This window comes from Engystomops pustulosus, chromosome 1 (assembly GCF_040894005.1).
Source record: "Engystomops pustulosus chromosome 1, aEngPut4.maternal, whole genome shotgun sequence".
NCBI classification, from domain to species: domain Eukaryota; kingdom Metazoa; phylum Chordata; class Amphibia; order Anura; family Leptodactylidae; genus Engystomops; species Engystomops pustulosus.
This window is the reverse complement of record NC_092411.1, coordinates 239,372,166-239,628,623: the sequence shown is the minus strand read 5'-3', so window position 1 is coordinate 239,628,623 and position 256,458 is coordinate 239,372,166. Positions and strand designations below refer to the sequence as shown.

At 40.6% G+C, this 256,458-nt stretch overlaps 1 protein-coding gene and 1 long non-coding RNA gene across 3 annotated transcripts; both read right to left on the bottom strand.

Moving 5' to 3' along the window:
* Positions 1-56,250: 56,250 nt before the first annotated feature.
* LOC140075804 (uncharacterized) lies at positions 56,251-57,354 on the bottom strand. Its single transcript, XR_011849466.1, has 2 exons — positions 57,282-57,354; positions 56,251-57,247 (listed from the first exon to the last, which is right to left on the bottom strand). It is a non-coding gene; the product is annotated as an uncharacterized lncRNA (long non-coding RNA).
* Positions 57,354-228,991, bottom strand: TUSC3 (tumor suppressor candidate 3). Of its 2 annotated transcripts, XM_072122124.1 has the most exons (10): positions 228,860-228,991; positions 158,923-159,092; positions 131,259-131,376; positions 111,687-111,827; positions 104,678-104,818; positions 95,219-95,308; positions 87,074-87,137; positions 75,269-75,343; positions 61,372-61,462; positions 57,354-57,783 (listed from the first exon to the last, which is right to left on the bottom strand). In XM_072122124.1, the coding sequence occupies exons 1-10, from the start codon at positions 228,989-228,991 to the stop codon at positions 57,768-57,770; spliced, it is 1,038 nt and encodes a 345-aa protein (XP_071978225.1). In that variant the 3' UTR covers positions 57,354-57,767. The 2 variants fall into 2 exon arrangements, with proteins under 2 accessions (XP_071978225.1, XP_071978233.1); XM_072122132.1 differs by lacking the exons at positions 158,923-159,092; positions 228,860-228,991 and adding an exon at positions 151,325-151,403.
* Between the last annotated feature and the right edge of the window lie 27,467 nt (positions 228,992-256,458).

Genomic DNA, 256,458 nt, shown 5'->3' with positions numbered 1-256,458 from the left:
TGATGTACTTTAATAACGCTTGAATTATTTGCTAGTTAAAAGCAACAATTACTTTTTGTGCAGAACAGAAAAATCTTTTAAGAGGAAACTACATATTCTGTGCTGTAGGTCACTACTTTTTGTCAGGATTCGAGATTAGAGAGTAGCCCGCGGTGGCAGCCAAGGTTAAGGTACCTTACTTAGCAGGAGGCAATTTCATGGTCAGGTTCAGGCACAGGGTCAGGGTAGGCGGCAGAGATGCAATGTCAAGTCCCATCTGGGGTAAGCAACAGGAGGTCCAGGCAGATGGACACAGGAACACAGCAACACGGGAACATGAACACAGGAAAACACAGGAGCACGGGAGCAGGAACACAGGAATGCTCAGGAATATCTCAGGGGAGCTTTCTCTAAGGCGTAGGCACAAAGATCCGGCAGGGTGTGATGGAATAGGGAGGTTTAAATAGCGCTCTCGGAAAATGGCCAGCCCCGATTAATGATGCGCTGGCCCTTTAATTTTCATGAAGCCGGCACTTACATCATGTTCTCCAACAATGAGATTTCTTGGGGTAAAGCACATTCACAATTCCCCTATTTAGTCTTCTTTTATGGTAGTAGTTATATAGTTATGGTAGACAATTTTCAGCTTGTTTTTGATGGTCTGAGTCTATAATTGACCTTTGAGCTCAATTTGTGACCATGTATTAAAGGGATTTTTTGAATCAGCATTTGCACAAGCTATTGTAAGAGTAATATTCCTCATTAATTTAAAATATATCACATTTTCACATACTTTCAATGTGTATGCACAACTAAGAAAATGTATTTCAAGATAGCAGACAAACATTTTGAAAATAAAAAGTCATACGCATCTCATCGATCTTTCAAATATATTTTTCCAAATGGCCGTGGGACCAGAGTGCTTCAATGATGATGTCCCACCTTGTGACCGCTGCAGAAAATCACTTGCCACAACAGTGACTCATTGTAATCAATGATTGGCTGCAACAGTCACATGTTCCTGTGTCAGGACATCCTTTATGCAGTAATGAATAGATACAGGCAGGGAACTGCAAGGTATTTTTTTGCTTCTTCTGGATCAACACTGTATAATGTGGGATTAATAGGTGGGACATGATGGACTGATGTCTTTTTCTAACCGTATTTACTATGATACTATGATTTGGTAGATTCTGGAAGTAAAAGGGGAAATAAGAATGCTTTCTTTTTTTTACATCCTTTTTAGCTTTTTAAAAAACATGTTTTCTTCCATGGCAAAATCCTTTAAAGCAAAGAAACAAATCAACCAAGCTACCTACCTATATTTTCACTGAAATGTATACCCACTATAAAATCATGGTTGGTTTATGGTAATAATCTGCCTGCAATATGGATGGCATACAAGACATCGGGGCAGATGTATTATTGTGTCTGCACCATAAAAGTGTCGGGAACTCTCTTTTTTTTTAAGCGCATACTGTGTGCGGATCATTTATAATGAGTTGGCACCAGAAAGAATAGTTGTTTCCGACTATCTCGACTTGTCCATCTTTTATAGGCGCAAGTAGGAGTGGCCTGTATTTTCCACATCATCCACCACATTTAAGTGGAGTTTGTCATCATTTTTATGCACAAATTTTGGCGCACAACAGACCAGAAAAAAATGGTCGGAGATCAAAATTTTAAAAAAGGCGCAGTCCATGTAAGATTTTGGTGCATATCTCATTTGTGTCTACATTTTTATGCCGCCCCATTGATTGGTTTTGTCTGCGCATTAATTACTTACAGCCATGTGCTTCTTTAATACATTGGTCTATGCTTTCCGTAGTCTGATATCAGATGCCGACTGTCGAAGTTGCGACAGAATTACCGTATATACTCGTGTATAAGCCGAGTTTTTCAGCACAAAAAATGTGCTGAAAAACGTCCCCTCGGCTTATACACGAGTCAAAAAATAATTAAAAATGGACTAAAAAAAAAAAACTTATTTACTCACCCTCTGGTGGTCCCGATACGCAGCGCTGCTTCCCCGATGTCATCGCGGCTCCTCTTCTGGCTTCCCGGCTTCCGCGCCGTCTTCTGTCTTCTTTAACATCGCGTTGGGCGCCGCCATTGTTCTTCCCCCGTGCGGCGCCTAGTATGACGTCAGCAGCAGCGTGTCATACTAGGCGCCGCACGGGAGAGAACAGTTGCGGCGCCCAACGCGATGTTAAAGAGGACAGAAGACGCCGCAGAAGCAAGAAGAGGAGCCGGGAAGCCAGAAGAGGAGCCGCGATGACATCGGGGGAGCAGCGCTGCGCATCGGGGCCACCGGAGGGTGAGTAAATACTTTTTTTTTTTTTATTCTGGGCTGACTATATACTACTGGGGGGACACTGTATAGTACTGGGGGCATGCTGTATACTACTGGGGGCATGCTGTATACTACTGGGGGGCAGGCTGTATACTCCTGGGGGGCAGGCTGGGGTGGCTGTATACTGCTGGGGGCAGGCTGGGGTGGCTGTATACTACTGGGGGCAGGCTGGAGTGGCTGTATACTACTGGGGGATGCCTGGGGTGGCTGTATACTACTGGGGGATGCCTGGGTGGCTGTATACTACTGGGGGCTGCCTGGGGTGGCTGTATACTACTGGGGGCAGGCTGGGGTGGCTGTATACTACTGGGGGCAGGCTGGGGTGGCTGTATACTACTGGGGGCAGGCTGTATACTACTGGGGGAAGGCTGTATACTACTGGGGGAAGGCTGGGGCAGGCTTTATACTACTGGGGGCAGGCTGTATACTACTGGGGGCAAGCTGTATATTATAGGGGGCTGGCTGGCTATATACTTGGCTGGGTCTGTGATCAATGCATTCCCCACCCTCGGCTTATACTCGAGTCAATAGGTTTTCCCATTTTTTTGGTGGTAAAATTAGGGGGGTCGGCTTATACTCGAGTATATACGGTAGTAAATCCCCCATTATGAATTGTGTTTTTTTTAGTACATTTCAATGTGATTTTTGAGAATATTTATTTTGTTATTTATTAACCAACATCCGCATATATAACATTGTACATTATATTTAACTAGTCTATTATGTATTTAAACATTTTCCATTGTTTATTATTTCTTGAAATCTTAATCAAAATGTATTTGATTAAAGTATTTCAATGCCAGGTGTTTCTATAAATGGTAAACCATATCCTATTTCCATCTTTATCCCATCCTTTTTCTACTATTTCTACTGTATTTTATTAAACTCTTGGAAAATGTCTACAACGATGTGGAAACTGAAATAGAAATATATACTACGAGATAAGAAATGATGGTATATCCCACCCATTTAATGGCTAAAATTGGTGAAAAAAAGTACATTCTCCAGCAATTCAAAATGCTGAGTATAGGTATAATGTGTGATGCTGTGTATATTAAGACATAGATATCATGACATCACAGAATTAGAGAGTGAAGGAGGTTGTAATGGACCAATTATTATTAAAGAACTTTTCTCTTGAGGATAATTACCAGATGAAGGTCAAAGCAAAATGTATGTTCAGATGTAAAATGAGTTGCATATAACTCTGATGGTCTATCGATGTGCGAGTCTAATCTGATGTCTCAGATTCCACATTTTCTGAGAATTAGCTTTAATTCTTGACTATGCTCTATAAACTCATTAGCTGATGTGTTTTGTGCTAACAAACTGCTCATAATAAATCATTTGATATCGTAATTCTTCTGAGAGCACAGCTTGCTGGAAACATATGTTGGTCACTGTAGCCTTACATAACACAAAATATGCTGGAAGAAGAAAACATTATTCACTGCAATTCAACAAAGATTTTTATGACTGGCTGCTATGGGTACAGGGGGTGATTTGGTTGCATAAAAGCCATAAATAGAAAACACTTAAAGTCTCATTTCTCTAAAGTAACCTGATTAAAAAGCCTTTGCTCCATGAACATTTTACCATTTTTATTATTTACCTTCTAGTTTGGCCATGAAGTTTTTATTTGTGTCCATGACAGTTAAAGGTATTTTCTGTGATAATTGTGGGCTCACCGGTGCCCCCTGGCGCTGCACCTGCACTGCTCACCTGTAAAATGCAGCATTCTCCAAGTAAAGTGAAGAGAATAATGCCACAATTCTTTTACTTTACTCTAATGTAAACACTGTAGAAAAGAATTGGCCCTAAAAGAACTAAAATTGTTGTCCTTTCCTAAATCCTGCAATATTCTTATGTTATAGACCTCTTTAAGGGAACTGTCATGAGACTTATGTTAAGAACGTTACTAGGAACATCATCAAATCCAAACATGAAATATCATGGGGGAATTTATCCAACCTTCTACACCCCTGCGGTTTTTACATCATCTCACCACCCTCACATCACATTTTTGAAACATAGGTGTGAAGGGGTGGGGCAGAGGAGGTTCTTCTTTGGACAAGGATTATATCCTTTGCCAGGACAGTGGAGCAGCTTACAACTGAAATCCACGTCAGGACCTTGCATAGATCAGGTGCACCTCTTATTAATACTGGCATTTTCTGCACTGGTCCTGGGAATATTATGAGTGGCACATGATGCACCAATCGTAACACATACTCCCCTCTGTTTTAATATAAAACAACATGGCTTCTCACCAATCTGCTTGTATTAATTAATATCAAGCAGAGAGAGACTTGAATCATTGAAGTTGTGTAGCCAGTTGTAACATGGTCTCCAGACCACCTTACTAGCGAGCAATAAAGGTCCTAGTGCTGACTTTGTATTGTGAAAATACCCCTTTACAATCCTCTTAAGCAAGTAACATAAGTATAGGTCAGTCCTGCTGCAGAGCGCCCACAGTAGACCCGGCTGTGGCAAATACCAGCTTAACTCTTTAACACCAAGGCCTTTTTTGTTTTTGCATTTCCATTTTTTACCCCCCAACTTCAAAAATCCATAACTTTTTTATTTTTCCATGTAAAGGGTATGGAGGCTTCTTTTCTGCGTAACACATTGCACTTCATAGTGATGGTATTTAATATTCCATTCCATATACTGGGAAACAAGAAAAAAAATTCGAAATGCAGTAAAAAAAATGCATTTGAGTCATTTTCATGTGGCCTGGATTTTACTGCTTTCACTGTGCCACCCAAATTACATGTCTACTTCATTCTTTGGCTCGGTTCAGTTAGGGGGATACCAAATTTGTATAGGTTTTATAATATTTTCATACATTAACAAAAATTTATGTTTTTTACTGTTTATTTTAATTTATATGACTTCTAGGGAGAGGGGGGTGATTTGAATTTTTAGTTTTTTAAAAAATAATTTAAAAAAATGTTATTACCATTTTTCAGACCCCCTAGGGTACTACCCTAGGTTGCCTGATTGATCCTACCATATACTGCCATACTACAGTAAGTAGGGATTTTCGCACATTGTAATGAATAGGTTAACCCTAGACAACCTCGTGTCTTCACAATGACGTGCATCTTGATTTCTGGTGTCTTGTTTTCAGCTTGTTATTCCTGAACTCTCTCCAGTCTAGTGTCTCTGCACTGTACTGCCCTATCTTTTGTGCCCCGGCTCTGTCGACTCCTCTTATTTGTTTGTGTTGTTCCATCTTTGGGGCTTATTTCCTAAAGGTCACGGATCGCACTTTCGTCGGACCATTCACCGTTTTTGGGATTTGCGCAGCTTTGACAGGTATTTAACAGGGGTCCGAGCTGGGATTGTGTCGCACGCAATTGGATTTTGGCGCAGCTGCGCTGGCTTGCATGCGACAGAAATCAGGGGGCTTGCCGTCGGAGATCTGACTAATTCGGAGTAAGCGCATGATTTAAGATTCAAATTGTGTTGCAAGACAATGCACTTACAAGCACCAAGAAGAAGAAGGTGAACTCCGGGGGACCTGAGCGGGGTAGCAACACATGCAGGATATCAGGGGCACAATCTTAGGGAATCACGGCATTATCATTGGACAACGCACTTTCGTTGAACTCCGTGAACCCAGGTAAGTAATTGTGCCCCTTTGTGTCTGTATTTTGCACTTTAACGTAGGGAGGGACAGACTTCTAGTTGTTCTGTATACCTAGGGTACTTGAGATAAGCAGGTAGAGTCTTTGGTGGGTTCAGTGTCAGGGCTCACTGTCGTCTGTGTTCCTGCCTCTACCCCCTGCATTACAATTCCTCTGCAGATATCCAGGTTTCAATCTTTGGAAACAACTTTCTTTTAACAAATGACAATACAAAGTAAGACAATTATACATATTATAAAATTCCTTATTTATGTAACACACCATAAATCTATCAAAACTATGTTTACCACATACTATTTTACATATTATAATGGCTACACTTATACCATATAAGCACATTTCGATTCAGATGGGTTTTTAAAAATTCATCAGTATTTACATAAATAATTGTTTACAGAGTGGTCCATATGTCTCACTAATGATGTTTAACTTACCAAACATGAGAGACATCTCTAACGAGACAGGTGTCTCCCCATGAGTCAGCCTAGTATTTTTCACCATCTGTGCAAATGGAATCTAACCATTATAAATATGTCTTCCCACAATAGAAGTTATCTGCCCAAGTCGTTAATACTACGGAAAAAGTTGTATTTCTACTAATGTTTTTCAGTTTTTACTAATCCTTTAAATATGACAAGAAATACAACATTTTTCCTTTACATTGCATCTTCTAATAAAACAAAATAACTCATGTATTATGGTCCTTGATGTTGTGCTTACCTATAGTTATATACTGTAGATAACTTCAAACTGCAGAAGGTTAGTGCTAGGGTCAAAATGCTGTTATAAGGTCAAAGATATGGCACCTAAGAGACGTCAGACTGTGTCTTATATAGCAACATGCATTTCAAAGACCGAAACTAAAGCCCATGGCAGGAAAGGACAGAAGTGATTAGTTAGTTAAAGTCTTTCATCATCTTCAGGGTAGAGGAATCAGCCTGGTGGAGATTACAGTACACTGCAGTAGATGTAGTCCTTACATTGAAGAATTCAGTTTTTCTAATTACCTACAGAAGGCCTGCTGAAAGATCACATTGAATCACATTAAATAATCTTACATGTCACAAGCAGAACTATTGTACAGTTATGATTTCAGTTAAATTGACCATAGAAATATATAAAACACATACAAATGTGTAGCATCAGGCAGCTCATATATTTTGTCAATGTTTGATTTGACATCTTATTGCATTTTGAGTTGATAATTGTATAGTTGTTGACTTCTTATTAGGCACATTTAACCCCTTAACTGCCAGACCCTTATTCTTTTTTGCATTTTTCACTCTCCACCTTCATTCCATGTACTGGGAAGCTGGAAAAAAATTCCAAATACAGTGAAATTGTTGAAAAAATGCAATTGCTTATGGGCTAGGATTTTACAGTTTTTACTGTGTGCCCCAACTGACATATCTATTTTATTCTCCCCAATGCACAGTCTGAAGATAATAAACTGATCAGGCCCAGTATACACAAAAGTAAATGATGATCTCACTCCAAGGATATAAACCAACAAAACTAAATTGAGTGCAAACAACAGTTTACAATGCAATGAGTGGAATTCATGAAGCTACTTTGGCTAGACTTTTCTCTAAAAAATGTCTTTCAACACATTTGTGAAGGCTTTAAGAGCATTTTTTTCGCTTTTTTCAACTCATACTACAAAGGGCGCTTGACCTCGAGACATGAGGTGTGCTCTTGGGGGTGTGGTCTGACAGGAAATAGTCTGTTCTCCAGAAAATTAGGAGGGTGCACCACAATGTGGCCCACAGTTTAGACAAGCTAAAAACAGGTCTAAAAGTAGAACCCAGCAGTCTTACACTGCGACAGATTCATCATCACAAAGATGAATCTGTTGCAGCAAAAGACTAGTCTTGTCTCTGTATAGGTGACACATTAATGAATTCCAACCAATGTGCAAAATAGAATTACCATATATACTTGAGTATAAGCTGACCCGAGTATAAGCTGAGACCCCTCATTTTACCACCAAAAACTGGGAAAACCTATTGACTCGAGTATAAGCCGAGGGTGTAGTATACAGCTAGCCACCCCCCATGTAGTATACAGCCAGCCCCCATGTAGTATACAGCCAGCCCCCATGTTCTATACAGCCAGTCCCCATGTTCTATACAGCCAGCCCCCATGAGGTATACAACCAGCCCCCATGAGGTATACAGCCAGCCCCCATGAGGTATACAGCCAGTCCCCATGAGGTATACAGCCAGTCCCCATGAGGTATACAGCCTGCCCCCATGAGGTATACAGCCTGCCCCCATGAGGTATACAGCCTGCTCCCATGAGGTATGCAGCCTGCCCCCATAAAGTATGCAGCCTGCCCCCATAAAGTATGCAGCCTGCCCCCATAAAGTATGCAGCCTGCCCCCTGCCAAGCGTATAAAAAAATAAAAAACTTAGTACTCATCCTCCGGTGTCCGGATTGTTGGCGCGGGTCCCGATCTTCAGCGTGCGGGTCCCGATCTTCAGCGCGTGGTACCAGGTGGCGGCGGCTCCTCTTCTCTCTTCTGTAGCCAGCAGATCGCGTCCATGCGATCTGCTGGCGGGCGCGCACTATGATACCGCGGTGTCGCAGCTGATGACGTCATTAGCCGCGACACCGCTGCATCTTATTGTGCGCCCGCCAGCAGATCGCATGGACGCGATCTGCCAGCCACAGAAGAAGGAAGAGGAGCCGCCGCCTCCTGGTACCGCGCGCTGAAGATTGGGACCCGCGCCAACGATCCGGACACCAGAGGGTGAGTATTAAGTTTTTTATTTTTTACTTGACTTGTGTATAAGCCGAGGTGAGGTTTTTAGCTTATACACGAGTATATACGGTATATAAAAAATATACAATGCAGTGAAATAAAAAATCTAGATCAGTGCTTCCAATTCATCAAGAATTAATAAAACTCATGCATGGCAGGGATATTAAATATTCAATATTCAAAACTAAATATTCAATACATAATGTGCTTGTTCCTACAATGGAGAGAACCGTCAAAAGGGCAATAAATACATTCAAAGCTGACCCTTACTAATGCACTATTTTGCCACCCCAACACACATTTCAAAATATCAGGTCTTCCTCCATGGGGTTTTGTATAGATTTTTTCAATTTTTTTTTAAATTTTAAATAATCATATTTAAATAGATAAAAAAAAATTGTACCAACAATTGACCTTAGAAGAAAATGTTGCATGGGACTGGCATTGAAGTAAATTTACAGCACAGTTTCATTACAATGTCAGAGGATGTAACCCAATAAGAAAATGTAACCTATGATACTAAATGATAAAATGAAATAAGATAAGAAACTTTTAAGTCCCCCTAGTGGGTGATGAAGAATTTCCCTGCTGCTGATACATTGATTCCAGTCGCTTAATTGAACTCATGGTTCTAATATCAAATATTACATTTGGGAAATTACTTGCTCTAGAAATGTCTTTGATATAACCAATATTAAATAAACTATTGTATACATAAATAAGGAGACCTTTTCATAACAGGAGATACAAGCTTCAGGAATCGTAAAACCACTTTGCAATCAGAATGTGATGTTCAGTAGGTTTGGACCTTGAAAATAAAATGATGTTCACTTACAAGGAAAACTGAAATCCCATCTTCTCTGGAATGAAGGTAAAATGTGACAGATTGTATTAGAAAGAAATACAGTTTAGAATATTGCAAGCACTTGATTGGCATTTAGTCATTAAATGTAAATGATTTACCATGATTTTAATGTTAGCAGAACGTTTGATGCTCTTACAGAAGATTATTTCATATAACTACAGATCTAAAATATTCACATTGTATTCTGTACATAAAATTGAAAAGTACAATTTTTAAGGTTAAATATTTCTCATAGATGTGGACCCTGTTTCACATTTGCAGATGAAAAAAGCCACTAAACTAGCAAGTAGGAGAAATGTTTGATACAGGTGCACAATAGCTGTCATGAAGTCTATTGTCCTAAAGATCAAGTGGGTCAATGGCACGGATCACTACTTCAGACCCATTTAATGCTTTCCACTGTGTAGCTATATGCAGCAGGTAGAGACCATTGATGTGAGACCATTGGCGCCACTTTCAGGGGACAGTAGCATTGCCTTTTAGTTTCTAAAGGCAAGAGGCATGTAAAGAAAACAGAGAAAGGTCAGTTAAATTGGCCAAATTGGACAAACAACAGGTTTATGAGTAACAGCTAATAATAATATAAGTAGCAGTTAAAGGGGTTGTCTACTTCAAGCAAAAATTATACAATTTCCCAATATACTTTCTGTATCGATTCCTCGCGGTTTTCTAGATCTCTGCGTGTTGTCCTGCTATAGAAAGCTTCTACCAGTATCTTTGCTTCCTGTGGACAGAGATCTGTCCATGGTCATGTGATGTCACACAGGTGCACAAGCCGTTATATCACAGAGAGTAATCAGAGCCGTGTGATAATAACGAGCCGTGCACCTGCATGTCCATCACATGACCATGGGAAGGTTTCTATCCACTGCAAGTAAACAAGATTTTTTTATAGCAGGACAGCAAGCAGAGATCTAGATAACTGTGAGGAATTGATACAGAAGGATATTGGAAAATTGTATAACTTTTCCTCGCACAAACAATATCATTTATTTGCTGAAAGTGAACAACCCTTTTAATAATACATGATACAGCAAAATTGAATTGAATTGCTATGTACTGAAGAACAACATGAATTTCAATGTTAGACCCAATATACATAACCATTTCTACAAAGATTTGAAGCCAACTACCTGGGATTTCTAATAAGTACATCAGCCTAATTTATTCAGCCAGGCATATGGTTCAACAAGCCCTGAAATATGTCACAGTGCATGAAAAAAGGGCAATGAACTCTAGATACCTAGTTTCACAACAGTGGCCATTGAAGACTTATCATTTTAGGCTTAGGAAGCCCCAAACCCCAGAATTTCCCACCCTTGCAGTGTTAGTCTGCTGTGTTACTGTGTATAGTAATGAATGAAAAGTGAAGTGGGGCAGTAACTCATTACAGTGGAAAACTCTGTAGCTGTAATATTTGCACACAGATGCCTCTCTCTAATAATATAAGGGTGATTGTGGCCCAACCAGCAGGAATCTCACTCTGGCCAGTGGGGTCAATAAGGCAATGACTGAGGGACTGAGAGTTTACCTTCAGTCATTATATAAGTAAGACTAAAATGGCAGCCAGCTATTTAACCCTTTAAGCATATAGCATGTTCCGGACATTTTTTTCCTTCCTGGCCACCCAGAATACATAACTTTTAAAAATATTCTTGTTTTTTGTCTTGTTTTTAGGAGAATGTTTTGACACCATTTTTAGGATAAACCTAGAAACAACATCTATTAACAGTTTGTTAGGCATAGAATTAAATAAAAAGGAGGTCTGCTATATAATTGATAACAAAACATTTGGGCACTTTTACTAAGGGTCCGCAGGCCGCATTTTCATTTTCGTTTTGCTCCACATTTAACAGGAGTTTTTGGCGCACGCAATCAGATTTTGGGCAAACGTGCCGACTTTCATGCAACACAAATTGGGGCGTGGCTGTCGTACAACCCGACTGATTCGGACTAAGCGCAGGATTTAACATTCAAAATTGTGTCGCAATTCATGCACTTTCATGCAACGAGAAGAAGATGGTGAACTCCGTCGGGGAAGTGACACATGCAGGAAATTGGACGCCCGATTTTAGTGAGTTGCGACAGTTCCCAATCCTCGTCGGACAACGCATCCCGGGGATCGCGTCGGGACAGGTAAGTAATTGTGCCCCATTGTGTCATTCACGGTTCAATATGATTAACATGATAACAATTTTAATGGGCCAATATGATTACAGAGATACCAAATATATTTAGTTTCCATGTTTCACTATCTTTGCACAAAAACAGCTTCTTTATATCTAATAAATCTAAAATCTAATATTGTTTTTGTGTTGCAATATTTGGACAGCTATAAGATTTTTATTTTTTCCTCAAAAGGGTGATATTATGGCTTTTACTTTGTGAGTCGAGATTTAGTTTTGTTACCATTTGGTATAATTTTTTTTTACACCAGACCTTTTCATCACTTGTTTATATTAATAATAATAATCTTTATTTACATATCTCCATCAAGTTAGCGCTGTACAAATCATAGGGGATATTTACAGTACAAACAGTCATATGGAGCAATAGGAGTGAGGGCCCTGCTTGCAAAAGCTTACAGTCTATGAGGATGAGAAGGTGACACAAGAGGTATAAGAGCTTGTATAATGGTCCAGCTATTATTTATAAGAGAATGAAATAAAATATTTTAATAAATAAAAATTAATTTGCTTGAACCAGTCATCAGCTGCAATCTAATACACAAAGTTGATTGCAAAAAGACTACAGAAAAGCCTGGAGTTTGGTATCTACCTGGTGTTTGCCAGGGAGGAGGAAACAGGATGGATTAGTAAAGAGAGAGTTGACATTTTATGCAGTTAATAAGTGTGATAGGCTGCCGAAAGAGATGGGTTTTAGTAGAACGTTTACATTTTACTTTTTGGGGGTGATACATGGCAAACAAGTGTCTCTTTTGGCCTCATTCGCTATACTGACAAAATAATAAAATATTATTTTAGCTTAAATGTGGTGTTCAAGATTTTGTTGGGCTTTTTTCGTTTTAGTTGTGGAATGCATAAACTAATAAGGGGAAAAATTCAGTTAAATTGGTTTAAAATAACTTAATATTAATATTTTGTTTAACTTTTTTTTATTTGGGGACTGTCACAAGTGATACTTCTGTGTTGCAGTATATTATCTGTCAGTATTACACTCATAGATGGGAATTATCAAACGCTGGTGCCAGGTGTATCAGGAGGCTCCAGCAAGGCTGCACAGTTGGAGAAGTCTATGCCAGGTCCTACGTCCGTTATAAGAATTGTGCATCAGGGGCGCTGGCCTACTCCGTGGACCACATTCCTGGCTGATTTTTTATCATTTTTTTCCATTACAGTTCCACATAAATAGTGGAATTTTATGAACCTTTACCAAAATATGTTAATAAAAGGTACAGCAGCAATTCATCTCATCACCCTTCCGCAGGTTCATCAACAGATGCAGATTGTACATGTACTTCTGGAAACTGTTCTGGAAATATTCTGCCTCCCTGCAGTTCTTTCTCCATTCCACCTTCAGATGACAGGCTGGAGGGGGGCACAATTCAAAGGTCTCTATCTTCTCAACCATGGCACCTAAAACACAGTTCTGGTTACATAATATAATATCACAGTATGTTTCTAAATGTAACAGAATTAGAGATATTTATGGTTTAATTTACAGCTGGGAGTGGAGAGGTGTATATACAGCAAATTTAACAGGTGCCACCATTCAGGAGATCCAGCAGTGGACCACTGTCATGAAGTCTATGGACATGCTATCTGCACGGGGTATGTGCAAATACGATGTTTAAAGCTGCACGGCGGTCATAAGGGTGTTTGAGAGACAAATATTAGATGGATAAAGTAACTTTTAGACAGAAACATTGATAGAAAGTGAAAAAGAGATGAGACTGACAGATAATTAGACGGATGTGCACATTTGTGTTCAAGAAAATATTATCCTGAATCTTCTCTGCTCAACAAGACTCAGACTTTCTTATCTGAGGTTTTAGAGAGGCAGAGTATTTTTCTGATGCATCATATTTCATCATTTGATGACTAGTGAGTGAGAACTCAATCACAGATAATTCATATTAATTATCTGTCATCCCTGTGAAGTATTTATGGTTTTGTTCTTTTCTTTGCACTTTAATTCAAAGTTTTACTGAGTTTTATTTGTCATATCACAGGGAGCAGTACTCCAGTTGTGACAGAATTAGATTTCATGTCTGAAATTATGCAGCCCCTGATTTAAGATGAGATCAAACCTCTCCAGCTCAATGTATTCTTGTGTACAATGTGGTAAATTTTGACCTTGTCAGACAGAAGCAGCTGAATAATGATTCATGCCATGTGAAAAAGCGCAGGGCTGTGATAGAAAATTAATTTTTGTCCTAAGCCAAACATTTTCTAATATTAAGCCTTGTGAATATCATACTTATCCATGATTTGTAAAGCGCTGCAGAATTTGATGGCGCTCTATATAAATAAAGATTATTATTTATTATTATCCCGAATGGTTTTATTTTATTTTTCATGTTTCTTTAATCTCCTACACCTAGGCTGTCAGTAGCACTACACATGAATTTATACATGCAATATTTAACATCACAAGTTTTTCTCAGTACATCAAGTACCCCTTCACTGCAGTGTTAGCACTACTTCACTATACTGGTGTAAACATAGAACTGCTGCTAGCATAATGGCGTGCAAAGCCGGATTCATGACTTGTGCCTTTTTCAAAAATTAGTATAAAATGTCACATAGTCACTCCCGTCCCCTGCTGGTGTTTGTGCTGGGACTATTTATGAATTTCGTTACTGTTTTGCAACTTTTTGAAAAAAAAAAAACCCTAGACAGCAATAATAATAATAATAATAATAATAATAATAATAATTATTTTAATAATTCTTTATTTATATAGAGCCTACAGATTCCGCAGCGCTGCACAGAGCATGGCAAATTGGCCCCTGTCCACAATGGGGCTCTAAACAATCTAAACAACCTAACAGTGGGGCTTATTTACTAAGGGTCCATGGACCGAACAAACGCTGCATATCCCGACGATTACCGTTTTGCGCCGCAGTTAAAAGCAGATTGTGGCGCACGCAATGTTTTTTTGCGCAAACTTTCGCCGGCTTTCATGAAACACAAATGGAGGGGCGGCCATCAGACGATCCAACGGATTCGAACTGAGTGCGGGATTTACCATTTGAATTTGTGTCGCAAGCCCATGCACTTACAGACACGGAGAAGAAGAAGGTGAACTCCGTCAGACCTGAGCGGGGAGCTACACATGCAGCATATCGGGTGCACAATCTTAGTGAATCGCGCTGGAGTCCATGATCGCCGGACAACCCACAGCGGGGTTCGCGCAAGGGACGGCTAAGTAAATGTGCCCCAGTATGTTTTTGAATGGGGGAGGAAACCGGAGGATTGGGAGGAAACCCACACAAACATGTGGAAAACATACAAACTTTTTGCATATGTTGAACTGGATGGGATTAGAACCCAGGACTCCAGTGCTGCAAGGCAGAAGTGCTACCCACTCAATTAGATCATAAGGACATTTATTAAATCAAAGCCACTTTAAAGAATCTAGTGAGCAGCAAAGCTTCAAAGACTAATTATTCCTCTGGCAACCTAAGCGAGCAGTTTAGTTCCAAGTGTCTTATTCTCATATGCACAAACATGGGGTGGATTGAAAGGACCTGTACACATAAGAGACCCAACCCTTGCCCTAGTGTATCCACAGTTTCCAAATAAATCCACAAACATAACTTCTCCATGACTGCTCTACACATATGGACTTGAATTCTCCTAGAATTATTGTTTTTAATACAAAATATCTCTGCACACAAGGTGCTCAGTGGAGTTGTTAGTGAAGTACATGTGGCAGGCCACAAATACTTCATAGACTGATGCATATATTTGGGAATAGTAGATAGACCTTTGAGCTGGAGCAATTATCTCTTAGAGTATAAGTACTGTAGGTTGGTGGAGGGAATATTTACTGTTTCCCTCCACTGAACACAAAGGAAATATCACATGCAGGGTACAATCTTCTGGCAACCACCAAACCTGAAACAACTTAATGTGGTAAAATGTGGTAAAAACAGCAAAATGATATTACTGGAAAATGCATCTCATTCTGCAAAAAAAGATGCTGTCACATGGCCCCCACTAATAGAAAAATATTTTATAGCCTACAAAAGGGCGGCAATGAGGAAACTAAAATCCACTACATTCTATAGGACAAACCTGGCTCTTATCTTCTGCGCCTCGCTGTGCGCCCATACAACAAGTAACGTCCATATGTGGGGGGTTTCCTTGTTTGGGAGACATTGCATATAAAATTTTGAAAACATAAGTGTAACCTTTTTAGCATTTGGCAAATTTGGAAAAATTTTAGGGCTAAATTAATTTAGAACATTTAAAATTTCACCTTCCCTGTGTTTTAATTAATATACAGGCGGTCCCCTACTTAAGGACACCCGACTTACAGACAATAGTTACAGACCATAGTTACAGACAGACCCCTCTGACCTCTGGTGAAGCTCTCTGAATGCTTTACAATAGTCCCAGACTGCAATAATCATCTGTAAGGTGTCTGTAATGAAGCTTTATTGAAAATCCTTGGTCCCATTACAGCAAAAAATGTTTAAACTTCAATTGTCACTGGGGCCAAATTTTTTTTTTTTTGTCTGGATATACAATTATAAAATATACAGTTTCGACTTACATACAAATTCAACTTAAGAACAAACCTCCGGACCCTATTTTGTACGTAACCCGGGGACTGCCTGTATGATCTTCCTAAAAACAATTTTTAATAGTTTGAAGTATGTACTAAATGGGCGAGGGGATTCATAGAGGGATTCTAATAATGTATTTTTTTTAAAAAAATCATGGAGTACAATGTGTTATGAAAAATCAATCTTAAAATCATTTTGGTAAGTTAAAGTATTCAAAAGTTATAACCATATAAAGCAACAGATGCCAGATTACAAAAAAAAGAGGCTGAGCCCAAAAATAATTTTGTAATGAATTATCAAAACAATGCCCTAATTGGTGTGGCTGAGCACATCACAACTGCATAATGGCCGCATCATTGCCGCAGTGTCTATTTGCACCCTGAAGCATCAGAAATCTCTCTCTGCTTTTACAGTGTAAAGTCCCATTATTTAATGTAGCTTAATTCTAGTCAAATTATATGGGTTTTCATACAGCTAAATAAATCCCTGTGTGACGCCTACAGGTATATTCACACGTAAAAGCTGGAATGAGACTTCATAAAAGTTATGATCATCATTTAAATCCTGCTAAAGATACAAGTCTTATTTAGGCACATGAAATTATGCTCAGTATGAAAATATACAAACAGCCTTATACATCCCCCATCATTATCACACGCCTCCTGATGAAATGCACAAGGTGAGGGGAGACATCACGCTTAGTAAGTACACCGCCTGTATGGTTTGTTTCTTGTGAGGGGTTTCCCTGTCCTTGATTGCCTGTTGTACGATGTATAAGGCTGGTTGTACATTTTCATACTGAGCTTAATTTTATGTGCCTAAATAAAACACGAAACATATGTAATCAACCCTACTTTACAGGCTTAGAGTCTTATGCTTGTCTCCCCATGTGGTTACCTTACCCAACAATATTTTCATATTAAATGTTCAATCTATGATTTTAAAAGACTTATTTACTGTATAATATATATTTTTTCATGAAAAGATTGTCTGGAAGCCCAAAGGCTTGTTTTAAATCTCTTTATTTCAGCACTAATATACTAGTAGAGCTGGAACGGGTGCAGAGGAGAGCAACCAGGATTATTAGGGGAATGGGGGGACTAGAATACAATGACAGATTACAAAATTTGGGATTATTCAGTTTAGAAAAAAGACGACTGAGGGGAGACCTCATTACAATGTACAAATACCTGAACGGACAGTACAAGGATCTCTCCAAAGATCTTTTTATACCTAGGCCTGTGACCAGGACAAGGGGGCATCCTCTGCGCCTAGAGGAGAAGCGATTCTACCATCACCATAGACAGGGGACATCCTCTACGCCTAGAGGAGAGGCGATTCTACTATCACCATAGACAAAGGTTCTTTACTGTAAGAGCAGTGAGACTGTGGAACTCTCTGCCGCAGGAGGTTGTTATGGCCGACTCTATGTACATGTTCAAGAGAGGCCTGGATGACTTTCTGGAGAGAAAAAATATCACGGGTTATGGGGATAAAACATTTATTTAATTCTTAAAGGTTGGACTTGATGCACTTGTGTCTTTTTCCAGCCTTATATACTATGATACTATGATACTAAAGCAGACAAGAAACCTAAATTTCCCCATACTTCCCACTCCCGACATAGTGGATCCAAGAAAACAGTAATGTATGACATTGCACAAGCCCGTAATAAGACCCAGTCAAAAAGTCACTTTTTACCTTAAGTACAAGGAGGGTATAATTCAGAGCTAATGAAACAAACGTAGTAAAGAACAGTGAAAATATAGACCACAGCAAGGGAGACAGGTACGCGAAACCTCGACAATCACCCCCAGAGGAAGCATAGCAAAACAAAAGTCTGGGTTTGGCATATCTCCCTCGACTGCCATGGTCTGTATTTACACTATTCTTTGCTGCCTGTGTGCATAACATATTCTGCACTTTATAGCGACAATACCAGGCTATGAGCAAGTTAGTGAGAGGAGGAGAGATCAGGCTCAACATGAACACAGACATATTTTTGACTGTCTGCTTGCTGCTGTACAAACGGTTACCACATGGCTCTGTGTATGTCAATTAGCTCACAAACATAGCCTGTGTGTGAGATGACTTTTCCTTTTTAAGCAGATCCTACTCCTGCCCATGTTTGCAACTTTCTTTCCTTTCCTACTGTCATCGGTGATCGGAGCATAATTGGACCTCAAATGTGAATGACACATGGGCTGCATGGTGCAGTGTGCAGACATTTGTGTGCAGGTAGCCTAAAACCCCTTACGTACTAGTGAGTAGTGTAATGCGTCCAGCGCGCTTCACACTTGCAGTGTGTGTTCGAATGCTGATATTTAGAACAGAAGTTACATGCCAAGCACAGTCCCGGTTGCCCAGCGTTTGAGCCAGAGATACCAGTCAGCACATTCTGAGTGTGATGCAAGCTGGATGTATCCACTTGCTAGTGTGTAAGGGCCTAGAGGTCTAAAATGCATATAATAATCCAGTGTGTCTTTCTTCATTGCCAGATGGAAGATACCTTATTTTGGCACTGTGTTGGTAATCTTTTGGTGTATCTAACAGGAATTTAAGCGAGGCACTGTATTTGTGCTAATTTACATGTAGTTTATCCACAAGTTACCCGGGCACAAGCTGGTTTAAAATAAGCCCTTGGTGGCTCTCCATCGATACACTATATAGAAGCAATTACAAAAATGAGGTATTTTCCAGCTACTTAGCTACTAGACTTATGACCAGTATTCTCAGTTCTACATTATCATTCCATTTTTACAGAGATTATATGTAATTCAATTAAGCAAATGTTCTTTAATGCAGAAAACTGCAATGTAACAATTTTTCCAATCACATCACAAAAGTTTTAGTAACAGCCTGTAGAAATAAGGGAAGTAGACTTTATTGAGCAAGTTATGTTATCAGCCTTCAACATGGATTTTATTGTGTTTCTAAGAGATAACGTTACATTTTCACCTCATCCTGGCAAAAACACTTAGTGAACTTATCTGTTTCTCTAGCGGGCCTTCATGCCACAGGCTATTCCATCGTTCTCATCTCAGGTCTGGATTATGATATTTTCTTGCAAGATAAATGATATTACTGCTCACCAGGCTTACCCTCTAGTCACCCACCATAAATTGTTTAGTGATGGTCTGCACTGAGTCATATGAACCGTATGCAGTACAATGACAGTCTTTCAAACTAGACAGAAACATAAAAGACAGTTCATATAAGTTAATACCCTATAATATCTGCATTACCTTGGTAACTAATCTGCATCTCATTGTTGTAAAGGGAGATGAGCGTTGCAGTCTATATCAGTGTAGATTTTCTACCACCACACACGTATCATGTCTGACCTCGCAGAATCTAAGCTGACAAGATACATGAGACTAGCCCCAAATGGACAAACATTTTCTAGAATATGATAATCTTAAAGGTTATTAGTTCCCTGCATTTAGACATCATGCAACAAACATTTCTATAGATAAAATAGAACACTAATTTCAATGGTATGTGACATATTGAAGGGACCCTCTCATCTAGAAAATGAACTCATAAGTGAGATGTAAACTGGTTGTTTACAGAGGCTGAGAGAACAGCACTGAAGTCCAGCTCTCTCTGTCTATTATCCCGTCACACACCAGACTTCAGGAGAGCCGGTTAGTGATTGTAGACATAAGGGCATCAAATATAGCAAAGGGGTTTTCTTAGGTGAGAAAGATTGTCCTTTTATTTTTTACTGGGGGGGGGGGTCTTTAAAAATAAAAAAGAACTTATACTCACCTCTCTTCCCACTCCCATTCTCCCTCAGTGCTCCAATAAATGCTGGCTTCTTTTTGTATACTGCTGCATGCTTACTAGTGCACTGAAACTCATGGTATAGCAGGCACACAGCTGTAGACATGCTTCACCTTTGGCCTTTGTATGCAAACATAAGACCCCTCCCCCAAAAAAATTCTGTATTCCGTGTAGTCAAATCACAGAGTGGACTCCACAAGGGGGCATTTACTCATTTGATGCAATAACTTGAAGATACTCCTGTCCAAATTATGAATCCACAGCCGCACTGTGGATTTATAATAATAATAATCTTTCAGGGGCGTAACTAAAGGGGTAGCAGCCATAGCAGCTGCTATGGGGCCCACAGTGTCAGGGGGCCCCGACATCTGGGGTATTTGGTGTGAATATGCTATACGTGTGTTTTTGTGATGTGTATATGCTGTATGTCTATGTATATGATGCATGGGTATATATGTAGTGTATATTTTTTAAGGGGTGAGTGGGGCCCCATTCAGAAATCCGCTATGGGGCCCTGCCTTTCCTAGTTACGCCACTGTAATCTTTATTTATATAGTACCATCAAATTACATTGCTCTTTACAAATCATAGGGGACAAGCGAACCTGGAATGTAATTTTTACCTGGTGACAGGTTCCAATAGCCTGCAGTTTGCTGATTTTTAAAAATGCCTCTGTCAGCATTCTGAATCATTTCAGTACTTTATAAAACTTTAGTTCACATTACATGGTTCCCTTCCAGCAACATGTAGTAAGTCCAAGAAGAGGGGGGGGGGCATGGGCAACTGTAGCAGCTTGTGTCTTAGTCTCCTCAGGAATCTTTCTCTACTCTACATACTCCCCCTACCTCCCCTTCCTGTTTAGTACACATGACAGGGTGAGGGGAGGGGCTGGATGAGTATGGAGGACAGGAGACTGAGACACAAACACACAGGCTGCTGCAGCTGCAAAGTTAATGCTTATAGAATTTGATTAGGGACAGTTGTATCTTTAACCCACAGTGTGGGTTATGTTAAATTCTGTCTATGGAAAGTATCTGTCCACAGTTTTCATTTTAAGGAATATGTATTCCCAAGGGGTCCACTGTGATCCATTTAACCACTCTGATTTTTGCATCTGTGTTTATGTTTATAGTCTTATATTTAGCAATGTTATGTTTTAGATATGTTGGTTCTAACTAGCTATGGTTTTACTATCCAAATTTCTATTGAATCACACTACTGCTATACAGAGATATCTAAGTATAAACTTTCCAAAAAATGAAGTATATGCATGCATGCTTTTTACAGGGACATGCGAGCTTGTGCACCCCCAATGCCTTATTAGGGTTTTTTGGCACTGTTCTGCTGTGGACTTTTGTTTGCTATTTTATTAATAAAATCTAAAATATTGATGCCTATACTCAGAGCTGTGTGAGATAAATGTAATAATTTACCATAAAAAATATTATACTAAATGTTGCTTTAATTTCCATATAGTCACCTATAGTAACGGCAGATACAATAGAGAGAATTTTATGATTCATATGGGTATACTCATTTTATCCACAAGGTATGCCTAAAAAATGTGCGATAGATTTAGGTCCCATCTCTGGGACCATTACCTGTGGCTATGGCTTTATCAGAAAGAAATTTAATTATTCTGAACTAGTGCCTAAGCCCCTCCCTTAATTTTCTTTATTTTTGAGCGTGATGCAATGTTTTTTTGAGCTTATGATAAAAAAAAAAACACTGGCTGTAGCGTAAGAAGATTTTATTTATTCAAGCTTCAGTAATTTATTGCAATTTGCAATTATTTCGTGAATGGACTGGACTAATAGTTTAATAGCGATTTGAAATCATTAGTAAAAGCAAATGCTTTGTAATGTTACCTAGGATTATAAAACGCAGCGGTTAGATTGGAGAGAAATAATTTGAAAGCAGTGATTTGGCAAAACTTGTTACTTCAGATGTGCAATCAAACACAGCGGGCGGCAGGCGATGCAATGAGTCCTTGAAACAACTGTGCTCAAGAATTTAACCACTTTACATATGTGAAAGACAGTGGGATGCTTTCAAGATAGGTTTTATATGGATTTTCTTTTCATGCTAGAAGAAAGCAAAGCAATAGATAAAGTATGTACAATAATGCAATGTTTGAAGCACTGTATGTGATGTTTGATGGACAATTAGTTCTTGACATTACTGTTGTTGGGTCATAAACACCTGGTGCCACATGGTGACTGATGATGTACGTAGATGTGTCTGGCGCAGGTTTCTCAATTTAGAGAAGTCGTTCTTTCATCCTGCAGAGCTCTTTGTGATGTCCTACTTGTAGGGATTGTATTAGAAATCTAACTCTAGTTCTAGTTTTTATATCATATTTAAAATTTTATTCAATTTTGTAGCAGTTTACATTGAGGAAGTCGCCATAAGAAGCAAACTTATTTCTTTTATTGTTTGTCTGGGCAATGCATCAAGGTAAAGGTGCCTTCCAGCAACTGCAATAGTTTAATGCAGTAGTCATAATAAATGAATTTGTACAGTCCCCTCTTCCAGACACTGGCTAGTAGCCATAGAGATGCATGGGCAGCAATTGTGACTATTTTCTTCCTTACACCATCTACACTTCAAGTGAGTGCAGGGGTGCGTTGAGTGGGAGATGCTGGATTGTGGAGTGGGCCTGCACAAGTGCACTATCAATAGCCCATTCCGGGTACAGGTTATAGCAAAATTTGTTTGGCCGCCTAATGTATCAAGAGGCCGGAGCCTTTTGCAGGGGCATAACTACAGGGGTAGAAGCCATAGCGACTACTATGGGGCTCACTTTGTCAGGGGGCCCCATCATCTAGGGTATCGGATGTGAATATACTGTATATCTGTATATAGTATTGTATTTATCTGTGTATTTTCTGTATGTGTGTGTATATGTGATGTATATGCATATGTGATGTGTATATGCTCTATATGTGTGTGCATATGTGATAAGTATATTCTGTATATCTGTGTTCATTATGCATGGGCATATATGGTACTGCATGTATGTTTGCATATGATATATGTATATACAGTGTGTGTATATACAGTGTGTGATTGTAACTGAAATGTGTGAGTATACAAATATGTATATTTTTTTAACAGAGAAAGTCTGCTATGGGGCTCTGTATCTCCCAGTTATGTCCCTGGCCTTTTCATATATCCGGCATGGAAGGAGGGGGAGGGATAGCATCAAGCTCTGGAGCAGGATGCATCAGCATATGATACATCCCCCAGTTAATTTATCTTGTTATCCTGAAAAGATTGTCACTAGGTGTCTTGCAAATGAGACAACCTCCCGGTGCACCGGAATGTAGTCATAGGGGATAATTTACTAAAGATCGCGAATCACACTTTCGTCGAACTATTCGCCTTTTTACAGGATTTGCTGATTCGGACTGAGCGCGGGATTTAAGATTCAAATTGTGTCGCAAGACAATGCACTTAGATACACCACGAAGAAGAAGTAAATGTGCCCCATAGTGTATAATGCACTGAAGAGAGGAGCAAGAATCCTTCTAGCACACATGAAAGGGGTATAAAATAAGCAGCAACATGTTTTAGACAGTGAGCCTGGCCTTAAACATTGGACATACTGAAGCTGAAAACGAAACCACAATGAACATGTCAAATGTGTTAACTCCAGTTAGTAATTTTTAAACTGGTTCTTACAAAATAATCCCTTTATATGTGAATTGCACAGCAAAAATGGGTAGTGTTTATACAGTGGCATGTTATAGAGATCATTTTTCATCATTTTCCATGATTTAAAATTGAAATCAGAACTAGAGTGTAGTTTTACCCCATAGGCGCCTGTGAATGACATATTGCTGATCAATCCAACCATTCTAGGCCCATATACATGAGCTCTAAACATCACCATAAACCAACATCCTATAGTTTCTAGATTCCCCTTCAATACCTACAGAATATGGGCAAACCGAGGTAACCTCATTGAACATATTGTGAGAAAAATTGCAAATGACTCAAGATGCATCTGTATGTCAATGCAAGAGGCTGTTAGAAAATAGAGAGGGTATATTGAAAAATATGAGTTTCTGTCAGAAAGGTAACTTTATATTTCATCTTAGAAAATGCCAGATATTTCATCCTGACAACAATGCAGTGATCCAGAAATAAAATCAGATGGAACAACAGCATTAAATCGGAATTTTTGAATACATGGAATACATAAGGCAGCACCTGAGGCCTCTCCCGTCTCACACGTTGTGTTGTGTGGAAATCGGCCAGAAAGAAAACACATTTTTACTCAGTTCTATTCAGTCGATTTTCAAGCACAAACTTTTCTAGGCAGCATTAATATCATTCCTTATGGCAGAAGCTTAATCCCCTTATGAATGTCCATGATAACAATTGCCTGACCTTCAAATTATTTCGCTTTTCACTCTCAACAACTAGTAAACATGGAGAGACAGCGAGCGATGGAGAAGGATCCATTGCTGAAGTTTTCTGTAACTTATCAGGAACACAAATCTAAACATGCTGGCAGATTTATTATAAAGCTCAATACTGGGTAAAATGTGCTTTGGGTTTTTATAAGAGGCACAATAGAAATAAATAGAGGAATATATGCAATTCAGGTAAATTTTGTAATACAATATGGGAAATAAGGGATAGAACGTTACATTGTTACATGTGACATTAATATTTTAAGTGATTGGTATAAGAATTGCAGCTTCATCTTGGAATATATTGTATTCTCAAATTCAATAAATATTTCAGAAACTAATACACCTACGTAAAGCCAAGCAAAAACATTTGCAGCAGTGGGTGAATGCCATACAGTTTACACATTACAGCTGCTACATGTGTCTCCATTATCTATAGTATTGAAGTAGCTGTAGGCTTCACGAAGATTTCAAAGACATTGATGAGGTTAAGGGTCAGGCTCTTTTTGGGACATATCACTACTTCTGATCACAAGACAATGAGATCTCTCTCAAGAAACATTGGTCTTTTTTGTTCAAGGTCACTTATATGACAAAGATCCTTCCATAAAGACCACAGGTACGGTAACCTACAGACGGGCATCCATTCTAAAAACAAAACGAAACTACAAAACAATTCAAGAGTACAGGGGGTCCGATAAGTCATGGATCACATTTTTTCTGACTGTGAAGGGAGCCTTTCGCTGCAATAGTAGCAAATGTTTGACCTGCAGGATATTGGAGAACTGTGCGTTTACTTTAGTATTTACTGACGGGTCTTTGATGATCAAGTCTTTTATTAATTTTGCTTCCGGTTTTGTCGTCCATTTACTTAAATGTTCCTGCTCCCTCCAATATGTGGGTTGCACCTTGGCAATCATTGAGAGAACGTATAAACAGCCGTTAATAAGATCAAAACTTGTTTTCTCTTACACAGTTTGAGGATTTAGCAAAGCCTCCATTGAGCAGATCAATAACAACCTCCAGACAGATTGACACGGAGGGAGAGTTTTCGGATATAACACCATGAGCCAGATTTACTATTAGTGAGGAAAACTGCAATAGTTGCACAGAGAGCAAAAGATTCACGAAGGCCGGATTCTGGTCTTCATGAATGTGGCACACACTGCATGTGCCCAAAGTGCATTTACTGCTTGCACCAGATTTTTTTTCTGGATTTTGGATTTGACTTTCTTTCATTATTTGTCTTTCTCTCTTTTTGTCTTTCTATCAACTCCTTTAATTTCAGACATTTGATCCTTTTTATAACATCATTCGTGGGACCCATTATAAATACTACACATACTATACACATCAGAACTTGCTGTGTGCCCCTCTGCCTCACTCACCTCCCTGGGTTTCCCATGGCTCGCCGTGCACATTCCCTCCTCCTAGGGAATGCACACACTGGATCCGTAAAATTTAAGGGCCAGTGCGCTGTAAATTGGCTGCTGTATCCCCTGCTGGATCTTCGTGGCTCATATACTGCAAAATAAAGGGGTACAATGAGAAGTACTATGGCCATGAGGCCAGAGTACAAGTTCCAGCTCATATACTCAGCATATGAGCTGGTACTTGTAGTACTCCAGCCTCATGACTATAGTATTTCTCATTTTACATTTCTCATTGTTATATGCAGTATACTGCTGGAGTACTAAAAGTACCGGCTCATATGCTGAGCATTCTGCCAACAGTTCATATACTCAGGCAAAAGCTCATATAGTCAGCATTATTGGTGGGCAAATGCGAGAGTCTCTCCGCTCTCAGGATAATGCGTCGGCCTCGGTGATGTCATTTTGTCGCGCAAGGTTCAAAGCTTACGCATGTGTTATTGTACACGTCTCCTACATTGTAAGAGGCCGTGACTGCGCATCGCTGCGCATTGCCGGGAAACAAAACTCAGGGGCCACCATAGTTTGGGGAACTTTCCCCGCGGCACACCCGACCAGGTGTCGCGGCACACCCGACCAGGTGTCGCGGCACACCCGACCAGGTGTCGCGGCACACTAGTGTGCCACGGCACGCTGGTTGAAAATCACTGGTCCAGTGGGTCCACTACCCCTGGTGCCTGACAAGGTCCCCTTTATTCTAGTTATCAAGCAGGTCAATTACCATAGCTATATAAATCTCCACAGTGCCGTGATTCTAAGTTACCTCCATTTTATATTTATTTATTTATTCATTCATCCAATGATCCACACAATCTATTCCCTTTATCCCACTGATTTTAAGAATAGAACTATTAGTAATACTAACTATGCAGATTACCATATACAGATTTTTAGGTATTTGTATACTTTTATCTAAGAATTAATTTAATTCTTAGATTCATAATTTATTGAATTTACTTTATTTACATATGACTGACCTATCATTTTTTGATTATGAAGTGATCTTTTACATTAGTTATATGCAATACTAATGTACATTTTTATAATATTTCCTGATTATCATAGTTCATTTTATAACATATCCTAATTCATTAATGTTCATCATATTGTACTATAGCATATATTTAATAATTCATATAAAAATTAATAGATATATGCATTTTTATTCTTTCATTGTAACTTTTTTTATTTTTATAATTATTTGCTGCTATTTTACATATTATGTGTATATTTCCAATGTTATATTCTCTTAACATGCCCCTTACAGTGTATCTCAAACCATTAGGACCTGATGAAAGGAACAGTCGCTGATATTGGCCTGCTGTCCATTGTCCTGCTGCATAGTAAATTTCTATTTTTGAAATTATTCCTACTTAAGAACACTCGACTTACATACGACCCATAGTTACAAACGGACCTCTGGATATTGGTAATTTATTGTACTTTAGTCCTAGGCTACAATGATCAGCTATAACAGTTATCACAGGTGTCTGTAATGAAGCTTTAGTGGTAATCAGGATTCTTATGACAAGCCAATATTTTTAAAATCCAATTGTCACAGAGACCAAAAAAGTTCTGTCTGGGATTACAATGATAAAATATACAGTTCCGACTTACATACAAATTCTAAGTTAAGAACAAACCTACAGACCCTATCTTGTATGTAACCCGGGGACTCCCTGTACTTCGTTGCAATTTTCCGGACATGTGTTATAATAATATACACAGACATGAAGCCCATTTACAAAAGCATTTTTGGGATCCATATCATATGGGTTTTAAATAAAGTCTCCCCCTCTTTAATAATACATTTATACCACCATATTTTCATACCTTAATGTTAATGTGAGAAGAGGTAGAAGAAGAAGTAGCAACATTTTATATAGTAAATTGCTATGTAGCTCCCAGTCTGTGACACTGTAAAAAAGAATGATACAATTCACTGTCTCGTTGTCTGCCATAAAGTATGATACAATAATCCAGTATAAAAGCTTGGAGGGTTATACCGATTTACAGATATATTCTTTCATACCTCTATGACTGAAACCTACAAATACTGTACAACATAGAGGTAAAGAGAATATTTTCCCCATAGCCAATGTTTAGGACAGTTTTGTCTAAACCCTGAACAGAATAAATAGGAAATGTATATCTGTATGTAGTTAAAGTTTACTTGTTCTTTAAGTTAGTTTTTTTAAAATAAGTTATCATTTGAGGACATCACCAATCCTCTCCTCTGCGGAATCTCTAAGCTCTTTCTGAGCTAATTGGTGTAAACTACCTCATGATAAGGTCTCCCTTAATCTGCATTCACTCAACCATTTTGGTGACGTATATCTAGCGGTATGTTGCCCCACATGTATGCACTGTACAGTACCGTACACGACCATGCAGCTCTGTTTCCTATGGAGAATGGAGGGGTTAGCAGCGATCAGTTGCTGTTTGCTTAGCCGGGTGAGCATACGTGTGTCTGAATGTAGCCTTATACAGCACATAAGGAAAACAGAAGATTCTGCTCTGTTACAATCAGAAGCAGCATGGAGAACATTATATAACATTATTGTACACTATTGACATTACATCCTCTGCTCATATTATATGGCTGAGGATGTGATGAATTATCAGTTTTTTATGCTGTTCTTTTTTGTGTGAACTTTGGTTTATTCCTTCCCCTGGCAGCCTTTATTGAATTGTACCACACCCGTGGCTCCTGCAGCGCTGCTTTGGTTCATCAATAGTTACTAACAGAATTTCCCTCCACTCTTGTGAATTTAGATCAAGACAATGGGGCACATTTACTAAGGGTCCGCAGCCGCGAATCCGTCGGGTTTTTCCCGAATATTTCCTCTTTGCGCTGTAGTTCACGGAATTGTGGCGCACGCAATCAATTTTTGGCGCAATCGCTTTCGCGCGACAGAAATCGGGGGGCCTGGCCACCGGACAACCTGAAGGATTCGAAAAAACCGCTGAATTTAAAAAGCCATTTGTGTCGCAAGATCAAGCACTCACATACACCAGAAAAAAGCAGGTGAACTCCAGCGGACCTCGGCGCAGCAGCGACACCTGGTGAATATCGGCGCACGGACCTTAGTGAATCCCAGCAGAACCAGAACACATTTACCCCATTCAGAAGTAAATGTGCCCCAATATATACTGTATGTTTATGAGTTTAGATTGAGCAACCAATCAGAGGAACTAAACATTAGATTCTTGGAAAAATAAAATCTGTTTAGACTGACATTTTGATTTGCCTCGAGCAGAAGTAAAGTCCTACACTAAACTAAGTATAGTTGTTTTTTCATTTTTATATCTTGAATTCCTTGACACTCATATTTCAGGACACTTTTTCTATTATGTCAAATATTATTCACTTATATTCCCAAAATCTAAAGATTTTTTCTGGCATACAGCTCAACCAGTGGCAGCGCTGATTCATACCATACTTATTGATTATCATATACAAAGTCAATACAATCCCAGTAACAGTTAAAAGAAGGGAAACACGGGAAAAATAAAATATTGGGGCACATTTACTTACCCGGTTCAGTCGCGTTCCTGCGGCGCGTTGTCCGACGCTGATTTGGGTCTGCCGGGATTCACTAAGGTCCGTGCACCTGATATCCAGCAGGTGTCGCTGCTGTGCCGAGGTGCGCCGAAGTTCACCTTCTTCGTCCCGGTGCATGTAAGTGCTGATCTTGTGACACAAATTCTTTTTTGAATTCCGCATTTTTTCCGAATCCGTCAGGTTTTCCGACGGCCCGGCCCCCAGATTTCTGTTGCGTCAATCCGATCGCGTGCGCCAAAATCTCAAGGCAATTCGGCCCAAATTCGGGAACCCCGACGAAAGTGCGGCGTTCGGACACTTAGTAAATGAGCCCTATTGTTTCTAAAAAGACAGAAAGAAACATAAAAGTTAAAAACTACATTTTATAAAAATAAAAAACAAATATATCCCAAAAATGTATTCCCCATTTGGACACTATCTTCAAAGCAGAGAATCCTTTAATGCTCATAGTGCACAGACTATAAACTTCATGTAACTTTTTCACTGCTGGTTTCTACTACTTATTCCATACTCCTTGTCTTCCATGTATTGAAAGCTGCAAGGCTAGTCACTATGTAGATACTGTATGTACAGACTATGCAAAGCTTAGCGGACTTGATGAAATTTCATTGGATTTGCTGCTGAGTTCCTTTATGAGAGAACATATCGCCTCATAGGAAGTGTGGGCATGACGCAATATACTAAATTTCAAGGGCAAAGGCAAAGACAGGAAGAGATTAGACTCCCCCCCCCATCACCACTTCTCACCTGATGAGGAAGATATCTGACACATAGCTTCAGAACAGAGAAAAGGGGCAAGTGATATCGGTGTTGATGTACTGCGACTGTGTGGAACAGAAGGAGTGGACATTGTGCGCATGCACATACCTGTCTGTGTTGGGGCCTGTTGCCCAGAGATATCTGTATGAGATATGGGATTTGAGATATAAATGAGAGTGGGTTGTATAAGTGATGCAATAAGTTTGAATGTGCATATATGTGTTGTATAAAGGGCATAAATATGTACATGATGTATATGTATGTTATGTATGAAAAAATTACAATACAGTCACGTTCGAATGCAGGCTGTATGTAATAGGCGATCATGAGTTTTTCTGTTTTGCATGGGGGAATCACATACGACAATTTGGTAAAATCACTATGAATCACTTCTGGAATACTTTGGATTACAGTGCAAGGTGGATTAAAACTCTTATCATTTACACAACCGGGATCATTTAGCAGATTCACTTGTCACCTGTCAGCAATGTTGTGTGGACACCATAAACCTTACCATCCTACTTTTGATAAAAAGCCATTTGCTCGGCACTTTCTAATCTACATATAGTACTTGCTAGTGAATGTGCTGACTACAAGAGACTATCGGTTACCTGGTGACCACCAGTGCAGGTTTACAGTGCAGTATGTTGGAATAAAGTTTAATATTTGGGGATATTGGAATAAAACGGTCACATTACATGTGTAATAGCTGGTGGGAAGGTATACAGTAAAGTTACACAGGAAACTTAAATGGAAACAACAGAATAGAACTCATTTATATTTTTCTCATTTCTTTGTGTAGTAAGAACAAACATTTTTCAGTGATTCTTCTATCTTTTGAACTTAAAGCTAAGGCAAATATTCCAAACTTGAGACAAATATTCCAAGCGGCTTTTAACGCTATAATATCACCCTGCATTGTCATCTGTAAGCGTCTGAAGTTTTTAAGCTTAGTTCAAAGAACAAACATTGTTTGTTGAGTCTATAATTCTTAGTAGACTCCACTTCAGCTCAAAGGAACCGTAGTGTGTTTTGCCATCAATCAAATCATTATCTAAGATGGTCTAAGTATCTCTACTTCACATGTTTGTTTATAATTTCTCGGAGGAAAAATGTGTCCTCTTGTGTTATCCATCACATTCTCTGTAATGGAACTGGTTTTATCAGATTGTTCTGTATAAAGATCAGCATTAGTCATTTTCCTGTCTCATGTGCATCATATCTATCACAACTGATCAAGCTTTCAGAACTCTACCGTCCCTCAAATATCCATGTTTCAGTGGAAGTTATCTTGGCTCTCGTGTAACGTATTGGTTGTGATTTAGCTGCATATGTTTCACTTATTTTATGTGACAGTTATGTTATGGGATGTACATGCTTTCCAAGACAAGCATCCCTTTTCAGATAATAGGATTCAGGTAAAGGATCTGTCATGGAAAGAGTTTGGAACAACGAGGTAAATACAAAGGCAGGACCATATTTAAAACTGTGTAAATCAGTAATATATTATAACCAGGATGTAACTAGCAGGGTAGCAGACACTGGGGCTTATGTACGAAGGGTTCGCGGACCGAACTTTGTCGGAATATTCGTGATTTTGGGTTTTGCGCGGCTGGGACAGGTATTTAGAAGGGGATTGTGTTGCACACGATCGGATTTTGGTGCAATCAATGGCTTTCATGCGACAGAAATCGGGGAAGGGCCGTCTGACGACGATCTGACTGATTCGGACTGATTGCGGGATTTAACTTTAAAATTGTGTCACAAGACATGCAGTTACATGCACCGGGAGGAAAAAGGTGAATTCCGGCAGACCAGGTCGGGGAAACGACACATGCAGGAAATCATGCGATCTAAGTGAATTGTGGCAGAGTTCTTTATCATCGGACATTCCGGATCGGGTAACGCGCCAGGGCCGGGTAAGTAAATGTGCCCCTCTATGTAGAGGGGCCATATCAGCGCAGAGAGAGTCATGCTAAATTTTGTTTAGTTTAATTTTTTTTTACAGAAATCATTATATCAATCCAACATTCACTGATGCGTTAATCATTTACATGACTCCTAAACTTGGAAATCATGCTGTACATTATTTTTGTCACAATACTGAGCATTTTATCATTTTACTGTGGATAATATCTTTCTACTGTGACATGGCTGTGTGTATTATATCTGTATTGTGACATCACTGTGTGTATTATCCGTGTACTCTTACATTTCTGTGTGTATTATACCTATACTGTGACATTACTGTGTATTCACCCTATACTGTGACATCACTGTGTATTCACCCTATACTGTGACATTGCTGTATTTTATCCCTATACAGGGACATCACTGTGTGTATTATTTCTGTACTGCAATATAAAAATGTGTATTATCTCTACAATGTGACATCACTGTGAGTGCTATCTTTGTACTGTGTATTATTCCTGTATTCTGTACTGTGACATCACTTTGCGCATTAACCGTGTACTGGGACATCGCTGTCTACAGTGACATTACTGTCTGTATTATCTCTGTTCTGTGACATTGCAGTATTTATGATCTCTGTACTGTGTCTTCGCACCTGAGTGAAGTTAGCCCCCCCACCTTGCTCAAATCAAACAAAATTGCTGTCAAATGTTTGTGCTACGTTGTGCTCAAATTTTTGTTTGTGCTGGTTTGGTTTTGAATAAATGAACAAAAAATTAAAGGTCAAAAATTCAACCAGACCCCCACATTAACCAAATCAAACAAAAGTAGTGTCAAATGTTTTTGCTACGTTTGTGCTGGTTTGTGCAGCAAAAATTTTAGTTTGTGCCGCTATAATTTTTAAAATATTCATACTTTTTTCCAGAGGTCATCAGAGTTCATTTCTTCCAAAGTACAATGTGTTTGCTAGCTCCTGCTGATGATCAAACCAGGGAGGTGTCACTAGTTTTACTAGGTTTGTTTTTTACCAGTTCATCCTAAACACCTTTAACCTATGTAAACACCTGAACATACATTAAAAATGATAGCGGCACAAATGAAAATTTTTGCTGCACAAACCAGCACAAACGTAGCACTAACATTTGACACCAGTTTTGTTTGCTTTGGTTAATGTGGGGGCTGGTTGAACTTTTGACCTTTAATTTTTTGTTCATTTATTCAAAACCAAACCAGCACAAACAAAAATTTGAGCAGCACAAACGTAGCACAAACGCAGCACAAACCAGTTTGGTTTAGGCAATGGGGGGGGGGCTGACTGACCTCTGATGACCTCTGGAAACTTTCATTAATATCTTAAAAACGATAGAGGCACAAACGAATATTTCTGCTGCACAAACCAGTACAAATGTAGCACAAATGTTTGACACCAATTTTGCTTAATTTGAGCAAGGTGGGGGGGGGCAACTTCACTCAGGTTGTCTTCGCTGTATTATCCCTGTACTATGACATCATTTTGTGTATTATCTCTGAACTGTGACATCACTGTGTATATTATCCCATGTACTGTGACATCAATGTGAGTATTATCACTGCCTGCATTGTTTCTGTTCTGTTATAACCCTTTGTGTATTATCTCTGTGCTGTGACATCTTTGTGTGTATTATCTCTGTGCTAGGACATCACTGGGCGTGTTATGCCTGTACAGTGACATCACAGTTTGTATTATCTCTGTACTGTAACATCATAATGTGTATAATTTCTGCATTGTGACATCACTGTGTTTATTGTTTCTGTTTTGTTATATAATTATGTGTATTAACCCCGTGCTGTGACATCAGTCTTTCTTACCTCTGCATTGTGATATCACTATGTTTATTATCACTGTACTAGGGTTTTAGGATGCATCGATACTTACGAAATACTTTCAAAGTCAGAACGGTTCAATACCAGCTTTCTGTTACTTGCAGTACTGAGTGACCTCCACAGGCTCCTTGTATCTGCAGAGATGTGTGGGGTTAGGGGAATGGACTATGTCATCAGGGTAATATAACCATCTGTCCATATATGGATTGGGCTTTCCCTGACACAAGGCTCTAAATTATGCAATTTAGACATTTTTGCTCAGCCCGGGATTTGAACCCCCCAACACTTCACCTGCCATCGAGATACAGGACAGAGCCTCTATCCACTGGACTATGGGCTTAGTGGCTGTCTGAAAGCTTTGAGTGTTTCCATGGCCTGCACAAACATCCATGGCCCGCACATTATTATGAAAAAGTCATGAAACTTTTTAAAGGGAGTCTACAAGCATGAACATGCACATGTTGCAGTGTTAGGGCTCATTTAGATGACCGTCTGTGGGGATGTATATGCAACTGCAGATTTGCGGCCTCATATACATTCCCATAGACGGCAATGGTGGCACGGCGGTGGTACGGTGCCACACATGTGTGGCACCTATCCGCGACGTACATGGGGGAAAAGATAGAGCATGCTCTATCTTTCCTTGTGTGTGCGGCCATGCACCGCTATTTTCTATGGAGGGGTCTCCTCCTCCTTCTCTCCAGCACTCAGCGGTATGCCCGCCTGGTGGGCATACCGCCATGTCAATGTGCCCTTAGGTAGCAGCCCTGTAAATCTGTGTAATAATACCTGTGTATGTTGTGAGTAGTAGTTGTGAGTATGTTGTTAGTTAGTAACTTGTTACAGGAATGGGGAGAAGTTTCTTATAAAGTTATACATTATCCTGTGAGTCCAGGACCGTATATACTGCCCTAGAGAATCACCGTGCTTACACTGTCTATTGGTGCTGTCCAGCTAACAAATCTACCCATAACCCCCAGTTTCAGGCTGCGTTTAAATGACGCATTTTCATTGTGTTTTGACACATATTGGGTAATAGGCATCATCACATGTAAATGTGTTTTCTAAGTAGTAACATGTGTGTGGCGTGTGTGACATTGTAAGTCATTGCTATTAAAACACATGTTCCTACTTACGACACACATATGTACGTCTGGTGATGTATTTTTGTGATCGGGAACAAGCATGTTGTTTACATGAAAAACACATCGTCCTTGTCCCAGTCCAATTTCAGGAAAAATGTATATGCAATCGGGAGAAACTCCTCCCCACTGTTCTTGAATTGTGTTTCTAAAAGCCACTCAAGGTATCTGAACATAACTAACGGGAACCTAAATGTGCCCACTAACAATAACCCAACTAAACCTAGTCCCACTAATCCTAAGCTACTGATCAACTAACATATATTGTACCCTCCATAATAAAAAGGGTTGTCCAGGCTTTTTAGTTGAGTTAATTAAGATCATTACCAGATGCCAAATTTGCTAAGCCCAGACTTCATGGCTAAATTATACATTATGCAAGTCCCCAGCCAACAGATTGTATGCTTCATTTCATGGGTGAAGGTCCTTTTCAGTATAACATTTAGTTGGAGGTTTGAAAGGCCTAGAAGGCTTAGTCCCCAGGCTCAGGCCCCTCCATTCCCCGAGACTCACTGCACGCTGCTGGCAGGGAGCCAGGTAATGAAAAATAAAGGATTATAAACTACTGAAATGATTCTGAATGCTGACAATGGCATTTTTACAATCAGCATAGCAAAGGCTGATGGAACTACTGGAACTTCAGCTAAAAATTACATACCTGGTTCCTTTTAAGTAATTTTTCATCCCTCTATACAGGTTGACATTTATCTGTTTTTGTTTGAGAAAAGGATTTCCTCATATGTGTTGTTTACAGATTTTTTAAAATAAATATACCCTGATATGAGTTGTTTCCCTCTTCCTTTTCTATTATTGGCATTTGTGGTGAAATGAATGCTGAGAAACTGAGGGATGTTTCTGCTTTGGATTATATCTTCTCATTTGCTAAACAGATCTATAACGGTGAAACCAACAAATCCTCAGGTAAGCATTACTCTTTCAGGGGTCGGGTTATCCTGTTCCCCCTATTTGGTTTTTTGCATGAGATGTCTTCCATTTACTCCGTTTTTCTTTTTATTTGTGTAGTCAAGATCCACATTACGAGAAAAAAAATGATTTTGACTAAAAGAGTAATAGATGGATAGAAGGTGATATTTATATAATCCAGTATTATTAGACATCCTGGAGCTCCTTGGCGTCAGATGTTGGGTATCTGCTATGTTTCTTTTACCTTCTGAACTGTTTCCATAGGTATTAATACCCTCATACGTTGTATCGGGAAATAGGCTTCATAATAAAGTTGCATTTCATCTTTGAAGCAATATGAAGATACATTAAAAAGGTCAGGGCAGGCTAGAGGGGACACTTCAGAGATTTAATATTTCAAAAATAAGCTATGCCAGCAAGAGATATCGCAGATTTAATGTATTTGATAAATCACTGTCAGTGTGACAATAAGAATGGCATAGCAGGTGCTGTAATAGAGCCCCCAAAGGAAAAAGGAAAAAAGTTGAAGATGAATTGTATCAAACAACACTTTTAATGGAAAACAACTTAGATAAAATATATCCTGAGCACTACTTGTTACTGTCCAAACTGCGCAATATCCTAAAACAACATGGATTTGCTTACGCTGCTATTTTACACCGAGGTAAAACACAGATTTCTCCTGACACCTTTCAGCTCTTGGAGCAGAAAATAAAATGTAAGTATTCATATAAATATCTCCACTTCTGTAGTTACGCCTGAGTAGACGCATCTTTCTGTAGTTATATCAGGGGTGGAAATACCATCTCCAACCTGTGTACTTGTATAAACACATTAGATATTCGCTTGAAGGAACCGAGCTAACGAATTGTACACATATAATTAGAGTTTGATTAATGAATATCAACAAAAAAGTGCTAGCAATTACAGTGTGTTACAAATGTTTTTTTACCCCTTAAATATTTCCTCAGTTGCAACTTTAGTGTATTTTAATAATATTTTAAGTGATGTGAGCAACACAACGTATCAAGTATTTCTGAAGTGTAAAGGAAAAGATGTGTGCTTTTCCAATTCATTACAAACCAAACAAATAAACTAAAAAGTGTGGCGTGAATATGTATTCAATCCCCTTACTTGTAGGACCAACTTAGAGGGGTATTGTCACAGAGACAAAATTCTTAAATATACTGATATACACATATACACAAAAACACTTCTCTAATTCAATATTTTTTAACAAAAATACAGCATTTCAAGGATCTATTTCTAATATTTGTAATCTATCAGCACTGCTGTTGTGTGTTTTGGTTGGCATTGGATATAGCTATAAACTCAGGTCAGGCAGATATTCCTGTCTGCTCAGATACCTCTTAGGGTGTATCCACACGCGGTATGCTTGCCGTGTGCTGGAGAGGCGGAGGAGGTGACCACTCCACAAGAAAAAGCAGCAGTAAATATAGAGCCATTGCCATTTATGGGGGCGTACATGCGCCGCCAAATGTACGTCCCCCCAGACGGCCAACTGCATGAACCCTTACATGAAGGCAGATCTCCTGTACTGCAGGAGCAAGAGGGAGGAGACACTTCCTGCCCTGCAGCTTAGAGGAGGCAATCTCTACAGACAAGATAAGCTTTCGATCTGAGCGAGGAAGGTCATAGCAGTACTAAGTACTTGTTTGGTTAGGTGAGATAGCAGAGCTGATAGTGTCATTGGGGGATATTTATCAGGACCTCTGCACACTGCCAGTGGCGCAGAGGCCCTGAAATAATCGCAAATGCTAGCTTATTGCTAGCTTTTGCGATTATTCTCCCCAATCCGCCACCTTCACCCCAGTGGGGCGTGAAGGGGGGGGGGGCTGGCCGAGCGGAGGGCGCGGCTGGCCGGGAGTTGGCCGACGCGGGGCGTTACTGTCTGGCGCGGGGCGCTGCTGCCGGCGACTTTTCATACGTGAAAAGTCGCCGGCTGCGTCTTTTTCTACACCAGGCCCTGCGTGGCGTAGGATAAACGCTGTGCTGCTGGCAGCCAGATACATCAAGAGGCGGAAGCGGCAGCATATGATAAATATCCCCCATTGTGTCTTTTATTCATCTCATGACTATTATCTGTCTCATCTCTCTTTTTTATATGTCACATGTTAATAGAATCTTCAGAAGCTAAATGAAAGTGTTAAACTGTACACTGCACCCTGATAATCTTGGAACATTTTCGCATTTTGTGCAGAAGCATAGCATAAAGGAATCCGTAAGTGCTATAAACAGTAGTGGCTGCTCAGCTAGTACTGACCCACAGAGCTGAATCTTACACTGAGCAGCTAATGCAATGATAGGTGCAATAGAAGCAATAAAATGTAATAAAATTGGAAGGGGTTAAAACTCGTCTTTTTCATGTTAGCATTACTAGGGGATAATGATTTGAGAACTTTCTTTCATGGACAAACCCCTTTGCAATGACCGCAGTAAGTCATTTTAAGTTTGTTTTGTACATCTGCGGTTTGAGGGCAAGAGAGATGATGCCCAATGGGACTTTGGTTGTATATTTAAGGATCGTTGTACTACTGGAAAGTTAACATATGCCCCATTCTGAAGTCTTTTAATTCTGCCCAGCTTCTTAGTCCCTTTGTCCCCCATTTTGTTTCACAGTGAGGATTGTGTGGCCAGGATGATGGACCACCGTGGTGTTTGGCATGTAGGCCCATCTACATCTACATCTGACCAGAACACCCTCTTCCATATACTTGCTCACATACATAACGTTTTGCAAATGGGACTTCTTTTGGCTTGCTTTAAAAAAAAATGTCTTTCTTCTCGTCACACTTCCATAAAGGCCACATCTGTTAAGTACATAACAAATAGTTATCCTGTAGACAATTTTACCACCCAAGCTCTGTATCTCCTCCGGAGTGCACTCGAGGCTGCTTCTATAATGATTCTTCTCCCTATCTAAGCTGTGGGTTCAGTGCCATGCCTTGTTAGGTTTGCAGCAGTGTTGTATGCCTTCCATTTACAGATGATGAACTGAACAGGGATCAATGATATGTTCAAGGACTGGGCCTTTTTTCTTAAAGTAAACCTGTAATATACTTTTCCGTAACTTAATCCCTAAGCTGTCTGCTGTGTTCCTTTACACTTCATATATACTCGATTCTTTGCGTGCCGTTATCCCATAAAATATAATTACAGCAGTGGTGTTCTCCAAGTGTTGCATATGAAAGGAATCATAAGAGCAAGTTTTATTTCCCCAGTGTATGTACAACTATCGATAGGAATTCTGTAAAGAAAAAAATGCATAAGTATACCATGGCCACAAACAGTGTTATCTCTCATGTACACAAAAGCTTAGGTATGTATGATGTGTGCCATAATTCTGGCATACAAAAATTACAAGATATGGATTGAGCTTATTAGTGGATTCATTTTGAGGCTCAATTAATTTTTACACAGTTCATTCTACTTTAACTGCTTAAAGGATATCTACCACGAGGGTCAAGAATTGTAAACCAAGCCTCCTGACATACTGGTGTGCCCCTTCTAGCAACATCTGTTCTTCTTTTACCTTCTTATGCCTTTGTTTTTAGGAAAAAAGGCTTTAAAAATGATGCAAATGAGCCTGAGTGGTTCTAGGCTCCATTAACACATATAGGGGGTCATTTACTAAGGTCCCGATTCGCGTTTTCCCGACGTGTTACCCGAATATTTCCAATTTTGCGCCGATTGTACCTGAATTGCCCCGGGATTTTGGCGCACGCGATCGGATTGTGGCGCTTCAGCGCTGGCATGCACGCGACGGAAATCGGGGGGCATGGCCGAACGAAAACCTGACATATTCGGAAAAAACACCGCATTTAAAAACCGAAAATGTGTCGTTTGCCTTCACCTGGTCCAGCTCGGTGTATTCCGGCGCGTTCAGATGATTTTCAGCGCAGCAGCGCCATCTGGTGGACGGCGGAGAACCTACCTTCATAAATCCCGTCCGGACCCGAATCCTGTTCAGAGAACGCGCCGCGCGAATGGGCCGGGTAAGTAAATCTGCCCAATAGAGTCTGGAGCCCCTAAGGCTTCTTTGAATACTTTTAAGAGCCTTTAAAATACTGACAGATACAATACATTGCGTACAGAAGTATTGTATGAGAAATCACGGTGTCCCCATTGTAAGGCCCCCAGTGGGACCGTTAAAAAAGTTTAAAAAGTGAAGTAAAAAAAGTTAAGTAACGTTGTAAATAAATAAATAAAATTGAAACCCCCCACAAAATCACCCATTTCTCTCTATATATAATTATACTTTGCTAAAAAAAAATACCATAACCCACTTCACACAAATATATATATATAATATTGTGGTTTTTAAAGCGACTTTGGCCAAGCAGATATTACATTATTAAACCTGTTTTATAAAGGGTACAAAAATATTAAATTTTAAAAAACTAATTAAAAATTGTAATTTTAGTGCTTCCTACCTCCCATAATATGTAAAAAAAAAAAGCGCAATAAACAGGCCGTAATAATCCTCTTTTGATTGAGGAAAGAAAATGTTATAGCTCTCAGAATATGGCTACATATAGTCAGATGTGGTTTCCAAGCCCTCATATTGGGGCACATTGACTAAGAAAGTCAGAAACTGCACTAAAAGTTTATAAAGCTGGGTGCTACAGATTCATTAAGAACGTGCTCCAGAAATCTTGAATCTGGCATTTCCCTGCACTGACTCGACAGCGTCTGTTAGACTTTGCAAGTTAAATCGGGTGCACAGTCCGACTAAGCATTGGAACGCCCCCTTATTTGTGCCACATGGAGGCCAGTGCAGCTGCTCCACAAAAGAGTCACGTGCGACACAATAGTGGTGCGGACCCATTTTAAATACCTGTGCAAGCTGTTTCCATTTAATGAATGTGATTTTAAAAAAAAATTGCATCTGTCACAGCATCGAAAGTCTCCTACAAATAACTTGAACCCGCTGCTGGATTGCTGTAAGGTTTGCCACAGCCGTTGGCCTACTTCATGATGAGGTGCACACTCTAACAGGGAAATGGGGTATCAAGAATGGTGTGAAAATTGCTCCATCGATATGGTAAATGTGGTGCAATTCAGGGAAATATGTTTTATTTCAAGTTTTATTCCTCCTTGTAATAAAATATGATCATAGTACTTTTTATTGTGTATAGAGTTCTAAAACAATTAAAAAGTAGGCAATTTATTCAAAGTTCTGTAAAAGAAGTAATGTCCTAGTCTTCACAGCTATTCATGTATCATCATTTATGTTTTTTTTGCTGTCTTTTAACTTTGCATCCAGTAACCCATTTAGATAAAGATTTATGCTTATTATAGTTGCTACAGTTTAAACCCAAAGTTTATTTGTGATGCATATGCTGGCATCCCATTCCCTCCCAGCTGTTACCTCTAGAATGTGCATAATACACCTGCTTGATATCACATTAACCATAGTGATTAGAGTCCATTGCATACGCTCACTTTGATACCTAGCTATAACATTTACAGCCTATACTGTGGTTATATATACAGTAGTGACATCCAGGATTCTCAAAGCTAAAAACGATCCGGGCAAAATATGTGGCAAACTGTATCCGAATCACAAAGGTCTGATGAAAAGTAATGTTTTAATTTGCTATAAGCTCATTATAACAATCCCACTGTGATACCTGCAGAACAGAATATTTTCTTAATGCATAACTCCAAAATTAGCTGACCAAAAATTGTTTTAACGCAGCTAGAGAGAGACTTTGACAACAATTCCACCAATACCTATGATATATCAGGCTGGATCTCAAGCTAGGAAAAAGCCTGAGATCCAGCCTGATATATCTATCAGCTCTACTTATAAAATTGTCTTCAGCTTCTGCTAAAGTGGGCGGACACTTCCTCGGTGTTACATCAGCTAAACGTACTGAGGCCATAGTGGCTGAACCATCTCAGCGTTACTACTGTACAACATATATGTGACTCTAACCTGACAGATACATTCAATGTCAGTTTTACACCCTCACATCTATACTAACATTCATTACAGTTACATTGACCTATACACATTGATTATTACACACACTTACAAGAGAATGTTATTTTCCTGTGATAAATCTCCAGAAAGGCTTCCTAGCCTGAGATACAGCCTGATAGATCTATAAGCTCTACTTATAAATTATATTCAGCTTCTGCTGAAGTGGGTGTGCACTCCCTGGGTGTTATACTTCACATAATGCTGAGCTTTTTTCTAATGCGTTATTCTTGGCAGCCCAACCCAGAACCTCAGGCTGAACCATCTCCTTAGTGTTACTGCTGTACAACACAGATGTGACCCTAATCTGACAGATAAATTCAATGTCAGTTTACATCCTCACACCCATACTTACTGTTACACACATATAACCTTAATCTATTTCAGCCTTATGGCTACCATACACACTACTTTCTATAATAGATGTGTCAGCCAGACTGTTCAGCTCCCACCCCCCACCGAACCCTCCCTTCACCTAAGACAGTGGGGGAAGGACAGAGAACAGAGGAGACATAGCACATGGATCATCCTGTATATGAAACTGCTGTGCTGGTCCTACCTCCTTCTGTTCACTGATCAAACTATAGCATTGTAGAGAGATGAAGTTGGTTTGCAGAACAGGTTTATGGATGATATTCTGTGCACACAAGATTATTTTTTTAAACTGAGAAGCTCCTAGGGGTAGGTGCACTGTTTGTGGGAACATAAGAGCAATGTGGAGACAGTAGACATGAAGGAGCAGAGCACTGAGAAGAAACAGTGGAGCACTGCATAGCCTCTCCCTCACCCTAACCCTCAGGCCCATAGGGTTTCACTTTACAGACTGCTCTTAGCGACCACAATGCTTGGCAGAGGGCAAAGAGGCTGAGGCACACAGAAAACAGACTATTAGAAGAAAAACAGCTGCAATATGGTAATGAATACTGGGAAAATGTTAGTTTTCAGCTATTGCAGCTATGGGAAAAACCTTATAAACTTTACATTTACACTTTATGAACAATTTATCCTTGTTTTATTGTTTATAACAGTATTTGTTCGAATCGAGTTTTCATTGGTACAGTTTTCAAGGATGTGTGTTATACAAGTATGTGCTTATACAATACATTGTCATGACTCACATCAGTACTAGCCAAGGACAGCGCTGCTGGGTAACAATGCTAATCTGAGCAGTCAAGTCTTGTAAGAGGATGTCATTGTCCTCTGATAAATCTCTTGAAAGGCTTGAAGTTGTCAAGTTGAGTTGCATAGTTGAGATTTTCACATTGCTGCTGTCCTATGCAGTCACGAGCTAACAGTTGTCTGCAATATTACTTGTCATTTCACATTTTACAAAATATTTTTAAATTGTGTCTCGGATTCTTTGGAAAACTCTTTGCTCTCCTGTTAGATGAGCAGTTTACATTATGCTAAGTGTGTGAACAATAGTTTGCAAAGTACAGCAGCTTCTGACATTCAAAGTAATATTATGAAAACAATTCTAAAATTCTAGTAGTTTTTACTGGCAAAAACAAAAAAACTGTGGGTGGGGGAAGTATTCAGACCCCTTTATATTTTTAACTCTTTGTTTCATTGCAGCCAATTGGTAAGGTCAAAAAAACTTATTTTTTGTTCATTAAGGTACACTCCATCTTGACAGAAAAAACAGAAATGTAGATATTTTTGCTAATTTATTAAACTAGAAAAACTGAAATATCAAATGTCATAAGTATTCAGGCCCTTGCTCAGTACTGAATAGAAACACCTTGCAAGTGAAACATACAATCCTAGTGTCAAGCTGCTGAACAAGAGTGGCTGGAGGAGGCTGGAGGTGGCTGGAGGAGTGGCTGGAGTATGCAGGCTTTAATATATCTTGCAATGAGTAGAGCAGGGGTCCCCAAACTTTTTACATAGAGGGCCGTTCACGGTCCCTCTCAGACCGTTGAAGGGCCGGACTAAAGTTAAAAAATTAAAAAAATTAAGAAATTCCTCTGTACACTGCACATATCCTATACTGCTCCTTCATCATTAATTATTTCCTATGCTTCCCCCCACCACTTATTATTTCCTATACTGCCCATCTATCATTAATTATTTTCTGTACTGCACCGCCATCATTATTCCCTATACTGCTCCTCCATCATTATTCCCTATACTGCTCCTCCATCATTAATTATTCCCTATACTGCCCCTCCATCATTAATTATTTCCCATACTGCCCCTCCATCAGTAATTATTGTCCATACTGCACCTCCATCAATTATTTCTCATACTGCCCCTCCATCATTAATTATTCCCTATACTGCCCCCTCCATCATTAATTATTTCCCATACTGCCCCTCCATCATTATTTCCCATACTGCCCATCCACCATTAATTATTCCCTATACTGCTCCTCCATCATTATTTATTTCTCACACTGCCCCTCCATCATTAATTATTCCCCATACTGCCCCTCCATCATTAATTATTCCCCATACTGCCCCTCCATCATTAATTATTCCCTATACTGCCCCTCCATCATTAATTGTTCCCTATACTGCCCCTCCACCATTAATTATTTCCTATACTGCCCCTCCATCATTAATTATTCCCCATACTGCCCCTCCATCATTAATTATTCCCCATACTGCCCCTCCATCATTAATTATTCCCCATACTGCCCCTCCATCATTAATTATTCCCTATACTGCCCCTCCATCATTAATTATTCCCTATACTGCCCCTCTATCATTAATTATTCCCTATACTGCCCCTCCATCATTAATTGTTCCCTATACTGCCCCTCCATCATTAATTATTCCCCATACTGCCCCTCCATCATTAATTATTCCCCATACTGCCCCTCCATCATTAATTGTTCCCTATACTGCCCCTCCATCATTAATTATTCCCTATACTGCCCCTCCATCATTAATTGTTCCCTATACTGCCCCTCCATCATTAATTATTCCCTATACTGCCCCTCCACCATTAATTATTCCCTATACTGCCCCTCTATCATTAATTATTCCCTATACTGCCCCTCCATCATTAATTGTTCCCTATACTGCCCCTCCATCATTAATTGTTCCCTATACTGCCCCTCCATCATTAATTGTTCCCTATACTGCCCCTCCATCATGAATTATTCCCTATACTGCCCCTCCATCATTAATTATTCCCTATACTGCCCCTCCATTATTAATTGTTCCCTATACTGCCCTATACTATATTTAAGGCCCCCATAATTAATTATTTTTTTTATATCTGGGCCCCCCGGCAGCCAAAATATATTTGCTGCTGGTTAAAAAAAAAATCCTATACTCACCTCTGGCAGCGGCTCCCGAGTCTTCTATCTTCGGGCTGCTGTCGGCCGGGAAGAAGTGCGCGGCCGCGTGATGACGTCATCACGCGGCCGCACACTCAGGTTCACGGAGCGATGTGCGCCGGGGTCGTCTTCCGGCCACATCGCTCCACCTGTAATAATAGTGCTCGAGCGGCTGTATCGGCCGCGTCGAGCACTATTCAGTGGCGGGCAGGAGCTTCCTGTCCGGACGGACGGAGGCTCCTGCCTGACTGCCGCGACTTGCCGGGGGCCTCAGCAGGAGCCGCTGGCGCCCCAAGGGGCCGGATAAAAACGGTCCGCGGGCCGCATGTGGCCCGCGGGCCGTAGTTTGGGGACCACTGGAGTAGAGGCTTCTGTCGGCAGACTCCGCCATAAAGCCACTACTGTGGAGGGCTGCAGCAATAGTTGACTTTGTGGAACTTTCTCGCATCTCCATACTGCATCTCTAGAGCTCAGCCACAATGATCTTGGGGTTCTTCTTTACCTCTCTCACTAAGGCTCTTCCCATGATTGCTCATGTTTTGCTGGATGGCCAGGTCAAGAAAGAGTTGTAGTTTTCCCCACAGGTACCTTGAGTGCTGCAGAAATTCTTATGTAATCTTGGCCAGATCCAAGCCTTGCCACAGTTCTGTCTCTGACCTCCTTGGGCAGTTCCTTAGACCTCACGATTCTCATGTGCTCTGACATGCACTGTACGCTGTGAGGTCTTATATAGACACAGCCTGACTCCACTGAAGGAGTATTACCATCTAAAGGAGGCTCATAAGGAAATGCACAGAATGTGAGTTAAATATAAGTGTCACAGCAAAGGGTCTGTGATATATCAGTTTTTCTTGTTTAATAAAATATCAAAAATATTTACATTTCTGTTTTTTTCCTTTCACAATTGAGTAAGCATTTATGAGCAAAAAAATTTTTGATCTTACCAATTAAAATGAAACAAAGAAAAATTTAAAGGTGTCTGAATACTTTCTGTACCCATTGTATTCTGAAACAATTCCTTCACAATTGTGACTTTGTAACCCGTTAAAAACAGATAACTGCTGGCACTGATCAGTAAAACTGTTAAGTGCTGCAGTGGGCGCCGCCAACTTTAAATGGCAAAACCTGACATTGTATGTGGGCGCCAATTGGTTGCCATAGCAGCCTGAGTCTTATAAATTAGGCCTAATCTGTAATGGTCTGTCTGAGGCACATTATCACAGATCAATACAATAATATTATAGCATATTGTGGGAGGGATCAGAACCCCCCGCATTACAGTATCCTTGGGGGCCTTTAATAATAGTAATAAAAAACAGAATTACAGAACTGTAAAAAGTTTAAAGTTTAAATGACCCCCTAGTTAGGTATTCCCCCGTCCCAAAATTGCCAGTCAAGTATAGAAACAATAATCCTATCCCATGAATGCCGTAATGGAAAATAGAAACCAAATGTACGAATTGCAGCTTTTTTTTCCCCATTTTTCCATCCATTGATATTTAAAGTGAGCAAAATCTTAAATAGGTCCAAAACTGATAGCAATAAAATGCCAGAACATCCCACTAAAATGTATCCCTCACTTGGAAAAGTTTCACCTCACTTGAAATCTTTCCAGCTTCCCAGTTCATGGTATGGAATATTAAAAAGTACAATTTGTCCTGTAAATAACAAGCCTTTATAAATCTCTGTAAATGCTAATATAATACAAAGTTTTTGGAAGGAAGAGAGTAAAAAACAGAAATGTAGTGATGAGCAGACCCAAACCACAATGTTTGGGTTTCTACTGAAGACTGCAGGTTTGGGTTTGCAGAACACAGTCAGAAGTCTGGGTTTGGGGGACCAACGATAACACACACATTGGAGCAGATTTACTTACCCGGTCCTGTAGCGATCCAGCGGCGCGTTGCCCGTCAATGATTCAGATCTTCTGGCGATTCACTAAGCTAGTACGCCCGATGTGCACCAGGTTTCGCTGCTGCACTGAATTCCGCCGGAGTTCACTATCCTATTCATGGTGCAGGTAAGCGCGTGTCAAGCGACACAATTTAAAAAAAAAAAATCTGCGGTTTTGCCGAATCCGTTGGGTTTTCCGACGGCCACAAACCGGTTTTCCGACGCCGATGCGCCACAATCCGATCGCGTGCGGCAAAATCCCGGGGCAATTCAGGGAAAAACGTTGCAAATTGTAAAGATACGGGAAACCCGACGAAAATGCGCGAATCAGACCCTTAGTAAATGACCCCCATTGGGTGCATTTATTTCACAGGAGTGACAAGTTTATTACCAAATGCATCATGTAAAGATACCACCTGCCAGCACCTATTGATGTTACTAGTGGTGAGCAGACCCATTTAAAAGATTAACACCATGGGGGTGTTTGGACTCAGGTCTGGGTTTGGCCAAGATTGCGGATCCTGTAAGGAAAAAACACATTATGCATTAATACATGAATTCCCTGATTAGTTATGTTCAGTTATTCTTCATAGATTTCAGGGAATTGTTCATTATTTAAGTAATGCATATCAGTTGTTAAATTAAATGCAGATTTGGTTGCTTTCCTTGGAGGAATGTTTCACCAACAGATGGCCGAGTATTGTTTTTCAATTGTTGCCTCTAGACCTCTAAACTTTTATTGGTGTATAGAACAAACATTTTCTAATTTTCATAATAATCATATGCCTTACACTTGGTAGCTGATGTGCAAGAACTTTATCTGCGAGCTCTGAAGTCAAAACTGCAAGCAGCATGACAGTTCCCTCTAGACAAGTTTGGTTCTGGTCGGAAAGCTCCAGATGGAAAAGGAAGCTTTCAAGGTAAACTCGTGAAATTACAAGTTCTTTAGAATAACAATTTTAGTTTAACTCTAATATTTGTTGGCTGCATACCCATAAGAAGTAGAAAGAAGCCTACAGTAATGAAAGCACTTGATTAATTACAAAGGACAAAGTGAAAATTTAAACCTTTGATTTAATGGGGCAGATTTACTTACCCCGGTCCAGGGCAATTACGGAAAAATTTGGGTAACCCGCCTGAAAAACGCCATTACACACTGTATGAAATTTACTCTAAATAAATATCCAGTTATATAACATTTTGTGGTTACAGGGTTATAGTGTAACTTAACCTTTTTAGCCTTTTACCCATACATGAATAGAGCAGGTGACAACAGTACACATTGTAACATATTTCATTAAGTGGAGCAGCTTCTCTGAGCATTTTTTTTCTGCTCTTTCTCCTGCAGTCACAACACAAATGAGTTGCGTGCAACACTTATTAAATTTATGTGCAAGCAGTTTGCACATAAAAGAACAACCAACATATGACCCAAAGTCTGGGCTATTTTGTACATTTCTGCATCACAAGTAACATGGACATTTAGAATTTCTATACAGTAAGTACACATATAGTGCCTGTAAATTATCCCATACTGGTAATGTAGAAGGTAAGGAGAGCCTTTTACTAAACCATAATGACTTACCTAAAAGGACATACCTAAAGAAAACATATCTAATTTAAGCCTGAAAGGGGTTGTCCGGGCTATATATCCAGCCTGGTGGAGGGGGGATGTAAAAACAATAAGAAAAAATGATCCTTACCTGTACCTTTTTGTTTACAGAGGAAGGCATGTCCATCTGTCCACTGCCGCAAGCCTGAAACAGCATCACATTCAATGTTTATCGGAGTGGCAGTAGTCACACAGAAGCGCCTGCCTCTGTAAACAAACAGGGGCACGGCACTGACAGGCGAGGGAGGTGGTCAGGTTAGGTTTCTTTTATTGTTTTCATAGACCCGTCACCATATATATATATATTTTTTTAACTTGGCCAACCCCTTTTAGAACAAATATATATGTAGTGTCTTATTTTGTTATTCCTTACTATCTAAAAATACAAAGACTTCTAATCAACATTTATCAGAGTGTAAACTCCTTAGCACTATATGACGTTAAGGATGTATGAAGAGGGCTCAAGAGCTGAGCCCTCTTCATACAGACCTGATGTTTACTGCATATTGCAGCAAACACCCACCGGTAACACCCATGGTGCTAGCAGTTAAAACCCAGCGGCAGCAGTCAGAAAGGTTGCTCCCCTTGACAGTAAGGAGTAGCAATCAGTTGCCATGACAGCCTTGAGTCTTTATAAGACTCCAGGCCCTGTCATTGCTAAATATAAGTAATAGTGTGTCAATGGCATACTTTTACATCTGGAGTGGGAATGGAAAGTATTTAAACCCTTTAAAATTTTTTCACGCTTTGTTTTATTGCAACAAATAGGCAAGATCATCTGCATGCCATCATGACAGAAAAAAAAAACATGTGGTGGCAGCTGTGAAAAGTGAGACTGTATCGGAGTGCAGAGTGGCTTTGTGCAGTAGCTTTCCACAGGCACGTAAGTTGAAGGGTGTTACATAGTGTGGTTGTGCACCCCCTGGGCTTTGCATGGGTTGTTTGTAGCGTTTGGGATTCGGATGCATTTGGTTTCCCTGTCACGAGAATTGGGTTGAATGGGTGTTCTCTGTGCTAGGGGAGTAGCATAAAAACGCCATTTTGCGTAAATGGCCAGAGCTCAAGGGCCAATTTGCGTGGTTCCCAGGCGTAAGTGCACCCCGTGCTTGGACTCCAGTTTTGCAGCAGAGCTTGAGACTTTTGTTCTACTTTTGTGCGACCATTACATGCCCGTTTCTATTTGCTCTAAGCAGAACTGTTTTCAGTGCATAAAGAAAGGACACATTTGCAGATAAAATAACCTTTAAATAATATGTCAGTGAGCCATAGGCGCTTAGGTAGTGGTGTAACTTAAAGCTGCTGGGCCCCAATGCAAAGTCTGTGCCAGGCCCCTGACTATAATGTATGGTTTATAGTACTGTTCTTCTCATATGGGAAAGTGACCCCTTATGGGCCCCTTAGCCTCGGTACCATGCTCAGTACCCTGAGCACGGTAACGACCGCACCCTCTGCACCCTCTCGAGTTACGCCCCCCGCACTAAGGCTTACACCATCTGAGCGCCAATCGGCATCGCCTGGTTTTAATGTATTCCGCCTTCCTGCTGTGACTGTAACTCCTGCTTCCAGCTGGGAACAGGAGGTACGATTACACTGGGGTTGGAATAAATTAAAAACGCAGCAATGCTGAGAGGCACTCGGGCTTACTTCACCTGAGACTAAAAGTCAATTTCTCTGCAAACGTACCCTTTCCTTATGCACTGCAAACAGTTAGAAACGGGCATGTAATGCTGGACATCTACCGTCTGTCAAACTGAGGGTAGATGTACTTTAAAAATCGCAAAAACTCCACCGACTCAGCTACCTTATATATCAACTTCTGAGAAAACTCAAACAATTCCAAAATCTAGAAAAAACAAGAAAAGACCCACACAGATGTCCTGACTAATGATAAATGAGCCCTAAAGAGCCTTGATGACTTGCATTAAAAAGGGTTATGAGATTTTTATGTATCTTTCTGGAAATGGATTGTCTTTCTTTGTTCTCTCAATGTCATAATCTCAGGCACAAAATGAAAATGCATGAATATAGGCTCTCCAGATTGTGGATACATCCATATTACAGCAACTTCAGATGATTTCAGATAGGTAATAGTACAACCTTCCTATTTACTTGTAGTCTCTTCACTTAAATGGGTTGTCTGGGCTTTGCAAAAAAAATAAATCAGGGCTGGGGGGGCTGTATAAACAAAAAACAAGTAATGCTTACCCCCTTCCTGTAGTCCCGCCCCGTCCCTGTTTGTTTACAGAGGCAGACCCATCGGTCGAGTGCCGCATGCCTGGTACAACATTAAATCTAATGTTGTATTAGGTAAGCAGAAGTAGTTTGACTGTGACTTCCCAGCACCACCCTACACACTGGAGAAAACTGGCCCATGGCCTAGTGTTTCAGGTCCACCAAGCCCAGTAGACACCATCTGGCCATGTTTACCTTGTACTGTTGCTGGCGCCATCAGCCCGGTCCACACAAGAATGGTAAGTAAATATCTTATTTTTTCTGTTCTTTGCTGGAATTGGCTTCTGTGTTGTTGACAAGTTTATTGATGCATCCAAAAACATTGAACTTTTTCTAAGCAAAAACTGCAGAATGTTTCATATTGTACTTCTTTACATCCCAACATAAAACACATGGGTCTCATCTGCAATGCTGAAGTTTCTTACTCACCTTTCGTGTCAATCATATATTTTGCAAAGATTTTTATTTTCCAGGCAATTTTATCAACTGTCAAGTTCAGCCATTTAACTATCGATTGAGCAAAAGATGTATTAAAAAATGAGGAGAAAATGGTGTCAGCTTTTCTGATAGCATCTGAATGAAATAACACATTGTTATGAAGTCTGAAATGAAATGCAGAGGATTCTAAATCTGACATGGAATAAGGAGACATTTGTAAGCGGAGGCATAAAATTGCTGCTCTGTCATCATTGTGAATAATATTTAGCTTTATACAGCTATCACATTTATAATCTTTTATATGTGCTGCAAAGACATTGAAGAGAAAGGTGATTGTTCCATATTTATGACGTCATTTTCATGCAGAATCCAGCAGCACTTGGACTTAGGAAAAGAACCTACTGCAATGTTTTTTTTCATATTTGACCTACAGTACTGCTAGGGAAAACTTAAAGGACATCTACCACCAGATTTACAGGAGGTAGATTGCTCGCAGTGTCATGCTTGTTACCTGGTCCTGGCACTTGTTTTCATTTTCTTTACAAGATCCGTGATCCTGAGAAAATAAGTTTCTAAAAGTATGTAAATCAGTGATGTAGGTCATAAACTATATCTAAACTATTATCTATACTCATCCCTAGTGCCACCCGCAAGAGCTGCAGACTGCAGGTGACGTCACCCAGCTGTCTGCAAGTCTTGCGCATGCGCCGTAACACTTCATTATGCTGCTGGCTGGAGACCAGTGCAGCAGCACAAGGAAACCTGGCTAGTCACCAGAATGCTGTGGCTTTTGCGGGTGGCACTTGGGATAAATATTGATAACGGGGGCATGCATAATTTATGAATGGCCCGAAGCACATGACGCTCTGGTGACGTAGGGTGGAGCACCTCTGGCTGATTTACCTATTTTTATAAACTTATTTTTTAAGATCACAGAGCTTCTAAATAATATGAAAACAAGTGCCAGGACCTCCCTAAGGTAACAAGTACGACAGTCTACAACCAGTAAAACTGGTGGTAGATGTCATTTAAACGGGATTGTCTCAGTATGTGTAGCTCTGTATGCCCTTAAGATAACTGTGCAGAGGGTGATGCCAGTAGGATACAAATAAGAAATTATTGGCACACTCTTGTAATTTGCCATCCCTGTTTCTGTCAAAAATGCCTCTCTTAAAAAGGAGTAGACATGGTCTTCTAGATCAGTCCTGGGCATTGCACGGCTCACAAGCCATATTCGGCCCTGTAACTATCTCTGACTGGCCCATGTGAGTTTGTTGAAAAATGTTGGCTGCCCTCCCCATCATTAAATAATGATGCAATAAGGTGCTCCATATTTTTATTGAATCATTGTTATATTTTATATAGTTTTTTTTTATGTAAGGATAGGTTATATACTGAGTACCATAGGTATTGGGTAGAACTGAGCTAGGTTTATTAGTCTGGCCATCTAAAAACATTTTGATTTAATTAATGGGAACATTATCCACGACGGTTATCGGTGTACGTTTACTCGACTTATGCTTGCCATATAGGGGTTTATAAGTTTTTATATTGCAATGGGATGCCTAGTTGGGTTTAATAACATCTAGGGTAGTTGGATACACCAAATCAGTTTTTAGACACTTTAGCAAATAGTATGAGAAAAGAGGCGTGACCTTTAAAAAGGGGGAGTGTCTTTGTGGGGAAAAGTCTATGCACAGATTTGTGGTGTAAGGAATAAGGAATTGAATACACAAAGGGTATATGTTGAACTATGTATATATTGCTTGAATTATGATCTTTTGTGATGTTTATTAGTCCTTTATGCCATTTCATTTGTATAAAATAAAGAATAAAACTAACCTAAACAGGCATACTTCTGCTTGTACTAGCAGAGGTGGCTTTTTAAAAAGGACTAGGAAAATGATTGACCTGTTATAAATGTAAGGAATACAATGAGAGATTACGAAAATGATACCCTAAACACACTTATAGCGTAACCAGCAGTTGAGATCAGTGTTAATATTGCGTGTGGAGGGATGTGGTGAAATATACTTCATTAACAAATTCTGCTTAGTTGGTAACAAAAAATCAAGTTACTCTCTCCCATAGAGATGTGAATTCTAGCCTGTACAGTGGGGCACATTTACTTACCCGGTCGAGTTTCGATCCCGTGGTGCGTTGTCCGACAAGGATTCGGGTCCGGCACGATCCACTAACATCGTGCGTCCGAGTTCCTGCATGTGTCGCTGCTGCGCCGAAGTCCGTCTGGAGATCACCTTCTTCTTCCTGGTGCATGTGAGTGCTTGATCTTGCGACACAAATCCTTTTTTAAATTCCGCGGTTAGTCCGAATCCGTTGGGTTGCCTGACGGCGCGCCGCCCGATTTCGGTCGCATGCAAGCCAGCGGCGTTCAGTAAGAAAGTGCGGACCCTTAGTAAATGAGCCCCAAAGTGTGTCTATGTAGACTGCATGAGCTTATATCTAATCTCCATGTGTGTGTGTTTAAACAGCTCTGGCAATGACGATTAACCCCTCACTTTCAGCTTGATGCTTGAATATAGTGTTCAAAGCATACTGCAGCCACAGAGGGAGCAGGAAGGGTTAACGCTCACAGCTGTGTAAGCAACATGAGAAGAGAGTAGAGAAAGTCGCGTCTTCATTCCTGTAGATTTTTCATAGAAACATAGAAGTAAGTGAGGGGCACATTGCAGTCTGTTTTTTTACAAGCTAAGGAGAATTTCTTAATGAAATTTTAGAAGAATGTTCACAACTCCCCCCCCCGCCCCACGATATCAAAATCATGTGAAATGACGGTTACGCTTTAAGTGTTCCCATATACGCTAGTGGCTATAGATGAAGTTCCCTTGAGACTGTAGCAATCTAATTCAAATGTCAACATGTGACCCTGTGGTTCGTGACCCCTCTCCGTGGTTGAGGCTGCCAGGTCACTTACCTCGGTCCGCTGTCCACTCTTTTAGAGATCTGTCGTGTTGTATCCGTGAGATTTAAGGAGCCAGTGTCGCCGGCCAATTCCAGCAGAAGCCTAGCGATAAAATACGTCTTCTTCCATGGAATGAAGTCTTAGAGTCCTGCGTGGGAGCCCTGATTCATTGTTGTGTTTTGTTCCTGCCTTCTATTACTTTTAGTTTTCTGCTGTGTTTCCATGACGACTCCTTCTAGTACTTGACCCCAAATGTTAATGGTGAAAACTGACTGGTAAGACAATATCCTTGCACTTTTAACCCTTTAAAGTGTAACTTTTTATTTTATACGTAAAGAGCTCTGTGACAGCTTGTTTTCTGCATAACAAATTGCACAAAATGCACTTCATAGTGATGGTATTGAATATTCCATTCAATGTACTGGAAAGCGGGAAAAAAATTCCAAATGCATCGAAACTGGTGAATAAACGAATCTGCACAGATTTCTTGAGGGCTTGGATTTTACGGTTTTCACTGTGCGCCCCAAATGACATGTCTACTTTATTCTTTGGGTTTGTGCGATCCGGGGGATACCAAATGTATATAGGTTTTATAATGTTTTCATAAATTAGCAAAAATTAAAACCTCCTGTAGAAAATTTTGTTTTTAGATTTTGTCATTTCTGGCGCTAATAACCTTTTTATACTTTGGTGTACAGAGCTGTGGGCGAGGTAATTTTTTGCGACTTTCGATGAAGTTTTCAATGCTACCATTTTTAGGACTGTGCAACCCTCTCACTTTTTATTGAATTTTTTTTATGGCAAAAAAGTGCCATTTTCAAATTTGGTCGCTATTTTCAGTTTCGGGGTTAAACGCAGTGAAAAACCATTTTTATATTTTGATAGATCGGACTTTTTGGGACGTGGCAATACCTAATGTGTTTATGATTTTTATTTTACTGTTTATTTATATCAGTTTTAAGGAAAGGGGGTGATTTGAATTTTTTGTTTTTCAGACCCCCTATGTTACTTTCACCCTAGATTGTCTGATCCTACCACATACTGCCATACCACTGTATGGCAGTATATGGGGATTTTCCTCCTCATTCATTACAATGTGGGAATCACACATTGTAATCAATGAATTTAAACGAGACAGCCTCGAGTCTTCGGAAAGCTGTCATGGCAACTGATCGCCGATACCCGATGATGTCACGGGGAGCGACGATCTCCAACAAGATGGTGTAGCCCATGCGCCGCCATCTTATTGAAGTCTCCGGCAGATTTGCCGGCTGCGATGTGCGGTTTCACAACCGTGATCGATGCTAGAACCGATCGCGGGTGTTGCCGGTAAGCCTTTGCTGCGGTATGCACAAAGACTTTCTGGCTATGGAAAGGGCTCAGCCCTTGAGTCCTCTGCATGCACCCGCAGGCGAACCTATTACGTCTGCTATTATGTCACAGGTCGTTTAAGGATTAAGATGATATGCAGGTCCTTGCTGTTGAAATATCCTGCAATTGGCTTTCATCAATGTGCCAGGCAAGTCACACAAGCGCATAAATGCATCCTGATTCCATCATCTGACTGGAGTGGAAAGTACCAATAACAGCTGGCAGATAATATGGTCAGCAGTTATAAACCTTCAATTATAGATTCTAAGTTTCCTAAACATTTGTAGAAAAACATAATAAAATTCCAAACACAAATGCACTTAGTATTTTAATAAAGAAACATAATGTGACATAACAAAACAATTACAAGCGTAATAAATAATGTTATACAATGAAACCATTCATAAACCTGCATTCATAAACATGAGACCTTTCATCCTGATAACTTATACAATACATTGTCATTCCTAATGTAACAGATGCCCAACACAGAGAAATAACTTCCTACTAATATTTTGGAAATGCAGGTCACATATTAATGAAAAAAACTTTCACTGACTTGTGATATACAATGTGTATGGAAATGCTCAGACGTTGCTGTAAACCATTAACATAAAAGCAATTCTAGCCAATAGATAATAGTTCCAGTTAAATTACTGTTTAATGGAAAAGTACATTTATTGTCATATTTATCTAGCATGCACATTTAATGGACTATGAATCTTGTATTACTAATTGTGTCCAAGACCTGCATTATAGCTCCTATAGTGGGTTTTAGAGAAAAAGAGGACAAATGTAATCACTTTTTGAGAAGTAGTTAAAAGATTTATACAGGGGCAGTTGAAATGAGAATTGCTTGTAGCAGTGAGCTGATGTAAGCGGGGGAGGGAGCAGGGGAGAGGCTGAGGGAGGAGGAAGGGAAATGAGGGGAGGAGAAATTAAGCAGAAGACGACTTCTGGACATGTTGCAGCTGTATTTTCAAAATTTTGGGTTGAGTTGGGACAAGGATTCATTGCAGGCATCTCTGATAACTCCACAGTTTATCATAGCAGCCAGGGGCTAAAGTACAGTAAATTACCTTCTGTAACTAGGAGTCATCTACCTGTCAGTCGGGGACTGCCTGTACTTCATACATTATGATGGTTCTCCTTAACCATCTTTAGGGGGACTGTCCAGCAAAATTAGTTTTAAGAAATTGGCTGAAAAATTAAACTAAGCTTCACTTATGTCACCAATTCTCATTCTGCAGAATGGAGAGCTTGACTTTAGTACTAAATTCTCTAACTGTAACTTTACACATCCAAATTACATCTCACTTCAAAGTTGATTTTCTGGTTGATGCCACCGTGCTGAGCCATGAAAGAAACATCATGTGGAAGGTATTTAGCTCTTGCTAAATTTTGGGTACATGCCTCTTTATATCAGTGGTCTCAAGACTATAGGTGATGTTCTTTATTAAGCTAGCATCGTAGAGTGAATATCACAAGGATAGAAATCCAGGCAGGGAAGCATTGACAGCCATTTATATGTTTGGTGATAGTTCACACTGACTAGATGATTGCATTATATAGGCCGTCTAGAGGAGAAAACAGAAGTAAACTTACTACATTTAATGTGGAGATTTTAGCTCTGGAAATGCAGATTTAAAAGTAAAAGTCTAATTACATTTTCATTAATAAAAATTCACTCAGAAATGAATACACCACGACACTAAAACATAAAATAAACAAATGGCAAGCCAAGGGAAATAATGGATCGAGACGCCATGTGCTCCAGCAGGAATACTTTGTCTTCAGCATTAACAGTGACATCTTGGGAATACCCGTATATTTCACTTAATTAAAAAACTGAAAAGAAAAACAGAGTATATAATGCGTGAATGCACTGGTATTATTGTTATTAATTATATCATACTAATTACACTACTATATAATAAGACTTTGAGCTATTCATTAATCTGTACATATATACAATACAATCATTTACAAATGAGCATTTAGGAAATTTCAGAGGGGTCTTGGCAGGTATGATGATTAAAATGAGCAGTTTGGGTGTCCCCCTGGCAAATCATAGCCTTAGCTAGTTGCTAGGAGAACCAATTTGCCAGACTGGCTATTCGGCCGCCAATATATTGGGTTGCGTGGCTGAACCAGAAACCCAAACACAAACGTGGGGGTCCGTTCATCTCTAATGATGCTATTTTGCCTTGGCAGGGAGGGGGGATGGGTGGAGGTGAAACTTTGTATTTCCTCATAATAATTTCCTTTAATTGCTGTGGATCATAAATCTGCTGTGTGTATCTGATTGTTATCAACCCCATACACTATTACTGTATAATAATGCAAATTTACCAAATTGAATTCTCACATAGCAAATCCACCTTGTGTGAAGATGGCCTTTACAATGTAAAATCCAGCACCCGATGACATAAAGTGAATGGAGAGCTCAGCAACTCTCTTTATCAGATGCTGGACTGCTCATCCCTTACAACCGCTGTGTATAGTACTACAAATTATTCGGGGCTTTTCCAGGTAACTTAGGGTTATTTTATGTGCTGGTCCTGATGATATACAGAGAAAATCTGGATAGTTTTCAGCCTAAAGCATACTTTCATGACCTCTTTTATTTCAAACAGACCGTATGCCCTCTTATAGCATCACACACAAACTTTGCCTTCAAGCAAATCTTCCTGGCTAATACAGCATTACAAAATATGAATGATATTCTAAATATCAGCTTGGAATAAAGTACAATTAATCAGACAAATAAACATTTAAGTAAATCAGTGTTAAAAGGGTTGTGTCATTAAAAATATGTATCCCCTCATTCCACAGGAGATCCATCCTATGCTCCATTGACTTCTATGGACTTGCGGATCTCCATTAAGCACAGTAGAATCCTGGATTATTATTAAAAGACTTCTAAAACATCAGACCCTATACCCTGACAGAATCCTCTGTGTAGTCCCAGGGGTTAGGGTTTGGTTTGGATGCGTTTCAAAAACAACATGTGACTTATCTGTGCTGCTCAATCCTCATCTCCCGGCCCCCACCTTTCTGCTCCTGTACAGCTCCTCCTAATGACCGTGCATCAGGAATTGTGACTTTTTTATGATAAATTCCCACAGTAGACTGCAGGAAAAGGGACATGTATTTAAATATGTTCTATTTGTTTAATTCCAAAAAGTGACATGATGCTGCACTCAACCATTGCTATTAGACCAATTCGTTGCTCTTATGGTTTAAATAAATTGGCCACAAACAAAGGATATCAATAAGATTCTGAGTCGCAAAGTAAAAAAAGGAGGGTGCTCCAGACATACAAAGCCATATCTTAGGTTTCTACATGATCTGTGAGCTGAAACAATTCCTTGAAGCGTAACTGTAAAGTTACTGACAAAAAATAGTGTTATCATAGCTGTAGAGAGCCCACGATACCTGTATCATACTGCTGGCTTCTTCCTACCCTGAGATATATCTGGTATATATAATATTAGATTCGGATTCAGCTTATTCTGATGTGGGTTGGCACTTCCTGGTTGTGACATCAGTTCACCCCACTGAAGCCAGAACAGGACAGCATGTTTGTTATTGGCCTATCTGTAGCATGTGATGAGTCACATGCTTATGACATCACTACAGGTCCTTTGCATCAACCTAACTATTTTCAAATGATTTAGGACGACTTGTTTGTAATTGGCCGGCCTTAAGCATGTGATGGGTCACATGTTTGTGACATCGCTAGAGGCCCTACAGACCATCTTAACAAGCCTCCTGTGGTCTCTAGCTGTACTATATGGTTTCCCATGGCAACTGGAAAGCGTGGCAAATGGAGAATAGCCTGAGGGGCAAGTAAAACCTCTGCAAATAAAACCTGCAGATAGCCAATTATAGTAAATTGGAGAAATGCTTATTTTTGCTAAGAGTTAGGTAAGAGTTTTTATACTTTACATTTGTACTTTAAAATGACTAATCCCGGATGTTTGGAAGTCTGGGGATAAATAACACCAACGTATAAGAACTCTTTCCTTTGTTACTGTATGTGTGTGTATATTTTGCAGAACAAACCTGGAGCAGATTTATTTCCCTGAGATCGGTATGACATTGCTGCCTTTGTGAATAAGCCTCAGAGGCGTCAGGAATATTCAAAGTAATTGAAGATAACATAACATCAAAGAACCAATTTCCACATCTCTAAATTACATGTAAAACCATCAGAATAATTATCCATAGGCTTTTTAAACCTGAATATGAAGTGTAATTATGCATGGCACTTGTGTACACGTGTAAAGGTAAATTACAAGCTCTAGTCTTCTAGTCGCTCCTGCACTTACATTTTTCACAGTTTTAGAAATTCTCTGTTTCATGCTTTGCAACTGGATGCACACAGTTCATCTAAGAAGAAGAACATGTGTTCCTGCTCATGTGATGGCGGTGGTGTGCGCACCATATTACAGGTGACGTGTGTATTGGCTAGCCCCCGTTAGTAATTGGAATATTAATATAATATAATATTAGATGAGAGTACAGGCAGGTCCCCGGGTTACGTACAAGATAGGGTCCGGAGGTTTGTTCTTAAGTTGAATTTGTATGTAAGTCAAAACTGTATATTTTATAATTGTAGATTCAGACAAAAAAATGTTTGGCCCCAGTGAAAATTGGAGTTTAAACATTTTTTGCTGTAATGGGACCAAGGATTATCAATAAAGCTTCATTACAGACTCCTTACAGCTGATTATTGCAATCTGGGACTATAGTAAAGCATTCAGAGAGCTTCACCAGAGGTCAGAGGGGTCTGTCTGTAATTATGGGTTGTCTGTAAGTTGGGTGTCCTTAAGTAGGGGAACGCCTGTATATCAGCAAATGGACAATGAATCAAATGTGCAAAAAAGTAAAAAGTTATTTATTTTTCACAAATTTTTCTTCTAATTTAATCTTCTATCTGTATATAATAATCAACTGATCTGCCAGGTTGTGTTTGTGGGACCCCTTTCATCTATTACAGGTCATTTTCAACCAGCAGATGTACTACAATTGGTCCAATCATGGCATGTACATAAATACCATTATTACTACCAGTACAAGGTCCATTTACTTAAAGGGAATCCATCACAATAATTTACCTACCTAGGCGCACTCATGTCACCGACACCTTTGCCGTTCCTTCCACTGAAAAACTTAAACTTTACAAATATGCATATTGGGCCGAAGTGCTTTGGCAGAGTATCTGAGAAAAAGTACCTAAAAAGTGGTGATGGATTCCCTTTAAAATAAATGTATCACCTATTTTATTGGGCAGGTCTCATAGACAATAGATGAAAATTTGCTGATTTGACAAATATTTATCTGTGTGATATGATATGTATGTAGCCTATTAGCTGCTCGCTAGTCTGTGCATGCTATAGTATAAGAAATATAGTGGATACCAGAACATACCTGTACGGATAGCCATGGTACTTGGAGCGGAAAATAGACAGGAGGAAACTGAAGAAGAAGACCACAAGACCTAGGCCCACTAGACATATAACTAAAGAGGGAAAAAAGAGTAAACCACTATAATTTTCATAATGTTACATTAATACACACAGATATATACAGATGTTTCCATCCTTACATAACTCAAATACAGGCGGTCCCCTACTTAAGGACACCCGACTTACAGACAACCCATAGTTACAGACAGACCCCTGTGACCTCTGGTGAAGCTTTCGGAATGCTTTACTATAGTCCCAGGCTGCAATAATCAGCTGTGCAGTGTCTGTAATGAAGCTTTATTGATAATCCTTGGTCCCATTACAGCAAAAAATGTTTAAACTGCAATTGTCACTGGGGCCAAATTTTTTTTTGTCTGGATCTACAATGATAAAATATACAGTTTCGACTTGCATACAAATTCAACTTAAGAACAAACCTCCGGACCCTATCTTGTACGTAACCCGGGGACTGCCTGTATCATTATAAACCTTAATTTTTCACAACTATATCATCACATTGAGCTGTATTTCTTGGGGGGTTGCACCGCGCTCCTTGTGTAAGAGGTTATAGTAAGGGAAAAAATGAGATGAAACAAAGTCTAGACAGTGTAAGGACATGTATGTCTAGCAAACATGCTGCTGCGTCCTCTGGTTGACGGGCAATAAAGCCAGTTATATATGGAAAGAGTCTTTTTAGGGATTAACCAGTGAATCGGTCGCGCTGCTTGTGGTAAGTATCTTAATAACAAACTTGCTATTGTAGGAAATTGGCAATTATACTGTATACAGATGAAGATTCTCAGTTAAACAACATTTATTACATCATGGTTTTTGGTATCAGTAAAAGAATATATATATATGGTACAACGGACAACGCGTTTCGGGGCAGAATTAGCCCCTTCTTCAGGTCCAGAAGATTCTGTAATATGTAGAAATGATGAGTAGTACCTGGAGCCGCAGCTACAAGTCATTATAAAGAGTAGATTCTCACAGTAATAAGAAATATACGTAATGTACATGTCATGAATAAAAGTAATCATCATGCTTATATAAAACCATTTTTTAGAAACAACAATGGATAAGAATAGATAAAAGTACATTTGTGTTTTAAAACATATAAATTCATAAAAATATATAAATATATAAATTCATAAATGGTGTAGAGATATATAAATATATAAATAAATACACAACTATTAAACATATATGACATATATTCATAATTGTGATAACATATATTAGAAATTGTGATGACAATATTGGGAATTGTGGTGACATATATTAAAAATTCATTTAATAGTATCTTAAATTGATGTATAGTAGAACTAAGTGTAGGCAAATAAATAAATAAATAAAATGATGTTTAAAAATTACTAACCTCTCTTACTTGAAAGTCTGCGCTAGGACTGTAAGCTAATTGCTAATGGGAGAGGGGAAAGAAACGTGTCATGAAAGACACTTGATGATAGGGGAAAAAAACTTTGAGTAATGTGTATTGACTGACCTCTGCACTGGAGACTGGGGAAGGAATGCTGGGTGAGAAATTACCGGTGGTATGAGGTATCTGATGAGCGGAAAGACATAGTAAATTATACTGAGGGAAACGCTGTCTTGATGGGGAGCGTAAGGAAAGGGAGAGAGAGAGACTTACTTGGTATTCCGTCCGATCCGGCTGGCAGCAGCTGACAGATTGATGCTTGCCGGTGGCCGGACGGAGGTTTAAATAGTATTGGGGGAAGGCGCGCATGCGTAGTGCATGGGAGATTTTGTAGTCTGGTGTGCTTGCGGGGATGAACGGGACTCCGGTGCGGATAGCAGATTGTTGTATCGGAGGGGGCTGGTAAGGGGATGGGAGAGGGTAAATTATGAATCTTTGCTTTATAAAAGAAAAATAGAGGAAAAAAAGGGCTTAAGTGTGTAGGATTAGACTTAAATGGGACAGAACCAGTATGGAGTGACATCGAATAAGGTGCCGGTTGTACTGAGAAGGCTCACATTTAGGAAAGGTCTGTAGGTTATGTTTTAAGTATGTATAATCTTTATAAGTATCTTTATAGATGTAGTCAGATTTCTTCTAAATGCAGTCAGATTTTTTCTAACAGTTCATTTAAACCAAATGGACTCATGGTATTCAATTTGAATATCCAAAAGTTTTCTCTTATGGTAAGCTGATTCAATCTGTTTGGGTGGTGTTTCGGGATTTGCTCTATGATGCTGACCTTAGCTTGAGAGAGGTCTCTATTATGGTGGAATTTGAAGTGCCTGGAGACGCTATGTAGTAGATAGCCCGCTTTTGTCTTGCTGCGATGGGTATTCATTCTCTCTCTGAAGGGTTGGATTGTGCGTCCAACATACTGGAGAGAGCAGGGGCATTCTAATAGATAGACAACAAAGTCTGAGGCGCAATTAACAAAGGACTGTATCGGAAATGATTCAGATGTAGTGTTTGATGTAAAAGTCTGTGTCTTATGTTGCATATTTGCGCAAGTCAGACATCTGGGGCCGTTACATCTGAAATTACCCTTTAGTGATGGAAATAGGGTGTCCTGTTGGGAGTTATAAGTTGCGTTTTTGGTGGTAGAACGCATCTTGGTTGGTGCCAAGAGTGTTTTTAAAGTTGGGGCTCGTTTGAATGTAAGCATAGGGTTCTCGGAGAGGGTCTTAGCCAGATAGGGGTCTTGTAGGAGTATAGGCCAGTGTTTTTTCAGAACTGATCTGATAGTTTTGTGGTCAGACGAATAAGTGGTGATAAAGTTGAGGTTCCGGTTTGTCTCTGGATTGGATTGTTTAATGGAAGGAAGTAGGCAATCTTCCTGGGTGAGCTGGTTGGACCTCTGATAGGCGTCCTTAATGATTTGGGAGGGGTAGCCTTTTTGTATAAACCGTTGTCTGAGGATTCCTGACTGTTCTTTGTAGGTCGGTTTGTAAGTGCAATTTTTTCGTAGACGTTTGAACTGGCTGTATGGGATGTTGTTAAGCCATTTCTTGTGGTGGGAGCTGGAGTATTCTAAAAAACTATTGACGTCGACGGATTTAAAGTATGTTTCTGTTATGAGTGATGATTCAGTGGGATCCAATGTAATTAGTAGGTCCAAATATTCGATGCGGGCAGGAGAAATATTTAGGGTGAGAGTAATGCCCCAAGTATTGGTGTTGATAATTCGCAGAAAGTCACGGGCTTCCTGTTCCGTTCCGTCCCAAATTAGGAAGAGATCGTCGATGTATCTTTTAAACATCTTGATCTTTTTATTAAATTCTGAATTGCCCATGATGAAGTGTTTCTCAAATTCCCCCATAAAGAGGTTTGCGTAACTGGGGGCGAACTTCGTCCCCATAGCTGTACCTCTTTTTTGGGAGTAGATGGAAGTCTGGAACACAAAGGTATTATGGTTTAATATGAAGTGGATACTCTGTAGTAGAAAATCAATCTGTTGGGTTGGCATTTTCTGGTCACTCTGTAGGACCTGTAGGATTGCTTGTAACCCTAGGGAATGGGAGATATTGGTGTATAAGGAGGTCACGTCCATTGTTACCAGATAGTACGATGGTTCCCATTTGAAACCTTTCAGTTGTAGGATGAGATCAGTTGAATCTCTGAGATAAGTTGGTAGAAGTTTGACATAATCCTGAAGTAGAATATCAACATATTCAGAGAGATTTGAGGTTAGGGAGTCCACACCTGAGATAATTGGACGTCCCGGCGGATGGGTAGGGTTTTTGTGAATCTTTGGCAGATAATAGAAAACTGCTGTCCTCGGGTTTTTGGGAAGTAAATAATGATGTTCCTTTTTGTTTAGGATGCCCGACTGAAGGGCTCCATTGAGTAGATCGGTGAGTCTTGCCAGATGGTCCTGTTTTGGGTCTTCGCTTAGGAGAGTGTAATATTCAGTGTCAGATAAGATTTTTAGGGACTCTTGGATATAGTCGTCCCTTTTGAGTAGAACTGTGCCTCCACCCTTGTCGGCGGGTTTTATGATGATTTCCAGATTATTCATGAGATTCTTGAGGGCTTCTCTTTCTTTTCTGTTCAAATTAGATATTTGTTTGTGTGGTCTTTTTATGGTTCTTAGGTCAGAGGAGACTAATGCATAGAAGGTGTCAATGAAGGGGCCTCGGCTTTGGGTTGGGTTAAAGTTGGATTTCGGCTTGAGTTGGGTGTGGATAAAGCCCATAGTTTGTTCAGCATCTTGGGTGGGTTCGGTAGAGAGGACTGTATCAAATTGGCTTTTGATTTCTTTCATGGTGAAGTGTCTTTTGAGAGTGACCTTCCTTATGAAGTTATTCAGATCAACAAAGAGATCTAACTCTTTGGATCTATTTGTGGGGCAAAAGGATAGGCCTTTGCTCAATACGCTTTGTTCATCGGTCGTCAGTTGGTGGTCTGATAGGTTAAAGATTTTTACTGGCTTATTGGTATCACTGATTGAGTGGTTTTCTTTTTTGTTAATGATGTTTCTTCTTCCTCCTCTTTTTCCCCTGGTCTTTCTTTTCTTTTTAGAGCAGTGAGTGGTTGACTGAATATTGAATAAGTGGCTTTGGGGCTCTCTAGTCGGGGGACGAGGGAGTCCGATGTTGGGGCCGGAGGTGGTTCCTTTGGAGCAGGGGGAAGGTCTAAAAAAGAGGGGAGTAGACTACTGGAAAGGTCTTGGTTGAGATTAAGGTTGAGATTGAAAAATTCTAAGCTTTGCTGTTGGAAATTTTGAGTGGTGTCTTGGAGGGTTTCCATGTCAGGAGGAGTTTCTGGGTGGACCGTTAGGTTGGTTAGTGGAAAGGGAGGACTAGTGGGAGTATTTAGGGGAGGAGTATCCTGGCTTCGTGTGGGGTGAGAGGTGATCCTGAGGCCATTTGTATCTGGGGGTTTTGAGGAAATGGTTGTTTCTATAGTTTTGGTTTTGTTGTACGCGGGTGGAGGGTGGGTTGGGGGTGGGTCAGGTCTAGATTTTCTAAGGTTTTGGTTATGAAAAGTTTTACCTCTGTTGTGTGAAGGGTTCCGGCTACTCTTTGGTGGTGGGACTTGTACATCCAGAAGGGCTGGTATGGATGGATCTTTCGATTTTACTGTCTGGGGTTTAGTTACATTCTTTGTTTGGGGGACAGGTTTAGCTTTGGAGGGGAGTATTTCTAATTCGTCAGTATCGGGGTGCCAGGCTCTATGTGTTTTATTCTTATATTCCGCTCTGTCCCTTTGAAGCTTGTGTGCTTTCTTTGAGATGAGGTCAGTTTCGATGTTCCTCAGTCTTTGTGAAATGGAATGGTTCAATCTCTGGTAGTCAGGATGGGTTGAACATGTCTCGAGTTCAAGACGTGTGTTGTCTATGGAAACAGTGGTGGATTCTATTACCCTAGACCTTTTTTCAATGAGTCTGAGTAGCATGCCTCTGGAACAGTCGTCCATAAAGGATTCCCATTCTTTGGTAAAGGCCAAGTCATCAGGAAAGGAGGACTGGAAAGGCATTCGTAGGCCCCTTGGGGCTATGTTTTCTGACAAATATATATTAAGGAATGCTATATCTACTGTGTGTCGTATTTCGATTTTTAGGAGGTTTTCTAGGGAAAGGAATTGGCGTGTCATTGCCTGGGTTTGGGTTTCACTGAAGGTTGGATTATTTGTACAGTGGTCTTTGGAGATGATTTCTGTTTGGGAGAGTTTCTGTATGAGAGACTCCCTGTGTAACCATCTTTCGTTATAATATTCCATGGTGCCGCAGGTGTCGTTTTTAGGAAGGTGGCCAAATTACTTGGTCACTATCCCAAAGATCTGGTAAAATGAATTAAACCAGTATTGAAATGTATTTCTTGGGGGGTTGCACCGCGCTCCTTGTGTAAGAGGTTATAGTAAGGGAAAAAATGAGATGAAACAAAGTCTAGACAGTGTAAGGACATGTATGTCTAGCAAACATGCTGCTGCGTCCTCTGGTTGACGGGCAATAAAGCCAGTTATATATGGAAAGAGTCTTTTTAGGGATTAACCAGTGAATCGGTCGCGCTGCTTGTGGTAAGTATCTTAATAACAAACTTGCTATTGTAGGAAATTGGCAATTATACTGTATACAGATGAAGATTCTCAGTTAAACAACATTTATTACATCATGGTTTTTGGTATCAGTAAAAGAATATATATATATGGTACAACGGACAACGCGTTTCGGGGCAGAATTAGCCCCTTCTTCAGGTCCAGAAGATTCTGTAATATGTAGAAATGATGAGTAGTACCTGGAGCCGCAGCTACAAGTCATTATAAAGAGTAGATTCTCACAGTAATAAGAAATATACGTAATGTACATGTCATGAATAAAAGTAATCATCATGCTTATATAAAACCATTTTTTAGAAACAACAATGGATAAGAATAGATAAAAGTACATTTGTGTTTTAAAACATATAAATTCATAAAAATATATAAATATATAAATTCATAAATGGTGTAGAGATATATAAATATATAAATAAATACACAACTATTAAACATATATGACATATATTCATAATTGTGATAACATATATTAGAAATTGTGATGACAATATTGGGAATTGTGGTGACATATATTAAAAATTCATTTAATAGTATCTTAAATTGATGTATAGTAGAACTAAGTGTAGGCAAATAAATAAATAAATAAAATGATGTTTAAAAATTACTAACCTCTCTTACTTGAAAGTCTGCGCTAGGACTGTAAGCTAATTGCTAATGGGAGAGGGGAAAGAAACGTGTCATGAAAGACACTTGATGATAGGGGAAAAAAACTTTGAGTAATGTGTATTGACTGACCTCTGCACTGGAGACTGGGGAAGGAATGCTGGGTGAGAAATTACCGGTGGTATGAGGTATCTGATGAGCGGAAAGACATAGTAAATTATACTGAGGGAAACGCTGTCTTGATGGGGAGCGTAAGGAAAGGGAGAGAGAGAGACTTACTTGGTATTCCGTCCGATCCGGCTGGCAGCAGCTGACAAATTGATGCTTGCCGGTGGCCGGACGGAGGTTTAAATAGTATTGGGGGAAGGCGCGCATGCGTAGTGCATGGGAGATTTTGTAGTCTGGTGTGCTTGCGGGGATGAACGGGACTCCGGTGCGGATAGCAGATTGTTGTATCGGAGGGGGCTGGTAAGGGGATGGGAGAGGGTAAATTATGAATCTTTGCTTTATAAAAGAAAAATAGAGGAAAAAAAGGGCTTAAGTGTGTAGGATTAGACTTAAATGGGACAGAACCAGTATGGAGTGACATCGAATAAGGTGCCGGTTGTACTGAGAAGGCTCACATTTAGGAAAGGTCTGTAGGTTATGTTTTAAGTATGTATAATCTTTATAAGTATCTTTATAGATGTAGTCAGATTTCTTCTAAATGCAGTCAGATTTTTTCTAACAGTTCATTTAAACCAAATGGACTCATGGTATTCAATTTGAATATCCAAAAGTTTTCTCTTATGGTAAGCTGATTCAATCTGTTTGGGTGGTGTTTCGGGATTTGCTCTATGATGCTGACCTTAGCTTGAGAGAGGTCTCTATTATGGTGGAATTTGAAGTGCCTGGAGACGCTACTTTTATCTATTCTTATCCATTGTTGTTTCTAAAAAATGGTTTTATATAAGCATGATGATTACTTTTATTCATGACATGTACATTACGTATATTTCTTATTACTGTGAGAATCTACTCTTTATAATGACTTGTAGCTGCGGCTCCAGGTACTACTCATCATTTCTACATATTACAGAATCTTCTGGACCTGAAGAAGGGGCTAATTCTGCCCCGAAACGCGTTGTCCGTTGTACCATATATATATATTCTTTTACTGATACCAAAAACCATGATGTAATAAATGTTGTTTAACTGAGAATCTTCATCTGTATACAGTATAATTGCCAATTTCCTACAATAGCAAGTTTGTTATTAAGATACTTACCACAAGCAGCGCGACCGATTCACTGGTTAATCCCTAAAAAGACTCTTTCCATCACATTGAGCTATCAGATAGGATTCAACCCACATCAGGGCCAACCTCACATCGATCAGATGGAACAGGGAGCAGATGGCCGTGTGTACTGTACAGGAGCCCGGCAGTGTGTACTGTACAGGAGCCCGGCAGTGTGTACTGTACAGGAGCCCGGCAGTGTGTACTGTACAGGAGCCCGGCAGTGTGTACTGTACAGGAGCCCGGCAGTGTGTACTGTACAGGCGCCCGGCTGTGTGTACTGTACAGGCGCCCGGCTGTGTGTACTGTACAGGCGCCCGGCTGTGTGTACTGTACAGGCGCCCGGCTGTGTGTACTGTACAGGCGCCCGGCTGTGTGTACTGTACAGGAGCCCGGCTGTGTGTACTGTACAGGAGCCCGGCTGTGTGTACTCTACGTGTACTGTACAGGCACCCGGCAGTGTATCCTGTACAGGAGCCCAGCAGTGTGTACTGTACAGGAGCCCGGCTGTGTGTACTGTACAGGCGCCCGGCTGTGTGTACTGTACAGGCGCCCGGCTGTGTGTACTGTACAGGCGCCCGGCTGTGTGTACTGTACAGGCGCCCGGCTGTGTGTACTGTACAGGCGCCCGGCTGTGTGTACTGTACAGGCGCCCGGCTGTGTGTACTGTACGTGTACTGTACAGGCACCCGGCAGTGTATCCTGTACAGGAGCCCGGCAGTGTATCCTGTACAGCAGCACGGCTGTGTGTACTGTACAGGAGCCCGGCTGTGTGTACTGTACAGGTGCCCGGCTGTGTGTACTGTACAGGAGCCCGGCTGTGTGTACTGTACAGGTGCCCGGCTGTGTGTACTGTACAGGTGCCCGGCTGTGTGTACTGTACGGGCGCCCAGCAGTGTGTACTGTACAGGAGCCCGGCTGTGTGTACTGTACAGGAGCCCGGCTGTGTGTACTGTACAGGCGCCCGGCAGTGTGTACTGTACAGGAGCCCGGCTGTGTGTACTGTACAGGCGCCCGGCTCTGTGTACTGTACAGGTGCCCGGCTGTGTGTACTGTACAGGAGCCCGGCTGTGTGTACTGTACAGGTGCCCGGCTGTGTGTACTGTACAGGAGCCCAGCTGCGTATACTGTACAGGCGCCTGGCTGTGTGTACTGTACGTGTACTGTACAGGCGCCCGGCAGTGTATCCTGTACAGGAGCCCGGCTGTGTGTACTGTATAGGAGCCCGGCTGTGTGTACTGTACAGGTGTCCGGCTGTGTGTACTGTACAGGCGCCCGGCTGTGTGTACTCTACGTGTACTGTACAGGCACCCGGCAGTGTATCCTGTACAGGAGCCCAGCAGTGTGTACTGTACAGGAGCCCGGCTGTGTGTACTGTACAGGCGCCCGGCTGTGTGTACTGTACAGGCGCCCGGCTGTGTGTACTGTACAGGCGCCCGGCTGTGTGTACTGTACAGGCGCCCGGCTGTGTGTACTGTACAGGCGCCCGGCTGTGTGTACTGTACAGGCGCCCGGCTGTGTGTACTGTACGTGTACTGTACAGGTGCCCGGCTGTGTGTACTGTACAGGAGCCCGGCAGTGTATCCTGTACAGCAGCACGGCTGTGTGTACTGTACAGGAGCCCGGCTGTGTGTACTGTACAGGTGCCCGGCTGTGTGTACTGTACAGGAGCCCGGCTGTGTGTACTGTACAGGTGCCCGGCTGTGTGTACTGTACAGGTGCCCGGCTGTGTGTACTGTACGGGCGCACAGCAGTGTGTACTGTACAGGAGCCCGGCTGTGTGTACTGTACAGGAGCCCGGCTGTGTGTACTGTACAGGCGCCCGGCAGTGTGTACTGTACAGGAGCCCGGCTGTGTGTACTGTACAGGCGCCCGGCTCTGTGTACTGTACAGGTGCCCGGCTGTGTGTACTGTACAGGAGCCCGGCTGTGTGTACTGTACAGGTGCCCGGCTGTGTGTACTGTACAGGAGCCCAGCTGCGTATACTGTACAGGCGCCTGGCTGTGTGTACTGTACGTGTACTGTACAGGCGCCCGGCAGTGTATCCTGTACAGGAGCCCGGCTGTGTGTACTGTATAGGAGCCCGGCTGTGTGTACTGTACAGGTGTCCGGCTGTGTGTACTGTACAGGCGCCCGGCTGTGTGTACTATACGTGTACTGTACAGGCGCCCGGCAGTGTATCCTGTACAGCAGCACGGCTGTGTGTACTGTACAGGCGCCCAGCTGTGTGTACTGTACAGGTGCCCGGCAGTGTATCCTGTACAGGCGCCCGGCTGTGTGTACTGTACAGGCGCCTGGCAGTGTAGACTGTACAGGCGCCTGGCAGTGTATCCTGTACAGGCGCCCGGCAGTGTAGACTGTACAGGCGCCTGGCAGTGTATCCTGTACAGCCGCCCGGCAGTGTATCCTGTACAGGCGCCCGGCTGTGTGTACTGTACAGGCGCCCGCCTGTGTGTACTGTACAGGCGCCGGCTGTGTGTACTGTACAGGCGCCCAGCTGTGTGTACTGTACAGGCGCCCAGCTGTGTGTACTGTACAGGCGCCCGGCTGTGTGTACTGTACAGGCGCCCGGCTGTGTGTACTGTACAGGCGCCCGGCTGTGTGTACTGTACAGGCGCCCGGCTGTGTGTACTGTACAGGCGCCCGGCTGTGTGTACTGTACAGGCTCCCGTCTGTACAGGCGGATGTGCATGCACTGTGCCAAGAGCTCTGGGCTGAGCTAAGTATATCAGTTTGTTCTTTTCTTTGTGGGTATGGAGGGAAAAACTACAGGGCTATTTGGGTATCTAAACCACTGGTCAACAAGAACCTGTGGGTGGTTTAGTGCAAGCAATTCACCCTGATAGGTTCATTGTAAGATTTGCTGCACAGTACCATGAAATATCTGGCTATAAAATGACTCCATGTCACCTGATGGGCAGGGGTAATATTTTCTATGCCCTTCTCACAATTTTAATCATAAATGATGACACTCACCAATGTGAGGATTGTTAAAATATAGGTTTATGTGTCAAGCTTAACTTGTTACAAAGGCATTTTGCAAATAAATGGTTGTTTTTACTGAAATGTGAAAAATATAAATAAATAAAATTGAGGTTTTTTCAAGTGGATTCTTTCATTTGCAGATTTTCAGGCTTGCTGATTGCTTCCCTGCTGTTAATGGGTGCAGATTGTTGACATGATGAAGTACACTGCCAGCTATAGTCAGTTGTATGAGCTATAGCTGAACACTACTGCTATTTATAGAGCAGCACAATAAGCATAAGTAATTTAGCATCAAATGAAACATACATCAAACCAGATTTCATATTTTCACATGGGATAAATGCTGGGAGCTGCAAACACAACTCTATATGACAGCATGTGACACAGTGTAAAATGGGATTACTTTCTTAATTCAAGTCACTGTATATGCAGGATTTATTATGCTTCACAAAATTATGTTTGACTGAAAGGCTTAGCTAAAAGTAAGTGCTTCCATCTCCATAATAATGAGGTTAGCGCAGAAGATATTGAAAATGCCATTTCACATTGACGTCCAGAGCCAAACGGTTACGTGGCCTTTAGAACTTAGGTTATTCCTAATCCACATTTGCAGACACGAAGACATTAAATGATAGAAATATGATATAGGTCGAGGTCCTAGGTTCTACTATTATCCTTACTTAAAGTACATTAGATAAATTCTCCAAGTCCTGGTAAACAGATTTACTGATAGGAACTATACATTATACTGAGCCTTTTCCTTTCTAAGATTGTTTTGCTCAGCTATTTCATACTTATTCTTAATACTTTTTCCTTTCGTCTCTGCAACACAAGAACTGCGTTAAACTCAAAAAATTATAAAGTATAGATGAGTCTCTCGGCCCTAAGTCATATAGGAGGCAAGGATAATCTTCCCTTATGAGGGTCAGAGTGTAGTCTTCGGTATGTACTGACACGCCACGGTACAATGGTACAAGTCATGGTCCTTCCTGTGCACCTTTAGGTTGCAGAGGATGTAATTTATTAGCCTTTCAGAGGACAACCAAAATGCTCTGAGCTTTTAATATGTAATATGTATGTAGAGTGGCATAACTTGAAGCTGATGGGCCCTAGTGCCCCTGACTATAGTTTATATTACTATTCTTCTCATATGGGAAAGTGACACCTTATGGGCCCCCTACACCTCTCGGGCCCGGTTGCAACTGCACCCTGTGCACCTCCTCATCTTACTCCTCTGTGTGTGTATGAATATAGCTTTTAGGTAATTTATTTGCTTTCTTTTTGCATTATTGACATGATTGAAACTATGATTTCTTGGAATACATGATTCCTGTGGTTTAGCTGTTAATACTTTATTGTTACAGAGTAGTTTGTCAATGTACTGTGACTGAAAGTGTCACTGCATGTATTATCCCTATGCTGTGACATCATTGCATCTATAATCTCTGTACGGTGACATCGCCATGTGTATTATCTCTGTGCTGTGACAACATTGCATGTATAATCTCTGTACGGTGAAATTGCCATATGTATTATCTCTGTGCTGTGACAACATTGCATGTATAATCTCTGGACTGTGAAATTGCCATATGTATTATCTCTGTGCTGTGACATCACTGCATGTATAATCTCTGTGCTGTGACATCACTGCATGTATAATCTCTGTACTGTGACATTGGCATGTGTATTATCTCTGTGCTGTGACATCGCCATGTGTATTATCTCTGTGCTGTGACATCGCCATGTGTATTATCTCTCTGCTGTGACATCGCCATATGTATTATCTCTGTGCGGTGACATCACTGCATGTATAATCTCTGTACGGTGACATCACCATATGTATTATCTCTGTGCTGTGACATTACTGCATGTATAATCTCTGTGCTGTGACATCACTGCATGTATAATCTCTGTACGGTGACATCGCCATATGTACTATCCCTGTACTGTGACATCATTGTGTGTATACTTGCCAGAGAAAGTTCTGAAGTCACATAGGAGTCTCATTGAAGCCTTCCACAGTCTTCTCTATGCTACTGAAATGTGCAGTTGGTAAGTGGAGTCTTCACCATCTTACCACGCATGCACAGAGAGTAAGTGAAGCAGAAATGAAGACACCACTGCTCACTGAGCATGTACATAGCTAAGAAGGATGACTACGTGTCAAGAAGGGAGGGCCCAAGTAGGAGTTTTCAGGAGGAAACCTGCGTGAGACACCCATATGACTCTTCCTCTGGTGATATTCAAGGGAGATTGTGAAACTTTATTTTTATATAATTACGTTATGGACATTTTCTTATTAAACAGCTTGGGGTTCAGTTATTAAGAAGCTAAAATGGCCTGTCATTAGGTTTTATTGTAAAAACTGCAAAACTAGGGACTCACACACTCATCATGGAATAATGACTATAATATATGTAATTGTATGATACCTGTAAAACAGGTTGGCCAATTACATTTACCAGAGTAAGTATAAGACCCTTACAGTATTTACCCCAATAAGCATTGTGTAAAGCTGCATGACCCCCCAACAGCAGGATTTTCTGCGACATCCTTTGACCTGCTGTCTTCTGTCTGGATGGAGGGGAGCTGGCAGTCAATACTGTATGCATCCCACCTCATACACACTCCCATAGTAGTGGTCAGAGGGGCATGCTGATGTCCATGGAATACCCCTCCAGCCACTGTGGTTATGATGGTGGGGATATCCAGACAGTAATAACTTCCCCTCCATTTGTCGTCAAGTTTACCAGAGTAAGTACTATAGGTGAAGCTATTAGGGTCTTACCATAGTAAAGTGTAGTGATAGTGGCCAAACCCTTTAAATGTTTTTTTTCGATTAATGTAGGTAGTGTACAATTAGAAGTAGTCTAGTTATTAAGTTGTTTTAGGTATATTAGGCAGCATATAACACACAGAAAAACATAGTATTTCATGACATGATGTAATAAAATTACTCACTTCTTCTCTTTCCAACATCTCCTTTTGAGGTTGCAGCTTCATTGAGAAGGACCATTCCCATGGTGATTGCCGCATCTATAACTGTTGTTAAGGAGTTCCTAAAATGTCAAATTGGGCGCAACAAAAAAACCACAGCTATTGCAAGAAACACTCATTCCCATGGGATATGATATCACAAATTCTGAAAGGTGGTCCCTATAATAAAGATGACGTTAGCAAAGGTGCCAGACTGATTACAGAAACATCAGAGCTGTGCCTTGTAATGTAACCTGCGCGTCCAGGACAGGCTGAAATACGCTGAATGATAACAATGTTAGTTCCTATTACAGTACAAAAAAAGGAGCTTTAAAAGTGATAGGAATTTATACAGAAAAAAACATTAGAAAAACGTTTATTGTTTGCGTAAATCAGTGGTCCCCAAACTACTGTGGCCGTAGTGGACCGTTTTAATCCAGCTCTCGGAGCGCCCTCGGCGGGTCGCGGCAGTCGGGCAGGAGCCTCCGTCCGTTCGGACAGAAAGCTCCTGCCGTCACTGAATAGCGCTCGATGCGGTCGATGTGGCCGCTCGAGCACTATTATTGCAGGTGGAGCGATGTGCCCGGAAGACAACCCCGGCGCACATCGCTCCTTGAACCTGGATGCGCGGCCGCGTGATGATGTAATGATGCACCCCTTCCTGTCCGGCAGCAGCCAGAAGAATAAAGACACGGGAGCAGCTGCCAGAGGTGAGTATAGTTTTTTTTTTTTTTTACCAGCAGCAAATACATTGTAGCGCCCAGGAGGCATCAGAAAATAATTAATGATGGAGGGGGCATCAGAAAATAATTAATGATGGAGGGGCAGCGTATGAAATATTTATGAGGGGCAGTCTAGTAATTAATGGGGGGGGAGGCAGCATTATTAAATAATTAATGGAGAGGAGTCCCCGTATATTTCAAAATTAATTGACCCAATTAATTAATTGGGCCAATATATAAAATAGGTCACGAGGGGGTGCAGTATATTAAACAATTAATTGAGGGGGGCCCAGTGTATTACGGATGCCGTCACATGTACCGCTATTTATTTTTAAACTTTAGTCCGGCCCTCCGACGGTCCCCTATGTAAAAAGTTTCGGGACCCCTGGCGTAAATGGAACATCCCCTATAAGTACAGGTGGTCCCCTACTTAAAGAGGACCTGTCACCTAAAATTTCGGCAGTAGGAGCTGCTTACTGCAGTGTTAGAAGGATAGCGATACCGGAAACCTCCGGTAACGCTATCTAACACTGTGGCAGAGTACAATGTAATTATCGGACCGCTGTGGTCCAATGATTACTGTGGGCCGCAGTGTTAGATAGTGTTACTGGAGATTTCCGGTAACGCTATCCTTCTAACACTGCGGCGTTTGTACTAGAGCTGCTTACTTTACTTTACTTTACTAAGCAGCTCCTAGTGCCGAAATTTTAGGTGACAGGTCCTCTTTAAGGACACCCGACTTACAGACGACCCCTAGTTACAGACAGACCCTTCTGCCCCCTGTGACCTCTGGTGAAGCCCTCTGGACGGTTGACTTTAGTCCCAGACTGCAATGATCAGCTGTAAGGTGTCTGTAATGAAGCTTTATTGATAATCCTTGGTCCCATTACAGCAAAAAAAATTTGAAAATCCAATTGTCACTGGGACAACATTTTTTTTTTGTCTGGAGCTACAATTATAAAATATACAGTTTCGACTTACAAACAAATTCAAACAAACAAATTCAAACCCAAGGAACCCATCTTGAATGTAACCCAGGGACTGCCTGTAGTTCATTTTCTTTGGGGATAGCACAAGACATGTGACTACCATATTGACATTCAATTCTGTAATCAATGTAACAAAGGTACAGTAAAACTCCTATCGCTAGATTAATGTGCAAAGTTTGTGGCAAGCGTTTTCAAAAATTTATATTAATAGTTATTTTTATAAATTAAAGGGGTTGGCTACTTATACAAAAATGTAAGGAGGTAAATATTAGACTCTAATAGGGTCACTCATATAATACTTAACCTGATAAAGTTTTGTGTTTGTCACCAAGAACCTCGGGTCACCTGACACCTGGGCAGCAGGATTCGGACTTCCTGTGACATCTCATGTAATGTTGCCTTCCAGCAGATGGAGGGGCTATGCAGACTGTAATGAAAATAAGCCCCATCTGCATAACTACTTCCATAGCAGAGGGGTGTGCCAAAGACTGCATGGCCTTCAGTCACTGATATCGGAGTGAGGTATCAGTAATCACTGCATGGTCCCCTCCATCCTCTGCAAGCCAACAAGCCATGGGACATCACAGGAAGTCCAGAGTCCTGCAATGCAGGGGTCACTCCTGGTGGAGAGCAGTAAACTTTATAAAGGTAAGTATAATAAGGTAGACCCTATAAGAGTGTTATACTGAACCCATTAAAGTTTTCTATAAGTGCCCAACTCCTTTAATAAAATGTAAAGTTAAAGAGCAAGAGAGAAATCAAAAACTTGTACACAGTTTTTGAAAGAACTCAGCAGAGAGATTGTTCTTAACATCTTGGAGAACTCACCAAAGACCTTTTGTAGATGAAGTATTGCTCATCTTCTGTTCTTTTTATATATGGACTAAATAATGTGGGGGCTAGATCATGACTTCCATGACTCCTCCTTCGCCTATGTGCCGAATGGCATTGACTATTTGGAGTTCTTGCCGTGCTCCAGGATACATTTCTACTATTTAAGCATTGTGACAATTTTTGGCACATATGCCCAAAACTTTTTCACAGTATTGTATATTTTCGGATTCATCACAGTGTTGCAAGAACATATTATTATAAAAGATATCCAACCAGATTTGAGGATGCAAATTATATGCCATGAAAAACTGTAGTTAAAGTAAACCTTAAAATCTTGTTACTCTAATTCTAGCATATATGTTCTACGTTCTTATATATTCTATATATTCTAGCATACATTCTAGCATGGCCAGCGCTATAATGATCATTAGCAAAAGTTACTTTAATAACTTAATGACTGATTTAGAATATTGTAGAGAAAATGCTATGTCATTAATACAGATCCCAAATTTTCTCATCTTCAGATGAATGCTCCCAGAATTGATGACAGATGTCCAAAAGACACGGGATTCATTACTTGATTCTAGATGCTTCACCACAATATTGATCATCATTAGGTTATTGGCAGATGACGTGATGTAGACATTCATAAAGGAAACAAAATTCTAACTTATATAAATAGGTCACAGGAACCAGGATGTTGTGTGTAAGACTTGTCACCATATGACAAAGATCACTAAATCGATACAATAATCTAGAATCTGTTATGTGACAATGTTCAGCAGCACAGTCATCTAAAAGGTTATTTCTAGTGCACATCTCTAGAACAGGAAACTTTTACAACAATGGAACATCCATGTCGTCTTTCCAAAAGTTGGACACAAAGCTGCCATATATTGTAGCATTAGACTTACAAGACATTGGCTGCACATGCTGAATACCAACTCCTGGTAAATTTGTCAAATGTGTAATTCTAATGATATTATAAGGCTAAGTTCACACTACCGTTCAAACCACTGTTCCTTCCTTCGGTTAAACAAAGTAAAGGACGGAGGTTTAACGTATCAGTTAAAAATCCCATTGACAACAATGTAAGTTTCATGTCACCCGTTATCTTCGGTATGGTAAGTATCAGTTACCCATTCGGTTTATTCAAGCAGAGAAAAAGTAATGCAGCCACCGTTGTTTTTTCCGTCATAACGCACACTTACCACAATTAACACACTTACGAAATGGAACATAATGTACAACATAAATTTTACATTGATGTCAATGGGATTTTTAACTGATATGCATGTTATGTGTTGACCCCTTAACGCCGAAGCCACTTTTCACCTTCCTGACACGGCCCAATTTTTCAAATCTGCCCTGTGTCACTATAAGTGGTTATAACTTCTGAACGCTTTAACATATCCAAGTGATTTTAAAATTGTTTTCTCGTGACACTTTGTACTTCATGTTAGTTGAAAAAATTTTGGTGGTATGTTTTGCATTTATTTATGAGAAAATCAGATATTTGGTGAAAATTTTGAAAAATTCTTGATTTTCGAACTTCAAAATGTTCTCCTTTTTCCATACAGACATAACCGCAAAATACTTAATAACTAACATTCACTGAATGTCTAATTTATGTGGACATGGTTTTTTATGCATACTCTTATTTTTGTAGGATGTTATGGGCCTTTGAACGTTAGGTGCAATTTTTCACATTTTCATAAAAAATGCAAAATCCTGCTATTGAGGGACCTGCTCAGGTTTCAAATCACTTTGAGAGACCTAAATAAAAGTAAAACCCCATAAATTAACCCATTATAGAAACTACACCCCTCAATGTACGTGAAACAACTTTTATGAAGTTTGTTAACCCTTTAATTGTTTTACAGGGGTTAAAACAAAATCGGATGAAATTTTGAAAGTAAAATTTTTTTGGGCTAAATTAATGTGTTTTTCAAAAAATGTACAAATTCTCAGTGGATAAAATACCAAAACGCTCCACAAAATTTGATACTCAATCCCTCCCGCGTATAACAATACCCCGTATGTGGTGGTAACCTGCTGTATGGGCACACTCCAGGGCATCGAAGGGAAGCTGCGCCATTCAGAGCAGATTATGCATTGTCACTTTTTATTGGCTATACAATCTTTATTTTTTGGCAATTTGGACATATAAGGGCTTATTTTATGCGACATGAGATGCACTTTACAAATACTTCATTTTAGTGGGTCATTAGCTTATTGATGAGATTTTATTAACTCTTGAATGTATGGGTTAAAAGAAAATTGTCAATTTTGGTTTACTTTCTTTTCATATTTTTTGGGGGTCGTACACCGTACACTAAAAATACTATATTATCTTCATTCTATAGGTCACTACGATTACGGTGATACCTCATTTATATAGTTTTTCATTTATTTTTAGAATTTTACTGGATAAAAACTAATATAGAGGAAATCTAATTTTTTTTGCTACGCCATCGTTTTGGAGACGTAACATTAATATTTTTTGGTTGACAGAGCTAGTTTAGGGCTTAATTTTTTAGGTGTTGAGTTGTTCTTTTCAGTGGTACCATTTTGGCGCACATTCTTTTTATTAAAAAAACGATCCACTGTTCAAGCTCTTCTTCACATTACACAGTGTAATACAGATGTATTACACTGTGTAATGTAACACACTGAGCATGCTCAGTGTGTTACAGCCGGGTCCGGCAAGAAGGCAAGAAGGCAAGAAGGGGTCCGATTCTTCTCAAATGCCCCTCTGCCCGATCGCGGGTGTTAGGAGGCAGGTGTCGGCTATAAGATATAGCTGACACCCACAGCTTCTGGCACCGGCTCTGTTCAGGAGCCGGTGCCAGAAGCATGACGTAATAGTACTGCATTTTGAGGGAACGCATCTCCCGCGATGCAGTACTATTACGTCAAATGTCGGGAAGGGGTTAAAGATATATCCACCTCACTCCTGATCCCCAATTCCACTAAAATAATCCAAATTTCAATGCCAAAGCAAAGGGGAGGGGCTGTGGAACAGTTCATTACAAACAGAGGAAAGCGATTCAGGCTGAAAGACCCGCCCAGAGCACTTGTAGGAGCTGCAAACATGGATTCAAATTTCAATTTTCACAGTCCTGGTGATACTTACTACACAAACGTAGGACTGATAACACAGTGACGATACTCTCCAGTCCCTTCAACTTAATAACCAATTCTAAGATTGGTTATTAAAAAAAAATCTGTACAAAAATAAACGATACACATAAGGGATTTGCAATACTTTTTGGCAGACCTTTCCATCAGTAGACATGTTTGATCACCTTTTGTAAATTGTTAAATAAGAATTTCACAGTAATAATAAAATAAAATAAATAAAAAAATTTTTAAACTATAGAGAAGAGAAGCATCAAAGAAGAGCACGCAGCCTTATATTGGTTATTTCAAGCTGCTACATACAGGGAACTTCTGTCCATAGAAAACTTTTCCAGCTTTCTGTCTGGTTAGTTCCTCTACGTGAGTGCACTATCTTGTAGGCACTGTGCATATATTCTGAATTATTCTTATGCTAAAATTATAAATAAAAAGCAACAACAAGAAAATGCTCTCACCATTTGGCTCAAGAGGAGAAATCTCGTTATTCAGTCAGTAATGCTGGATGGTAAATAATTCCACAGAGAGGCGAGTGATATGAAACAATTTTGTATACATGAGCGCTTTGTGGTGTTGTGGATTGTTATTTTTTTTTATAATTCATGCACATCATTAGTTGTATGGCCATATGCAAAAATGATGAAAATGACTCGATTCCCCAACAGCCACAGAAATTCAGAACCTTGTTTTCAGGAAAGTTTTCTGCATATTTTCCTGGCAAAGACGTCAATTATCAATATTTGTCATTTGCTGTATATTTGTTTTGTAAACAAATCGGATGGCCCTGTGTTTATACTGGATGGTACCGATTTTACTGAAGCTCCGTATATACGTAAATCCGAGCGCTCAAGGATTTCCCACACTCCGGATAGATTTAATTGATATCGGATTTTATTGATTAAAACATTGATATCGCAACGCGTTTCGGTCCGGTACTCGGACCTTCGTCAGGCAATCCATATGTAGTTCCTTTACATGTGGTGTATATATTTTCTAAAAAGGCCGGAAGTGCTCCGTTACCGGTAATCGTGATTGACTTCCGGTTCAGAGTCCTACCGGTGTCGGTAAAAGCATATAAATTATACATCATAATATAAAAAACCTAAAATACAATATATGTAATTACATCACCTAAAACCTTTTATGCACATATAACATTGCCTTTCTCCCCCCGTGTCTACACTTAAAATAAAGGGAGAGGAGGGGGGGCTTTCCGTTGCCGTGGAGGTGAAGAAATCGAAAACCAATCCTGGTTGTATAGGGACGCTTGTAGTCATGGTGATCCCAGTTAGTGTCCGTCAGTTTCGTCTTACTACGGAAGCCTAAAGGGATCAAAAAGCCGCAACGGCAGTCTTGTATTGACGTTTCCTACTTGTGACGAGCATGCAGTAAGTGTTATCTAGGTGTATGTTCGATTCTGGTTCTGAGCGAATAAACTGGCGTATGGGGGCCCTATCTCATGTATTTACAGTCAAGGTAAGTGTGTGGATTTTTTGAAAATAGTTCTAAAATGTGCCCTCTATTTTATCTCGTCTTGCGCTGTTATATATCTGCTTCTTTATGTTAAATTGATTCAATTACTTCGTTGAGACCCAGGGGATGGAGAGTGCCCAACTTAAAAATCCAATATGACTCTCTCCTATTTAGAGTTTTTACCCGATTCTTCACATCCTTGGGAATTTGTTCTATAGGGGTTACAGTAATGGCTCCAAAGTTTCTTTCGTGTTCAAGCAATAAATGTTTGGATAAACTGTGTTTCAAAGTAGACCTTCTATTAGAAACTCAATTTGTTCTGGTACCATATTGGTTGTTTCCTTGAGATACCAGCGGGAAGCTTCTACACCAAGATTATGCTTAATATTGGAATAAAGGGATGATATATCCAATGTCAAAAAGCCATATTCCTCTTTCCATTTAAACCCTTCCAAATCCACCACCAGACTAGACTGGTTGAAAAATATTCCATTCAGTCAATTTTATCGAATCCGAAAAAATTGCACACATACTTCAGACTATACAGCACAAGCAAAAAATCTAAAAGAAAAATTTAAGGAAAAGAACTATCCTAAAGCTGTAGTAAATGAAGCTTATACTCGTAATTTGGATCGCTCACAAAAGGACTGCCTAAAACCAAGACAAAAAGGGAAAAAAACCACACAGTCCTTTACGTCTAACTTCCTCACCACATTTGATAAGGGAAACAATCAAATTAGAAAAATCCTTAACAAACACTGGGGCATACTTCTAAAAGACCCATACTTAAAAGAAATAATACCTAAACAAGCAAAAATTACATTCAGGAAAGCTACAACAGTAAAAAGTATAATTGCCCCCAGCAAACTACGGAATTCTCAAAAAACAATTGATAACAAGCAAATATCACTGGGTATAAAAAAATGTGGACACAAAAAATGTTTATGCTGCGATGTCATCCAAGATGGAAGTATATCATTTAAATCAAATACTACGGGTGAGAGGTTTAATATCAAACAAAAGCTATCATGTGCATCAGATTATGTGATATACCTAATAAATTGCACCTGCGGTTTACAATATGTTGGACGTACTGTCCAAACACTTCGAGTCCGCCTAAATGGCCACAGGCATAAAGCAAAAATAGGATATTTGAAACACAGTTTATCCAAACATTTATTGCTTGAACATGAAAGAAACTTTGGAGCCATTACTGTAACCCCTATAGAACAAATTCCCAAGGATGTGAAGAATCGGTTAAAAACTCTAAATAGGAGAGAGTCATATTGGATTTTTAAGTTGGGCACTCTCCATCCCCTGGGTCTCAACGAAGTAATTGAATCAATTTAACATAAAGAAGCAGATATATAACAGCGCAAGACGAGATAAACTAGAGGACACATTTTAGAACTATTTTCAAAAAATCCACACACTTACCTTGACTGTAAATACATGAGATAGGGCCCCCATACGCCGGTTTATTCGCTCAGAACCAGAATCGAACATACACCTAGATAACACTTACTGCATGCCCGTCACAAGTAGGAAACGTCAATACAAGACTGCCGTTGCGGCTTTTTGATCCCTTTAGGCTTCCGTAGTAAGACGAAACTGACGGACACTAACTGGGATCACCATGACTACAAGCGTCCCTATACAACCAGGATTGGCTTTCGATTTCTTCACCTCCACGGCAACGGAAAGCCCCCCCTCCTCTCCCTTTATTTTAAGTGTAGACACGGGGGGAGAAAGGCAATGTTATATGTGCATAAAAGGTTTTAGGTGATGTAATTACATATATTGTATTTTAGGTTTTTTATATTATGATGTATAATTTATATGCTTTTACCGACACCGGTAGGACTCTGAACCGGAAGTCAATCACGATTACCGGTAACGGAGCACTTCCGGCCTTTTTAGAAAATATATACACCACATGTAAAGGAACTACATATGGATTGCCTGACGAAGGTCCGAGTACCGGACCGAAACGCGTTGCGATATCAATGTTTTAATCAATAAAATCCGATATCAATTAAATCTATCCGGAGTGTGGGAAATCCTTGAGCGCTCGGATTTACGTATATACGGAGCTTCAGTAAAATCGGTACATCAAGAAACCTTCCCCGGGTACCCCTGGAACACGGAGGACGGGACGATCATACACGCTGAGCAGCCGGATACCCGCAACTCAAAACCTTACATGCTGTACACTGATCATCGATCAGGTGAGAGTCCTATAGGACAAAGATTTTATTTCATTTAAATATCATCGCGTAATGCACTAGGAGAGCGCTCCGTCTTGTTTCCTCTTTGTCTCTATACTATTCACTTTTGGAGGAAGTCTGCAGGCTGTGTATCACCTACTCCAATCCCAGGTTTCTATATATACTGGATGGTGCAGCCGAACCCTGAAACTCCTTTTAGACACATACCCCCATATATAAACGTCTCATGTAGAAATACCAGCTTACCCTTCACCATATCACACCACCAATGGTGAATCTACCATTTTGGACTTGTGGGGGGATGGAATCTAGAATTCTTCTTTTTCTCCTTTCCAAGCTCAATGCTACAGGCAGTCACTAACAGGAGGATCTCATTGAAAGTAGATTTTTACAGTATATAGAGAAGAAAGGGTCCACCGTTTACAGAGGGCAGGGTATACATCCGTGCCTTCTAGTTATTTTGTTTCTCAAATGTGTTGAACTTGAACTGTATTTGAACTGTATTGGACAAGAGCCCACCGTGTTTGTCCAATTTCATACAATCCTTCAAAGGAAATCTACCATCAAAATCCATCATGATAAACCAGGGGCATTTACTCATCGATCCAGGCACCATGACTGTTGTAATCTTCGTATCTAATATATAAAGCTGAGTGTATGTGTGTGTGTATGTATGTATGTATGTCTGCTAAAGGATTCTGTACCGTCGCGTTTAAATCGCCAAATTTAGGGAATGTCATAGACCAGGTTTCGAGCTGAAATTTTCACTTTCGCTTTCCAAAAGAGACACTTATTAACCACCATATACAGGAGCCATTGTCTGCTGCTGCTGTGGCATTTAAAGGGAACCTGTCACCAGGGACCTCATTTTTCACTAAAGACAGATAGTAAAACCCCATGACACCTGCAGTGCAAACATGCCTCTCTCCCTTTTCTAAGCATTTGCATTACAATATAATTGTGTGTTATAACTTACTCTTGCATCCTGACAAAATCCTGGGGTAGTCACAGGGGCTGGACTACCCTAGGAAAGGCAGATTTGCACTGCAGGTGTAATAAGCTTCTGCAACCTCTCTTTAGTGAAAAATGAGGTCCCTGGTGACAGGTTCCCTTTAAAAGCTGAGCCATGATTGGTTGCTGCTCTGTCACAGGTCATTAATATGAGATCTGAGCTTTGATAGGTTACAATATGCAATGAGTAAAAGACGCTTATGTGTGAGGTAAGATGGATAGAGATACAGAGATAGGGGCAGATTTATCAGAAATGTCTGAGGTTAAACTGTTCCAGTTTCCCATAGAAACCAAACAGAGATCATCTATTATTTTATAAACCGATATGCAAAAATGAAACATGAGCCCTGATTGGTTGCCATGGGCAACTAGAGCAGTTATGTTCTCAGACACTCCTGATAAGTCTCCCCATAGACAAAATGACAGAGGCAATCATTGAAATGAGAGTGCCGGAAATAGACAGTCACTGAAAAAGAATGCTGGGGACAGACTATAGATACATCTAAATATTTGTTGCTATCCCATTCTATTTTGTTGTAGCTAAGAGCAGTTATTTACTATCCCGGGCTACGCCGAGAGCTATAGCTAGTATTATTCATAGCCTCCTGCCTTCTAAAAACATATTTTTAAATTATATTAATGAGACAAAAGGGCTCTAAAGGACATTACCAGATGCCCTCTGTACTGCAGCTTTAGAAGGGGCTGTTATAGGGTACAAGGAGCACTTCCCCCTCCCACTGTTTGTTAAAACTTCCTTGGATGCCCTGTGATTACAACAGGCAGAGGGAAGGGGAAGTGCTGAGAGAGCAGAGGAGAAGGGGGAGAGATTGTAATAGTCGGTAAAGCTGCAGCACAGTATGGCTATGGTCACGTGCTCCAGAGCCCTTCTGGTGCATTAGAATAATTACAAAAGTTGATATTAAAAGGAAGGAGGCCATGGATAACACATAAAAAAGTATTACCACAGTCACTGTGCCTGGGTCTACGAGTAAGTGCCTCTGGTTTATCATGATCGATTTTGATGGCGGATTTCCTTTTAAGGGTTGCCCTATGCTCTTGTACAAAATAAAAGTAAATTCTAGCTTTGTCTTGGATATACTAGGACTGATCTCTAACCGCAGCCAGTCTCTCGCATGTCATCTCCTACTCGTGCCACGTACAGCGCTTAGCTCTGCAGTTGTACAATCCCAGAGAATATTACTCTAGGAAACCAGTGGAATTATTATTGCGGATATTATTTGTAACAACCCATATACCTGCTGATTACAGTCCCAGCTCTATAAACTATAAGCACCTACCTTTCTACAAGCCTGGGGATAAAGAACATTTTTGTCATTGGTAAAAAATGACAGAGCAATAACAAAAGCGTTTTATTTTACGTGATTGGAAGGATATTCAGCAACAGGATGATATGTGATTCTGCAACAAACTGAGCCTGGCTGCTCCCGTGGATGTAACTCTGGAAAGAAAACCATTGAGTATTATTAGTAGTAATAAATGCAGTTTATTTGGATTATTATGTTCATATGTTAATACATTTAGTCATTTAGTTGTGGACAACTAACCCACTACCAACTATTATTCTGATCACGTACTGACAGACTGCCCTCTATTCTGCAGTTATATGGCTTTTAGGAGGAAGTCATTTCATATCGACTGACAATGTGGCAATGTATTAAGGGGAGACCATACAGACCATACCATACAGAAACATACAGGTGTTGTTGGAAGAAGAAGGTGCAACCTTGTTCTCATGGCTGCAATAGCTACATAGGGGTTTTAACAACTATATAAGCGATAACAAGCCGATCAGTGAGGGTCCGGCTGCTGGGATCCCCAAAACCACAAGAAACGGACCCCCAGCAATCTGAAACTGGGGTCCTGTTCTCAAAAAAGGAATTATAATTGTAATTGTATCTCCAGCACTCACATTGCCTGTCTATATGAGTACGAGAGATAACAGAGAGCTCACATAAATACATACATACAAACGAATAGTCCTTTAGGACACATGCTTACACCATCAGTTAGTTAGAACAGGACCCCAATGCTCAGGATTGCCAAGGTTTTGAACGTGTGATCGGTAGGGGTCCAAGAAGTCGGACCCTCACCAATCAACTTGTTATCCCCTATCCTATCATTGTATTGTGTGACAATACAATAATCATCAACAAAATCCCCATTTATGGTGCACAAAGTGTTCAATGAAAAGAGGCCTTACACGACTGTATGATGTCATAAAATTTCCAACATCCAATCAAATATTAGAAATTGGCATTTTAGAAGAATATTGAAGCACTGGTTAACAAGTGTATGCAGTAAAACTTTATTGTTGATCCCTGCTCCGAGGACAGCCTACAATTGTTTGTGAATGAAAAAAAATGTTCCGACAAGTTGAACTTAAAGGGAACCTGTCACCAGGAATGTAATTTTTAGCTTGTGACAGGTTCCAATAGCCTTTGCTATGCTGACTTAAAAAATGCCTTTGTCGGCATTCTGAATCTTTTTAGTAGTTTGATAATAGATAATTTTAGAATATTTTGGATCCCTGCCAGCAGCATGTGGCGAGTCCAGGGGAGGGGTAATCTGCAGCCTGTGTGTGCTTATTTCTCTTCAAGTATCTGCATGCACTTCACCATTCGACTCCCTATCCTGCTTGCTCATTGCACATAATGGAGTTGGATGAGTGCGGTGGAGGGGAGACTAACACAGGCACACAAAGGTTGCAGCTGCCTCCTCCCCCGAGACCCACCATACGCTGCTGGAAGGGAGCCTGGCAATGTCAAATAAACTATTATAAACTACTGAAATTATTCAGAATGCTGACAAAGGCAGTTTTTAAATCCGCATAGCATAGGTTACTGGAACATGTCACCAGCTAAAAATCACATTCCTGGTGACAGGTTCACTTTACAGAACCTATCTTGTATGTAACCCAGGGACTGCCTATATTCCTTTAGATAGAATAGGACAGTAAATAACATAACTGAAGTACCTAAGAGAAATGATAAGGAAAAAGCCCAGTTTAAAACATCTAGTTACCCAAGGCAATAATGAAAGAAGAATTAATTATATATCTATGGTATATATCTATAACATTCTTATTTCTTAAGCGGCTATTTTACATAACACTACACTTTCATTTCCTACAAAAATGTATAAGAAAAGGCCAACAAGTATGTTTTAATTATCCAGAAGTGTTACACAGTGAAAACAAACAGCACACAAAAATTAAGCGCAGTCCACTGTGTATTTGCAGTTTTACTTAATGCTTGCAAGAGTCCCGGGCCAGATGCTGTGAGTCCCATATGGTCTACTGTCTGTCGGAAAGTAGTTCTGAAGTTTGCTTTGCATTCTCAGCATAACAGCTTCTCCTTACAAAACCTTTCAGGTCTAAACATAAATGTTAGGTGAGAGATTTTCAGAACATCTAAAATTTAAAGCACATTACAGTCTAGTCTGACAAAACTGAGCTTGATATAATGTTTTCTTCCAGGCCATATGGTTTTGCTTCTGCAGGTGGCCAGCTGGTGCGGCGCTCCGCGTCTAGTCCCTCTGGTAAACACACAACAAATGGCTGTGGCTGAGCTACTCCAGGCGAAAGAAACTGAGCTTTACAAGCATCTGTACGCTTACTCTAACACTTTCTACGACTTTAAATTGAATCTTCAGAAAAACCAAACAGAACTATGGAGGAAACAAACAAAAATGGATAGAAATAAATGAGGTTTAACACAAAACTGTCTTCAATCCTCAAAATATGCATTAGATCTGTGGTCATATACTAGTCACAAGGATAAAAGAGGCATTTTCAATCTGTTTGCCACTTAGTATTTTAATCCAAAGGAGAATATTTATAAGTGGGTGTGGATCCAAGTCCCTTAGTTCATGTGCATTATTCAGAGATTATTTCGTATTTGAGTAGACTGCACCAAAAAAAAAAATTTAACTGTATTCAGATTTTTAAAAAACGGATAGCTTATGTGAAAAGTTTGGATCTGGGCTCTTCCGAGGAGCACATAAATCAATCTCTGTGCCACTAGGTCATAGGTGTCCTCTGTCTTCCTGCTGTACGGTACCTCCTGGATGAGAAGGCAGTGCTTCAGTTATTGATTCCTGGTGCACTGGTCCTTTAAAAAACTCAAAACATTACAGTCTGCTTCTAACCTCTAACCTGCAACTCTGGGCTATTTAAGGCAGCATCTCTCACAAGAAACTGTGCAAAGCTTCCTGACTTGGTAGTTCTTTTTAAGGTATTCTCCTTTTATAGTTTATCTGGGTATTTTTTGTTTTGAGTTGCGACCTTTGACCGTTTTTCTGACTAATAAATTTCCCTGCCTGCCCTGACCTTGGATTGTTAACCAACCATGTCTGCACAGAAAAAGAGCATATGATTAAGGATCATAGACTACCATATAGGCTATTCAATACTGATTACGGCACATACTTTGGTTAGGAACATCAACCTTTATTTTAACTAAACAATCGATTTCAGATCGAGGTCAGGCACAGGCAGGCAGTCAGGGCTGGTGGCAGAGATGCAAAGGTCAGAGGACAGGTCCGAGGTCACAACAGGAGATCAACGAGGAACAGGGAATAATGCAGGGACAGGGAGCGATGAGAGCCACCTGTTTAAATAGGAACCCGGAAGTGGCCAGCGCCAATCAGTGGTGCGCTGGCCCTTTAAATCGAGTGCCGGTGTGCGCACCCTAGAGAGCGGGGATGCGTGCATGACCTAGCCGGGACGGGAGCAGAAGCGTGGAGAGGTGGGTGTGGGCCGGGGGATGGGGCAGCTCCGCCACAGAAAGGGGCACGGGTGTGCCTGTGATCTGAAACATGGATTGCAGGGACAACCGTGACAGTGCCACAGGATTCCGTGAGGGACCGATATGTCTTCATACTAAACCTTCTCTCATCTTGTATCTAGATGAGATCAAACATAATATAGAACAAACATGTAGTTTGAAATGCATCATACTATTACCCGTATATACTCAAGTATAAGCCGACCCAAGTATAAGCCGAGGCCCCTAATTTTACCAAAAAACCTGGTAAAACCTAAATTTTTTTTACTCGAGTATAAGCAGAGTTTGGGTTTTCAGCACATTTTTTTGTGCTGAAAAACTAGGCTTACACTCGAGTATATATGGTACTTTATTGCTAAGGACCAAGTATTTGACAGTGGCTGCCTTAAAAAAAAAACTAAATCAATTAATGAACATATCTTATAGACATCAATATCATTGGTATAACTAATATAAAACGCTGTAACAGAGAAAGACAGAATAAAGACAAGCTATGGCACGCTTCTAGTTCCAAAGGTCGAAAATATCATGGGAAATTTACCATTAATAAAGATAAAAATCATATTTTATATTTATAATTATTTGGGCTGATAACATAACACAAGCAATAAAATGTCTTTCTCAGTTAATGAAGCCAGGATAAAGAATATCATGGATTCCAAAACCACGCTGCAAAATCAATTACTTAAAATAAAGTGATCTGCTTTGATTCCATTTCCAGATATTCTCAGTGGAGTCTTAAAAACAGAGCATTGATGTAAGGTTGAAAAAAAGACCAAGCAGGACTGTCTTTACCTTATTATTATACATTCATGAAAGAATCAGAACCAAATTAGATGCTTGAAGAGTCAAATATAATGACTAAAGGCACAGAAGCTCAATATGTAATATTCTGCGGCACCTCTGATATAACACAAAGGCCCCCCAAGAGGCTCAGGGCCTTTCTCGCTCACCGGTGACTGCTCTAGCCTATTGTGAAGACGCAAATAATCATATATTAAAAGTGAAACATTCCACGAAAACAAGTTGATAAAAATGTAAAAAGTTCCTGCATGCTTCAATTTTACAAATGGCGGGGCATAAATATTACATGGAGTGTATGTCGGCAAAACCAGCTAATCATCTTCTCTGCAAGGCAGCCTTTTAAAAGGGTTGTAACAGCTTTGATTGTTTTCCCCATCGACAGGATGGAGGATGAAAAGGGACCCCTGCAGTTCATTAGAGCGGGGGTCCTATGAATGAAGCAGAACATCAAGCATGCTTCCTGACGCTCCATTCAATACTAAAGGAGTGCCGAAAAGTACTATGCAAATTCCAGCGCTCCCACAGTATGGAATGGAGGCAGCAGGATGCACGCTTCACCTGCGGCTCCATTTTTGTGTACTGTGGGGGTTCCATACTCCATTATCTTGTGAATATGGGATAAAAATCAAAGTTGGTACATTCTTTAGACTCTTCTTGACAGCAGATGACTGAAAGAGAAGAGTCAGAAATATCTCCATATGTACAATCCATTTATATAGTTTAGCCACTAGCGGTGTCTGGCCCCGGTTCTCTCCACTGATAACATGTGTAATTCGGGCTGTAAGGATTTGGCATGTTTATTGGGCTCCTTCCACACGCACATATGCTACATCCAAGCGCTCCTCATCCCCCCTCTCCATAGGGAGGTGTGCTCACCGTACTGTGCCGTGCACAATGCCCCCCCTATGGCCGCCGTATTCTAACTTCCGTACGTACGGTAAGCATATCTCCACAACAAACGTTTGTGTGAAGGGAGTTTTAGGGTGTAATAGCTGTGTAATGGTTAGCTAACAGTTAAGGGGGTGGTTATGGCTGGACCTTCAAAGACTACATGTTCACCCTTGGCAAAGCTGGAAAAATTTGGGGATTATATGAAAAAACTATTTGCAACATGTTGAATATATGGAACTGGTATATCAACCTATATCTGACTGATGTGGCCCATCAAATAATCATATATATAAATCATGGGCAGTGCCAAGCTATCCAAGTGGGAGCTGCATGTAAGAATCCAACAATGCTGAACTCAGCGGATTACTGCCTGTTACAGGATGCAAGGAGTTGGTGATAAAAGATCCTCTTTCAAGCTGGAGCAAACCAGGCTCTTCGCTTTTATCATTCGTTTAAAAGAATGTTTTGACATTGATATTCTTGTTGAAAATATGCATTTTTGGCACCAGCCACATACTTCCTAGAAAAATAAAAAAGCTAGATGGCATTAGACGCAGTGACATGACAATGGGTGATTCTATTCAATAATTTAGGGAGAATTCACTCACAATGATCACACATCAGCAAAGACATTTGCAAACTGAAAAGATATAATATATATTGGCAAAAAAAATGAGTTACATATATCATGTACATGAAACATGCCTGAAAATAAGAACATTGCTCTAAGCTCTGCTTCTCTGTATAAGACGGCATATATAAATAAAATATGTGATGTACACTGGCAGCCAATGTAACACTCAACATCAAGGAAGTTTGTACGGCATGGTTATGGCAGGCCCAATCATTGCTTAGAACCCTTTAAGGACAAGACAAATGAACTATTTACTTTTGACTCTTGGAAGTGGACTTCAGGGGCTATAATGATATGATAAGCTGACAGGATGGGAGAAGCTGGCGGAGTGAGGAGACAGAACATGTTGGACCAAGAAATCTCGAGTGATAAGGTGCGAAAAGGCTGGAAGTAAACCAAATATTTAACTTGCTATTGTGGAAAAACTTTCTCTAAAAACAGTTTTTTTTTTAGTTGGAGTCTAATATTTGGATCATATTTCCTCGAAGCAGTTAGAATTTTTAGGAGACTTTACTTCTAATTCTAGTTGAGTAATTGTAATCGGAGAAAGAAATGAAAAAGAAAACTGCTTTAGGCAAAGCTTTACCTTTAACAGGTTAACCAATTTCCAATTTTTCCACATTTGCCGTCATATATAGATGCAATGTATAATATAGAGAGTTATGTAACACAGGAAATGACATAGTTCTCTCTCTACATATGCTGCTTGTATGACATGCAGTAAAAATTAAGACAGTATACCCAAACAAACCAAGGAGGAGGGTGCCCCCAGTTAGTCAACCTTGGACCAGGGTCAAATGTACATATGGTAAGAAGATCATGCTTGATAAAGATTGCTTTGTGATTGAAACGCTACATTTGGATGGAATAAAGCACTCCTTGGAAGTATGAATGGTGCCTGTGCTGTAGTTTCTATCTTTCTACTACTACATGCATTATAACATATATGCCATCATTTTTTTCGAACTTGGAATCCATCATAATTGTTGAATATTTTGTAAATGAAAATAACGCTTCTTTGGAGCTTTTCACACTCAATCCAAAATTTGGAAATACCACCTTATACTGACTGTAAAAATAAACCAATGAAATACACGATAAAAGCTATTATAAAAAGAAAGCTTAAAAACCTCTGAGGTTTTAGACTTTTTCACAGTGAGAACAAGTAACTGAGAAGTTTTGTTTCAGTGGTAAATCATTGAAACAGAGGACAACCTCCAATGGCCGAGCAATGACCCTTATAAAAAGTTACCAAATTTTCTAAAGTAACACAATAATATCTGCATACTTCTCTAGTCTCAATTAAACCAAGCTCAATATTCACACTATAACAGAAAGGAGAATTGGCCGCGACGGCAGAAACCAATCGAATAGAAGAGTCGGAACAACGCACGTTTTAAAGTTAGAAATTCTTGTCCAGTAAATCTTCTGAGGACACATAACCAAATTCCAACACATACATAATCTGTAACCGATCCTATAAAAGTAGATCTAGATTTGAAAGGATATGTATAAACATAAGAAGTTTGGGTTTAGTTTTAACATCTTAAGAAAAAAACTCTCTTATGACCTGAAAAGCTGTTCTTGCATGAAATCCTACCAAACACCCCTTCAAAGACACATGGGGTGAAATCCTTCAATAGGAATGTCAAATAAAAATATAATAATACAAATAGTAGTTTTCTTCAAACTCAGCTTTAAAGGGAACCTGTCACCAGGGACTTAATATTCACTTAAGACAGATTGCAGGAGTCCATTACAGCTGCATTGCTAATATGCTTTCTGCTTTCTCTAAACATTTGCATTACAATACAATTGTGTTTTATAACTTACCTTGCACCCTGACAGAATCTTCTGTGTAGGCCTATGGGTTGGCTTTGGATTGGATGCATTTCAAAAACAACATAAGACTTGTCTGTGCTGCTCACTTTGTACTCCTGTAGTGCTCCTCCCTCTTCCACTGATGCCATCTCACCAGGCTGAGAGCTCTGTGAAGGATCAGGAGGGAGGAGCTGTACAGGAGCACAAAGGTGCAAAGTCACATGTTATTTTTTTAAATGCATCCAAACTAAAGCCCAACCCCTGGGACTACACAGGGGATTCTGTTAGAATGCCAGGTAAGTTATAACTCACAATTATATTGTAATGCAACTGCTTAAGGAAAAGCAGAAAGACATATTTGCACTGCAGGAGTAATGGGCTTATGTAAAATGTCTTTAGTGAAAATCAGGTTCCTGGTGACAGGTTCCCTTTAAAGATTGCTACACAGCAGTAAGTAAATTCAAACAGTGTCCTTGTTTTCATAACACTAATGGAAATGTTAAAAAATAAACCCAGTATACCCATGTAGGAACACAAATACATATAAATCTACAAAACACAGAAAACTATAAACAATATACCCACCACTTGACCATTTTGTGGATTTTTATGTGCATATGGGGGTCCACGTATATGATTCCACATTTGTCCAGATGTCATCGCAAATACAACACACTAAAATAAAATTCAAAAATAAAATAAAATTCATGTTAGATCATGTAAATCAATGTTTAAATTAAGTTAATATACAGCACATTATTAAAATTATATATATATATATATATATTGATATAGCAGCATCATATTTCGTAGCGCTTTATAAATTATAGGGGACTTATACAAATAAAATAAAACATATATTTAATAAATAGAAAGTTTCCTATTATTTTATTATAGAAATAGTTAACCATTAAAAAATATTTGAGAGACAATATGTGAAAACACAAAGAAATTGTACATCAAAACAACAACTCAACAAGCAAAGAAAACAATCACAATTATGAGCATGTTGATGCAAAAAAAAAAAAAAAAAAAGTTCGGTTTCCCAGAATACAACATCATAATATTGTGCGAAAAAATTTCAATTAGAAAAAAAATAGAATAACTGACATCCTCATATTCACGCTGACCTATAAAATTATGAACAGATTACTGATAAAATAATTTGAAAAAAATATGTTTTATTATTTCTTCTACTAAAAGAAAAAAAGAATAAAAATAAATAAAATACAGGCGGTCCCCTACTTAAGAACACTCGACTTACATACGACCCATAGTTACAAACGGACCACTGGATATTGGTAATTTATTGTACTTTAGTCCTAGGCTACAATGATCAGCTGTAACAGTTATCACAGGTCTCTGTAATGAAGCTTTAGTGTTAATCCTGATTCTTATGACAATCCAACATTTTTTAAATCCAATTGTCACAGAGACCAAAAAAGTTCTGTCTGGGATTACAATGATAATATATACAGTTCCGACTTACATACAAACTCAATTTAAGAACAAACCTACAGACCCTATCTTGTATGTAACCCGGGGACTGCCTGTAAATATCTACCAATATGGAGGCCAAAGATAATCTGACGAAAATGTTCCTTTTGATGGCTCAGACACAAAAAAGGTCGGTACCCTTAAGCCTCCTGTCGATCGATGCCAAAAAGGCATTTGACAGGGTACATTGGGGCTTTATGTCAGCGGCTTTAACTCAATTAGGGGTAGGTCCCAAGTTCCTAGGGAGGGTTATGGCCATTTATGATCACCCCAGGGCCAGAAACAGGGTAAACGGGTTTTCTCGGACCCCATCCAAATCAAAAATGGGACTCGTCATGGGTGCCCTCTCTCACCCCTACTATATATAGTAGTGATGGAACACTTAGCGACGGCAATTAGGAATGACCCAAACATTCACGGGATGCAGGTGGGCCAGAGGCATTATAAGACAGCGTTGTTCGCAGACGACTTGTTATTATATATCTCTCAACCCAGAATTTCCCTTCCCCCACTTCTCAAAGAGTTTGAATCTTACAGCCACCTAAGCAATTTCAAAATTAATTACATCAAATCGGAGGCATTAAACGTCTCTCTCCCCACAGAGGAAGTTCAATCCATTAAAGGACACTTCCCTTTTAGATGGCGGGCCACATCGATCAAATATCTAGGAATCCAGATACCCTCCGACTTAACCTCACTGTACAATCTCAACTATGTGGCTTTACTGGAGCGCACCAATAAAGACCTAGCTTCCTAAAACAAAAAGGGACTCTCATGGTTCGGCCGGATAAATGTTATAAAGATGGACGTACTGCCCCGTTTTCTCCACATGTTTCAGGGAATTCCACTTTCTTTAAATCGATCAGGACAATGATATTACGTTTCATATGGGGCACAGTACGCCCCTGGATTGGATGGAAATACCTGATACGCCCCAAATCCGCAGGGGGCCACCGTCTTAGTCCGCCTTCTAGACTGGCATTACCATTTATCATCTAAGCAGTGGGTTCGACTGGAGCAATACAGCTCCACAATACCTATTCATTTACTCCTGTGGGTATCCGCACAGAGAGTGGAAACCGAACCGCAGTCTCTGTTCTTGGCCTCGACCCTGAAACTGTGGAGATCTCTCATTCAGCGCTCCATTTTATCCAGACCATTCAGCCCCCTTACCCCACTCTTTAGAAATCCTGACTTTCCCCCGGCTTTCCTCAGGACTACCTTCTTGGGGCGCTCAGTACATGAGGACCTACGGATGCGTGACATAGTGGGTGAGGCCCCGATTCCACATATGCAGGAAATATCAGCTCTTTCCGCCTCTGCCAAACTTTCTTGGCTAGAAGCCTCTCAACTAGGATCCTTCCTTAAACAACCAGGTCCAAAGGCTGCATTTAATAAACCTGTCCGGCCCTTTGAGAATCTCTTCTGCTCAGCATCCCCTCCAGAACACTGTATTTCCCAAATATATAGCCTCTTGATAAAAGAGTCAGACACATCAGCTTTACCTTTTATCGCTAATTGGGAGACAGGCTTGGGAACCTCCAAGTAAGTAATTTCTGTATACACATAAGCTTTCAGTAGCATGCTCCTCCCAAGAAAGGAATTACAAGATTCTCGCAAGAGGGTACAGGGTTCCCACCATGCTTCACTCGATCTATCCCTCGATCCCGGACACGTGCTGGAGATGTGGTTTGGCCAAGGGAGACATGTTTCATATATGGTGGACATGTCAAGACATTACAGACTTCTGGGACCAAATCTTCAAAGACATCAATGACCTCATTAGCTCAGAGGCCCCCAAGACTCCGGAGGTGACACCTCTGGAATGACAGAGAAATTTTTAAAACTCTGGCAGCCGCGGATAGTCCTCCGGGACTCACAGCACTTCAAGGAAATATTAAGGGCTCCGGGTGCTAGGAGTCCCAGTCCCCCGATTGGCTCTTAAACGAGTACCTCAGATCCAGGTGATCCCCCCATCACTAGGGCCTACTCCGTACCCCTCCCCAACCTTCCTCTTGTTCTGTCCCACTATGTCTCCCAATGTCTTTTCCACACCCTTCTATGTGTATGAATGTTAAGTGAAGTCCGATCCTCTGCTAAGTGTTCGGATTGTCTCTGATCGTTTAAGCTATCACACTAAGACTATCTCCTCTCCCCCGCCGGAGAGTGGTTTCTAAAATTGTCATCATACCGGAAGCGGGAGGAGGTATATTTCACAACCCACTGCCTTTCCTACAATTAGTGATGCATCACTTCTGCTCCAGAACTTCTGGAAACAGACTCGGACACTTCAATACATGTCATGACCTCATGGACTATGTGAGCTTCTCCCCCCCCCACCCCTGTAAACTTCCCCCCTTTTTTTATATTGTTTTGATGGTTACTTTGTTTTGTAAACTCTGTTTGAAAATGTTTAATAAAAATGATTCCTTCTCAATAGCTAAACTTTAAAAGTAAATAAAATAAAAGTTATGGGTCTTGCAATAGGTTTAAAAATTAAATTATACATTTCCAACATTTCTTGGCCTTGTACAGTTTTCGGGCTGTGTTTTAAGCTCACCAGCTATTCCAAGCCTCCTAAATCATATGACAAACATTGCGGGTGTCAGAATGTTCCATACCTCACAGCCACGAGGTCATGTAGTCATCTGAATTCCTAATTCAATTTAGCACATTTTTAAACATTACAACCACCCAATGTCACATTTAATTTTGCTACAACCATAAAGGAGCGCAATGCAATTATTTCTGAAAGCAAATTCGGGCAAAACAGTCACTTTTCATAATTTTACTTGTCTATTAAAATGCATGAAATAATTTGGGAATTGGCTTGATAATGCACAAATATATTTTATTCCTCTCTTTGCCTCAAGGAAAACATTCTTGTCACGGGGATACATTATATATGTGTCTGCAAAAAATTACTGTGATAAGAACAAGAATTACCAAGAAATTCACTGAGCAGAATATTGACAGACATAGTTCCGTATAGCGCCAGACCTTTCACTGTCATTTAGCTGACATGTCAAGTAAAAATCCCAATCACCGTAAATTGAGAAGCTTTTATCTGAGCATTTGCCATAGGAAAAGGCAACAAGTCTTCTTTTTCTCTCAATAGTTTTTATTTATGAGATTCTTTGATACAGTGGTAAAACTCCCCCTCCTAATATCAAGAAGACATTAAATAGGACCTGTCACCCATAAAAAAGGCACTCGGAGGCACTCCTAGCACTACCCCGTTTTTAGCAGTGATAAACTGCTAGCTTTATCGGAACCCTCTGATTAAGCTAGCAGACACTGCCACACAGTACCACACTCAAAGTGGTCCAGCGTATTCATGTGGGGGCGGGGCTAGGAAGCGGTGACTGCCGCATGAAGCCCGACAGTCACCGCCGGCCTATGGAGTGTGTTGGGCGGTCCGGGGGAGAAACAGCACGTCGGCCTGCCCCCTCATGAGCTTTGAGCGTTGGTGGCATTCCTATTTTACTCTTTACACTTAATCATAGATCCAGGCACTGTGACTGTGGTAATCTTCTTATGTGTGTTATACATGGCCTCCTTCCTTCTAAAATCAACTTTAAAAATTATGGTAACAAGCCACCAGATGGGCTTTGGGCGTGTTATCAAGATCCCTCTATGCTGTAGCTACAGAGAATGTTACATTCTGAAGGATAGCCGTTAAGACTACAGGAACGACAGGGGGTCCCCAGTCACTGTGCCTGGATCTATGAATAAGTGTCCCTGGTTTACCATGCTTTATTTTGATGGTAGATTTCCTTGAAAATCATTTGTAAAATAAACAAGGGAGATTAATTTTGCAAGCAATTTATTTCTGTTTCTGATTAATTAGCTTCATGTGTAGATTCTGTTATTGTGTTGTCGCTTTGCTGATTCGGTTTCTTTCTTGAAGAACATAATATATTCCCTGAAACTTATTACTGTGTAGGATTCGGTAACTTACCTTGTTTTATGAACTTTAAAATTGACTTGTTTAAAAAAAAATGATAAAATAGGAGCTTAAATCACTTTGGGTATATTCTCCTGCATTTGAATAAATAGCTTTCTTGCTTTTATACAGTACATCAATTCCAATTTCCTACCTTTCAAGTGCATTGCTCTGAGAGTTTATCGCACCTTTCTAATGAAATCCAATTTCATGCAGGGATTGAAGATCTTGTTAATTTTGTTGACATTTGTATAGATTACATTTGTAGTAAATAAACAAACAGGAATATGCTTTACCATACGCTCGGTAACTCAAAGCAAAAGGCAGACTCGGATAGGAATTCAGAAACCGAAAAAACCCCAGAACTGAATATAATAAACCAAAGATTTCTAAGCAAGCAAATGACTGAAAAGGAGCAATGGAAACAATAAGACCCATCTCCTGAGGGCTAACACATTTTCAGCGAATACATAATAGCATCATAATCTAAAACAACTACAAAATGAAAAGCCATGGGATGCTCTCAAAATGCACTGGATGAAAAATTTAAGGTCTCGATTACAACCTTGGAATTTTTATGTGAAATTAAGGGTCATTATTGATAGACTCGGCAGTCGAAGATGATAGCTGTACACAGTGTAAGCTTACAGTATCTAACAGTTAATAAAAATGGCTCCATAGGGGTTGGCCGCTTCACTTCATGTTTTTTGTAATGTGTGTTGAGGGGTAGGGAATTAGGCAATTTACATATATATACACATCTATTGAAAGTTCTGCACCACTTTCTTAAAATGTAAAGTACCGTCCTCTGCAATCGCCCTTCCAGAACCGTATGAAAGTATTCACGAATACAATATTAACACCTTACCGCAAACCATCATATTAGTATGATTAGTATTAGTATGATGGCAAGTGGCGTATGGAGAAGGCTCACGGGCAAAGCCCTCTTGATTCAGCATATGTGTTTGATGCAAATTGCTGCAAACACCAATGGCTAACACCCTGCTGCAAACACCAATGGCTAACACCACAAGTGTTAACCCATTCAATGCCTTCGGCAATGCTGTTGTTAGTCATACAGTAGTATCGTTTTATATGGTAGAAATGATCAGACCCCTTAGGGTACTTTAACCTTAGGGGGTCTGATAGTTTCTACCATTTACTACAATACTAGTGAAAAACAGTATTAAAAGAAGTAAAAAGTTAATTCATTTAAAAATTCCCCAAAAACCCTCTTTTCGTAGAAATGATAAAAAAATAAACAAAAAATATTCTCATTCATATAGGAAAAACAACATTAAAAGAAGTAAAAAGTAAATTCATTTAAAAATCCCACCAAAAACCCTCTTTTCCTAGAAATGATATAAAAATAAACCAAAAAATACTCTCATTCATACAGTATGTGGCACAAAGTGCACCCGCATATGATGTTTCCCCTGCCGGGTGACTGCTGTGAGCTGTGCCAGCGGGGCAGTTTTATGTCAGGTCCAACCTGGCGGTGAATTGCGCCATAGTCTGCACCTGAAGGGACACAGGCTGTATCTTGTGCGCAGGTACATGGCAGAAACACCACTCGCTCGAATTTTGCCTATTTCAGGGCTTTTACACCAGATAACAACCAAAAAAGAAAAGGGAGCCTCATTCGATATTATATGATAACAACTCTCAACCAAATATAATCAACAACCCAAAAGAGAGTCGAAAAGACCATCAGAGATAAAATTAATGATATCTTTTATTATAAATACAATGCACAATATGCAGAAAATGAATCACATAGGGAAGGAAATAAGGGGAAGTACCACGAAAACCATAAGCGTCCTGCAAACCCCCCAGACCTATAGGTAAATGATAGTGTAAAGACCAAAGGGTCTAATATATAATAGATAATGCAGACGGGAACATAAATAAAAGGATAATTCCTTGGTAGGATTCTATGTGAAGTGGGGGACCGGAGGTACCATCCGGCTCCCGCAGTGCACAAAGTCAATTTTAGTCCTTACCCGTAAGCATGGTGCTAGGTACAGTGGGGGTCCCCAGGAGACCAATAGGCTCTATTATATATTAGACCCTTTGGTCTTTACACTATCATTTACCTATAGGTCTGGGGGGTTTGCAGGACGCTTATGGTTTTCGTGGTACTTCCCCTTATTTCCTTCCCTATGTGATTCATTTTCTGCATATTGTGCATTGTATTTATAATAAAAGATATCATTAATTTTATCTCTGATGGTCTTTTCGACTCTCTTTTGGGTTGTTGTTTTCTTTTACACCAGATACCTGATAAATGTGGCTCATAGCGTGCAAATTCTAAATCAGGAATGTATTCCTTGAGCATTGCTCAAGTCCATTCTACATGTGCATGTTCTAGGACACTGACGGACAGAGGTTCCTGCAAATCTTAACACAATGTTGTGTTATCTAATTCATCTTACTGACCATTCATCTTACGTACAGTGATGTTGTTTACAGTTGACTTTGCTTATAGTTTTATATATATAGTTATATCCTCCAAAAACATAGCCCCAATAGCATCCTGAAAGCTCAGAGTTGTTTAGGGAACAAAATCCATATAGATAGACTCCACTCTTTGGTATTTTTATGGTTTCGGAGGTGGCCTTAGGACCGCAAAAAAATCAATGGATGCCGCTGCTAACCGTAATATCATTGTTATTAGGACTCCCATTACAGAAGAATGGCAAACTGCTTGCACGCATATAATGATTTTTTTTTTAATAATTTGATTAACAGAACCTGGAAAAACCTTTTAAACAAAATATAGAATATCTTCATGTTGAAGATAATGGCATTGGATTGCAGTTCCTTGAAAAACACAGTGAATAAGCGGTTATAGCTGAAGCTTTTACCATGAAGCAATGAGTGATGGTGTCAATTTTTCGGTAATGCTAGCACAAATGTGCACCTTTCCTCCTAATATGTACTCACCACCGTCTCCCTTTCATCTGATAGTGAGTATGCATTGCTGGATCTCCAGAGCTGACAGTGTTATAAACAATATGTCAGGGAACTTGACAGTGGACACTTCACTGTGCAAAGATAATGGAGATGTTACCTTGGAGCTTTTCACTGGTAGATGGTTTTAGGCTCGAAAAGATGTTTGCATCTCAGTAAATCCATCAGAGCAGAGTGAAATGAGTTGAAACACATGACCCAGAACTAATGTCTAATGTGCAGACATGTATACAAGGGATCCGAAGCCTTGATACTATTTACAGATGGAAACCTTTTTACTGTGTATGTTCCTTGTAGAAAAGCATGGGTTGATATGTGGAATATACTGCCATGTATGTGTGTATTCTAGTATCAGGTAACAGTAGAAGAAATATAGGCAGAACAATGATTATTATCTCAGATATTCCATATTTCAGAAAGTATGTTATAATAACTTCACATCGCTGAAGTTTCCAAAAATTTCAAGGACAATACGTTTTTTCTATTTTAAAGGGAATCTGGGAACCAGGAGACCCGGGGGGGGGGGGGGGGGGGTATGGGTCGAGGCAGGGGGGGGGGGGCGTCAATATGCCGGGTGAGGGGCGGTATTATGAATTCAAAAATGACACATGGAGGAGCTGTCGTTTCCAGTGGCGGCCATCTTGGTGAGAACTCGGCATACTTTAGAGAGGGTATAACATTTTGTGAATCATAAAATGAAACTATTTAAGCTCCATTTTGTGATAATGAGTTTTGTTATATTCATTTATTTATAGCATTATGGGTTTTGTATCAGATGTTCATATTCCCAGAATAGCCCTTATCGATCATCCACTCTCTGCGTTCATCTGCACATGCGTTAGGTTAAAGGAATCGCTACGTACTTTGCATAGCTCCCAGAGTTGCTGACAGTGTGCGGATCAACGATTGATGACATCCACAGGGGGACGCGGCAGAGGACGTCAATATGCAGGATAAGGGACGATATTATGAATTCAAAAACGACACATGGAGGAGCGGTTTCCCGGGGGAAGGGGGCACTGCTCCTCTTCAGCCACTCATTGAAAGGTAATATATAACTTATCTTTTTTTGTAAAAGCAATTTTTTAATACAAAAACTGTTTGGCAGTATATGTACAATGCTCTATGGGGACTGAGAGGTTGCTAAAAATGTTCCCTTTCAGCTAGGTGCAGGCACAAAAACTGGAAGTACAAGAGCAAAAAAAGAACTGGAAGCCAGGGCAGGGTTAGTGTAAGTATATATAGTTAAACAAAAATATTGTATATATCCTTGTTAACCCCTTAAAAGAACCTAGTGTAATCTCCAACAATTTGGTGAATCACAATTCTCCTAAATCCAATACGTGTGATTGAATGTGATTGAATGTACAGCAGTGGTCATCCCACATCCGAAGAAGACATTTCTCGTGATTGCGTTGTTCTCATTGCTATTATTTCCTAAGGTTATAAATCAAGGCTGTGAGGCACAAACAGAATGAACGTTTACTACGGGGTTAAACATTCTGACAAGGCATGTTTCAAAAGAAAACAAGAAGAAAATCAAAGAAAATAGTTAGATACAATCAGTATTGGGAACGAGCACAAGCAGATGGACAAAGGTAACTAAACATGTCTACAGCAATACTTACAAGAGCCGCCATAGCCCAGCCTGTCTTGTTGTAGATGAATTCTAAGTTATTTCTTCGAAGGTAAAGTAAACCACCAACCAGAGACACAAGCAAAGCCAGAGCGATTGTCCCGGAGTAATTGGGTGGCCTAAACACACGGATCTAAAAATTGCAAAGAAAGGGAAAAAATATGGAAATTACATATATTATATTTTTCCTATAAGTCAACCAGCAGCTGTACAGTATAATAAAGGAATACATGAATATGAATATAGCCTGCCTTCTTATTAAGGAAGCAAAAAATTAAAGGAATTCAAAAAATTGAAGACAACATAATAATACAGTCTGGGGAAGTCCTCTCCTCCGGGACCGCTCCTTACCAATAATGGGCAGTGTGTGTATACGCTTTGCCTCCTTACAAAGCTGCAAAAATGGTTCTTTAGAAAATCAATACTTTATCCAACTATGAGAAATTATAGGGATTTAAAGAGAACTTGTCATTCAAACTCACCCACCGAAAACAAATACTTCATAAGAGACTATTGTTATAAAGTATTGTCCTTATCCCTATATACTTCTTTTCCATGGCTGAAATGTTAAAATCTCATTTTGTAAATCTGTACAAAACTCACCTGATGTGAGTCCAATGACATAATGACACTAAGTGAGTCCAATGATATTAATGGAGACATATACAACTCTGTTTACATATCAATAGGGGTAAAAAAAAAAACTGTGTCAAATTTTTTACTCAATGCCTTGCTGGTACGTTGAGAGAGTTATGTTACATCATTAAGCACATCATGTCATGTGACCAACGTGAAGTCATCTAAGGTCCTTTACCCAGTAACCTTTACAACTACCTCATGTATCTGACCACATTAAATCATGAGTAGAAGTCCATGAAGGTTTGTTTATGATCACATAAATAAACAAGGTAGATGTTAACCCCTTAACACTCTGCGCCATAGCTCTACGGCGCAGAGGTATAAGGGATGTATGAAGAGGGCTCACGGGCTGAGTCCTCTTCATACAAAGGTGGGGGTTTTTGCATTTTGCAGAAAACCCCCACCGCTAATAACCGTGGTAGGTGCTTGCATGGTGCTTAACCATGCGACTTTGCCGGCGGCGATCAAAAAACGGCGGGGCGCGTGCGCCGCCATCTTTAATGCGGTTGCCGCGCCCCCGAACGGGGGGCGATCGGTTGCCATGGTAGCCTCGGGTCTTCTTTTGACACGAGGCTACATGGCTTCTGGAGATTCGTTACAATGAGCCAGTGGCTCATTGTAATGAATGACCTGCAAAAATGCCATATATTGCAATACAGTTGTATTGCAGTATATGGTAGGAGCGATCTGACCATCTAGGGTTAATGTACCCTAGATGGTCTAAAAAATAGTGAAAAAAAAAGAAAAAAAAAGTTTAAAAAATAAAAAAAATTAATAAAATATTAAAAATTCAAATCACCCCCCTTTCCCTAGAACGGATATAAAACATAATAAACAGTAAAAATCACAAACATATTAGGTATCGCCGCGTCCCAAAATGCCCGATCTATCAAAATATAAAAACGGTTACGGGCGGCGGTGACCTCCGAGGCGGGAAATGGCGCCCAAATGTCCGAAATGCGACTTTTACACCTTTTTACATAACATAAAAAATTAATTAAAAATGATCAAAATGTCGCAAAGACCTCAGAATGGCAGCAATGAAAACGTCGCCTCATTTTGCAAAAAATGACCCCTCACACATCTCCGTGCGCCAAAGTATGAAAAAGTTATTAGCGTCAGAAGATGGCAAAAAAATTTTCTTTTTTGTACACATTCGTTTAATTTTTGAAAATGTATTAAAACACAATAAAACCTATATAAATTTGGTATCACCGCGATCGCACCGAACCAAAGAATAAAGTATAAAGTATAAAGTATAAAGAATGTTATTTGGAGCGAAGAGTGAAAGTCGTAAAAACTGAGCCCACAAGAACGTGACGCACGTGCGGTTTTTTTTCAATTTTTCCACATTTGGAATTTTTTTTCAGCTTCGCAGTGCACGGCATGTTAAAATAAATAACATTACGGGAAAGTAAAATTTGTTACGCACAAAATAAGCCCTCACACAGGTCTGTACACGTAAAAATGAAAAAGTTATGGATTTTTGAAGTTGGAGAGTGAGAAATGAGCCGAAAAACCCTGCGTCCTTAAGGGGTTAATGTTACTTGGTAAAGGACCTTAGATGACATCACCCTGGTCACATGATATGAAATGCTGAATAGTATGGAGGCATAAGGCATGGGGAGGAGTAGATGCGAGGGGTGGCGGAGAAGAACACACCCCTTCTGATGCCAGGTAAGATAACGCTGATATAAAGTTGATTTTATGGGGATGTGAGAAAAACAATTTTAAGCTAAAAGAAGGGTTTCATTTGGTTAATAGAGCTCTATGGGAACCTGTCACCTTTTAATTAGTTGGGGGATATATACTCTCCAATAGGAATGGGTCACACAACAGTCTACTTCATAAGAAACAAGTTCCCAAACTTTAGTGTGTGAATTATTTAATAAAGTGCCGAGCCAGACACTATTCTACGAATAAGACAAGGGTCTGTGATGGCGCCTCCATATAAAGTTCTGGCATCCATCAGGTCAAATGAGTATTATTCTAAGATACATTTTGTAGCACACATTTACATACAGAGGTTAGAGAATATTTGGTTTTGGTGCACTTTTAGAGGTAAACCTTGTGAGTATATTCTATGATCCTATGATCTAGGCTTTGTGGTTTTTGATCCTATTCCATTCAGGTTGTCATCTTGTGCAGTAAGTTTGGTAAGAATGGTCAGAGAATGGGGTTGATATCTCAGTAACAGTGGAAGCTAGGAGAATAATTTTAAACGCCCCTGTATTCGTGTGCAAGACCCAACATTCTGGCATATTCAGTTTTATATGTACGGGTTGGTTAAAGATAGTCTTTAAATTATACAAATTCTGCTCAGCAGTAAAAACTGGAACTTTACTTTGTAGATCACAAAAGCATGGTTTGTCTGTTGGGAAAATTATTAATATGGCAAGTAATAAGTTCCCCCTTCCAATTTGAGTGAAAAGCCTATCCATGTTGATGTGCTCTACGAAAATACTTTTCATCAAACTTTCGAAAGCTCTGGATGCTTCACCTTCAATCATTTTGGACTTTGTAAAAACAGGACAAGGTGTTTGGTCGATGCCAAACACTTTCCACATTATGATGATGGACTTGGCAGCACATCAAGTGCTAAAGAACTCAACAATATCGTGTTTTGTTATACATCAATCTTTATTTCAATCACTTCATTTCAGCTTCCTTCTTTTTTTGACGGATGGCAACCAGAGCTAAGTGCGGCCTTCAATCTTCAGGTTATACGAGAGAAGCAATATTGTAATAAGTGTATTCTTAAAAACCTATATAAACAATTTTTGACAAAAATGTTGTACATTTTACAAAAATGGCAAATGAAGTTTCATAAAATGATTCCCATAAATATAATGTCCTTGTTATCAAAGGCATAAATGGTTGGTGAGTCTAAAGGAAAAACTTAGGAAGCTTTGACTTAATATGTGTATTTTTCATTGGCCTGATGTTACCTATTGTGAAGGGTCACCATGATTGAGGAGTCTGGGTGCCGTCAGACTCTTTACACAGAATGTTGATAAACCTGGCAGAGCTTCAAGTGTTACTTAAAGAGATTACGTTTCTTTCAACAATCCCTCCATATTCAATTTAATAACTTCATAGGAGACTTCTCCTTGTCACATCTATGTCAACTTAAATACAACGTCCGGCTCTTCATTTCTTTCTATGACAGCTGACAGTGTTAATTAATTGGTACATGTGAAAAATATCCTTATTTACGGTAACATGGATCAACTGTAAAAATAATCGAAACGGTCACAGGAATCATTTATTCATTACAAGATGATTTGTATACTATGGTATAGTCGGCATGTTTAAGAGGTTGTCTGGGAACTAACCATTAAAGAGACTCCACTTACTGCACACAGCCTAAATATTGTACATTAGCTATGGATTGCAGATGCAACCAGATCATATGAAAAATGGAGATGACCTGGTGGAAGTTTGTCTGTTGATAGCAGATGTGGGATTCCCAACTATCTGAATTGAATCTGAGAGCTGAACATTTTTTTAAATAACAGAATACACAAAAATGAAAAAGAGCCAAGTTGTTCAAACTGTGCATATAAACCTATACACCTGCACAAGAAAAATCAAAGAATATATGTTTAATCATACTACATGAGGGCTGGCTGTATACTACATGAGGGCTGGCTGTATACTACATGAGGGCAGGCTGTATGCTATGTGGGGTTGGCTGTATGCTACGTGGGGCTCGCTGTATACTACATGGGGCAGGCTGTATACTACATGGGGCAGGCTGTATGCTACACGGGGGCAAGCTGTATACTACATGGAGCAGGCTGTATGCTACGTGGGGCAGGCTGTATGCTACATGTGGCAGGCTGTATACTACAAGGGGCAGGCTGTATACTACATGGCGCAGGCTGTATACTACATGGGGGCAAACTGTATACTACATGAGGCAGGCTGTATGCTACGTGGGGCAGGCTGTATGCTACGTGGGGCAGGCTGTATGCTACGCGGGGCAGGCTGTATGCTACGTGGGGCTGGCTGTATACTACGTGGGTCTGGCTGTATACTACATGGGGCTGGCTGTATACTACATGGGGGCTGGCTGTATACTACATGGGGGCTGGCTGTATACTACATGGGGGCTGACTGGCTGTATACTACACCCTCGGCTTATACTCGAGTCAATAGGTTTTCCCAGTTTTCTGTGGTAAAATTAGGGGTCTCGGCTTATACTCAAGTATATACAGTAATTATTAAACAGAAAAAAAAATCAACATGTATTAATATACTGTTGTCACACCATCACATACACCAGCATATCCCTCTGAATTCCATCAAAAAAGTCTTCTGACTCTATTTCCATGTACAACAATATATGGTACAATTTAATAATCCCATTGAATTTATGAAAAGAAGCATATATTTTTTTATCTAAGGACCATTATTTTAACAACTTCTTTAACACCCTTAACATTCCAAACTCTGAATTTCTTGTGACTCTGCAACCTGACCAGGAGGAGTATAAAAACCCCTGCTGGGTGAGAACACAAGGTCTGTGGTCTGTCTCAATGAGGAGAGTGAGGAGCTTACCTTCAGCCATTCATCCCAGGAACATTCTAGTGCCTCAGGCCTAGCACACAGGGAAAGTCTGGAGACTTGAGCCCAGAACTGCAACTTCCACTACTTGGACACAGTTCTCCCTGAAGCAGCCCAGCCTGCATCTACTATCAGGCTGAATGCACCTTTCCTGAGCTCTCCATGAGCATCCCAGTAACAATAATCTGCTGTGTTATCATGTTTGGTCGTTGCCTGCTGTTCAATAAAGAACTCTAAGTTGATTTGCACAGTGTTGCCTCAGTCTGATCCCTGGATATGGCTGCTTACCTCCATGGGCTCCCCCATCCATTACCAGGGTCTTATCCTACAGACACCTCAGGGGTGGCCCAAAGGAGAAACCATTGCATCAGCCTCTCCCTCCATATTTCTTGCACACACCACCTGCTGGAGACCTGCCAGGCTGTAGGTCAGCTCTCTAGTCTCCATACCAAGCACTGTGACCACAGTGTGCCCAAGGCCAAACTAGCCAGCAACTACGGTATACCGGGCTCCGGCTGCCTCCAGACCCCAAAGAAAAGGCTAGGCCCCGGTGGGGGATTTTTCAATTCCATTTCTATTAGAATTGTTGTTCCCATGTTAAGCAATAGCACTTTCCTTCAATGACCCTTTCTTGTCCAGGTAGTCCAATAGTGCATTTGCAATGTCCATAGTTCGTTTGTATTTGCAATGCAACAATTAGTGATTTTATTCCATAATCTCTCCACCCATGTTAAAACCTCTTGCAGCATCTAAAATATCTAAGAGTACTAATATATAGTCACAGTAGCAAGTAGTCTTATTTTTAGGGGCCTGATATTTTGAAAAAAATTGCACCAGGACTTATTTTCGGAGAGTATAGATAAAAATTGCCCATATACAATCATACCTGCTTTGCTTCTGTTTATCTGAGAAAATAGTATTTAGTCTAGTATTTAGCTTTGAAGATCCACTTATTAAAGTTGAAATTAAGGTAAACTTTCCGTTTTCAGGTGTGTGACTGTATCATAAGCACATTATAGAGCGGGTCCTATTCCTGCCCCGACCACCAACCTGCTATGAAGATGAAAAGGGTGAGGAGCAATCACCCCTCCCATTGCTAACGGTTCACAAACTTCCCCTGGTTTGTGCCCTTAGCCTAAATGAATAAGCATTTAACTTTGACCCTCAGTTTGTGACTGACAAGCTGCTGCATAATATGTCCGGGTCAGAGAGGCAGGGTCAGCAATATGCCCTAGAATACCTATAGATTCATCTTGGTGTCCAACAAGTATTCTTTTTGGGCTTCTAAGTAGCAATATTGCTATTTTTTACAGTTTTCTCTTACTTTAGGCCAAGCTCACATTTTACAAAGTCATGGCCCTTTCCCACAAGGCAGATTGCTGCTTTTCATTGCAAAATTTGCAGTGAATTTCTCACAGTTCTGAGGAGTTTTTTGTTTGCGCACACAAAGTTGCATGTGGGCAATTGCCTTTTTCAGTAGAAAAATGGCGCAAATTTGGCGCAATCAAGGACGGGTGACTTTTTGGGTCCAGGAGTGATGGACCACACAGAACAGAGGAGTCTTTCCAGCCATTACACAGAAGTAATGCATAATGGAAAGACTTGCACCTGTTCTGTGTGTTTTCCCACTCCTGGTTATGACTCAAAATAACTTATAAAAATAAGTGAAAACCTAAAGTAGGTGTGAACTTGGCCTTAGATTTTCAGCAATTCCAACAAAACATTACAGTATATAGTATATAACATGTGATTGAAAATAAGATGCAAATAAAGAGCGTGGTCTATTTACGTACATGAACATCTGTTCTGTCCGCAATCCATTTCGCTAGTTGTTCTGCAGCGAACCCAATTCTCTGTAGATCGAAGGTATCCGCTCTCTTGGGCTTGCCTTTGGCTGGAAAATGCATGAATGTAGGGGCCGAGTTCATATTCAGCTGCAGTAAAGAGAGAAAGAATTCTAAGTACAGTGGTCATGGGAGACAGCAATTATATACAGTAGATAACTACAGTAATACATACATACACTAATTATGTATAAAACCACCAACTCAGCATAAAACAACACTATGCAAATTGTACACTATGTCACAGGGAATATTGTTAATCACATTGGAGCAGGAATAGGGGGTCTTATAGAACACCTAAGAAAAAGGATATGCAAGTTATTTTTTTTCCCCAGGAGGCAGAAATGCTTCGATAGTATCATCAAGTGGAGTATACTATTACAGATAAATATTGGATAGGGAAGGGGGTAAAAGAAGGAGGGAAGGGGGAAGGTTGAGGAAAACATTACAAAATTACAATTTCCGGCTGACTTTGCAGTTGACGTATGGGCTTGAAGACCGCGGAGGCTTATCCAGAGTGCAGAATTAATAATAGTGCATGTACATACCTGAACTTGGTGATATTGGTGAATAAACACAAACATTCCTCTAGTAAGAGCGATGTTAGTGTTTTTCTAGCTTATACCTAATCAATTTATCATTGGGTTTTTATGTCTATGTTTGTGGTTCAAATGCTGTTTTGCGACTTTACATTGCACCATATGAACGTAGGACAGTGCAGAGTCACTTTTATTAATCACTACTTTCAGCCAAATTCCTTATTTGCATAGACTAGTTTTCACAATACGACTTAATTCATGATTTTTGTTTTGCCGCAGTTTCCATTTTTGGCACAAATATACGCCAGCCCCTACCCTGGTCTATGTTGTGACTTTTGATGGTTTTTTTTGCGACTTTTCATGCGACAATCCCAACCAACCCACGGAGCATAAGCAGATTTATCAGGGCCAAAGCCACATTCATCTGAGTGCAGCAGAACATCAAAGACAGACATAAAACTGTCACAGTCAACCAATCCAGTTTAAAGGGAAACAGTCATCAGGTTTTCCCCACTAAACCTAGTTCCCACAGAAGCCTTCTCACTCTCTCCCATTCAGTTTTTATTACAAAAATCTATAACTCATATCTTTATTAAATTAATTTTAAAAAGTAGCTGGCACCTTGCCAGAGTCACAAGGTGTGTGTTTTCTGTTCTCCAATTCCTGAGGGGGGGGGGGGGGGTGAGGGAGTTATCTTCAGCCAAATCAACCAACGTCTCCATCAGCTCCCTCATTACCCCTCCACTAATTCCAGAGTGAATGGGGAATGAGAGAGCTGATGGAGATGTTGGTTGATTTGGCTGAAGATAACTCCCTCATTCCCCCCTCCCTCAGGAATTAAGGGAGAATTGCCAGTAAAAATACTTCTGTGGCACCCTCTGCCCTAGGAAGGGGCAAGTGCTCATGCACAGTGTAACAGCCTTTGAATCTGCTCTGGTAAGGCCCTTAAGAGCACATCTGGTTTATTACCATCATTTTAAAAGTTGATTTTAGAATTAAGTAGGGCATTGATAACAAATATAAGAAGTTTACCAAATCATCAGCCTGAGCGTCTCCAGGAACATTTACATATTTTTTAATAGTAATTTTAGGAGCAAATATGCCTTTTCTTTGTGCACTAAAAACAGTTTCAATAAGGGCATAAAGAAATGAGCATGTAATGCCAGGCATCAACCATTAGTCAAACTGATGCTCCAGGTCCTTTAGCTTAGATTTTTTTGCACTTGAGTCCAGTAAACCATAAAGAGATATGAATAATGTTTATCCCCAACCCCCTCCTTAGCAGGCTGTCATAGCATGCCCTTGGCAAGGATGATGATAACATGTAAGCTGCATGCCGCCTACCTGATATCTATAGACAGCTTTACTCTATGCTGCCAGAATATGGAAGACAATCCATCTATTGTATGATCCACACAAAAGGATGAATACTCTTCTCTTAACTTCAGTTCCCAGCACTTACTACTCTCTCCCTCTTTTTAACAGAATCGCGGTGAAATGTGCTCTGCCAAGAAACAAGTGTCATTTCATATTCATCCTATTCAGATTTCTCAGAATTCATTGTATGGATCACCAAGAAATCAATTGTTTAGAACTAGGGGAAAAAAAACCCCTATATTTATGTAAAATATGAATCAGAGATGACAGAGCTGAAGGATGGCGGTAAACGTTCAGCCCATGCTAGCGCTCTGCGATCACAAGGTTTTCATTATCTAACATTCTCATAACAATTTTCCATCTGTTATCTATTGTTCATTGACATTTCTGTACAAATAAAGGAATAAAAGAGAGAATTCATTTTTTTGTATTTTACAGAATATTGAGAGCAAGTAGGGAGTGTAAAACTTGCTGGTGTGTAGGGTCCGGGGTTAGTTCCACTTGCTTTAGAAACTGTTGGTTTCATAAAGCAGAAAGCTCACTATAAACCATGTGTATAGGGGAAAACATACATCTGCCAAAAGTATTGGCACCCCTGCAATTCTGTCACATAATACTCATTTTCTTCCAGACAATGATTGCAATCACACATTCTGCGGTTTTAATATCTTCATTTATTTTGCTTGCATTGAAAAAACACAAAAGAGAATGAAAAAAAAACCCGAATCATTGATCATTTTACACAAAACTCCAAAAATGGGCCGGACAAAAGTATTGGCATCCCCAGAGTAATACTTGGTAGCACAACCGTTAGACAAAATAACTGCGAACAACCACTTCCGGTAACCATCAATGAGTTTCTTACAATGGTCTGCCGGAATTAAAGACCATTTCTTCTCAGGTCCCTGAGATGTGAAGGCGCCTTCTCCAAACTGCCATTGTGAGATCTCTCTACAGCTGTTCTATGGGATTCAGGTCTGGACTAGAGATGAGCGAACATGCTCGTCCGAGCTTGATGCTCGGTCGAGCATTAGGGTACTCGAAACTGCTCGTTGCTCGGACGAATACTTCGCCCGCTCGAGAAAATGGCAGCTCCCGCCGTTTTGCTTTTTGGCGGCCAGAAACAGAGCCAATCACAAGCCAGGAGACTCTGCACTCCACCCAGCATGACGTGGTACCCTTACACGTCGATAGCAGTGGTTGGCTGGCCAGATCAGGTGACCCTGGGATAGACTAGCCGCTGCCCGCGCTGCTCGGATCATTCTGTGTCTGGATGCCGCTAGGGAGAGAGCTGCTGCTGGTCAGGGAAAGCGTTAGGGTGTTCTATTAGCTTACTGTTAGGCAGGAGTGATTCTCAAAGAACCCAACAGCCCTTCTTAGGGCTACAATAACGTTCTACTTTTTTTATTTTAATTTGCATCTAGTACCATTTTGTGAGGAATTAGCAGGGGGACTTGCTACCGTTGTGTTTAGCTCTTAGTGGCACACATATCCATAGCAAAGACCGAAGTGGGAAAATTTAGTAGGGGTTGGATTTCAATTAGGCACTAACTCAGTGTCATCTCATCTGGCATAGTAGTGTGCTTTGATACTTGGCTAGAAAATAGCCATAGGAGAATACAAAGAGCTTACTTACGCATACAGTAGCGTTCTATATATTTGATTTCTGGTTGATCTGCTGGTGGCTGTACTTTCTGCAGTGCATGTACTAGCCAATTCTGAGCAATTTGTAGTGAGACTTGCGACCGCTGTGTTCTGCGCTTAGTGACGCACATATCCATAGCAAAGACCGAAGTGGGAAAATTTAGTAGGGGTTGGATTTCAATTAGGCACTAACTCAGTGTCATCTCATCTGGCATAGTAGTGTGCTTTGATACTTGGCTAGAAAATAGCCATAGGAGAATACAAAGAGCTTACTTACGCATACAGTAGCGTTCTATATATTTGATTTCTGGTTGATCTGCTGGTGGCTGTACTTTCTGCAGTGCATGTACTAGCCAATTCTGAGCAATTTGTAGTGAGACTTGCGACCGCTGTGTTCTGCGCTTAGTGACGCACATATCCATAGCAAAGACCGAAGTGGGAAAATTTAGTAGGGGTTGGATTTCAATTAGGCACTAACTCAGTGTCATCTCATCTGGCATAGTAGTGTGCTTTGATACTTGGCTAGAAAATAGCCATAGGAGAATACAAAGAGCTTACTTACGCATACAGTAGCGTTCTATATATTTGATTTCTGGTTGATCTGCTGGTGGCTGTACTTTCTGCAGTGCATGTACTAGCCAATTCTGAGCAATTTGTAGTGAGACTTGCGACCGCTGTGTTCTGCGCTTAGTGACGCACATATCCATAGCAAAGACCGAAGTGGGAAAATTTAGTAGGGGTTGGATTTCAATTAGGCACTAACTCAGTGTCATCTCATCTGGCATAGTAGTGTGCTTTGATACTTGGCTAGAAAATAGCCATAGGAGAATACAAAGAGCTTACTTACGCATACAGTAGCGTTCTATATATTTGATTTCTGGTTGATCTGCTGGTGGCTGTACTTTCTGCAGTGCATGTACTAGCCAATTCTGAGCAATTTGTAGTGAGACTTGCGACCGCTGTGTTCTGCGCTTAGTGACGCACATATCCATAGCAAAGACCGAAGTGGGAAAATTTAGTAGGGGTTGGATTTCAATTAGGCACTAACTCAGTGTCATCTCATCTGGCATAGTAGTGTGCTTTGATACTTGGCTAGAAAATAGCCATAGGAGAATACAAAGAGCTTACTTACGCATACAGTAGCGTTCTATATATTTGATTTCTGGTTGATCTGCTGGTGGCTGTACTTTCTGCAGTGCATGTACTAGCCAATTCTGAGCAATTTGTAGTGAGACTTGCGACCGCTGTGTTCTGCGCTTAGTGACGCACATATCCATAGCAAAGACCGAAGTGGGAAAATTTAGTAGGGGTTGGATTTCAATTAGGCACTAACTCAGTGTCATCTCATCTGGCATAGTAGTGTGCTTTGATACTTGGCTAGAAAATAGCCATAGCAATAGGATAGCATTGTTTGGTTTTAAAAACTCAAAAAAAAACAAAAAACACAAAAAAAAACAAAAAACACAAAAAAAAACAAAAAAAAGTAAAAAAAAAAATAAAGTTATAACTCTCATTTTAAAAATGTTTAACCCGAGGGCTAGGGGTAGAGGACGAGGGCGGGGACGTGGGCGTCCAACTACTGCAGGGGTCAGAGGCCGTGGTCCTGGGCGGGGTGAGACACCACCTGCTGATGAGGGAGCAGGGGAACGCCGCAGAGCTACACTCCCTAGGTTCATGTCTGAAGTTACTGGGACTCGTGGTAGAGCACTGTTGAGGCCAGAACAGTGCGAACAGGTGATGTCGTGGATTGCTGACAATGCTTCGAGCAATTTGTCCACCACCAGTCAGTCTTCCACGCAGTCCACCCATGTCACCGAAATCGCCACTCCTCCAGCTCCTGCACCTCAGCCTCCTCCCCCCCAGTCTGCCCCCTCCCAGGAAAATTTGGCATTTGAACCGGCATACTCTGAGGAACTGTTTTCTGGACCCTTCCCACAGTCACAAACCACTTGTCCGGTTGCTGCTGAGCAATTTTCCGATGCCCAGGTTTTCCAACAGTCACAGTCTGTGGGTGATGATGACCTTCTTGACGTAGTGGAAGTGTGTAAAGAGGTGTCCGACGATGAGGAGACACGGTTGTCAGACAGTGGGGAAGTTGTTGTCAGGGCAGGAAGTCCGAGGGGGGAGCAGACTGAGGGATCGGAGGATGATGAGGTGACAGACCCAAGCTGGGTTGAGAGGCCGGGTGAACACAGTGCTTCTGAGACGGAGGAGAGTCCTCGACCAGAACAGGTTGGAAGAGGCAGTGGTGGGGCCAGACGGAGAGGCAGGGCCAGAGCTGGTGCATCAGCGCCAAATGTGTCAACTAGTGAAGCTCCCGTGGCGAGGGCTCCTGCGGCGAGGGCTAGATCTTCAGAAGTCTGGAGGTTCTTTAAGGAAACACCGGATGACCGACGGACTGTGGTGTGCAACATTTGCCAAACCAGGCTCAGCAGGGGTTCCACCACTACTAGCTTAACTACCACCAGTATGCGCAGGCATATGAATGCTAAACACCCCACTCAGTGGCAACAAGCCCGTTCACCTCCGGCCGTGCACACCACTGCTCCTTCCCCTGTGTCAGCTGCTAGTCAGCCCCCTGCCCAGGACCCTGCCACAAAAACCCCATCGTCGCCTCCACGATCCTCCACAGCATCCACCAGCGTTCAGCTCTCCATACCCCAGACGCTGGAGCGGAAACGCAAATATAGTGCAACCCACCCGCACGCCCAAGCCCTTAATGTGCACATCTCCAGATTGCTTAGCCTGGAGATGCTGCCCTATAGGCTAGTAGAGACCGAGGCCTTTCGCAACCTCATGGCGGCGGCCGCCCCTCGGTATTCGGTCCCCAGCCGCCACTACTTTTCCCGATGTGCCGTCCCAGCCCTGCACCAGCACGTGTCAGACAACATCATCCGTGCCCTGACCAACGCCGTTTCTGACAAGGTCCACCTGACCACGGACACGTGGACGAGTGCTGCCGGGCAGGGCCACTATATATCGCTGACGGCACATTGGGTTAACTTGGTGGAGGCTGGGACCGAGTCTGACACTGGGGCTGCTCATATACTGCCGACGCCGAGGATTGCGGGGCCTGCCTCGGTCCAGGTGTTTCAGGCCTACTATGCCTCCTCCTCCTCCCACCCCTCCTCCACCTCCTCCTCCGAACTACCATCCGTGGGCACGGCGCCATCAGTCGGTAGCTCTAGGCTGAGCCTAGGCGATAAAAGGCACACCGCCCAAGAGCTATTACAGGGCATTCCACATCAAAGTTGTTAACTTTGTCGCCACCCTGCTGTGTAATCCACAAAATATACTTGCAAACTTTTACCATTTAGGGATATTATTTCAGCGCTTCTTGCGCATCTGTTTACATTCCCCTCACCCGCCATATCCTAAACTTATAAGAACGCTACTACACTTGATCTTATACAAAAGGTTCTTAGAAGTGCTGTTTGGGGAGTAGCCTAGAGACAGGGGCTTGGATTGGCAAAAGCTCGCCTGGCTGCAGAGCGCCAGCTCCATCCCAAGATCCAACTAACATAGTTGCAGCACCTTTAATCTACTACTAGTTCACTGCCTCCATAATAATAATAATAATAATCTTTATTTATATAGCGCCATCATATTCCGTAGCGCTTTACAAATCATAGGAAACAAATACAAATGTATTGTAACAGAGCACAACATTTGTATGGAACAACAGGAGTGAGGTCCCTGCTCGCCAGAGCTTACGGTTTATGAAGATGATGGGGTAACACGAGGTAAAAGAATATTTAACGGTCAAGCCATTCTTCTTAGGGAATAGAACAAAATATAATAAATGGAATTGCTGTCGCTTGAACCACTCAGCCGTCATCTTATATACCAGGTCCAGGGTGAATGGGACTGCAGAGAAGTCTGGTGCCTGTTGGTTGCTGGATAACAGATGGGAGGACGACACAGGACGGGTTAGTAAAAGAGTTAATACTTCATGCAGTTAATGAGTGTTATAGGCTTGCCTAAAGAAATGGGTTTTAAGAGCACGTTTGAAACTTTGGAGGTTAGGTATTAATCTGATAGTCCAGGGCAGAGCATTCCATAGAATTGGTGCAGCTCTAGAGAAGTCTTGGAGACGCGAGTGGGAGGTCCGCACTAGGGTAGAGGTTAATCTAAGATCACTGGCGGATCTAAGAGCACGGGTTGGGCGATAGACTGAGATAAGAGAGGAGAGGTAGGGGGGTGCAGCATTATACAGAGCTTTATGGATGAGGGTTATTATTATTTTAAACTGTATTCGAAAGGAGACTGGCAGCCAGTGCAGCGACTGGCATGAACTGTAAGCATACATGGTCCCCTTATCAAACGAGCTGTGTCAGGCAGAATTTTGGGTTGTTTTCATGGCTTCCATGTTAACTTTGTCGCCACCCTGCTGTGTAATCCACAAAATATACTGGCAAACTTTTATCATGTACCGATATTATTTGAGCGCTTCTTGCTCACCTCCTTTGGTTCCTCTCTGACACCCATTGGTTTGAAGCCTGAGTCCAATTAGGGTATGTCGCCATGCCACTCTCTAGCCTGCTGCCGCTGCCTCTGCCTCTGCATGCCGTCCCCTATAGTGTCAGGGTCAATTATTGGATGTTTTACATGCTATCTAGCTTCATTCTGTCACTCTGTCATGGCCATGCTGTTGCCCATAATTTCGGCATAATGGTGCGATTAAGCAGCCTCAGAGGCATCCATGCATGCTGCCCCTGCTGTTTCCTGTCCATTTCCGTGGTGTTTCCATCCTTTTCTGAGGTTCCCAGGTGTTTGGCCAAGCTTCCCTGTGCAGAGCCTTGGTCCCCTTGAAAAATGCTCGAGTCTCCCATTGACTTCAATGGGGTTCGTTATTCGAGACGAGCACTCGAGCATCGGGAAAAGTTCGTCTCGAATAACGAGTACCCGAGCATTTTAGTGTTCGCTCATCTCTAGTCTGGACTCATTGTTGGCCACTTTACAAGTCTCCAGTGACTTCTCTCAAACCATTTTCTAGTGCTTTTTAAAGTGTGTTTTGGGTCATTGTCCTACTGGAAGACCCATGACCTCTGAGGGAGACGGAGCTTTCTCACACTGGGCCCTACATTATGCTGCAAAATTTGCTGGTAGACTATAGACCCCATAATGCCATGAACATGGTCAAGCAGTTCAGTGCCAGAGGCAGCAAAGCAATCCCAAAACATCAGGGAACCTCCACCATGTTTGACTGTAGGGAGCTGATGGTTTCATTGCTAACATTTTGAGGACTGTGTGACCTTTTGATCACTTTTATAAAATTTTGTGAAAATGGTGTAAAAGTTGCAAATCACACACTTGGGCGCTATTTTCTCCTTTATGGGGTTCATGGCAAGGAATAATGGCCCTCATATTTTGATAGATCAGGCATTTTGAGACGCAACAATAGCTAATATATTTGTGATTTTTACTGTTTGTTACATTTTAACATTTTATATCAGTTCTAGTGAAGGGGGGGGGGAATTTTTTTTTTTTTTATTAGTTTATATTATTTTTATATATATTATTTCTTTAATGTTTTTTTTTTACAATTTTTTAGACCCCCCTAGGGTACTTTAACCCTAGATGCTATGAAAGTTTCTACCATATACTGCAACACTACTGTATTGAAGAAAATGGCATTTTTACACAGTATTCAGCCAATAAGTCAGTGGCTCATTGTAATGAAACTGCAGATTCCATGCAGCCTCGGGTCTGACAGGGACTGTGGCTGTCATGGCAACCGATCGCCGCCCCCTATGATGTCAAAATGACAAACAGAACAAAGATGGCGGGGACCATGCACCGCAGCCTTTTAAATGCCGGCGGCTCTGAAGGGTATTAGCGATGGGGGTTTGCAATACGCTAAATATTGCATGAATAGGAGTACTGGAGATAGCCGAGCGCTGTGCTCATCAATTTCTCATACTATTGAATGGTCAATGCGACCGCAGTATTTAAATGCTGGAGATTTCACGCTACAATAGGTGCCCCAATGCACCCCTTCCCCCTCGTAGCATTCTGAGGGGGTGGTAATCAATGCTATGGCAGGACTGAGATCTTATCATTGTAAATGCCTTTAAGACCCTGTCACATACCATATAGGCACTGTGTCAGCCTGTGCGATACATCAGTATTGCAGGGTATTATAAAGAACAAGCAATCAAATGATTGTTTGCTTATGTCCCATAGTGCAAGAAATAAAAAAAAAAGCTTTTAAATAAAAATATAATAATAAAACAATAAAAATACCCTGTAAGGCCCTATACATATAAAAGTGTCATATAAACATTAAAAAAGGGAAAATCACCATAAAACCCCCACATATATGATATTGCCATATCTGTAAAGACAATAAAACAAAACCATTATGCAATAAAAAGTGATAAAGTATCTGAACCAAAATGGTAATCTTGTAAAGTACAAGTCTCAACCAGCTCTATACACCAAAAAATAAACGTGTAATGCTGCTTGGAGAATGGTAACGAAAAAATTATAAATTTTTTCCCCACATTAGGTTTTGTTCTATAGAAATAGTAAATTGTACTGACCCGTAGAATAGAGGTAACATAAAACTTTGTCCTGCGCTTATAATTCATATCCATTTCTGTGCTGCAGCTTAGCAGGAGGCATGCAGGGGCCTGTGTACAAGATGAGGAGGAAGGGGGTGTTGTAGCCTGACTCAGGACAGCTCAGGAACACCCGACTGACTCAATTCACAGGATTGCAATGCAGAATTGGGGGGTTCATTTTATAATTCACATGGAGCCGCTGACTCATTTCATCATCATCATCATGCGGAAAGACTCACTATAGAAAATGAGGTAGGACCTTTGGTTTGGGAAGCTAGATGTGCCCTACAGGTTTCCTTTAAGTAGTATCTTTTTCTTTTCAAGGTCAAACATTTGAGCACAAGGCATCATGGGATCTGTGGGCAGGCTAAGTGGACTCAGTTTGAGGGCATAGACAGACAGACAGACATTAGTCCCCGCCCACTTCAGCTCCGGTGTGAAAGATTTTTGTCAAACACTTTCAGAACAGAAAATGCCATAACTTTGGAAAGAAAAGCACAAGCAACACAAAGTAGGCATTGTTCTCTTTGTTTTTAGTTTCAATAAGATTTTATTGAATTAAAACCATAATAGAGCCTTTCAATAGGTCATGTCATAACATATGCCCCTCGCAAGGGGATTTCATAGAAGTTATTTCAGAGTGATGCATAGTCAGCTATTGTATTAAACAAACTGAACAAGTGAATGGGGGAGGAGGGTGGAGGAGGGCAAAGGTTTGGGGAGGGTTGGATTAATATGAGAATGGAGTTAGTACAAGATGAGTATAAGTGGTGCTAAAGGTGGGAGTGGTAACAAGCATATATATTGGAGAGCCATGTGTAATCTACCAATGTCCTTAAAGGGACAAAGTCAGAGCCCTCTCAAGGGTAGGTGAACGCTGTGCAGTGATCCATGTGTTCCAAATACCTTCAAATACAGGTAGTGTGTCTGTCCTGGTCGCCTCTATCCTCTCAAACAACATCAATTGGTTTACTCTGTTTTTCACCGCGGTAAATGACAGATCCGGTGTTTTCAATTTTGCCACTATATGTATTCTAGTTGTCAACGCAATAAACTGAGTCAATAGATGAGCTTTATTTTTGACACTAGCTGGTTTATCCCATAGAAGGAGTACAGCAGGGGTTACTGGGGTTGCATTACCTAATACAGAGCAGATAAGGGTCTAAATGCTGTTCCAGAGAGAAGCCACCAGGGGGCAGTGCCACCATATGTGGGCCATATCAGCCAGAGCATCACAGCCTCTGAAGCAGGTTTTGGGTAGGTGGGGGTAAATATTAGCCAGGCGTTTCTGTTTGTTTTTAAAGGGGGAATCACATATAATAATTTGGTGAAGTCACTATAACTCTACAGTTACTCTTTAAGAATTCAGGGGTTTTTTTGTTCATTTTTTCGCTCTCCCCCTTAAGAAATCCATATCTTTTTCATTTTTCCGTGTACAGAGCTGTAATAGGAACCTGGGAAAAAAATCCAGATGTGGTGAAATTGGCAAAAAACAACGCATTTTTGTCACTTTCTTGTGGGTTCAGTTGTTAAAACTTTCACTTTGCCCTCCGAATAAGAACTGATTTATTCTTTGGTTCGGTACGATCACGTTGATACCAAATTTATAAAGGTTTTATTGTGTTTTAATAAATTATCGAAAAGGAAACGAATGTGTCCGAAAAAAATATTGTTTCTCCTGACGGTAATAACTTTTTCATACTTTGGTGTAGGGAGTTGTGTGACGATTGTCTCCAGCTACATTGGTCATCTAGTTCAATCTATGTTCCAAAAAGTGTTGCATTGTTTAAATGATGGTAATCCCAAAGTGACAAGTTCTGCTCCTCAGTTATCAACTTATTTTCTATGTCTTACATATTCATTTTACTAATCTAAATGAAAATCCTCTACATTTTAATTAAATTTTGTAAGACAATTAAAATGAAAAGAGGATCCAAGCAAAGAGCCCAAAATACTCTGAAATAGAAATAGTGTATATCTTTTTTTTTTGTTAAGATACAAGGAAAAAGCACATTTCTCATACACACTTACAGATAATGGTCGAGATTTATCAAAAGTAAGGATTAGAGCAGTTTGCCTAACAAACGTGCAGGGTGCGCCAGGTAATTAAATACTGGTGCACAGTCTTCAATTATCTGATGCACCCTGCACTGCTCTGGATGCGTGCACCTTTAACATACAACACAATTCTGTCAAGTCGCTGTATTAAATGTGTCGCAAACTCTTAGCAGGGGCGTAACTAGCAGCCATAGCAGATGCTATGGGGCCCAAAGTGTTCGTAGGCCCTGGCATCTGACCTGACACATTAAAGAATAGTGGATGTGCAGCAATATATACATATTGGGGCGCATTTACTAACCTGGTCCATGCGCGATGAAGTCTGCTGCGATTCATGTAGATCGTTCACCCAATATCCTGCATGTGTCCGCCGGAGTTCACCTTCTTCCCGGTGCATGTAAGTGCTTGGCTTGCGACACAATTTTGAAGTTAAATCCCGCGATTTGTCCGAATTCTCTGGATCGCCTGACGGCCCGCCCCCATTTGAATTGCATGAAAGCCGGTGCCAAAATCCGATCGCGTGCGCCAAAAAACCCTTTTAAATCCCTGTCCCAGCGGCACAAAACGGAATTCGCCGGGATGTTCGCGAAAGTGTGGTCCGCGGGGCCCTTAGTAAATGATTCCCATTATCTTGCATATTGTAATAAATTGTAATAAATGTGTGAATATATAAGAGTGAATAAATGTGTGAGTATACAAATACATTTATTTTCAGAGGGGTTAGAAGTCTGTCTCTCCTAGTTACAGCCCTACAGCCATGACACAAAACTGGTGCAAATACTTAAAGGGGTATTCCAGGAATCAGCATAATTCATATACAAATGGGACGTTAAAATATAAGCTTATATGTAATTAGTTGTGAACATACAATGTAAAGAAGAATTAAAATGCTATTCGCCCTTTAATCAGTCCGTTAATTTCCTCCACGCAGAGGAGACACAGGACAGAAGATGGCCGCTGGTCACTGAGAAGGACTGAGCAAGCTGAGAACCAGATTTTTGGGGTTTTCCATGTCTAGGGTATTGGAGAAATCATAGCAGCTTGTCTGCCCCTTCGAGCTATTGTAATTGAGAACAGTAGAGTAGAGAACAACCAAAATCTTATCATATAAAAACCTTAAAAGAAAATATACACATATAAACTCTATTGTATATTTAAATAGTAACTAAACCTTAATAGCAATCAGAAATGAACAAAGCAGGTAATAAAAGGAAATTTTGTAATATGCTTCATTATGTAAAGTAGTTTTTCAATGCCTTTTTCTACTGTTTCTCCTGCAGTCAGCAGTGTATATGAAGCATCCCGAGCTCATTCCACTTCAGACAGATAAGGAGGATAATTTACAGGGACTGTGTGTGTAAAGAGGTAAGGCATTCACCACTTTATCAGGCTTCTTTACCTCTCAGCTGTCAGTGAAGTAGGGGTACATGTACTTCACTCCTAACATTCGCTCTTTTTACAGTCGTCTTGAGGACTTCTCCTCTGTGGCCCCCATACTATAACCCACATTCCATACCTCTGTACCCATCAACCCTCCCATTTATATAGAGTGATCCATCACAGCAGGGTCCTCCTTCAACTTGTTTCACATCTCTGTCGTTTTTGCCTTCTGTAATTGGATTTGTTCTTGCTTTAATGTATGAACTCCTTACTGAATGTACAGCCCCATGGAAATAATAATAATAATCTATATTTATATAGCGCCATAAAATTCCATAGCCCTTTACAAATCAAAATGAATCTTATTTTCATCATATGCTATATTGATTTATGCAATTTTGTCAAAAGTTTAATCTCTGCCATGGAATCATGTGAGGTCATGAAACTCTTTGGATAAAAGGGTTTACCTCAGGATCTGATTGGTGGAGGGCCGACAACCTACCCTTGTGCTAAACAGCTGTTCATTGTACAGTGAATGAAGTTGGAAGCAAATGTCTCTGTCCACTGTTTAGTGGCCATTCCAAGGTATAGGATGTTTGGCCCCCATACAATTGTACCGTTGCTCTATATGGCCACAAGACATTACGTCCACTAATGAACCACGAGCAAATCAGTGCTGGGTCCAGGAGTCAGCCCCCACAATCACATATAAATGGCCTATCCTGAAGCCATCAAAAATAAAAGCGGAGGAAAACATTTTATTTTCAGGAAATTACTGACAAGGCCTTTTTTTACCAAATTTTTCAGCTAATTTTCTTAGAGACTGCATGATTAAATAGCAGAATACTTTATGATGATTAGGGCTGCTGATGAAGTGTTCACTTAATTAACCAACGTAAGCACCACTTATAATGTTCTATGTAATATATCGAACATTCATTTAGGAAGTTATTTCATTTTACTAGCTCTAAACTAATATTTATGGAGGGACAAAGGATATTTTTTTATATAACAGATGGTCGTTTTTACAGAAAGGTGTGAATTATGTTAATGCACAATAGTAACATAAAAACTGCATCTGCTCTTTTCTTCCAGAATTGTCTTTCCCCAGAAAATGCATTTGGTATCTTAACAGAGTGAATTGAAGTAAGCATATGGCCGGTATATATAAAGTCAGGATCAATAAAGGCCGTACTAAAAAAAACAAAACATTTCTATCTAATGTATCCTGAAAAGTGCATGACATTTGATTTTGTTCGGGGTGAGAAATCTGGCGATTTTATTCTCTTTTTGTGTCCAAAAATGATTTATGAGGACGTAAAACACAAAAAGAGAACATTTTCTATGAAATGTCAGCATGTATATGAATACATTTAGCTACCTGTGGTTTTACCATGTTTCAAAGTAAGTCCACTTACAGGGGATAGAGTAACAGAACAGTGATGCGGATATAGCAGATATTAAGTTACTGTACGTGTGGACTATTCTACAAGATGCCCCAGCAAACTTAAAATGTAAAAATATATTTCACAATATTTAAAATTTTCCTGGTTATTAGTAACTTCTGTGGTTACAGCCACATATATTTTGAACAGACGGCACCTGGCTGCATTCACCCCTTAAAGGACATCTACCACCAGGATGAAGGATTGTAAACCAAGAAAACTGACTTTCTAGTGTGCGCCCCCTCTGGCAGGATCTGGTCTTCTAGTAGTTTCTTATGCTCTTGTTTTTGAGAAATAAAAATGTTAAGAATTATGCAAATGAGCATGAAGGACTCTAGGTTCCATTGACATTTACGGAGCCCCTCAGGTTCATTTGCTTATTTTCAAAACCCTATTTTGGTAAAAACAAGGTCCTAAGAAGCTAAAAGAAGAGCAGATCCTGCAAGAGGGTGATCAGTGTGCCAGGTTTACAATTATTCATCCTGGTGGTAGATGTCCTACCATGAGGAGTCTACTATCAGAAGTAGACCAGATTGTATATTCCTCCTGCCTGCCTCTGCCCTAATCTGTAATGTAATAATTCTGGAACCTAACCTGACTTGTTATAAACTTTACTTTAGTAATATGTAAATTAACTGCAGAGGCTATTGGGACGTGTACTAGCGTGGTCGGGCACTGAGATAAAAGGCTACTCCACACCGCAGTAGCCTCTGCAGATAATTTACATATTACTAAAATGAATGTCAATTTTGCAAGATCAGCCAACGTTTTCATTGCTTCCAATTTAAGGACTGTATGACCTTTTTATCACTTTTTATTACATTTTTATGTGTTGCAAAATGGCGAAAAAGTGGTATTTCTCACATTTGGGAGCTATTTTTCATTCAGGGGTTCAACACCAGTAATAACTGTTTTTATATTTTGATAGATCATGGCTTTTGTGACACAGCAATATCTAACATGTTTTTATTGGTTTATTTTTAGATCATTTCTAAAGAAAGTGGGGCGATTCTAACTTTTAAAACTTTTTTTTTTTTTACAATTTTTAGACGACCTAGAGTACTTTAACCCTAGGGAGTCTGACTGCCCCCACCATGTACTGCAATTTAGGCAAGTATTGCAATATATGTAGAATTTACTATAGATCTGTAGAAGTCTATCACTGGCACATTGTTACAGCAGTGATCTGCATCAATGACAGGTCCTGGACTCCAGGCTGTCATGGTAACTGATAACATTGTAACTCCATGCAACGTCATCGCCACTGACAATCAAAGTCAATATGGCGGCACCTACGCTTATCCAGTGGCAGTCAAAGGGTTAACACCCATGATCTGTGCCAGCACCGATCACAGACGTTACCGCTGGGTGTTTGATGCAATAACAGTCACAGGTTGCTAAGGGGTTAAGGAGAACCTGTCCCGTATGGACCTGTGGATTAGGGTCCCAAACTGACTTGTATGAGAGCTTACCGTTGGCTCACTTTAAAAAAAAAAAAAAAAATGTAAACTGACCTTGATGTGAGTCTGATGAGCACCCTGCACCCTGGCCTCATTCATGTCTTCAATGGAATTTTATTTTGTCTCATTTTGACATCATCGTTGCACATACAACTAATCATTGAAAATTAAACAGCATTTTTGGCTTATAAAATAACTCTAGAAATGTAAAATAATATATGCAATAACAGGTTGGTGCAGATCAAATTAAAAAGCCACGTTAATATAAATAAATAATGTAATATAAAGCACGCAGAGTCAAATCTTTACAGTCTGCCAGCTCCTGCTGCTAAGAATCCGGCTCCTGCATGCAGGGTCCAACGACAGAAGTGTTACAGACCTTAATAGCAGATGTAAAGCAAGTACCTGTGTACAGGATATGGATTGTGTGCGGCAGTATGAGGCATGCTGCAGGGGGCCAGGAACATGAGGGCTTATAATGCACAAATCAGGGCCAATTATTAAACAAGTGCATGACAGACTCGGAGATATTCCTCGACTTTACTTTAGACTGGAAGTAAACTTTTATTTAGTTTAGGGCCAAAAATAGAAATTACTGTATATACTTGAGTATAAGCAGAGTATTTTAGGAAGAAAAAATGTGCTGGAAACCCCTAACTCGGCTTATACTCAAGTTTATGAATAAAAAACTCAGCACTCACCTTTCCAACGTCCCTGGTAGATCCTCTTGTGTACGCCACCATCGGCAAAACACCATGATTTTATCAAGTGACTGTCATCATGGTATCTGGGACTCGGGGCCGGAGCTACAAAAGACAGAAGAGGACCTGCAGGGGGCATCGGAAAGGTGTACAGAGTTTTTTTTTATAGGCTGGGCATAACGGGTACAGAGGGCTTTTGGCTATATATAAGGGGGCAGGAACTTGCTAAATACAAGCGGAAAAGCACTGGCTATATGCAAGGGAGCAGGTGCTGGGTATAATCAAGGGGGCTGCTGGCTATAAACGAGAGTGCTGCTGGCTATATACTAGGTGGCAGGGGGCTAGCCAATAATGTCTTGCTTTAAAAGCACTGAGCTGTGTGGTGAGGGACTGTAGGAGGAGGCCATGAGTCTTGTCTTGTGAACTCTATGCTGGGGCGATGGCCTGGGTGCCCACAGAGAGAGCTCTGAGTGACACCTCTGCCACCCGTGCCACAGGTTCACCACCACTGTGATGGGAGATAAAGAGATAAATGTATTTGAATATAGAACCCCTAAAATGCTTTATCTACCTGATCCAAGGGAAGAGAAGTCAGGCCAAGAAAAGATACACAACCACCACATATCACTACCCCTACAAATCAAGTCTATACCGTAACATAATATATTTTACTAATATAAAAAGTTATTTTGGAAACTATACAAGGATTTTAAATATTAGAATCATTGAATAATCAGTCTACTCAATGGCAATTTATAGACATTTTACAGGAAATAATGCGGTCTAACGAATAGGGTCAGGAGAGGAGGGGGGGGGTTGACTTAACCATCCAGTGCATGTGGTAGATTAACCCTAAAGTTATAATGGAGCCCCCACTCCAGAGTACCACACCATAGCAGTGCCACAAACTAACACCAATAAACACCAAAATGACCTTCCCAAAGGGAAGGAAAGAGGCACTGATACAATCTGCAATATTAAAATGTCAAAAATACTTTATTGATACAACAATACATAATGCTATTAAAAAACCATGAAGACAGCGAATGTGGCCTCAATGTGAAAGAGGACCACAGGATACAGTATAATACAAGGTGGTAAGGCACAAAAACAGAAAAAGCGGTCTGCCAATGGGCAAGGTGGAACTATGTTATATATATATCTAGAGACATGGTAGCGGATACCCAACGGAGTTGGTTCCCATAAGCGTTGTTCGTGACCAGTACACGTATATACAGTGAACAACTGGTGCTTGGTGAGTATTGTCGTTTAACACCAAGGACCCTAAATAGAATCTACCACTCCTTACCTATATCGTGAATCTGTTCCACCGCCCGGGAAGACCGCCTGGGAAGGTGGTCCAGTACACGTATATACAGTGAACAACTGGTGCTTGGTGAGTATTGTCGTTTAACACCAAGGACCCTAAATAGAATCTACCACTCCTTACCTATATCGTGAATCTGTTCCACCGCCCGGGAAGACCGCCTGGGAAGGTGGTCTTCCCGGGCGGTGGAACAGATTCACGATATAGGTAAGGAGTGGTAGATTCTATTTAGGGTCCTTGGTGTTAAACGACAATACTCACCAAGCACCAGTTGTTCACTGTATATACGTGTACTGGTCACGAACAACGCTTATGGGAACCAACTCCGTTGGGTATCCGCTACCATGTCTCTAGATATATATATAACATAGTTCCACCTTGCCCATTGGCAGACCGCTTTTTCTGTTTTTGTGCCTTACCACCTTGTATTATACTGTATCCTGTGGTCCTCTTTCACATTGAGGCCACATTCGCTGTCTTCATGGTTTTTTAATAGCATTATGTATTGTTGTATCAATAAAGTATTTTTGACATTTTAATATTGCAGATTGTATCAGTGCCTCTTTCCTTCCCTTTGGGAAGGTCATTTTGGTGTTTATAGGAAATAATGCGGCAATAGGCCTCTTGAACCCTGTAGTTATACCCACCGGGTTTGAGAGATCTATGTAGACCCTCCTCTAAGGAGTGGACATACCATCAATGCAACACAGCCATCCTACTGTCTATTGGACTTTATGCTATTGGACTCTATGCAAATGCTTATAGTAATACCTATTGATGGATTGTTATAGAGACATAAGAATGGCATTATTTAGGAAAAAAAGTGACAATAAGGGGCCCCTACACTGTTTCTATATATTCACCCTCTACTGTCAGGGCCAACACCTGCCATGGATAGGTCCTTTATTGTAGATGCTTATTCAGGTCTACAACAACAGCTGTCATGAAGTCCCCAAGGACCTGTACAGGAAAGTCACTTTAAATATTGAACTTATATATGCAAATGAAAAAATGGATAATTTACCTGCTGGAAAACATCTGCTCCTTCATCGTAGTCCACAAACGTGAAGAAAAGTTTGTTGGAAAATGCAGAAGAATATCGCCAAGAATTTGCTAAGACTTGATACTCTTCATTAGCTTGTCTGCCAAAGAAAATATTATATTCAGTAATGCAAAACGTATATAATCCTTGTGCTAACTGTGACCATGCAGGTAGGTATGTCTTATTACATGCAGTACTTCTGTTTTCTATTAGGAGAAGGAAAACCAAGTCCTGATTGAGATGGATCCTTCATATGACAAACACAAACCGATCCGAAAGGACTCCTTTAACTATAATAGCGTTCAATATTATTTAAAGGAATCCTGTCATCAACAACAGGCACAATAAACCTTAATCATCTCCCCCAATGTCTTTATGCTGTGCCAGCATGCAAGCTTAAATCCCCATCCTCCCACAGGTAAAATCCTTCCTTGAACGCCTCCCACCTGTGTCTAAGTTGTTTCTGCCCACCGCCACTTGGCCCTACCCATTGTGGGTTTAAAGGTGAGCAGCAAATAGTAGGAGGGACAGGATTCTGGTAAGCACAGGAAGACAACACCCTGTGTGTTTAGGCTAAGATTTGAAGAGACACAGAGCTGTCAATCAAAATGAGAGGGAGTGGTTCACTTGCAGCCTGAAGAAAAATAGACTCTTCTCTTCAGAAGATGACTCATCTCTACATCAGAAAAATGGCTGTAATTAAGGTACTTTGCCTCTGTGGTAGATAATTTAGGTGATAGTGGAAGGACTTTGAACCCATTAACAGCAGGTATTAATGGTGTAAGGGTTAAAATTCATCTGACAGGTCTTCTTTAACCTTCCTTTAAATTTTCTTAAGGAAGCTCTCCATGTGGACTATTCTAATAAACAAAAATGAAGACTCTAAAGTTAATTTGTTGATACATTTCCATTAGCAATGACATTGGAATACCTGAGTGAAGTTGGCCCCCCCACCTTGTTCAAATCAAACAAAATTGGTGTCAAATGTTTGTGCTATGTTTGTGCTGGTTTGTGCAGCAGAAATTTTCGTTTGTGCCGCTATCGTTTTTAAGATTTTAATGAAAGTTTCCAGAGGTCATCAGAGGTCAACCATCCCCCCCACGTTGCCCAAATCAAACAAAACTGGGACCGAACAATTCTGCTACGTTTGTGCTGGTTTGTGCTGCTCAAATTTTTGTTTGTGCTGCTTTTGTTTTGAATATATGAACAAAAAATTAAAGTTCAAAAGTTCAGCCAGCCCCCCCACATTAACCGAATCAAACAAAACTGGTGTCAAACGTTAGTGCTACGTTTGTGCTGGTTTGTGCAGCAAAAATTTTCGTTTGTGCCGCTATCATTTTTAATATATTCATACTTTTTTACAGAGGTCATCAGAGTTCATTTATTCCAAAGTACAATGTGTTTGCTAGCTCCCCCTGGTGATCAAACCAGGGAAGTGTCACTAAGTTTGTTTTTTATCAGTTCATCCTAAACACCTCAAACACCTGAACATACCTTAAAAATTATAGCAGCACAAACAAAAATTTTTGCAGCACAAACCAGCACAAATGTAGCACTAACTTTTGACACCAGTTTTGTTTGATTCCGTTAATGTGGGGGGGCTGCTTGAACTTTTGAACTTTCACTTTTTGTTCATATATTCAAAACAAAAGCAGCACAAACAAAAATTTGCGCAGCACAAACCAGCACAAACGTAGCAGAATTGTTCGGCACCAGTTTTGTTTGATTTGGGCAATGTGGGGGGGCTGGTTGACCTCTGGAAACTTTCATTAAAATCTCGAAAACGATAGCGGCACAAACAAAAATTTCTGCTGCACAAACCAGCACAAACGTAGCACAAACGTTTGACACCAATTTTGTTTGATTTGAACAAGGTGGGGGGGCCAACTTCACTCAGGTCATTGGAATAGCACACACACAATATTAACAATTATCTCAGCTGTTGGTTACGACTTTAATAATTTTTTTCTTATACAAGGCTATTAGGGACCCAAAAGTACTGGTCCAAAAGTACTGCTGGTGGTTACGTTTCCCAAAAGTATGTAACACATTCCATTTAAGGCTCAGGCTAGTAGCTCAGGCTAATAGTGGATGCTTTGTAAGTACATTAAAGACCATCCAGCTATTTAGAGCTAGAAAAGTCTGCTCATCTTTGTGAAACTCTATTATCAGGCACACACAACACAATTTTGTTATCCTTCAGAGACTAATATACAGTAATCATTTCTTTATTTAATAAATGAAAAAAACAACACAATTTTAATAACTATATGTAATTTATTCAAATTTAGTGTGATGGATAGTAACCAGCAAGGCAGTGAAGCCCCTTAGGGTTAAATCCAAATTTTGAACATTCTCAAGCTCGGTTATATATGACAAGCGACAGCAATGGGCCTACTGGGAGAGATAATGGGCCTATTTTTCAAGGTAGAAAGAGATTATGAAATAAGAAAAAAACCTAAAGAGCTCTAAAAGTGAACTGAAATTAAGCTGTTTGTTCAAGGCAAGTTCCTAATAGGAATTTCTGTGCTGAATATTTTTTATGCCAAAGCCTGCAAGGTCAGCTTAAGCAGGCCATAATAGCCAAAAGTTAGTAAAAAGAAAGTTATGTATCTATGTGCTGTATAATATATGGTATAGTTAGCCTAGACATATGTTATTTTATATTTCTGTTCATTCCAAGTGTTTTGCAGTAAAAACTCAAGGATTTTCAAGGATTTTTGTGAAGTTTTTTTGGCTATCACACTGTGAACTGATATTACATTGAAAGTCAACAGTGAAATGTAAAAAACATTACATAAAAAGCATTTTATTTATAATGTTTTGGCTGCTTTTTTATTATCCTCTCATCCCATCCGCACTGCCTTATGCTTTGCTCGTCCTCCCCACCTCTGTTATGTCATTCTTTGGTCCATCAATATCGCTCATCCATTTGCAGAAGCCTATGTGGCCATCACCAGCATAGATGAACAACCGAAAACTGACAATGCCTCCTTTTTGCAAAATATGGCAAGATTAAAGCAAGTGGTCAGTTTTGAGAGTTATGACATAACAAAGTCTCCTAGTTTGCACCTTTAACCCCTCATCACCGACACTAGTTTTCAGCTCAATGACCAGACTCGATTTTTCAAATCTGACATGTCTCACGATAATTGGTTATAACTTCGGAACGCTTTAACATATCCGGGTGATTTTGAGAATGTTTTCTCGTGACACATTGTACTTCATGTTAGTTATAAAATTTAAGTGATAAGTTTTGCGTTTCGTTCTGAAAAAAAGTGAAAATTTGGCAAAAGTTTGTAAAAATTCTTCATTTTCCAAGTTTGAAATGTTCTGGTTTCCAGACAGGAAGTAAAACTACCCAAAAAGTTTGATAATTAACATTTACAGAATATCTGCTTTATGTTGGGATGATATTTTATGCTTCCGGTCATTTTTCTAGGATGTTATGAGGCGCAGAACTTTAGGTGCGATTTTTCTTATTTTCATGAAAATTGCCAAAACTCACATTTTGAGGGAAAACTCAGCTTCCAAGTGACTTTGAGAGGCCTAAATAATAGTAAAACCCCATAAATTACCCCACTATAGAAAGTTCACCCCTCAACATATGTAAAACAACTTCTATTAAGTCCATTAACCCTTTAAGTGTTTCACATGGGTTAAAAAATATGGACCTGCGATTTAGAAACTAGAATTTTTTTGGAAATACATTCATTTAGGCCAAAACTGACATTTTCAGAATAAATTAAATGATGAAACGCACTGCAACGCTTGATGCCCAATTCCTCCCGAGTGTACTGATACCCCATATGTGGTGGTGACTGCTGGAAGGCAGGACCCGGTGAGAAGAGGAGCCGACAGCCCCGTGTCACTCATCGGAACCCGGGGCAGCGGCAGGAGGGATCGGATCCCCCGGTAAGCACACCGGGGGGGTCCGATCCACGGGGGACACACTTGCACGCCGCGGTCATGCTTGACCGCGGCGTGCAAGGGGTTAAACACCCGGGATCAGAGTTTTTCCGATCCCGGGTGTTAGTGCCGGGTCTGGGCTGTGATATTACAGCCCGACACCGGCACCAGCGAGACCCGGTGTCCCGAAAACTTCTACTGATGCGCCGCCGTAGAAAGGCGTCGCATCAGAAGAAGTACCCTTAATGACCGCCGTAAAAACCCGATAGGGCGGTCATTAAGGGGTTAAATACCATTGATCCGCATATAAGTGCATCCTCCCCACTCCCATTGTGTGCTGGAACTTCCTTTGCTGCAGTGAGATTACAGCCGGCAGATTGAGGAGAAGCATGAGTAACCAGGGACACTTACTCATAGATCCGGGCACTGTGACTGTGGTTATCATCATATATAGGTTATCTATGGCCTCCTTTCTTCTAAAACCAACATTTTAAATTATGCTAATGAGTCCAAATTGATCCTGGGATTGTTACCAGAGCCCTTCCATGCTGGAGCTTCAAAGGCTGTTACCCTGAAGCCCTTCTCCACTCCATTGTGCGCTGGAACTTACTTTGCTGCAGCAAGATTACATCTGGCAGAAGGAGTGTGGAAGTCCCGGGGGAGCAGAGTGGAGGGGGAGACAAGTAGGAAGCTAAAGCCTGGATGGGCTCTTGTTACAACCCCAGAGCCCTTCTGGTTCATTAGCTTAATTATAATAGTTGATTTTATAAGGAAGGAGGCCATGGATAACAAATATAAGAAGATTACAGAAATCACAGAGTAAGTGTCCCTGGTTGATCATGATGGATTTTTATGGTAGATTTCCTGAATAAGAGACTATGATCTGCAGGGGCAGTTTGCTGTAAGCTACCTCTGGTTTTCCTGATATAAATGAAGTATATTTATGAGTAATTACCATATCTAAAGAGTATGTATTGACAGCTACTAGCACTTCTTACAAAAAAGCTTTCTTCTCCCATCCTGAAACGTGACAAGACCTGAAGTAGTTTACTGAAACCCATCTCTGCTGTTCGAAGCGCATTCAGCCCTCATAATACAAGCCATACTTACTGAATACTACGGAACTGCTCGAGCAAACAGGAAACAAAACACTTAATTAACACAATGGGGCACATTTATTTAGCCGCTCCTGTTACGATCCCTAATCCGGACGAATGAAGTCCGGCGCGATTTACCAAGAGCGTGCGCCCGAGATCCTGCATGTGTCGCTTCCCCGCTGAGGTCCGCCGGAGTTCACCTTCTTCTTCCCGGTGTATGTGAGTGCATGTCTTGTGACACAATTTGACCTGTTAAATCACGCGCGTTGTCTGAATCCGTTGGATCGCCCGTCGGCCCGGGTTACCCAGTGTGATTCAGCGTTGCATAGTAAAACTAAAGGGTGATGTCAGACCTTGTGTCAAACCAATCAACCGTATGTGCGACGTCCAGGAACTCCACAAATACCTACTTCTCACTTCACATAAGGACTGGTTATACTGCTCTCCTGATGTACTAGTTACTCTGTTGCTATTGTTGTGTTCTGTGACCCTTGCTAAAGTTTTGACTATTCTTTACCTCATAATTCTGTAGCTAGCAGCTATGCTTGCATTTGTCTATCTTTGTTTGTAATCTGTTCTGAACACTCCGAATAGAAGTTGAAAACTTCGACCATTTGCCACCAAATGGTCTGTGCTGAGTACAGAGCCTGCAGCTCTTCTGTGTCTTGATAGGTGAATGCTTTTTATAGACTAATTTGATTGACTTTTTGATGTTATTCTGTGATGTCTTATTCTTAATTTACAATATTATTTGTTAAAGTCTTCCAATACAAATTATAATGAAAATTGTTATAATATACAGGTATTACATAGGAAGCAGATGTAATAAGCACTGGGCAAATCACATCCAGTTATTTTAGCTAGACTGGAACTTTTCTAATTTTCTGTTCTTTAAAGCTAAATGCCTGGCTACATGAGCCCCAGGAACACCGTCAAGTTAATTTACCCTAAAGTAGAGAAGAGAACATTACTTAGACACAGCACTCGACTTTATTTTTTTGTTGTACAGAAGTACAACATTTTACAAATCAATACAAACATTTCGGCATGTGGTTCAAACTAGCGGTTTATATTCTATCTTAATAAAAAATCTTATTAAAGGTGTTTGTCCATGAAAGATGGTACTTATATCGTAATCCCCTAGTGATGCGCTTACATGATAAAGATAATGTTTAACTTACTTTGCAATTTTTTGCAGTTCAATTCAGCTCTATGGATGGCTACTAGCTAAGCAGACACTTCCCGGTTCCTCTGTGCCATGCACATCCTCCTATCAACCTGTTGCTGAGGGTGGACAATGTGCTTAGATTAACAGGATACACTTTCATTTAGCTTCTGAATATTCTACTAATATTTGACAGATAGAAAAAGAGAAATGAGATGATCATACATGGATATAAGCTCAGCTCACTTCCACCCCCATTTATCTAGGTGCTCTAATCTTCACAGTGCTGGCTCCGCTGCTATCTGCCTCCTCACCTTACCCCCTGCTCCTGCAGTACAGGAGATGCATCTTCATGTGAAAGGAATCTGACCAGACCAGAAGACCGGCCCAACCACAGTCTGGACTGAGTTTATCTGAGTTTATGGTAGTATCCCATGGCAACCAAAACACACACTGAATTAGAGATTGGGGCACATTTACTTACCCGGTCCTGCGCTTTCCCCAATCCGGAGTGTCCGACGACAAGGAACTCTGCCGCGATTTGCTTACATTGTGCGCCCGATATCCTGCATGTGTCGCTCCCCACTCAGGTCTGCCACCTTCTTTCCCTTCTTTCTCCTGGTGTATGTAAGTCTATGGATTGCGACACAATTTTAAAGTTAAATCCAGCGCTCAGTCCGAATCCTTCGGAACGTCCGGCGGCCCGTCCCATTCTAAATCCCTGTGTTGGCGGTGCGATCCCCGAAAATTCGGAAAAAAAATGGAAATGCGGCCGGCGGGACCCTTAGTAAATACGGCCCAATGTGTTATTTTGCTACCCCGAGTACAATTAAGAATTTTGTCTTTGTTAGAATACCCATTTAAGTGATTGCTAAAGTGCACTGACATGTACCCGATTGTGTCCTCAAAAAAAGCACATATATAGGGCAAGAAAAGATGAATATTCTTTACTATATATCCTAGTTGTTTGTCCCCACACAAGCCTCAAACCATGACAAACAAGACATGCGACAGCTTCATAATACAGAGTAACTGTTCTTTTCTAATATCCGACTTATCTATCCAAGTGTTTATACAGAAATAATATCAATCATTTTGGCTGGCCCTCTAGCGCGGGTAATCATTGAAGTCTCATCATCAACATCCTGTTAGCAAATCACTACAACAATGCGAAGCCTGCATGCTAAACCATCTGGGACTATGAATATTATTAGCAGGCTGGATTCCATGACAACCTCACTCCCAAGGCTGTCAATCACATGCCGCTGAAGCCGCGGTCCATATTGCGCCTCGTTTAATACAATCTAATATATAACTTATCTGAAGAGAGCAAAGTCTCCAGGTTAAGAATAATATTCCATTTAGTAGTCCACACACTGTATCTCATTGATTGTGATCATGAAGACTGCCAGAAAAACTATAGCAATATAGCCAAACAACGCTCTACATGATAAAGTGATGTACAGTATTTATTAAGCACATTTTGATGAATTTTAACAAATGGGTTCTAATTGTCCAGATGTCGAGAGAATCAAGGAATTACATTTGGGGGTTTTCTTTATTAATTTTTTTATTAAAGTGAATGGAAGTTAGAATGAAAAAAGGGGTCACAATACAGAAGTCCCACAGGTACATCACAGCAATAGATGTGTTATAATGCTTTAAGTTCTGCTCACTCTCCTTTCTATGGTGTTCTGCACCAACCGGCAGCACAATGATGGCAGCACCTTCTAGAAAGAAATTGGAGAAAACAGAAAATGGCAGCCATCTGAGCAGTCTCAGTTTTGAGACTCCACAGATCCCGAGAATGGGGCACCTGATACCCATACTTGTTTCGTGGGTAGACCCCTTAAAGCAGTGATTTTCAACCTTTTTTGAGCCGCGGCACACTTTTTATACTTAGAAAATCCTGGGGCACACCACCAACCAAAATAGCACAAAATGACACTAAAACAGTCATATTATACATATAGTTAATAATATAGATTCTAAATTTATTTTACTCACTTAGTGAAACCTGGGCCTGTTTCAATAAACACAAAATGGATATCCTGGCAGGAATGGTGGAAAGACACACACAAAGCTCTTCCTCAACAGTTCTCAGTTTCTCCCTGTTTTTAGTATATGGTGCTGATTATTATGTGGCTCATATACTGCAAAATAAAGGGGTACTATGAGAAGTACTATGGCCAAGAGGCCAGAGTACAAGTGCCAGCTCATATACTCAGCATATGAGCTGATACTTGTAGTACTCCAGCCTCATGACTATAGTATTTCTCATTTTACATCGCTGCGCATTGCCGGGAAACAAAACACAGGGGGCACCATAGTTTGGGGGAACTTTCCCCGCGGCACACCTGACCATGTGTCGCGGCACACTAGTGTGCCACGGCACACTGGTTGAAAATCACTGCCTTAAAGGATGACATGAGTTGGAAATAAAAACAGTATATGTTATTTTGGTGTCATATTAAAGATGGGGATGTCATCTTTCTGATCGCAACAGGTTTGAGCTTCTCACCAGGAGCTGTAGGAAATTAAAGACATACGGTAGCTGGACACCAAAATAATATTACTATAGAACTGAAGATAGCGGCGTCTTACATGACCCTCCCCTGCAGCTACTAAACAGCCGAGACTTCCCATAAAAGAGGGAAAAAACTTTAAAAAACTTTAAAACTGTCATGGCAGGACTGTGGCTCCTATCATGATGTCATCATAGGTCTTGTTCACTTCTTTAGCATAGGAAATAGGATTATCTTCCCTTTTCACTCTCCTGTGTTTTGTGAGCACAGAATAAACAGCTTAAGCTGAACCTCCTTTTGGTGGCCCAAACTGTAAAAAACAAATCTTTATTTATATAGCACCATCATACTCCACAGCGCTTTACAGATCTTGGGATACATACAGAGGTCACACTAACATTTTTCCAGAAGGGTAATAATACTCCTTTCACCACTTTTGAGAAGTGTTTTTAGCCGAGGAAGAGTATGACATTTTCAGCATTACATATAAATAAATCCTATATACAGGCAATCTCCTACTTAAAGAGGAAATGTCACCCGCAAAATTCCCTGAGGAAGTAGCAGCTCCCTAGCCCTACCCCAGTAATAGCAGTGTAAGACACTGCACTGCCATAGCACTCAGCCGGACCAAGCTTACATCCATGAGGGGGCGGTCCGAGAAGGCGATTGACTGCCACATGAAGCCTGGCAGTCACCGCTGGCCTATGGTGTGGGAGGGGTGGTCTGGGGGGAGCTACCAAGAGGGGAGCACCGAAGACCACCCCCTCATGAATACACCGGACCACTGTAAGCTTGGTCCGGTGTTCAATGTGTTTCTAGTGACACATTTCCTTTAAAGAGAACCTGTCACCAGGAATGTCATTTTTAGCTGGTGACAGGAACCAATAGCCTGTGCTAGGTGTATTTAAAAAGTGCCTTTGTCAGCATTCTGAATCATTACAGTAGTTTATATAAGTTTACTTTACATTACCTGGCCCCGGCTAAAAATGGCATTGCTGGTGCTAGGAATTCCAGGCACTCCTGATGCACATGCAGGAGTAAACCGTATAACTCTTCCACACTCATTGTTATTTGTAGCCATAAGATGCTCTGGTCCCCATTCACCTTAGAAATCATTACATCTTTGAGCTGAATAGCAGAAAATTCCTGAGAGCACAAAGATCAATATGTGAAAGCAGCAGCATCTTTAGAACATCTCATATCATTACAGCTCTGTGTTGCACTGCTTTATGAGATACATTATTATTTCATTTTAATTTTATTACATTTATTTTATTTAGTACAGAATCAACTAAAGTCTTGAATTTTGATCGGCCATGGAATGATAATAAGTATTATACTAGGGATGCATTTATTTGAAGAATACATTTAGCCCGCAATAATCAAATTCAGATAAACCTCTTAAAAATATAGGTCAGCAAATCAAATTTTGGAGCAACGTCTTTTATCTCTGACTGTACTTTATAGTTAAAATATTGAGATGGTGTAAGGTTAGACTAGATAGCTATATACAGCAGATTTATAAGACACAGAGGGAAAGTAAAGAATGGGAGTATAAATGAATGCAGAGATTCAAAACCTTACAAAGTGGTCTTAACATTCATGCCACCTTCATGACAGCCAGGGCTCTCTTGTCTCACCTCACAGGTTTCTAGTCTGTTTATTTCCATCCTATTCACTGCCTAGTGTGTATAAAATGCTGTGAATTTTCTGTTTCATGCATAACACTGGGGCAGATTTATCAAGTGTCTGAAAGTCAGAATATTTCTAGTTGCCCATGGCAACCAATCACAGTTCCCCTTTAAAATATTCATGAGCACTGGGAAAATGAAAGCTGAACTGTGATTGGTTGCCATAGGCAACTAGAAATATTCTGACTTTCAGACTGCTTGATAAATCTGATCCATTATGTCTGACAAAAAGAACTAGTATTCTCGAAAGCACACCATCAAATATTCTTAGTTCGCCTCAAAAAGGTATCACCTTTTTTCTTCACTGTACTTCTGGCCATTTTGCAAAGCATATCTACCCCATTGTCTTTCATTGTTGTGTGCTAGTCCTACAGGTCAAAAAAACTGAACTCCTTTAGCATATGTCTTGATAAGGTGTAATTCAGAGCGCACATGTAGGCCCTTTCTGATCATTTTATTTAAGAAAACACAATTACCTCTGCTTATGGGTAGTTGTGTGGACAGTGTTCTAGAAGCAAGCAACAGAAACTACATCTAATGATTCGCTTAGACCCTGTTGACAGAGCCATTAATAGTGTCTGTCTTTGAAGTACAACTTTAAAGTATAAAAACTTTTGCCTAACTCTGCACTATCTGCAGGTGTTTAGCTGCTAGCAGAGGCTTTACCTTGTCCCCCATTGCTACTCTCCATTTGCCATGCTTTCTGGTCACCATTGGAAACCTTATAGAACAGAGACAAGAGGAGGCTTGTTTATAGGGACTGTAGTAGAGTAGTGCAAGAAAATAGGACCTTGGGTGACATCACATGCTTGAGGCCCTCAAATTACAAACATGCTGTCCTGATTCATGTGAAATACTTAGTGTTCTGGCAAAGGACCTTGAGTAATGTCACAAGCATGTGACTCGTTACATGCTTCAGGTTGTCCAATTACAAACATTCTGTCCTGATTCATATAAATGCCCTTAGTGCTTTGGCTTCAAAGCCCTGAGCTGATGTCACAACCAGGAAGCGCTGCCCACTTCAGCAGAAGCTGAAAGGATTCTACAGATTGCCTCATTTATCTATTAGCCCTATATCTCAGGCTAGGAAGAAGCCAGCAGCATGATACAGGTATCGTTGGAATAGTTATCAAAGTCACTCTCCATTTGTGCCAAAACTAATTTTGGTTAGTTACTTTACAGTTATTTAAAATTACAAAAATAATACGCCTGCTGCACTAAATAATGGATGTGTAAAAGAAGAGAAACTTGTATACATGCAGGTCAATTGGAACGCTAAACGAAGGCTTCTGCTTTCCATCAATAGAACCATTATTCCTTTCATAATGCTTTATTCTCTTTCATAATGGAATAGACTAATGGATAACACCTGAGACAAGTATTTTAGGCTAACATCCATTTTTAAGTTTATTCAGATCTTTTTTCAAGCCATGTAACACAGAGCACCATCGATGGGGATATTTTCACCTAAGTCTATAAATAATAATATATATTTTCTGCAAAAGGTCAACTTGAAGTCATTGCTGATCCTCATTTCACATGTGATACATATGGGGATAGTTGTTAGTAACATGCAGCTATATAACTATATAATAAGAAGATACGACGTGCAGTTCAACAGTTAATTAAAAAAAAACACACACACAAAATACTCCTATAGCAATATAAGGGTCTCTATATTTTATCCCAGGGCATGTACATACTGCCTCACTTATTCTTGTTATCTAGATAATTGCTTTTTACAATAGTCAATTTACTAGCATTAAATCTCTGTTTTAATCACCAGCTAATAAAGGACATCACAAATTGCATCTGAATTGGATTACCTGTTAATGAATGCTAGATGAGGTTTGTACTAACTATTGGTTACGTTTCATAGGTACTATATACGAGAAAGAATAATGTTTACAGTGGAACACATACTGTCATACATACCTACAACAGTTTTAGACTACATTTTGACTATTCCAATGTTCCATTGACTATTCTGGTTACTTTTCTTGTAGCTATAAAAATTGTAGCACCGTAAATCAATTCATCCCTTTGATAAAAATATAAATTTAGGCTACATTCACACTGCCGCATGGGGGGCGTATATACAGCCGATATACATCCCCATAGACGTCCCCCACACTGCGTCCTATGGGAGCGGTATGGTGCAGCACACGTGTGGCACCGTACCACTCCGTACCTCGTGAAAAGATAGGACATGACCTATCTTTTCATGGCATACGGCATTGTGCGCCATATATCCCTACGGAGAGGGGCGGGGTTGAGCAGCGCTCAGCTCCTCCTCCTCTCCCCGCGCGCTGCTGTGTGCCCGCCGTGCTACGGTATAGCGGGCAACAGCAGGGTGAATCCAGCCTTAGGCATTAAAATGGTCATTAAAGAAGCAGAAATAGTATGTACCCCAGCACTTCAATTTTTATATCATGCATCCCTACAGGTTGGGCTTGGTACTGCATTTTAAATGGTAACTAAAGAAGAAAAATTACACAGATGCATCAAGTCTGATAAAGAATCTGCAGAATTAATATACTTATTTTAACAATCCGTCTTGGAGTAGAACTACACTTGTATTACTCCTAGGGTAAGGACTGATCAACGTAAGTCACAGGGTTCAGTTGAACAATGTATCTACCAGCAGTCACAGCCCCACCTTTCAACTACTAATGACTTATCCTATGGATAAATAATTTCCAATTAAAATACTAGTTTACATGTTAGGTTTCATAGTGGAAGAAATTATATCTAGTGGAGAAGGTCCAGTAAAACGAAGTTTTAAAGGGAGTGCACCAACTTTGGATAGGAGGTAACAAGCTGATCATTGAGGGTCTGACTGCAGGCACCCCCCTGGTCAAGACAACGGGACCCCAATACTCCATTCAATAGTATGAGAGTGTTGGAAAGTCCAGCGCTCAGCTATCTCCGGCACTCACATAAATGGAAACGTGGAAGATATCTGAGCGTTGTGCTCGACAATTTCCAACATTCCCAGAAAGTATATAATGGAGTGGCAGACCAAAAACTCAACTGTGGCTCAACTCATTATTTGAAAGGGACCCCAATTCTCCAGATTGCTGGAGGTCCCATACTCTTGAATGATGCGGGTCCCTGCAGTCAGACCCTGACCGTTCAGCTTGTTATCCCCTATCCACAGGATAACTTGCTAAGTTGGTACAACCCCTTTAAGTCTGGTTCCATGGTGTAGCAGTTGTATCCTGGATCCTGTGATCTGAGTAGGACCTTAAAATGAAAAACCCAGGGTTCTGTATTGTATGACAAAATATTTCATAAACATAAGTTTTTCCTTCCAGTATATTTGGCTTAGGTCAGTTACTAATTTATAAGATTCAGAAAACTAGATACTGTAAAATGCATACTATATAATGTCCATTAAAGGGAACCGGTCAGTGGAAATTGACCCCAAAAAATCACTGTTGAGTAACACCTTCCAGATCATATTTTTTTTTAACTGGTTGTTAACGAGCCACAGAGTTAGAGTTTAGAACGGAAGTCAAGCTCTCTTCACCTTAGAATGCCTCCTACATTGTAATTGACATAATTCACCAATCTCTTTTTATGCCCTTGACACAAGATGGTGAATAACAGCAATGGGGGCATTCTGAGGAGGAGAGAGCTTGACTTCAGTGTTAAACTCTCCACATCCACGACTTTTGACAACCAGTTTACAGCTCACTTCTAGTTTATGGATGTTGCCATCACACTGGGTCATAAAAGAAACTTCACAACTTACTAGTAGTAATTTATTAGACTTACTTCTGCTGATAGGTTCCCTATAAGCCATAGTTATAGGATTGTCCTGTTAGTCATATCAATTGGCAGCTTCCAGAAAAAAGCCTCATGTCTATACATTCAGACCTGTTCTAACAGATAATAATTTCCGGATGATTTAAAACATGAACGACTTTTATGTGGAAGAACAATTATGAGATAGGAAGTTAAAATCAAAAGAGAAAAAAATTAAAAAGAGGAAAATCCTCAGTAATTTGCACTAATTATCTACAACTTCATTTCAGAGTCAGAGTTTTCAAAGTCAATTGCAAGATACTTTATAAAACAGAATAATTAAATATTACTTTTATTGGATGAACTTAAAATAGCCAACAAAGTAAAGACAATTTTCCAAGGTTGAAAAATTTTGCTTTTCAAGTTATCTGTTATTTTATTTAAACGTAAATTAGAGGGTTTTAAAAAAAAAAAATGCTAATACTCACTTATGACCAATCAATGTCTACTACAAATTCCCCAACCAGATGTGGGTAAATCAACTTATAAATTATGGCTAAAAGGGATGTATGGAGAGGACTCGCGGACAGCTGTGCCCATTTCTCTGTGTGACGTCAGCAGAGGGTGCTGCTCAGTTGCCCTGTCAACCAACAGTCTCTATTACAGTCTGCTGGAGGCAGTATATTCACAATATACTATAATACAGTTGTATTGCAGTATCTTGCATAAGCAATCAGACCCCTTACAGTTTAAGTTCCCTAGGACATCTGAAATAATGGTATTGTTTTTTTTTAAAGTAGAAAAAAAAGGGGTGTTTTTAAATATTAAATTCATTGCCTGTTTACCTAGAACACGTATATATATTTATATATAAATATAAATAAAATCATAAACATGTTGAGCATCTCTGAAAAAACTTTCATGCCAATTTGAAAAACCCCAAAATTTGCACAAATAGTAAACAAAAGGTTTTACAGTTCCCCAAGTGGTGTCAATAAACAGTCATCTAACCCCACCTTGCTGCATGCACAAAATTATAAAAAAAAAAGTTGTGGAGATCCCTTTTTTCAAAGTTTTTAAATTATTTTTAGTGTATTAAGACATAACAAAAACTACATAAATTTGGTATCTCTGTCAACGTACTGACCCAAAGAATAATAGGGATGTGCCATCTCAACCACATAGTGAAAGTTGTAAATACAAATCCCACAAAAGTAAATGACGCAATTGCATTTTTTAAATGGTAAAATCATAAAGATACAGCTTGTTGAATTCCTGGTTCCCACACAGTTCATGAAAAAAGGGGATAGTAAAAAAAAAAAAAAGAAAAAAAAAAAGAAAAAAGTTAAAATTATATATATATATATATATATATATATATATATATACTTACACTCACCGGCCACTTTATTAGGTACACCATGCTAGTAACGGGTTGGACCCACTTTTGCCTTCAGAACTGCCCCAATTCTTCGTGGCATAGATTCAACAAGGTGAATCTATATTGGTCCATATTGACATGATGGCATCACACAGTTGCCGCAGATTTGTCTGGGCGAATTGACTATTGGGCCTGTGTACTCTAATAGATACGTGTACTGTATTTTCTATATTTACTCTTATACCTATTTAGGTGAAACTGTGTATTTATTTACCACCACCGCTCTTGTGTGTTTGTTGTTGTGTATTTTAGCGATGTTTTTAAATTGTGTTGTCCTTTTTGGTACCTTGTGGGAATAAAATTTGATTTTTGTATTTTCGTTGTTTTATGTATCGTGATTTTTTGATGAATATAGTCCTGATTACTATTTTTGGTATTGTGTGCCGCAGATTTGTCGGCTGCACATCCATGATGCGAATCTCCCGTTCCACCACATCCCAAAGATGCTCTATTGCAGTGATGGCTAACCTATGGCACTGGTGCCAGAGGTGGCACTCAGAGCCCTTTCTGTGGGCACTCAGGCCATCACCAGAGATGACTCCAGGTATCTTCCTGCAGTCCCAGACAGCCCAGGACTTGCTGTGCACAGAGCTATATTAAAGTGACAGTTCTACCTGGGACTATTTTCTGCTTTATTGGTGTCCTCAGGTGCTGGTATCAATGAAAACTGTGACAGAGAAGGGAATATAAATCACAAATTACATTTCTGTGTTGGCACTTTGCGATAAATAAGCGGGTCTTTGTTGTAGTTTTGGCACTCGGTCTCTAAAAGGTTCGCCATCACTGCTCTATTGGATTGAGATGTGGTGACTGTGGAGGCCATTTGAGTACAGTGAACTCATTGTCATGTTCAAGAAACCAGTCTGAGATGATTCCAGCTTTATGACATGGCGCATTATCCTGCTGAAAGTAGCCATCAGATGTTGGGTACATTGTGGTCATAAAGGGATTGACATGGTCAGCAACAATACTCAGGTAGGCTGTGGCGTTGCAACAATGCTCAATTGGTACCAAGGGGCCCAAAGAGTGCCTAGAAAATATTCCCCACACCATGACACCACCACCACCAGCCTGAACCGTTGATACAAGGCAGGATGGATCCATGCTTTCATGTTGTTTACGCCAAATTCTGACCCTACCATCCGAATGTCGCAGCAGAAATCGAGACTCATCAGACCAGGCAACGTTTTTCCAATCTTCTACTGTCCAATTTCGATGAGCTTGTGCAAATTGTAGCCTCAGTTTCCTGCTCTTAGGAGTGGCACCCGGTGTGGTCTTCTGCTGCTGTAGCCCATCTGCCTCAAAGTTCAACGTACTGTGCGTTCAGAGATGCTCTTCTGCCTACCTTGGTTGTAACGGGAGGCGATTTGAGTCACTGTTGCCTTTCTAGCAGCTCGAACCAGTCTGCCCATTCTCCTCTGACCTCGGCATCAACAAGGCATTTCCGCCCACAGAACTGCCGCTCACTGGATGTTTTTTCTTTTTCAGACCATTCTCTGTAAACCCTAGAGATGGTTGTGCGTGAAAATCCCAGTAGATCAGCAGTTTCTGAAATACTCAGACCAGCCCTTCTGGCACCAACAACAATGCCACGTTCAAAGGCACTCAAATCACCTTTCTTCCTCATACTGATGCTCGGTTTGAACTGCAGGAGATTGTCTTGACCATGTCTACATGCCTAAATGCACTGAGTTGCCGCCATGTGATTGGCTGATTAGAAATTAGAAATTGTACTTTAGTCCTAGGCTACAAGAAACAGCTATAACAGTTATCACAGGCGTCTGTAATGCAGCTTTAGTGTTAATCCTGGTTCTTATGACAACCCAACATTTTTAAAATCCAATTGTCACAGAGACCAAAAAAGTTCTGGCTGGGATTACAATGATAAAATATACAGTTCAGACTTACATACAAATTCAACTTAAGAACAAACCTACAGACCCTATCTTGTATGTAACCCGGGGACTGCCTGTATATATATATATATATACACACACACTGTTTGTATGCATCAACCTGAGGTCTGACTCTCTGCTGTCAGACATGATCCCTATGGCAAGTGATTGGCACAGGTATCACAAGAACAATGTACTGCACATGATATATACATATATACATACACACACATAAGTACCTGTGCACTTCCTACTGATTAGTGACTGGTGTAACCTTCACATAATGTAACTATAATCTAATCTTTCTCAGTGCTACAGCTATTGCTGTTCTCTAATATTGATCATCACATTTTTTCTCTATGTTGATACACTTTGGTAATTGGTAATTTAGTAAAACACTGTTCTAGTGGCACGGTGCGCCCCTTACAAATGATCCATCAAATGTTGATTAATGGAGATAACATTATTTCTGAAAAAAATCAAATGATCACACATTGTTCTCTAATTTTGATTTCTGGTCTTGTGCTCAGAGTTACATATATGTAGGTCACAGTGGTGTAACTAGGAGAGACAGGGCCCTCTAGCAGGCTACTGCATGGGGCCCCCCTTCCCACTTAAATAATATACATATTAGTATACTCACACATACGAGTTACAATCACATATAAATACACTCATGTTCACACACAGCATATACACACACATACAGTGCCATATGCAACATACTCACATACAGTGTATACAGACACCAGATACTGCATATATACATCACAGTACAGGCGGTCCCCTACTTAAGGACACCCGACTTACAGACAACCCATAGTTACAGACGGACCCCTCTGCCCCATGTGACCTCTGGTGAAGCTCTCTGGATGCTTTACTATAGTCCCAGACTGCAATGATCAGCTGTAAGATGTCTGTAATGAAGCTTTATTGATAATTCTTGGTCCAATTACACCAAAAATTTTGAAACTCCAATTGTCACTGGGGCAAAAGAAAAAAAATTGCCTAGAACTTCCATTATAAAATATACAGTTTCGACTTACATACAAATTCAACTTAAGGACAAACCTCCAGACCCTATCTTGTATGTAACCCGGGGACTGCCTGTATATGTTATATACATATTATGCTGGACAATGTGCAGTACAATATAGATATAATGGTGCACATCCTCCATTCTTTATTGTGTTGGGTCGGATGACGGGGCCCCCTGACACTGCGGGCCCCATAGCGGCTGCTATAGCTGTAGTTACGCCCCTGGTAGGTCACACTAATAGTTAGATGGGAAAAGATGGTAACCTTCCCTTCTTATACAGACTTCAGCTACTGATCTTTTCATAAATGCTGCATTTAAAGTGTAACTCCAGGTCTGCAGAGTTTGGTGCTCCTGAATTCAATATAGGATTTTGCTAACATAAACTGACCTACACATCTGCTCCCATGGAGGGGCTTGTTCCCCTGTTTATCTGTCTAACTATTAAGCAATCATTTCAGCGACCATCATAATACAGGTTTCTGGGTCCCTCGTGCTAGAGGTTTTCTCCACTTTGAGGTGGGGGTGGGCTGTGAGTTTTAGGTAACATCAGAAGTAGGTAAGTGCTTAGACCCTTGTGTTCATAAATAACAAATCAATTGGGTTTTTATTTGTATCAATTGAATTTTGTAATAAGAGAATGAGTGAATGGGAACACCCTGTAGAGGGCAGTAATGTTTCATCAATATCAAGTACTAATGTCTAAAAACCAAACGCTACCAGCCACCACCTTCCTGTATAAGCGAGCATTGTGATAGGACTGTGACCCTCAATCATGACCATAGGAACAATGCTAGTGCTTAACAATGATTATTCTATGCTTCCACTATTGTAAGGAAATCTTTAGCCTCTGTAGGAATACGGTGCCTACATTATTTTACATAATATTACTTAGCACTTTTTTTACAATTGTAAAAATACTCATAGTTTATACAGTAAAGAGAAGACATCCGATGTGCAAGTACCACCTGAAACAGTAGGAAAAATGTTTATTTATGGGGAAATCTGCTGGCGAGTAACTGAAGTTGTGGCTCAAAGACCCCCAAAAGACTCACACAAAAGATTTGTCTTTTCCTTGATAAAACAGAGGAGTCTAGAGGATAGACTTGGTTTTTGATCAATTTGGTTTTTACCTCTTTAGGTAGCACATTTTTATACTCATGATTTAGCATTGTGTTGCCAGCAGTATTGTACAATAAACCAAAGAGGATCTATCACTAAAGCTGCATTCAGACGAGTGTATGCCCGCCTGGTTACGGCCAGGTGGGCATACGTCCGCCGTGCTGGAAAGGAGGAGGACGACCCTTCCCCTCTCCATAGAGATGCACGTACGGCGTACGGGCCGGGCATACAGGGAAAGATAGGACTTGTCCCATCTTTTTCCTGTGTACGGAGCGGTGCAGTGCCGCATGTGGCTTGCAGCCGTGCATACAATTCCCTAACCATATGTGTGAATGTAACAGTGAGGTAAACCACTGATTAAAGGAGGAGAGAAGAGAGGTAGGGGTGTTTCAAATATAATAAAGAACATATACTCACCTCTCTTCCAGTTCCATTAAGCCACAGTGCCACATGTCCGGGACACAGTCTCACACCTGCTACAGCATTAGTTTTAGGGTTTATCACATGAACGTAGGCCGGGCTACATACGGCAGCAAGCTGGAGAGGAAGAGGGATGAGCGTTGCTCGCCCCTCCCCTCTTCATAGAGCCAGCGCCATAACACAGCGAAATATAGGACATGACCGTAACCAGGTCCCATAGACGTCAACCGCTTCCCCATTACGTTCGTGTGAAGTACCCTTAAGCTGACAAAACTGTGAAAGGCAGCACCACCAGTAGTGGATTATAATATAGGCGCTTTGGGCGGTTGCACGGGGCCCCAAGACCACCCAAAACACCCACTAAATTTTATACTCAGAGAAACCTTCACTCATGAAATGAGTACATCTGTTCCTGCTCTCATTACACATGTACATAATAGGCATTTCAGGACCTTTAAAAGCCCTCCAAAGGTCCTAAAACTGCAGAATGAAAGCAGGCAGAAGGGACACATCCTCCATTCCCCAAGCTTGATTCTAGTACCATATGTAGGAAGTAATTCCTGGCTTGTAGGGGCAATAATATTCATACAGCCCTGGGCACCTGGGCACCTCGGCTTAACAAGAGCAGAAAGAGAGGGAGTACATGCTCCATATTATTTTTAAAGTCCCCCAGCCCAGCGATATACAAAAAGAATATTTATATTATGGACAAACCATTTATTTATAGTATCAATCTGTCATCCTTATCCATGTTCAGCTACATATGTAGAGGGTGCAGGTACTTCTGCAAACTCTTAGCTCTGTCTCCCTGCAGTTCCTTCTCCATTCTGCCTTCAGCTGACAGGCTGAAGGCACAAACTTCAAATGGCTATATCGCCTGAATTCTGGCACCTTTAATGACTCTTGTTCTATTAGGAGGAGAATCTTCCTTTTAAATCCACACCAGGACTGTATTTCCAGGTGTCACAGAATTGGAGATATCCACTGATATGTTCCCTAGTCGGGAATGGGGAACTCATTTTAAACATCTAATTTTTCACTGCAACTGTAACAGTGGATATCTCTGGTTCTTTGGCATCTAGAAATACAGTGAAGATGGGATTTTAAAAAGACATCAGGACCGATGCCAGAGTTCAAAAGATACAGCTTTCTGAAGTGAGCCACTGTCATGACATCTATACATATGGTATCTGCATGGGGTATGTGACATTGGGAGGCCAGTTATGAATAGGTTAAAATATCCTCTTTCTACAGCCAATTCTTTGGTATGATTGAAGATTTCTGGTATGTTGCCTTTTTCACCCCAAATTATAGCTTAAAAATCTTTCACACTAAATCTGGAGATAAAAGGAAAAATTTGGAAGAGGGGGATTACTGAACCTCACAAAAGATGCATTTTAAAGAGGACCTGACACCCTAAAAAAAAGGCTGTAGGACCTGCTTACTAGAGTAAGCAGCTCCTTGCACTACCACAATTTTAGCAGTGTTAAACCCTCCGATAAAGCTAGCAGACATTGCAGCGCCATACCCTTGGAACGCCGGACTGATCTCACAGTGGTCTGGTGTATTCATTAAGGGGAGGTTCGAGGGGCTGCTTCAACCCCGGACAGCCCCTCCCACGCCATAGGCCGCCTCCCCTGACCGCCCCCTCATGAATACGCCGGACTGCTGTAATCTCGGTCCTGAGAGTACGGCGCTGCAGTGTCTGCTAGCTTTATTGGAAGGTTCCGATAACCCTAGCAGCGTAACACTGATAATAATGTTGTAGTGCTAGGAGCTGCTTACTTTAGTGCTTTTTTCAGAGTAACAGGTCCAATTTAATGACTGTTCTAATCGTGTTCATTTTCTTACCTGGTTGTCACCAAGTAAAATAGAAAAAGGTTCCAAAAACTGAAAAAAAGCCTGATTAGATTTGACATAGCAAACAAAGAAAAGTACCATGACTAAAAGGAAATCTACCATCAAAGTCATGCATGATAAACCAGGGACACTTATTCATAGATCCAGGCACTGTGACTGTGGTAATATAATCACTTTTTATCCATGGCCTCATTCCTTCTAAAATCAACTTTTATCATTATGCTAATTAGCCAGAATGGCACATTACCCAGACCCCTCGATGCTGCAGCCTCACAGACTGTCAACCCTTTACTCTCTCACTACTTCCCTCTTTCTCTGCCTAATGTAATCTCACTACAGCAAATTACCTTTCAGCACAAAGTGGGAGCGGAAGTGTAACAGCTGTGAGCCTGCTGCATGGAAGGGCTCTTGTAACAGCCCCAGGAACTTTTCAGGTCATAGCATAATTTTAAAGGTTAAAGAGAACCCGTCATGCAAAATAACCCCCCTAAACTAAATATATTTTCATAAACTGCCATTAGAGAGCATTGCCTCTATCCCTTCATTGTCCCTCTACATGCCTGTAAACTTAAGCAATGAGGTCCTAAAGCTGTATGCAAATGACCTGTGAAATGTCCAATGAAGCATTAGCATATTCAAGCTGTCCACGTTATTCATGAGTGGGAGGCACAGCCACACCCCCAGTGCATGACTGACAGCCTGTATAATGATGTGAGGCTGTATAATGATGTGCTTCCTGGTGCTGGTGGCCACGCCCCCTGCAGCCTGTGTGTGCATGTGTGTGTGTGTATAGGAGAGATACAGCAGCTCCAGGATGCAGCCATGTTACAGCAGAACATGTCAGATTTATGTGTAGCTGATGTCTGTGTCTCTCACCTGTATATTAGGAGGATGCAGCATGTCAGCAGATGCAGCACACACTAGCCATGCTTTACTATACATTACACACAGACATGAGCAGGGGGAGGAGAGGGGAGGGGGAACAGGGGTGACATCACTGCCTCTGACCATGTGACCAGCCTCATTTACATGATAAAAATAGATGATTTTACAATGAATAATGTATGAAATAACTAGATAAAGGCTGGGATGGGATCCTTGTGAGCTGCTCCAACAGGTAGTAGTGACAGGACAAGTGACACAGACCTGATGACAGGTGTCCTTTAACTATAGAAGGAAGGAGGTATGAGAAGATTACCACAGTCACACTGCCTGGATCTATGTGTAAGTGTCTTGAGTTTATCATGACGGATTTCGATGACAGATTTTCTTTAAATATGGCAAAGTGTTACTGAAAATGATGGAATACATAGGGTGCTGTTCTATTTACAATGCAAAATGAGTTTTCAGCTCCCTGTACAGCACAGCCCCTGCAATGTGCGAGTGATTTCTATGGCAGCGCTCTCGGCAGGCGTTCTCATCCGATACGAGACCTGTCTACAGACTGGAAAACAAGAGACAGAATTATTCTACATCCGTGGCATAATCTGACGGTCTAGACTGCTAAACTGAAAAGCAGCGCATACAATTATAGCAGGTACCAGCTTAATCCATGACACCTGCTACCTCGGCCTCAAACATACTGGCATCTTGTCATCCCATGGTGCCAGGTTCTGCCAGCGGCTGGAAGACACAGAAAGGGAATCAATTCAGAAACCTGTTGCCCGTCACTAACTATATCGCTTTGCTGTGGTTTGGAGCAGGTGCTGGGAGTGTATGTGTTTTTATAGGATACCATTTCACTGCAGGTTTGGCTGTTTTTGTGCAGAATATGTTTATTTCTAATCCTCTACGATACTCCTGGTACATGTATTCAGTTTTCTGGAATGCAGATCTTCTGGGAGGCAAAATTACCATTGCAGGACAGCAACAAGATGTCACTTATCTCTTAGGATACATTCATTACACAACTAAAGCTACGTGCCAGTGCAATATGTACAAAATAGACAACATCAATCCCTATCTACATGATAGGGGATGAGTAGATGATCACAATGGATATCACCGCTGGGGACAAGAATAGTGGACCCAGAGTCTCAAGAAGGGTCACCCCTACTCCATTCATTTTTAGAAGACCTACCTACTGCAGTATACAGGACATTATCCTTATTGAACACAGATGTGCAGTGGGTGCAGAAAATATTCACACCCCCATTAAAACTTTCACTCTTTGTTTCATTGCAGCCAATTGGTAAGATCAAAAAAAAACTTCTTTATTTGCTCATTGATGTTCACTCTGCACCCCATCCTGGCAGAAAAAAAACTGATATGAAGATATTTTTGCTAATTCATTAAACAAGAAAAAAAAACAATGCAAGAAGTTTTTCACACCAGGATTCAGGGACCCTCTGCCATTCTTCCTTGTAGATCCTCTTCAGTTCCCTCAGGGTGGATGGTGAACGTTGGTGGAGGCCATTTTCAAGCCTCTGCAGAGATGCTCAATTGGGTTTATGTCAGCGATCTGGCTGGGCCAGTCAGGAATGGTCATAGAATTGTTCTGAAGCCACTGCTTTGTTATTTTAGCTGTGTGCTTAGGGTCATTGTCTTGTTGGAAGGTGAACCTTCAGCCCAGTTTGAGGTCCAGTGCACTCTGGAAGAGGTTTTCATCCAGGATATCTCTGTACTTGGCCGCATTCATCTTTTCTTTAATTGCCACCTGTCGTCCTGTCTGTAAAGCACCCCGATAGCATGATGCTGCCACCACCATGTTGAGATTGTATATGGCAGGTGATGAGCAGTTCCTGGTTTTCTCCACACAAACCGCTTAGAATTAACCCCAAAAAGTTCAATCTTCTTTTCATCAGCACAGAGAATCTTATTTCTCATAGTCTGGGAGTCCTCTTTTTTTTTTTGTACGCATACAGCTTTCATATCTCTTGCACTGAGGAGAGGCTTCTGACAGCGCACTCTGCCAAAAAGTGAAGGTAGACTTAGTGGAAGTTTTTCGCATCTCAATTATGCATCTCACAGCTGGACTCCAAAGAAGGAGTAGAACCATCTCAAGAAGGAAATGGACAGCACAAGAGTTAAATATGAGTGTCAAAGCAAAAGGTCTGAAAACTTAAGACCATGGGGGTCATTTACTAAGGGCCCGATTCGCGTTTTCCCGACGTGTTACCCGAATATTTACGATTTCCCCTGAATTGCCCCAGGATTTTGGCGCATGCGATCGGATTGTGGCGCATCGGCGCCGACATGCACACGATGGAAATCGGGGGGCATGGCCGAACGAAAACCTGACGGATTCGGAAAAACCGCCGCATTTAAAACAAGAAATGTGTTGCGGGGCTTGCACTTACCTTCACTCAGCCCGGCTCGGTGTATTCCAGTGCGTTCCAGGGAACTTCAGCGCAGCACCGGGTAAGTAAATCTGCCCCCATGTGATATTTCAATTTTTCTTGTTTGATAAATTAGCAAAAATATCTACATTTGTTTTTCTATCTCTCAAGAGTATACATTAAAAAGTAAAAAAAAAAGAAGTTTTTTTGGCTGCACTGAAACAAAGGTATTCTAAATACTTTCCGTAAACACTGTAAGCGATAAACTATCACTGTAAGCATGGCACAAATGATATCCATTGGCTGACTCAATAATAAAAAACTCCTATCATTCTTATGTATTTATCTATATCTTTTCCTCATTTACTATATTTCTCATTTTCTCTCTTTTTGTTCTCTTACATTCTCATTCCCTGTATGGGGATATGAGAAAATCATATATATATATATATATATATATATATATACATACATATATACAAATAAAACTGCATATTAAACGAGGACCTTTCACCAGATTTTACCACATTAAACTATTGCCCCCTAGAATTTCCTCTTTTATGTGAAATCACACCCATTTACCTGTAAAAAAAAATCTCTGAAAATGAGCAGAGAAGAGTCATATTTTACCTCAGATGGCTCGATTATAGAGGCTCTTCTTTCAGATCACATTTCAGATCACAGCTGTTAATATAACCTGCTGATAATAATCCAATTCTTGCCTTTTAAACTGTCTGTATCACAGACAGTTATGTAAATAACAATGTGTACAGAAAACTAGACAATGGCGAACTTTGAAAGGAGATAGTTTTGGGCGCAAAAAAAAGTTGCAAATGAGCACAAACACCATGAAAAGTCTTAAAAATTTTAGAAAAAGGCAAGCCAAAAGTTTTATACATGTCCCCCAATCAATATGTTAGCTGCATATATAGATCCAGTTCTTGATACCAGAGAACCAAAGATAGAGGAGTCTGAAGTGACACTACCCCTGCAACCATTAAACTTGACGTATAATAATATTAATAATAAATTTACCTTTTTTTTGTACTATAAGGCGCACCGGATTATAAATGTCTGCTAAAACGTCTGGGTTCATATATAAGGCGCACCGGATTATAAGGATGACTGACCAGCAGGTTGCAGACCTGTGCATAGTCCAAGGCAGCTGTTGCCTGTAAGTATGGTTCATATATAAGGCGCACTGGACTATAAGGCGCACCTTTGATTTCTGAGAAAATCAAAGGATTTTTTGTGCGCCTTATAGTCCGAAAAATACGGTATGTTTATATACTGTCATTATATTCTGCTTTACAAATCAGGTAAAACATGACTCTTCTTTGTTTAGGTAAATATGTGAGATTTCACATAAAAAGGGATTTCTAGAACAGACATTTTATACTTTACCGGAGAGGTCTAGTAGTTTAATGGGATAAAGTCTAGTGACAGAGTCCCTTTAACCACTTACTGACATGTGACTTCTATGTCACATGCCAGCTGCAGATGTATGGCGTGGGCTAACGGGCTGAGCCCTCTCCATACAAGATGGGCGTTCGCTGTATATTGCATATAAATGTAGCCGGTATAGCTGCATTTAAATAATGTGTGAGATTATCAAAAGTTGCAAAAAATAAAGCCACCCACAGCTCTGTACACCAATGTATGAAAATGTTATTAACACCAGAAGACGTCAAAATGAAGATTTTTTTGGTAAAATGTATGAAAACATTATAAAACCTACACAAATTTGGTATCCCCATGATCGCACTGACCCAAAAAAATGAAGTAAACATGTCATTTCTGGCGAACAGTGAAAGCCATAAAACTCAAGCCCACAAGAATACGGTGCAAATGCATTTTGCGTTTTTTTCCACCATTTTCACAGCATGTGGAATTTTTTCATGCTTCCCAGTACATGGCATAGAATATTAAATACCGTCACTATGAAGTGCACTTTGTTACGCAGAAAACAAGCCCTCATACAGCTCTTTAAATTTAAAAATAAAAAAAGTTATAGATTTTTGAAGGTGGGGAGTAAAAAATGGAAACCCAAAAACAAAAAAGGGCCTCAGCATTAAAAGGTTAGTATAACACCAAAAGCATGTTTCTAGGTAAGAGATTCCCCCCTCCCGCCTATAAAACAGTTTTTTAAGGCAATAAATGAGTGCCTTCAGCTCATTTGCATAGGATTTTGCAGGTTACTTTTGTTTTATAATTAAACATGTACATTACCTCAAACTGGTGCCTTAAAAAATTAACTCAACCCACAGAAAACAAGCCCTGAAATTGCTAATATTGATTTTGATGGTGAAAAAACGTGGTTCAAAACAGGCTATTGACATAGGTTAAGCTTTTAGGGAATATTGATAACTTTTCATAACCATAGAATTCTATGTCAAATACAAGCAAAAAAAATCCTCAAATATTCAGCATCAAGCAGGATTATAGCCATCTACTCACCTACACACAGAGCATTGCCTCTGAGGCTGAAGGGCAGTGAACATCACAATAACAGAATAATTACGTGGTGGTGCCTTCACAAATCTTCTGAACTTGTCACCATTCATACGGATGACAGATCGCCGGGAGCTCCATTCCATCATCTGTTCCACTTTTTCACTTAAGAGGTTCTAAAAAAATAGAAAAAAAATTATAGCAAATAGTTGCACTGCAGGTTACTTAGTAATACAAAATTCACAAATCCTTATCAAGCTCTGAAAAAAGTTAGTTGGATTTAAAGATGTATTTCAATAGAGGTTATTTCCTGTATAATGGAAAGTTATACTCGCTCCTTTCTTTCATTCAATAGGAACCGTCAGCATTTACTTCTCCTGTCCTGGTCATGCCGAGGGCCACAAGGAACATGGCTTATTCCTTGCAGTATCTGAACTGGTAATAAGCTGAGCACCTACGTGTCCATCACAAAAGCATGAAGGTTCATATGGACTGACAGCAAGCAGAAACTGATGAAATGGATACAGAAAGTAGACAGCAGGAATCGGAAAAAAAAATTATCACAAAAAAAAACAAAAAAACATTTTTTTTTCTATCACTTTGAATACTAATAATCAGAGCTGTGATCTGACCTTTGTCTCTTATCCACATGATAGGTCATACAGGTGCACAATAAATCCTGAAAACCGTGCCCAGTTCCCAATTTAAGGAGAACCTGTTACCAGGAATGTAATTTTTAGCTGCTGACAGATTCTATGCTGATTTTAAAAATGCCTTTGTCAGCATTCTAAAACAATCTCAGTACAGGCGGTCCCCTACTTAAAGAGGACCTGTCACCTAAATTTTCGGCACTAGGAGCTGCTTACTAAAGTAAGCAGCTCCTAGTGCTTGATCAAACGCCGCAGTGTTATAGTGATAGCGTTACCGGAAACCTCCGCTAACGCTATCAAACACTGTGGCGGGGTACAACGTAATCATCGGACAGCTTGCAAAATGGCATCAATGAAAATGTCACACATCCCGAATGATGCCTTACACAGCTCCACACTCTGAAGTATGGAAAAACACATCAAGTTTATTATTACTAGTGTATAAATGATAGTAAAAGGCATATCCATCAATCAATAAAAGCTATAAAAGCTATAAAACATAAATATATATATGAATAGAAAAAATCCTATTACAAGGTAACGCGTTTCGGGAGTCTTCCCTTGGTCAGACCAATTCATAGAACAAAAGACATTATGAATTGGTCTGATGAAGGGAAGACTTCCAAAACGCGTTACCTTGTAATTGGATTTTTTTCTATTCATATATATATTTATGTTTTATAGCTTTTATTGATTGATGGATATGCCTTTTACCATCATTATACACTAGTAATAATAAACTTGATGTGTTTTCTATGACGGAGTTGAATCAGTTATTCAGCTATTCTGGTGAAGATACTCCGAATTGACAGGTTTATAGCGCCCCGTGGGAGATGGTTTTTTTATCCTACTGCTTTTTGGTCATTACCAGACCCCTAGTGGATACCTGGTTGTTTGAGCTTTGGAAGCTGCTTTCAAATAAACCTAGAGATTTAACACTTTCTACCCTGAAGGAGAAACCTCTCCAGTACTTCAGGACACCGTACCCCAGAGTGGGCTTGATGTGCTTTGTGTCAAGTGGATACCACGTGAGCAGTTAAAATATCTTCCTGGTTTTCTCTTCCGTGTCCCCGTCAATAATACACAAGGCGCCATCCTCTCCTGTTGTTCTTTTTTCTTATCTTGTGATCACTAAGATATTCTGAGGTTTTATAAAGATTGTCAATAATGGAAAAAATGTCTTCTTGATTCTCCCTCTCTTATTTTATCACATTGTACAAACAGCCCTGATTAGAGACATGCAGAGCAACCGGATTGACGCTCCATGTTCCATCTCTAATTTCTCCTTTTGCTCTTCTTACAAAACTTTAGAGTTTCTTCAGCAGATGGAGTGAATATTCCGAAGAGTCCCAGTGAATTTCCTGTAATTTCATCTCAACACAAATCTTAAAAACTATTCAAGTCAATCACTCCAGCTTGTTTACAAGACAAAAAGCAACAGGGTAACACGTTAAATGTGCAGCATCACATGGAGCGGAGCAGCAGGAAGCAAACTGATTTCGGCTACTGAACACTAATTAGTCAGAGCTCCAGGAGAATGAAGCTTTTTTGATACCATTTGTTTACTGTTAATTTTTGTAGGGATACAAATTTGATGAAAATAAAAAGTGTCAATTAGCTGGTGAAGTTACATTGACAGTTTTACCATAAAATGATGATCCATCAGAAATGTAAACCTCAAAGACAAAACAAACACTGAAAGTAGAAATAAAATTTTGATGTATATATAAATTTGTTGTTTTTTCAGAACTTGTTGGATTTAGCTACTTTTCCAAGTTTGTCCCAGAACAATTGTTAAAGTAATAGGACATAAGAGAAGCTAACCACTTCAATACCAGGGATTGGACCTAGTTAGTCTTGACCCATAGAACGTGTCAGGATAAACTTGAGGGTGTGACCACACAATTAGTTTTTTTAGATGCCGTTTTTGAAGTCCAAACCAGAAGTGGCGTGAGAAACGAGAAGGAGCATCTTCTCTCAATTATATGTTCTCACCCGTTATGATCCACACCTGCTTTTCTCTTCAAAAACAGCATCTAAAAACTAATGTGTGGACGCTCCCTTAAAGGGGTTTTCCCACGAACATAAGTCAGGCCCTATTACAGGATAGGGCCTAAGTTTCTGATCTGTGGGGGTCTCAGTGATGAGACCCCCACAGATTACGAAAACAAGGGGTCTGATGGGGTCCCACATACCTCCGTCGGACCCCTCCATCAGAGTAATGTAGCAGACGGTCGCGCATGACCATTCTGCTCAATTAATCTCTATGGAGCTGACAAAGATTGGTGAGTAGTCATGTGCGGCTGTCTGCTCTATTTCTCAGACAGAGGGACAAAGGGTCCCACGGAGGAACATGGAACCCCATCAGACCCTTCGCTTTTGTGATCTGTGGGGGTCTCATCACTGAGACCCCCACCAATCAGCAAGAAGTCCTGTGAATAGGGCCTAACCTATGTTCGTGGGAAACCCCCTTTAACAAGCACCACAGTGAATGTGAGCATATTTATGTGAAGTCAGAGGGCCTCTACCCTTCATGATTTGAGCAGAGCTCTGTCCGTCACATTAGTTTAACTATTGCTGGACCAAAGCAGAGCTGTAAGGTAGTCAGTGTGGTGCAATTAACTCAATAGAAACAGCAACCACGTTCACACACAGCAGCGAAATGACATGCATGGATAACATCTGCATCTCCTCAACCGCATCCCATGGACAGAGGATGACGCTGGCACGGATGCTACAATAATAATAGGTAGACATAATTATTATATAGGTAACTTAGTTTCTTCTGCACTATATTATTTATAGAATTTATTTCATATTTATCAAATATCCTGTCCTGACTCTAGGTAGATAGATCCATCTGTCCCGCTTTGAACTTTCCTTTTTATATGCATCATCATAACTTTATTCTGCATATAAGTCCAGCTAACAAAGGAACTCCCTAAAAACAAAACCTGATTGGTACAAATTCTGCCCCAATAATAATAGAATTTCCATTTCTGTGATAAATTGGTGATGGGATTTAACCGACAAGGAAAATGATGTCAGCCATCTTGACTTTGTTGAATAATAATGTATTAGACTCTTAAAAATCTACGACTGAATAAAAGCAGATATTTCAATTACTTTAGTTATTTGTGCCCTGGAATCACCTGCAGTTTTCCTTTGTAACGGTTACATGCTAATATCCCGAGGTACAAATGACAGCATGTTCCAAGTGTCGGACTGGCACATGATGAATCTATAGACAGTCTATGAATATGATTATTAGATTTCTTTGTGAAAACGTGAATAGATAAATCATATTGGAAAGCTATGCAATGGGTTTCGTCCTTCCATATCAAAACACGTCCAGTACACTATAATATGGCATCTCTATCAGACAAAATACCCTGATTAATAAGTTATCATTGTGGTCTTTAGACCCTTGGAGGAGATTTGGTATGATTTATACCATGATTTGGTAGCAGGAAAATCGGGAAAAAAAGCACATATGACAGATGGAAGGTCACTGCTGAGCTGTGTAATATGGCTCCAGAGAAAAATAAAAGGAGCAGGAAATATATATCGGCCTAGAATGAAATGAGGCCCTCATCTCTCTGGGAGCTGAGCTGCTAACCTGTTAATTATGTTCTGCAGCCTTGCAGGATAATGGAAAGTTTGTATTCCTCACCACTAGCTGGTCATTCCCGAATCACTTGGGCTTAGGCTACGCACTTGTTTTAAATTTAAATTTCTTCACCATTTTAAGGGTATTTATAACGTTGTGAAGTGCGCTTTTAATGAAAAATTAAGCCTTTTCACACCAGGACAGAAAAACATTACTTTAATGATGTTTGTTGAGTATGGCCTGTGAAACATTCATTTAACATTAGAGATGATGGGACTGTGTTCTTTAATAAAAAGGAATTCTACATTTTATTCTATGCCTGGCCCATCACAGTGGATTTTAACACTCTTCATGAGGATATCAGAGGATATCACAATTTTAGGCAGGTTATAAAACCTATTTTCCACTTTCTATTTAATAGAATAGTATTTAAATAACATGGATGTTACTGATCCAGTAGCACATGTAAAGTAGCGCCCCCACAGGAAGAATGATCTATTGCACAGTCTCTGTAGAAATCAATTGTCCATGGTCATGGACACATGCTTTTTGTAGCTCTGCTGGTTACCAAGATGTCACCTATAACATGTTAATCAAAGAATATTATGAGTAAATGGAGGACAAATTGTACCATATAAAACAGGTTTTCCCTGAATGTGCCTGTTTTTTAAGTTCCTTTGGAACACAAAATCAACTACTGTACAAGTCCTTGTGCAGCTTTACTTTAGTGTTCTAAATCGCCTATTACATTTCTTTATGTGGCCACTGTAAATAAAAAGAGAACTACCTAGGGATGAGTCTTTCAATTCACACGGCCTTGCCCCTGTCCAGATTCCAGGAGGGCACAGGGCCGGGAGGAGGAAGAGGTAGGGGTTAGCTCTCCTCACCCCTCCACAGACAGAGCGGCCGCTCTACATATGGGTGCGGTGATGCATATTGCAATCTATGGGGGTCGTGATCTGGTCGCAAATAATGCAACGAGATCACAGCCCCCATTGCGGACGTGTGAATGTACCCTTAAAAGGAGCATCGGACTCATCACTTCTGCTCTCTGCATCTGCGAGGTGATTCAATGAAGCTGACTTATTACTAAGTCAGCTTGCCTGACCTCATTGAACTTGTATCCTATCTGTGGCTCATGAAGAGTGCACCCTGCAGACACCAAGAGCTCTGAACCAAGGTGAGTATACGTGATGTTTGTTGTACTTGGGCATGGAGAGAAGTAGTACAGGTTGATTTGGGAGACTAAACCTCTGGTCCTGTAGGTGGTTTAGTGTCCAAATTGCATAAGTGCCTGCCTAATTTGTATTTTCTATAGATGAAAAAGGGAAAAGTGTCAGACTAGAAATGTGTCTTTTTGTAAAACATAAAAAAAGTGCAAATCAAGAAATCTGATTTCTTTCAACCTATCCTATGTACTTTAGCCCTCATATAAACAAACATTGTGGGGGAGATTTTTCAGCACTTCTATGCCAGCTTCTGGCATAGAAGCACAGACATAATTGCAATATTTGCAGGTTGAGTTGGCAGGCAGAGGGTGTTCCTGCACTCCTTAAAAAATTCTGCGAAGTTCGTTCACAGGTTTTTTCACAAAACTATGCCAAGTCAGACCTGGCATAGTTTTGCTGGCCGTAGCTGCCGCACTGATAAAACTCCCACTCATGGTTGTGGCTTGCACTGCCATATGTAAGAGCCGTCTGCCGGTACTGCAAAATTCAGAGCGGGTTCTATTCTTGCCTGTGTTTGAGGAAGTCACACAGCGGTCATCCATGTGTCGTTCAGATTTGAAGATCAATTGCTAGGTAACACAATCATGTGCAACTCCAAAGTGGTACAGACAAGCTACGGACATCATTTGCTTTCCTTTTTGGGTGGATCAGTATGTCGTTCAAACCTTTTTTTTTTGCAGATATATGGGTTAAAAACTTTAAAATAAAAACTGAAGAAACTCTGACTACAAAAACATCATGTTAGGCAATTGATGTTTTGTTGCCAAGCCTTTCCTCTTTTACAGTAATCCAGATCTCATTGTTCAAAATAAATAGGTATTTCAGCCCTTTTTCCCCCCTATGGGTAGATCATTGTAGTAATGGTTGAATACATGTCACTCAATCTGTAATTACAATAATTACAAAAAAACTCCACATCTGACTTCTGTTGAATAAACTGCAGCATTTTAACATCACTGAAAAATTTCTGCACCGCTGATCTAGAGCAGGTTGTCTGAAGGAAGCTGTTTTCCAAATATCCTAAATATTTTCTTCCGCACAGAAAACATACTGAAGGGAAATTGTACAATTGTTAATTTTAACTTCAGTAATAAAAACAATTCTCAATTTACTGTAAATCTCTGGGAGGCTAAATGTCACTTTAGATTAGTCACTGCTAAGCTGTCATTTGCTGATGCTGGCAAATGCAGTCAACATTGATTAGGGAACATATTGTGGAATAGCTCAGCACTCGAGTGAATATGTTAAATGGCGGATAGTTAGTGTTACAAATGTATTTCCAGTGTGTGTACATTTCACGACAGACTGTAGACAGATGCTGATAACACTTGGTACAGTCAGCATATTCAGGCTCTGTTACTATATCACATTATCAGCAATCTTACTACTAAACAAGTCTATCAGCATCTTCTGACTTTATTAACAAATGGTAAAGCTACACTTATATGTTACAGAACTACTTACCCCCTTATGCTATTTACTCTTTGGACAGGTGGCTTTTGTATATTATTTTACTACTAGTTGTAGCACTACTTTCTAATACTGTTACTTTAGTGTTGTATCAATGACTTACCTCCAGGTCTATGCTCTCCAGAAACCAATATCACAATGATCACTCAAGGTTTCGAAACAATGGAGGACTGTGTAGGTATTATGTAAGTGTGTATGTGAGTGCAATAACTTGGGGATAAGGTCTAGCTTTTTTCCTCAACACAAATGCATCATGCAAATAGAGTATAAGGCACTGCAAATATAGCATTTTAGAACATAATAGAACATTTTAGAACATAAACAGGACTTGTAGATGGAGATCAATGTCAATACATACTACTATACTTCACAATACAGCAGGGTAGAATATATAATTGGCATATTGGTTGCTGGGTACTAATTTGACAATTGCCCATCTCCAAATACAGGCAGTCCCCGGGTTACATACAAGATAGGGTCTGTAGGTTTGTTCTTAAGTTGAATTTGTATGTAAGTAAAAACTGTATATTTTATAATGGTAGATCCTGACAAAAAAATTTTTTTGCCCCAGTGACAATTGAAGTTTCAAAATTTTTTGCTGTAATTGGACCAAGGATTATTAATAAAGCTTCATTACAGACACCTTACAGCTGGTCATTGCAGTCTGGGAGCATAGTAAAGCATCCAGAGAGCTTCACCAGAGGTCACAGTGGGCAGAGGGGTCTGTCTTTAACTATGGGTCGTCTCTAAGTCGGGTGTCCTTAAGTAGGGGACCGCCTGTACAGTTTAAAATAATAACCCTCATCCAGAAAGCTCTGCATAATGCTGCATCTCCCCACCTCTCTTCTCTCATCTCAGTCTATCTTCCATCCTGTGTGTTTTGATCTGCCAGTGATGTTATATCAATCTCTACCTTAATTCAGACCACTCAGGCATGTCTTACGGATTTCTCCCAAGCTGAAACAATTCTCTGGAATTCTCTTCCCCGGACTATCAGACTAATACCCAACCGACAAAGTTAAAATTGTGCTCTTAAAACCCATCTCCTTCGGCAGCTTATCACACTTGCTAACTGCAATGTCAACTCTCTCTTTATTAATCCATCCTGTGTCCTCCTCCCTTCTTTTATCTGGCAAACACCAGATAAATATTAAGCTCCAGGATTCTCTGCAGTCACTTTCACCTTGGACTTTGTTTCTAAGATGGTTGTTTCAAGCAGCAGCATTTTTATTTATTAAATTATTTTATTCTGTATCCATTATACAAGTCCTTATACCTCTTGTGTCACCCCTAAGTCCCCTTTGTCCCTTATGATTTGAATACAATGACGGTATAAAAATAAAGATTATTATCATATAAAAAAACAGCCAGAGAAACAGGAAGTGACATGGTAAAACAGCAAGTGTAATACTGTAGAGTTCAGTGAGCCATGATAATAATCCTCCTCAACTGTGCAGCCTACTTGATGACAGCCCCAACTAGGCAACATTTCTGACAGGTGTGAGCAAGCCCAGGCAAAACCAGGAAAGTATGCCAAAACAAAAATCGTTAACCAAAGAATAATCAAAGTTCATACCAAAGTCACAACAAGAAGGCAATGCAGTACAAAATCAGAAATGCAAAAGTTAGTCAGGAAATAGGCAGATAGAGTATACACAGGAAGATGTAACCAATTACATAAGGAGGCTTTGTACCTGACTAATACGCTAACTGAGACAGATGAATAAAACCACCTTTGGTTTTAACCCTCAAATACCTCTCAGCCCAGTAGAAGAATATCAGACAAGATGGACAATTTAAAAATAGGCACCATAATATAAATTTGAGATTTTATACAATTATCCACAAACCTTTCCAATGCCATGGTCTTATTGGTATGCAAATACTGAGGGTTTACTATAACTTCCTATAAAAATAAAAGAATGATTCCATGAATCAAATAAAATGAAATCACACCCCCTACCCAATTCATTAGGTGTCCACTCACCTGAAGATTCCCATACTATTAAAGTATAAAGATTAGTATTGCATATTGTTAAAGGAAACTACCGTAAAAATCTATCTCAGAACTCTCAGCAGCAGTGAATACCCAGTGGAAGAAGGAATTGCTACATCAGAATGAAACATCCTGTGTAGCTACAGCATACCCGTACTAGCTCATTAGCATAATGTAAAACGTTTATTAGCAAAGGAAGGAGGTTATGGATAAATAATATAAGAACTATGAGTAAGTGCCCCCTGTTTATAATGTTTTCTATAAAGGCAGTCTACCTCCTCCACCAAGCCTTGTAATCTGCTGGCAGTATGTTCTAGAGAAATACACTGTTTTCCCATCAAAGCTTTATTTCTGTCAATTTTGTAATTTGCAAGATATTCCAAGTTTAATCTGTATATAAATGGGGCACATGGTGTACCCAGGGCATGTCCACAGCACACGAGGGACTACTATTCCTGCCTAAATCACTTCCTTCCTTTTCCTTTGCTGGCCGAAGCTTCTCAGAAGATAAATCTCCTGCTTATCTGTTGGAGAGAGTAGTAGTCCAGGCTGAAATTTGCATACAGATTAAAATGGGAATTTCTTCTAACTAGGTTAAGGGATAGAGGAATTTGTTACAACTTTGTGCAATTCTATACCTTACGATGCTAACAGTTTATAATGCTTGGGAAGGTGGTAGAGTCCCTTTAATAACTTAAATGCCTAAAGCAGCATAACAACCGCCAACAACTATTTATAGGGAATATGTACAGCTCGCAGATACGTAAATCAGTATGCACCATCACACTTTAGTCTTAAAATATAGAATATTTATATAACTGTAAATCAACCTATCGTTTGGCGAGTACATAACACAACTTTGCAGCATACGCACAAGTTTTATTGTTTAACCGGCCCTTTTATGATGAAATCTCTAAGCGGCGCCATTCTATTTACACAAACATTCATCAAAAGGCAGCGAGCAAATAAAACAACATTAAAGAGGATTTACTCCAGCACAACACATGACCTTATTCCTAATATCTGCTATTACAAATGACAGAAAGATAAGCTCATTACAGCATAATTAATTTTGCGTTTATCTCGCATTCGCCCAGACAAGCTGAAGTTATTGCAGGGAGATGCTAAATTAGAGACAGACCTTGAAAATATATTTAGCATGAATTAACATAAACCTTCTTAATTAATCTTTAACATTCTCTTGTTTTTTTTTCCCTGACAAACTAATGTGTAGTGTAATAACACTGAACTCTATGCAGCATAAAATCTCGATGACATTTCCATAGTCTGCAACCTTCATTTTTCTCCTACAGAAGCATTGTGGCTCCTGCAATAGATCAGCAGTTGAAAGGGACCAAGCGCAAAATAATGTCATCATTATGTAAACTAAGTATTGCACCTGCGCTAAACCAAAAGTACGGCCTACAAAAAATGCAACACTACACTAAGTACCATACACAAAATGAAAGTGGGTTCAACGATCTGTATCAAACTCACATGACACTATAGTGAAACCTGACGAAGAAGGCAGAAGAGCCTTCAAAATGTAAAGGAAGTTTGACCGGTGTGGCTTTCCGTAGAAAGGTGATGTCACCAGACTTTTTCATTTGGATTATACACGGAGCTGTTGCCGCCAGCCGGTGTACACTCCAGCTACAACATCAGTGTAGAGGACTCTGTACCAATACTCCAGAGCAACACCAATCCTTCCATATGTGAAATCAAAAGGGCAGGGTGGAAGAGAGAACAAAAGACAAACCTTCAGACTTCTTTTGACTGGTCAAGGAGACATCTAGACGCATTCCACAGGTATTCAACCAATGGAAACTGCCATACTTGTTATTATGATTATCTACATACAGGTTTCACTATAGTGTTATATGTGAGTTTGATATGAATTTTTGAATCCACTTTTATTTTGTGTATGGTACTAAGTGTAGTGTTGCATTGTGCATTTTGTGTATTGTTACATGGGTACCTAGTGTAGTGTTGCATTGTTTGTTGTTACAGAGCCCTTTAGACAGAACTTTTGGTTTAGTGGAGGTGCAATAATTAATTTATTCTGTTGGATTGGTACAAATTGATTTTGTACTATTTGTACCCGGGTGCAGGTCACTGCATAGCACCAGCTGCTCCCGTCACATAGATATTTGGGATTAGTTACTGCACCAAAGGTTGTTGTATACATGTCATCATTATGTATTTACATCAATAGTGTCATATATCAAAGTTAGAGGTTGAAGACCAATGTGCAGTATTCTCCAAGGCCAGAAAGGTCAGACCTTTCGGCAAGCCCAGGCTTTGACAAACTAAAAGGGGAAGTTGTTTTTAAGATAAAGGACAACAATTAATCTTGGTACATTCTATCGATTAGGAGATAACAATCTGAACAGTGGGGGTTCAACTACTGGGAACTACACCAATTTTGGCTCATTGAAGTGGAAGTAGTCTGAGCAAGCATCCTGCTGCTCCACTCAATACTATAGCATAGTGGTGGCAGAACTATGGCAAAAGTGCCAGAGGTGGCGCTCTGTGGGCACCCGGGCAGTCACCAGAAGCAACAAATACTTAGCTGTCAGGACTACCGGAGGAGCAAGTAGGCATGGACAGAGATAGACTACCATTAGAGCCCCTGCTCTGGGCCACCTGTTTTTCCTGTTATGGGGACCCTGGAGGGAAACTACAATGATAAATCACTTGTCTCCCACTTGTTTCTATTGTATTGGTGACCTCAGTGTGCTGTTACGACTGAAAGCTGTAATAGGGAAGGAGCAATAAGTTACTGCTTAAATTGTCATGTTGGCACTTTACGACATATAAGTGGGTTTTGGTTGCAGTTCTGGGACGTATGCTTTACCTATCGTTCCGTCAGTAAGGGTTAGTGTGATACCATTCTGGTGGTTCTGGAGTCCCCCGGTAATTGGATACTGATTTATCAGATTTCTATCATTTATAATAATGAATTACATATAATGAATAATAATTTATACTAGAAACTGGGACAACTGGTAAATATACGACAGCTGATTTCTACCCTGTCCTGCACAAGCACATGGATGAAAATAACTTATTAAGACGCATGTGGCTCTCAATTATTTTGTTACATCTTACACCAGTGCATTTTACACTAATATCAGTCTATAAAAAATTGAGTATAAGGACGGACGCCGATCTTGCCCCAGAAGATTTCAGGCAAAACCCAGAACGGGCACCAGAGACTGGCGTCCTTGTGGAATTATACACTCACCGGCCACTTTATTAGGTACACCATGCTAGTAACGGGTTGGACCCCCTTTTGCCCTCAAAACTGCCTCAATTCTTCATGGCATAGATTCAACAAGGTGCTGGAAGCATTCCTCAGAGATTTTGGTCCATATTGACATGATGGCATCTCACAGTTGCTGCAGATTTGTCGGCTGCACATCCATGATGCGAATCTCCCGTTCCACCACATCCCAAAGATACTCTATTGGATTGAGATCTGGTGACTGTGGAGGCCATTTGAGTACAGTGAACTCATTGTCATGTTCAAGAAACCAGTCTGAGATGATTCCAGCTTTGTGACATGGCGCATTATCCTGCTGAAAGTAGCCATCAGATGTTGGGTACATTGTGGTCATAAAGGGATGGACATGGTCAGCAACAATACTCAGGTAGGCTGTGGCATTGCAACGATGCTCAATTGGTACCAAGGGGCCCAAAGAGTGCCAAAAAAATATTCCCCACACCATGACACCACCACCACCAGCCTGAACCGTTGATGCAAGGCAGGATGGATCCATGCTTTCATGTTGTTGACGCCAAATTCTGACCCTACCATCCGAATGTCGCAGCAGAAATCGAGACTCATCAGACCAGGCAATGTTTTTCCAATCTTCTACTGTCCAATTTCGATGAGCTTGTGCAAATTGTAGCCTCAGTTTCCTGTTCTTAGCTGAAAGGAGTGGCACCTGGTGTGGTCTTCTGCTACAATGTACAATGTAATTGCAGGTGGTTTCAGCCAATGAGACCACTAAAGTGAAGGGAGCAGGTTTTTTCAATTCAATTAAGGCTTCAACAAACAAAGCTACAGTTTAATGTTAGATTGTGGAATGATAATTGTTGCCAATTGTATTCAAAATGGTAAAATGTGATGAGCTGGATGGGGGATGGGTGGAATAATCAGCATCTTAGCAAAGTGATTTGTTCTAGAACTTGTATTGACTACCGAACACATCAATAATTCTAAAATGTATTCATAATAAATAATAGGAATTAAAAGCGACTTTTTTGTTAGTTGTAATTTTTATACAATATTTAGGACATTAAAATAGTGAATTACTTCACAGAGACAAACACAATGACTGTCAATACTACAATAGGCTTAGAACAAAGGACTTTGAAAATGTCTACAGAAGTAATTCATCTACAATTCATCTTCATTAATTGTTCATTCTGTACAGTACGTCAACATACAAACAATCGTTACAAACAATAACTGAAGACTTTTTGAAGTCTTGTAATACATACATATATATATCACATACCATCAGTACTGTGCAAAAGTTAAAGGTAGAAATAAAAATTGTTGAAGAGTAAAAACACTAACTGTGGTGCCAGATTACAAAGGAAGTTAACCCCTTCCCGACTTGTGCCATGTGTCTCTGACCAATGTAGAGGCAGTTTTACTCCTTGAAAATAGCTTGATGTGTTTAAATCCGCATCTAATCTCCCTGTGTCAGTGCCGGGAGTTGCAGCCTCTTCATGTCGTCTCACTGCTGTGTCTTATCTTTATGTGTTTTTGTATAGTGTGCTATTTGTGTATGTAGGTGTGATTTCTGAACATTGTGTACATCTTTATTCACAGGTATAATATATGAATGTAGTGTGCATCAGTGTGTTTACTTGTACTGTATATGGTTTGTGAAAAAACACCTATCCCCCCCACTGTATAACACCTCCCCAGCACTGTATAACTCCCACCCCTCCCCTAGCACTGTATAACGCCCAAATCCCCCAGCACTGTATAACAGCCAACCCCCTCAAAGCTGTATAACGCCCATCCCCTCAGCACCGTGTAACAGCCAACCTTCCCCCCAGCACTGTATAATGCCCATCCCACTGCACTGTATAAAGCCACCTCCCCGCATGCCTCTTTCATACTCCCATAGTGCAATTCCAGCCTTGTGTCACTACACAGTATAATGCACCACTATTGTTGCTCAATCTTTTATGGCCCCTTATGTGTGGGAGTTACACAGTCATTGCGGCAAGAGTCGGTGATGTCACGGTGATGTCACACTGAACGTTCTGAGGGAGTGAATAAATCACAGCATGGCGGAGCCCAGAGGTGCTCTGCAGAAAAAACTATTTTTCTACTCAATATGGCGCTTTCAAGATAAACAGAAAGAAGATAACTGCAAAGGTGGCCAGGGAGGTAAGTAGTAATCATCTACCATTAGGGAATCTGATGGTAGATGTCATTTAAAGGTGTGACAAAATATTAAAAAGTTTACCGGGGTAAATTCCACTACTAGAGTCACCCATATTGTACTTTCATCACGAGCCTTGGGTTACGTGTTCTACCAGCAGCCACTTTTAGGACTTCTTGTGATGTCCCATGTTCTATAGACTTCCAGCTGGTCAGGAGGCTGTTGGGTCATTACTATATGCATGTATACTGAACACCCCTCCCATGTCACTGGTTGGAGGGCCATGCAGATATCTTTGAAATTCAGTAATAAGCACACAGTGCCTTTAACCAGCCACAGGACATCAAAGGAAGCCTCAAAAGCAGCTTCTAGAGGTAACATGACCGGCGGCTCCTAAGAGTGAACCTTCACCTAGTATGGTTGACCCAATTAGAGTATTGTATTTAACCTGGTAAACTTTCAGCTACGTGGCAAACGCCTTTAAATACAGTATTGTCTTTAACTACTGCTCAAAATGGGTCTATGCAAGAAAAGTTGAAGGCGGAGTCTATTTAAGAACTTGACAAATAATGGATGTGCTTTCAGGATAATGACATAAGTACATGTTACCATAACCTACTTTTACAGTATTTCCCAACCACAAATGAAACACACAGAATGTAGCAAAATCAATTATATGTCTTCCATTGTACACGGTCCATCTCCACTATTTTAGAAACATATGTTCCATGACTAAAAAACTATTCAGACTCCATTGTGTTCCCTGCCAATACTTTGCTGTATCACTTCCCCTGTGACTAAGGCACTAATAATACTCTCCGCACCGAAGCTATAACGGTGTCTACAAAGATCATACGACTGAAAAGAAGAAGTATTGATTACAGCGTTATCTGGCAGCATCTGAAAAACATTGCAAAATTAGAACAACCAGCGAGTTATTCGTGTCACAGAAAGGATTCATGAGCAGAAGAGAAGTCTAATTTTACCAATTAACTTAACAATGGCCGGGCCTGTGCACCATGGTATCAGTAGACTCATGCCTCCATACAACATTCCACCACAATGATCACAATCACAAGACATGAATAGAATGAAATACAACACGGCAACTAAGATGTCAGCAATCCACTTATTTATATCCCGTCTGAAAAGAAGGCATGGCAGAATGTCAGACGCTGCTATGATTAGTGCATGGAGCTATTGAATATTATCCATCTGCAAACCACAAATTATGGCTCTGCCATTGATGTCCATGCTGGTGGCTCAGAGAGAAGGAAGAAAAACAAGTTCACTTAGTGTCTTACAGCCTGGTGTGACAGCTCGGTATTCTTTGTGATGGTTGTGCTCGCTTCTATTCGCATGACATGATGCCGCCCGAGAGCCTCTTTGTCAAAACTAATCATTATAATTTAGAAAAAAGCCACAGAAAAAAAAAATGTTTGTCAATTAAATAGTATTAACGTTGACATATTGTTGAAGAAAGCAGTGACTTTCAGATTAAAGGGACATGCTGTATCTTGTTGTTCTTATGACCTTTATTTTTCCCTATTTTTTCATGTTTTCATCCTGCGTTCTGTGCTATCTGCTGAGGTCTATAAGGACTCCACACAGCCACACTCAGCTCAGGGATCTTTCACAGCCTCCGTATGGGTCCAGCTGCATTTTTTTTATGTTACATATTCTACCATGGAGTTTGTATTTATTACTTGCTCCCAAAAAGCCTATTTATGTCTTTGACAATTTTAAAGAATCAGGTAAACATCTCCTACAGCTACCTATCCCTTAGGCCCCATTCACACAACTGTTTATGGCGTATGCTGTCTGAATGAAAGACAACTAGTATACTTCCGCAATATAAGTGCATTATGCGCGGGCACAGTACAGTATGCTCTATCTTTTGCCATATGACACAGCTGCACAGCTCCCTATGGAGAGGGGAGGGGTAAGTAGTGCTCACCCCCTCTACTTCTCCAGGCAGCTGTATTCTACGTCCTTGTTCTGGCCCGGGCGAGCATACATTCATGTGGAGGATGCTTTACTCATAGAGTACTAAAAGATAATTCTTCTATATCTAGGTTTTGTTCTATATCTAGATTTCATTTTTGTACAACACATGAGCTGGAGAAGCCTCTCAAATGGACCATAAATGAACCTAACTGAGCAATTACTTACATAACTCTGGCTTTGTGCGCCTGCTTTTTAGGAGGGGTGGTGGCTTTTTTCATAGATGTGGCATATGAGGGGTTAAAGTCTTTATTAGATTTTTGACTTTTGTTAAAAAAAGTATCCAAAATGTCACAAACAGCCATTTCCTACACCTGGTTGCAACTTTCACATCTGGAAACGGGTGACAACTCTGCTCAACGCTGCTGAACACTGGACCAAACTTGGACACTGGAGATTAAAAGTTGCAAAAAGTTACAAATAAATAAGAAAAAGGTAAGCATTTACACCTCAAGTTGTTTCTCTGATCACTGCACATGGGAAAAGATAAGTAGACTCCTTTGTTCCGATGCAGGATCAACTACACCTTGTAAGTTGTATACAAGGATTTTTTTTTATTTTAAGGTATAAAAATAAAATCGGTAAAAACATAACATGTTTCAGGTCCAATTCTGGGCCCTTCCTCTGCTTAGAATTAAATGTAAGGGAAAACCATCCTGTAGTGAGCGTAAGAAGAACATCTACAAAAGACTTTGACTGGCTTTGAAAATGTCAATGTCAATTTGCCACCTAAAAAGTTGCAAAGGGCAGATGTGCCACATCTGAGCCAAAACACTAGTAAAAGGAGGCCAAATGAAATTGTGAATATGAGTAAGTAAGCCAAACTTGTATTGTTGACTTTGTAAATGAATCTTCTAATAACAAACCAATCTAGCTTCCAATTTGACAGGCTTTGAAGGACGTAAACACTCTGTGGATTAAAAACACTTAGAGAAAAACAGAAGTTCAGTCTTGAAGTGGAATGCACAAGTTCCCTACAATTCCTGTGACATGACAGAACAATGATAAATTAGTTTTCTGGAAGGAAAATATGTACAAATCTTTGACAAGGTCGCATCTGTTCTCTGCATAAAGCAATTAAATTACACAAGGCAGGTCACTGGCACTTCCAATGGAGTAAGAAATCTACAAAAAGCCTATACAATTAATGATCAAAGCGCCGCCGTTCACTTCATATTCATATGGCAGCCATTTTAACAATGCACTGTTAAACACGAGAATTAATTTGTCACATTTTCATTCACAATATTATCTGGTCTTCACAAAAACAGAACCCTAGAAAGATAAAACAGTACTGAAGAGAACAATGGAAAAATGCTCGAAGAGTCCTGGATCAAGCTTTACCATACATGAACATCTATAAAATCTTGAGTGCTGTACTGACTTACGACATGATATAACGGAAGGTCAAGGAATACATGTAGATGCCACTAAGATACATCTGCAGAAAAGCAAAAAAAAGCAGATGCACAAATGATACATGTGCCCGAGTGTCCCTCTCCAGAATCTTCTCCCTTTAAACTCATTTATGGTTCATCTGAGAGTCTTCTCCAGCCCACATATTGGAGAAAATTGCATACAAAACTTAGGCATAGAAGATCTTGTAGTAATTAAGAGATAAGTAGTTAATTGTAGGAAATGTAATATTACTCATAGAACACAGTATGATAGAAGATCATTTAGATCCATAATTCTAGGTGGGAAGCTAGGTTTTCCCACGCACCCTTCAAGCCAATATATAACGACATCAAGCAATATGTATAAACATTCCTACTATAGTAGGAATGTTTATACATATTGCTTGATGTCGTTATATATTGGCTTGAAGGGTGCGTGGGAAAACCTAGCTTCTACGTCACCTGAGAATGGGAACCACAACGGACTTTCACATGGGAGAAGCTGGAGATAATATTAAAGCAAGACCATTTCAAGATTTGGGAAAATACATATAAAAACTCTTACAAAATGCTCACAAGTTGGTTCTTCCATGAGACAATAAACCCATCTTCCATGAAATAAGGAGGTCACAAGCCCCCCTCTTCTCTCCTGATTAACAAACTAGACCCCATTATCATCTACCACAAAGAAGAACTTCTTGGCTGGGAACGGAGTGTCTAAGACTACTTTCCAATTACCTCTCAACTCTGGATTAAGTTCGGAACTAACCACAACGTTAGAAGTCGGATGGCTCTGCAATACATTTTTTCCCCTTATCTCCACTCCCATCCTCAAACCTGGATGGAGGGACATGTTTCTAGAAATGTGTGAGTGGGAACTCATCCAAATCCCTGTATCACTGTGGATACCCTCTTAACCTGTAGTACAACTTTAGCAAGGATGTCCACTTGTATGTCAGAAGTTCCAAAGAAGAGAACAATGAATAACATTGGACATCATGTTGGTGAATGTCTTACAGAAGCTTAGAACTAGTACTTTATCAGAGCAGAGATTCATTTTAAGCTCTTTCTATTGAGTTTCCACAAGTATTTTTACATTTAAGGTAGAAGATGTCATCACTGTCATCAGTGCGACAGCCAAAAAAAAAAAAAGAGGGAGAGGACATGATTCTATTACAAAACTGCATTTTTTTTATAAATCAGTGGAGAAGCTTTATCTGTAGAAAAAGAAATGGAGAAAAGTTAGAGAAAGCTTCGCTTATACTTTCTGCTAGTTTACAATCTACAAGAAAGATCAGAAGAATACAGTATCTGCCCCATGTGAACATGGCCTTAGGCAAAGTCAGGTAAACAAGAGAAGTCCAGCATATAGTGTGTAATAAAAGGAATTTCTTTATTAGCAGCCCAAGATGAAATCTGCAGACACAGAATCAAGATAAAGAAATCTCCCGCTGTGATTTATGAGTTTTTTGGCCAAGAAGGAAACACAAAGCTTGAAAATGACTATTTCTTATTTGTAAGACTACATGACCGAGCATCCTGGACTTTGCTTCTCTATTATCATAAATTCCTATTTACAAATACATTACAATATAGGAGAGCATTCACTATGTAAATCAGTTGAACACTTGGAACTGAAACATATCGGGGGGGTACAACAGCCCCGCCACTGCTCCGGCACAGCCGGATACATCAGGAGGCTCCAGCTCTTGATTTATCCAGCGGGGTCCTGCACAGCGTTTATCTTTACGCCAGGCCCTGTCTGTGGACAGGAATGCACGGCAGGGTGTACCCCCCCCCCTGCCTGGCTTGAAGGGGACTGGGGAAAATAATCACAAGTGCTAGCTATAAGCAAGTGGCACAGAAGCCCTGATAAATATTGTTATTATTATTATTAAATATCCCCCATCAGACATGCACTGACTTTTTCTGTGATGCGCTATCCTTACATCTGACATGACGTTTTATATGCTGCGATGCAAGAAAATAAATAGACATTGACCCACTAAAGTCAATGGGTGAGTGAAAAAAAGATGAGCGCCCTAGGAGTTTATTGTCCTGCTTCAAGGAAGTAGCTGAAAAAATCTGACACAACAAGGATAACACTTGGACTACAAAAAAAAGGAATTATTGGATGGCAATAGGGCTGACAAACCACTGACAAAACTCTAATAAAACATTGAACAACTATGTACAATTTACTCTATTTGGCAAATCTTGGATGGTCCAGTGAAGTGTCTCTTATGTGTTGGGCCTCCCCAGGCGAGCACAGGACCGGGTGGAGAAGGGAAGGGGAATGAGTGCTCCTCACCGCCTCCTTTCTTTATTGAAAGACGAGCAGCTGCCTGGCACGGTCGCGGTGAGCACATGGTGCGTTGCACCTTAATGGGGGCTGTGATCTGGTCAAAAATTGTGCGGCCAAATCGCAGCTACCATTACAGTCATGTGAATGAGACCTTACAACATATCTTTGACCCTATACTGTTTTCTTTCTTTAACTGTATGGACTCAATGGTAATTACCTTGTTCTGGGGAATCTCCAGGTCTAAGGTGTAATAGCTAAGCTCCAATGTACTAAACACATGGCCACCCCCAGACGAAGGCTCATTTGAAGCCGAAACACGCTTCGGGGCGAACGGTCATCCAGGACAGAAGAACATCAAACCATTATTACCTGGTAAGGACTGTAACTCATTTTTTAGGAGACTCAGATACCATTTACTCAATATAAAGGTGCGATATTTACTATACTGGATATATCTTAGAGGTTCTCCTTCTGTAACATATACATTGATCCAGTTTCTTTGTAAAACTTTTCATTATAATGTTCCTTACACTGTCCCGGTTTTTGACAGTTATTCTTCTGTGATCCACCGCATTGTGTGTTTTGTATTTTTATGAGCACCCTACCCTTGGTGTCCTTTCTCTGTTTTTGTCGTACCATGTTTTGTATATATTGTAACCATAAAGTTTCAACTTTTAATGCATCTATTATGGGTACAGTCTTTCCTCCTTTTTTCCCAATTTTTGGGGGATACCATTGGTTTAAACACATGGCCAGTATGATATTTTTTTTTATGCTACTTTGAGGGACAGCCGAAGTATCGGGAAGACCACTTGGGCTCTTCCATCCCTAAATACCCAGAACGTCATTTAGCCTCCTAGCTTGGTCATTTAGCCCCCAGAACGTCATTTAGCCTCCTAGCTTGGACTATCACGTCTCTGGTCTGTCCAGAACAGTGGCGCATTCGGTGGCAGGTTTCTTCTCATACATTTAATTGTCCAGAAGGAGTAGAGCGCCACTAGGTTGGTAGGTCCCACCATGGAAATTATAGCTGAAATCCCTCCTCTGGAACACTAAGTCCTTGTCTCATATCAGTCAACTACAAGATGGTAATTAGTGGGGGTAAATACCTGAGAAGAACTTTATTTTGATGATGTGCTTCAGTCCTTCACTCAACTCAAGGACCATTATGATATCTCTCCCCAGAATTTCTACAAGTACCTCCAACTAAGGCATGCAGTTTCTTAATCAGTTTTTATTATTAAACTCCATAACTCATATCTTTATTAAATCAATTTTTAAAAAGGACATTAAACCCCCTTGTGATTCAACAAGTCTTTTTTTCCTGATGTGTTCTCTTCAGGAATGAGTAGGGGGGTAAGAGGGAGCTGAGGAGGACATTGACAGAGTCACACCGTGAGTCAGATCAAGAGAAAACACACCCTTGTGGCTCGGTGAGGGTTTTATTAAGTCATTTCATAAAGATATGAGCTACCGTATTTTTCGGACTATAAGACGCTTCTTACTATAAGACGCACCCCAGATTTAGGCTTCCAAAAAAGGAAAAATATATTTTACACCAATTAAAATATCTCTGTTGGTCTCACTAAAGCACAGCACACACAGATCTGCATCATACATACAGTTACACACACAACCCTGCTACATCCATACAGTTACACACAACCCTGCTACATCCATACAGTTACACACACGGATCTGCTACATCCATACAGTTACACACACGGCTCTGCTACATTCATACAGTTACACACACGGCTCTGCTACATCCATACAGTTACACACACGGCTCTGCATCATCCATACAGTTGCACACACGGCTCTGCATCATCCATACAGTTGCACACACGGCTCTGCATCATCCATACAGTTACACACATGGCTCTGCATCATCCATACAGTTACACACACAGCTCAGCTATACACACAGAACCCACCCCACACACACACACATACACTTCCCCCCCTTCCCCTATTTCCCTCTTCCCCTTCTTGTTACCTTGTCCCAGGGCAGCATGTCCCCATTCTAAGCAGTATGTGGTGATGTAAGAAGCATGTGATCAGTTATATGATGCTGACATCACCACAGGACACTCAGGAGAGGGAGAGAGCAGTGCGGAGGCTCTCCTCTCTGGAAGATCGGGGGCAGCTCTTACAGCAGTCAGGGGGGTCTGGCAGTGCTGGATCCTCCTGACCTTCGGTCTATAAGACGCAGGCACTTTTTAGCAAGATTTTTTCTTGCTAAAAAGTGCGTCTTATAGTCCACAAAGTATGGTATGTATTTTTAATATTAAAAACTGAGTAAGAAGGAAACAGTGAGAAGACTTCCATAGGAATCTGTCATTAGGTTTAATGGCACCTGATGACAGGTTCACTATAAGTAAAAATGTTCAATAATTAAACTATAAATTGTACTCTATCTGGATTTTTTTCTGCTTTATTTTTCCAGAGAAGTCTTGCTTAGAATAGGTTAACACCTATTCTCTACTAAACTACATTGATACATATGATTTCCTTAAGTACAAAAGGAAAGAACATTTCACCATATCTAAAAATCCTCAATTCTTATAGGCTACACGTTCAGACCTTGAGATGTTTGAGATTTTCAATACTGTACTATTTTGATGCTTTAATGCTGGTATTTTTTTTGTTTTCCTGACGTAGCTTCACTTTAGCAGCAGTTCACTGCCGCTCATGCAGGGCTCTACATTCCAATAGGTGAGAATTACCTTAATTACATGTCTCTAACTAAAATTTCAAGTGCCACCCTCTCAGGCATCAGACTTTCTGTATTAGACAATGGTATGGACTATCCTCACACACACTCTTCATGGGGGTTGGGTCACAAACTCCTATTATTAAAATTATTAGAAGAAATTATTATCATAGCTACTACTGATGACTAGGCAGTCATTTGTTACACAGTTTCTATGATTATATACTTTTAGGAGTATTGAGAAAGAATAATCACATTTTTCCCTAAAAGACTATAGATGCCCATGTGATGCTGCACTGAGACAGAATGCAAGTGAAACAGAAATTCTACAGTCAAGATTGTGTCTGATTAAAGCAGCTAGGAGGCTGCATGGAAATTTCTTAATTTCACCCTATACCACAATGTTAGGCACACTGCAAATAGGGGATGCAGGGATGTAAAAAAACAGCTAGAACACTACTATAAAGGAAATCCATAACTGTGGTAATTATCTTATATTTGTTATCCACGGACTCCCTAAATAAACTTTTAACATTACTCTAATGAGCCCGAGGAGCTCCCCTAGCCCCTCCCCCTTGCACCCTCAGCACTCCTGCAGTGAGCACTTCCTACAAGGAGGGCAAGAGTAATCGTCTGTAAAGCCAGATCAAAGAGGTGCTAGGGTAGCCCCTCATGCTCATTAGCATTATTTTAAAAGTACATTTTAGAGGGAAGGAGGCCACTGATAACAAATATAAGAAGATAACCACAGACACTGCACCTGGATCTATGAATTAGTGTCCTTGGCTTATTGTGCTCAATTTTGATGGTAGATTTCCTTTGACAAATATGAAGCCATAATTGAAAAGCTTTGGGTGGACAACTAGATACAGACAATGGAGGATATTTATCATCCGCCGCTGCTCTGGCGCAGCGTGATAAATCAAGAGGCTTCAGCCGGTGGGGTCCTGTGCAGCGTTAATTTCTATGCCAGGCCCTGCCTGGTGCAGAAATAAATGCAACCGGAAAATTTTCCCCAGTGAAAATTCACCGGCTGCAGCGAGTGCGCAGGGGTGGGGACAGTAAAGCCCCACTGCGTCCCACTCCCGGCCGGCCCCACCACCCTTCACTCCCCACTGGCATGGAGGTGGCGGATTGGGAAAAATAATCGCAAGTGCTAGCAATAATCTAGCATTTGCAATTATTTCAGGGCTTCTATGCCACTGACATGGCACAGAGACCCTGATAAATATCCCCCAATAGCTTAATTGCTAGGAAAAGTTATCTTATTCTGGATTATTTTCACAGTCTTTCATTTGGGATGCCCATACGGCATCCCGAAATAAGAAACATATAGACAACTTATTTATATAGTTATTGTTTAATTTTCCAAGGATAAAATTGTAAACACAAATCTGCTGTGTAAGAGCATGAAATCTGAGGCGATCACCATGTTTTAGGGTATAAAATCGAACATGAAATTGGTACGTTATGCACAGAAGGATGTAATAGTGAAAAGCCTTGATGCTATATCACAGTGATGGCGAACCTTTTAGAGACTGAATGCCCAAACTACAACCAAGACCAACTTATTTAATCGAAAAGTGCCAACACAGAATTCATGGTTTATACTCCCTGATCTGTCACATATCACATTCATTTCAGCACCCTGAGGACACCAATAAAGTAGAAAATAGAAGAAATTTGGATGATCATTGTAGCTTCCCTCTAGGGTCCCATAAACAGGAGGGATTGTCAGGGCCGGAGCAGGAGCTACAATGATAATCCAGATCTGTCCACACCTTCCCACTCATCCAGTATTCCCAGGTAGCACTGTCACTTCAAAATAGCTGTGTGCACAGCAAATCATGGGGTATCTGGGACTGCAGGAAGATACCTAGAGTCTCCTCTGGTGAAGGCCCGGGTGCCCACAAAAAGGGCTCTGAGTGCCACCTATGGCACCTATAACGCACAATTACAGAATAAATCCAGTCATACTGGACTGCTTTTCCCATCCCTCACTAGCTCTGAAAAATAAGAACCAATACTTCTGGAATAAATGGTGGGTTCTCCAGTAAACACAAGAGAGTGCAAAAATTGAATAGGACTGATATAAAAGAGAAAAGCAGCACAGCACAAGACACAAGTGACATCCAGAAACAAGGCCAAATTCCAGACTAGAGTCAATCAGGAGAGCTGGGAACGGGTATATGGCTCAGGTACTGGTGACTAAATCGCCAAGTAAAATGCATATGGCATCGGCATGTGGCAGATGTCTGGGCCCATAACATCACCAAATGAACAGAGGTAAAAGCCCATAGCAGAGATTGAGAGAAATAGCTGCTTGTCCTGAACAGTGTGCGGGAAGAGGCCAAGGATCAACATAACTTATTGATATGACCCGGCATTCCAAGGCTATAGCACTGACTGCTGGGAATGATATGGAAGTGGATCCAACAATTTACTTTGTATTCAGCTGTAATTTATAAAAACTATATTGTTCTTTGATAGGGGTGTCCTGCTGATAAATAACAATAAGCTATTTAATGAGAATTGTGTCTGCAGTACTACTGATACAATAGAAGCAGCTTCCAAGTCTAACTGTAGTTGGACTGGGAGTGCCCGTTTTCGTACAACATCAGCGATTTCCTACAGATAGGTTATTTATTGTTTGGGGAAGGGCTGTGAAGTCAGTAAGTCAAACTTCTGACTCCAACTCCTCAATTTCCCTAGCTTCAAGGAGCTTCACTACTGAGCATGTACATAAAGTACAGCACACATTCATCTAAGCTAAAAGCCCAGGAGACATGCGGTCCACATGCTGTATTATTAGTTTTATGCTCTAGTGGTCTCAAGTATTATCTGCTCTGGGGGCTCCAGTATTATTATCTGCTATGGGGTCTCCAGTTTTGTTTGCTATGGTGGTCTCCAGTAATAGTATTTGCCTGCGTTAGGGGTCTCCCGTATTGTTAGTCTTCTACGGGATCCCCAGTTTTTGTCTGCTCTTGGGGTCTCCAGTATTATTATCTGCTATGGGGTCTCCAGTATTAGTAGTTTTATGCTCTGAAACAGCAGTATTGTTAGTCTGCTATGCGTTCTGCCGTGTTTTTTGCTTTGGGTCTCCAGCAACATTTGTCTACTCTCTTCTATTAGTATTTGTCTGCTCTGGGTGTCTCCAGTAGTATTATTGTCTGCTGTTCTGTGGTTTTTGATGCATCTAGGGTACTGGATACTGATGCTTATAGTTAAGCAGTATAACAGTATGGCCCTTGGACCAATTAAGGTTGGTGGAGTTCAACTCCACCAAAATTGTCACAGACTCCAGAGCCCTGGTTTGGGGTCAGAAAAACTGTTCATGCTAAGCAGAGGATATGTCATATACAGAATGCTGTCAAAGGGGAGTTAAATAGAGTGCTACAGCTCGGTGAACTCATAAACATACCCAAAAACATACTTTTTATTATGAGCATCATCATATGTTCTATTACACACAGAATATGCCGACTCTAATAAAATTTCACTATATACTATACTTACTTGAACGTCCCTGCAGGCTATCTCCATACCATGGCTAAGCCATCCGTCAAGTCTACTTATGCATTGGTCTAACAGGGAAGAACAACAAACAAAATTTTCTTAAGGCGAAAGAGCAGTGCCGATTCTGTAGAGGTGCTACTGGTTCTAAGAAAATATCGGCAAAAAAATTGTCCAGTAATTAGGACTATTGCTTTTTAATAGTAAAACTATGACATACATAAAATGTAAATAAAAACATGAATGGTTATTGGATACCACAGTGAAGTTATCATCCAGAGGCAGCTTGAGTATTTACCTTGTCTGGATAAGCACTTTTAAGTAATTAAAAAAAAAAAAACTAGCTGCATCCTTAAAACCCCTTAACGCTCTGCGCCGTAGCTCTACGGCGCAGAGGTGTAAGGGATGTATGAAGAGGGCTCACGGCTGAGTCCTCTTCATACAGAGGTGGGGGTTTTTGCATAATGCATAAAACCCCCACCGCTAATAACCGCGGTCGGTACTAGCACCGATTGCGGCTAATAACCCCCCCCCCCCCGTTGCCATCTTTTTTTCGATTGCCACGCCCCCGAACGTCATCGGGGGGCGGCGATCGGTTGCCATGGTAGCCTCGTGTCTTCTTTTGACACAAGGCTATCTGGCAGCTGCAGATTCGTTACAATGAGCCAGTTTCTCATTGTAATGAATGTGCTGCAAAATTGCCATATATTGCAATACAGAAGTATTGCAGTATATGGTAGCAGCGATCTGACCATCTAGGGTTAATGTACCCTAGATGGTCTAAAAAATAGTGAAAAAAAAAAAAGAAAAAAAAAAAAGTTTAAAAAATAAAAAAAATTTATAAAATATTAAAAGTTCAAATCACCCCCCTTTCCCTAGAACTGATATAAAACATAATAAACAGTAAAAATCACAAACATATTAGGTATCGCCGCGTCCCAAAATGCCCGATCTATCAAAATATAAAAACGGTTACGGCCGGCGGTGACCTCCGAGGCGGGAAATGGCGCCCAAATGTCCGAAATCCGACTTTTACACCTTTTTACATAACATAAAAAATGAAATAAAAAATTATCAAAATGTCGCACAGACCTCAAAATGGTAGCAATGAAAACGTCGCTTCATTTCGCAAAAAATGACCCCTCACACATTTCCGTGCGCCAAAGTATGAAAAAGTTATTAGCGTCAGAAGATGGCAAAAATGTTTTTTTCTTTTTTGTACACATTCGTTTAATTTTTGAAAATGTATTAAAACACAATAAAACCTATATAAATTTGGTATCACCGCGATCGCACCGAACCAAAGAATAAAGTAGGCGTGTTATTTGGAGCGAAGAGTGAAAGTCGTAAAAACTGAGCCCACAAGAACGTGACCACGTGCGTTTTTTTAAAAATTTTTCCACATTTGGAATTTTTTTTCAGCTTCGCAGTACACGGCATGTTAAAATAAATAACATTACGGGAAAGTAAAATTTGTTACGCACAAAATAAGCCCTCACACAGGCCTGTACACGGAAAAATGAAAAAGTTATGGATTTTTGAAGTTGGCGAGCGAGAAATGAGCCGAAAAACCCTCCGTCCTTAAGGGGTTAATGCCAGTGACAGTGGTCCACTGCCAGAATACGACTGTGTAGTCTTACTATGAAATGTGTGTGTATATATATATATATATATATATATATATATATATATATATATATATAAAACAATTCATTTGAGCATAAACTCATTCCAATTGCCAAAAAAAAGAGTTAAAATGAGACAGCAATGATACCACAAAAGGCTCACATTCTTTTTAAGATTCACACATTTTCAATGCTAGAAGCATTTCCATTACTGGCACCAGATTACTTTGGGTTTTCTTGTAAAAACTAGATTATAGAGGAAATTAAAAAATAGGAAACTAATTATTTTCAGGAGTATCAGCATTTAAAAGATGTAATTTGTGTCAACTTTCTTTTTGTCTAATGAATTTAAGTCTTCTTAGCGGCATTATATTATGCACCACTGGCCTAGGGGTTTACTATCACTTTGTTACGTCTGTAAGATCTATTCTTATCATTTATTCCATTAAGAAAAGAAAAATATTCTTGTTCTCTTTAATGTGGGAAAAAGCCATGTTCATAAGACATATAGAGGGAAAAATGATTTGTTCATTTTTGTGAGGAAGTAGGTACCAACTTTTATTTTAAAAGGATCTCTATAATCAAAATCCAGCACCATAATCCAAGGGCACTTACTCTATAGACCCAGGCACCATTACTGGTTATCCATGGCCTCCTTCCTTTTAAAATCAACTTTTACAACTATGCTAACAAGCCTATGCTACCGTAGCCCCTCTGTGATCTGGCTTTATAGGCTGTTACACTGTCTGAGTAGGAAGTGCAGAGAAATGAAAATCTTAGTAATGAAAATTCTACTGGTGTAGTTACAGAAGTTATCCAGCCCCCACAGTCACTGCTGCTGCTAAAGATTTCTTGTGTGTACAGAGTTGTATATGTGCCGTTTGAAACTTAGTGACACTGTCCTGCAGCTCCAGTTCAGATGTTTCCTCATGATATGACATGCCAACCTCTCTGATTCTCCCAGGCCGGTCATAAAGCTCTGCTATAGGCAGTATAGCTGCAATATATTAAAGGAAACATCAATACAGTTGTATTGTATTGCAGTACATCGTATGAATAATGAGACTCTCTAGGGTTCAGGTACCCTTTGAGGCCTGAAAAAAAGAGTAAAATAAAAATCTGCTGCACATAAAAATTTGAAGAAAAAATAAATAAAAAGGTTGTTTAGTTTCCAAAATGGTGTTGTGAGCTTGTTTCCGCAAAAAGACACCTTACACAGGTCTCTACAGCATAGTATGAAAATTGTATGTTTGTCATAATACAGTATAGTGATATTGCAAATTCTTGGTACGAAATACTACAATTTTTTTAAATGTATTAAAAAATGACAAAATTTGTTATCTCCATGACTGTACTGACCCGAAGAATAAAAGGGTAATACAGTGCAACCTGTAAACACAGAGCCTGTGAGAAAATGGAGCTAATACGTTCTCAGCAATTTTACTGAATTTATGCAGAAGTCCTCATATAGCTTTGTAAACAGAAAATAAATGTTATGCCTTTTGGGATGAGTGGAGCACAACAGGAAACTTAAAAGGAAATCTACCTTTTTGTTAGGATCAGTGGATCCTCTAGACCAGTGATTTTCAACCTTTTTTGAGCCACGGCACACTTTTTATACTTAGAAAATCCTGGGGCACACCACCAAACAAAATAGCACAAAATGACACTAAAACAGTCATATTATACATATAGTTAATAATATAGATTCTAAATTTATTTTACTCACTTTACTTTCAATAAACACAAAAGGGATATCCTGGCAGGAATGGTGGAAAGACACACACGAAGCTGTTCCTCAACAGTTCTCAGTTTCTCCCTGTTTTTAGTATATGGTGCTGATTATTATGTGGCTCATATACTGCAAAATAAAGGGGTACAATGAGAAGTACTATGGCCATGAGGCCAGAGAACAAGTGCCAGCTCGTATACTCAGCATATGAGCTGGTACTTGTAGTACTCCAGCCGCATGACTATAGTATTTCTCATTTTACATTTCTCATTGTTATATGCAGTATACTGCTGGAGTACTACAAGTACCAGCTCATATGCTGAGTATTCTGCCAACAGTTCATATACTCAGGCAAAAGCTCATATAGTCAGCATTATTGGTGGGCATTACCTTGGCGTTGGGCAAATGAGAGAGTCTCTCTGCTCTCAGGATGATGCGCCGGCCTCGGTGACGTCATTTTGTCGCGCGAGGTTCAAAGCTTGCGCATGTGTTATTGTACACGTCTTCTACTTTGTAAGAAGCCGTGACTGCGCATTGCTGGGAAACAAAACACAGGGGGCACCATAGTTTGGGGAACTTTCCCTGCGGCACACCCGACCATGTGTCGCGGCACACTAGTGTGCCACGGCACACTGGTTGAAAATCACTGCTCTAGACCGGTGATTTTCAACTAGTGTGCCGCGACACATGGTCGGGTGTGCCGCGGGGAAAGTTCCCCAAACTACGGTGCCCCCTGTGTTTTGTTTCCCGGCAATGCGCAGCGATGCGCAGTCGCGGCTTCTTACAATGTAGGAGACGTGTACAATAACACATGTGCAAGCTTTGAACCTCGCGCGACAAAATGACGTCACCGTGTCCGGCGCATCATCCTGAGAGAGGAGAGACTCTCGCATTTGCCCACTGCCAAGGTAATGCCCGCCAATAATGATGACTATATGAAATTTTGCCTGAGTATATGAACTGTTGGCAGAATACTCAGCATATGAGCTGGTACTTTTAGTACTCCAGAAGTATACTGCATATAACAATGAGAAATGTAAAATGAGAAATACTATAGTCATGAGGCTGGAGTACTACAATTACCAGCCCATATGCTGAGTATATGAGCTGGCACTTGTTCTCTGACCTCAGGGCCATAGTACTTCTCATTGTACCCCTTTATTTTGCAGTATATGAGCCATATAATAATCAGCACCATATACTAAAAACAGGGAGAAACTGAGAACTGTTGAGGAAGAGCTTCGTGTGTGTCTTTCCATCATTCCTGCCAGGATATCCCTTTTGTGTTTATCGAAACAGGCCCAGGTTTCACACTGAGTGAGTAAAATAAATTTAGAATCTATATTATTAACTATTTGTATAATATGACTGTTTTAGTGTCATTTTGTGCTATTTTGGTTGGTGGTGTGCCCCAGGATTTTCTAAGTATAAAAAGTGTGCCGCGGCTCAAAAAAGGTTGAAAATCACTGCTCTAGACCACCGTGGGAGGTGGTACTAGCCAACACCCGGGACCGGAGTCTAGCGGCACCTGGTATTCACCAGAGCCCGCCGCAAAGCGGGTTGGACTTGCTGCGGCAGGATACCACCAGGTCGTTCCCAGGTGCGACTAGCCCGCGGTGGCAGCCGAGATCGAGGTACCTTAGCGGATGACAATCTCGTAGTCAGGTCCAGGCACAGGGTCAGGGCAGGCGGCAGAGATGCAACGTCAAGTCCAAGTCCGGGGTCAGCAACAGGAGGTCCAGGCAGGTGGGAACGGGAACACCGGCACACGGAACACAGCAACACGGAGGAACTTAGGTAACACGGCAACACAGGACTCAGGAGCAGGGACACACAGGAACGCAGGAATACACAGGAACGCAGAAATACACAGGAACGCAGAAATACACAGGAACGCAGGAATACTCGCTTGGAAGCTTTCTCTAAGGCTATGAGGCACAAAAGGTGAGGTGTTCAGCCACTGCACCAATTAGTGGCGCGCTGGCCCTTTTAATTTTCGGCAGGGGACGCGCGCACGGCAGTCCGGGGAAGAGCAGGAGCCGGGAGAGGTGAGTGAGGAGACCGGGCTGCAGCGGGGGCACACGAGGGAGCACGGATGCGCCCGCGATCCGAGACAGGGATCGCAGGGGCACCCGTGACAGTACCCCCCCTTTGGCCTCCCTCTCTTCTTGGGCCTGAGAAAACGTTGGAGCAGGCTCTTGTCCAGGATGTTATCCTCTGGCTCCCAAGATCTCTCCTCAGGACCAAATCCTTTCCAGTCTACCAGAAATAACCGCCTACCTCTCACTGTCTTAGTATCCTGGATCTCCTTCACCTCGAAGACATCAGTAGAATCTGCTTGTGGTGCCGGAGGGAGAGAAACTTGTCGGGTGAAGCGGTTTAAGATGACTGGCTTGAGGGGGTTGAGGAGTGAAACGTGGAAGGAGTTGGGTATGCGCATGCTAGGAGGCAGCCGCAATTTGTAGGCCACAGGGTTGATGCGACTGAGGATTTCAAATGGACCCAAGAACCGGGGTCCCAATTTGTAGCCAGGGATCTTCAGTCGGACGTACCTTGAGGATAACCAGACCCTGTCACCAGGAGCTAAGACAGGATCCGAGACAGGGATCGCGGGAGCACCCGTGACACTTTTTTATGCGTTGTAAACAAAACATTGAGAATACTGAAGCTACACTGATGCAGAAACATATCTTGTTCAATCCTTGAACTGAGTGGTTTTTGTCAAAAGACAATATTAAAATTCAGGACTTTGGGAAAGCTGGGTTGCATGCTGGCTGCCTACATAAACACATTACATGGAGCTTCCTGAACTGTCCAGATAGAACTAATCAACCAGAGCTGGATCACTCATACACAGCAGCTGGGAGATGATGCAGTGATTGATTACATCTGCTGTCAGGGACAACACAGTGATGACGTATTCTCGGCTTATGCTGGGCAGGACAAGGCTGGAGCAGTGCATAATTAGGGTGAGGAGAAGCACTGGGCCATCCACAGGAGCAAAAGAGCCTCATTATCATTATAATTGTTTTTTAAGCAAAACCACATGGTTCAGGGATTGAACAAGATATGTTTCTGCATCAGTATAGCATTCTCATGGTATGTTTGGTTCACAATGCATAAAAGCAAATGTTTTCCTTTAAAGCAAACCTGTCACTAGGAATGTCATTTTTAGCTGATGAAAAGATAAAGCAGCCTATGAATCATTTCAGTAGTTTATAATAGTTTATTTTACATTAACTGCTTATATAGAGATGCTTTTATATAGCACATCTAATAACACTGCTGCAATTTTTATGTTACATGAAAAGACCAGAGGTGATAAGTGATGCAGGCTTAGTTATATTTCAAGAATGATGGCTAGATTGATAGACTTGGTAAGCTGAAAATTATAATTATATTAGGGTTAATTAGGTTAATTACATTGCTTTATTCATTAAAATCCCTTGCAAATTATAAAATGGGGAATACAAATTGACTTCAAAATTGATTTAAGATCATGCCGTATGTCTCTGCCATCTGATATTTGACTGTAGGCTCTCTAGGGCATGAACAGGCTCACCTTTCTTAGTAACTTCATATGGTTCAATTTATAGCAAATGTTCTCATTAATATATTCTCATAAACACATCCATAAACTACCGTACTGGAGATTCTACTTAGAAATCTAACTGGATGGAAAAAAAAAAAATTTGAAAGCAGAATTTTTGTGCAACTTTTTGCCCAAAACATATTAACAAATAAAATTCTACAGGGGTTGGCCACTTTACCTCATGTTTTTTGTGCTGTGTGTGTAAGTAGGGGGCAGGATATCAGATAATTTACCAATATACATCTACTAAAAGTTCTGCACTGCTTTCTTGATATGTGAAGTGAAACCTCCTGTCTTTTACCTCATCAGCCAGACATTCCTGTCCATAAAATGGCCACAGATAGAGGGTCATGTGATCTCTAACTGTCCATGAGCAATCACACTGATCTTATATTCATAAATACTATCATAAGGTCTTGGCAGGGTGATTGCTCATGGACAGATAGAGATCACATAATCCTCCAACTGCAAACATTTTTATGGACAGTAATGTCGGACTGATGAGGTAAAAGAACAGGAGGATTCACTTTACATATCAAAAAGGCAGTGCAGAACTATTAATAGATGTATATTAGTAAATTACCTAATATCCTGCCCCCTCACTTACACACACATTACAAAAAACATGAGGTAAAGTGGCCAACCCCTTTAAGACAGTCTGCAATACTATACAACTCATGATGACTATAAATTGGCTCCACCACTCTCCTAAACAGGTATACGCAGCCATTTATATGCCCATTGCCCTGTTAATGGCTCCGAAGGGTTTTCATGGTGCTACACTTCCTTGGTTTTATTTTAGTAAATGATAAAAAGAATAAAGAATATGTTATGTCCACATGGACCTTCCGAAAATCCGCCTTCCATTTGTTCCATTTCTTTGACAAGAGAACAGTAAGAACATCTGCTCAAATAAACTCCCATGTGCATCACCCGTCTGTCTCTCCAAAGAGATTAAAGCTCAGTAAGGAATCAGCCGACACGATTCTCCTGTAAAAACATAGGTAATGGAAAGATACCCCCCCACCCCCCTCTTTAATTAAATCCCTAGGCGGAAGTCATTTCATTTATTTACATCATTATATTAACGATTATAAATATTTTCAGTTTCAGATAACTATATATAAAAAAAACTCTGAAGTAGCATTCACAAGAGCCCAAAAATAAGGGCTTTTTACACATCTATTACAATTCTTCCACTGGCTCTTTGTTATTGATGCTGTTAAACTACACAACCTCAGGTCTAACAAAGATCTGAGGCTGTCCTGGCAACAGATCGTCACTCACTGATGATGTCACGGGGAGTGATGATCTCTGCCTAGATGGAGGAGCCCACGCCCATGCAAAGAGCGTTACCTGTGGTTGTTTGCTGCATTATGGGGCTGAGCCCTCTCCATACACCCACAGTTGATGTGTGACGTACAGATATGTCACACGTTGGTAAGGGGTCAAAGGAAATCTACCCTTAAAACCAAGCATGATAAACCAGGGACACTTACACATAGACCGAGGCACTGTGACTGTGGTAATCTTCTTCTATTTGTTATGCATGGTCTTCTTCCATCTAAAATCAACTTTTAACATAAAGCTAATGAGCTTCACTGGCTGTTAAAATGCACAGGAACATGTCTCACCCTCCCACATGCTCCCTCGTGTCTGATGCAATCTCATGGCAGCAAGGAATTTTAGGACACAGTGGGAGGGAGGAAGTGATTCTGCACAGTGTAAGCCTAGGAAACTACAGCACAGAGGGTCTCTGGTAACAGGCTCAGTAGCAGAATTTTACACTTGATTTTAGAAGAAAGGAGGCCATGGAAAACACATATAAGTTTACCACAATCATGGTGCATGGATCTTTGAATCATTCTTGATTTTGATGTTATATTTCCTTTAAGTGTTGTATGAGTCATACATTTAGAATTTTTTGCTTTATAAACATTTTTTCTTAAATATTCTTTTATTGCTGTCTACATCATGTTCTGGAGATCACGAAGAGGCCGGAACGGGCTGAATGCACTGCTGATTAAATGTTATGCAATTTACTTATATTCTTACATCCCACTTATCTTTTTCTTGATACTTTTCAGCAATTAAAAATGCATAGTTATTTTTTTTTAATAATTTATTTCCTAATTGTGCATTTCTTGTTCTATCTTCTTTATCTGATAGTAGAAGAGCAATCTTGCCAATTCAAGTGCTTTCAAAAGTTTGTTATGTTCTCAAGTTAATATCAATCAATGTGTTCAAAAGATAGGTCCAACAGAAGTACTGTATATATGTGATTAACCTTATATTCTCATACAGGACATAGAGAAAAAAACGCTAGTATAAGCATGCTGACATATACACAAGGAAAAGGAAAATGACTACACACTACAATAGTGTAAACCAGAGGAGAGTATTCAAAATCACATCAGTCTACTGTACACAAACCACAACATAATGGGCACACAACAAAACAACAACATATGTTGTAACAGAGTTAGCCTAAAAAAGCCTCCTACTCCTAATAAACCCTTTATAACAGCCCCCCATGAATAAACCACAAGAAAGGTGTACCTAAGAATCTCAAAATATAAAAGTGAAAAAAAAATCATAAAAACAAGCATTACAAATTTCAAATGAGTTTACAAATAAGTACTGTACATGAATGGCAATAAATAATAGATACATAAATATATAATGAATATTTGGTTACAGATAGGCGAAGGTAAACTAAGACTATATATAAATGCATAAATGACCCTTCGAGATGTCATATAGCAGAACAATAGTAATGACAAATAAAAAATGAGTAATCGGGGTTATGGATTCTCACATAAGGTCTTGTGGATCAGTGCGTTTTGCCTGCTATGGTCCTGTACTCAGGACTGTGTTATTCTGTCATTCTGTATTCTGGCATCTTTTGCTTGTATTCTTGACTATCAATTTGCCTAGCGATTTTCTACTGTGTTGTCCTCTTGGTTTTGACTTTCTATATTTGGAACTTTGGAATAGGTAGGACAAGTTGACTAGTTGTCTACTTACCACCTGGGTAAGGCGGGAAGTTAGGCAGGGACAGCTGGAAAGGGGATTTAACCTCAGGGCCCACTGTGTCTTTTTGTGTCTCCAGTCCATTCTCTGACCCTGCATTACACTAATGTAATACCTAAACAATACAGATATAACGGTGACTAATCTTAATATTCTTTTGGGGCAAACAATTTTTCCTTTAACTTCTATGGTATGAGGATAAATTGGAGAAAGTAACTGATGGATTTTGTGTTGCTTCCATATAGACAAAGCACAGTAAGTACATAAGATGGATCTTGACTTTCAACTTATATAACCATGTGTCCATATAATAAGACATTTGTAGCTTAAGCCTAATGATAACATAGTTTCTAGCTGCATTGTCAAAGAAAGTCAGCAGCCTGTGTATTTGTGCCAATTTAGTTGACTTCAAAGCTTTATAGATCTCAGTTTCAGCACAAAATCCATGGCACGGCAGAAATGTGTCAGCTTTCATTTTAAAAGTGTAAATAGGCAAAATAACTAGCCACATCAGAATAAATAATGGGAAAACAACCCACGCATGGAAAATTACCAGCATCTATGACCATTAAACATAATCAGGCCCAGCTGTCAGAAGTGGCAAGCCTAAAAACATCACTAATAGGAATCCTAATAACACCGTGATTACATCTGAACACTAATATCAGTGATAAGATCATACTGTAAATTCTCAATTACTACATTACAATAGATAGCAAGGCCCGCATTTTGTTATGCAAGTACAAAGCAAATACAAAGTGACATGCAATGCAGTCTATAATCCTGCCGCAATGAAAAAATAATTGGAAAAAGATACTGAAGTAATTTGCAAAAGCATTTAATCCTTAGAGTTCTCTTGTCAGTACTCAAGCTTATACAGAGAAAACAGATTTATTTAACAAGGGATGTCTTTAGAAGCTACTTCCCACTTCCAGCTTATGTTCTTATTCTGAAAGTTATGTCGTTTAAAGTGGAAATACCTAGGAAGATAAACTTCTTCAAAAACTGATTACTTATAGGTTTTCGAGCAGTTACAGCACGGCAAACAAATCAAAATATAAAGACAGACGGAAGACATAAAAGTGACTACGGAATATGAAAGTAAACACATCTATTACAGGGAAATAGAAATAGGATTAGAGATCTTAACGCACAGCACAAGGCAAATCGGAAAATACAGCTTTTAGTACAGTCAATCCCAAACCACATTACCCTCCGTCCAAGTCCATACTTACAGCATAACTGTCATTCAACAGCCAAAATTTTGAGTTATTCAAATGTTACTGGCCTGATAGCATCACATACAAAGGTTTAGTACAACAACCTTCAAATGAAATGGTTGAGTTTCTTACGCTGGAGCTCGTGTGCCGAAGAACCTTTGTGTCCTTAGACCTCTTGATGCACCCGGAGGGCATAGAAGCCGCTAGTCAAAACTATGCCAGTTTTTCACATAAAATCACTAGTTTTGCGTATAAAACCGCACCACCAGCCTTCACGCCCATCTGCAACCCCACCATGTCCACATGGCTTAGTCGCTATTATAATCATATATTCTTGTACTGCGCAAGACTTTGAGATTATTTTACTGCTTCTATGCCAGAAAACTAGCGCAGAAGCAGCAATAAATCTCCCCTATGGTGTCTCAGGATGAGACAGCAGTCAGACCTGTACAATTTTGGGCACCAGTACACTCAGTACGGCTCAGTTCAAATTTGCGTACCCTTTATAGTGTAAATAATAGCACAGCAGTGTACTTTTTTTCCAGAACTTTAAAGAATGGAAGGTAACCTTCTGTGCATTAACCCCTTCACAACTGCCATATGGCTATATAAGTCCAATTTGAACATGCCCCGTGCCGAAAGGACATTTAAAAACATTATCACAGTGGCCAAATTTAAATTGGATTCTGTATGGAAGCTTTTTTTTTTAGGTATATTATCTTTATGGATGTTTGACAGAACCAGACATTTAAACTCAAAGTTGTAGTAAAGAATTACAGATGTAAATACACCTTTTTAGAGAGTTCCGGCTGTCAGGCGTGCCCTACATTACAAATATATTGGTCTGAGGAAGTTGCTTTGTTGCAGAGAAATCTATGCTTCTGACTCCTGAGGTTTGCCTGTTTCCCATTCTGGATAAAAAGCTCTGGTCAGGTTATACTAAAATATTCCTTAGGCTGCATGCACACAAACGTGTGCCCACACGACTACGGCCGGTTGGGCACACATCGGGCGTGGTGGAGGAGAACCAAGCGCTGCTCCCCCCTACCCTCTCCGTAGAGAATAGTGCCGCACGCCGTGCTTACGGCCAAAAGATAGAGCATGTTCTATCTTTTTTGCGGCCACGGCACGGTACGGTGAGCACATGTTGTGCTCACCATACTGAGCCCGGGTGCCATAGAAGCCTATGGGGGACATATATACGGCCGTATACACGTCCCCCATACATTTGTGTGAATGCAGCCTTACTGAGACCTTCTTTTATGCAAGGAAGATGATCTCACTGGAAATGTTTAGCTAACTATGAGAGGACTGTGTATAATGACAGGAAACACCCCAAAAAGTTCAGGAAAATATAGGTCTACTGCTGTGAAACTGCACTCACTGCTTACCGTCTTCAGGACTGGTCTTCCTCCATCCAGGCACTGTCCCCCTTAACTTCCCTCCTCCTCTGAGTTCTATTGACCCCTTGCCCCCATTGTAGACCTCCCTGTCTGCTGGAGTCATGGCCCTCACTACTCTGCGGCGTTATGATCCCTCTTTAACACAATGACAGAGCATATGTTATTTCTTTCTGTTCTTCGACTGCATTGTTTACAGAGGTTCCTTTGCCATTTTGTTGTACTTTACTAATGTACAAAATAGCTCCACACTGTATTTTGTTTATTTATTGCTAATTCAAGTCCAACATTCTTTATGCATTTCAATAAAGCAAGTTTTAAAAAAATAATAACACTACACTTAGAGGAAAATTTTTTCCACCATTGTTATAAACTTATTTTCTGTAAGAAATCTTTTTCACCAGATCTTGTGAAGGATCATTCATTGCAAATGTTCAGAAGGGGCCAGGATCCCAGTTGTTAAAACAAAAATGTGAGAGATCACGGGTAATATATTTTAAGAGATTTTAACAGAAATTTTGTCGAATATGATGAAACTTTTTGTTTCCACACAGGGCTGACTATTTTTGGCATTTTTGACACTATGGGGCAGATTTACTTACCCGGCCCATTCGCGATCCAGCGGTGCGTTCTCTGCGCTGGATTCGGGTCCGGCCAGGATTTATGATGGCAGTTCCTCCGCCGTCCACCAGGTGGCGCTGCTGCACTGAAATGCATCTGAACGCGCCGGAATACACCGAGCTGGACCAGGTGAAGGTAACGCTTCCCAAGCGACACATTTTCGGTTTTTAAATGCGGCGTTTTTTCTGAATACGTCGGGTTTTCGTTCGGCCACGCCCCCCGATTTCTGTCGCACGCATGCCGGCGCCGATGCGCCACAATCCGATCGTGTGCGCCAAAATCCTGAGGCAATTCAGGTACAATCGGCGCAAATAGGAAATATTCGGGTCACACGTCGGGAAAATGCGAATCGGGCCCTTAGTAAATGACCCCCTATGTGTGACCCTACCCTGAGGGCTTAGCCTCTAAATAGAGATAATAATGTTTCCAATTAATGGACACACATACTGTAGTAGGGACATTGAACCTATGTTATGAATCCTTAGAACTTTATACAAAAGTTCAGCTTTGATGGGTTCCACAGGAGATTTATGTATAAAAGCTTTCCTTATGCTGGTGCCATGGATTTAAGATCTGTTAGGAAAATAATATATTGCACGAAGCAAAAATGAGTTCAACTTAGGTTTCCCACTGAGTCTGGGTCAGGTTCCATACAAGGAGACATTGCTGCCCCTCGTATTAACAAAATATTTTCAGTCGTGGTTACTATCTATATGACACATATTGAGATTCATCTCAAAGCCCTGTTCAATCTCAAATAGTATGTGCAGAGTGGGAAGTGCTAAGGGTGAAGTAAAGAATATTCATAGAGTAAGTCAAGAGCTGAACAGAAAGCAGCCTTTTATAAAGAAGCTCTTCACACCTTTGATTCAGAACTGGCATTGTCGGTGCTGAAAGGCATACTGCTTCTAGAACAATGTCTGCCCATAAACTTTTTCCAGCTTAACTTTTGCTTCCAGTCTGAGTTACTGAGAGGACTGTAAAAATAGAGCAACTTAAATAGTGTACGGTGAAAGAACGAATAAACGTGTCATAACTCACTAGTCATCCTATTTTAAAATGTTCTTTTAAGAACATTGTTTGATAAAATATAGGTAAGAAGTCATTCAACATTGTAATGCTGCTGTTTGGGAACGGACAACAAAATGGAAAATGAAAGGACAGACATGGAGAATGAGGCCTCAAGCTAGATCCTGTGGTAAAAGAGAAAATGGACCGGCAGTACCCACAATCTTCATTAGACCTCCTAAATGTGAACAGATATGCAACAGCTGTTGTGGCAGCGATGGTTCAGTTGATCCGTGGGTGCCCAACAAACAGTACCAGAGACAATGGGGCTCATTTACTAAGGGTCTGCAGACCCCATTTTCCCGTCGATTTCCGTGTTGTGCCGCATTTAACAGTGGTTTTTGGCGCACACAATCGGATTTTGGTGCATCGGCACCAGCTTTCACGCAACACAAATCAGGGTGCAGGCGGTCGGATTCAGACATCACAATTGTGTTGCAAGCCATGCACTCACATACACTGTGAAGATGAAGGACTTCATCTTCGTCGGACCATCCGGATCGGGGATCGTGACAGGCCCGGGTCAGTAAATGTGCCCCAATATATCAAAGAAAGAAGAAGAGCAGTGGCACTCACCCATTAAAACATCTCACTGACACTGCTAAACTGGATCCACCCAGCTATCCCTACGGCTTGCCTATCATACCCTAGATGGTAGGGGACAACTGGTCGATATTTATTTCCTGCGAGAAAGTGAAAACACAGAAACAGGGAAGAGGACAAACAAACACAGAACAATGGTCATACAAATGTGTATCAAAACCAAAAAGAGACATAAGACAGGTAAGGGGCAAAAAAAAAAAAGTCCAGAAAATACTAGCAAACTCCAAAGAAGAATTTCAACAAACACTGGGAAGAGGGCAGATAAGTCTATTGTGAGGTATCAGAGACCAAGGCAGCAGTGCATCTTCGGCCAAACTTTACGGCAGAGGATGGCACTGACGCCTAAATGGGCACAGATGCTACAAATAGTTTGGGCAGTACCATATATACTCAAGTATAAGCCGACCTGAGAATAAGCAGAGGTACCTACTTGTTAACACATTCTATTTTGTTACCGCTAAGAGCAGTTATTTACTACCCAGGGCAATGCCAGTGACTACAGCTAGTTACTTATTACAAATACATTTTACAAGATGTTTAAATAAAATCCACTGGACAATTAGAAATTGAGTCTCAGGTAATAAAAGAGAAAAATTAATGTTCTATGATCCCATTTTCCTGATCTTCTCCGATTAATTTGTTTATGTTTATCCAGCTACCCTGCGAGTGACACAGAGACTGTCCCAAAATGGTGAATTGAATTTCAAAGAATAAAGGTTAATTTTAACTCATCTGCAAGAGAGAAAAAAACTCGAAAACCCTAATTACTTTGGAAAACAAAGCTGCTACATCAGCTAATGAACTTATAATTCATCCCCTCACAGCCAAATAAGCATGAGTTCTGCATGAGAGCACAGAGTATTCACTGCTTACAGAGATCTGATGCTGACTGTAGGCAGCTCGCGTTCTAGCAAAGGGCATCGTAAAATAATCCCCTCACCTCTGACAGGAGGGAACCTGCAATCTGTCATAAAGAACACTTAACAAAATACAAGATGGAAGTATAATGCAAAGTAATCATGTGAATAAATGCAATGCCCTGTCTGAGACCAGCACAGAAGAAAACAAAGGTCCTATGGGTTAAGTATACATTATTAATGCAATACATTTACAGATAGTGTACTAATATTACTAATGACTCTAGGGGAATAATTAGTGGATTAAACCTTTTATACCCCCCCCCCCCCCAAAGACATTAAATAATTTGAAGAAAATTATGATAAGTAAAGGGACACTCGATTCAGAATGAACATTTTCTAAGTGCTCCATTATGGTGTTCCATGTTTAAAGTGTAATTTCAGAAGCCTTTTGATATTGTGTGGCAGGGGAGAGTTATGAACATTTTTCTACGTCATTAATAAATTCTTCTTAGCTTGTAAAGAAACAGACTGCAATGTGCCCTGTAGTTAGTGTTACTTCTATGTTGCTATGGCAAATCAGTCTACAGGATTGAAGACAGATCTCTCTCTCCTGTTTGTTACACTTTCCCTGGCTGCAGTATGCTATGAGAATTATTTTTAAAAATCAAGCTGTAAGTGATGGGGTTAATCCTCCCATCTCAGAGCTGTGTAACCAAACACAGGGAGATTAGATGAGCTCATGCAGTCTCCATAGACATACACAGTACAGGCTGGATTACACTTTTCTATGGGAGAGAGTAGTTTGATTTTCAGCTCAGCCTCCCTAACTGTATACTTGTGGTATGGAAAATATGGATGGAGAAGATAAAACTGCTAGAAGAGATGACTTATATCTAAATGACTGTTTGATCCTTTGCAGAGGCATTATTGGAATTATAGCAAGACACAGAATTAAAATATATTAAGCTGTAGATAGACCTTTACTTTATAAAACACCTTATTATAAATAAGGGTTTGCCCAAAAACTATAATGTCCTTGTTTTTAACCGAGATGTGGACTTAAAATGAATTGCAGCGTTCCTCACCTCTGTCTAATGCCTTTGCAAAGAGACTGAATGATGACTGCCCTTATACAATAGCTAAGCCAACCCATTTCTCTGCACTGGTGTACCAGATAGTGAGGCTTAACCCCTTGCTGCCGAAGCCACACTTCACCTTCCTGACACGGCCCATTTTTTCAAGTCTGACATGTGTCACTATAAGTGGTTATAACTAGAGATAACAAGTATACCCGTCCGAGCTTGATGCCCGTTTGAGTATTAGCGTACTCAAAACGGCTCGTTGCTCGGACGAGTATCTCGCCTGCTTGAGATCGAGCATTTACTTAAGAACAGTGAAGAATACAATGAAAACAGTGAATACAGGATCATTTAAGTGAAGAACACAGTGAAGAACACATTACAGATGTTTCCGTACATTAGTGCCGAACGGTGCTCTTCACAATAGTATGTGAAAAACAATATGTGTGAAGAACACATTGCAGATGTATGGAAACATCTGCAATTTGTTCTTCACACATATTCTTCTTCACATACTATTGTGAAGAACACCGTTCGGCACTCGTGTCTTCGGATAAGTTAGCAGATGTACGGAAACATCTGCAATGTGTTCATCTACTGTTCTTTCAATGTGTTTTTTCAGTGAAAAATGCTCTAGTCTCCCATTGACTTCAATGGGGTTCGTTATTCGATACGAGCACTCGAGCATCGGGAAAAGTTAGACTCCAGTAACGAGCACTCAAGCATTTTAGTGCTCGCTCATCTCTAGTTATAACTTTGGAACGCTTTAACTGAGCCAGGTGATTTTGAGACTGTTTTCTCAGAACACATATTATATGTTAGTTGAAAAATTTTGGTGACATGTTTTGCGTTTATTTAATTTAAAAAAACTGGTCATAGCACCAAAATAACTTGATATCTAAGATTTACTGAATGTCAGCTTTATCTTGACAGTGATTTTTATGTGTCCTCTCTTTTTTGTAGAATGTTATGAGGTTTAGAACTTTAGGTACGATTTTTTCACATTTTATTTAAAAAAAAAAGGACACAAAATCATAATTTGCTCAGATTTCAGGTCACTTTACGAGGCCTAAATAATAGTAAAACTAATAAGTTATACATTTTAGAAACTACACCCATCAACGTATGTAAAACAACTTTATGAAGTTTGTTAACCCTTTAATTGTTTTACAGGGGTTAAAACAAAATCGGGTGCAATTTTGAAATTGAAATGTTTTTGGATGAATTAATGTGTTTTTCAGTTACATATTCTGAATGGATAAAATGCCAAAAGGCTCCAAGTTTGATACTGAATTTCTCATAAGTATTGCAATACCGAATATGTGGTGGTAGCCTGCTGTATGGGCAGACGCCAGGGCACTGAAGAGAAGCTGCACCATTCAGAACAGATTTGCCTTGTCACTTTTTAAAGCCTATACAACCTATTTTGGAGCATAAGATCTTTATTATGTTTAACCCTCCCCCAACCATTAGGTAAAGGGGTATTCCCACTTTGGCAAATTAATGTTATTGTTTGTATGATGAAAAATAATACAGTTCTCCAATATACTTTCTGTATCAATTTCTCAGAATTTTCTAAATCTCTGCTTGCTGTCCTGCTATAAAAAGCTTCTAGGATTACTTCCAGTGGACAGAAATCTGACCATGGTTACACAGGTGCACGGCTCGTTATAGCACACAGCTCTGATTACTCTATGATACTAACAAGCCGTGCACCTGTGTGACCATGATCAGATTTCTGTCCACTAGAAGCAAACATGGAAGGTTTCTGTAGAATGACAGCAAGCAGAGATCTAGAAAACTGTACGGAATTGATACAGAAAGTATATTGGAAATTTGTATAACTTTTCATTATTTAAACAATAACAATTACTTGTTGAAATGGGAATACCCCTTTAATATTTTATTCACCTGGAAACTAGTTTATATCAGCTAGATAACTCAATCTATCCTCGTAGAGGCAACAAGGCAAGAAAGTTGCTACACATAAAATTAAGTATATATTTATCATATTAGGTAAACATGTAAATGTAAGTCAACTGTAAACTTGTGTAACTAGGAGATTCACTTCATTTCATGTTAAATGGGATCTAAATGATCCTAAACACCAGCAACAACCCTCTGTAAATTGCCGATGTGCCTTCCACAGACAGCGGCGGTACTGTTGATTAATTGACCCATCACAAGGCATTGCCGCTTCTCTATGTGATACACTTTTCTGTTGGTTTGTACTAAATTGATGATCTATACCAGTCCAAAATGTAATGGTCGATTATAAATAGAGAAAAGGGAACATAATCGATGCTCCCAGGCCAGAAAGGTGGCTTTATGTATAATGTGTATAAAAGGACATCGCTCATAGCTAATCTTCTTTATGTGCTCCATTATACTATGGTATTTGTGAGTCTCTTACAGACATATGGTTTCTATATCTATTTATGTAATTGGGATTATTCATTGCTTGGTATGATTTTTTAAAATAAAAATCTCTTCATTCTTATCCACTGTATTATCATTATAGGACATCTACCATTAGGTACATGCACTTACATGCAGGTGTGTGCCAGCTTTGTCCATTTATACTTTTTGCTCCTTATGCACTGTTTTTTTTTTTTTTTTTTTACAAAAAAAGGCTTAAAAAATAAGGCAAATAAGCCAGAGGGGCTCCGGGCTTCATAGTAGTTAATGGAGCCTCGAGCCCCTCAGGCTCATTTGCAAAAAATGTCAAGTTTTTTATTCATTAAAACAGGGGAATAGAAACTAAAAGAGCAGACCCTGCCAGAGGGGCCACACATCTGCTTGTATGTGTGCCTGGTTTATAATCCGTGATCCTGGTGGAAGTTTTGCCTTAAGGTTAAAATTCACAGAAAATGAACCAATCTGACTTTCCCTGAATCTTTTGAACATTTGGTAAAGCTTCAGCTTGAACGCTTCTTAATGAGATTGTTGATATGCCATCGGTGACATGCTTTTTATACTTCAGCCTGGGGATCACTAGTCACAGGTATCAGATTGCCCTGTATGCTCGACACTACAATTACAGTGGGTACGAAAAGTACCCCTTTTAATTTTACACTCTTTGTTTCATTGCAACCATTTAAGATCTTTTTTGTTGCTCATTATTGAACACTCTGCTTCCCATCTTAACAGAAAAAAACAAAAACTGTAGATATTTCTGCTAATTTATTAAACAAAAATTTATTAAACAAGAAAAACTGAAATATCACATGGGCATAAGTATTTAGGCCCTTTGCTGTCACACTCATATTCACCTTCCATTTCCTTCTGATCCTCCTTGATTTGGTTCTACTCCTTCATTGGAGTCCAGCTGTTGTAAACACGGGGAAAGATAGAGCATGTTCTATCTTTTCTCCATTGAAGGTACGATGCCAGACCTTATCGTCGCCAGGCGTATATAGGAACGTATATAAGGACACAATCTACGACGTGTGAAAGGGGCCTAAAAAATATGTGTAAAGACAGGCCATGGGTGCTCTTTGAAAGACATATGCCATATATGATACAGAAGCTGCACTCTGTACCTTATATTTATCATCCTTCACATAAGATTACATACTCTTAACTACATGTCATGTTCTTTTCTTCTGTGACAAAAGTCTCCTCTTTGAGTGAAGTTCTTAATGTGTAACCTAAAGGTATTCATCCTTATTTCTGACACGAAAGATCAAGGGTCTTCTTTCAGACATTCAGACACAGTTTAAAACGTTGACAGAATTTCATTATTCTCATTATCACCATTGTACTGCACGGCAATCATTGACCCATGATATAATACAAGTTAAGCACGGCAACACAATGAGAATCGAACTGCTGCAAGAGTACAATAAGTCAGTTCAGCAATAATAATAGATAATCATATGTAAGATCAATGCGATGTGTATGTGTACATGACAGCAGCTGCACCGCACACCATCGATGCAAAGCTTTTTAAACCACTGTAAAAATATATATTAATAAAAGAGCCCTGTTTCTCGATAAATAACTATTTTACTGTGAAAACTGACCTCTGAATAAACAAGTAGTTCATTTTACTCATAGTTCATTTTATTTTAATATGTTCCTAAATCACTCAAAGCCTAAACTAAACTTTCAAGAAAATGTTATGAATGACTAGTGCAGATAAGAATAGTAAACTTTGTAATATACTTTATTAAAGAAATACGTCCCTGTGTCCTTTTTCCTCTGCCTTACTTCCTTAAAGGGGTTTTCCCACAAATTCAAGTTAGGCCCTATCTTCCCATCGGCGCTGGGAGAGGAAGGAGCATCTATTGGGGGATTTTTCTGGGATAGATTTCAAGCATTATGTCCCATTGGCTGTATCCCTGACACAGTAGGGCTGTAAAAACCTCCAAAGATTGGACATATTTTAAAAACTAGACCCTTCAAAGATTGCAGTAGCACTATATTTGGGGGTGCAATATCCTATTGTTCAACCTTTATTAGCTTTTTTTGGGGTTGGGGGTCATAAAAAGATCTATTCAGTAATTGATTTTCCTTTTTTTCCTGTTTTATACACCAAATAGCATATATACCATGCTACATATGTTCTATGGGTCAGTACGGTTACGGGGATATCCCATGTATATAGATTTTTATGTTTGATATGTTCTACAAACTATAAACTCCTTTAGAGAGAAAAATCCCTTAATTTTGCAGTGCCGTCTACTACAAGGTGTAACATTTTTATTATTTTGTTGATTGAGATGTTTTAGGGTTTATTTTTTCCAGTACAAGTTGGACTTTTTATTGGTATCATGCAGGGGTAAATATGACTTTTTTTTTACCACTTTTTATGGTGTTTTTGTTTGATTAGATGTGCAAAAATCATAATTGAGGGTTTTTTTTGAGTTCAGTAATGATTTTATTTTATTGTACAGGTTGTTACGTTTGTGGTGATACCCTATATGTGATGTTTATGTGGTGGTTTTCACGTTGTATTGTGTTTGGGAGTTTTACACTATATGGGGCATTTAGGGGATTTTTATTTTGCATTAAAAAAATGTTATTAAACTTTTTTTTTTTACTTTTTTTTCACTTGTTTTTGGCCCCCTTTGGGACCTGAACAAGTGATTATGTGATCACATGAACAGTGTATTAGAACAGTAAGTCTACGCAAATGCATAGGCTGACATCTGCACTGCTGCGTCCGACCCTAAAGGCAGTCAAACAAGGCAGCCATGGGGTCCTTCATTGGTGGAAAGGTAGTTAACCCCTTTAGGTGCTGTGATCATGTTTGACTGTGGCGCCTATGGCGCCAGCAGCCCCTGTATGCAGTGAAAGGCTGCAGGGAAGGTGCTGTGCACCCTCTCTGCATGTCTCTGTATACAGATCACTGATGACAGTGATCCAATGGGCTCTTACCAATAGATCACTGTTATCTAAAAAAAAGTTATGTTCCCAAACCCCAGAAAATAATTTAAATAAAAATTCAGCAGCATCAGCTCCAGATGGGTCTGGGGGCCGCCGTCAGCCATAGTCCGCTCTGTAGACAATGAGGGCGCGTTCACACGTTGCGTTTTGGTTCCGTTTTCATTGCGTTTGAAACTCATTACAACAGCTGGTGAGAGGTAATTTGCCTAAATACATTACCGTTACCTATGCGATGCGTTTTGTAAATGTTAGCAGTGATGTAATTAGGCAAATCAACTCTCCTCAGCTGTTGTAATGCGTTTCAAATGCGATGAAAACGCAGGACAAAACGAAACTTTTAAACACGCCCTAAGGCTGCATTCACACAAACGATATGAACGCCAGGCCGTAGCTGGGCAGACATGCGTTCCGTGCCATGGAGAAGAGGAGGGGGTTACCCCTCCCCTCTCCATTGAAATGAATTGGGTACAAGCCATAACACAAGGAAAGACATGTCTCTTTCCCGTGTACGGAGCGGTACCGCTCCGTGCGGCTATTGCCGTCTATTGGGGACATATGTACAGCCGCAAACTTGCGGAACTACATACGTCCCCCATATGATAGTGTGAATGTAGCCTAAGGGTGAGGTTATTATATGCATTTTCAAACACATCACAACAGCTTAGAAGAGATTTGCCTAATTACATTGCTGTCAACATTTCGTTTACAAACGCAATAAAATTGCCTTGATGCATGAGTTTTGTTAACACTATGTTGACTGCAATGTATTTATGCAAATCTCTTCTCAGCTGTTCTGAAAACACCATGTCTGAAGACACCACAAAAATGTTGCACTTGTGCAATACACACGATGCACATTCAACATGTGAATCATTTGGAATGCGTCAAAAATGCATAAAAAACATGACGCAGCAGATCGTGTGAATGCGCCCTAAAGGGGTTTTCCCAAGAATTCAAATTGGGCCCTATCCCGTGTATAGGGCCTAACTTGAATTTGTGGGAAAACCCTTTTAAGCACAGAAAACAGGAGCTGTAACTTTTTCCTTGTATTAATAGACGTCTCAACACTATATATATAAGCCTGCAAGTTATATATTTATTAATGAAAATTTGGTACTCTTCCTCTGTTAAAAATACTCCTAAAAAATTGTGAGAGGAGTATTATTACCCTTCTGGAAAAATGTTAGTGCGGCCTCAGTTCCCAATGAAACAATATAATGGAAAGGGTGTACTCACTTTTGTGAGATACTGTATTAACCCCTTAATGACCGCCCTATCGGGATTCTACGGCGGTCATTAAGGGTACTTCTTCTGACGCGACGCCTTTCTACGGCGCTGCGTCAGAAGAAGATTTCGGGACATTGGGTCAGTTTAGTGCCGGTGTCGGGCTGTGATAGACCCGGCACTAACACCCGGGATCGGAAAAACTCCGATCCCGGGTGTTTAACCCCTTACACGCCGCGGTCAAGCATGACCGCGGCGTGCAAGTGTGTCCCCCGTGGATCGGACCCCCCCGGTGTGCTTACCGGGGGATCCGATCCCTCCTGCCGCTGCCCCGGGTCCCGACGAGTGACCCGAGGCTGTCGGCTCCTCTTCTCACCGGGTCCTGCCTTCCTGGCAGGACCCGGCTGTAAGTAACTGAGCATGCGCAGCATGCTCAGTTACTTACACTATACACTGCAATACAAGTGTATTGCAGTGTAGAGGCTTGAATAAGTGATCGGATGATCGCTTATTCAAGCCAAAATGTGGAAAATGTAAAAAAGTTAAAAAAAAAAAATTCAAACTTTTTATAATATAATTAAATAAATAAATAAAATAAAAGTCCCATAATCTCCCCAGTAACACATAAAATGCATATACAGTAAATAAAACACAAAAACATACATATTTGGTATCACCGCGTCCGTATTAATCTGTACAATAAATCTAAATCAATATTGAACCCGCTCGGTGAACTACGTAAAAAAAAAACTCGGAAAACTTCCCATAATATACAATTTTTCATCAAACACCATCACAAAAAATGTTCTAAAAAGTGATCAAAAAAAGTTACGTTCCCTAATATGATACGACTGAAAAGAACAACTGTTTTCGCAAAAAATAAGCCCTCAACCAGATCTGACAACAGAAAAAATACAGAAGTTATGGCCCTGAAAAGTTGTCAATAGTAAAAACAATGCGATTTTCTCCAATATTGGTTTTGCTCAGGAAAATTAAGCAAAACTATATAAATGAGGTATCACCGCAATCGTAGTGAACCAGAGAATAAAGATAAAATATTATTTTTACGTTACGGTGAGCAGGGGAAAAAAAATGCTAACAATCCAAAATAAAAATTGATGATTTTGTTTGCGTCCCCCTTGAAATAGTTAATAAAATCTCAAGAATAAGCTTTAGACTCCCAAAATAAATTATCTATACATTGTATCTCATCCCATAAAAAATAAGCCCTCATATGTTTGTATTACCAAAAAAAATAAAAATTTATAGGTCGTACAATGTGACAATACAAATCTGCTGTGAATGGCGCCTCCATTCATTCTATGCTCGGCCGTGCGCCCGTACAGCAGTTTACCACCACATATGGGGTATCAGTAAACTCGGGAGGAATTGGGCATCAAGCGTTGCAGTGCGTTTCATCATTTAATTTATTCTGAAAATTTCAGTTTTGGCCTAAATGAATGTATTTTCCAAAAAAATTCAATAGTTTCTAAATCGCAGGGCCATATTTTTTAACCCATGTGAAACACTTAAAGGGTTAATGGACTTAATAGAAGTTGTTTTACATACGTTGAGGGGTGAAGTTTCTATAGTGAGGTAATTTATGGGGTTTTACTATTATTTAGGCCTCTCAAAGTCACTTGAAAGCTGAGTTGTCCCTCAAAATGTGAGTTTTGGCAATTTTCATGAAAATAAGAAAAATCGCACCTAAAGTTCTGCACCTCATAACATCCTAGAAAAATGACCGGAAAAATAAATTATAATCCGAGTATAAAGCAGATATTCTGTAAATGTTAATTATGAAACTTTTTGGGTAGTTTTACATCTTGTCTGGAAACCAGAACATTTCAAACTTGGAAAATGAAGAATTTTTACAAACTTTTGCCAAATTTTCACTTTTTCAGAACGAAATGCAAAACTTATCACTTAAATTTTATAACTAACATGAAGTACAATGTATCACGAGAAAACATTCTCAAAATCACCGGGATATGTTAAAGCGTTCCGAAGTTATAACCAATTATCGTGAGACTTGTCAGATTTGAAAAATCGAGTCTGGTCATTGAACTGAAAACTAGTGTCGGTGATGAGGGGTTAAAGACTGGACATAACCATTTCAACTAGAAATCATATTTTTTATTCTTTTATTTCATACTGTTACTGTTTTAGTCTGCATGGTCTAAAAAGTTACATCCTGATTAAGATAAAGGCTACGGCAACACATGAAATACAGTCCAAATACAAAGAGTTTCTATTTTGCCAGGCTTCCGGGAAGTATGACTATAAATATTTTCCAAGCTGCGATATTAAAGGTTGTTGATTATTAAGCCTGAGCGGCTTCAAAAGGCTGGGGAAAGACTATTTCTTTTTATTGCCTTTGACCTCCCAATCAAAGGGGCATTACACAAGGTTTAAGTGTACTCCTCTTTTACAGAAATCACTTCTTTGCCTCATGAAACATAGAAAGGGTAACTACCTTACACATCCTAAGGTTATATATTTTCTAGATTTCTGCAACCTGGAGGATTTTATATTTTATAAGAGTAGAAGACACAAGACTGGAAAAAAAAGCAATTCACATTACTTTGTATAATCTGAATAAAACCGAAGGTATACAATAATAAAAAGCTTTATATTCCCAATAATAAAACTTGCATGTCTTCATGAATGTTATATATATATATATACACATTGTTAAAAACAATTGTTTCAGATACAGGTGGTCCCCTGCTTAAGAACACCGGATCCTTAGTTACAAACGGATTTTGGTAATTTACTGTACTTTAGCCCTAGGCTACAATAAACACGTATAACAGTTATCACTGGTGTCTGCAATTAAGATTTATTGTTAATCCAACATTTTTTAAATCCAATTGTCACAGAGACCTGGGGTTTGCCTGGGGTTACAATTATAAAATATACAGTTCCGACTTACATACAAATTCAACTTAAGAACAAACATGCAGAACCCATCTTGTATGTAACCCAGAGACTGCGTGTACTAAAACTTCTCCCTATGCAAGGGGCTGGATGGCTCTATTCATTCCTTCACAAAATCAGAGTAGTAATCAGTTTCATGGAGTCAGTCGATTACATGTCAAGTGAGACATGCCAAGTTATAGCAGTGTATATGTTGGAAATTGAGACCTCTCTTGTTTTTTGTGCTGCCAGTCGTTGCAGTAAAATGGAATATCTTGCCAAATATAATTTAAGAAGGCTGTATTTAGATCTATTTAGATCTATCTATTAGAACAACAATTCTGCTGAGTAATTGACATCTTGCTGCCTCTGAGGTCACAGATACCAGTGCGCAGTAACTCCATTTTAAGTTAGAGGTGACTTCATTCAGTGCTTGTTAGACAAGTCTTCAGGCTCTTGGTGATCCTCTACTATGCTGTGATTCTGACCCTTTGCTTGTACCTTTGACTATTCTATTGTCTTATTATTTTGCATTTCGCTGCCATCTTGTTTATGACTTGGTCTGCCTGACCTAACTATCTGTTTGTCATCTGAACTGATTTGATCAAGCTTTTCATGTACTCACTTTAACAAATATCACATGTTTGATTATTTATAATTATTTTGGGAATGTCATTTCTTCAAAGTTCAGAATTTAGTTTCGTTTTTTTTTGTTGCTTAGATTGGTTTCCAATCAAAGCAGTTATGGGTGCCCAGGATGGGCGGTTTTTTGATCCTGGGTGCTAATTTGATAAATCTATGTTGATCTCCTAAGATGTACTTCAGCTCAGTGAAGTATCAAATGACATCAGTGTTATTCCTAAAGCAAAGTCTCTTTTAATAAGTAAAAACAGAATAAAAGACAGGTCCTGACCATTGGAGTGCAGCAAATTAAAACATAGCCAAAATGAGCCGCAACCATACGGGCTGAAGAAGTATTTAACAATTCCCTTCAAATAATGTTAAAACATATCACTAATATGCATCACATTAAGAATGTTAAAGATCTGAATTTTGAGATCAATGTTGTTTCCTGCACATAAATGGTAGAGGGAAAATGTCTTAAAAAATAATATGACTGAAATATGACTTTTGAGGTCATGCATACTGGTCAATAGTTACCTGCCATCATGTCCAGGTATAGTAACAACATTGGGGCAGATTTATAAAAAGTGTCCTAAGGTTAGACAGTGCCTAATGCTGGATGATAAATCTGTCCTAGTATAAGACTGTCTAGTTGTACTCTTCACCTCATATGAGTTGGCTTACTTACAGACAATTAGGACACAATTCTGTCGGGTCAGCAGTATTTCTACCTTTTTGGATGTGAGACCATGCCCCCTTTTCCTAGACCACACCCCTTTGTCAAGCTAGTCATAGGAGAGCCAGAAAACTGTCTAAACTGTCCCTTTATAAATGTGGTACAGGCAGTTTTTCATGCAAACTATGAGATAATTCTGTCCTAGACAGATTAATAAATCTCCCACATTGACTCAATCAACAGACACCTGTTATTTTCTGTTAACATCTAAAAAATTATACTGAATAAAAAATGTTTCTTACATCCTGCTGAATGTTATAAAGCATAAGAAACCTATTAATGAGCACAATCACGGAGAAACATCACACACATTTTTCTATTAAGAAAAACTGGATAAATAGGTTAAGAAACTGTTGATAAAGTTGGCTTCATGCAAGTTTTAATACTTTAAGGGATAAAAGTATAAGGATTTGCAGGAAAATACTCTTTAAACACTATGCCACAGCTTCAGGGGGTAAAGAGGTTACAGACACTGGGCCATTGTATTAATGCAGTTATATTACAATAAAAAATAAAGCCGCTTTGTAAATTGTTCTAATTAAAAATCTCCCACTGCTTTGTGTCTACAGTGCCTGTGTAGACTGATGTGTCTCCATGGTTACAGACTACAAACAAACCTTTTGTGTAGCCTTATCCTGCAGCCATCTCATTCGGAGAAACCTGGGTGACACCAATTATGAATTCCATTACAGTTCCCGCAGAGGCTTTCAGGCAACATCCCCAGACTACTCTATGAATAGATAAGCAGGGGAGTAGGAGCAGTAGATTTATCTCTATGTAAATAAGCAGATTTGCCTTCTAGGAGTCCGTAGTGTAACTCAACTGTTCTAAATAGATGTAAGAGTTGAGAGAATTGTACAACTTAAACTATTATGTGTAAAGATATCTATTTTAGGTGCAATATCTATACTGAAGGAAATGCATAACAAACCAGAAGGGCAAACATTTCAAAAGAACAGCAAAATGCCCCATATTGATCTGCAGGCTGAGTGGACCTGGCAGCCAGGATCCGGTTTCCTCCTACTGTCCCAGCCACCCTCGTCCTGCTTCCTCACACTCAGCCCAAGGGTTCTAAAAGGTGTGCAAAGTTCTGAGATTTAAAGGGTCAATGTGTCCTAGCCTAATGCATCCTTGTCTAATCCATGTATACTAACTCCTTATTAAAGACACCTTTGCCCACTAGGGGGCGCTCAAACATCTAGATCCTTGGCACAAGTTAGAGAGGACAGAGGTCACACTAACATTTTTCCAGGATGGTAATAATACTCCTCTAACAATTTTTGAGGAGTATTTATGGTATTAAGAGTATGACATTTTAAGTAATGCATATAGTTAACTTCTGGACATAAATATGTAAATATATCATGTGTTTTTCTTTGTTTAAACAGCCAAATTGGGCAATTATAGAAAACTTGTTTCATGCATTAAACCTCTCCAGAACAGACTATGGCAGACCCCAAAGATCAATCTATTACTGGTTGCACTGTTCTTACCCCCATTGCCCCACATTTACTAACGAAGACTGAATCTGGTGCACATTGTGGGCGCCCGAAGTGCTTAAACTAAGTGCACTAGTTTTTTCTATGCACCACAATCCAGCCACAACACAATACTAGCACAAAAACTACACAAATACGTGAGCAACCTGTGTGTATTGCAAATACATGTGTACTGGCGGAGACTGCTTTATTAATGTGGCCCATTAATTTATTTGGGGGGGGGGTTTGCACTAAAGGGTTAACATATAAATGCCAGCCAATAGTTGTTAAAGCAATGCAGTCATGTAAGGAGTAGGAGGAAAGGGGCCAGGTAAAGGAGCACAGGGAGGAGGGGGGTTGTAGAGATGGGGACCGCTGATAGGTGAAAATAAATTAATGCAGCCACTTTAAATCATGGAGGAGCAGATACTGATTACCTGTTATCAGTGTCTGTCCAGAGACCGGCCGCAGCATAGGTCACATACATGGAGGAGAGAGGAGTGAGGCAGCGCTGGACTCTGCATGGAGGCAGCAGTGTGTGACCCCTCCAGTGCACCGTCTGGGAAAAGGAAGACGATGGAAGCAGGACCCAGAGTCCTGGCCTCTGCAGAGCATGTGCTGTGCCCATTCACTGCTACACACACATGACTGGCAACAACGGCTCAGAAGAAGAGGGGACGAAAGGTTTTTTTCAGGAGTAAAACTCACTTTACAAGTGTCATAGATGCTTGTAGAGGAGTTAAAGGGGTTTAGTAATAACTTAAGGCTGGGCTGTGGCAGGCTATTTAAAAATAATAAACGTGTACTTACCTCCTCCGGCGCTGCTGATGTCCTGTGCCACGGTCCGTCTGATCTGTGCGCAGGTTTGTTTACAAGTGCGCATGGGAGCTTCCGGCCGGCCAGAAGCTCCCATCCAACACCATCTCCCAGGGCTTACAATGCTCAGAGATAGGGACGGATGGGAGAAGGAAGCCACCTCGCCGGCCAGAAGCTCCCTGTGCGGCTTCTGTACCCCTGTAAACAAATAGGGGCACAGATCAGACAGACCGGGACATGGGACATCAGCGGCCCCGGAAAAGGTAAGTACACGTTTATTATTTTTAAGTAGCCCACCCCAGCCCGGCCTTAACTAACTCCTTAAACCTGGATAACCCCTTTAATGCGATCTCTGAGTGAGGAACTTACAAAATGTGTGTTCTGCCGATATCTGATTCCTCAAATCCAGACTCCTAGCTTAGGGACTGTGTATTCTGTTTCTGGTGACAACCTGACCATGTCCTGTCTATGACTATTCCCTGCCTAACCCCTTGCCTTTACTACTTACCAGCATCTGCTGACCTGACTGGTCAATTTCTACCAGTATCGGGATTACTCTAGAGGTATTCACATTGTGAGCCATGAAAACCCGAGAGGTCATTTGAATGATGTTCTTGGGGTTAGCCCCATGTCAAACCAGCCTGGTTGTTTACACAGTGGGTCCACATCTTACTGCAAGTCAGGAGTAAAAATATTCCTCCCAGCTTTGTTTGATTAATTCAGAAAGCTGTAGTGCTTCTGAAAGCAAGGATGAATGCACAGGCTGGGCTGTGAGGGACATGAGGCCCAGAAGTAACGGGAATCTCTGCGCTGCCCGTTTTTACTGCAGACACGACACCTCTTCTGGGGGCAGTTATGGGTTTCTGTTGCTGGAATGGGACTAATAAATTGCCTTTCAGTTAATCTTTTGACATTTTCAGACTGAGGGCTTTGTCTGGTGTCCAGAGGTTCAAATATGAGGCCTTCGATGATTTTCTCCTGAATATCAAGATATGCGTCTCTGCCTCCCTTCTTCTTTTATAGAACAAAGGCATTGTGGATTCTGATTTGAATCAGATAAATTGCCACTTTTTTGTACCAAGTTTTAGTTTTTAGTTTTTTGTTTTTTAGTTTTGATTAAATAGGGTTGTAACACCTGGTCACTTAAATCTACTCCCCCCTCCCCCATGTACTTATTGTACTCGGGCACACTAACTGGCTTTTACTTGTCTGCTGGTGCCCGTCTTTTCCGCACTGATATGGATTCTGCAGAATGGATGGTGCTCAATAAATACACATCTCACGATCTCTGTATTTGGCAGCCAACAACTCGACACAAGCATATGCACAGGACTCCCCCTTTTTCAAGGCTTTCCCCACGAACTGCTGTGAAAAACCTTTTCTGTTTTTGCGCATAGTTCCACACGCTCCAGTGTTTGCAGCATGCAAATGTCTAAATAGGGCCACACTTGTATAAAAATGATCACAGCACAAGTGGTACCCTTTATGTAGCAGAGGCTGCATTATCTTCCACACGATCCTGCTGTTAGTGGAGAGATCAGGAGAGCACCCAGGAGGATCAACAGTCTGGTCATGTTTTTCATAAGTCCTAAAGGCAGTTGTATAACTTGACTCGCTTTCACAAAGCTTATATAACTTTATTCCGTAACGTGCCCGTTTGGAAGGGAGATATTCGCGGAAGCCGAGTCTGCCATGAAAGCTCAGGAGGGACTCATCCACAACCACATTCTGCTCTGGCAAATATTTTTCAATAAAGCTCTGATTTACCAAATTTATAAGGGGCCTTAGTTTGAACAATCGGTCACGGTTTGGATCACTGCTTGGAGGAGCTTGTGAATTGTCACTGAAGTGCAGGAACCGCATTATGCATTCATAATGTGACCTAGACATGACTGTGGAATACACAGGTGTCACTTGGGCGGGATTTCTAGACCAGTATGACCTAATTTTAGGCTTTTTTTTACAATACCCATATTTAGGGTTAGTCCCAAAAAATCTTTTATTTCATCCACATTTGTTGGTGTCCAATCTCTTGCATGAATAGATGGTGGGTTCTGTCTTATATACTGGGTGGCTTATAAATTGGTTTTGTGGACAATGGGATCAAGCAGAGTGTCGCTTAGAAATAAAATAAAAAAGTCAATTTCAGCAAAACTGGAATCGTCCACTGTTATGCCAGGGGTGGCAGTAAAGGCATGAACTCTGGGTTCAAAAGATGGAGGTGGTGCTCATGGGAGAGTGTGTTTCTCAATTATAGGGACTGTCACATTGTGCTACAGCGCTACTAGGTCCTGCAACCTCCTGATCTGCTGCATCAACGTCCCCAGGGACACCCCCTGTGGATGATTCTGAAGTGGCGCTGGTATTGTCACTGCCTTAACGCTGAAGCCACTTTTCACCTTCCTGACACGGCCCATTTTTTCAAATCTGCCTGTGTGACTATAAATGGTTAGAACTTTGAAACACTTTAACATAGCCAAGTGATTTTAAAATTGTTTTCTCGTGACACTTTGTACTTCATGTTAGTTGAAAAATTTTGGTGGTATGTTTTGCATTTATTTATGAGAAAATCAGATATTTGGTGAAAATTTTGAAAAATTCTCGATTTTCAAACTTCAAAATGTTCTACTTTTTCCACACATAGTCATAACAGCAAAAAAACTTAATAACCAACATTAACCGAATGTCTACTTTATGTGGACATGGTTTTTTATGCATACTCTTATTTTTGTAGGATGTTATGGGCCTTTGAAAGTTAGGTGCGATTTTTCACATTTTCATAAAAACCGCAAAATCCTGCTATTGAGGGACCTGCTCAGGTTTCAAATCACTTTGAGAGGCCTAAATAAAAGTAAAACCCCATAAATTACCCCATTATAGAAACTATACCCCTCAACGTACATAAAACAACTTTTATGAAGTTTATTAACCCTTTAATTGTTTTACAGGGGTTAAAACAAAATCGGATGCAATTTTGAAAGTACATTTTTTTTTTTGCTAAATTAATGTGTTTTTCAAACAATGTACAAATTCTCAGTGTATAAAATACCAAAACGCTCCACAAAATTTGATACCCAATCCCTCCCGCATATAACAATACCCCATATGTGGTGTTAACCTGCTGTAGGGCACGCGCCAGGGCATCGAAGGGAAGCTGCGCCATTCAGCGCAGATTATGCATTGTCACTTTTTATTGGCTATACAATCTTTATTTTTTTGGCAATTTGGACATATAAGGGCTTATTTTTTGCGACATGAGATGCACTTTACAAATACTTCATTTTAGTGGGTCATTAGCTTATTGATGAGGTTTTATTAACTCTTGAATGTATGGGTGAAAAGAAAATTGTCAATTTTGGTTTCCTTTCTTTTTGTTTTTTTTTGGGGGTCGTACACCGTTCACCAAAAATACTATATTATCTTTATTCTACAGATCACTACGATTACGGTGATACCTCATTTATATAGTTTTTTAAAATATTTTTTTGTTGACAGAGCTGGTTTAGGGCTTATTTTTTACGTGTAGAGTTGTCCTTTTTAATTGATACCATTTTGGCGCACATAACTTTTTTTGATCACTTTTTAGAACATTTTTGTGAAGAGATTTTATGAAAAATTTACATTATGGTGAGTTTTTCGTTTTGTTTTTTTTACGGATTTCACCGAGCGGGCCCAATAATGTTTCTGAGGTATTGTACGGATTGTTACGGACGCGACAATACCAAATATGTGGTTTTTTTGGCGATTTTGTGTTTTTTTCACTTTATTGTATGAATATAGGGAATGTTTGTGTTTAGGAGACTTTAACTTTATTTAATTAATTCTTTTTTTAAAAAAATGCTTTTATTAAATGTTTTTAACTGTGTTTTTTATCACTTTTACAGGTTAGCTTGAACAAGTGATCCACTGATCCACTGATACAGATGTATTACACTGTGTAATGTAACACACTGGGGCAGATTTATCAAGCTGTCTGAAAGTGAGAATATTTCTAGTTGCCCATGGCAACCAATCACAGCTCAGCTTTTGTTTTACCAGTGCTCATGAATATTTTAAAGTGGAGTTGTGATTGGTTGCCATGAGCAACTAGAAATATTCTCACTTTCAGACAGCTTGATAAATCTGCCCCACTGAGCATGCTGTGCTCAGTGTGTTACAGCCGGGTCCCAGAAGGCAGGACCGGCTCACGGAGGAGGATCGCGCAGCCCCGGGCACCAGCAGTCCCGGGGCTGCGATCGAAACCACGGACCCCCCCCCCCGGTAAGCGCCGTGGGGGGGGGGGTTTGATTCTTGCGAAACGCCCCTAGGGGTTAACACCCGCGATCGGAGAAATCTCCGATCGTGGGTGTTAGAGGCGGGTGTCAGCTATAATATATAGCCGACACCCGCAACTTCTGTCCCCGGCTCCGTTCAGGAGCCGGGGCCAGAAGCTTGACGTAATAGTACTGCATTTTGCGGGAACGCACCTCCCGCCATGCTATTACGTCAAATGTCGGGAAGGGGTTAAAGTAGTCCATTTCTGATGCGGTCTCAAACTCGGACTGAAGCAAGGCGTAGGCCTCCTCAGCAATATATCCCTTTCTCGCCATAATAACTCTAACAAAATAACGATAACTAAATAACACTAACTAAATAACACAAAACTTTTTTATGCTTTTTCTTTTTTATATATATATATTTTTTGGTATTTTTCTAGGTGGTTTTTTTTTACATTTTTTAATATTTTTATAGTTTTTGTATAACTGTGCAAACGGTAGCAATAACAAAACTAACAAAAACTTTATGTACGCTTTGTAACCAAAAAAAAAAATTGTAAAAAAAAACTTTCAAAAATGAACGGTTAATCACCCACAGTAATAGGCAACGGTAGGTCCTACCTGCCTATAAGTAATCTATTACACAGGTATATGGGGAAAAAACCTTTTCTTTTTTTTATAGGTAGAGAACTGGGTATATAAAGGGTTAATGAGCAGGGGGAAGTAATGTGCTGCTTGTAACAGTAGAATACAATGAATCATTCTGACAATGAATCTTCCTTCTTCTCTTCTCCTCACAAAGAAACAATGGGGCAGATTTACTTACCCGATCCAGTCGCGATCAAGTGTTCTCCAACGCTGATTCTGCCGGGATTCACTGACGTCCACTAGGTGACGCTGCTGTGCTGAAGTCCGCTGGAGTTCACCTGCTTCATCCGGCGCATGTGAGTGATATTCTTGTGACACAAAATTTTTTTTTAAATTCCGTTTTTTTTCCGAATCCGTCGGGTTTTCCGACGGCCACGCCCCACCATTTCTGTCATGTGAAAGCCGGCGTCGATACTCCACAATCCGATCGCGTGAGCCAAAATCCAGGGGCAATTCTGCGCAAATCTGAAAAATTTGGGGTAGAAAAACGCGATTCGGACCCTCAGTAAAGGTGCCCCTATTTGTGAGGAGAAGAAAAGAAGCAGAAGATTCAGTGTCAGATAATAATAATAAACTTTGCTGTGATCACTGTGATTTGTTCTCACAGCGATCACGTGTGCAAGGAGGACCAACACTGGCACCCCAGACTCTGCCTTGTGACCAAAGGCCCGTGAATCGGCTATGCGGCAGACCGCGGCCGTGAATACACGGCTGGAGTTCATGAACCGGTTAAAGTCCCAAACCTCTTCACATATGGCTCAGATAACAAATGGGACATTCCTGTAATGTTGAGCTGGTGTATGAATATTAAACGTAAGATTATTAAGCAGCCTGCCCCTAGTATATAGCCAGCCAGCTTGCTCCCAGTATATAGCCAGCCAGCCTGTCCCCAGTATGCACAGCACATCATATTGTGTGTGTGTGAGCAACCAAGGCGGTTGATGTCATAGTCTGTGCACCACAATGTTGAACGGACCTGCTGCTGCAGGACATTAGAAAAGAAGAACTGTGGAGGGCGTCAGAAAGGGGAGTATGTTATGTCTGAAAGACATGACGAAGTCTGGAGAGTCAAGAATGTTCTGCTGCCTGCAAAATCCTCCAGCATGACTGGTTTGGCAGTGGGTCAGTTTTGGTTTGAAGAGGCATTTTTTTGGTGAAGGGCCCTGGGTTCCTTCTGATACATGACAATTCCTGGCTACATGTGGCTTTAGTGTGTCAGCAGTTCCTGCATGATAAAGGCATTGATGATATGTACTGCCATGCCAGTCCCCAGACCTCACGTACATCTGAGACATCATCATCTCATTCCATCCACCGACACCACAGTACCACAGACTATCCAGGAGTTGACTGTCCCATCCCATCCATAAACATGGTTATGCTGTAATTACCTTTCAGACAGAGGTCGCACTAACATTTTTCCATAAGGGTAAAAATACTCCTCTCACCATTTTTGAGGAGTATTTTTACCCGAGGAGGAGTATGAAAATTTTGGTAATACACCGCACACATAGCACACTGCACAGCACGCACACACACTGCACAGCACGCACACACACACTGCACAGCACGCACACACACACTGCACAGCACGCACACACACACTGCACAGCACGCACACACACACTGCACAGCACGCACACACACACTGCACAGCACGCACACACACACTGCACAGCACGCACACACACACTGCACAGCACGCACACACACACACTGCACAACACGCACACACACACACACTGCACAACACGCACACACACACTGCACAACACGCACACACACACACTGCACAACACGCACACACACACACTGCACAACACACACACACACACTGCACAGCACGCACACATTCACCCACCCACACACACACCCACCCACTGCACAGCACACACTGCACAGCACCCACCCACTGCACAGCACCCACCCACTGCACAGCACACACACACACACTGCACAGCACACACACACACACACACACACTGCACAGCACGCACACACACACTGCACAGCACGCACACACACACTGCACAGCACACACACACACACACACACACTGCACAGCACGCACACACACACACACACTGCACAGCACGCACACACACACACTGCACAGCACGCACACACACACACTGCACAGCACGCACACACACACACTGCACAGCACGCACACACACACACACTGCACAGCACGCACACACACACACACACTGCACAGCACGCACACACACACACTGCACAGCACGCACACACACACAGCACAGCACGCACACACACACACACACACACTGCACGCACACATTCACCCACCCACACACACACTGCACAGCACGCACACATTCACCCACCCGCACACACACTGCACAGCACGCACACATTCACCCACCAACACACTGCACAGCACGCACACATTCACCCACCCACACACTGCACAGCACGCACACACACACACACACTGCACAGCACGCACACACACACACACACTGCACAGCACGCACACACACACACACTGCACAGCACGCACACACACACACTGCACGCACACACACACACTGCACACACACACACTGCACAGCACGCACACACACACACTGCACAGCACACACACATTCACCCACCCACACACTGCACAGCACACACACACACACACTGCACAGCACGCACACACACACACACTGCACGCACACACACACACACACACACACTGCATGCACGCACACACACACACACACACACTGCACGCACACACACACCCACACACTGCACAGCACGCACACACACACACACTGCACAGCACCCACCCACACACTGCACAGCACACACACACACTGCACAGCACACACACACACACGCACACACACACACACACACTGCACGCTGCACAGCACGCACGCACACACACACACTGCACAGCACGCACACTCACAACACTGCACACTCACCGCTCACAACACAGCACACACTACAACACAGCACACACTACAACACACACACACTGCACAGCACCCACACACTGCACAGCACGCGCACACACACACACACACTGCACAGCACACACACATTCACCCACCCACCCACACACTGCACAGCACACACACACACACTGCACAGCACGCACACACACACACACTGCACAGCACGCACACACACAGCACAGCACACATTCACCCACCCACCCACCCACACACTGCACAGCACGCACGCACACACACACACACACTGCACAGCACCCACCCACCCACACTGCACAGCACGCACACACACACACACACTGCACAGCACCCACCCACCCACACTGCACAGCACCCACCCACCCACACTGCACAGCACCCACCCACCCACACTGCACAGCACGCACACTCACAACACTGCACACTCACCGCTCACAACACTGCACACACTACAACACAGCACAGCACACACTACAACACAGCACAGGACACACTACAACACAGCACAGGACACACTACAACACTGCACAGCACACACTACAACACTGCACAGGACACACTACAACACTGCACAGGACACACTACAACACTGCACAGCACACACTACAACACTGCACAGCACACACTACAACACTGCACAGCACACACTACAACACTGCACAGCACACACTACAACACTGCACAGCACACACTACAACACTGCACAGCACACACTACAACACTGCACAGCACACACTACAACACTGCACAGCACACACTACAACACTGCACAGCACACACTACAACACTGCACAGCACACACTACAACACTGCACAGCACACACTACAACACTGCACAGACACTCACAACACTGTACACACTCACCCAGCACTGCTCTAGGTCTCCTCGATCACAAACGCAGGCAGCTGCGGGCAGGTAGAGCGGGACGGGGAGCATCATCTTCGCAGCCCACAAGTCTCCCCCGGGGCCGGTGCACTCACTTCGGGTCTCTCCGGCGCGCCCCTGAAACTGTGTCACGTGTCGCGCTGAGCGGCCCGGCGCGCGCTGCGATCACGCTACTGACTTGTACCTCCTTTGCAGCGCGCGCCGGGCCTCTCAGCCTGCGCGCTACAGGGAATAATTGCCATGCGTAACTTTACGCATGGCAATTATTTTGGGGGGTAATGGCGCCTCATCACGCGTCTATGACGCGTGGTGAGGCGTTAATGCGACCTCTGCTTTCAGATGATGCATACATAAGCAGATGAAAAGTACATTTAATAAGGCGTAAATATTAATTTCCTTAACACATTTTCAGATCCCCATAAATGATTCCTTATAGAAGCCTCCATCATGAAAAGATTTATGGTTCTGTGTCCACATCACAATATTTAAAGGGAACCCGTCATGAGAAACCTGACCTAATAAACCACTACCAGTATGTTGTCAAGCAGCTTCTCGATCACGTTTCTTTCTTGGCCCACGGTGGTGGCATCATCCAGAAAGTCAACTTTGAAGTGAGGTGTAAATTGGTTTTATGAAGTCAAGGAGGTGGAGAGTTTAACACTAAAGTCAAGCTCTCCTTGCCTTTGAACGCACCCTTCTCTGAAATTGATGGTCCTGCTTCCAGGTACATCAGTGATTACATCTCCTGAAGTCTGGTACATGATGTGAATCACATGGAAGGAGGTTTTCAGAGGTGGGGAGAGCTTGACTTCTGTGTTAAACTCTCCACCTCCCTGACTTTACACATCCCACTTACATCTCACTTCAAAGTTGATTTTCTGAATGATGCCACCAAACCAGGCCATGATTGAAACATCATCTAGAAGCTGCTCAGCTGTTTGACAACATACTGGTATTGGTATAATAGGCCTTTTCTGATGACAAGCTCCCTTTAATTTAACAAATATTTGGTAGGAAGTAAAGGTCGATAACACACAATATAACTGTTTAGGTTATACTATATGAAGTATATGTATTTTTCCCAACATTTCCTGTAAATGGCAGGATAAAAACAGGAGGGAGGTTAGTTTAGGGATCATTGCTATGCAATACATGTAATAAAAAACGCATGCGTTTTAAAAACGCAACCGGTTTTGAAAATGCATCCGTTTTTTGACCGTTTTTGTTTGGTTTCCAATTATGGCTAATTGGAAAAATGGTCAAAAACTGACGTGTTTAAAAAAAAACTTGCAATTTTAAAACGCATGTATGTTTTAACGAACTGCTTAAAACTGGCCTAAAAACGGGTTTAAAACGCCACATGTGCCAACACCCTTAGAGTGCTGTTTCACATCAAAGGACTGTGATTTCACATCCATCAATAATGACACCTGCAGTTCTAAAATATTCAAAGAGAAAAAGAGGTGTGCCAATAGACAAAATTATGTAAAAAAAGTGATAAATCTTTATTTCAACAATAGAAAAACTCCATCAAGGCATGAAGGACAAGTTAAAAACAATTAAAAAACATACACGAGTCAAAATGTTTGGCACAACCAGGTAAGGTTCACCTGAAATAAAGATTTATCACTTTTTTACATAATTTTGTCTATTGGCACACCTCTTTTTCTCTTTGAATATTTTATAGCTTGCTTTGTGTGCTGACATTTACCTTGTTTTGGTGGTTGTGCATGGTCCACTCTGTGTATAGTATGACACCTGTAGTTCTGTTCTGTTTTATACTTGGTAGATTCTGAAGAACGCTACAGTCTCTTTAACAACATTTAATGACATGTCACATACACTCCATACACAGTTGGTGTTAGCTGCATTATGCCAGAACCAATCACGTGTGTTAAACATGAAACACAATTGTGGCAGTTAAGTGATGGCACTGCCATCTTGGATCCAGCTGATGCACTCTCTGATGTCAAGGGTGGCCGTCGTCCAGTGGTTATAATCTTTTACAGATCCAGTGAATTTTCAATATACTGCAATACTGTAGTATTGCAGTATATTGTATAAGTGATCAGACCTCCTATGGTTCAAGTACCCAATGGGGTCAAGAAATAAAGTAAAAAAAATGCTTTAAAAAAACAAACAAGCAAACGTTGAAATCACCCCCTTATCCCTAGCACACAAATAGAAATAAACAAACATAAATATATGTGAGGTATTGCTGCATCCTAAAATGCCCTCTCTATCAAAATATAAAACCTTTATAAAATATAGCAGCCAAATGTCCAAATGGCCAATTTTTTTCCTTTTCACAAAATGTTTTATTTTTTTTTTTAATCTATTAAAACCTATATAAACTTGGCATCCTTGTAATGGTGTCATTTGGAGCATACGATGAAAGCTGTATTAATGAAACCCACAAAGAAAATTGTGCAAATGTATTTTATTTGTGAATTTAACCGCATTAGGGTTTTTTTTTCCAGCTTTCCGGTACACGGCATGGGAAATCAAATGCCACTAAGCAGTACAATTTATTATGCAGAAAATGAAAATAAACCCTCATACAGCTCTGTACAAGGAAAAGTACAAAGAAAAGACTATAAAATGTCATTGATTTTAGAGGCGGGGTGGGAAAAACAGAAACGGAAAAAGTCCATTAGAGGCAAGCAGCTGTTTGGCGAGGCCTCAGAATATGAAGAAGCTGATCTGAAGTCATGACTCTAAGGATAGGAGAGCAATACAATTAAATCCAGGAATACCCCCTTTAATATCATTCTTACTACATTGCTGTATTTAGTAAAGAGGTTGTATCACAATAACAATCATCTATTTATTGTCAGAATTACGGACATGGGCACAATGTCTCCCAATTGAATGTAGCAATGGTTCCCAATGTGCCCTACCACTATCTATTCTCTATGGGTCGAATAAAGCATTTAGGTATCTTCACTTGTCCCATAGACTTTTAAAAGCACGTCCATCGCTCCATTTCAACAGCTCACACTCGATCCCTGGTCTCATGAAAAGTGGGAAATGTATATTACCAAAATGTTTCTATTTTGGTACCAACACCTAAGCCTTCCTCAGCTGCCAAGTGTAAGACATGTAAAGACCTGTCCCCGATCTTCTTAAAAATCTTTCCACGCATCCTTCACAGCCAGATTTTGCATAAAATCCAGCAGAGGAATCTACCTAGTATGAAGAAATCCCTGAGTAACTGGCATCTTTTTGGGAATAAAACAGGTAAAGTGAGTTTGATATTCACAACCAAGGGAAGGGAAGGTCAGCTCAGTGGCCCAAATTTATTAACTTGTCTGTGCCAGTTTTCTTGTGCATACTGCTTGAATGCGTATTTATGCAAAGTTTACACCGCGACACAATGCACCTAAAGGGGCGTCATGGCTCGCATTCACACCGGCCACAACATGTATGTCGGCAAGTCCAACATAATTGTGGCGCACATCCGATAAACCTCCTTTAGGGCCATACTGACCAGGGGTTTAGTGTGCCTAATGGTCTATATTATTCCGATCCAATCCTGGAAAAATCAATAGAAACTCTGGGTATCTACACAATTTGCTGAATGGCTTCGGCATTCACCCTAGAGGTAAACGGTGGGTGTAATGTTTTTTTTTAATTATTCGGGACCAAAATAATATAGGGCAATTATTGGTAAGCATAAAATTTTTAATAGCAGCCTTAGATTTATAGGACCTGTGTATCTTCCGTCACACCTCTGTTACACCTTCCCAAATGGGTGATGCCTGAGAGTCAAGATTCCTCTGTGTTCCAAGTGAACCTGTTCTTTGGTTTTCCAGTGTTTGTCCTCAGTTCTCACCTCTGTGTACTACCCCAGCTTGTTCCTGAACCTGTGCTGTCTATCTCTGTCACCTGCCCTGACTTCAGACTCTCCTTTATTATTGGCTTGGTTGATCCCTCTGCGTCCCACTCCAGTGTCTTTGTGTATCCGTCACCCTGACAGGTTCCCTTTAACCATCACATCACAGATGAAGCTCCACTATCAGCTCTGGATGCAAAAGGGTGCTGGATGAGTAAGTGTAACAACAAAGTATCTTTCCAGTCACAGGGAAAAGTAAGTATCTGTACACACAAAAAATACAGATTGACACAAACCATATCGATTTTGCCCTTGTCACATCATATTAAGTGAAAAGATTCAGAATTTGCCCCGGATAAGCTCTAGACACATACACAGGGGCAGATTTACACCTAATGCAACTTAGAGCCCAGAAATGAGTTGACCCCCCCATACAGTATTAGGCTACATTCACACATATGTATGGGGGACGTATATATGGCCGACGTCCCCCATACACTCCCCATACGGCGCTGCACGGGAGCGATACAGTGCGGCACATGTGCGAGTCCGTAGAAAGATAGAACATGTCCTATCTTTCTACGGAATACGGCGCCATGGCTGTTCATCCCCTGCTCCTCTCTGTAGCGCCAATGTATGCCCGCTGTACTACGGTATGCAGGCATACATCGTGTGAATGTAGATGGACAAAATGTTAAGCAAATTGTGACGCTAATCTGTAACCTGTCTCTTTCACAGGAAGCTGATACATCATGAAGCTATAACAGGGCAGGGATCAACTGGAGACCCAATAAACACATAGAGCAAGTCCCAATATATACCAGGGAGTGTAGCACTATGTTCTGTGTAGAGATCTGTATCACACAAGGGGCGCTGCTCCCATATAATATCATGTATAGTGACATATAATACCACAACTATAATGTGAACAGAGCCTTATACACACAGTATCAGTATGGTGCTGTACAGTGACATATAATACAGGTAGGTAACCTGAACTATAATGTGAACAGAGCCTTATACACAGTATAGGTGTTCTCATTACCTCCTTCTTCTTCTGGCCTCCCCCGATGTGCAGGCACAGGATCAGGAGGAGCAGATGCTGGAGAGCAGTCCTCATGCTGCACGCCATGACTGTGGAGCTCAGCTTCCCCATCAGCACCTGCTCTGCTCTCATCAGCTGCTCTCACTGGCTGCACTGGCAGCCAATCAGCGGCAGAGGATGCCGCAAAGCATCACTGTTAGTGTAGTTTTCTCATCCTGCACGGGAGTACAGGGCTTTGTGCTCGATCCCTTTGTGTTATAATAGGAGCAGTGTCCCGCCTGCCTTATGTCCTGCAGTGCATCACTAGTGTATGGTAGTGTCTGTTTTATTGTGTAAGAGTATACACCCAGTATAGGAGTAACGATATACGTAGAAGCACATATAAAGAGTATACATAGATGTAACATTTGCTGTTTATTTTCCGTGTATAATGAATCATCTCCCATAAATATATGGAATAAATACATATATATATTATATACTTGACCTTCATCAGAATTGGTTGTCATGAGCAATTAGAACAGTCTTGATCTGTGATTTCTTGCTGGATGAGCGGGCGTTTTCTTTGCTACTATTTTGGGGAATGTACGACCTTTTGATCACTTTTTAGTTTTTTATATGTTGCACAAATGCAAAAAAGTGATGCTTCAGACACTTGGTTGCTATTTTCAGTTACGGGATTCAGGCAGAAATAACTTATATTTTGATAGATTGTGGCTTTTGGGACCTGATAACACCTAACATGTTTAAGATTTTTACTGTTTATTTATTTACATATTAGTTCTAGAGCAAGGGGATTGATTTAAACTTTTACATTTTTTAAATATCTTATTTTTTTTTCACTATTTTTCAGACTCCCTATGGTACTTTAACCTTAGGTTGTCTGTATGATCCTACCATACACTACTACAAAATGTTAATACATGGAGAATTTGTACATCATCTGTTACAATGTGCCACTGTAACAGATATTTATAAATTATAAAGCCCCGAGGCTGTCATGGCGACAGATCTAAAAAAAAAAAAAACAACAGACAAAAGGACGGTGCCTCGGGTGATACCTTCACAGTAGATATGGAGTGAGGAAAAAAGGGGAGAGGGGGGCCCACAGCGGGGCTGCTCACCTTTTTGCCACTTGGGTATAGGCGAAATATCCCGCACAGGGGATCCAGTCATACACTACAGGTTCCTGGCGTTCAGGTTTCAACGTCTTGGCTCTAATTGTACTAGGGTCGCTGCCTCTGGTATTAAGATAAAGGCTGGAACCCCCAAAAATACCACGGCGGTCCGGTGGAATGAACAAACGGAAGAGAAAATTATATCTATATAACCAGAATGGGTGGCGCTGACTCTAAGTACTATCTTTTACTGGTGTGTCTACATCAATGATGGATCAATTGACTCTTCTCCGAAGAAATTATAAAATTGCTTTATTCATAAAAGGTAATAAAATTTCCAAAATGATAAAATGAAGTAACTTACTATTCAGTGAAATTAGTCATGTCCTTGTGACGCGTTTCCGGGTCCTGCCCCTTTCTCAAAAACACTGTTTGTTTTTGAGAAAGGGGCAGGACCCCGAAACGTGTCACAAGGACATGATTAATTTCACTGAATTGTAAGTTACTTTATTTTATCATTTTGGAAATGTTATTACCTTTTATGAATAAAGCAATTTTATAATTTCTTTGGAGAAGAGTCAATTGATCCATCATTGATGTAGACACTCCAGTAAAAGATAGTACTTAGAGTCAGTGCCACCCATTCTGGTCATATAGATATAATAGCGACAGATCTTCACTCTAATAATAATTCTTTATTCATATAGCGTACACAGATTATGCAGCGCTGCACAAAGCATGTCAAATTGGTCCCTGTCCCCATGGGGCTCACAATCTTAACAATCTTTGGAGTGTGGGAGGAAACCGGAGTACCTGGAAGAAACCCACGCAAACACGGAGAGAACATACAAATTCTTTGCAGATGTTGACCTGGGTGGGAATTGAACCCAGGACCCCAGCGCTGCAAGGCAGAAGTGCTTCTCACTCAGCCACTGTTCGCTCCTCAATAATGTCACAGGGAGCGCAGATCAAAGCCAATATGGTGGCGACCCACGCGCCGCCAACTTTTAGACAACAACATTTCCCTGTATTTAACAAACCAGGCCCCTGATTTCTGATGTACACTTTTTCATTCAGCATTTCATAAGGGATCTCCTTCCCAAAGTGTGTTTCTAACACTACAGCCTATATGATATATTTATGTTGACGATTTGGAGGTCTTGGGGGATATTTATCAGGACCTCTGCGCACCGCCAGTGGCGCAGAGGCCCTGAAATAATCGCAAATGCTAGCTTATTGCTAGCTTTTGCGATTATTTTCCCCAATCCGCCACCTTCACGCCAGTGGGGCGTGAAGGGGCGTGAAGGGGGGGGGCGTAGGATAAACGCTACGCAACTGGCAGCCCGATACATCAAGAGGCAGAAGCCTCTTCATGTATCGGGCTGCGAATTTGTAGCGGCGGGGCTATCATACAATGGCGCACGAGCGCCAGCGTATGATAAATATCCCCCCTTATATCTATCTGTTATATCTAGAAAGAAAGTTTACAGCACAGTGGGATAACATAGTTGTGAAGGACAACAGCACAACCAGCTATTTGAAAGAGTTACACAACCTCTATAACAGTAAGTCATGGGGAATGTTTGACTGTTCATTTGCAATGAAATGAACAGCAAAAAAATTATCTTTTAAAGATCAGAAACCTGTTTTTGCCGGATACCTTAGATAACAGTTGTTAAAGAATAATTGTTTTTTAAAAGATCTACTTCAGGAAAGCTAAATTGTTAGACTTGGGGAGTGTTTCATATGAATACGCTATTAATCTGCAATGTCTTATTTTGTTTGAATATATTCCCCCATGATCGACATAGCACTGTGAAATATGATGGCTAAATAAAAATAAAGATTTATTATTACGATTTAGATATTAAAGGGAACCTGTCAATAGGGACCTCATTTTCACTAAAGACTAAAGCCCATTACAGCTGCAGTGCAAATCTGCTTTTCTGCATTCTCTAAGTATTTGCATTACAATATAATTGTGTGTTATAACTTACCTTGCACCCTGACAGAGTCCTCTGTGTATTCCTATGAGTTGACTTTGGTTTGGATGCTGTACAGCTGTACATGAGCACAAAGCCCAACCCCTGGGACTTCAAAGAGGATTCTGTCAGGGTGCATAAAATGTGACTGATGAAACTCGGGGAAAATCTGTGTATTTGGGTAAGCAATTGGCTTAGAAATAGAAAGCAGAGGGTCATTATTAATGGCACATTCTCAGATTGGGTTGACGTTACCAATGGAGTGCCACTGGGGTCAGTATTAGGGCCACTTCTTTTTAATATTTTTATAAGTGACCTTATAAATGGTTTACACAGTCATGTTTCAATAATGCAAATGTTACTAAACTGTGTAAAGTAATTAATAACAAGGTCAATTGTATAATATTACAGAGTTATTTGGGAAAGCTGGAGGAATGGATGAAGAAATGGCTGATGAGGTTTAATGTAGATAAATGTAAGGTTATGCACTTGGGCCAATTATGTTCTAAACAGTCAATTACTTGGTAAAACTGCAGCTGAAAAAGAATTGGGGTTATTTGGGGATGAACTTAATTTTAGTGACCAGAGCCAGGCGGCTGCTGCTAAAGCAAATACAATTATGGGATGTATCAAGAGAGGAATATATTCTCATGATAAGGACATAGTTTTACCCTTATACAAATCACTTGTCAGGCCACATATGGAATATTGTATACAGTTTTAGAGGAGAGCCCTAGAGGAGAGGCGGTTTTACTATTGCCAAAGACGGGAATTCTTTACTGAAAGAGCAGTGAGACTATGGAACTCTCTGCCGTAGGAGGTTGTTATGGCGGACTCTATGTACATGTTCAAGAGAGACCTGGATGCCTTTCTGGAGAGCAAAAATAACACGGGTTACGGCGAAAAAATATTTGTTTAAATCTTAAATTGGACTTGATGACGTCTTTTTCCAACTTTATATTATGCACTACATTAAACTGTCATACAAGTCATGAGAGATCCCTCCCCACTGACTTTGATGCCTGAAAATACCTAGCAACAACTGAAAAGTAAAATCCACAGAGCTAAGAAGAAACTGACTTGAGAAAACCCCTTTAAAGGCAACCTGTCACCAGGAACCTCATTTTAACTAAAGACAGGTTGCAGAAGCTTATTACACCTGCAGTGCAAATCTGCCTTTCTGCCTTTTCTAAGCATTTGCATTACAATATAATTGTGTGTTATAACTTACCCTTGCTCCCTGACAAAATCCTGGGGTAGTAACGGGGGCTGGGCTTTGGTTTGGATGCATTAAAAAAAAAAAAACATGTGACTTGTCTGTTACTCCTCAGAGCTTGGCCCCTACCTTTGTGCTTCTATACAGCTCCACCTACTGCTCCTTCACAGAGGTCACAGCCTGGTCAGCCTGACATCAGTGGGGGAGGGACAAGCTGTACAGAGCACAAAGATGGAGGCAGCCTGCAGCTCAGACAAGTCACATGTTGTTTTTTGAATTGCATCCAAAACAAAGTCCAGCCTCTGTGACTATCCCAGGATTTTGTCAGGGTGCAAGGTAAGTTATAACACACAATTATACTGTACTGCAAATGCTTAGAAAAGGCAGAGAGGCATATTTACACTTGTTGTCATGGCATATTGTCATGGGCTTTTACAGTTTGTCTTTAGTGAAAAAGAGGTCCCTGGTGACAGGTTCCCTTTAAGAAAAAATATTTTGACCATGAAGTTGTACAGAACTGACACTTCTTGTTAGTAAAACTGTGCTACCAAGATGTCATATTAAAATTTGAACTGCATAATAGATTGTCTTCTCATCTGTCTTTTAACTTTTTTATGTGAAGATAAAAGAACATATGATAAAAGTCTTTATGTGACATCTCAGACAGCTGTTTTATTTCACATGGATATAAATTGTTTACTATGTCTTTAAATTGTTCAGAATCAATCTCTGTTCATCAATACAAGAATGTGGCAGCATCCTTGATGCAATTACTTAATGACCTATTAAAGTGAATCTTTACAACATGATGTGATTCAAAACGAGAGATTTGTCTTTTACGTTATATTTCTTTTTTATTTGTTTGGTTTTATTATTAAATTATTCACACATTTCCCTTCACATTATTGACATTATTTGTCTTGCTGTGAATACTAATGTTTATCAGAACTGGAAATACTGAAAGAATTATTTACTAATGGTCCTCGTGTTATATTCTTGAAATGACATAACATCTGGCGAAGTCCAGCCCAATCCACAATGTACAGATCCTTCATAAAAAGTTATATGAAGATTATTAGAAGACACACTGCATAATCAATATGGAACTACTATTAAAAGCCTTCTCTTATTTTTTTAAGACAAATTAATATTAAAATGTTTTAAAATAATCTTGACTAGAGATGAGCGAGCACTAAAATGCTTGGGTGCTCGTTATTCGAGACAAACTTTTCCCGATGCTCGAGTGCTCGTCTCGAATAACGAGCCCCATTGAAGTCAATGGGAGACTCGAGCATTTTTCAAGGGGACCAAGGCTCTGCACAGGGAAGCTTGGCCAAACACCTGGGAACCTCAGAAAAGGATGGAAACACCACATGAAATGGACAGGAAACAGCAGGGGCAACATGCATGGATGCCTCTGAGGCTGCTTAATTGCACCATTATGCCAAAATTATGGGCAACAGCATGGCCATGACAGAGTGACCAAATGAGGCTAGATAGCATCTAAAACATCCAATAATTGAACCTGACACTATAGGGGACGGCATGCAGAGGCAGCGGCAGCAGCGGCAGGCTAGAGAGTGTCATGGCGACATACCCTAAATGGACTCAGGCTTCAAACCAATGGGTGGAATACAGGAACCAAAGGAGGCGAGCAAGAAGCGCTGAAATGATTTCCTATGTGAACAAAAGGTTGACAGTATATTTAGTCAACCTTTGTCAACACAGCATGGTGGCGACATAGTGACCAAGTTCCATAACGTATCTGGTGAAACACCCGATAAATGAGCCTGACACAGCTCTTTTGATAAGGGGACGACATGTGGAGGCAGCCATGGAGACGACTTCCATGATTAAGAGCGACAGTATGGGGCATCCATATTGCGCTTCTATGATTGCAACTTCAGGTCTCCAGCATGGCGGCGACAGATGGGCCAAGTTCCACTATGTATCTGGTGAAACACCTGAAAATTCTGCCTGACACAGCTCGTTTGATAAGGGGATGATGTGCTGCATATCCTCTCGTGCTCCAGCGTCTGGGGTATAGAGAGTTGAAAGTTGCGCATGGAGACATTGGTGGACGCTATGGAGGATCGTGGAGGCAAAATGGACAGGAAACAGCAGGGGCAGCATGCATGGATGCTGCCTAATCTTGTGATGGAGCTGGCGGTCCGCTGCCAGGCGAGCTTTTGCCTGTCCAAGCCCCTGTCTCTTGGCTCCTCCCCACCCAAAATGGGCCTGGGGGCCAGAAGCGTTTACTTTGAAAAAATTATAATTTTCAAAGCAGGCGGGGTCGTTTGAATATTTCACCTAGGAATAATGGAATAGCATAGTGGTTCTATTTTTAATATTTTTTTTCGGAAATGGTTCCATGATTAAGAGTGATAGTATGGGGCATCCATATTGCGCTGCAATGATTGCAACTTCAGGTCTCCAGCATGGCAGCGACAGATGGGCCGAATTCCACTATGTATCTGGTGAAACACCTGAAAATTCTGCCTGACACAGCTCGTTTGATAAGGGGACTATGTATAGAGGCAGTGAAGTAGTAGTAGATTAAAGGTGCTGCAGTTAAAACTATGTTAGTTGGATCTAGGGATGGAGCTGGCGCTCCGCTGCCAGACGAGCTTTCGCCAATCCAAGCCCCTGTCTCTCGGCTACTCCCCAAACAGCACTTCTAAGAACCTTTTGTATAAGATCAAGTGTAGTAGTGTTCTTATAAGTTTGGGTTATGGCGGGTGAGGGGAATGTAAACAGATGCGCAAGAAGCGCTGAAATAATATCGGTAAATGATAAAAGTTTGCCAGTATATTTTGTGGATTACACAGCAGGGTGGCGACAAAGTTAACAAGTTTGATGTGGAAGCCATGAAAACAACCCAAAATTCTGCTGGAGGTAGCAATGGAGACAACGTGTGGAGGCAGCTAAAAAGACAACGTGTGGAGGCTGCTATGGAGACAATTTAATTTGGATAGTGCCTGTATGTGGCAGTCCAAAAAAGTTTTCAAACCAGAGGAGCAGGTAGGTGGTCCTCCAGAAAAATTAAATAGATTGAGTGCCTGTATGTGGCAGTCCAAAAAAGTTTTCAAACCAGAGGAGCAGGTAGGTGGTCCTCCAGAAAAATTAAATAGATTGAGTGCCTGTATGTGGCACTCCCAAAAATTGTTTAAAACAGAGGACCGGGTATGTGGCCCTCCAGAAAAATTAAATACATAGAGTACTATAGCTAGAGCCAGTTGGTCCTGGCAAAAATAGCCAGTTTCCTCTGCTTTAGTGTACAAAGAGGAGGAGAAGGAGGAAAATGAGGAGGAGGAGTGCATAAATGGAAATCCTGAGAAACCCAGGCTTTATTCATCTTGATAAGCGTCAGCCTGTCAGCGCTGTCAGTCGACAGGCGTGTACGCTTATCGGTGATGATGCCACCAGCTGCACTGAAAACCCGCTCGGACAGCACGCTAGCGGCAGGGCAGGCAAGAACCTCCAAGGCGTACAGTGCCAGTTCGTGCCACTTGTCCAGCTTTGAAACCCAGTAGTTGTAGGTAGCTGTGTGATCATTTAGGACGATGGTATGGTCAGCTACGTACTCCCTCACCATCTTTCTGTAAAGATCAGCCCTACTCTGCCAAGACTGGGGACAGGTGACAGTGTCTTGCTGGGGTGACATAAAACTGGCAAAGACCTTGTAAAGTGTACCCCTGCCAGTGCTGGACAAGCTGCCTGCTCGCCTACTCTCCCTCGCTACTTGTCCCGCAGAAGTACGCCCTCTGCCGCTAGCGCTGTCAGAAGGGAAATACTGTTTCAGCTTGTGCACCAGGGCCTGCTGGTATTCATGCATTCTCACACTCCTTTCCTCTCCAGGGATGAGAGTGGAAAGATTTTGCTTGTACCGTGGGTCCAGGAGAGTGAATACCCAGTAATCGGTGCTGGAATAAATTCTTTGAACGCTAGGGTCACGGGATAGGCAGCCTAGCATGAAATCTGCCATATGCGCCAGAGTACCAACGCGCAAGAATTCACTCCCCTCACTGGCCTGACTCTCCATTTCCTCCTCCTCCAACTCCTCTTCTTCTGCCCATACACGCTGAACAGTGAAGGACTGAACAATGCTCCCCTCTTCTGTCTCGCCAACATTCTCCTCCTCTTCCTCCTCATCCTCCTCCAGCTCCTCTGATATGCGCTGAGAAACAGACCTGAGGGTGCTTTGGCTATCAACAAGGGAATCTTCTTCCCCCGTCTCTTGTGACGAGCGCAAAGCTTCCGACTTCATGCTGACCAGAGAGTTTTTCAACAGGCAAAGCAGCGGGATGGTGAGGCTGATCATGGCGGCATCGCCACTGACCATCTGTGTTGACTCCTCAAAGTTACTCAGCACCTGACAGATATCAGACATCCACGTCCACTCCTCATTGTAGACTTGAGGAAGCTGACTGACCTGACTACCAGTTCTGGTGGAAGTTGACATCTGGCAGTCTACAATCACTCTGCGCTGCTGGTAAACTCTGAATAACATGGTTAATGTTGAATTCCACCTCGTGGGCACGTTGCCCAACAGTCGGTGAGCGGGCAGTTGGAGACGGGGCTGCGCTGCCCTGAGAGTGGCAGCATCTGTGCTGGACTTCCTGAAATGCGCACAGATGCGGCGCACCTTCGTGGGCAAATCAGACAGATTGGGGTATGTCTTGAGGAACCGCTGAACTATGAGATTTAACACATGGGCCAGGCATGGCACATGTGTCAGTCTGCCGAGTTGCAGAGCCGCCACCAGGTTACGGCCGTTGTCACACACAACCATGCCTGGCTTCAGGTTCAGCGGTGCCAGCCACAGAACAGTCTGTGCCGTGATACCCAGTAATAGCTCTTGGGCGGTGTGCCTTTTATTGCCTAGGCTCAGCAGTTTGAGCACCGCCTGCTGTCGCTTAGCGATGGCACTGCTGCTTTGCCTAGAGCTACCGACTGATGGCGCCATGCCCACGGATGGTAATTCGGAGGAGGAGGTGGAGGAGGGGTGGGAGGAGGAGGAGGCATAGTAGGCCTGAGAGACCTGGACCGAGGTAGGCCCCGCAATCCTCGGCGGCGTCAGCAGACTGTGCCTAATTCAAATCAAACCCCTAATAAATTGTCCCATTTCGATGTTTGAGGTGGATATGTGTGTCACTAAGAGCTAAACACAACGGTCGCAAGTCTCCCTGCAAATTCCTCACAATATGGTACTAGCTGCACTACTAGTGCCAGCAAGCCCAGCCACAAGCAAACATAAAAAAGTAAAATATAACGCTATTGTAGGCCTAAGTAAGCCATTGGGGTTCTCCTATGGCTATTTTCTAGCCTACACTGAAAGCACACTGCTTTGCCAGATTACTTTGAGTTATAAAAAAAAATAAACGTAAAAAAAAATAAATCAGCAGACTGTGCCTAATTCAAATCAAACCCCTAATAAATTGTCCCACTTCGGTGTTTGAGGTGGATATGTGTGTCACTAAGAGCTAAACACAACTGTCGCAAATCTCCCTGCAAATTCCTCACAATATGGTACTAGCTGCACTACTAGTGCCAGCAAGCCCAGCCACAAGCAAACATAAAAAAGTAAAATATAACGCTATTGTAGGCCTAAGTAAGCTGTTGGGGTTCTCCTATGGCTATTTTCTAGCCTACACTGAAAGCACACTGCTTTGCCAGATTACTTTGAGTTATAAAAAAAAATAAATCAGCAGACTCGGCGTAATTCAAATCAAACCCCTAATAAATTGTCCCACTTTGGTGTTTGAGGTGGATATGTGTGTCACTAAGAGCTAAACACAACTGTCGCAAATCTCCCTGCAAATTACTCACAATATGGTACTAGCTGCACTACTAATGCCAGCAAGTCCAGCCACCAGCAACCAAAAAAAAAAAAAAGTAAAATATAACGCTATTGTAGGCCTAAGTAAGCCATTGGGGTTCTCCTATGGCTGTTTTCTAGCCTACACTGAAAGCACACTGCTTTGCCAGATTACTTTGAGTTATAAAAAAAAATAAACGTAAAAAAAAAAAAATCAGCAGACTGTGCCTAATTCAAATCAAACCCCTAATAAATTGTCCCACTTAGGTGTTTGAGATGGATATGTGTGTCACTAAGAGCTAAACACAACGGTCTCAAGTCTCACTGCAAATTCCTCACAATATGGTACTAGTGGCACTACTAGTGCCAGCAAGCCCAGCCACAAGCAAACAAAAAAAAAAATATAACGTTATTGTAGCCCTAAGAAGGGCTGTTGGGTTCTTGTAGAATCACTCCTGCCTGACACTATTCTAATAGAACACCCTAACGCTTTCCCTGACCAGCAGCAGCTCTCTCCCTAACGGCATCCAGACAGAGAATGATCCGAGCAGCGCGGGCAGGGGCTAGTCTATTCCAGGGTCACCTGATCAGGCCAGCCAACCACTGCTATCGACGTGTAAGGGTACCACGTCATGCTGGGTGGAGTGCAGAGTCTCCTGGCTTGTGATTGGCTCTGTTTCTGGCCGCCAAAAATCACAATGGCGGGAAATGCCATTTTCTCGAGCTGGCGAAATACTCGTCCGAGCAACGAGCAGTTTCGAGTACGCTAATGCTCGAACGAGCATCATGCTCGGACGAGTGTGTTCGCTCATCTCTAATCTTGACCTATCAGATAGCATACTCAAATTACAAAATGTCATGATTTTCTGTTGCTGTGTTAAGTATTTGCTTTCCACAAAGACAAGATTTTTAAATATATTCAAAATTGCAAAATAACACATTCTCTAATTCACTGTTATTAACAACAATACAGAATTTCACAGATATAATTCCAGCCTGTCTCTATCAGTCCTTGTGTATACAATTTTGGTTGCCCTGAGATCCGACCATAGTAGTGGGAGGAAAGTAAATCTACAAGTTACAGGAAGATAAGGTCATTATCCAGGGGAGGGGGAGGGAGGAACAGCAGAGCTGACAGTATATGTTATGGTTGTGATAGCAGAGCTAAGAATGGCATGTGTTATGTGTATCTCATGTATATCATCATCTCTTATCTCTGATTTGTCTCATCTCTTTTTCTATGGGTCAGCTACTAGGGAATGGTTAGAAGCTAAATGAAAGTGTATGTAAACCTGGATAATCTAGCCACATTGTCAGCACACAGCATCTCACAGCACTAGAGGGATCATAATGTGTCTGCTGAGATCCCTGTCCACACTCTGGAATATTACACTGACTAGCCTGGGTAGTGATAGGAGCTAAAACAGTAATAACACGGAGTGAAATTGTAAAGAAGGGGTTAAAATTATCTTTATTGTGTAAACATCACTAGGGGATTGAAATTTGAGAATTCTCTTTCATGTGCAAACCCCTTTTTTTTGCTGTAAATTGTGCCTACAAATAGAAGGTGTAATAGAAGTTAAGACAGTCTTTGACCCAATATTTATCCTGTAAAACAGTGTTTCATTCAGAGAGAGCATTCAGAGCCCTCTGGGTGGGAACCCAAGCTGCCATTCTAGCACAGAGTTCACCAGACAGAATTTGCGGCAACCCAGGATGTGTGTTGCTAAACAAATATTAAAGTGACACTTTCTTGGATGACTGGGCCTGCCAGAAGGACTGGCCATATTAATGGCTGATAACCCTTTTACTCTCCCACCCTGGCCCAAAATGAGGCAGCAACTTTTTGTGGGTAAAAAATTGGTGGGGGTCATCCACATCTTTATTTAAACAAATTTTACATAATATATGAGGAACCCTGACACTCTCTTAGGAGCTTCCACCTCATTTGCCCGGCCACGCACCCACGGGGGCATGACCTAGTTGTTCCGTCAGGTGATTTAGCCCACAGAATGAGCCAGTCCAGACTCCACCATAGGCCAAGCTATGACTACAAACGAAACAACAAAAACATGGCAAGCATCAAACAAACAGAGAACAAAGGAGAGGTTGAATGGTAATTTCTTGAACAAGGAGCAGTCCAAAAAAGCAGGGCTAGCTCCACTTTCGAAAATAAATATCCTTGGCTACTGCCTCCCCCAGTGGCCAGCTGTACGTGTTCCAGGCCACATCACTGGTGGGAGTGCCCGTGCCCAAGCCTTAAAATGACAGAGCAGGGTCAGTTCTGGAACCCTCGGACTGAACAGCTCATGGGTTATGGAAGTGTGCAGGTACGGACCAAGCTGCATTAGCTGTTCAAAAAACCCTGATTGGAAGTTACAATAATAATCTGAACTTCTCCTACAACTTTTTACTTTATTGGTGTTCTCAGAATACCAATAGAATTGAAAGCTGTGGCAGAGAAGGGAGGGAGCAATAAATCAGCACTTAAATTGCCGTCTAGGCAATTTGCGCTAAATACGTTGGTTCTGATTTTAGTGTGGGCATTAGGTCCATCTCTGACAAATACTATGGTATGTTGTTTGTTGTTATGAAAAGAAATTATGTTAAATTATAATACATATGATTACTGAGACATCTGATATACAATATGCTTTGTCAGTAGTATAACCTGATTCAAATTAAATTTTTCTTTATGCATAGATCTTTTATTATTATTGTTTGCGTAAAACAACATAGATGTATAATATTGTGCAAAAGTTTTTGGTCGGTGAGGAAAAAAATATTACAAAGTAAGAATGGTTTAAAAATTGAAGTGTTTAAAGTTCATTTTCTCAATTAACATAATGCAAAGTGAATGAACTAAAGAAAATTTAACTCAAATCAATATTTGGTGAGATTAACAGTTCCCTTCAAAAAAGCTTCAAAACAGAAGGAAATCTTCTTGGAAGTCTATTCAGTTTTTGGGCAAAGGTTCTAAATAACAATCTATACTACTGAACTAAAATTGCCATTTACTAAACACGTAACAAAATCCAATAGTGCTGGAAGATTTGAAGGGAAGAATGTGTTCTGCTTGAATAAAAGTTGTTGATCTCTGGGATTTTCAAGTAAAGTACCGGTATACTTTACAAAAAGGATAGCTTTACAGAATTGTACATCACAACGTGAATACAAAATATTAAAGTGCATTATGCTTGAACATACAACAATTGCCAACATAGCGGGATGGATAAAACAGTTGTAATGGTGGTTTTATTATAAAGGCGACATAAGCAAATTCAGAAGGGTTTCATTGACTATTATCTGTATTTTTCGAGAATGAAAATAGATTTTGCAGATACATTTCAGAACATAAGGGCTATCTTGTAATGCCTACAATGTTGTTAAATTGTGTTAAAGGAAATCTACCACTTTGTGGTTGTGGCTCTAGGTATGTTGATGCTGGATCTGATCTTGTTAGTCATGGAACACAGCGTTTTTGGCAAAAAGAAAAAACTATGGTAATGAGGCACTGTAACTGTGGTAATCTTTTGTTTGTTATCCATGGCCTCCATCCTTTAAAATTTTTAACTTTTAAATACATAATTATGAGCCAGAAAGGCTCCTCCGTGCTGCAGATTCACAGGCTGTTACAGTGTGTAAGAAGAACTTTCTACCTATCACTGTGTCCTGAAACTTCTTTTGCTACAATGAGATTACATCAGGCAGGGATGGGAGGGTGGCAAGGGAGCAAAAGGGGGATGGAGAGAGAGAGAAAAAACCTGTGAAGCTATAGGTAACATATTTTTAAAAGTTGATTTTAGAAGGAAGGAGGCCATAGATAACAAATATAAGAAGATTACCACAGGCATGGTGCCTGGATCTGTGAGTAAGTGCCCCTGGCTTATTGTGCTTTATTTTGATGGTAGATTTCCTGTAATATTTCATTATGTGAAGATATCTCATAGAAATATTAAACTCCAAAACAGGAAAAATCTGTATTGGAACATATATGAAGCAGAATATTAAAAAAATATATATTTTATTCTCCGAATGTTCAACGTTGAATAAAGATACAGGTCCATAAAGTTTGACCTTTCTCGATCAATTCAATTCATTGCTTATTTATAACCTCAATGCCGTTTCTTATAAGAAAAACAACTAGCCTTTTTTAAGTGCTGACATACTGTATAATCTCTTGCGAAGGATTTTCTTATACAGATTTCTCAGTCTCCTTTATTTCCAACATAATGATTAAATTTATAATGCATGGCAGGTTCAAAGATAGCATTAAAGATCCAGAGTGTAGACAAATATTGCCCAGTCCTGGCCTCATAACCAACTGTGTCGGTATCCACTAATCGAGCTTGTTGCTGTAGTGGGGTAGTTGGTTGTCGCTACATTCCTGGTGGTTTTACCTCATACCGCATATCCCATTGAACCTGTAGCCTATGATGGATGCAAGGTATAAGTATATCCGATGTCAGATGCCATGTACACCTTTTTCACGCTGTTTACTTTATCCAGTCGGGATATGTACTGACATTCATTAGGGAGCAGTCTGCATATAGGTTTGGAGCAGTTTGGGGGTCACAAAATGAAAAAAGGGGGGGGGGTGATTTTTTGCAAGAAATTTCAGTTTGGGTTTATGCATTATCACTTATCTGTAAGGGGAGCTTACTCTGGTGAAGACCCAATAATTGACGATAGACATGGAGTTTTCATACCTTACATACCCACTGCCAGTATTTGCAATTATTTATCATGTGTAGAGATGAGTGGACGAGGGTCGAGGGTTGGGGTGTGTCCCACGTGACATATTTCAGATTGACGGCTGTGCAGTTACACCCCTACCTACTAACCATGGTTGTGATTGGCCAGGGCTAAAAGGCCTGTGCTGCTCCCAGTGTCTATTGTCTGTAGTCATTCCATATTTATGCATTGGGGCTTGAGTCCTGGGTCAGATCCTAGAAATGCCCATGATGTATAGCAATCTATAGGGGGGGGGGGAGTATTGTGATTAAGTGACACAGAAATGTAAACTCCGGACCCTGCAACATCACTGTACAATAATGGTACAACTATTTTGATAACTATGTTGTTCTGTAATGTATTTTTAGTACATTGTTGCTAAATAAGTTTAGCAAATGGAAACTCAAACCAGTGCAAAGCACTGGACTACTAAATGCAAAGCACTGGACTACTAAGAAATTGTGCAGGCCAAATTTAAAGAATAGTGAAACATGACTGTTATAGTAGTATTTAGTAAAGACATTACAGTATGACATTACAATCCCTCCCCTGTTCTGCCTATATTTTAATAACTTTAATATTCACATGTACACACCCTTCCCTTTTACTCCTTTTATCGATTTTCTGTTTTTATGCTTCCGTTTTTTTACATGATACATTTAAATTTTAGAAAACTATTTTAAAAAAGGAAAAAAATACGTAGAAGTAGACAAAACTCCAAAAATATGGCATCTAGTGTTATCAGAAACGTAAGTTGGAACCCAGTTGTGTACAAATTCTTTGCTTAAAATAAATCTACAATCAGTTTGACTGATAGTTTGACTGATGGTAGAGGTGTAGAACTTACATGCTTGTCGTCTTGAGATGGTACTGGAACTGTTCTTATTACATGCAGGAACGGAACAATATTTAAGAAAAATATGCAGATTAGCTGGAGGCGCTCAGGTCTACGACATCTTAGCGCCTCTCAGCACTGCCATTTTTAAAATGTATGCACACCCCGCACTGCCATAGTCCTGCCTCTTCCCACCTGAAGAACTTGGAGATTGCTGTTGCTATCAGAGAGCTGGGGCACGCAGAATGAATGGCGTGAGCTTTCTCCAAGCTCCTGGGGTGGGAGCAGGTGATACTATGGCAGTGTGAACTTGTATAAATTAGAATATGACAGTGCCAAGAGGAGCGCGGGTGACGTAAGCCTGAAATCATGAACAGAGTTCCAACAGAGTTCCCTATCTTTTTTTGTGATGCATTTTAAACATAGGACTTGCAGCACAATTTAAAAGTTTAATACCACGCTCAGTCCGAATCAGCCGGACCATCCGATGGCACGCCCTTTAGTTTGGAAGCCAGGGCAGCTGAACCACAAGAAGGGTTGCGGGCGCCACAATTCCAGCGCACAAACTTATTAAATACCTGTGCAAGCTGATTTAGCCCGAAAAAGGTGCCCTTAGTAAATGAGCCCCAATGTGCTTTATTTTGCCCTATTCTGATGTTAATAACGTTTTCACACTTCAGTACATGGAACTCTAGTATCATTTTTTGCAAGACTAGGTGACATTTTCACTGCCACCATTTTGGGGCAGTACAACTTTGTGATTTCTTTTTCAAAATTTTATGTGTTGTAAAATGGTGATGGTTATTTGCTTATGTATTTTATATGTGTTCTAGGGAAAGGGGGTAATTAGAATTTTTAAGTATTATTTTAAGTTTTTTTCCCATTTTTTTAAATTTCCTGCTCTTTTAGGTCCCCTTTGGTTGCTTGAACACTAAGGGATATGATAGTTCATGCAATGTACAGCCTCCAGCAGGCTGTGATGGAAAGCATTAATTGACAGCCAAAGAAGCCTCCCAGAGGCTCCAAGCTGTCATGACAACCATTTAGCAACCAATGATGCTGTTGTGGGGGCCAATTGCCAGTAATATGGCTTCGCCCACGTGAGGCTGCTGTTTATGTAAAATGATTAGTTTTGACCACTGTATAATACAGCAGATTCTTGGCCTGTATGTAGCGGGAACAGCCTATGCGCCTTCTCCATATAACCCTAGCCTCTTTATGACATAGTCTCTTTGCTCCTAGTGATGATGTAACAGATTGTTCTGCTCTGTTACCCAGGGCCGGCGCTATGGGTAGGCAAAGGTGGCAATTGCCCGGGGCCCCTGGGAGAAAGGTGAGAATCTCTTCTTTCAAATGAATCTTGAATTTTGTTTCTAGGTGCCAGGGATCCAGAGATATTCAGGTTTAAAGTGAGAATATCAGGTGCCATTTTTATATATAAAAATCACGGCAGTTTAACAGTTATTATTTTCATTTTCCTCCATTTTAGAAACACAAATTTAGATTCATATAAAAGAGGAGACTCTCTTCTTTCATAGGAAAAAAGAAGTAAGGTTCTATGTGTCACAGAGCCAGAGAAACCCCCCCCCCCAATCCAGATTCTTAGCCATCAGGCTTCAGGGAGCATTTGCTGCACACAGGAGTGGCTGCACCTCACAAATAATGGAAAAATTCACTTTATATGTTACTACATTTTGAGAAGGGATAATATCAACTAATATTCATGTTTTTAACCCTTCTCTATGCAGAGCTATCTAAGAACACACTTTGGGCCACATGTATCAATCGTTTTTTTTCTGTTGTTTTTGCGCCTTTTCATTCAGGCGCATCGTTTTTGTGCCATTTTTGCAACTAAACGCCAAGCTAGCTGCGCAGCAAAAATAACCAGCTTTCCCTCATTTATCCTAGTAATCCAGATGTTTTGCTGTGCCTAATGATATTCATCACTTGCGACTTTTAATTTAGGCGCAAAAACGGGCGCAAAAACACTCCAACCCGAAGGTGGCGTTAACTGAGAAGAAAGCACTGAGCCCCTTTGCAGAACAGCTCATTTCTAGCAGCAAAGCTCAGCCAGACACTGCAGACACAAGAACAGATCATACAGACATGAGATACCCTACAGACAGGAGCTGCAGACTTATTTACAGTTCATCACCTTCTATTTACAAAACATTCTGCAGAATCCTGAGCTCAAAGCAAGAGAGAAGAGAACGTTACAGAATGTTGCACATAGTACTGACAAGTGTCCCCCATGTAATTCTGCACAGTATCACCAGTGTGTCTGAGGGGGATACTGTGCAGAATTACAGGGGTGCAGCAGGAGACCAGCACTGGGGGATCCCCTCCAGGCGAAGCCACTGCTGAGGAGGTCACTGGGTGCTTGGTGTCACACACCTGGGTGCTGCTGTGAGTGTTATCTTCATTCTGGGCTGTGGGAGAAGCAGAGAGGAGCTTGTAGCAGGATGACATGTAAGTGCCTGAATCTAACATTGCGCCTAAACTGCGCCAAAATTGCGCCTAAACTGTGTTAAAGTGAAGTGATTAATAAGAGGCAGGAAATTAACTTATCATAGATGGTTGTAGCTTGTGATAATTCTGGCAAAACAGTGCGCCAGAATTTAGGCGCAACTACTACACTTAGGCGCACAAAGTGATAAATGTGGCCCTTTCTCTCTTATTCCCTTTTATTTTGTGATACTGTTTTAGGAAAGTAGATTTTCTTTATATAAGTATTCTGGATTTTAGAGGAAATTTTGAATGTTAATTGCCAAATGCATCGCCTGGTTGTCTGCTTTCAAAATTCTATAGGTTTTATGGCGCCTTTACTTTTTATTCTGTTTTATTGATATATTTTGCAGGTTGTGACTGTCTAAAAATGTCTAGCTGAAAAGCAGATATCTAGTTATTACAGTTTTAGTGATATTATGTGGATTTATTTATGTGAATATATCAATATGGGACATTTGTGAACTGTACAAATGTCCCCGCAGACGGCCATGTGAATGTGCCCTAACTGCGATCACTGCACATTATACCTCTGAGATGACTTCTCACCACAACACTGGCCATACTGGATGCACTGCAACCAACCGACTACAGCCAAACGTAGTGATGATCACATGAACCTGCCCAGGCAGGTGCAGGACATGTGATGTGGACATGTGACCAGTGGCCATCTTCTGTCCTGTGTCTTTTCCGCACGGAGGAAATTAAAGGACTGATTAACCCCATAGCGCAATAAGACGTAACCTTACGTCTTGCTGCGCATGGGGGAGTCTGAAGAGGGCTCACGGGCTGAGCCCTCTTCATACTCACCGGGCATTTGCTTCATAATGAAGCAAATGCCCGCCGCTTTCACCCGCGATCGGTGCTTCCACCGATCGCGGGTGTTAACCCTTTGATCGCCGGCGGCATTAAAGAGCCGGCGGCGCGTGGGCGCCGCCATCTTGGCTCCGACAGCCTCGGATCACACAAAGATCCGAGGCTATTATGATCTCGGCTATCTATTATAATGTGCGATTTGCACATTATAATAGATGGTGAGCAAAATCCCCATATACTGCTATACTGTAGTATGGCAGTGTATGGTAGGATCAATCAGACAACCTAGGGTTAAAGTACCCTAGGGAGTCTGAAAAATAGTTAAAAAAATAAATTAAAAAAAGTAACAAAAAAAAAATTATATTAAAAAAACATAAAAATTCAAATCACCCCCCTTTCCCTAGAACTGATATAAATATAAATAAACAGTAAAAATCATAAACACATTAGGTATCACCACGTCTATCAAAATATAATAACCGTTTTTCACTGCGTTTAATCCCGTAACGGAAAATAGGGCCTCAAGTCACAAATGGCATTTATTTGCCATTATGAAAAATAGAAAAAATTCTATAAAAAGTGATCAAAAGGTCATACAGTCCTAAAAATAAAAGCATTGAAAACGTCATCAAAAGTTGCAAAAAATGACACCATCCACAGATCCGTACACTAAAGTATGAAAAAGTTATAAGCACAAGAAGATGGCAAAATAAAGAATTTTTTTTCTGTACAGGAGGTTTTCATTTTTGTAAATGTATGAAAACATTTTAAAACCTATACAAGTTTGGTATCCCCATGATCGTATTGACCCAATGAATGAATTAGACTTGTCATTTGGGGCGTACAGTGAAAGCTGTAAAAACCAAGCCCATAAGAAACGGCACAAATGTGTTTTTTCATCATTTTCACTGCATTTAGAATTTTTTTCCCGGTTCCCAGTACATAGCATGGAATATTGAATACTACCACTACAAAGTGCTATTTGTTACGCAGAAAATAAGCTGCCACACAGCTCTTAACATGGAAAAATAAAAGAGTTACAGATTTTTGAAGGTGGGGAGTGAAAAATAAAAACGCAAAAACAAAAAAGGGCGTGGTACTTAAGGGGTTAAAGGGCCAGTAGCATTTTAATTCTTTGTTATAGTGTATGTCCACAGCATTTTTCTGCTAAAGGGAGCTACATTTTAACTAACAACTATGGACATATTAGCTTATATTTTAACGGCCCATTTGTATATGAGTTATGCTTATTCCTGGAATACCCCTTTAAATGTAGTAAAAAAAAAGGCAGATGATGCTTGAGGATGTCACAGTCGTGTGGTTTTTTGGCTTCATCTCTGAACTATCTCAGGAATTTGGCCTGAGAAAACTAGATTATGTACTCGATTCACTAGAGATTGATCAAGAGGAAAAAATAATTAATTGTCTCAGTAAGCCTGTAATCCAGCCAACAAACAGGATGAATGGTATAGCACAATGGGGGTCATTTACTAAGAGCCCGAATCGTGCTTTTACTGCGGGTTACCCAAATTTTTCCGTTTTGCGACGATTTTCTCTGAATTGCCCCAGGGTTTTGGCGCACACAATCGGATTGTGGCTCATCAGTGCCGGCGTGCACACAATGGAAATCGAGGTGCGTGGCCGTACGAAAACCCGACGGATTTGGAGAAACCGCCGCATTTGTGCATTTTATTAAATAATATTTGTACCAGATTTATCACAGTGGCTCATGGTAGACTGCTGGATTTTCTGGAATTCTCCTTACTGCTATACCACACCTCTTTCAGTGGCACTGAAATTTAATATGAAGATTGAATAAAGACTTTGTAAGTTTGTAAGCAGATTGTGGCGCACGCGATCGGATTTTGGCGCAAACGTGAAGACTTTCATGCGACAGAAATGGGGAGGGGGGTCGACTGACAATTCCATGGATTCGGACAACGCACAGGATTTAACATTCAAAATTGTGTCGCAAGACATGCACTTACATGCATTGGGAAGAAGATGGTGAACTCCGGCGGACCTGAGTGGGGTAGCGCGACAACGCACCTCGGGGATCGCGATGGGACGGGTAAGTAAATGTGCCCCATGGTTTGTTATGAGTTGACTTTCTTATGTCTCTACTTTAACGATCCTGAAAAATCAAGTTGCGGCAGTTTTAGTGGAGCGATCCCTTGGTTTTGGAGTTTGCACTGGCTTCGGCAGATTTACAGAGCCTGGGCATCACAAAAAGCTTTGTTTTAGGACCACACCTTTTGTGTCTCTTTGTTTGGGTGCAGCATTTATTTCCTAACACCTTTAATTAATTTATCCTTTCCCTAGACCATTTTGTGGTGTAATTTCTGGCACACACATGTAGATTTGACAAAATCAAGTCTATTGAGTTCTATGCCCCTTCCTGAATGTTGAGTGCTATTTCTGGTGCTATTTGCCCTGCCTGGGGTACACCAAATAGATATAAAATCACACTGAAAAAACACTACTAAAATGGGATGCCGGAAAATGGACCATTCTCATTGTTAAATGGACTGTCACCAGATTTAACCCCATTATTCTATCATCTACAGGTAGGGTATGAAATGTCCTTTCCAAAATCTACTATTTTATGTTAAATTTTACCTGTTTGCCTTTAATAAATTGTTTGTGAAGCATCAGGATTCTGGTTCTGACCACAGAAACAGAGATACAAGAAGTTAAAGGGGTTGTCCCATTTCAGCAAATTAATGTTATTGTTTGTATTATAAAAAGTTATGCAATTTTCCAATATACGTTCTGTATCAATTCCTCATAGTTTTCTAGATCTCTGCTTGCTGTCATTCTATAGAAAGCTTCCAGTAGACAGAAATCTGACCATGGTCACACAGGCGCACAGCTTGTTAGTATCACAGACAGTAATCAGAGCCGTGGGTTATAACGAGCCGTGCACCTGTGTCACATTTCTGTCCACTGGAAATAAACAATAAAGCTTTCCATAGGAGGACAGCAAGCAGAGATCCAGAAAACCATGAGTATTTGATACAGAAAGTATATTGGAAAGTTGTATAACTTTTTATAATACACACAATAACATTAATTTGCTGTAATGGGAACACCCCTTTAAACAACAAGGCCAGGGAAAGGTTCCTTACCTGTGTCTTGTATTTCCAATGATATACTTAGCTGCCTGTATCTCTGGTTCTGTCACTCACAGAATCACAAGCCTAAAATGATCTGAACATTGAGTTTCTTGTGTTTATTAGGATCCCAGTACAGAATTTTAAGACTTGCATTTAAAACACCAATGTTAATAAATTCAACCCCCAGTGTCTATTTAAACCTAAGACTCAATTACTGATGGAACCACCTCTCTCACTTCTCATCAGGTAACAAAGAACAGGAATATACATGGCTGACAGAATTACGGTAACCTTTTCAATAATGCTACACTGGTCTCTCTGTTTTATAGCGTGTGTTTCCTCCAGGTCCTCCGGTTTCCTCCTACACTCATGAGTATGTTAATTAGATTGTGAGCCCCATTTGGCAAAAACTCTGTGTAGCGCTGCGTAATCTGTGTGCGCTATATGAATAAAGGAATTATTATGATTTCATAATATCTCACTACGGTTGTATGATGAACTGTCCCCTTATAGGGGTATTCCGGGAATATGACCGTCTGATACAAATACCCATGATAGAAATGCATGAATAAATGAATATAACAAAAGTCAATGTAATTACTTATGATTCACAAAATTTTATGGCTTCTCTAAAGTAGGTGCAAAATTTTAATTACATATTGGCTTATATTTTACCGACTTATTTGTATATGAATTATGCTAATTCCTGGAATACCCAGGCTAACCTAAGACCATATATTCTATACAGATCAGACATGCATTTATTAAAGTTTGTTGTATAAATGTATACAGTGACAAGATGCTACTGTATTCCCATACATTTGGATACTATAGCCTTTGAGTTCTATTGTAAAGAACCCTGCATTGTCTTTACCTGCAGCCAACGTTATTAGATTAAACAGTATGCAGTGCCAGACTAACCACTGGAGTCAATAGGAAGCAATCAGCCTTTCAGTAAATCAGACTGAGTAAGCTTCATTGTGAATGGCTAGATGCCCGTATAACTCATCTGGGACTAACAGAGGACAGAGATGTGCTACAAATTGAAGAAAGGCCAGGGGTGCTGTAAAATTAGTTGGATTGATGTGCATTAAAAGGGGCAAATGAATGGTAGAGAGAGATGATACATTGGGGGGGAATGTATTAAGACTGGTGTTTTGCATGCCAGACTTAATCTTCTCCCCTGCCATCACAAAGTGGGATGGATCTACTAAGAGGCTCCAGGTTGAGACTATAGCACATACGGCCTGTCTACCTGCCCTGCTCTCTGCCCTGTCATACCATGTGTGCCATGTGGGGAGGAAAAGGAGAAAAATGGTATATGCCTTCTCCACCAAATAACTGGTTGTGAAGGCATAGTAAACCCAGTCTATTGCAAATAAGTAAGTGAAATGGGCTAAATTCTAACTCCATCTCTGGATATGAAGCTGCTTCTGAAGAGAAAGTTCTTTGTCTCAAAATATACATTTCCTCCTTTCTCCCTTCAGGACCACTCCCTTTTTAGTTTTTGCATTTTTGTTTCCTGCTTCCCCATTTAAAGGAAACCTACCACTTGTAGTGGCAGGTTTCCGATGGAAATACCGGGCACCAGCTCAGGGTGAGCTGGTGCCAGAGCTTATTTTAGTTAGTGTTTTAAACCGCGGTATCGCGGTTTAAAACACTTTTTAAACGTTATAGCCGGCGCAGGCAGGTACGCGCTCGGCGCTTACCGTGCGCGCGGCTACATAGGAAGTGAATGAGAGCCGCGTGCACGGTAAGCGCCGAGCGCGTACCTGCCTGCGCCGGCTATAGCGTTTAAAAAGTGTTTTAAACCGCGATACCGCGGTTTAAAACACTAACTAAAATAAGCTCCGGCACCAGCTCACCCTGAGCTGGTGCCCGGTATTTCCATCGGAAACCTGCCACTACAAGTGGTAGGTTTCCTTTAAAGAGAGTTATGAGGGCTTGTTGTCTTGAAACAAATTGTATTTCCTAGTGGCACGATTAAATATTATGTACAGCGTACATTTTGGCTTTCATAGAGTTCTCCGAATTACACATCCCTTTTATTGTTTGGGTGAGCATGGTCATCAAGATATCAAAATTCATATAGTTTTATCATTTGAATTCTTTTAAAAAAGTGAAACAATCCTTCATAACACCATAAACTGACACCTATAACCAGGGGCGTGGCCAGGTCATAAGATCAGGGGCACGTGTCCCGGATCTTTTGACTAGAGCCCCGAATGTCCCTGTCTCCTGTCCGTTGCCTCTCTCTCTCTGCTGTCATCTCTATTTGCATCCTCTGGACACATCTAGAGATGATTAGTGTAGTGGAGCAGGTAGACGGCAGCATCCAGCTCCACACAACAGTACCGTGGATTAATGATGGCAAAGCGTCTATAGAGTCGGAGACGCGATGTAGTGCCGTCATGGAGCCTATCTCTTCACACACACACAGAAGAGGACAAGTGAAGAGAGGTGAGTTTTAGTGTTTTTTTTTTTTATTACACAGTGTATGTTTGGGGGCATTACTGTGGAGTGGGAGCTATCCATGAGTTAGGGGAAGGCTGTATATGAATTATGTGCTATTACTGAATGTGAGTGGGCTATTCCTGAATATGGGAGCTATTAGTGAATGTCAGGACTTGTACTAAATATGGGGGCTAATGGTTAGAGTGGAGGGTGGGGCTATTATAAATTGTGGAGGCTATTACTGAACGTGTGTGGGGCTTTTAGTGAGTGGATGGTTAGAACTGTGTGTGGGGACTATTAGTAAAGTTAGGGGGCTATTAGTAAGTGTGGAGGGGGGGTATTACAAAATATCGGGGCTAATAGTGAGAGGCTATTAGTGAGTGTGTAGGGCTAATAACGAGTGTGTAGGGCTAATAACGAGTATGTAGGGCTAATAACGGGTGTGGGAGGGCTATTACAAAATGTGGGGGCTTTTAGTGATGGGGCTATTACTGAATGAGTGGAGGGCTAATAGTGTGGGTGGCTGTTACTGAGTGTGGGGGCTTATTACAAAATTTGGGGGCTATTAGTGAGGGGGGCTATTACTGAATGTAAACGTTTATAAGTGAGTTGGAGGGGGTATTAGTGAGTTTAAGGGGCTAATACTGAGTGTGAGGGCTATTGCTAAATATGGGGGCTATTAGTGAATGTGAGGAGGCTATTAGTTAATGTAAGGTGGTTATTTGTGAATGGGAGTGAAAGTGAGTGAGTGGGGGCTATTACTGAGTGCGGTGGGATATTAATGATTGTGGTGAGGCTCTTACTGGGCGTGGGGAGATCTATTTCTGAATGTAATTATTACATGTCAGCCCACATTACTAAGTGTGAGGGCCACAAGAGGGGGGTGTAATGTAAAGTATCATTCTCTACACTGTGTGGGGCTGCAATTGGGGTTTAATTGTAAAATTAGTAAAAAGGGGTATATTACAAAGGGCTTTTTCACACTATTCCGTTATAAGTCACTGATCACGGCCGTGACAGGTGCCATGACACGGACTAATGGCTCTGCTGCATATTGGGGAAACAAGAACTCCATTCATCACATATTATTATAATGCACAGAGTTCAATTCCCAACATAGTGATCAGTCCATGGCACGGGACACCCATCACGGCCGTGATCACAGAGTAATGTGAAACAGCCCAAAGTGTGAGGGCCATAATTGGGACATAGTAAACCAGAATCTGGAGAATAATGCTGTGTGAGGGGAAATTATAAAGTAAGGGTATATGCATTGTGGCCCATGCCCCAGATCCTTTGTGACCCTAGCAACGTCCCTGCCTATAACCTTTTCATCCATTTGCTGCAGCAATTTAGGACCTGTTTAGGGACCTATTCAACTTTTTGATCATTGTTAACCCCTTAAACATTTTAAATGTGGACCTGTAGTTGGTTTAGGGTCCAAATCAGCATGACAGTTTCTCTTAAAGGGGACCTACCACCACGATTCTACCTCTAAAGGTAGAACGGGTGGTAGGTGGATGAATGGGACGTAAGGATAGCCCTTTTTGGGCTAATCCTTACGTCCCAGCTATCCTTTTGTAAACTTGAATCAGTTGATATGCTAATTTAATTAAGCGGCTACTGGGGCGTGGAGTAGCCGGACATGAGGCTACTAGTCGCGGCTACTCCACGCCCCAGTAGCCTTGTTCCTCCGCCTACCATGTAATCTTCGGCGCGCAGCACCTCGTAGCTGCGCGCCCTCGTCCGAGCACCCGGCGTCTGCGCATGCGCAGTAGCGCCGGCCTCGGAGCTACGGCCGAGCACCCGTAGGCCTGCGTCCTGCGCATGCGCAGAACGCAGGATATTCGCACGAGGGCGCGCAGCTACGAGGAGCTGCGCGCCGAAGATAACCCAGTAGGCGGAGGAACAAGGCTACTGGGGCGTGGAGTAGCCGTGACTAGTAGTCTCATGTCCAGCTACTCCACGCCCCAGTAGCCGCTTAATTAAATTAGCATATCAACTGATTAAAGTTTATAAAAGGATAGCCGTGACGTAAGGATTAGCCCAAAAAGGGCTATCCTTACGTCCCATTCATCCACCTACCACCCGTTCTACCTTTAGAGGTAGAATCGTGGTGGTAGGTCCCCTTTAAACTGACATGTGATGTTTCAGGGCTTTTTACATGCCTTGTCATTTCTCCATTGTATATTGAAAGCTATTTTACTTCAACCTAAGAGCGGTCAACTCAACTTCTAACTTACTACAGCCCCACGTCATATGTGTGGATATTAATGTCTTATTTAGGACACGGTGCAGGACATTGTTAGCACATGGTCCTGTTAGCCCAGCCCTAACATCCATAAAGGTACAATGTAAAACCCTTGATAAGTTGTAGTTCACAATATCAGTGGTCATGCTTAGCTACAAATTTGACAGAGCATCACAAAATTCTGTTCGAAAAACTGGTAATTTTGTGATGTGTATGTGCAACCAACAGCAAGCTAAGGATTGATACATCAGTAGGTCATCGGTAGGTTAATTTTAATAGTAGAACTTTCACATTTTGTACATTATAAATTTATAGTCACATTACAGTTAGCTTGACATATTTTGGCATTTTTTTCGCCTTTATATTTCCAGCAATAACTTAGCATAATGTGTAAACTCATAAATTAATCTAAGACAAAAACTAAGGACACGATTCTGAGAGCAAATCACATGTTGTGTTAGGAGAATATGAAGTAGCTGCGTCTAGAGAATTTCTGCGTTAGTTTGACCCATGGCCCTCAATAAATGACTCCTTATGTACGGTCATTTGTGGATCATCATTTATGTTAATCACAATGAAAAGAACATTAACAACAAAATATTTGATGAGTTCACTTTCTTTGCCCCAGGAATGCTAGGTGTCCTGCCAACTCATTAATTAGTGGCAAAGTAACAGCTGACTTCTCAGGGACAATCTCTTAATTAAAAGTCTAGCCCTGCCAGCTTGCTGTACGAGGAGTAGAGTACTATTGTGA

Bases quoted from the DNA above. Each gene is read 5' to 3' on its own strand.
- TUSC3 (XM_072122124.1), bottom strand. From the start codon at position 228,991: ATGAGAGCAGAGCAGGTGCTGATGGGGAAGCTGAGCTCCACAGTCATG. The intron at 87,138-95,218 runs GTGGGTATATTG...TTTTCTTTCCAG, and splicing joins ATCCACAAAATGGTCAAGTG to AGTTACATCCACGGGAGCAG. The intron at 61,463-75,268 runs GTGAGTAATTTT...TTCCCTCTTTAG, and splicing joins AGATGTTGGAAAGAGAAGAA to TTATATGTCTAGTGGGCCTA.